This window comes from Trachurus trachurus, assembly GCF_905171665.1.
Source record: "Trachurus trachurus genome assembly, chromosome: 18".
Classification (NCBI taxonomy): domain Eukaryota; kingdom Metazoa; phylum Chordata; class Actinopteri; order Carangiformes; family Carangidae; genus Trachurus; species Trachurus trachurus.
This window is the reverse complement of record NC_139909.1, coordinates 22,310,917-22,581,453: the sequence shown is the minus strand read 5'-3', so window position 1 is coordinate 22,581,453 and position 270,537 is coordinate 22,310,917. Positions and strand designations below refer to the sequence as shown.

At 41.8% G+C, this 270,537-nt stretch overlaps 12 protein-coding genes across 16 annotated transcripts; 9 read left to right on the top strand and 3 right to left on the bottom strand.

Moving 5' to 3' along the window:
- Nucleotides 1-2,150: 2,150 nt before the first annotated feature.
- On the top strand, nt 2,151-16,477 carry LOC311001939 (interleukin-13 receptor subunit alpha-1-like). The gene is made up of 9 exons (XM_083993118.1): nt 2,151-2,438; nt 3,834-3,988; nt 5,602-5,749; nt 5,859-5,958; nt 9,380-9,549; nt 9,684-9,805; nt 10,023-10,164; nt 14,333-14,432; nt 15,303-16,477. The coding sequence occupies exons 1-9, from the start codon at nt 2,366-2,368 to the stop codon at nt 15,469-15,471; spliced, it is 1,179 nt and encodes a 392-aa protein (XP_083849244.1). The 5' UTR covers nt 2,151-2,365; the 3' UTR covers nt 15,472-16,477.
- A 2,824-nt stretch (nt 16,478-19,301) lies between these two features.
- Nucleotides 19,302-26,733, top strand: LOC311002074 (uncharacterized protein). 2 transcript variants are annotated; one of them, XM_083993293.1, is made up of 6 exons: nt 19,302-19,359; nt 20,038-20,235; nt 22,224-22,366; nt 22,598-22,721; nt 22,843-22,936; nt 25,887-26,727. In XM_083993293.1, the coding sequence occupies exons 2-6, from the start codon at nt 20,136-20,138 to the stop codon at nt 26,341-26,343; spliced, it is 918 nt and encodes a 305-aa protein (XP_083849419.1). In that variant the 5' UTR covers nt 19,302-19,359; nt 20,038-20,135; the 3' UTR covers nt 26,344-26,727. The 2 variants fall into 2 exon arrangements, 1 of the variants encoding a protein (XP_083849419.1); XR_014596217.1 differs by lacking the exon at nt 19,302-19,359 and having other exon boundaries at nt 19,950-20,235; nt 25,887-26,089; nt 26,600-26,733.
- A 14,661-nt stretch (nt 26,734-41,394) lies between these two features.
- Nucleotides 41,395-78,267, top strand: kirrel1a (kirre like nephrin family adhesion molecule 1a). The gene is made up of 15 exons (XM_083993170.1): nt 41,395-41,627; nt 56,088-56,237; nt 61,715-61,864; nt 61,958-62,115; nt 62,228-62,378; nt 63,083-63,188; nt 64,202-64,350; nt 64,651-64,778; nt 66,385-66,511; nt 67,399-67,499; nt 69,259-69,475; nt 70,567-70,674; nt 70,928-71,055; nt 71,372-71,449; nt 77,343-78,267. Exons 1-15 carry the CDS (start codon nt 41,582-41,584, stop codon nt 78,012-78,014), a joined length of 2,469 nt encoding a protein of 822 aa, XP_083849296.1. The 5' UTR covers nt 41,395-41,581; the 3' UTR covers nt 78,015-78,267.
- Nucleotides 78,268-80,573: 2,306 nt separating this feature from the next.
- Nucleotides 80,574-91,509, top strand: ndufs2 (NADH:ubiquinone oxidoreductase core subunit S2). The gene is made up of 13 exons (XM_083992749.1): nt 80,574-80,712; nt 82,543-82,646; nt 83,027-83,217; nt 83,585-83,705; nt 84,940-85,052; nt 86,542-86,616; nt 86,894-86,971; nt 87,096-87,301; nt 88,574-88,703; nt 89,788-89,883; nt 90,637-90,720; nt 91,122-91,179; nt 91,288-91,509. Exons 1-13 carry the CDS (start codon nt 80,606-80,608, stop codon nt 91,323-91,325), a joined length of 1,401 nt encoding a protein of 466 aa, XP_083848875.1. The 5' UTR covers nt 80,574-80,605; the 3' UTR covers nt 91,326-91,509.
- Nucleotides 91,510-91,734: 225 nt separating this feature from the next.
- On the top strand, nt 91,735-99,204 carry fcer1g (Fc epsilon receptor IgFc epsilon receptor Ig). The gene is made up of 6 exons (XM_083993470.1): nt 91,735-91,900; nt 95,503-95,594; nt 96,301-96,348; nt 97,707-97,730; nt 97,838-97,967; nt 98,319-99,204. Exons 1-5 carry the CDS (start codon nt 91,834-91,836, stop codon nt 97,889-97,891), a joined length of 285 nt encoding a protein of 94 aa, XP_083849596.1. The 5' UTR covers nt 91,735-91,833; the 3' UTR covers nt 97,892-97,967; nt 98,319-99,204.
- Nucleotides 99,205-100,991: 1,787 nt separating this feature from the next.
- Nucleotides 100,992-120,444, top strand: LOC311001634 (nectin-4-like). 2 transcript variants are annotated; one of them, XM_083992743.1, is made up of 12 exons: nt 100,992-101,011; nt 101,174-101,429; nt 106,032-106,214; nt 106,722-106,889; nt 108,639-108,917; nt 110,925-111,042; nt 117,206-117,360; nt 117,466-117,628; nt 117,894-117,960; nt 118,241-118,303; nt 119,521-119,715; nt 119,877-120,444. In XM_083992743.1, exons 2-12 carry the CDS (start codon nt 101,375-101,377, stop codon nt 120,264-120,266), a joined length of 1,836 nt encoding a protein of 611 aa, XP_083848869.1. In that variant the 5' UTR covers nt 100,992-101,011; nt 101,174-101,374; the 3' UTR covers nt 120,267-120,444. The 2 variants fall into 2 exon arrangements, with proteins under 2 accessions (XP_083848869.1, XP_083848868.1); XM_083992742.1 differs by having other exon boundaries at nt 119,874-120,444.
- A 2,975-nt stretch (nt 120,445-123,419) lies between these two features.
- Nucleotides 123,420-128,315, top strand: otub1b (OTU deubiquitinase, ubiquitin aldehyde binding 1b). 2 transcript variants are annotated; one of them, XM_083992784.1, is made up of 7 exons: nt 123,420-123,506; nt 125,634-125,695; nt 126,178-126,276; nt 126,432-126,550; nt 126,811-126,895; nt 127,258-127,452; nt 127,701-128,315. In XM_083992784.1, exons 1-7 carry the CDS (start codon nt 123,461-123,463, stop codon nt 127,896-127,898), a joined length of 804 nt encoding a protein of 267 aa, XP_083848910.1. In that variant the 5' UTR covers nt 123,420-123,460; the 3' UTR covers nt 127,899-128,315. The 2 variants fall into 2 exon arrangements, with proteins under 2 accessions (XP_083848910.1, XP_083848909.1); XM_083992783.1 differs by having other exon boundaries at nt 123,446-123,518.
- A 564-nt stretch (nt 128,316-128,879) lies between these two features.
- On the top strand, nt 128,880-130,817 carry cskmt (citrate synthase lysine methyltransferase; the record flags this gene model as incomplete). The annotated part of the gene is made up of 2 exons (XM_083993291.1): nt 128,880-129,059; nt 130,132-130,817. Exons 1-2 carry the CDS (start codon nt 128,978-128,980, stop codon nt 130,815-130,817), a joined length of 768 nt encoding a protein of 255 aa, XP_083849417.1. The 5' UTR covers nt 128,880-128,977.
- Nucleotides 130,818-134,668: 3,851 nt separating this feature from the next.
- LOC311001737 (ependymin-like) lies at nt 134,669-137,223 on the bottom strand. Its single transcript, XM_083992859.1, has 7 exons — nt 137,169-137,223; nt 136,714-136,905; nt 136,504-136,538; nt 136,264-136,398; nt 135,311-135,494; nt 135,140-135,227; nt 134,669-135,026 (listed from the first exon to the last, which is right to left on the bottom strand). The coding sequence occupies exons 2-7, from the start codon at nt 136,778-136,780 to the stop codon at nt 134,897-134,899; spliced, it is 639 nt and encodes a 212-aa protein (XP_083848985.1). The 5' UTR covers nt 136,781-136,905; nt 137,169-137,223; the 3' UTR covers nt 134,669-134,896.
- Nucleotides 137,224-142,621: 5,398 nt separating this feature from the next.
- On the bottom strand, nt 142,622-146,055 carry LOC311001735 (ependymin-like). The gene is made up of 7 exons (XM_083992857.1): nt 145,957-146,055; nt 145,626-145,801; nt 145,389-145,423; nt 144,081-144,215; nt 143,270-143,453; nt 143,099-143,186; nt 142,622-142,991 (listed from the first exon to the last, which is right to left on the bottom strand). The coding sequence occupies exons 2-7, from the start codon at nt 145,690-145,692 to the stop codon at nt 142,862-142,864; spliced, it is 639 nt and encodes a 212-aa protein (XP_083848983.1). The 5' UTR covers nt 145,693-145,801; nt 145,957-146,055; the 3' UTR covers nt 142,622-142,861.
- A 2,117-nt stretch (nt 146,056-148,172) lies between these two features.
- Nucleotides 148,173-158,344, bottom strand: alpk1 (alpha-kinase 1; the record flags this gene model as incomplete). Its single annotated transcript, XM_083993117.1, has 13 exons — nt 158,103-158,344; nt 155,944-156,098; nt 155,653-155,851; nt 154,216-154,275; nt 154,032-154,118; nt 153,873-153,949; nt 153,679-153,774; nt 153,096-153,200; nt 150,742-152,509; nt 149,517-149,664; nt 149,274-149,436; nt 148,505-148,691; nt 148,173-148,369 (listed from the first exon to the last, which is right to left on the bottom strand). The coding sequence occupies exons 1-13, from the start codon at nt 158,218-158,220 to the stop codon at nt 148,173-148,175; spliced, it is 3,360 nt and encodes a 1,119-aa protein (XP_083849243.1). The 5' UTR covers nt 158,221-158,344.
- A 2,076-nt stretch (nt 158,345-160,420) lies between these two features.
- On the top strand, nt 160,421-211,558 carry LOC311001683 (RAS guanyl-releasing protein 2-like). 2 transcript variants are annotated; one of them, XM_083992799.1, is made up of 17 exons: nt 160,421-160,942; nt 175,010-175,144; nt 175,359-175,461; nt 176,325-176,381; nt 176,651-176,782; nt 177,113-177,263; nt 179,440-179,613; nt 184,200-184,316; nt 185,829-186,110; nt 191,090-191,164; nt 191,730-191,852; nt 193,297-193,412; nt 193,540-193,681; nt 200,390-200,426; nt 203,962-204,120; nt 206,711-206,773; nt 209,885-211,558. In XM_083992799.1, the coding sequence occupies exons 2-16, from the start codon at nt 175,075-175,077 to the stop codon at nt 206,767-206,769; spliced, it is 1,797 nt and encodes a 598-aa protein (XP_083848925.1). In that variant the 5' UTR covers nt 160,421-160,942; nt 175,010-175,074; the 3' UTR covers nt 206,770-206,773; nt 209,885-211,558. The 2 variants fall into 2 exon arrangements, with proteins under 2 accessions (XP_083848925.1, XP_083848924.1); XM_083992798.1 differs by having other exon boundaries at nt 191,727-191,852.
- The last annotated feature ends 58,979 nt before the right edge of the window (nt 211,559-270,537 follow it).

The following is a 270,537-nucleotide window of genomic DNA, read 5'->3' as shown; positions in this document are numbered from 1 at the left end:
AACATGGAAAAGCTATTGAGTGTGAGGACAGTAAATGACACCAGTCCAGTCACACCATGGGTTCTGTTTTCAATTCTTATCATAAGATCTCCTCCCTGCAGAGGCCGAGTCATCGTGGACTGAAAGCTCCAGAAGTATTCACTGTGAGGAGAGTCAGGGCTCACACACAACTGTCTTGTTGGATTTAAATCTGTGTTTCCCCCACTGTGAGAGTGCGTAGGTGCAGTTTATTACAACTGGAGAAAAAATGCATTCACCTCACACAAACCTCCTCAGACGTAGGCATTCATCCGTAACACACACACACACAATGTTCAATGAATCAGGCCGGTGTGAGATTACACTGAATGGGCTGAATGTTTCAGCTCCACGCCAGCCTGAAAGTGTATGTATGTGTGTGCGGGGGGGGGGGGATCCAGTTGATGACATGTCTTTGGGTTTGCTCAAGTTCTTGGAAAACAGAGGAGGTGATGTCATATGGAGCCAGGACTGGTGAAAAGAGGAACAGGGAAGCAACCACAGCTGTAGCCACACTGCTGCACTGAAGGACTTCCACACACCACAATGACTTGAGGACGATGAGCAATGACCCATGTGCAAGTGTACTAAACATGCAAATATTCAATGTCATATGAGTCAGATAAAGATCACACATTTTCTTCTTTCCATAAAACAGTAGGCTATTTAAAAAAATATATAATTTGAATATAAGTGATTCAGTTTCATCCAAATCTTGTTTCTTGTTACAGTTTCAAATCTTGAACACATGTGGCCTTGATTTGTCTCCATGTTCTTTTAGAGGGTCAGAGGTGTTGCAACAGGGCAGTTGCCTAGGGCCCTATGCTGGAACGGGGCCCCCAGGGACGGCTGGCATTGGTCCATATCAGTGACAACCTGATGTTGCCACTGGCTGTGTATTTTGAATGTTGTGCCTAATCAACCCAGTATCATATATAAAAATGTAACCACCCTAGCGACATAGCAACAACAAGCAAGCGAGTGATTATGTACATTCACTGAGCGAATATTTTGAAAATAAAATATAGATTTCTTGCTAGAAATATAATCAAAGGACATTTTTATGCAGAAACTACCTCAAAATATTGATTTTTCCACTAAAAATGGTAGAAATATTTGCTATGTTTTTTGTTCTCACAGCCGGAAACTTGAAAGTCAAAAAAATAGGAAAAAAATAGTCAGAAAAAATGTAACAGTCATACAATTTAAGAGCCGTTATTGTAAACCCTCTATTTTTTTGTACTTTGGACCAACATAGCCAAGGTAAGTATTATATGAGACTGGGTTGGCATAGTATGCAGAATTGAATCATCAATGGTTTGGGATTTTTGGATTCATTATGTTTGTGGTCCCCCTCTTGCCCGGGGCCTACAGAGTGTCTAGAAACGCCCCTGTAGAGGGTAGAGGCTGTAGCTTAATGAACCTTCAAACTGTCATAGCCATCATAACTGAGTCTGTCCACATCAGGGCAGAGTCCAGCCGTCCATCAGACAGCTGGAAGGTCTTGGAGTGAGAACTGGTCCAGATTGTGTCAGTAGCCTTTTCTAGTGTCTGGGCCAGGTTTGAGCCATGGAGCTGCGCCTTAACTAGCTACATAAACCAAAAGGAAAACAAGCACTTCATTTCTTTATCTGGATCAAACACGTAGGCCATCCTTAATCTTGAACAAACCCTCATTTGTACAGCTGTTGTAAAGCTGCACAGCCTCAGCGCATTGTTCTGGGTTGTGTTTGTTGCTGCTCAGATCCATTATCATGAGGATAATCAGTTTAATGATTCACAGACTCATTTAGATCCTGATGACTTCCTGGAGGAATGGATTGTTGTTTTTTGGTTTTTGTTTTGTCTTTTTTTCTTTTCTTTTTTTTAGATCTCACTCCAGATCGCGCGTGCGTGGTGGAGCTGATGGGCACAGACAACTGTTTCCTGTGGACGCTTCCTCTGTTCAGTCAGCTGTCTGCTCGCAGAGACCGTGGATGAGACGAGCGAAAGTCGATGTCCATTCTTCCCACTGAGTCACCCTCATTCCCGCGCTGTCATCACGTCACTCCGCCCACTCCTGTCAGAGCCCCGCCCCTCTCTTCCCGGTAGAGAGCTTGCACAGCACAGACAGGAACTCAGTGGAGGTGCGCTCCTTGTCCCTGTTTACTTTACTTGTTCCGCTTGTCCTCTTTCCATTTTACTATTTTTATCTTTAAGCCTCAGTCCTGGGTTTTTAACAGCTGGATGTCTCCCTACAATCACAGTGAGTGATTTTTTTTGTTTTTTTGTTTTCCCGGGGATCCAGAGGACCCAGGGAGTTTACTCGCTTCCAGCCGGAATAATCACTGGGACGCTGCGGGACAACATGAGTCTCATTCGGGCGTTTTTCCCCTTCTTGTCATGGACGGTCATGGTGATGCTGCTCCACTGTGCTGCAGGTAAAAACTCACCTGAGTTACTGATGCCACTGCCTAATTAAAACCAAATCATAGTAGGTCTAATTATGTGTATTTTCGGAACAGAACACTTCCAGCCCCTGATGGGTTTATTGTTACCTGTTTTTCTCAAACACTGTTCGTTTAGTCGTTTAGTTTTATCCTATAGATCCTGAGATTTTGATTTTGACCGTGATAAACATCTCAGAAATGTATTTTTCTCGAAGAAAAACATTATATCACATTCAGAGAAATATTCCATGAACATTTCCAGATTCCTCGAAACATTTCCCGTATAACCTATATTAATTTGTGTGGGGTTTCCTGCTCATTGACGACATTTAACACTTTTTCGGGCGAACTGCGCCTCTGTGATTTTCCCGTTGCGCGTCTACACCGTCATTACGGTGCGCGCTGCGAGCGCAACTTTCCATCCTCGTCTCTGTATATGGAGATGTGAGCGGCCCGGTGAGGGCTTGTTCTGGAAGGTGCTGCGCTCTCCGCTGACGTGAAACGAGTCGTGGACCTTTTGGATTTAAAATCCTTTTTTATTTTATTATTTTATTTATTTATTTCATTTCTCTTCTTTTCTTTTTTTTTTATGGTAGACATAGCCTACAACTTCTCTGAAACATCAAGACAGTGAAGGCAACACACACATATCATTATTAATTTAGACATTTAAACAGACAACATTATAATGACAGTGTTCACTATTTGTTGGACTCAATCATATTATATTGAATATCAAGATATATTGACCTTTAATGTTGAAAAAAACAACCAAAACACTCAATCAAACAGATGTTTGGTCAAATTTGACATCTTATTTCTCCTCCATGTTATATGACCCTATTGGACTTTTTTTTATACCCAACTGAACCTTGCACCTTAAGTGGCAGACTGAGGGTCAGAAGTTCAGAAGTTCAAGGAGCTCACAGGTGATTTCACCTGTTACATGTTTCCTTTAAGCAGTGAGGTGACTTCATTTTTCAATGTGGACACAAGAGATTAGGGCTCTAAAAGGAATTATTAGGGATACAAAGGGAATTACAGCTGCCAAGTAAAAGGTATTTATGAGCCTTTCATTCCTCTGTGGTTACTAATCAACTACCTTGATCGTAGAGTAGAGGAGCAACGAGATCCTTAACTGCATCAATTGCCACCTTGTGCTGTTGCGACATACTGTAGTTCCCTGCCTGCAGGCAGCAGCAGGGAGTACAATGAACATGAGCATCAGGGAAGAAGCTCCAAACCGTGTCCTGTAGATTTTATCGAGACTTAGAAAAACAACATGCAGCCAATGTAGGCTGCCTCAAATATGATTCAATAATTCTCTGTGAGCAGAATTAACAGGCCTAGTTTTTGAGTGTAACATCTCCTTTCCTCCCCCTGCAGATCCCCTCCCTCCGCCCACAGCCCTCTCATTCAAGTGGCTCGACCCGTTTACAGTCAACGTGTCCTGGTCCTGGCACAGGCCCAGTCATCTGCCACAGGGTTGTGAAATCAAGTACAACTATACCATAAAAAAGGATGGTCGATCAACCAACAAGGTGAGACTGAGTTTCTTGGATGTCATGTCATGTTGGTGTAGAATTGTCTTGTGTCATTATGGGATGTGTGCGATAGCTTACAGATCACATGCATTGTGCTAATTGTCATTACTGTCGACCAGTACAGTAAGTTCCGACTGATTCCTGGCAACTCGTTGATTTCACTTAATTTGAGTTCAACTTCCTGGTTACGACCACTACTCGACAACGTGCACGGTCATTACATAATCTGGTCTAACGATGTCATCAGGGCTATGATTGTTTTGGTATAGGTTTAGAGGATATTCATCTTTCACACAAAGCTTGTGTTACAAAACAATGACGTTTACCAAACAGATTGGGGGCATTTGACATGTGCCATCAAATTGCATTATGGGAAATGCAGGATGTGGGGTTTTTCGGACTAATTAGACCTAAATGAGTCTGTTCTGATTGTTCCGGCCTCATGAGTCCTTCGTTCTTGCACATTGAGCCAGCTCATTTACTCTACAGGAGCTATTTATTGTAGTCAAAATGTGGTCGTGCGTCCAAGATTTGAGAATTGGCTCTGGAAAGAGTGATTATCATTTTCTTTTTAAAAACAATATTGTAGTAGAGACAAGCCAGAACTCCTTCCTTCCTGCTGCTGGCACTTCACAGTCAACACTGCCCCCAATAGACCGTTCATGTGCACCATCAGCACTCTGCCAAACAACGCAGCGTCAATATGCACCATTTCAATGTTATTTTGTCCATACAGCTTACTTCTTATGTTATTGTTACTTCTGTTTATTTTACTGTATGTACTTCTGTTATTCTGTTATTGTATTCTTATTTACTTCTGTTTTTATTTAATTTTACTGATACTCTTCCCACTGCATTTATTATGGCTCCAGACTGCTCCTAATTGGAGGCATTTTGTTTTTTTAACATTAATGAAATGCGGAAGGGGCGACTCAAAGAATCCAGAATCTGTTGAGGTGACAGGCCGATGTGTTTGAGAATCATGAATGAAAAGGAAATGTGAATATTTGCTTTGCAAGTCGATTTACGCTGTGCGTCCCTAAAGTTTCTGCTTGTTCTCCTAAAATTTCAAGTAAGAAGCCACTATGCTCCTATTAAAACAAATTAGTCTGGAGCCCTTATCAAATTACTACCTTTTTTACGTAATGTCTGAATATGCAAATAATAATAATAATGCAGAATAATGATATGTAGTGATACTACAAAAGTAACTCATGTAAATGTTTGAAAATAATTCTGCCAATGCTGCAGCATTAAATGTCACAGAGCTTTTAATTGCCCATTGTTTATTGGAATTTGAAAGATAGCAGCTGTATCATTAGGAACGGATTACGATGCTCATTTGGGGATTTTGAATTTATTCAGCCTGAGCAGTGAGAGTGAAAAAAAGAAAAAGAAACGAGTAATAAAATAAAATAAAAATATTCTAGTGCAAAAATATATACTTATACAATAGAATAGAATAGAATAGAATAAAGATAGATATACAGAATACATATAAGTTGTTGTGTAAATACCAGATACAACCTGATCTGACTTCTTATTGGTGGACCTCTGGCCCACGGTGATGATGATGGTGATTTAAACTCTGTCTTGTTTTTTTTTTAAAGCGCACCGAGTCCAGATATCTGATCGACGACTGCCTGACCAGAGAGGCGGGATCACAAAGGTGCACGTACACCGTCAACGCTATTGGTATCAACTGTAACAACAGCAGCAGCCCGTGGAAAAGCATCACTGTTGGTGGAGAGTCACAAGGTAAGAACCAGAGAGCTGGAAAAACAAGAATAGGCCTACGAATGAACCACTCTACATCCACACAGGTGTATGTGTGTAGGTGACAGCTTCTGGTGTTTGTCCCTTCCAGGTGCGGTGGTGAAGAACTTCAGTTGTTTGCTTGACGAAGGAGGCCTGAACTGCTCCTGGATCCCACTGGAACCATCTCGGAATGTGACGCTCTCCCACAGGTGAGAACGACGTACATATTATCTCCTAACGCGGAGTGATATGCTGTGATAAGGCTTTAGAATAGTAGCTGTGGTATACGCTCATTATATCACAGTTAACAGCCAATCAGATTGCTGGATTTCACCTTTCTGTTTTATAAACGGATGTAAAGCAGACGGCAGCGCTGGTATGTGAAGGCTGAATGTCTCCGTCTGATGCTCGGCGGATTGGATTGTTGTTGATGGGCGTAAGAGGGCCGTCATGTCTTTTTTTTTTTTTTTTTTTAACTTTATTTTTCACGTTTTTTTGCACAAAACATAGGTAGCATCAGTATAATAGACAAAAATAGATATGGGTACAATATGATGTGGCTAAATAGTACAAATGCTTGCCAAGTTGTGCCCTTATAAACACAAAAGAAACATCAAAAAGAAAAAGAAAAAACTAAAGCATATGCACATATACAGTAGGCTATGTCTAAGCACGTGATATCTTGAGTACACAAGTTCGCTTACACCCATATGACTAAATAATCATCTACATATTCATATACAAATGCACACATACATATGAACACTCGTGAACACAACATGGGGGAACCGTGGGGTTGCGAGTAGGTCATATGTCACATACATTACAGCAATATGGTCATAGTCGTTCTTGAAACCAGGATATACAAAGCATTAAGGCTGGTTATCACCTCTTCTTGTAATATAAGTGCTCCATTTTTCCCAGAGGGCATCACCTTTGTCCCTTTGTAATCTGAGACTAAACGTCAGTAGTTCCATTGTTTGGATGTCTTTAATTATGGCTTCCCACTGATTAACTGTGGGAGGTTCTGTATTGAGCCATCTTCTTGTTATGGCTTTTTTGCTGGCAGCCATGAAGATTTTTAGGAGGTATCTGTCTTTTTTTTGGTAATTCTGTGTCCATATTACCCAGGTAGAATGATAAACAAGTGAAATTAAAATTATACTGCAAGACCTCACTGATAGTACTTTGAACTCCTTGCCAGAAGGATTTAAGCATGGTACAACTCCAGAATATATGTGTATGATCTGCCATATTGTGTCCACACCCTCTCCAGCAAGTAGGTTGTTGTCCTGTCTGTTTAGACTTTTGCTTTGGTGTTATGAAGAATCGGATGCAGTTTTTCCAGGAAGAATCCCTCCATAGTTGAGGGCTGTCATGTCTTGACGTGATTTGTGGATCGGCTTATCTTAAAACTTGACTGTGGTCTCGTCGGAACTGGACTGCCGCTGTTTGCAGGCCGATTTCCAAGATTTTCCCGCTGGTGGAAGCCCATGATCTTTTTCACCTCCTTGCCCCCTCTTTCTTTCACAATGATAAATGGAAGACAAAAGAAAGAAGATTCATGTTTTAGGAATTTGAATGGACTGTTTCACTTTTGAAATCTTGGCTTCTCATATATTGGGATTGGTAATTGTTTTGTTTTCCTACAAGAACAATCAAGGGCCGGCATGAAGGAGCAATATTTCTCATGTTTTATTTTTGGTGAAGCATCCTTTTTTTGTTCCTTAATCTAAATGCTGCTTTTTTGTACTCTTGATTGTTTGTTGTTTGTCATGGTTTATGTAGCCTACACCATGGAAGCGTTCCCCACTTCCTTTTATTTCCCTCCCATTACAGCAGTCAACCTGAGTAGGTGTGTGTGTGTGTGTGTAGGCCCAGGCATTGAAGCACCAAACTGTTTTTGACTGCGTTGGGTGGATATAAAACGCTTGTTTTTGTGTTTTTCCTTTTACTAAGGCATCATGAGGAGTTATTTTGTTAATAAATGATTATTGTTACTCCACAATGCTGTTCCTATAATTACTGGTCGGGACATCCGCCGGAATGAGTCGGACTGGGTTTTTCCTGGGATAAAGGCAGAGTGGACTAGTTGTCCTCTCATAGGGGTTTCACACCGGCACAGCCATGTGCTGGTCCCGCTTCACAAACCCAATTTGGACCGAAAAGAAATGTCTGTATACATGTATACAGACAAGAAAACAGTTTACAACATAGAAATGGAGAGGAGAGGAGAGCAGAGGAGAGCAGAGGAGAGCAGAGGAGAGCAGAGGAGAGCAGAGGAGAGCAGAGGAGAGGAGGAGAGGAGGAGAGGAGGAGAGGAGAGGGGAAAAGAGGAGACTAGAGGAGAGAAGAGGAGGGGAGGGGAGAGGAGATGAGGGTAGAGGAGAGGCAGTGAGGGGAGAGGAGAGGAGAGGAGAGGAGAGGAGAGGAGAGGAGAGGAGAGGAGAGGAGAGGAGAGGAGAGGAGAGGAGAGGAGAGGAGAGGAGAAAGCTCCATGTAACCTCTATATAAGGAGGAGTAGGCAGTGACTACAACCTGGAGTAATATTGGTCTACTGAAGAAACTAAATGTTTGGTGGCAGAACCAGAACCAGAACCAGAACTGTGTCTGTCTGACGGATCCTCAGTGATTCAAATGATTGTGAATTTCCCTGATGTTGTTGCTGGGTCTTCGTCACCGAGCTCCAACACCGCGGTCACGAGGGACCTCGCGTTTCCGATGACAACAGAGGGATGAAAGGCTTTAATATGCTTTCCTCCGCTGCACATCTGCATCAAAGTGCTCATCTGGCTCTCAGCGGTGCAGGCTGTGATGGCTGAGGACACGCTTCGTTCAGGGTCGACAGCGTTACAAATTCCATTCATTTAGCAGCACCTCATCCATCCACAGGGATATTACACTGGTTCTCCATCAGCAAAACACAGACGGCTCAGCAGCCTCAACACATTTACTGAATGAATAGCGTGGGAGGAGGAGGTGGAGGAGTGTGGGTAAAATGAGGAGGAGATGTTGGGAAAGTGACCATGACAGTGAGGGAAACAGCTCAAAGCCTGCTGGACTGGACCCAGAGAGAGCAGAGGGGTTTTCTCACGAGGAGAAGCCCTGTGGTGTGGGCGAAGTCCCCAGACCTAGTCCAGGATTTATTCTGGGATTCTGAGGCTGAATGAATCACTTCCAGAGTTTTGTTTGGCAGTTGTGTTTACAGTGTAATCTGCTTTTAATTTGGCATTTTTGCCTTTTTTTCCCTCCTCTGTTTACAGACGGATGATATTTGATTTGCTGCTCTGCTTGCAGCTTTTTGCGACTCCTCTCACATTATCTTAACCAAGTTTCATGTTTTCACAACCTTCAAATTCAAAAATACTAAAGTTGCACACCCAGAATCTAAAGCGCTATAGGCTATATCAAACACTGCACTGATTATGTCATAAACACATGTCAAAATGAAGTTTATCCATTAAATGAAACAACTTTTCATTAGAGTAAATTTGGCAATTGTGAAAAACTCAATGCAGCGAGGACCTCCAGTGGCCAAAGAAGGAATGGCAGCATCAGCACAGTCATTTCCAAACGCAGCCTTCTCCATGTTTCTAACGTCTCCATCACCTCCACATTTTGTCGTTGCAGGAAGTGTGGACATACGGAGGAATCTAGAAATGCCTGGAGGAACTGCAGTCAGTATTACAGCAGTAGAGGAAGGAGAGGATGTTACCTGCATGTCCCTGGGTACGGACTGGACGTCTGTGTTCATGTGAAGACTGAAACTGCGTGGAGCACCTTTATGGCCAAGCCACTTGGTTGGTGTTTTCTCTTGTAAATCATCACTGATTTATTTATACAAAGCCACATATCTATTCATAGCAGGTTTGTTTTTACTCTTTTGTTGTAAAAATGTCTTCTTTTCTCTGTCCTTTCACAATCTCCCCATTAGTCCATTCTCCAAAGCTGAACATCACAGAGGACAAGGGTAAATTAAAGCTGACCTGGGAAACTCCAGGCGTTGGGGCTGGGTGTTTGAAATACCAGTTCAATGTCACACAATGCAACAAGCAGGTAAGTTGTCAAGTTTAACTGTTTATGCTGCAGCTTGAATAGTTCCTTCTCGATAATATTTCAATGAATTGTTCTGTCCTTCCACAAAAGCATTACATAATTGCAGTGCATGCTTTGAAAATGTCTGTTTTGATCATTTACAACTAATGTATTAATATGGATTATGCAGATGACATACCTGACAAAGTGCAACACTGTGTCATGTGTATTTTTTTAGGATGTCATCTCCACTTCGGACAACCCTTATAGTATGCCCTATAATGAAAACTGCCTGTACGAGATCAAGTCCAGAGTCGTGTCGTCTATCCAGAATGCTTGTCCAGACATAAGCAGCCACTGGAGTGACGTGGTAACATATGGTACGTGTCCCACCAATTTTACTTACTTACCTTTTCATTTTTTAATACACAATAACAAGATTTGTACAGTAAATGGCTAAGTTTTTCCTTATATGTTCATTTCTTACTTTTTTTTTTAAAGCCCCAGTATGTAACTTATTTGGCTTTTTATTAGCAAATATCAAATATAGCTTGCATAAATACGTATTTCACTGAAGTCGAATCACACCCGCATACAAATGAAAGCTTCCTCGTACCTTAGAATGAGTTGTTACAAGTCTTTACAAATATACAGGGGGGGGGCGCACCGAACCGAGGCTGCCATGTTGCATCGCCATTTTTTACGTTCAGTGGCAGCGTGACCGTAGGTAACCACGGAAACTCACCGGCGCTGTCGGCTCAGGGAGAAAGTTTTCCAGGTAGCGCCTGTTAAAACTGTCACCACTGTGTAGTGTGAGGAAGGACGGAGGCACTGGTGTTGCATTCAGGTGCAGTCAGGCAGACGGCCGTCGGCAAACCAACCGGAGAGAAAGACGGTAAAACGTGGGTCAGGTAAACAATACGACATCACCATGACAACATATTGTCACGCCTGTATTGTTTTGGCGGACCACTTATCCTGTTACATGCAGCGTCTGTTGTCTGTCTGACGTCTGCCCGATTTCACGTGAATGCAACATCAAGAATACGCTCCGATATGTAACCGCACCGCTAGATGGGGGGAATTCCTACACATTATACCTTTAACTATACAATATACTAGGCCAGGATTTCTCTAACTTTTCCATAACAAGACCCCCTGAACAGCATTTATTCATTCAGCTTCTGGCCAGGGACCCATTTTGCACCACCCTGTTGATACTGTACTACAGCAAATATTAAAAAAAAACTTTATTTTTTTCTATCAATGCAATAATATTTATGTTTGCAATAGTCATAAGGTCATTCGTTTATTATTCATTATTTTTTTCTCAACACTCTCTGATAACTAGACACCGAGCCTTCATGCTGTTTAGAGGACATGTTCTAACCTCTTGTATTAAATACACAACAGTGACTGAGGCTCTAACAGCTGTAAATACTCATGTTGGGTACACAGCACTAGAAAAAACCTACAAATAGTGCCTTTGTAATATGGTCAGAGGAAACACAGTCTATTCAAATATTTTTCTTGTGATTATTAAACACAAGGTTTACGGTGTAATTTGGAAAACACCCAGTATGGAAACCGCTTGGCCACGGTATCAACAAAAGCTGATTGGAGTCAGGAGTTGCAACACAAACAAAACATCTGTTAATCTGAACTACGATTACATCTCAGAAGACTTTGCTTTCATGTTCATTTGCACAGAGTTGAATAGAGTTCAGATATCCATCAGTCCACAATCAAACAAACTGTCTATAAATGGAAAAAGGAGTTCGCTAAACATTTTTCGATGCAACAGAACAATGACCTTAAACACTTATCTACTGAATCTCCTCCACGATGATTGCAAACAAAGAATCTGCCTTAAGGAGTGATCCCTCCCCTGACACAATGGCTGATGCAGTTTTGTGGGAAAGAATTTCAAATTGTTCCTGAACGCTGTGTAGATCCCATCTGCAGAAAGCTGCGTTCAGGTGACTGCTGCCAAAAGGAGCAGTTGTTAAAGGCGGAGGGGTCGGTTCTCTTTTTCCACCATCGCTGTGAATGTTTAAAGATCACAACTGCTGATCAGTATTAGGCACGTTACTTTAAAAAAGTAATTAGTTGTAGTTACTACTTACTTTCTCCAAGAAGTAACTGAGTTAGTAACTGAATTACTACATTATGAAAGTAACTAATTCCCAGGAAAAGTAACTATTGCGTTTTTTTAATAAAAAAAATTGCTTAAATATGTCAAATTACTTGGACTTGCCACCCTAACCACCTGTTCAAGTGCTGGGTTTATATAACGTACACTTTAACTGGTGTATTAGTTTGTGACAGGACTTCTTGAGTCAAGTAATGGCGCATTTTATTGTCAGTTACAGTAATGCCATTATAACGGAGAAACGGTAACTTTTTTGTTTACTCATTACTGAAAAAACTAGCACCATTATTTTATAATGCTGTTATTCCAATGACTGTTAATTTGACCCCAAGAGGAAAAAACTAAACAGAACGTACAAATGTACTTTTAAAAATGCAACAAGCAAAAGAGAGCATGTTAACTTTGATATACAGTAAAGGACTACTGTTTGCATTACAGCAATTTATAGAAAGTAATTGGCAGGCAAATCCAATTAATTCTCTCATTGTGAAATAATTAAAACCAATACTCATAGAAGGATGTTATTAATACAATAACTATATTCCAAATAGATGAGGGCAATAATAACTATTACTGTATACTTTTATTGCAATTGTTAAGCTTTAATAGTAGAGTTGGCTAGTTCCAGATAAACGTCTTTTTTCCGACTAGTTGATGGACTGAAATGTGTGTAGGTGTAGGCCTATATCAGGTACACTTGAACGGGTGTATTATTTTGTGACGGGACTTCTTGAGTCAAGTAACGGTGCATTCTATTGTCAGTCTCATTCATGAAACGTGAGCAGCACGGATTTGTGTGTAAACCCTGAGCAGCTCAAATATACGTGGATTTCCGCATTCATCAATCTTTTAGTAGTGCTGATTTTTTCGTAGCTACTCACAAAATCTACACCTGCTCCGGACTGTGTGTAGCGCTTGTGTAAATGTAGGAATACAAATAAATACTGCTTGTTACTGTTGAAAATTACAATTTTAATCCGTATTACTCTCTCTCATGTTCAAAATACGCCGGCGCCTTTGAAACACGTAATTTAAAAATGACAAACAATTAGAAATATTTGGAGAGAGAGACGTTTTAGGGATCGGACACGCACAAACACGTCAAGGCTCCATCTTATGATGATAATAATCTGATATAAAACCGGAAAAAACTTTTTTGTGTTGCTACACGCTCGGTGGATGCACACTTCACCCTGCGCAGCAGCGCAGTCGGCACCGGTTTGGATGGAGCTGTGACAGACGGCTAGTGCTTCTGTAACAATATAACCTGCCTACTGTATATAACTTCATGTGTTGATACAACCATGCTCCTCTACAGCTGAGGCTGTGAAGAGCCTCCTCCTCCAGTCGCTGCTGTAGCTCTGTAGTTGTGTGTATTTTTTATTATTATTTTTTTTTTTTCATGTTTCATATTGAACTATTCTGGCTTTACTTCTTAAAGGTTCTTTAATAAACCAATGATAGCCTACTTAATTCACTACATCTGTTACTCCCCTCCAGCCTTTGATTACCTGTTCCAGTCACACTACTAACAGAAGAGAATTAAATATTTTTTCTGGACTCCACTTCACCCAAAATGACTTCGATCCGCAATCTTTCTCTTTTTTTCTCTCTCCCTCTTTCCTCGTTTGCGTCATGGCTGCAGGTGAACAGGTTGCACCTACCTCCTAATATGGTGGTCAGGATCTCCTTATATGGCTATTCATGTATGGAGATCTATGCTAATTGCTGATCACCGGGGGCGTGTTGTTAGTTTACAATGGGTTGGCATTCATCATCTTACACACGTGCTTACGATCAAATCTGAGTTTCCCGCACCGTTCATGAATCCGGAGTAGAGTTTTAGTAGAGTGAGCTTTTATGTGCAAATCTACACACAGATTTACTCACGTTTCATGAATGAGACCCACAGTAACAGCGTTAAAACAGGGGAAACAGAAACTCTTTTGATTACCGTTAGTGACGCTGTTATTTTATAAGCCCGGCATTATTCCCAGCAATGCTGCGGATGGAGCTCAGTCACAGATTTAAGGGCAGTTTAGCAGACTCCACATGTAGAGCAGAATGTGTCTACACTACTCACAAGTGTTTGTAATGAGTTTCAGTCATTGCCGCTGACATGATGTCAATAAACACAAAGTCAAACTGGGAAAAGAGAAAACAGTTAAAGCGTCTCATTGACTTCAACTGTTGCAGTGAGACTGAGACGTTTCTTCACTTCCTTGCGTGTTGCAACAGTTTCCTATCCAAGTAGCCTACAGTATCACGTCAGAATAAATTGAGCTAAAACAGTGATGCTGAAGGATCTAATGAGTGGGCCGGTTTCGGTATTCAGTTTATGACTTGGGGGGGAATGTGGTTGAGCTGACTAACACCTGGTCCCATGTTCTTCACAGGTTCTAACCGGCCTCCTGATGGGACGCTCACCGTGGTTGCCATCGTCATCCCCATCATTCTGTTCGTCTGCGTCATCCTGTCCTGCTACTGCTTCAGGAAGTACGTTTTTTTTCTTTTCTTTTGCGAAACAAAACCGCCGGCCCACATTTACATCATTTAGGATGTTTAAGCAAAAAAAAAAAGTGGATCTCACTTTGTCCAAATTGCATAATGCTGAATTTCGTGAAACGGCATTTGAGATGTGTGACGAAACCGAGATTAGTGCAACATCTGAAGCTTGTAGACAAGATTAGTTGGGTGCCTTTTGATCGTACCGCAAAAGAAGAAGAGGTTCATCATTGTAAAATGGCTGTAAACACGAAGACTAGACAAACACTTACTGTAAACTTAGAGTTCATATGATGTTTTTGTAATTTTTAACATGACTCAACTTGAGTCGAGCACCTTTCAACAGAATTCTACCGGGAACTAAATGCATCTTGGTGCAACCAGAGTTCTCTAGTATTTGATTGTACCTGTAGGTACAGGTAAGGATGTCTTTAAAAGGAAATACAATGAATAGATGAGTTAAAGGAAAGGAATGCACATCCTGCATGGTTGAGACCTTTAAATCAACTGAACTTTTAAATCAAGATTGCAGTTTGCACATTGCAATGCTATGTAGCCACGTCCTTTATGGTTAAGTGATTGCACATCCGTTACAGTTGCATAGTGAACTGCAATTTCTACTTCCAAATAAACTGTGACGTCACAAAATCATGTTCACACTTGCCCGAAAATAGTGTCCCCTTTCTGCAGGAGTTTCCCTGCAGGCAGCGTACTTGCACACCATGATTTTGCACAACATACAACAGCGATCTGTTTTCTAACAAACTGAAAAACATCATCTGCCTGCCGACGTATCGTATTTCTGTGTTTTCTGCGTCTGGTCCTGTCTGTTGATGTCATGTTTGTTTTGTTTTTTTGCAGGCACATCAACATCCTTTGTCCCATCATACCAGACCCTTCAGCAATATTCAAGGAAATGATGATGAACGGAAACAAAGATCAGAGACCGGGGAACCTGTACACGCCGGTGCCGGAGCCCGTGGAGCCCTGCAAAATAACGCTGGTGACAGAAAACGGCATCCTCCAGTGATGCTATACCGACATCTGCGTGTGCACAGGACGACTTTCTCTGGGCAAATTCATCAGGAACAATTTTACAGAGTGACTCGACACCAGGCTGAAAACCCACGTTTCACTGACCTCCTCTGGTTGGAAGCGGGAATGTGCTCTGTGCGTCGACTGTGTGAGACTTTAACTACCAGAGGGCAGTAAAAACAAGGTTTTCAGCTTCTGTTCACTTGCTCTTTAAGGGTTGTCCAGGGATTTACTGTGAGGCGGGATAGGGCGATGCACTGAATCCTGGGAGCCAAGGACCCAGAGACACAAACGGGAACAAAAAGAGTTTGTTGACATCCCCCCTGCTGGGCACACGGGAAGAAGAACAGCATGGATAACAGTGGAGGCTAAAGTGGGCAGCGTTTCCAGTAAGAGGAGCTGGTGTAGGCCTGGATATCCGCTGTACGGAGTCACCTGATCACACAGGAATGACAAGAAATGCCCGTGCGACTGCCATCAAGGCAGCCACACAATAGGCAGGAAGCAGTAAGTGGTAAAAGCACTGCCTCGTTTCTGTCGAGGGTGATCCCCAGACTTGACTGCACTGCCTCAGCCTCCCTTATGAGGAAGAAAAGCTTTCTTGGCGTGGATACAAATGCTGTCTGAAAGGAACTGACTGGGTGAGTGGATGGCAAATAGCACAGGACAAAGCAAGTGCCAGTGCATGGAAGAAAAAAACAAGAGGCTTAATCTGCTCGATCGGACTTACAGGAGAGGTGCAGCTCCAATGGAATTCTGGATATCAAAGTGCGAGACAAACCGCACTCTGTTCCCGTCTGGTGACCTGTGATTAGTGAAGACCACGGGGAATCACACTTCTCTGTTGTCGGTCAGGAAACAAACTGACAAACTGACACTGACTTTGACGTCCAGATAGCAAATGTCCTTCCATATTTGGGATGCTTATTACAAGTTTTTCTTTAAATACAGTAAAAGAAAAAAAAAAAAAAAAAAGCAGACCATTGTTGTTAGAAAAAACATTTGTAGCCTACACAGCTTTTTTTTTTTGGACAGAACAACAATGATATGACAGATTGTGAAGGCATCTCAGTGTACAATAAACTGATTTCAACATTGTCAGGTCTGTTTTATTTTTGAGTAATCCTCTATCCGCTTCCTCTTTCACCACACACCCAAAGTCCAAAATGCAACATCATCATTAGAAATGCACACTTCCTTAAAAAATACTACATGGAGAGAATGTAAAACAGCCATTTCTTAAAATGTCAATAGGCTACTGTATGTGGAAACTGATTGGATCGTAACTGAAACAATACTTTCTCTAACCTTTAACACTTATCACCCTGTGGACTGATTTGTCAGGCTCATTTGGGGAAATCCAACGCCTTATTACAATGTTTCTTCCACGGACAGTGTGAAAAGGTGGGAAGATATGACTACAGATGTTTTATTGTTTTACAGTTTTACCGTTATCATCAGTGAAGGATTTCCTCAGTCTCTTTTTCCCTTGGTTTCCTTGAGGACTGAACAAACAGTTATGTTGTTATGTTGGCAAACTAGGCAGCTCTGATAAATAAAAAACACAAAACAAAAAAACTTTTGGAAAGGTCAGAGTTGGCTCCGTTTCATTGTTTAAGCCTGTTCAGACTGGACACAGCCTGGGTGGTGGCTCAGTGTTTGGCCCATGGGCCATGATGAATCATCAGTTTCACTTTGAGAAACAGTTTCACTTGGACATTGGTCAATGTTGTGAGCAAGGTTACTTTCCTAGCGCTGGCTAATGTTAGCCTACAACTGTGTTCTTGGGTCTGTTACTTTGTAGACCACTTTATCTTATCAAGTATTAAACATTCCTCTATTATATTTACAGTAGCTATGGAGCATTGTGTATACTTCCGGTCAGTCACTGAAAGCTAACAGAGGACTGTGTGGCTGTTTGAGTTCATGAGTGGACTTTGTCCTGCAGACTAAACCATTAAAATATTTGGATATCAACAGTTACAAGGCTAACAGCTGCTGTCAGTAAAATGCAAATAAGACGGAAGCGCTTAACTGCTCTGCAGCTGGCTTCCATTCAAATTCTACTGTATTTTAAAATACTGCTGCCAACATTTGGAGCCATGTATGGTCAAATAACCCCCAGTATATTGCTACTGTAACCTCCTCCTCCCTTTTACAGCCAATTGGGCTCTTATGGTCTGCTGAGCAAAAACTAATGGCTGCCCCTTTAACCTGCTATGAAAGCTGAGATGTATAACCTTATCCTTATCACTGCAGCTCCCACACTTCTGAAAACATTCATGGAGTACCTGGATGAAATTGTTTCTGATTGGTCTGCTGCTCCATTTTATTTTATAGCCTCCTACTAACCCATTTCCTCATCCGTGTTGGCAACTTCATTTAGAACATTGTTTTGTAACAGTGAAATGTGCCATCCAAATAAACCTTACTTCCCTTCTTACTTACTGTAACAGTAGCAAAAGAAGAAATAATGTCAACTTCTCTCTCACCTATTCATTTGATTTGTCAGTTGATCCACATTTTAGTTCCGGGGGGGTCGATAACTTTGTCATCTTTTCACCCCTGATGTTTGAGTCTCTGCCGGACTCGAGGAGCGTTTTTTTCCAGTCTCTTGCCTTTTTGTGATCACATTTTAATTAGAAATGTAATAAACCTGTCACATCTGTTTATGGACTGACTCATCAGTGTGGCCACAGCTGTAACATCCCGTTAGTCAGTCTCTTGTGAAGATTTCCACCAAAGTCCTCTCAGATGATTGGCACGGAGCACCCTTAATAAAGAAACATTTTTATTTAGTTAAAGCAGAAGTAAGCGATCCGGTCGTTTTGGCTAATGCTGTGTTCCAGGCAGGCTTTTGAAACCGTAAATTACAGCTTCAAGTCACGACTTAAGACTTTGTAGCGTTCCAGGCAACCCACTTGTGTTTTTCCGACCTGTTTTACCTGTGAAAGTCACTATAACGGCCACTCGTAACTTCCAACCCGTGAACTCGTACCAGATCGAACTGGTACGACTTCACAGGTCGGAAAAACACGAGTTACGAGTTGCCTTGAACGCACCATCACGTCTTGTTAGCCGATGGAGTTAGCAGCCCCCGCCCTCGTCCCTACAGTACGTCACCACATTCAGGCGCATCCCTTGGCTGCACACACAGTCCTTCATGCCGTTCTCTCTCCTCATTGGATAAAACTTGTAGGATACGAGAAAAGTTTTCTCCTCGGCTCAGAGCAGAGCAGAGGGACTGACAGACCCGTGTTTCGGTCCAAACACTCTATGTAAGTGATTGCCATCGGAAGATATAACTATTTAAGACTTATATTAACACAAAAATATCGCTTACTTCTGCTTTAATGAATGTTACCCCAATAATAATGAAGCAGGAATGACCTTTGGATGGTTAGAATGTGAATCCAATTTAGCTAGAATCTTGTCCAATTGGACAACAGCCAATGGTCACAAGATGATGCTTTAATCCTTATATTATACAACTAGTCACAGCTCAGGTGCCTTATTTGAGGATAGTACCAAAAAGAGTATGTAGGCTTGTACAGTCGAGCCTTCTAACAGTTAACCTCAGACAGCTTGTGGGAATATTCACAACCTGCTTTTGTTCTCAGTAGTGTTGTAGTACTCAAGACCGGTCTTGACCTTGACCCGGTCCCAGTATGCTCTGACCTTGGTCTTGGATCGGTTTCGGGTTAGATGGTCTTGACCACAACACTAGATCTGCAAATGTGTAGTTCACAACTTGTCCATCAGAGCGTTTTGGACTTGTTGGACCGTGTATTTTATGAGTTTGATGAAGGACACCTGTCCAGTCACCTTTTGTTCACTGAGCAGCCCACTCTGATCTCAAAAGAACATGCACCAATAATTAAAGGTAATGAGCCTACTCCTATGACTATAAGGATTATGCCAATAGGCAAATTTGCCAAAACATTTAACTATCCTTTTAACTAGCCTATGCTAATACAACTAGTTTCTTTTAAAAAACAACAACATACTGCTGTGTTTTTTGTATTATTTATATTCTATTCTTCCCCCAAAACCTACTATAGAAACATACAATAACACTGTAAAGTTAATTATGCTGAATTTATGGTAAAATTGTTATCACAATATGGTGTTTGTAACTAGTCATCTTACAGTTAGACTATATCTATGGTGTTAGAAAAACATAGTAGGCTACAACTACAGTTAATATAGTGCCCCAAAACCATAAGGAACTAATAGCCATAGCTACTTTATAAACACTAACATTCTATTGAATCACAGTAGTCAATTCTAAAGTATTATTATACTGTAGTTTTCCTACAGTACCAGCAGCTTGTAGAAGTAACCACAGCCTACTCTTGTTCTCAGTAAGTGTAATGTGGTCGCTGGTGCGTGCCTTCTCCAGAAGAAAAAAAACGGAAGCACTCCGCCCCGCTCCAGCCTTTTCTAATCTGTATAGACGCAGGAGCCGGGGCGAGAATCAGTGTGTGAGCAACTGACACGCGGACATTTACTTTCCTCTTTTTTTTTTCAATTTATATTTTACTTTTCTCGGAACATCCAGCGGCGGCGGGCTACACTCCTGCCTCAAGGCGCGAGACGAGAGCGCGCGGAGGAAGACCGTCTCGTCCTGACACCAACAGCTGAGGAGGGACAAACTTCATGACCAGACAAGCCTCAGGGACTACGAGCAGGATGTTTCCAAGTTATTTAAAGTTGTTGGTGTTAGACGTTATCTTTCTATCGATTGAATCCCACTCCGGTAAGGCTTCGTGTATTTCGTGTTACGTTTTTATTTACTTCCTTACGGGATTTTTCCAGTTGTGCCTCAGCGTAGGTTACGTGCGTTTCCCAGTAGTGACGTCACGTCTTAGGCTATTCGGTAAATCAACAGGATCTATGACCAAAATGCTGAATATAAACCCAGACACGTTATGACCAGACAGATAGCTATGAAAACATTAGTGCCCAGATGGTTACAGTCAGTTTAATGTTGGTATATTAGAAGAGAAGATTTCATAATATAGCCTACAAGGGAAATGTTTAATATCAAGATCCTACAAATGTAATAGAGGATTTGATCAGACCTAGAGAGTGATCTATAAATGCCCATGTCTACAGTGCTGTGAAAAAGTATCCCTCCACCCCCCACCCCTCCTGAATTCTTTCTTCTTCTTCTTTTTTTTGTTGCATAGGCTTATTTCACACTGAAATGTTCAGATGATCATACAATTTCTGATATTAGACAAACATAACCTGAGTAGCTAAATAGAAAATGCAGTTTCTAAACGATGATTTCATTTATGAAGGGGAAAAATCTATCCAAACCTACCTGGCCCTATGTGAAGAAGTATTTGCCCTCCTAAATATAATTACTGGTTATGGCACCAGTGTCAACAACTGCAAGACTGGTAATGAGTCTTCCACATCCCTAAGGAGGAATCCTGTCCCACTCTTCTTTGCACAGTTGTTTTAATTCAGTCACACCGGAGGCTTTTTTTTTTAGCATGAACGACCTGTTTAAGGTCATGCCACAGCATGTCAGACAGATTTGAACGATGATTTTATTTATTTAGGGGAAAAAGCTATCCAAACCTACCTGGCCCTATGTGAAAAAGTAATTGCCCTCTAAACATAATAATAACTGGTTGTGCCACCTCCTGTGGCAACAACTGCAATTAAGAGATAACTGGCAGTGAGTTTTTCACATCGCTGAGCCACTGCTGACCAAAAAGATCACAAAGCACTAGTCTCACAAAAAAACTTCTTGATGATCCCCAAGACTTTTGGGGAAAACTTCTATGGATTGACAGGACAAAAGTTGAACTTTTTGGAAGGTGTACGTGACACGTCCTGTTACATCTGGTGTAAAAGTACGTAGTACAGCATTTCATAAAAAGAGCATCATACCAACAGGCAAACATGGTGGTGGTAGTGTGATGGTCTGGGGCTGCGTTGCTGCTTCAGGACCTGGACGACTTGCAGTAATTGATGGAACCATGAATTCTGCTCTACCAGGAATTCCTGAAGAAGAACGTCCAGCCATCGGTTCGTGACCTCTAGCTCAAGCACACTCGGGGTTCTGTGGCAGGACAATGACACACCAGCAAGTCCACCTCTGAATCGCTTAAAAAAAATTTAAAAAATAAAGATTTTGGGGGGCGGCCTAGCCAAAGTCTCGACCTAAATCCCACTGACTCATCTTAAACAGTCTGTTGATGCTCAAAAACTGATTTAAACAACTCTTTTATATTTCCTCTGCCTTTCTGCTAATTCATCCTCAGCGATGTGAAAAGACTCATTAGCAGTTATCGCAAATGCTTGATTGCAATTGTTGACACTGAGGGTGGCACAACCAGTTATTAGGTTTAGGGGGGCAATTACATTTTCACCTTGGGACGGGTAGGATTGGAAGGCTTTTTTCCCCTTCAAATCATCATTTAAAAGCTGCATTTTGTATTAACTTTATTATCTTTGACTGATAAAATTAGTTTGATGACGTTTAAACGTGACAAATATGCCAAGCAAAAACAAAAAAAAAGAAGAAATCAGGAAGGGGGCAGTTACCTTTTGGTACACTGTATGGCTGTTATCTCAGGATAACAGTGAGTCAGATCACGTCTTTGTGTTTCTTTTCCCTCAGCAGCGGGTAATTCCTTTGTTCCAATGTTTGTGTGATTTTACAAGTAGGCTAAATGAAAGGAAGTCTTATGTTGCCAAATTTGTGCTCTTTCTGCTTTCTTATCAAAGGCCATATCTTACCACCACAAAATTTATCCCTGGCGTGGAAAGATGATTTTCATCCAAAGTTGACCTGGGAACCATCCCAGCAGGCAGGTTGCGAGTATCGAGTCGAGTCAGAGACCAATGAAAAAAACAGCAATAAGAGAGAAGTAAGTGTTAACATTTCTCCACTTGGTAAATATAGCACCTGCACCAAAGTATCCCACATAATAGAGTTATGAGTAAAACCGTTTGAATATTTCCTAGATATGCACATATCAATGCACTGCTGTGAATAACCCTTCATAATCTTTAGTTTTTGCATAAACAATCACTACTGTATCTGAAATAATGGTTTGATTGTTCACTCTTTCTGTGTGTGTGTCTGCTGGTGGATAAAGACGGTGGATTCACCTCCTTGGTCTGCTAACATAGTGATGGAAGGGGGATATTTGCACCTGACTGTTGTAACTCTCTGTGGTGGCAAGGAAAGTAAGGCAGCTGACCTCCGTAAAACTTACCCAGGTAGCTCCCTTTGCACTTTATTACCTTTAATAGCTTTTGTTCTTAAAGTTTGAATGTTTTTAAGAACCTATTTGAGTCACATATCCATGTTTGTGTATTTGTTTATTCTCCCTCCCCTCAGATATTGTGAAGAAATTGGAGTGTTACGTCATTTCCTCCAAACGCTCTCGGTGCTCATGGGTCAGCTCTGTTCCTGATCTCCGTTTTTTCTATATGTATGTATTACTTTTTGTGTGCCTAGCTGTGCATGTTCACAGCTCAGTGTTGTTTCAGTAGAAACCCATTATTACTACGTAAACATGAGTAAGCCGTATTGCAATATTTCTTGCAAAACAGTGGTTAACTTTAGTTTCATCACACACAAGCCACAGTCTACCCAAGTGTAAGCGGAGTTGGGTTCAATTCAGGCTAAATTCCGTATATTTAATGGCTCAGCTTTTCATCACTCCCCAGCAGAAATGTCAACCGGGGTCCAAGCTATACTTGGTAATGTAGCATTCAGTGGAGGGGGCAGAGTGTTATCTCCGGCCAGCTTAAACCAAATAACAGAGGCTAATTTTAAAAAGTTCATGACCCAATAACCAAATGTGAAATTGCATGATTTCAACATATTCAGTTTGCCTATCTTTATTTCACAAATACATTCAAGTCACAAACAAGACAGTCCCAAGTCACTGTGGATTGGGGTTAGCACAATACATTTATGCGGAACCTCTATTCTTTTAAGTTCTGCTTCCGCCTGCAAACCAAACCTTTGTATTTATGCTAAGCAAGCTCCTGCAGTCGATAGTCTGGGGACACTAGAATGCAAATGTTGAAGAAAAAAGCCCAAGTCAAGTTTTGTCTCCTATCAGTGTTAGTCAAGCAAGTCCTCCTAAAGTCTGACGTCATGTCACAACCAAACAACACTTTTCCTAATCTCAACAAATCCTGTGGAAAAAAACAAAACCAACTTCAAAAGTCTGCACATCCACTCATCCTTGTATCTTATTCTGTTGTATCAAGGAGCTACACAGTTATCCAAAACTACCAGAGAATGAAGGAACATACCCTATCCTTGTGCTGTAAACACTCACTTGTACTAAAATGATAATTATTCTGCATCTGAAAATAGTTCCTAAACTTCCAGTTTTCTGTAAAATATACATATTATTACATGTCTTGCTTTATAATACCTATGGCCCCTGGTGACTGTACATCTCACATGTTTCATGTTAGAAATATGAACTGAGGCGGACACCAACTGCATTACTTTTCAGATTTCAGATTGATTTATTAAAAAAAAAAATGGGAACAGTACATATTGATGGACACATTGACATGTAAATATGTGGGATTGTAGCCAAGTGGCTAATTTCCACTTTGTTAATGTCATTGCGTAAGTAGCTTTCCTACTTTGACCCATTATGTACAGTATCTTTTGCCGAACCAAACAGTAGACTACACCTTTATTGTCACAGGCAATCTGTGGATCAGTTAGTGCAACAACGTAGCACTGACTTTGTCTGACCACTTTGTCAACACAACAATGATACATAATCACCATTACCGTTAGTGTGTAGTAGCTATGGAGCGATAGCATATAGCATATAGCATTGATTTGAATTTTGTCCAGTGTTCACTCTCTTTTTATAGCTCTGTTTTTGGCCTCTCCCTGAAGCTGCTAATTGTTCCAAGCTAGCTTATTGATGCTGAGCACTAGCTTTACACAATGACATTAACAAAACAAAACAGTATGTGTACAGATAAACAATGAGCTGGAACTTGTAAAAGGTCCAGAGCAACAGATTCTACTGACTATTCTCCATTAGGGGATTACATGTTGTTTTAATGTGTAAAATATCTGTTGAGAACTGATTTAAAGCAGAAGTAAGCGATATTTTTGTGTTAATATAAGTCTTAAATCGTTCTATCTTCCGACAGCAATCACTTACATAGAGTGTTTGGACCGAAACACGGGTCTGTCAGTCACTCTGCTCTGCTCTGAGCCGAGGAGAAAACTTTTCTTGTATCCTACAATTTTTATCCAATGAGGAGAGAGAACGGCATGGAGAGCTGTGTGTGCAGCCAAGGGATGCGCGTGAATGTGGTGACGTAGGGACGAGGACCAATAGATCCATAACGAGGGCGGGGGCTGCTAACTCCATCGGCTGACAAGAAGTTATGGTGCGTTCAGGGCAGCCCGTAACTCGTGTTTTTCCGACCTGTGAAGTCGTACCAGTTCGATCTGGTGCGAGTTCACGGGTCGGAAGTTACGAGTGGCCGTTATAGTGACTTTCACAGGCAACAGGTCGGAGAAACGCGAGTTGTGGGTTGCCTGGAATGCTACAAAGTCGTAAGTTGTGACTTGAAGCTGTAACTTACGGTTTCAAAAGCCTGCCTGGAACGCAGCATTAGCCAAAACGACCGGATCGCTTACTTCTGCTTTAAATGTGTTGAGTAGGGATAGATCGATTACCGGCATGGCCGATAATATTGGTCGATATTTGGCATTTTCACTGTAATCTGTATTGTCCATTTTCACTACTTACCTTCATTACTTTTAATGGGTATCAGTATTGGCCTTGACAACACCATATTGGTTGATCCCTTCATTTTCAAAATCTCTGTTAGACAAACTACTTCAGTTCTTGGCTGGCTGTACTGATTTCCTGGACCATTGTTTTCAACATGAGGCTGCCAGACAACTGTCAAGCAACTATTAAATAACTGTCAAGACAATAGTTTGGCCACACCTGGAGGGTTTTTAGTTAGTAAGCTAAGTGGCTAGGGTTTCTTTGGGTAGCTGTTAGCACCTCCAGCTAGCAGCAGTTTTATGTCAGTAGCCTGGCTTAATTGGTAGAATCTATGCTTAACTGAATATGCATGATCTCTTTATTACAGTTTCTCTGAATTACAAAAAAGTTACATCAAATCCTCAGTGGCCTGAACCCATTCATAACAGAATTCTTATGCAAGTTAATTCCAAGACAGGGGACACAACTGTTCACACTTATTGATAATGATGGGATGAAACCAACTTAAACCAGGTCAGAGGTCAAAGGTTTTTATTTTATTTTAAGGTTAACGTTTGAATAAGGCATTGTTTTATTGATGTGTTTATTTTAAATTCTCCAGAATAATGGGCTTGGAAGTTAACCATCCTTTTTTTTCTGTCTTTCCAAGATTGGCGAAAGAGGATCTTAGCGTTTCTATATCAGACAAATCCTCCTCACCTTTACAAGAGTGCCCGTCATACATTCGCGATGGGGGCATCAGGACTGGTTGTAATCTGGAGGCGAACAACAGACACAGCGTGACCATCTTGTTTAACGGAACAGTGAACGGCGACCTCTCCAGGAACACCTTCAAAAAATTCCTGAATCTTGGTTTGTGTCTCGTCCTGTTTAGTTCCTGTTTTTCCTGTGCTCTCCCTCTTGTGATTACCTGTGTTCATTCCCCCACCTGTGTCCTGTTTCTCCTTGCGTATTTAACCTCTGTGTCTTCCCATTGTTCTTTGTTGCTTCGTCTGTTTAATGCTCTGCGTTCCTCGCCTGTGTTGGTCCTCGCTGTACCTCCTATGTGTTTTCTTGCATGTTCCTGCTTCTTGTGTAACTTCCTGTTTTTTTTTACTTTTCAATGAAATCTTTTTTTTTCATTGCACTGCACCAATTTTTATGTCTGTAGGCTACCAGAGCCTGGGTCCAGTTCCCCTGCTAACCCTGACGCAGCTGGCACCGTGCTAATTTGAAATGTTGCGCTTCCACAGTCGCTTCCTGTCATTTCTTAGTTTTTGTTAGGTGAGAATGGGTGTGCACATGCGTCTCAGTGTGACACAATCCAGAAATGATAATACGACTACATTGTTGTTAATATTTGTCATATCTCTCTCTGCACAGTGAAACCACCTACTCTTAAATGGAACGTCACTAGGCACAAGGATGGGGGTAATTTCAATATCAGCTGGACTCCTCCTGACATTGACATTCCGTGGGAGTATGTGATTAATTACACCGAGTGTGGTCACAGCAAGGCAAGAAACACAACACTACACTTTCTGTCTTTACTGTCGTTGCTGTTGTTGTTTGCCATATCTATTGTAGAGCTGATTAATCACTATTTCAATTGTTCCTTCAATTTCCAACAGGAAAAAAACGCCGGACGGGGAACATCATATCAGCTGGTCAAGGTCCCTCAGTGTCAGTACCGTATAAAGATTAAAGCAAAGTCTGAAGATGGCAGCACACCATGGAGTGACGTCCAGTCTTTTGGTAGTCTTTGGTCTCTTTTATATTTTTAAATGAGTCATTGAGTAGGCCTGTCACAATTATTACATAATTGATAAAATGGGTTAAAGGGACAACGAGGAGTTTCTATTTGGTTATAAAAAAGTCTCACATTAATGTGGATGAATCTACGCTACCCACACTTGTTAATGGCTCCATTTTCGATCAATATATTGTTTTGTCTCTATCGTTATTTTGTTATTTTAATTAATCAATCAATCAATACTCACCGACCGCATTTCGATGAGCATGTATTGACATTAGCATCATGGATGTAGTTTCAAAGTCTAAAATTAAACAGAAATGTCATTTTTATGTATGTTCCCATGTTTAATACCAATACATGGCTCTTCTTCTTCTTCATAAGGTGTACTATAAAACTATGTTTAGGCTTATACTATGATATAAAATGCATAAAATGATCGGAAAATTAATATATTAATCTCAATTATTTGTATGGCAATTAATTGCCAACTTAAGTTTCATCATTATGACAGTCCTACTATTGAGAGCAGTTTACAGTAAAGGATTTGAAGATGTTTCTGCCACCTAGAGGCTGTTTTATGATGATGATGTGCCAGAAAGAAATCTACTCTGTTACATTTGGAAGCTCTCTGTAAAAAACCTGTGTAATGTTGGTGTGGCTGGTGTTTTTTACATGCAGATGCAGATGCAGATACATACTCTAATGCGGTGGTGTGCGCTGCCATCATCATCCCACTGGTTTTTGCCGGCCTGGCGGTCCTGACTTTTGTGTGTTGCAGGAAGTATGTAAAGTCTTCACCTTTTTTTTTTTTTTTTGCTTGACTCTGCTGCAGCCTCCTTCCCGTTCGACTCTAACATTTGACTGTCTCTCTCTACAGAAATAAGGACCACATCTTCCCCAAAGTACCTCAGCCTCGGGACTTCCTCAGTGATATTTATGACAATAACAACAAGGTAACTGTTTTACTTCCCGATTGTCTCATCTGCTAAAATGTATCAGAGCTGCTATTAAATATTTTGGGAGGTCTGCACAACTATGCAGAAACTTTCTCTTTAATACAGTACTGTTTTGTAGCTGTTTTGCCTAGTTTTTCACACCAACGGCTGCATTTAAACTCAGTTTTAAGAGGCGTTCTCTCACTCACTAACATCTGCTTCTTTTCATCACACCAGAGCACTATTCGCGATCTGTACATCCCAGCAGAGGAGGAGGAGAACTGTAAAATCACCCTGGTGATGGATCCTCAGAACGAATACAATCCAGACTACTGACATTCGTGTGCAGCGGTGAAAGTGTGAATCTGTTTCTACAGTACAAAGAGAATGGGAGTCTCTACTGTTTGACTAATGAGTCCTGGAGATTCTGAGCAATGAGCGTTTGCGAAACGGTCCTTCTGCTCGTCAATACTTTTGGACCAGCCCTTTCCTGGCACGTCGAGTGTTTCGAGGGAGATGTTAACTCAAACCTCTATGGCAGCTATGTCATTCCTAAATGTTGTTTGCAAAACAGATGCAGGTGAAATCCAGCTTCCCTCGCGGTTATCTTGACTCAACATGTTCCATGGAACTGCCTTGCACTAAACGCCAGAATTATCTTCATTCCTTATCGATATGTCATACTTACAAACCACAGGGAAATTTGCACAATTCATATCCCAGGAACTACTGTTTTGGATAGCAAGAGGAATAAGCCCCTCCCACCTCCCAGTTGTGCTCCTCTGCTTCGGGTCCTTCTCTTGGAGGACTCGTTGGACACATACTACAGTTGCTGCAAGCCAAAGCTTCAGTGGAAATGGGCCACACTTGAGGTTTGCAGTAACACTGACTGGAGGAAAAACCGTGCGATCTCTTCGAAACAAGCACTTGTCACTAGAAGTTCTGTGGCGGCACATCCTCGGACAGTAATTTTATTTTTTTATTTTTTGTAAATCAGATGATTATTTTTGTATCCAACAAGCACTGAGAGAACAGTTTCCCACTTTTCCTTCTTTGATATCATTTTTAAATGCAATATCTTTGAGATAAGCAACTTGGACAACTTTTTTATTTTAGGAGAATTATTGGAGTAATAAACCTGTCTCCAACTAGAATGAATAGAGCTGATATAATATAGTAATATAGTGATAATATGTACAGTAGATAACCTATATCCCAATTATGTCACTGTTGCTGCTGAGATGAGTGTGTGCATGTTCATTATGTTTGTTTTAAAACGTATAATTTGTTTGATTAATACCTGACCAGGGACAACACATCAGCATTTTAGTCTTTTTTTTTCTTACTGCTTACTGCTTTTCTACTGCTCAGTGACGATAAACCGCATACAAGGCCCATTACATTAGAGCCAGTCAGTCAGAGCATTTATTTATTTCCATCTCATCAGATCTACCCTCATTAATATCACAATTATAGCATAAAAAAAAAGATTTGCACTTAGAGATTTACAGTTGTTCTTAATTGACGGTCATTGGTGTTTTCATTTCTGCTGAGATTTTGTGTATTTCTCTGCTCTGGGGCATGAAAACAGATTTCAGCCGCTCTGTCGAGAGGACCCCGAAGAAGTCCACATGCTGCAGCTCATACCTCATTCTTTCCTACCATGAATGTGAAACGACAGATGCAGGCTACTTCTGAAAATACTAATGTATGAATGTTGGTTTACAGACTGTAAAGTTGCCAGTTTGAATGTGTCGATGGGCGCCACACTCCTCTGTCTCTGGTTCCTCTGCAGTGTCTGTGGTGATTCTGCAGCTGGAGTCAGCTTCAGGTTAGCTTACTGTAGCTTGTTACTGTTTCATCCACTTCTTTTTTTGTTTTTTTTAGATTATTAAAGCATTTGAAGAAAAGTTCAGTGTGGGTTTTTCATCATTTATTCAGTGTTAATATTTTTTGGAACACTGTAATATTTGCAGTGACATTTATTTAATTTCCTGAGCTGGTCATTTGACATCATTTGAAAGTTAAGCAAATAAATCTGATGAGTTCTCTGCAACGATGTGGTAACTCTTTAGCAAACGGCCTTTGATATGAGTGTTCATATTTTGTTAAAGCTACATTATACATTAAAATGTACTGTCTAGTTCCCTTCCGGTCCATTTCTGTTGTACTATGCTGACGTGTATGTGGTCAAATGGCACAGTTCCTTTTTTGTATTGTGTTGCGTTGCTGGGACATAGAAGTGAGCGGTCTGTGGGTGGTAACTGATATCCAACTTTTTACTTAGCAACCGAGGAGCATCTGAAACAAAGTAGTCAAAACATAAGAGAGCCAGCTGGGTGGGCTGGTTTAAGGTCAGGCAGAAGGGCCTCCAGAACTGAGCCAACAGCAGGAAGGCGTGTGAGATAATGATTATAAAAATGTTTGCACAGTTGAGACAGTTTAAAGGGGTAGTTCAACATTTTTGACAAATTGGCCCATTGCCATGATCCCTATAGTTTTAGGAGTAGGTTTGTTACCTTCAATTGTCGGTGCAAGCTATTTTTAGAGCAGTGGGGCAGAGCTGTGAGCTGCTCAGGGCTACACTACGGAGGCTCATGGAATTTCTTGGTTTCCCTCATCAAATAGCTACACAATCCAACAACTCCAAAACACTCTTGTGGACAAGTTGTGACCTGCACATTCACCACGCTATGAGATAATAAGGGAACGTTACGAGACAGAGTTGTTTTCTAGGTAAATTCATTCAAAACAGCTGTTCGAGTCGAGGGCAGTTTTTCGGCAAGCAGTCTCTGCATTTGCTTCGAAAACAACTCTGTCTTGTAACGTCCCGTTATTATTTCATAGCATGGTGAATGTGCAGGTCACAACTTGTCCATGGGAGCGTTTTGGAGTTGTTGGATTGTGTATTTGAAGAGTTTGACGAGGGAAACCAAGAAATCCCATTAGCCTGCAGCTCACGACTCTGCTCTGCTATTCTAAAAACAGCTTGCACCGACAATTAAAGGTAACAAACCTACTCCTAAAACTATAGGGATTATGGCAATGGGCCAATTTGCCATAATGTTGAACTATCCCTTTAATTAACATCCAGTCCCAGGACGAGTTCTGTTGCTATGTTTTGATTTATTGCAGTACGGCCTGCATCACGTTGACCTCAGAAGACTGACGGTGCTTCAGCTGTGGCTCTTGTGGTGACATCATCCAACTCACAGGGCGGGAAAGAATTTGAGCTCATATACTTGGCTAAACATGACAAAAATTTCCACAAAAAGTTAAAGTTAAAGCCAACCAGTTGAACAGGCTTGCTTGCTGCTACAATCCGTAAATTGCATAAATTCCACAACATCCACTTCACAGCATGACGGTAATGAGTCTGATCTCTTGTGTCATTTCTTTGGATCAACCTAATTTCTTAGGAAGTAAGTAAGTCTGCTGGTGAAGTGCTCTGAGGACTGCTAATGAATGGAGATTTCAGTTCCTGAAGCAGACCCAGGGGTCACCCAGCACTGTGTGTGCAGGGCAAGTAGGCCAGACGACGCCATTTTTAAAGGGATAGTTCACCAAAAGTTCAAATTTTACTCATTATCTACTCACCCTCATGTCGACTAAGAGCTGTGAGAATTTTCAGAGTCCTGCGTGCCTTCTCTGAGTTACAGGGGGGGTCCGTGCAGCAGTATTTGTCAATATAATGGTTGTGAATGGATACCGCTTTTCTTCGTCCAAAAAGACACACCAAAAAACATCCAAATACCTCCATACTGCTCGTCTGTAATGTCCCTCTTGTATTGAAGCCCCGACATGAGAAATTGTTCCGAAAAAAATTAAATAAGTCGATATTTTAAGCTTGTTTGTAGCTCCCAGTGTCTCAGTTCACTGCTCTTCCTGTGTGACCGGCAGAACAATTTCTCATGTCGGGGCTTCAATACAAGAGGGACATTCTAGACGAGCAGTATGGAGGTATTTGGATGTTTTTTTTGGTGTGTCTTTTTGGAAGAAGAAAAGTGGTATCCATTCACAACCATTATATGGACAAATACGGCTGCGCGGACCCCCCCGTAACTCAGAAATTTGAATTTTGGGTGAACTATCCCTTTAATAGAACCAGTTCAAGGCAGATCAGCGGTTTCAAATTGAGACTTCAACAAGCGAAGGCAGATTTTCAGATGCTCGAAAGAGAGGAGTCTTTACCCTGAAGAGGAACGTTTCACAGTCTTTCACACAATCTATATCTGGAGAGGGAAGTTTTGAAACTGCTTTTGTGGGCGCAGTGTTAGTCTACTTCCAAGAACAGTTCCACAGTTGATTTTCAGAAAAAGCCTGAGATAAAGAAACTTTATTTCCTGCTGTGTGGACATACAGTGTGAACGAACAAGAGATGTGTTACATTAATTTAAAAAACTCACATTGGTGTCATTTTCTGTTTTGCAACAGTGACTCAGCATTAGCAGAACTCCCTGATGATTCCTGTAATCATCAGCAGCAGGTCTTATTACTCATATTTGAAGCATCCCAATGCATGTATTTATCATACATAGTGGACATTGGTATGGAACAATTAACAGCTTGTTTTAGGCTGGAGTTCCAGGACTGGCAGAGTGGGACATCAGAGAGATCAGAGGATGGCATAATTACATTGTAATTCTCCCTGACGCTGTAGTGTACATCCTGTTTTAGTTCATTTCCCTTATCTTATTGAGTCCTGTTGTTCCTTAAAAACGACAACTGGCCCCTTCCTCTTTTTAAAATAGCTGTCATCTCAACATGCACATTTTATGGGAAATGTAAAAATGAGCATGATATTGTCCATTTTAAGCATTTTGAAGTTTGATTGTCTATGATAAGTGAACATTTAAATGAATTTTCAAAGCTGAATTGACTATTCATCATATGAAAAAAGGTAGCCTAATTTTACGAATGCACTCTGTGGTGGATGTCAGGACTCTGTACTTGTGTTTGCTTTACATTTTCTTTTTTAGGAACAGCTCTTTGACAGAGGCTGAGTGAATGTTTACAAAATCAACAAGGGAGATTCAGAAATAGATTTATCAGAGGATGAGAGTCCAGAGCTTAATTCATTCCCGCCAACGTTTTATGAGGCCAATGTTTGTCTTTTACTTAAGAAAGGGAGAAAGGGCTCGGACCCATTGTCCTACAGACCTCCCAGTCTGTTAAATTCTGATCAGAAAGTGGTTGCTAAGATGTTGGCATCTAGGTTAAGTGAGCATATTCCGTCTATAGTCCACCCTGATCAAAATGGTTTTGTGTGTGGAAGATATTCTTTTTTTAACACACGCACATTATTTAACATTATGTATACTAAACATGAGGTAAATGACAAACCAGTGATTATTTCCCTTGACGCAGAATGCGCTTTTAATCAGATTGAGTGGAGGTATATGCATGCCACCTTGAGACGGTACGGATTTGGCGAATTTTTCTTATCTCTCATCAATATCCTTTATGCTAGTCCTACCTCTGCTATTCTCACTAATGGCAATAGATCATCATCTTTCAAACTTGGACGTGGGACTAGACAGGGTTGTTGTGTTAGTCCGCTACTGTTTAACCTTGCACTTGAACCCCTGGCTATTAGTATAAGACAGCTTAACACCATTAAAGGTATCACATTGGTAACACTGAATGTAAAATATCTCTGTACGCGGATGATTGCTTGATTTTTTTGTCCGACCCCTGTTCACTTCTCTCATTAATTCATTATTTTGGTAGTATGTCCGGATACTCCATCAATTGGAGGAAAAGTTCATTTACGCCTCTCACTTCCAATCTAGATCCTCGTTTTCTTAAATCCCTTCCCTTTGAAATTGCCAAAGACCAGTTCTCTTACGTGGGCCTGTCTATTCCTGTAAACTCTAAGCATTTAATCAAAAATAATTTTGATGTCCAGGTTGAGAAGCTTAAGAGAAATATTGATTATTGGAGGTCTTTGCCACTTTCTCTCATAGGGCGGGTTAACGCTATTACAATGGTGACGCTCCCTAGGTTTATGTAGGCTATTTGTTTCAAAATATTCCCATTTTTCTTTCATCGTCATTCTTTTAAAAAATTGACTCTATAATTTTGCCTTTTATATGGGGATATAAAACTCATCGTATTTCCAAGGCTCATTTACAAAAGCCTAAGAAACAAGGTGGTTTTGCCCTTCCTAATTTTCAACATTATTATTGGGCAACCAACGCCAGAGCTTTAATTTTCTGGCAGGATCAACTCCCTCAATATAGGGAGCATTGCGATACACCTAAGTGGTTACAGCTTGAATCACACACTGCAAGAAATAGCTCCCTTTCAGCTCTTTTGTTTTGCACGAAAGATTATCCTTTGTCTTCGGTTGAGGATAGTTTTGTGCTGTATAATTCAATAAAAATTTTAAAACAAATTAGGAAGGTACTTTAACTACCTGATTTTTCTAAATATTCTCCTATTTGTTTTTAACCATAGTTTTGTTCCAGCTCGGTCTGATCAAGCCTTTGTATTCTGGAGACAAAGGGGTCTGGTTACCTTTTCAGACTTGTACACGCATAATCATTTAGCTTCATTCAATGAATCCCACTTTTTTCGCTATTTACAAATAAGGCATTTTGTCAAAGAAAATGTAAATATCTAGCCTACATAAATCCTATGGAGCACTCATTTTTTTGCTATAATGAAACAAAAGCCAGGATCTAAACACCTTGTTTCAAAATGTGTATCATTGTTTTCCAAAGTTTCAGTTTTGTCAACAAACCGTATCAAGTCTGCATGGGAGGCAGATCTTGGTACGGAGCTGTCTGATGAGGTGTGGAGGGAAGGGTTGGAAAAGATTAATTTAGGTTCAACTAATGCCAGGTTGCAGCTGATCCAATATAAAATCATGCACAGATTACATTATTCCAAGGTAAAACTCAGTAAAATGTATCCTGATGTTTCCAATATTTGTGACAGATGCAACCAAGGATTGGGGACCCTGGGGCAGAGCCGTTGTATAGGGGAGAAAGGTGATGATAATTCTAGGGGTCCAGCCCCAGTGGGGCCCACAAAAAACCCCAGTAGTCCAATCTTTGTATGACTGAATTATTCTGCATAAGACCCTGACTAATACTCATAGTAATGCTGCATTAGCAACAAAACAAAGTAGGCTAAATAAAAAATGATAATACATACATAGTGTGTAATGTGGAAAAGTCAGGGGCCCACTTTAGTATTCTTTCAGGGGCCCCAGAATTCTTAGCAACGGCCCTGCCCTGGGGCACATGTTTTGGCTCTGTCCAAAGATTGTTTCTTTTTGGCAACAGATCTTCTCATGGTATAGTAATGTCTATGATGTGCAGCTGGATCCAGATGTAGTTTTTGTATTGTTTGGTTGCTCCAAAGCTTTTTTTTTTTTTTCACTCCCTCGCCCTATGCAGGTGACCATCAGATTTGGCACATTGGTGGCAAAAAGGCTGATACTTAACGACTGGAAGGCTAATGACCCTCCTACTGTAGCTTTTCCAGGTGGCTATGGTCTCAGGGATACACCTAGAAAGGCTTTGCAGCAATCCGGGTACTGTTACACCACCCCTGGAGTCTGACTGTGTCTGGGGCCCCATTGCAAAACATATTAACACATTTTTGTAAATGTCTGGGTAGTGTTTGTAGCTGCACCATCAGCCTCTATGGGCTGAAACCAAAACCTAGGGTTTTGAGGTTTTTATTCAGTGCTGCAAATGAGTGCCTATAGAAATATGTTCCAGAAAATATATCCCATGATTTTATTCTTGACTCTAAGTAATGATTAATAAAAAATAATTCATGGATGGACAATAGAGGCTGACATTTTTCTGGGATTCCCACGGGTCCCGGTGGTGTTTTAACTGCTGTCAGATGTAAAAATGGGTCACATTGGACCATCAATGTTATCTTAGGCTTAAATAACCTGCTACTTAAACATTTTTCATTGTGCTCCTAAAGTAGGAGACAAATGTTAGTGTAGAGCCATGTAGCAATGTTCAGCTTTTTATACTGAGGGAAATTTATAGGTTCACTGCTTACCAATTCACCCCAATTTAGGATTGGCTGGGAATAAAAAGGGATGGGATGGGATTCTGTAAAATGTTTGGCTCGGGATTGGGACAGGATGGGATCAGTCTTCTGTGGGAGTGGGAGGGAGTGGGACTGCGTTGGACAACAATGGTATCAAGTATTCAAGGTTCAAGGTTCAAGAGTCTTTATTATCCCCAAGGGGCAATTCGTTTCACAGTAGCAACATACAACAAACACATCCAAAAACACATCCAACATAGATCATTTCAAAACCTGGTCACTGCAGGGACAAATAATCTCTCCATCTATTCGTCTTACACCCAGGAAGCAGGTATCTGTGTCTGGACGGAAGCAACCTGAACTCTCTGTGCAAGGGGTGATCTGGGTCTGCCGGGATCAGTCTGGCTTTGGTCACTGACCTCTCCTTGTGCAGGTCATTTAGGGCTGTGCCTTCAACTTTCCTGCACACCCTAACGATGCCCACAATTTTATTCTTGTTTTTACATATTAAAAGACCAAACCAACAGATGAAGTTGAAAGTTAATAAAGACTCAATAAAACAAGTATAAAACATTCTCATAAAAGTAGTATCCACATTAAAACCACGGAGCTTTCGATAAAAGTACATCCGCTGATGAGCCTTCTTACAAAGTGTGTCAACGTGGGCTTTGAAGGTCAACCTATCGTCAAGTATAGTTCTTAAATATTTGTACTGGCTCACAACCTCCACTTTTTCCCCAAAGATCACTGCAGGTGTGTTTACCGTACTGTTTTTTCTAAAATCAAATTTCTTGCGTTTTAGAGACATTTATACCCAAAATTCAAATTGCACTCATTATCTACTCACCCTCATGGCGACTAAGGGCTGGGAGAAGTTTCAGAGTTATCCGTGGCTTCTCTGAGTTACAGGGGGTCTCGGCATAGCAGTGCATGTCCATATAACGGTTGCAAATGGATACCAACTGTCTTCGTAACAAAAAGACACACCAAAAAACATCCAAATACCTCCATGCTGCTCGTATGTAATGTCTGTCTTGTATTGAAGCCCCGAAATGCGAAATTGTTCCGAAAAAAAGGAAATAAGTCTATATTTCAAGCTTGTTTGCAGCGGAAGCTCCTCTTCCTGGTCTGTCCAAATCCCGCGAGATTTGCGCCGGCATCAGTGCGATTACTGAAGAAGAAAAGTGGTATCCATTTGCAACCGTTATATGGACATATACGCCGAGACCCCCTGTAACTCAGAGAAGCCACGGATAACTCTGAAACTTCTCCCAGTCCTCAGTCGACATGAGGGTGAGTAGATAATGAGTGAAATTTCAATTTTGAGTGGACTATCCCTTTAAAAAGGAGGACTCACACCAGTCAGTGAAGTCCCTGACCACTGGCCCGTGATCAGAAGGGACAGGATGACTGAGTCGTCAGCAAACTTTAAAATATGACGCTGTGGATACTGGCTGCGACAATCATTGGTGTATAAAATAAATAAAAGGGGGGAAAGAACACAGCCTTGAGGAGAAGAGGACATCAGAAAAAACCTCATTGACCCTTACCCACTGAGACCGTTCAGTTAAAAAGTCCATCAGCCATCCTATGAGGCCAGAGTCAATGCCATAAAAGCGATGTCATCTCTCAGCTAAAATGTGGGGTTGAATACAGTTAAAAGCTGATGAGAAGTCAATGAGAAGTTATATGAGCATAAGATGCAACCTGTTTCTCTGTGTGTCTACAAAGTCTGAATGCTCTATGAAATACCATCTCAGGACAAATGTCTATACGGAATCACAAAAGTAAATTGACATCAGTTTTTTTTATGTGTAACTATACGTTACTGGATAATTCTTGTCTTTCCATCCTACATAATAAGCATAAAATATTGCACATTTGAGAACAATATAGTCCTGTTGTCCAATAGTGGCATGTTGTATGTTGTTGTAATTTGAATGAAATTAAGTCTTCATATTTTCTTCTTTGCAATTTATTCTTCACCACCCCAACACATAATTTATGTTAAAAAAAAAAAAAAAAAAAAAAAAAATCTAAATCAGTAAACTTTTCCCCCCTGGGTCTCAGTGGCTATTGTGGCCTACTGTATGAACTGTAGTGGCACCTACTGTAGTAGCTAATAAAAATCTCCACAAACTGAGCTGAACAGAACAAACACCTGGCTTGCTCCACTTAGGTGTCCTTGACATGAAGAGAAGACAGACGGCTGAGTTAAAGAAGGTGTGTGTGTAGGGGTGAGGGAAGGGAGGTGTGTGTGTAATCAGTTATCTGATGCAATCTTGGTGTAACTCCTATACTTGTCACTATGGTATCACTCCGCACAGCGAGTCCTGCACTATTTCCACACAGGACCTCGACCGGCCCACATGTGATGATTCAATGATGAATGAATAAATAAATATGATCATATATAACACCTGACACGACTTAACCAAGCTATTTCTAACGGGGAAATAAAGCATCACCCTCTGTTAATCCTCTTAAATGGGCGTTTTTTTGTTTTTTTTTGCTTATTCTTTAGTGAATTGGCTAAACATGTCTAAATGATCGAGTGTCATCATTCTTATTTCGCTTAAATCCGTCGACTCACCTTTAAATTCAACAATTCACTGAGAAAACCTGATGGGATAAGCTACAAAGCTCCGATAGACACAATTAAGCGACTAGCATTAATACAGCTTCCTGGTGGCGCACTTTCAAAATAGTGCGCCTCCGTTTACCACATGTATGCTGAACTTTTATTTTGGTAAATGTCCTATTCCCCACTTCCTGTTGCATCCCAGCTAACTTGACGCACCTCCCAGGCGCCTCCCACTCTGGTGTGAGGCAACAGCGCCCTCTGGCGGTCAGAGCGGGGAACCGCAAAGATGTCGGCTCAGACTGGTCCTGATGCTGCGGGGATGCAGAGAGCAGCGATATGAGAGGATGTGAAGGATGTAAACGGGGCCAGACCTACGAAACGCTGGCGCAGTCTCTGTGGCGCAATGGAATAGCGCGCTGGACTTCTAATCCAGAGGCTCCGGGTTCGAGTCCCGGCAGAGATGAGTCACTCTGTGTGCCGCACGGCAGACCTGCGATTCTTTTTATCAGCTGAACACATCGCTCATGTGTCTTTTTGTAGCAGACTAAAACACTGGGATAACGGATGTTTTGTGAATGTGGCAGTAATGTCAGCTGCAGTGGAGAAAATGAAACACATGCAGCTCCATCACCCCTCTGTGCATGTTGTGAATAGTTTTCCAATTCCTGCTAAATTCAACCTAGTGGTAAAAAAAAAGAGATAATCTTTGAATCTCGGTTTTAGATGGAGACAGATTTGTATACTACTATTCCTGTTCTAGCCTTTAGTGATACACGTGTCTTACTGATGGGACACAAATAGCCTATAGATGACATGATGTTTATATATAGGCTATTTCACCTATTTCTATACATTTTATATGCCTTTTTTTCTGACATAATATTCTCCTATTTTATGCACTATAGCCTAAATCTTTAAATCCATCTGTAACTTTGCACATCTTACAGAAAGATCCAAAAATTGACAGTGTGGTAGACAAAAAATGAATACAATACATACACATTTATGATGAATTTATTTCACTCAAAATAGGAAAATATTTTAATTGTTTAAAAAAAGATATAAATATAGCATATGATATTGCTTGTATTCTCAGTATTCCCAGCCCCTCCCGGAGCTCTCTGTCAGACGGACATGGGCTTTATATATATGCTTGTAAATAAGAAAAGTGAGTGTGTCACATTGTAATGGTTTACTCCTCGGGCTTACATCCGAATCCCGCCAATAACAGAGCCAGAGAAAGTGTGCGTGCGAGCGTGCGCGTGCAGATATTTTGGGATCATTGCTCCAGTTGCGCTGGGAGCGCATGCGGGGGTCGCTCTGGGTCGACGTCACAGGGGGGCGCTGCAGCATCGGTGTAGGCTTCACGGCTTCACCCGGTGTGAGACGGGAGGAACCGGCTCACTGTGGAGACCTGCCGGGGCCGTGACAGCCTCAGCATCTCGGGGAACCGTCTACAATATCGGTAGCCTACATTATGTGACAGGAATGAGGACATGCTGTGTTTGTTTCATCATGGTGACATCACTGCTTTATCCCAGTAAATACTCTATAGTATTATAGGGAATGATGGGAAATGTTCCTGTGGTGTTTATTTTTTCCCTATAGGCTCAACTCTTTACTACACTACATACTATTTCATCTAATTGTGATGTATGATGTGATTTATGTTTGGGTGACCCTTTATCTTTTGGTTCAGGGTGACACAATAACACCTTAGATTATGTTTAATATCAGTCTAATGGTTCATGTGTTCAAACATTTCTTAAGCAATCCTTATGGATAGGTCTATCTATAGCTATGTCATATGTCCCTGTATATAAATCATGCGATGAAGAGGATATAATATGTGTAGAGGTGAGTTAAGGTAGCCTAGGCCTGTCTAAAATGACTTTTTTACCCAGTGGCCTAAGGCAGAAACAGAGCTTTCTCCACAACAGCAAATGTGTCAAAGTGATTATGCCTCTCTAAGCTGGTTTATTATTATTTTTTTCTTTCATAATATTTTTTTTGTGTGTGTGTGTGTGTGTGCCGGTGGTGGACTGAGCAAGATCCAGAGGGAGAGAAAAAAGGGGGCAGTGCTGTGGTGATGCTGACGTGAGAGAGAGAGAGAGAGAGAGAGAGAGAGAGAGAGAGAGAGAGAGAGAGAGAGAGAGAGAGAGAGGAATCCGCCGCTAATGAGAATATGACGTCAAGTCAGAGAGATTACAGCGAGCACCGGAAGTAGAACGTGATCACTTTGGATGAAATTTTATTTTATTTGTAAGAGAGGTGTCAAAAAGAGCGTTACAATTGTTTATGGAAGAGGTGGCAAAGCAATAAGTGTCTACTAATAGTTATTAAAATTGTATGTAGCCTAATTCATCTAATTTGATTATTTACTAGGCTATTTAGGATTTGTGCTCATTTCTAAAAGACTTCCTATCCTAGGACACGCCATGAATCCATTAACACCTCCAAAAATATCTTTCCTACTTGCAAAAAAATGTAAATTCATTAGGTCATGAAAATTAGCTGTGGCCCTTTAAGTAAGTTACTATGGTTACTTTGTAAAATGGCTTGAGCCGTCACTTTTTGACGGCCATAATTGTGCAGTTAATTAGTCAATTACCAGACACATAAAACAAAATATTGTATTAAGGAATGAATGTGAAATTAATATCCTACTACACACGTTTATTCTATATCACTGACACATTTTATTGACACTAATGCAGTTCATCTCCCATCAGCGTAGCCTAAAAACCACATTCTTTAATGGGGATTTTATTTTGAATATCAGGACCGGAAGTGAGCTGTGTCACCGCTGCCAGCTTACCGCCGGAGTGTGGAGTAGAAAACGGACTGACGCTGGAGAGAGCAAAGAAGAGGAGAGAGGTGAAAAAAGCAGTGAAATGGTGTAAAAGCCCAGCGGGTCCAGGCCGAACCAAGCGAGAGCGGCGAAGAGCGGCGACGCGGAGGATTATTTTTCTTTGTGTTAATTATTGTTAAAGTCAGTAAACTCCCGCTTTTTGATGCTGTCCTCACGGAGGTTTGAGCCAATAACGGACTTATTGGTCGGCTGAACCATGCAGAGGCTGCTGCTCCTGAGTTTGCTGTTGAGTTTTCAAACTGGTAAGACTGCAGTTTCTCTCACCTCTATACCGCATCTCTACCGGGGGGGGGGGGGAGGAGGAATATTTCAAATGTAAAACTGTATGAAGCCACACAGGCGTTAGAAACAAATAGAGCCCTGCTCCGTCGGTGATCTTTGAGCAGTGTGTGTGTGCGTATGTGTGTGTGTACGCGTGTGTGTAGCTATGTGTGTTGTGGGGAGACGGAGAAAAAAAAGAGAAAGACATCATATAGGACAGGCTAACGGGATTTCATAGCATTCCGGTGTGAACCGCAGCGGTATAGCTCACCTTAGGCGTATGTGCGTGCGTGCGGCTGCGTGAGAGCGCGCGCGCGTGTGACTGCGTGTCCGCACCGCAGCAATGTATCACACTTTTTTTTTTTTTTTTTTTTTTTTTAATATCACCATCATTGACTACAGGCGGTCGATAGTGCACGTGCGTGCGTGCGTGCGTTTAAGTTGAACGCCAGCGGGTGCACGCGCCCACCACCGGTCTAAATGACCTTTTTTTTTTTTTTTTTTTTGCTACTGTAGCCTATATGACAAAAACCCGCCCGGTGCCGTTGTTCTAACGGGTCTGCGGCTCGGTCGGTTGGTCGGTCGGTTGGTTGGTGAGGCGCTGAGGACGTGACGGGAATGACAGTGATTGACCAGCGCTGCTCTACATGCCAGCAGCACCTCCACGCCGCTATCGCATCTCAATGGCTTGTCAGTCAATGAGACCACTGCTACCACCAGCCCCTGTGGTGGTCATCCTGGAGTGAAAGGCAGCTTATATACCCTCCTCCTCCTCCCCCCCCTACTCCCTCTCCATCTTTCTCACTCTCATACACACAAACACACACAGACACACTCACACACACCCCTCTTGTGCTCCTGTCCTGGTGTCCTATAGCTACCTGAGTGCTTGGCCACTGTAACCCTCCCCGTGCATTTCAGCAGCACAATGAGGCGTGTGCAGCAGCAGCAGCAGCAGCAGCAGCAGCAGCCCATGCATTTGTTCCCCCTCCGTACCTGTGGGGTGCCAGGTAGACTGTTGGCTTATGATAATCACAGCTGTAGTCGAGTTGCTAGGAGACAGGAGGCTGGAGGAGGAGGAGGAGGAGAGGATGGTTGTAATTTCTCTCTAAGCTACCTGTTTGATCAAGGCATGTAGTGTGTTGTGTCGTCGTTGGCGGCACAGCCACAGCTCTATCCTCCTTTCTTCTTCTTTTTTTTCCCCACCTCCTTCCATCACCATCATTGTCTACCTTGGGTGACCGGGAGCGTGCGCGGCTGGCCATCACTTCATCATAGGTAGGGGTGGGTGGGGGGGGGGGGCGTGTTCGCAAGGGGAAGGGAAGGTATAGGATGATGTCACCGTGTCTGCCAGGCTTTGTATCGCTCAGCCTCAGCCTCGCCGATGCTCAGCATCCACCCAAAGTGTGTTCTGCTGAGGGGTCTCACTCTACACACACACACGCAGGCGGGAGAACGTTGCCTTTCATCCGCATATCAGGCGCTTCCATTAATCCACATGTGACACAATCTGGCAACCTTTTGCAAACAAACAAACAGGAGCCTCTCCATCGGGACCCCTTGTTTCTGTCACATGCTGTCGCCCTTGTTCGTCCACTCCACACGGCACCTACAGATGTATAAGCGCACACACACACACATGAACCAATTACATGTGTGAAGCCATGTGTCCCATTGTCTGTCGTTGCGCTGTAACAACGATGTAATCCATTATCACTCCGTGTTGGGCTCTCGACTCGAACGCAAACATATTTTGCTTCCAGAGGCTTTCCCCAAGACAAGATTAGGGAGCTGGAAATGTGGATGTGAGATTTAAAATGTTAAAGTCTCAAATCTTCCACTGTGGCTGTAAAAACACAAGAGGAGCAAAGGTAGGTAGAGAGAGCCGAGGTGGACGTCACCTCAGAAGATGGAGCGCTTCACCAGGAGGTTCAGGAGCATTTTTCCCTAAGAGCAACGCAGACCCTTATCTCTTCATTAGACTAGTAAAACAGTATTCCATGGCCTGCAATTTGCACATGTAATTGCCTACTAGTGCTAATGATTGCACGGTTATTACTGGAGCAGCTAATTAAAGCTGTGGTGAATGAGAATGTTTTGAAGTTATCTAGATTAAATGATACAGCTGCAACCAGGACAGAGTATATACCAAGTCTCTACCAGCAACACCACTGTGATTGATTCACATCCCTGGCCTTGTATCTACATACCAACCTGCCCTGGTAATAAGGCCCGAGCATTAACGCAGCTGTTAAATCTTCCTGCATAATCAATCACTGCAAACGCACTCCTTAAACTTCCTAATGAGCAGCAGGGCCTTGAGGTCGGACTGCACCTCCGGCCCCTGGCAGGACGGCGGTCTGAAGTGCTGACTGGGACAAAAGGCTCCGGCGCAGGTGGACCATTTGTCAGCCCCTGTGTCCTTTTTGTGTGTGTGTGTGTGTGTGTGTGTGTGCGGGGCCGAGGCCACGAGCTGCTGCTGCTGCCGGCCGCCGCCACCGTTGCCCTTACTGTACGCTCTGAATCACTGCGAGCGAGCCGTGAATCACAGACCTCAGACGGATTCCTGTGTTGGGAAATATTCAGACAGTGGAAGGAGTCAGACATATTTAGGGGGCTCCTACACCCAGAGAAAGAAGGGTTCCTCAGGGGTTGTTTGATCAGGGAAGCAGCGTCTCCACTGCTGTATACCATACATGTGATGTTAATGACTCAAAGTCGACTGTAATGGTTCATATAAAACCGAAGAATTAGGAAAGCCTCATAAAGAATCCATTTGGGTGGTAAAACACTTTGTTAAAACTGATGATTTACAACGTTTCACGCATTCTTGCCAGTAATCATCTGTGACATTTTCATCGAAATAAATTCCAATTTTTTTTCCAAATCTATGACTGAGTCATATATTGTGACTCCAGATTCTGCTAGTACGTGAAATTGTTTCCATTTGCCGGCGGGAAAAACAATCCTTTTTCAATCCCTCTTCTGTCTCTCACAATACATAAAAGAACAGAGCAGTTAGCTTGAGCTAATCCCACATAGCCTGTCCTCTGTCTCATTAAACTCATGTGTAATCTCAGAGAGGATGTGTGCTTGTTTCTGCTCAGATTACGGCTCAGGGAGACGATATGAGCTGATTAGGGGGGAGGAAAAAAGCGCCACAGATAGAAAGTCAAACTTGTAAGGATACTTACAAGTTTACTATAGAACTATTTATAGTGGCGAGGAAGCGTTGTGCCGTGGTTCAAAGGCTAACGAACCATCTTGCGGTGCTATAGTGAACCCTCTCTGGCTCAGAGTGTAGATCTGGAGTGACATATGTAGCGAGGCAGAAGTCTGTTTTTAATTTTGATCCCAGGGAGCGAGATATGACTCCATCCTACCGTTAATATGCGAATTCGGGTCATGTTTTTTTTTTTTTTTTTCATACAAGATCTGAATGAAGCCTATTTACCGAAAAGCATCTCTAATTGACATCAGCCACTGAAAGCAATCACTGAACCAGCTGTAAAGCTCAATCTGGGAATGGAGCCCATAATGTTATAATGTACATCCACGCCTGTTGTTCTTCCATCGGGTTCCATTCAATCAACAAATTCTTGGCATTTCTGTCCCGGCGGGTGTTTGTCAATGTGTGACATGTTGATTGCTTCTCTCTGTTGATATGTTTGTTTAAGGGCATTCCTCTGGACACGAGTGTCCTATAATGCTTTTTGAAGTGCTACTTGGGAGAACAAAGAGGCTTGCATGCATGCTCTCAGATGATCGGTTAATAAAAAAAATAAAAAAAACCCCACAACTGATAGGCTACAGAAGTATGTAGCGGGATAATTTCATGAGCAAACTTGTGGTCGGAGATAAATTAAATCAAAAAGTATACAAGTATTTCCTTTGAGCATCTTCGGCTTCAGCTGTGTTGTGAATGTTTCGCAAGTGAAGCCCCAGGATTTAAAGGCCCCATAATCTGATTGTGTTTGACAGGCCGGGGGCATCCAAGTTATAAAAAGAAATATGAAAAAAAAAAAACATCCCCTTAAAAATGTTTCTTTATGCAGAGTCCCCTGAGCAAGAGAGGAACACTTTATCACATCTGACTGAATCTATTGGCCTTGTTTTTCCCAAATTGCACGGCCACATTCTGCAGCGAGGAAGGACCAATTGGGGGTGATGAAGGGAGTAAAGGAGGGGGGGGGGGGGGTTACACAAAAAGTTGTGGAAGAGAAAGGAGGGGGGTGAGGGGGGTGGGGGGTGGTCTCGTGGGCAGGTGGGTGAAGCCCCGATCGAGAGTGATTAGACTTTTTCGTCTTGTTTTGTTTTGTTTGTTTTAGAGGTGGCGAGGTGGAGGGGTGTGTGTGTATGTGTGGGGAGGGGGGGGCAGTATTGTCGTACAGGGAAGGAGGGTGTGCTGGATGAAAAGAAAAGCGAGCCGGGAGAGGGGAAGAGAGGACGAGGGGACGAAGGAGGAGGGAGGCGGAGGAGGAGGGAGGAGTGGTCGGGAGGCCAGCGGCGGAGAGAAAGGGACCATTACTCAGGCCTGACTGCTCCCTCAGTGGGGACAGTGAAGCTGCTCATTCAGACAGAATATGGTCGAGGCTGGTTCAAAGGCTACATTTGCGCTGGAATCGGGAGTGATTGAACCCACATCTGAGGTGCCAGCTGAGCTCTCCCCCCGCCCCGTCCCCGCTGAGGTTAATTGGCATTAATCGGAGTTGCTGTTAACTTTCTTTTTCCCTCTCTCTCGCAACATGAGCCTCTTTCTGCTTACCAAAGTTCATTCCTTCTCTCTCTCTCTCTTTCTCTGTCCCCTCCTGGACTTCTTCCTTTTCTCTTTTTTTTTTTCAATTTGACTTTTTTTTTTCCTCCTTCTTCTCCTCCTCCCCCCACCATTACTTCTCCGTCTCTTTCCATCTACCCCTCTCTTTCTCTCTCTGCTCTCTAATAAGTTCCAGATGTGCTTCTTGCATTCCTCTGGTCGGTGGAGAGGGAAAGAGGGGTTGAGGAGGGGAGGAGGGGGGGGAGGCGGTATGAGTCGGGGGGGGAGGGGACAGGAGGAGAAGCACATGAATTAAAACAGGGAGCGCATGATGAGGAGCCCATGTACTGTAACACACACACACACAGTAACGTGCACTGGAAAACATGCACACATGAGCTGAGGGAGGAAGAAAGGATGCATTGGTGTATGTGTGTCTGTGTGTGTCTGTGTGTGTGTTCGGGGGGAGGGGGGGAAAATGTCGGTCCTGTAACCTCAAAAGTTTTGGGACATTCTCCCCCCTCCTCTACCCCTCACCCCTCTCCTCTCTCCTCCTCCTCCTCCTCCTCCTCCTCCTCTTCACCCCCTCCCTCCGCAGGAATGTGGCTGACGCTGATGATGTCACTTCATTTCTCCGCTCTCGCAGTTTCTGCTCCTCAACAGGGACAGGGGCCGGCAGAGAGAGAGAGAGAGGGAGACGGAGAGAGAGTCGACTTTCTCCATCCATCTTCCTTTTACAATAACAACATTAGGGTCAGCCGTCGAACTAAATCGGTTACCACAGCACCGCAATGCTCGCTGTCTCCTCGTCATGTAATATAACAGCCTGCGGGCTGGAAGCGTAATGAGTGAGCAATCTCTTGGTAGTAATAATCATCAATGGCTTTGAAGTCCAGTCATTAAAACAATGTTGTGCAAGATGCATTATTTTGTCAGAGACCGCCACTGCCAGCTTAACGCTACACCCCCCCAGGCTAAGTTTACCTTAACCCAGTTTGCCCATGTTCTTAGATACTAATTAGATTTATTTCATTTACATTAAGGGCAGTCATCTCGAGTCGATGGAAGATATGCTTTATGACCAAAAAGTTGAAGCGGGCATTACTCTGCTGCCCTCGAGCACTGTCCGTTCTTCAGGGAGTGGTTTCCACACGGACATAGCTTCCTGTTCTGTCTATGTTGGGTGATAGAACCTAGCTCACAGTCCAGTCCGGTTCAGTTCATCCAAAGGTGTTGGATGGATCATGGAGTGGAGGCCAAGGCTCTGCGGGAAGCCATTTTTAATAACCAAAGGTGTGTGAACATGTGGCACGATCCAACACCCTCCAACCTGTTGATAGAATACCATTCTATAATATAGCATTGAGAATTTAATAGGAGATTTCCACATCACTTTTTATTATAAGGTTCTATATTAACACAACGATTAATACAAAGAAAGTATCAAAGCCTAAGTCCGCAGAGAAACGCACACAGCCCTGAAACAAGCCGTCAGGATTTCTGTGATTTTGTGATGTCACAACAAAGCAGTCACACCAAGCCCCACCCACTTGGACCGACCATCCAGCCGTACAGGATTTGGTTTCTGAGTGTTTCCCTGAAATCCGCTTTATTTGCTATTCCATCATTCAGAAGTCAGTCCGCCTCCTCTTTTCTGATTGGCTGACTGACCTGTTGGCCCTGAATCTTGGAGGGAAGAAGCTACACTGAGATGGTTTTAAAAAATGTATATTCTTCACTTCTACACTTTAAATAAAACACTGGAAAAGCTAAAATAAGGAACCTATAATTAGCGCAAGGGTGCCTGGCAAACTGTCAGCAACAATCATGTATGTTTACATGCTGTTGACCATATAAGGCATGTCATGTTTGGGCGTTTTAAGCGGAAATCATTGTCTTATGAGAGACTCATTCATTCTCATTCATTAAACAAGCTGTTTCTTAATGCTGTCCAAAAGATTAACATATACAATACTCAGTCTGATTATTGTTGCGCTCTCGTCTTTTAGTGTTTTCTATCAACAGAGACGCCTCCTCTTCAAAGTGACAGTATGCACTTGTGGTGATATTAGCGAGTGGCTCCGTATGAATATTACTCCGCTCTCCGAGGTCAAGGCCCCGGGCTTTTTATTGGACGGTTTGTGACAGATGACATTGCAAGAAGCTACAGTACATACCAATAAAATTAGATTGCAGTGGATTGAATTAAAGCAGACCTTGGAGGAGGTGATTTATTGACGGGACGCCGCTTGTAAAATCGTCCTGCTGGATCCCATCACTGCGCCATGTTGTAACGTGAGGTGAATTTCGTGGACCATCTGAAAGCTGTCAGAAGCTGAAGCTCGCCGGATCACGTGTCTTTTTTTTTTTTTTTTTGAGGCAGAGCGACTCAAGGAACGGGTCGCTGCCCAAAATCAATGGGGAACCACTGCTGTGAATTATCGATTCATTATGATATCGATTGGGGCCCAGTCGAATTCAGTGGCGACCCTCGCGCTCGAGCACGCTACAGCTTGATATGTATGTTGTTGAGGCTTATCCAGAGGACAGCTATTGTTAGTTCCGGTCACCCTTGGTTACAGCAGAGTATTCTTTGTCAGCCGCCCCGGCGACGGCGTGTTGGCTGCACAAAGACCGGTGGATTACCAGCGACGGACCGGCGGCTTGAGCATATTCATGTGGCCCCGTCAAATGTGTCACATACCTCGTCCATGAATTATCATATTACTCCACCGCTGATCCCGGGGGTTGCCATGGCCACTGTGTCTATCATTGTGTCAGTGGTCCCTCACTGGCTGTAGCCATGGTAACAATGTCGGTAACAGGTTTGGTACAAATAAAGCTCTTCAGATGTGAAATGCATGTACGAGAGGAACCCCGGAGAATGAAAGGGTGGCACACATTCACAGAAAATGAGTGCGCACACCTTCGCAGGAGCATGTGTGCACTCATGGCGGCATCAAAATGGACAGACAAAGCGCAGCACTAATTCTCCCTCCTGCCATTTCCAAATAAACCTGTTTCCACAGCAACCATTTTGGTAGTAGCGAAAGAGAGGGAACGAGAGAGGGAGGACCGATGGAGGGAGAGAAAGCTAAACGCTCGAAGGTGGAAAGGTAGCTCGAGGACAGAGCGAGGTGCTCTAGGTGGTGGGGAGAGGAAGGAGTGATCAAGTCTAAGTAGATGGCTGCCAGACAAAAAGAGAGGAGTGAATAGGGAATGAGGAGGGGGCAAGGCCACAAAGGAGAGGAAGAAAGAGAGAGGTCGCCGACTGCTAGTAAGGGGGAGGACAGCAAGGTAAGATGACAGAGGAAGGGAGCTAGCGAGCAGACAATGCGGCAAACAAAGGAAGGAGTCTGTGAGTCTTTCTCTTTGGGGCTCCTTCTCCCCTCGGCCCTAATCTTCCCCGGGCTCCGTCCCCACCTCCAGGAGTCACCTTTGTGTTTGACTGACACAGTGTCAGCGGGCTCAGCGGGTCGCCTCCTTTCACCCCCCTTCCCTTGCTTTTCCTACCCATCTACGTCTCTCGCTTGTTCCTATAGCGCCGTCGCCATAGTGACAAGTTATTATGGCCATCCTGCCCGGGCGGCCATGTTGTCGAGATGAGACGGGACGCAGGTGCTAGAGTTCCCACGACAGGAAAACTTCATGCATTGTTCACGGGTGCAGTTTAGGAGTGAATGATTGGTCCTGTTATTGATTAGTCAGCTGACAGGTTGATCACTAATCCTTTGTCAAGAAAAAACCTGCTGCATCCAAAGATATTTCCCTGTTACATATACTATTGCAAAGTTGAATTCCTTTAAAATAATCAATTTATTGATTGGGATGGGATGTTTTTTCACTATTTGTTGACTTGATTGGGATTCATTAATAGGATTAATTGAATTGATTGGGATTGATAGATCACTAATTTGTCAAGCAAAAACCTGCTGCATCCAGCTTCTAAACATGATATTTCCCAGTTATATATTATTGCAAAGTTGAATTCCTTTAAAATAATCAATTTATTGATTGTGATGGGATTTCTTTTCACTATTTGTTGACTTGATTGGGATTAATTAGGATTAATTTAATTGATTGGGATTAATTGATAGATCACTAATCCTTTGTCAAGCAAAAACCTGCTGCATCCAAAGATATTTCCCAGTTGTATATTATTACAAAGTTGAATTCCTTTAAAATAATCAATTTATTGATTGTGATGGGATTTTTTTTCACTATTTGTTGACTTGATCAGGATTAATTTATAGGATTAATTGAATTGATTGGGATTAATTGATAGATCACTAATCCTTTGTCAAGCAAAAACCTGCTGCATACAAAGATATTTCCCAGTTGTATATTATTGCAAAGTTGAATTCCTTTAAAATAATCAATTTAATGATTGTGATGGAATTTATTTTTTATTTGCTGACTTGATAGGGATTAATTGATAGTAAAATAGTCATTGCTTACAGCTGTGAATATATTAGATACATTATATATAGCATATAATTAGTACAGTATGCATAGATGCAAATACAGTGCATTTATAATGTGATTCCGTAGTGTATTAAAAGCAGATATCTCCAAGTCAGCTTGTTAGAGCTGGAACAAAAGGCTTCATCTGTGTCTGGAATAAGTTTTCTGAATGAAAAGGGAAGTCGGAGACAGACTGCTGCTGCACCAGTTAAGTCCAAACCCTCCCGCATGCACTGATAAGAGATGCACAGACAGATGTGTCAGTGCCCGGACCGACTGATGGATTGACAAGTAGATGCATACATAGTGTCATGTACAGCAGATGAGGGGGGGTGGGGGGTTGAGTCAGTGCCGCATGACTCCTATGGCTGCAACTTTGTCCTGAAACAGTGATGTCATCCTCCTCCATCACACTTCTGTGGACCCTGCCGTCTCTTTGTTCTCCTCTTTTCCCCGCATCTCATTTTCAGACAGCCCCTCCGTAACACCAACACATCGGCCACACGCAGCGGGCGATATGGAATTAGACAGATAACAAAATCAATTTGGAGCGGATTGACTAACAGTGAGGAGAGTGGGACAAGGAGGGGAGGAAGGAGGGGAGGGGGGGTGAAAGAGAGAGAAATAATGAGAGACCAGCGTCGGCTGCCTGACTATTAATTGGAAAGGTGGAGGGAGGATGAGGTCATTGAAAAATGTTTTTTCATAAAAATGGGTGTACCGAGCACAAGGGAGGATTTCATCAGACACACAGATGCACATACGCTCGTACAGAAAAACTTTTTTTTTGGGCAGTAACTTTACACGTCAGCTGTTGCTATGGTGACGCAAGTCTGTGATCCAGCCGAAGCGCGGGATTGGCTGGAGAGGAGCGAGGGAGAGGAAGGCAGGAGCAGGAGACGGGGTGGGGGTAGGTGGAGGGGGACTTTGTTGGTGGGGTACAAAGGGATGTGGGGAGGGGGCCAGACACAAAGATAATGAGATCGATGCATAACAATCCATACAAATGGCATTTTATTTAATAGCATCTGATTCAGTGAGGCTGGATGCCACCAGTGAACCTTTTTTTTTTCTTTTTTTCTTTTTTCCCAGAACTCAGCATCACTCCCAACCTTGTCTCCTGTCCCACTCAGAGAGGCGAGGCACTAGTGCTGTGTCTGGAGTGCTGTAAAGCAGGCTTTGACATTCACCACCACCAAACAGCAGGGTGTGTGGCAAATTAAGGAATACAGGGCATACGAGCAGCACGCTTTTGCTAAAAATAGCCCAAACATCTTTGCATGCATATACCCCCTTTCAGTCATTTTCAGCAACAAATTGACGGTTCATTACCTTGCTATTAAAACACCATCGCATGGTGCGAGAGGTGCTCTTGGGGGCTAAATTGCAGTGGTGGTTCACACTATATGGCGGCGTGTGGCCGTGCTTTTCGGTGAGTCACCCGGCGAGGCAGTGCGTGCTTTGCCTTTGGCTTTGTGTCTGCTTTGACAAGCCGAGGTTGGTGTCACAGTGTCTGCAGGGGCTGTTGTTGTCCTCGGCCCCCAGATTAATCCTAAATCCCTTTCCCAACTTTGACTAGGGCTGTGTTTAATCCGAGACTAAACTGAGACCCGCTCCCAACGGAGATGGAGATGCTCCGCTTGGCTTGACGGTTTTAGTCCCGAGTCATGGTGTAATCCCGTGTTCGGGGGAAACCGCCTCGATGTGTCGATTACATGTCTGGGGTTTAGGCTGGTTATGTTTGTGTGCGTGTTGACAGGAAATGGTTAGCCCATGTGGTGAGGTTTAGGTCATCCGTGCTGCCTGTGCGAGTGCGCGTGGTCATGGTCACAGCTCTTTGTGGCCGTGGTCTTTGTGTGGACAGGGTGCTTGGAGTCTCCTGATGGTATCTTGGGGATCAGTGACTCAAGGAAATCAGGACACACTCTAAATTTGTCACTGCAGCATAACCCACATAATGAAAGAATACAAGCTCCCTTTGCATACACTCCTCTGCCTTTGCCTTTGCTCTGGCTGCTCTCTGCGTGTAAGATTTCCCTGTTTGAACACAGACACATACACACACCTGTGTTGACGAGTGGCAACTGGGTAAAATGGAAATCAGACGGCAATGAGCACATGTTTAAATGAGTCAGTGTTTTCAGTCCTCAGCCTTTTTTTTTTGCATGGGTGTTTTCTACACAGATTGTGTAGCCTCCACTCTGGAGTATTCAGTTTGGATTATGTTTGTGGTTTACTGAGGCAGTTGAGGGAATACCTCCAGCTAGCATATCTGAGGTGGTGGAGGAAAGGATTTGCTTGCCCTCAGGCTACTGTCGAGGTTGCGGGGTAGTTTAAACCCAGCTAAACTCTCTTTACACCCATCTATATCTGAGAAAAGGCTTTTCATGCCTTTTAAGATGCTATAAATCCATGTTGTACGTTCCAGTAATTAACATTAGACAAATGCAAGTTTTACAAAATTAGGCTGCGCACAGGAAATTCCGGAAAGAAAATCTCTTGTCTATTATAATGCCTTTTTTTTTTCAAAAATATCTCGCTAATTATGCATTCTCCAACTCAATTACCACTTCATGAAAGGGAACGCTCATAATAACAAACCCCACAGAGAGATACCACCCGACTCTGGTGCCCCCTCTGGGTTTGCTGAACGTCTAAATACGCAAGTGCTTGCTAACATGTTAAGCCTTATCGTCTTCAAATTGATAACATGCCAGCACTGTGTTTACATCTTGTATCCGCTGCTTATAACTGTTAATGCATGCTTACATCTTGTGTGGAATTAGTGTGAATCTGTCATTTAAAGCTATGTTATTGTTTTTTTCCAGCCTACAAAACAGAGAAAACAGGAAATACTGAATTTTACAGAAATAACTGATATGTTTCTGATTTTGGCAAGAAATAGTTTGCACACCTTAGAACACGCTCAGCTAAGAGTAAAATAATGAGAGGATGATGCATTGAAGAGTTTATGTGTCCATTATTTTCATCAAAGTCAAAAAGAAACCAATAACCAGATCCTGGTGTAAGAAATATATTGGCTTTGAGAGAAGTTGGTAGTTTCTTACTTCTGTGAAGCCAGGTTCTTAGAAGCAGCAACTGAGCTAATGTGGTTGCTGGCTGGTGAAAACATCCAGTAATATGTGCTTTTTACAGTGCTCTCAGTGACTCATGATTTTACCTCTCAGATTTTGTTGCTATGTTGTTTGCTTTGTTTATCTTACTTCATTAATCCTGTTAATTTGGGCGTTCCTCAGGGAACAAATTAAGGGCCTCTGTTGTTGTTTTTTTCTGTTTGGTTCATCGCTGAATTATTCTAGGTATGCATGCTGCAAAGCTCCATCTGCATCTGATTCCCCCTTTTTTTTTCCTTTTTTTTTTCTTTTTTTTTTAACCAACCCCTGTACCATCAGAATATTAATGTCAGAAGCCATTGTTGTGATTGGTATGGAAATCTTTTTGCATGACTGGGTTCTTTTGTATTATCAGGCATATTGTACCTCTGCAGATCACACCACATCTAACATGATAGAAAGAGAGTTCAGGACTGTGTGTGCAAAAGGGAGGGCTAACGTGAGAGAGATAGGGACCGAGGGTCACGATGGAGGGGGGGAGGGAGGTGGGAGGTGGGGGTGCAGAGGCATATGGCAGTTGTTAAAAAAAGTGAGAGAGATGGGAACCTTCAGAAAAGCGCTGGAGGGCTCCGAGGGAGAAGTGTAAAAGATCGAGAGAGGGCGGCTAAGGGAAAGAGAAGGGGAAAACAAGTGATAAAAAAGTGGAGAGGACAAGTGAGAAGGAGAGATGTAAATGGTAGGAGGTGAAGAAAGGGGAGTGAGGGAAAAAGTGAGAGAAGAAAGGGACGGGTGAGCAGGGGAATGAAAAAGAGAGGGAGAGAGAAAGTGCTGGAGGGCTGATATTTAATGTGATAAATGAGTTGTGACAGTCCGCCTCTAACCCCCTTCCAACCAGCGAGGAGGAGGAACACAGAAATAGAAAGCATTATGGGTAAAAAGGACATATACAGCATTATATATGTATATAGAAAGAAGGAGGCATGTACATACTGTAGAGAGGGAGAGGTAGAGGGAAAATCAGTGCCAGCAAAAGGACATTCATAGACAGCATTATGGATGTACAAAGTGAAAGAGGCGAGTGGGGATGCATACATATGGAGGGTAAAGCAGAGAGTGAAGGAAAGCAATTTGGGTAAAGGACATACAACATTACAGAGAGAGAACAGAGGGAGAGGTAATGGCTGAGGAGGAGGAGAAGGAGGAAGAGGGGGGGGGGGGGGTGTACGACGCAGCATTGGGTTAATGATCTACTGTACGGTATTCTTCGAAATAACAAGTGGGAGCGAGGAGCAAAGAATGAAAATTTAAAGGGAGATGCAAATGCTCCACAGTGATTGCCTCTCTTCTATTATACAAGTGTCATGTCTTCAAGGGACGGCTAATTACAACTTGTCATCATACAGCGTGGAACAATAGCACAGAGGGTTTTTTTTTCTCCTTCTTTTTCTCTGTATTAGACAGTTGGTCGGTGGGCCAGCACGGCGCTGCTTGGGCTATCTGCTGTGGCAGTGGACTACAGACTGGAGAGAGAGAGAAAGAGAGTCTAGTAGACAATGACAGCCACTGTGGTTTTGGTTGGGGAGTGGAAGCCTGGGAGATGACTCATAGGGAGGAATGAAGGGGGGAGAAACAAGAGAGAGGGAGAGCGGGGAGGAGGGCTGGAGGAGTTTTGAAGAAATAAAAGTCAGGAGCGAGAAGAAAAGGGGTGTGAGAGACCCCTATGGCTGAAGTTGTGTGTTTGATCTCGCAGCTCCTCTCTCCTGAGTCAGCATTAACCGCCTCGTCCTCTTCTCCTTCCTTTCCTCTCTCTTTCTTTCTTCTTCTGATTTCCTCGTCTTTGACACTTCTGTCTTTCGGTGCCCGTTCTTCTTTTTCTCCTTCTTCGCTCCTATGTACACGCTTCGGTTAACGGCCGCGAGCCACCGTGCGATCAAAGGTGTCCGCCGTTGTGGCATTCCACCGCTGCCGAGGGAGCGCAGTCACTAATCAATAAACCATAAAAACCAAAAGATACGATGACAACGCCACAACTGAAGAACTGATACTTCTCCTGCTGTATGTGCACGGGTGGAAATGAGAAAGTCCCTAACTTATCCCTCTTCTTATTTCCCAATCTCTCCTCTCTCTCCTCTCTCCTCTTGTCTGTGCAGTGTGGACAGCGAGGTTCTCTCAGGAGCCGGCAGACCAGTCGGTGGTGCGGGGCCAGAGGGTGATCCTGTCCTGTGTTGTCTTCAACTACTCGGGCATTGTTCAGTGGACCAAAGATGGCCTGGCTCTGGGCATCGGAGAAGACCTGCAGGGTGAGGGATCATGAAGCCTCCCCGGGCCTCCTTCACTGTGACTAAGACAGGCTTTTCAGAGCTGATTGTAATATCTTTGGATGGCAGCAGCTGATGGCAAAATGTTATGCAGCATGTTTGAAGCTAGACAACCGCTTTCTTTTTTTTGTTGTTGTTGCTAAATATCTTGAGCTATTTGTGATACTCACTACAAACAGGTGCATAGGGCTAAATGATGTATATATGAGGCCTATCTTATTCTAGGTGAGGTGCTAACCCAAGTGTGGGAAACTGAGGCATGTGGGCCATATCAATCAATCAATTAATCAATCAAATTGTATCTGTTTAGCACCTTTCAACCAAATAAATGCCGTTCAAAGTGCTTTACATTCTGATTGAAAAAGTATATATATATTTAAGTGAAACAAGAAGAATGACGTGGAGACTAATGCGCAAAGATTAAAAACAACAATAAAATATAGAAATAGTAAAAGATAAAACACAGTAAAATATGAGAAAATATAAAAAAAAAACTATAACATTTAATAAAATAGAATAAAATACAGGATATAAATATAGAATAAAATATAAAACACTCACCTCTCCGATCCTCCGGCAGGCTGTTCCACAGTTTTGGGCCCGTATGTGGCCCGTTGGGCTTTTTAATCCAGCCTGTCAAATATTGGTACAGAATTGTCCAAATTATAGAAAAGACCGCAAACTCTGATGCACTGGCAAAAAAGGGTGAGCTACAACTCCTGCTCCCACTGAAACTGAATGTCATTTGAATGTTAGTTTTCTTTTATTCTTAGGTAATGGCTTTTACATCTAATTCATATTAGTTCACACAGACACTCTCCATCCAGCAGATACGGGCCCGGCCCGGCAAATTTTAAAATTCATTGTGGCCCACCCCTGATCTAACCTGAGCAGCATTGTTACAGACACAACTGTCAAGAGAGTGGTCAAGTGGAGTTAGCAGAAGAGCAAACAGTGTTGAATAAATAAAGCAAAGCTTAAATCTAATTGGTTGAGGTAGAGCTTGAAGTTGGTGTTCATTATATTAAACCAACTTAGCTGTATTTCAGTTACAATGCCAGTTTTGCTTGGGAACAAATCATGTTCTTGGAGAACAGCTTCTTCAAACTGTTACTATAATCTGGTGTATTATTACAGTTTTTCACAATTGCTACAACTCATTTCTTGAAACCCTCTCATGCTTTTGTCAAAACTGTAAACACAAAACTCAGTAGTCAAACTACTTTTAACCAAACCAAAACTAAACCCACACCACAGAACAGTTTCATCTGTGCTCACAATCAAACTCTGTTCTCAGATCCACTGATTGTTCATTACACGCCCCGTGGAAAAAAATAGAAAACATGAGGCTTTGAATGAGTACGCCGGTCCGGGCTCGGTTTTTCTATCACATATGTAAAGTCAACAGTTTTGAGTTGTCGTGTCTGCATTGTAATTGGGATCACCACCATCATGCATCGATGTATCTAATGCAGCATCTATAGGACACTGACAGGTTCAAACATGACTGACAGTGGAGGAGTTCTCTGATTGGCTCCTCTGATTGAAACAACATATGGTCAATCTAATTTTCAAAATAAAAGAACATATATCGCATTGACTTAAAACCCTGCTTCAAAATAAGAGCACTTCATACAAATACAATTGAGTCAAAAGTACAAAAATTAAAAAAAAGTAGAAGTCAGAGGTTTTCTAAAAAGAAAAATACAGTGCTCACACTTAGAAGTACAGTACTCTAAACGCACTTTGTTGTTTTCTGCCCCTGATTAAAAGAAGGAAAGATGAATCAATATCTGATTATTAGATTTGAATCGGCTCCAGCTCTGATGACAGGGAGCTTCAGCTCATGTGGCAGAGCTGCGCAGGTGGGAACCACTAGTTCAGATCATCCACTCAGCCTGAACCTGAAGAGACAGCCAAGTGAAATAGTCCCAAACAAACCCCTCTAAGGCCAGTCCTTTAGTTTATATTATGACCCCTTTTCTTTGTGTTACACACTTGCTAGCTGTTGCATTTCCACCGACCAACATTTGACCTTGAATGCAACAAAATAAATCTTTTATCAGCAAATAATCTTGCAAAGAGCCGAGCCACAACCAACTGTTCTGCTCTTTGTTAGCTTTTTTTTTTTTGGTCAAATTGCTAACAAAGCAGAACTCTTGTTGAATCACACACTCCTAACACTGTGTTTGCATGACATAGCATGTTTGGAACTGTGGTGCCTAATGTATGCTGACAATATATATATATTTTTATTTTGCTGCTGATTGTTTTAGTTACAGCCAGATTGAGCCAACGGAGCATTTTTTCCCAGGAGATGTTAGAGGCTGTCATGCGACTGAAAGACAGCTTAACTACTCCAGCAGCCGTCGCACATCGCACTGTGACACGCACTTGTTTAGGTTGATGTTAAATCCGGCTGCCTCCTGCACATGTCCTCCAATGTTTGATTGGAAATTCCAAGCTCCCCTCGGGGGTGGGGGTGGGGGGGGGGGCAGCTTGTTCGAGGAGCATCACATCATCACCTTTGTCACAAAACCAGTGGGTGATGCCGATTGGCTAATATCTGATTTTTATTGAAAGGCAGATTCATTGACTATAATACGTCACCCTGAGCTTTTTTTCGGAGCCTCCTGCTTTTCCTCATGTTGTCCTAAGTGATGAAATCTCCAGTTTGATTTATTAAGCCTGCCGCTTTTCTGTCCGTCAGTGTCAGTAATCAGACTCGGCTCGTCCCCACTTTGACAAAACTTGAGGGAATGATGCATCTCTCCGATCGCCGCGTCGCAGCGTTTGCAGAATTGCACTGATTGGCCCAAAGGGGACTGTGCAATCACCGGTCAAAACAAGTGGGCATACTCTTCAGTCACTGGTCCAGAGGGAGACTGCATCATTTGTGACATGTTGTCTTGTATTTGGGTTTATTGTTTTTCCCCAGACTTTGTCCCTTCATTTTCATTTCTTCTGTTTTTTGTTTAATTTCCTCTCCCATTCCTCTGCTTCCTCTGATACTGTTCACTAGGCTATATCTCCTCTCCTCTCTTCTCTTCTCCTCTCCTCTCCTCTCCTCTCCTCTCCTCTCCTCTCCTCTCCTCTCCTCTCCTCTCCTCTCCTCTCCTCTCCTCTCCTCTCCTACTGCTTCTCCTCTCCTCCTTCTTCCTTCTCCTCTCCTCTCCTCCTTCTTCCTCTCCTCTCCTCTCCTCTCCTCTCCTCTCCTCTCCTCTCCTCTCCTCTCCTCTCCTCTCCTCTCCTCTCCTCTCCTCTCCTCTCCTCTCCTCTCCTCTCCTCCTTCTTCCTTCTCCTCTCCTCTCCTCCTTCTTCTTCCTTCTCCTCTCCTCTCCTCTCCTTCTCCTCTCCTCTCCTCTCCTCTCTTCTCCTCTCCTCTCCTCTCCTCTCCTCTCCTCTCCTCTCCTCTCCTCTCCTCTCCTTCTGCTTCTCCTCTCCTCCTTCTTCCTTCTCCTCTCCTCCCCTTCTTCTCCCTTCTCCTCTCCTCTCCTCACCTCCTTCTTCCTTCTCCTCTCCTCTGTTCTCCATTTAACTTCTCTACCTTGTCTCTCCCTCTCTCCCTCACCCTCATCTTGTTTGACACACTCTCCTCTCTCCGTCAGCCCCCCCCCCCTCTCTCCCTTCTTTCCCTCCTTCTCTCTGTCCTCGTCTGTCCCTTCTCCATTCTTTCTGTCTCCCTCTTCTCCTCTTTTAATCATATTGTTACTGTAATGGTCCAGTGCTTCAAGCCAAAGCTTTTAAATAAAAACATGTGAATGAGCACTGCCCGCTTCATGCACACATACACTCCAGTGTGTGTGTGTGTGTGTGTGTATGTTTGTGTATGAGCCTCTGTCCCTCTGCTTCCAACCCCTCCCCTCCCCTCCTCTCCCCTCCTTCTCTGGGCTTTTCATACGCTTTCTCGCTCTCCACATTTCACATGCAAATGCACGCATATACAGGGGCGCATACGCACACACACACACACACAGACACATGCACACATGCATGCAGAAACAAGGACACACAAGGTTAGGCAAGCGGCACGGCTCTGTTCAGGGGGGCTACACATGGAAACGGCGGCGGAGGATTTCACATGCGATCTACGTCCGGGCAGCGAACATGAATTCTGCACCACGGACTGGACTCGGTTTGAGTCCTCTAAAACGTTGTTGTCATAATGCATTCATCTTTCTTTTTTTCTTTTTTTTCCCCCCTGCTGGTGAAAAGAGAGCGTGGCTGCCACCTAATGGTGAGAATGTACGGCCCTGACACAGCTGGGGCCGTGTGGCTGATGGGGGAAGGGAAAGAGAGGACCGGAGAGACCATGTGTGTGTGTATGTGTGTGTGAGTGAATGTGTATGTTTGGTCATGCGTTTATGTTTGCGCACATCCATCCCATCATGTGGCCTGGCGTCTCTCTGGTGTCACTTTACCCTGATGAGGAAAAAGTCATGTTTTCGCTTCATGCGTGACACAGATCTGGTGTTTTCTTAGCAGCGTGAGCTGCAACAAGCTGAGCGTGGACCCTGAGACGTGCTGTTGTGTTTGAAGAGAGATTCACATTAGCACTAAGCAGGACTAACAGTATGAAGTATAGTACCTTAATAACAATGTAGGTTTTAATTGCTATTTAAAAACACTCCACTCGGATACACTGTATAATTCATCATCAAGCCCTGAGGTGTAAACTTATGTTTGTGTTGTGTTATGCAGGGTTCCTACACAAGTATGGAAAGTATGGATTTTTTCATCTCTTTTTATTGAGAGTTTTTAGAGATGGAGATATACATTTAGTTTTGAAGAGAAAAAAAAGTGAACAAGTTGAAGCCAGGGAATTTCTTATTCAGCTCCAAATTCGTTAAGAAAAAAAAAAAAAAAAAAAACCCTTCCCCGACCCCAAACATTCTCAATCACATATCCACCCACCCATTTCCAGGTCTGGAAAAGTATGGAAAATGGAAACTATTGTATGGATATATATTTATCTTAAAACTTATCTGGGTTTGGTCTTATCTGAAGTTACTTGGGTTATTATTTTCTATACAAATATACCTAGCGACAATCTCCAGGAAATCATTTGGTGACATAATGGCATACAAATTCACAATAATGAAAATAAACGATTAATTGCATTGCATCAGTTACAATTTATTTACATGGTACACATCTAATCACTCAAATGTCACAAATTATTTGATTTATTTTTACAGAGAAGTCTTGAAATTAGGGTCTGGAAAAAGTATGTCATTTTTTTTCCTTTTTTAAAGTATATTTTTTGGGCTTTTTGTGGAGAGAGAGACAGGAAATGGGGAGGCAGAGAGGGGGAATGGGGGCTGCCCGATGTGGGATTCGAACCAGGGTTGCCTGCAGTGAGGATTGTAGCCTCTACAAAAGTATGGAATTTTGAAATGTCAAATGTATAGGAACCCTGGTTATAATTAAACTCTACCGTGTGTGTGTTTGTGTGTCAGCCTGGCCCAGGTACCGTGTGCTGCGAGTGCAGGAGTTGGGCCAGTACAACCTGGAGATCCTGTCAGCTGACCTGTCTGATGACTCCCTGTACGAGTGCCAGGCCCCCGATGCGGCGCTGAGGTCCAGGAGGGCCAAACTCACCGTCCTCAGTACGTCCATGTGTCCATGTGTCCCCGTGTGTGTGTGAGGACTGAGGAGGTGTGTGCATCTTTTTAACACTGGCCTTTTTCTCCCCGCTCCAGTCCCCCCAGATGACCCGGTGATCGATGGGGGTCCGGAGGTGCTGCTGAATGCAGGGGAGTCCTACAACCTCAGCTGTGTGTCCCGGGGGGCCAAACCACCGTCTATGATCGAGTGGCTTAAAGACGGTCTGCCTGTGGATGGGGCTGCCAGCACCACGGTGAGCCTGAGCACCACACACCCACAGACACCCAGACTTACTAAAGACACACGCTCCTGAACTGTTTTAACATTCCATCTGTCTTTTAACCCCCTCCTCCTCCGTCCTGTAGGAGGTGCTTCCAGACAGGAAGAGGGTGACCACGCGCAGCTACCTGCCCATCCAGCCGGTGGACACCGACACCGGGAGGAACTACAGCTGTGTGGCCACTAACCTGGCCATCCCCACCGGGAAAGGCACAACCGTCACTCTCAACGTCCACCGTAAGCAACGCACTGTTGTTTCTTTGACACACAGTAGTAGAATGTTTGTACCTAGCTACAATCTCCTGGAAATGATTTGGTGACATAATGGCATACAAATTCAGAATAATGAAAACAAATGATTAATTGCATCATTTATTTACATGATACACGCCTAATTTCTACTGAGAAGTCTGGAAATTAGGGTCTGGAAAAAGTATGGAATTTTGAAATGTCAAAATGTGTAGGAAGCCTGAAGACCATGTAAAGGATCAGGAAACCTTTGCAAGTGTTTGGAGAGAAAGAAAGAGTGTGACATCATTAGGTTACAATAGTGAACTTTTTCACTATATTCAAAATTTTTCATTAAATACAAGCCATAATCATGGCAATTTAGAAATAAAGACATGGAATATGTCAGTCTGTGTGGAATGAATCTATAATATATGAGTTTCACTATTTGAATTGAACTCCTGAAATGAAATAACTTTTCCATGACATTCTAATGTATTGAGATGAGCCTGTGTATTACAATATTCAGTGCAGGTGCCACCTTTCCTACAACTCCATACAGTAAATTGCTGCGTTCACATCTGGCTAATTAAAGCTAAATGTTTTTATAGCTCTTACCAAGTGATGCATGGCGGCCATTTTCCTCCAGATTGCAGCATACATCAGATGAAGTGATGCTGTTTAATGTGACTCTCTCTCTCTCTCTCTTCCAGATCCGCCAACAGTTACCTTGTCCATTGAGCCTCGCTCCGTCCTGGAGGGGGAAAGAGTCACCTTCACCTGCCAGGCTCACGCCAACCCTCCTATTATGGGCTACAGGTCTGCTGCCTCCACCTCCCAACAAGCACACATTCTCATTTTCACTGGGCCTCTTAAAGTGACAGTTGCCTTATTCCAGATTTTGAAAACCATTCCTTCTTTTTTCAAATAGCTCTTCTTGATTTTGCTTCAAAAAGATTGGTTATTCCTTTCTTTCAATGGTCTTTTTTATTATTGACAAAGTATGTATAAGACAATCACTGCACAGGAAGATCAGTTTTGATTTTTTTGTCCAACATCCACCCACGACACAACATAACCCGAACATGGACATACTCATACAGCCATTGAGGGAAAAAAGAAAAGAAAAAAAGAAATAGAACTGAAATCCGAAACTATTGTTGAAGGTTTCTCATAGAATACCAAAAAGGGGTGCCATATATTGTAGAATTCTTTCTCTGATCCCCGAATAGTCTGTCTAATCTTCTCTAGATTCATACAGGATATCATGTCAGAGTGAGTAGGAAGGAGGTGCTGAGTTCCTCCACTTAAGTGAAATAGTTCGTCGAGCTAGTAATGAGACAAAAGCCAGAAAGTTGAGCATAGCTTTAGGTAAGTCCAAATCTGGAGCAATGCCAAAAATACCAGTCAAGGGATTCGGTTCAATTTGGTGATGAAGGGTTTCTGATAATGCATAGAAGGCCGATGACCAAAAGTTACTTAAAGAGGGGCAAGTCCAATATATGTGGTGGAGTGAAGCAGGTGCGCCTTTGGTCCACATCAGGATACATTCGCGCTAGTTTGGTTTTGGAAATGTGGATACGATGCATTACTTTAAATTGCAAAAGTGCGTGACGAGAGCAAGAGGAGTGTCTCCGGTCCAGCACCGAGTCCCATACGTCCTCTGTAAAGGAATAGTTTAGGTATTTTTCCCATGCAGTTCGTATAGCTGCCATTGAAGGGCAGTGCAGTTTGGAAATAAGGTTAGAAAAGATCGGTATTGCTACAGTAAATCTGTTTTAAAATCACCACGACGCGTGCATCTTGTAACGTTGTGCGTTTATAAATCCCAGGTGGGCCAAGGGTGGCGTGGTGCTGCAGGGCGCGAGGGAGAGCGTGTTCACCACCAAGGCGGACCACTCTTTCTTCACCGAGCCCGTCTCCTGTCTGGTTTTCAACGCCGTGGGGAAGACCAACGTCAGCATCCTGGTGGACGTGCACTGTGAGTGACTAAAAAAATCCTGACTCATATCGTAAAAAAAAATAAAAATAAAAAATAAAAACGTCCATCATAATAATTGTATCGTTTTAGACCGTGAGTCACGCAAACACTCACTCACCTTGTTCCATCACTTGTGGCCCACTTTCACTCAGAGTCAGAGGGATGAAACACACTTTTGTTGTGTGTTGTGTCTTTTTTCCTCTCAGCAGCATCTCCTCTTTTAGTCCTACTGCATTATTGCTCAAACACAAGAAAGAACAACCCCTCACATTCTCTCTCTCTCTGTGTTTTGGTCTCCAGTTGGTCCCATCCTGTTGGTGGAGCCGCAGCCAAAAACAGTGGATGTCGACACTGATGTCACCCTCAACTGCAAATGGGCTGGAAACCCTCCGCTCACGCTCACCTGGTTCAAAAAGGGGACAAACATGGTGAGGAGCCGAGAGCCCACCGGCCGCACGCGTCTCCCCTTGTTTTCACAGTTCACACTTTCATCATCCTGTGTTTGTTTTCCTGTCTGCACGCTGACATGTATCTTTTTCTCATTTTACCTGCCGTGATCTTTTTTTTTTTTTTTTTCATTTTCAGCTTTACTTTACTTGATAAATATCTCTGATATTTTATGAATCATTAAAGGTTGGATAGGATTTGAATGACTGACTGTATCATATGTGATGTAGTCCTACTCAATGGAGCAGCAGAAACAGAGAGCAGCCATACTCTTCATATTCATATAGCTACTATATCTGTCAGTGGTGAAATTTTGTATTTATCCTGCAAATAAGGAGTTACAATAAATAAGTATATTTCATAAAATGTCAAAATCTAGACACATTCTATTTTTGAGCTCAATTGTCTTTGAGTTAAGTTGAATCATACTTAACAAGTTCACCATCACTGGGTTGGGGCAGGGCCGTTGCTAGGAATTCTGGGCCCCCTTAAAGAATACTAAAGTGGGCCCCTACCCCTAACTTTTCCATGTTTTTTTTTCTTAGACTACGTACAGTATGTATTATCATTTTTTATTTTGCCTACTTTGTTTTGATGCTAATGCAGCATACTATGAGTATTAGTCAGGGTCTTATGCAGAATAATTCAGTCATACAAAGATTAGACTACTGGGGTTTCTTATGGGCCCCACTGGGCGCTGGGCCCCTAGAATTATCATCACCTATCTCCCCTATACAACGGCCCTGGTTGGGGTTAGGCTTTAACACCAGTGATGCTTGAGGGCAAGTAAGTAAATGTGTACGTAAATGTTAGCATTTCGTTGCTAATGACTCATTAGCTTGTTTGCAAACACAGTCTCCTGTGGTGGATGGGATGAGCAAAGTCGAGGTTTAAATGAATGAATAAATGAAATCTTTATTTCAAACATGTGAACAGAGTAAGGAAACAAAAGGGAAAGAAAACAATGAAGTGAATGAGGTTTATGCAACAACTTGAGCTACTTCCAAGGTGCATGGAGGAAACATTTTGTCACATTCAGGGGACATGTCTCTTCTGTACAAACTGCAGGATCATCGTTTACTTGACCTTTCCAGACTACAAACTAAATACAATGTCACCCATGTTGAAAAACCTGTCAGTGTAGCAATAAAGCAAATGATTTATTTTTACCATACTGTAGCTGTTGACTTTTACATCTAGACTTCCTGTATACTTCCACCACATTCAGAGCACATAGCAGGACAAAAGAAAAGACAGGTCCAGTGTAACCACGGAGCCATCTGGCCTTCACCTCTCTCTCCCTCTCTCACTAGGCGGTTACATATTTAGCCATAGTTTTCACACAGCTAATTTTCTGATGGATGTGGTTGCTAGGCAACTGCGAAACCTCTGTGGCTTGGTTAAAAGCAGATGTGCAGGTTTGCATTGTTAGCCAGTTAGGGTCAGAGTAGTAGATACAACACATCCAGATACGTGTTATTAGCCTCCTGTGCATATATGGGGCTTTTCTTTTGTTTATCCCCCCTCCTGTTGTTTACCACATTTTCCTTGTTTTTATTTGTGTCATTTTGTTTCACCCTCCCACAGGTTCTGAGTAACAGCAACCAGCTGTTTCTGAAGTCAGTGAGCCAGGCCGACGCCGGCCAGTACGTGTGCAAGGCCATCGTCCCACGGATCGGAGTGGGAGAGACTGAGGTCACGCTCACAGTCAACGGTCAGAAAACATCCACATAATTTAAAGGAATAGTAGCATTTTTTTTTAAAGTGGGGTTGTATGATCTACAAATAGCCCCTAAGTACTTTAATTGCAGTAGAAGACTCTCTGCACTCCTCCCGTTAGCAACGCCAGCCCAGAGCCCTGCCCAGAGATTTACAACATACATTGTTGTGAATGGACCCAAAGAAATGGCCTATTTTCACGGCCTAAAAGAGGTTTTACCTGAAAAAAAATACACAGCTCCGCATTGTTTGCAAGAATTTTTTTCCAGCCCTTCAAAGTGCAGGAAAAACGCAGTTTTTATTTGGACCTAACCAACTCATGTATCCCTCCGCCCAGGGTTAGCGCCCGCCGATCAGCAGTTGGTTAGCTCCAAATAAAAACTGTGTTTTTCCTGCACTTTGAAGGGCTGGAAAAAATTATATTATAGCGAACAATGGAACTGTGCATTTTTTTTCAGGTAAAACTTCTTTTAGGCCACGAAAATAGGCCGTTTCTTTGGGTCCATTCACAACAATGTATGTTGTAAATCTCTGGGCAGGGCTATGGGCTGGCGTTGCTAACGGGAGGAGTGTAGAGAGTCTTCTACTGCAATTAAAGTACTTAGGGGCTATTTGTAGATCATACAACCCCACTTAAAAAAAAAATGCTACTATCCCTTTAATGTATCACCACCGCCTGTAGATGAAAATCTTGTGCGTTTTTTGCAAAGGTCAGCTTGTCAGTAATTGAAAAATGAAAAAGTTATACGTCAAAGTAGAGGCCATTTATTTTTAAATGTCCCCTTTTTTGAGCTTGGTTAAGATTTATTTATTTATTTTTGGCAGTTTGTTGTGTTTTACTGCGACATGCTCTCACGTGTCTTGTCGTTGTGACCGATGCAGGTCCTCCCATCATCTCCAGTGATCCGGTCCAGTACGCAGTAAGAGGGGAGAGAGGAGAGGTGAAGTGCTACATAGCCAGTACTCCTCCGCCGGATAAGATCGTAAGTGAAAAAAAAAGAGAAACGGGACACCAATCCCACAATTTGAATTTCAAAATATAGCCCCCCGCATTATTTATTAACACCAAAAAAAAAAAAAAGTCAAACAAGGAAAAGCTTTGGTCTCAAAAAGCACTAGGTTGTAATTTTCAGTCTTACATCGATTTGTATTTTACTGTTACTGTACCTTTGCTGTTCCTAAATGGCTCCACTCCTGCACGGTAAATGCTTTTAGGCACTGTCCCCCCTTTTTTTTTTCTTTCTGAGTGGTGACTCACCCTTAAACTCTCCCAGAATGTTCCTCCATCCCATCACATAAACAAACCAACACTAACGCTAAGCCGGTCCGCTTTTAGCTCCTGCGTCAGAAATCAGCACTGGATGCTCTCTGTATCACACAGACGCAGTAGTAGTAGTTCCTTGGCTCCCCGGGCCTGTGTGACTGATCCATCCTGACTCACAGTGTGCGCTCCTAATGCAAGTGGCAGAGGTGGGGGGGGGGACAGAAAAAGATTTATAAAATATAAAGGAGTGGAGAGGAACAGTTGTCCCAGTAAACGCCTCAGCCAGGAGATTCTCCTTCTCTTGGAATAAGTGGGCAGATTATGGGAACATGTGGGCTCATGCATAATTAACTTGCCTTCGTACAGTTACTTCAATGCTGAATAATAGAGCTGCTTTTAGTGGCTTTAAAGTTGGAGAATGTGCAAGATTGACGATTCTCAGTCACCGCACGGCCACTCCTCGCGTCTGTTTGCAGAGACATACACACTGTTGCTGCTCCGAGTCATGCAATGTGTGTGTTTAACATGCAAGCGTGTGAGGTTGTGTAGCTTGTTTGCCGTGCCATTCTAGTAGGCTATGTGTTTGATTTATACAGTTATGTATGGTCTGTAGTTTATTTGTCTAATATACAGTTATAGTTTTCTTTTTTTTATCCTTTATTGTAAATTATTTTGAAAAATAGATACAATATGTTTTAAATGGGACACAAGCTTCAATTGAAGAGCCCATTGAAATGCGTTTACGCAGAATTGAATAGTGAAGACATTCTGGGGAATACACATCTTCACTTTCTTGCCAAGAGTTTGATAAGAAGATTGATGACACCCGGCTCTGTCCAACACCTGTAGAAGTGCTGCAAGGCTGATTTTCTTTGTTTCACACACAGCCAGGCAGGCAGGCTAGCTGCGTCCATCTGTTTCAAGAGTCTGTAGCTAAGTTAAGCTAACCAACAGCTGACTGTGGCTTTATGCAGAAGTCAGACGGCAAATACACATGTCTTACAAAATGCTGAAATATTCCTTTAAAACTGTTTTAGGATATTTAGTAAGGGCTTTTAGTTTGAAGGTCTCCTTCATGTGTGTTTGAATTGTTGTTGCCAAGATTTCAGTAACATTTTATAAACAGGAAATGAAATAAGTGCATCACCACACACTTCCAACCTGCTGCCGCCTGAAGAATTCATTTGTGGCCTCAGATACACTCTGCACTCACATTCATAACTATTGTATCTTTATCTTTATTCATTTATTTATCCTTGTTTGAAATGGATTTGTTTTTATTGGACTAAAAAGAGAACATAAATAAGATAAAAATGGAATTAATGAAGTAAAATTAAGAATGATCATTTTATATTCTCAAAATGAATATATTTTCATTATATACTGTAACCTCTATGAGAATAACAAATGTATTCCTATAGAGGTCTTAAAACGCTCTAATATGGCCTCCTGTGTGTGTGTGTGTGTGTGTGGTGCAGGTGTGGGCGTGGAAGGAGAACGTGTGGGAGAAGGAGAAGGGGACTCTCCTGGAGAGGTACACGGTGGAGCAGAGCAAGTCTTCAGCTGAGGGCGGCGGCGTCCTCTCCACGCTCACCATCAACAACGTGATGGAGTCTGACTTCCTGTCCACCTACAACTGCACGGCCTGGAACGCGTTCGGCCCGGGCACCATGATCATCACGCTGGAGGAGAAGGGTGAGTTTTATACAATATTTATATATATATATATATATATATATATATATATATATATAAAAGAAAAAAATAAATTATTAAGTTTCTTAGATTAAAAAAAACACATAATTTTCAGTGTCTGCTAAAAACAAAATAAAGGTTTTATCTGTATGATGATATACAATATGCCCTGATATGTATTGTACCATTAATCCCTGGCTAGGATTGGCTTATGGCAATATTTGATTTTTGCATCAATCAGGTTCTTCATTCACAAGATTAGCCAAAAACAGACCTGTCACTATCACTTTGCTATTCCTGATGTGAAAAGACACAAAGGATTCTGCAGACTGTTGATGACGTACATTCACTTAAATAATTTAATACCCAGACCTCTGTGAACATCTCTAGTAACAGCAAATGCATTTTAAGTTGACAATCTGACGCTCTGGTCTATTTGCATATCACAATGCTGATGTCACAATTGAGGAAAGTTAAAATGCAGAAAAAAATAATGAACCATTGCAAATTATGAATGTAAGTTGAAGGACAGTTTGCCTCATTCTTTCATCTTAGAATTAAATCTAAATAGATTTGACCCAGTTGCAGGAGACATCCAGTGTCTCCCTCTATCAAATTGCCTGATGCTTTTGAGTTAAATTTAAATTTTAAAATACTGCCTGTGAGATTTGAAGTAATGTGTATGGCTTGGGCAGGGCCGTTGCATAGGGGAGAAAGGTGATGACAATTCTAGGGGCCCACAGCCCAGTAGGGCCCACAAAACCCCTCAGGAGACAGATTTTTTTTGTGACTAAATTCCTCTTATACACAGTCAATCAAAAAAGTGGTGATGAAAAGTCAATGGGTGGGGGCCCACTTTAGTATTTTTTCAGTGGGCCCAGAATTCCTAGCAACGGCCCTGGGCTTGGGTAAAATCAGATGCAGGATGCAGCTTTTTAGGATTAATTAAATTATTTGACTGTGAAAACCACATGTACCTGTTTTCTTATGCGATGTTATGTGATGTAGGTTTATAAGAAGAAGCTGTTTCTCCCATTTAAATCTTCTGTCTCTCTTTCTCTTTCCTCCGTCCCTCTCTCACCCCGTATCAGAGGACGTCCCGGTGGGATTAATCGCCGGCGGTACAGTGGGCTCCACCATCTTCCTGTTCATCTTCCTGCTGGTCCTCGTTCTTATCTTCTACCGGCAGCGCAAAGGCAGTGAGTCATTCTCTCCATGTGCCTCACGCATACAATACAATACAATACAATACAGTACAAAGACAATCAGCAATCTGCAAGCGCAGCACAAAGTTTTTTTGTTTTAATGTTTACAGTTGGGAAGACTTTTCAGCAAAACCAAAGAAAAGCAGCATATGGATCTAGGTCCTCCTCCCTCCCTCTGGCTTGTGAAAACACACTGAGATCGCATGCGTCCAGCTGTATTCAACCTTGCCGTGTGTTTTGCTTCCAGGTCGGCGCGGGGTGACGCTGGGTAAGCCCGACATCAAGGTGGAGACGATAAACAAGGAGACCCACAGCTTAGAGGAGGACTCCGGCAGCGTGTCCACAGCTTCGCGCATGGTCAAGGCCATGTACTCGGTGAGCAGCAGCGGGACTCTGTTTACACAGCCTGTAGTTGTAGAAAAAACCTCCGATTAACTCAGTAACCTCTCCCCGCTCTACACCTCCTGACTAAAAATAAACTCAATGCTTTCCCCCTGCAATCGCCCCCTTTTTAACACTTTTAATCCCATTCTCTCTTCTCCTGTCACACTCTGTTACCTCCTTCCCTTCTCTCTTTTGTTACGGCACCTTCTCTCCTCCTTTCTCTCTATCTTTTTTTTTGGTTTTGTTTTTCCTTTCTTGTTTGACGGTTTAGTTTCTCCCCTCTGTGTCCTTCTCTCCCTCCAATCAGCCCTTTAAGGATGACATAGAGCTCAAGTCTGACCTCCGCAGTGACACCCTGGACACCCGCCAGGAGTACGACCTTAAGGTGAGAGCACGCAGATGCCAGAAGCACTCGTTTCTATCAATTCCTTCAGGAGGGAAAATATCCGCAAAGTAAAAAAAGAAAAGACTCACAAATACACATACAAACGGCCTGGTGAGTGAGGTCTTGTTGAGTTCATTTTGGAGCAAGGTTTCAATCTAATTATACCTCAAAGGGCTGCAAGTATCCTAATCATTACTGACATGGTGACTCTTGAGTGACGACCTTCATCCGGTGATGTACAGTGTTGTTGTCGCCTACGATGACACTCAGAGTATCTTCCAGGCTGGAAGAAACCGACATTCCTCGACTGAAACAAAGCTCACTTATAAATATTTGACCTCCAAAATGAGTCCACCGATTGATCGCCGGCGTCTCATATCATCGCTACTATAATGAAGCTGATCGATCACCCACCCAGCGGTTAGTAGGAGGAACTTGATAAATGAAAAGTTCACGGCAGCTTCGCTAGCTGAGGGTTTGGTGTTTAAAGCTAATGTTTTCTGAAAGCTGCTCCCGACAATCAAAAATTCCATTTTCTTAAAAAAAAATCCATTTGAAAGCCTCCAGAGAGAGCACATGTGCATATTGAAGAGACAGGAGTAAACAAAGGAGAGGGATGTGAATAGACAGCTACAATCTGGCAGATGGAATCAGAGGGCGGGGTTGAACCAGCACTGACTCCCAGTACTGAAGTGGCCCAAACCGGTGCCAGGAGCCAAGTCTGTCACTATATCATTTTAGATTTTTAATCTATACAATAGGGATGGCTTTATTGATATTTCTTCTTCCACATCTTATTCTCAGTGGTTGTTAATATTTTCCAGTGTTTTTAACCACATGCAAAACTGAGTTGTTAAAATCCTAATGATGATGATGATGAGGAGGAAACTATAGGATAAATGTTTTTTTTCAGTTGCTATGGCTTTTGTTTGACTGGCGTGGGCATGTTTTATAAAATCTCAAATATGTATATGCCCCCCATTTGACCCCATAACCATATAAAAGACTAATATATCCATGCATTTAATATTACAATTTCTCACCAGTATTATATTGTTGGCAACCAGTTTGTCATTTGAGTGAGCGATGACATGAATTCCATACATTGGTACAAAAATTAAGGACATTATTATACTGTAGGCCTATATGTGTAAATTTCTTTCTTTTTTTTTCAATTCTCTTTTAATTATGATTTTCCATGGTTCACATGTTCATTAACATAGCAATACACTCTCATCCATTCATCTGTAAATTACAAGTGAACCACACAGCAATATATTTGCGATTCCATAAACAATACAGATATGAATGATTGGTCCTCCCTCAATAATATAAAAGATTAAATCTACAAAAAATAAAGAACTAAACTCCCTAGAAGAGTAATGATAGCCTACTAAAAACACCTGTACAAAAGGGGAAAAAAAGGGGAAAGGGACTTTTTTCCACCTCGTCTCTCCATAATTGAGCCCCATGATGTTTCATTCCCTCTTCTATCCCTCTGACGTCGTCTCTCAGCATGCGTGTGCATCTCCCCTGACGGGAGTAGCAGCGATTGGCTGAATTTATCACGTGATAATCTCCATTGAGGCTGTCAGATAGTAATAATTCTCAATAATTTACAGGTCATAGTCATCGTCTGGGTCCAAATGCAGACGTATCCACCTCTAACCTCTGCCGTACAGCGTCTGTACAGTCAGTCCAACTGTTGTGAGCCAACAAATGTGACTCACCATGACTACTCCTCCATGTCAGTGCAGCTGTGATAGACCTCTGTCTGTCCTTTAGTTTTCCTCTTTCGACAGTACTCGAGGTTTGTGGGGATGTTTTTACTTCTTGGCAGCAGTTGCCTTGTTTTTGTTTTTTTTGTGTTTTTTTTTCTGGACAACATGTTGTTGGCCGTGAAGCAGAGAAGAAACCCTCACTAGGAGGATAATTCTGAGTTTCAGCCAGGTCTTCCTCTGGACTCATCAACAAAAAACAGCTGATGAGGACTTTGATCTGCTGGTAGTACGTCTGAAGGAGAGCTCCGAGCCGCATCTGTGGGAATAACAGAGTAGGATATGTGAGTCGGGAACATTTTTGCAGCGCAGTCCGATTTTCTTTAATTGCTGGATCTCTCTGCCCTTCACTCTCAACTGTGAGGAAACCGGCTTCTCTGGTTACTTTCGAAATCTGGCTCGGCCCGTCTCGGAGATATTTAAAGACAGCAACGGGGAAGGAGGGAAAAAAAACCCAAAAACTCAAATTGAAAAAGAACAAAAGGAAGTTCAGGCATATTATGCCCATTCAGCTGGCATGAATCATTTATACATTTTGACACCGTGGGGTTGGGCTAAGGTGATGAATGTATTTTCACGCGTGAAGCTGCCAAAATGTTCTGTTGAAACTCCCCCCTGTGAATATTTTGCGAGGGCAAACACGCCGCCCCTCTAGCTGGAGTGCTGCCTTGGATCACTTTGAAGAAATGCAGACATGAATCCACCCCAGGAGGTGGTTAGATCACCCCGACAACAGCCTCAGCCAGACTGCGTTTTTGTTTTTTCTCCTCCTCCTCCTCTTCTTCTTCTTCTTCTTCTTCCTGCTGCCTGGAGCAGCAGAGCAACCAAACAAAGTTGGGTGGGGTGAGAAGTCTGGGTACGTGAGAGACGATGGGATGGCAGAATCATGTCAGAAATAGCAGTAAAGCAGCATCAGAGCCGTCACCCAGACAACCTGAGGTCCACCCTGTATGTTGGCAAGGACCCACTCCGCTAAAGAGACTTGGTACCACACATAAATATTTGAATATCTGGCTATGAAAATGAAAGCCGTGATCCACTTCCATATGACAAAACTATAATATTTCAAAGCAGGTTTTAACTGTGTAGTTAAATCACACTGGAAATGTAACAAGTACAACTCCAGTATAACTGGAGTGTACATGCCAAGAAATGATTTTTGAGAGTGTTGCTGTTGGAACCAATTTCCAAAGTAAATGGAGGAGCTGCTCACGGCCAGAACAAACTAAAACAGATGTAGATGTTGGTGAGAAATCTCCCTCAACACGTCCAAAAACAAAAAAAAACTCTTTTTTGTTTTTCTTATTCCACAATTTATTACACTGAGCTCGTCCAAATTTGCCATTTGATCGATGTGCAGTTCACAAATCTTGAATTACATTTCTTGTATATTGGCATACTATGAAAATGAGTATGTAGCAGACTGAATCTTTATAGAGACGGCAGTGTTTTTCCACATCCTGCTTCTGTAGCTTTTGTCTAAATCTCATTATTCTCCTCCAGGAATATTGATTTAAAGGTCAGCAGAGATAAAGATGGCACCCTGCTAATCTCCACCAACACCTGACATCGTTTCAGAGGGGTTAGCATCACTAATGCCAGGCTCTGTGGTGGATTTCTTTGCTCGTGCTTGTTAGTGCCACATGTGGTTTCTTATAGAGCCTGTTTTCTCCACAACTTCACTTGAGGACATTTCTGAAAAGGACTGAGAGACTCTGAGCTCAGGCGGTTGAGTCACACACACACACAAAAAGAAGCCATCTGCCCTCACAGCACAGTCTTAATGAAGCTGGACCTGGATGCTGACCAGCTGCAGGCAGCATGCAGCATCATGCGTACCTCTGACGTTTCTGATGAAGGGAGAGTCCTTATGACCTGAAGAGTCTATACACATGTCAAGAATATGGAGCATACCTTCATACAACGGGGTATCGTTTTACTCTTTCACATCTATCACCTGAACACCGAATGATAGCATTATAATTCTTTTTCTTTCTATTTTTTAAAACTTTTTTTTAATTCAAGTTTTCAGTTCTTTTTTCCAACAATAAAAAACAAAGAAAGAAAAAATATAAGTGAACAGACAGGTTGACAAGGTTGACATAGGCCATACATTAGTGCAGAATTGTTCACAACGGACAAAGAGTCTGTCAGAGAATATGAAGTCCACCTTTCCCAGTATTTTGTATACTGTTCAGCCCGTAGTGTTAGGGAGAAGGTCAGTTTTTCCATGCATTATATTTCCTTAACATTCCTTGATGGCAGATTTGTCTGCAGCCATTTCCATGTAATGGTCTTCTTGCTCGCAGCCAAGAGCACTTCATAAAAACAGTTGTCCTGGACTCCTGGTCCATAAGTCCAACTGGGATTTTGCAATACTTTTTTTTATTGAAAGAGGGACACTTCACTTTACAAAGAATCCACTGGTGTGTCTGTAGCTCACCCAGAAGCGTCAAACATCTGTGTCCAACAGGAGACTCCTGCCCCGTCACAGAATGGGCCAAAGTCCTATAGGAGACCTGAAGGCCTTCACACGATGTGTCAAAGAGAGTTTATTTATGTCATGATGTTGCTCTGTTGCCATGTATGATGACCATTATCGGAAAATCAGCCGTAAATGCAATAAATACTGCATAAATTACCATTTACGCATTTTACTCAAGCTAAAACCAAGACATGGGATCACATCATATAGAAGGAGAAAGTTTGTTCAAACCAGGAAACAAGACAAAAAAGTCTGTGCACCCAGTGGAAATGTCAGGCCTGTCATGTGTCTCTTCCTCATGTAGACACACACTGTTTTCATGCCAGCTAAGTGGAGCATTTTTGTAGATGATGTAAATTAGTTAGAGTCCCCTCTACGTAATCCCCAAGAGCTCAAACAGTTCTAGTAGTTCTAGTGTCTAAAAATAAGTTAAAAATCATTTTCTTAGTGAAATTTATTTTCAGTTTTTTATTTTCCTTTCTTTTTCTGATCATATAGCTTTTTATATGATCAGAAAAACAAACATTCAAACCAAGGAGACCAGATGAGAGAAATACAGAAGAAAATGCCACAGACTCTGAAGAGTTAACGCTAGAGCGGCAACAATTAATCAATAAATTGATCAATAATAGATTATTAAATTAATCGCCAACTATTTTGATAATTAAATAGTCGGTTTGGATAGTTTTTAAGAAAAAGAGTCAAAATTCTCTGATTTCAGCTTCTTCAAGGTCAAGGTCAAGGTCACGTTTATTTATAAAGCACCTTCTAAACAACCTATGGTAGGTTGACCAAGGTACTTTACATAAAACAAATAACTATAAAATACAACGGTACATTTCAAAAGACAATTTCAGCAATGACACATACATTCAGCAAACCAAAACAACTTCGTCTCGCACAGGTTGGAAAGCCTGGGAGAAAAAAATGGGTTTTCAGAGAGGATTTAGAGCTCTGATTGGTCTGTGAACAAGTAGGCCATACTGTTCAAAATTTTGAAAACAAACATCAGGATCTTAAAATCAATTCTGAACTTCTTAAATATGAATATTTTGGGTTTCTTTGTTCCTTTATGACAATAAACTGAGTATCTCTTTGGTTTGTGGACAAAACTAGACATTTGAGGACATCATCTTGTGGTTTGAGAAACACTGATTGACATTTTTCAACATTTTTTAACAGTTTATTGACAAACAACTAATCGACAGTGTTTTTCAACCTTGGGGTCGGGACCCCATGTGGGGTCGCCTGGAATCCAAATGGGGTCGCCTGAAATGTCGAGTAATTGATAAAAAAAAATAAAATATTATTTTAATGAATTAATATTCTTTTTAAAATTCTGATTAAAAACACCACACACAATCATAAACAACTGTATTCTATATTTTCACGTTCTCAAATATAAATCGAGTTCAAATACAATGCAGCATATAAAAATATCTGAGCTGACGCATGACTGATGGCTGCAATCACATGATTGTGGGGGAAATTTGTGATGTCAAAATGGGGTCACAAGCCAGAAAAGGTTGGGAACCACTGGATTAATCGTTTACATAATTGACAGATGAATGGATAATGAATATAATGGTTAGTTGCAGCCCTACTTAACTCCCACTCCATCTCTCTGCAGGACCCCACCAACGGCTACTACAATGTGCGAGCCTCCACCCACGACGAGGGCCGGCCCGCCTCCCGCTCCACCATGCACTACTCCGACTACCGCTCCCCCACGGGGACGCCGGGCGGGGCCGCGTCCATCAGCAGCAGCGCCGGCGGCTCGGGGGCCACGGCCAGCGGAGGGGCACCCGGCCCCCCCAGCGCCCTGACCTCCCCCGGTCGCCCCCAGGCCTGCTACGACCCCCGACCCCCGTCCAGACTGTCCCACATCAGCTACGCCCAGTTCAACACCTTCACCCGCGGGGGCCAGAGCCAGCAGCCGCCGCCCGCCAACCCGCCGCCCCCCGCCGCCGGCGACTTCCCGGGGGACTGCAGCCTCATGGACTCCACCTCCCAGCTGGCCTACGACAACTACGGATACCCCTCGCACTACCAGACCTACCGCATGGGTTTCGCCCCGTCCAGCCTGGCCCCGCTGGAGGCCGGCCCGTCCTACGAGATGTACGGCGTAGGATCAGGGGTGGGGGCGCCCCCCGGGGTGGCGGTGGGTCCCGGGGGCCCGCCTCCCTCGGGGTCGGAGACTGGACTGGGGAAGTACGGCAGCTCCACTCGCTTCTCCTACACCTCGCAACACTCTGACTACTCCCACAGCCGACACACACAGAGGATGCAGACTCACGTGTGAGACAGAGACGCAGAACCACCTCACAGTGTTAGCTGAGCATGAGGAAGCATCTTATAAATAGCGTCACATCTAAAAGAAGAAAAAAACACACACACACACAATCACAGATATACACGCACACATTAACACACCCTACCGAACACATACACACAACTGCAGAACAACGACAAGAAAAAAAACAAAAAACATCACACAAACACACACACACACCCATGCACAGAGTCAGAAGACCATGCCCGTGAGACAGGGAGGGTATGAGAGAAGAAGTAGAGACGAGTAGTGGAGGAGAAATGAAGTTTCAGTGAGACAGGGAAGGGAAATTCCACACAATTTTGAATTCCCTCACTCCCGACGTGTTTGTACATCCGAGCTCTGAAAGAGCGGACGGCGCAAGTCACAATCAAGACTGGGAAAGCAGAAGAGCAAGAACCAGAGAGAAGAGGACAGATCGCAGATCTGTGGAGCCCACAGCCTTTGCTTTGAACTGACTTTGTAAATGATGAGGGTTGGAACGTCTTAAGGCAAACTGACTGACTGTCAAATATGGTACACGCTGATAGGGAAAAAAAAAGAAAAAGAAAACCTCAACCAGTGGAAGTCATTTCTGGCCGCCATTTTTAATTTTAATTTTTTTTTTAAACTGGTTATCTTATTCAATGATCATAGAGCACATACTATATATAGTATCCCAGAATGCCCTTCTGTACAGTGGTACAGGGCATCATGCCTGTTAGGCAGCGTGGGGGAGGGAGGGTGGGGGGTGTCGGGTGCTGGGGGTCGGGGTTGGGAGGGGTTGTCATCATTTTGCACTGCATCTACAGTATTCGTGCTTGGACGTCCCTTATCTATATCTGTGTAATGTCTTCTTTTTATTTGCACACCAGACTAGAGCTTTGTATTCTATTTTTTAACATTACAGAATTATTTTTGTCAATGTAAAACATTTAAATGTGTACGTATGGACCAAAATCGTTTGAACGTGAGCGCACATGACTCGGGAGAATCTTTTTTTGTTGTTTTTTCCTGAGCGGAAATCCACTGAGGGGAGGGTGGGAGAGCGAGGAGTCGTGCCAACAGCGGAGCCTGAGGATCAGGACTGACTTCACATCAGAAGGGTACACCGGTGTACGAGAGAAACCTAGTGCCAAGTGTTCATGTTGTTCTTCACCTTTAGACCATGTATATGCAGTAGAAGCTCCTTCTTTTGGCAACTGTTGCTTTACAAACCAGGCTTGAGTCATTCCCAGACATTTTTCGTAAGGCTGGAGCTCCCCTTTTTTTTCTCTCTCCGAGCTCTTACAGTATAACTTACAAGCCTGGTGCAGACAGAAGAGAAAAAACACAGATGTTGGGTTTAGAACTGAGTGGCCTTACAGGGGAACATGTCATACATTTCCATTTTGAATCATTCCTCATCGTCTGTCTGCCAAAAAAAAAAAACGGCCAGAGGAGAATGTGTACGGAGAGGTTTAATGAAGGCTTGTCCACAATATTGACATGTAGTAGTGTATGACTGTGTGCGAGTGTGCGAGTATGAGTGTGAGAACTGAGAGAAAGAGAGAGAGAGAGAGATCAAGAGGGAGTGTGTGGGCGTTGGCGCGCACATCGATTTGTACAGTGTGTTTGTATAGATGTGTGAATGACTGCGTGCGTATGGAAAGGATACTGTAAACACGCAGCGCCCGACTCGAGTGTGCGCGCGAAATTGTATGCATGTCAGTGTGTATACACAGCGTGCAAGTGTGTGTGTGTGTGTGTGTGTGTGTGAGTGTGCATGTATGTGTCCAAGTGTGCGGGTGTGTGTTTCAGTATATGTCCATATCATTTCTCTCACAATCCTTACAGTACTTTTATACCTCTGGTAGGACTGTATCCTGTATTATTGTGTCTTTGAATTTAGAAAAATCCCAATGTTTATCTTGTACTGTTCTTCGTAGCAGAGAAAACTGTTCAAAAGATGTACAACGAACGTTAAACTCTCATTTTTTAATTTCATTATCTTCAATATTTTTTAAAAATGGTATGTAATTATTTTTCCACAGTATTACATAAATAAAAGCACTGTTTTTTATAAAATGCTGAGTTTGTCATTTTTAAGCAGATGGGTGTCAGCGTGTATGTAGTTGGTTGAATATCAATTTTAAATTTTATTTTTCCTCATACACAGCAGAATAGAGTTTATTGAAATATATTATTTTAAATTGTTTGTTCATTACAAATTCATATGAACTACAAATATACAGTGTTATAAATCAAGGTCAGTTCAATTATTTTGAAATAAGAGATTTATTTTGAAATTTAAATACTGGTAATGATATTTTCGTATGTTGTTTGCTATATTATTAACCCCCAGAAATTACACAGAGGCCTGTACTTTATACATCTAACATTTTTGCTTTTATAATTTACATACTTGAAACATGTATAAAACTACAACTCCCATCATGCAGTCTCACACTTTCTGTTTTGGGATACGTCATGGCGACAGATGGCCGATAGGTGGCGGACACACATCCTACACAACCCTAAAATAACTAAAGAAGAAACTCCTCTCTACTACGTCATTGGCCAGAGGTTGCCTGTCAGCCAAGATGGCCGCCATGATGTTGAGGTCGCTTACTAAACTAGGACGTCCTTCAACAAAATTAATATTAACCAACAACTTGCTGAGCCCCGGCTGCACGGTGCTGCAAAACAGGTACAGTAACAAAATGACGAAACGCGACGCTTCGTGTGACCGTTGTGTTGGTGTCCGTCTGTGCTGTTAGCTCCAATACAGGCATGCATTGCACACCGAGACGCTAATGTTAGCATATTGCTACATAAGCCGGTTTTGTATGCTATAACAACACAAGCCGTCTGCTACTATTTGTCCTTTCTGAATGAAAAACGTCTGTATGAGGTACTGGCATACATATAACATGTACGCCATCTTTAATAGTTGACAGGTTAGCTTTCCTGCTGCCTAGCTGTTAGCTGACCCTGCTAGTTGTCTCATTATCCAACGTGTGTCACTGTTTACCGTAACGTTACAGTCTGTGCATCTTCTGTGCCCAGCTCTCATTAACACAACTGACTACCTCCCGGTTAAGAGGCTGTAAATATAATTGTGTTATGGCTGACCCAAGTGGAGAAGTATACAGTGTGTTTCTGTGGCCATGCTAGCTAATATCAACACCTTTAACATAGACGGTTCAAGAGGAGATACAGAATATCAGGTTTCATAGAGGTCTATGAAAGGGGGTTTCACCTTTATGCGCAGGGCAGTCAATGAGACTTGATCATGTAACCTTGTTATTGATGCACTGTAGTATCAGTAGCCCCATTTGTTATATTAGGGTGACCTAATTGTGTTGCTTCCAGATTAGGCTGGCAGGCACAGTGTAACCCCATCATCACCTGTTCAGAATGTATTTATTTTATTTAAACTATTATAGTTTAAATAAAATATAGTCTATATTCATCTAGATAAAATGTTTGAGAACAAATCATCATTTATAAAAAATGACCTGGCTAAGAGGCTCCAGCAAAAATCAGCATTATTCAATAATTAGCCTATTCAACAACAATACAATGCAACAAACAAACTAGCCATGTCAAGGGACAATCATGCAACTTGCATGTAACAGAGAATGTGTGTATGCAGTGCAGGTGGGAGTGCATATGTGTATGTAGGATTAGCAAGAGCAACAGTCAACAATGATCTGACTGATTTTACACTTGAATGTGGTAAAAGAAACAGTGATGTAAGTCTAAGGTTGTTTTGGAGGTGTTTTTTCCCCTTTCCCTTTATCATCACTTTTCTCTCTCCTTTCTCTCTTCTTTATACATATGCATCTGAGCAAAATAGCTCTGTCTCTTTTTTCTTCTTCTCTCTCTCTCTTTCTCTTCCTCCAGCTCCAGTTGTTCCAGTTCATCCCCATTATTTCCAACACATATCGACACTCATACACACACACAGATCAACACATCTGCATGCTCACAGACACGCACATACACATGCAAATACAAATACATAGCCTACTTACATATGCACAGTCTACCTTCCACCACAACATCAATTCATATCCATATACTGTATACAGCACTGTTTGCACCAGTATAGCACGTGTCTTTGTTTATTTGTCTTGTCTAACCCCTTAAATAAGTAGTTGCATTAGTTTTTTCTTTTTTTATTTGTATGTTTTTTGTTGTTTCCACTTGTCTTGTATTGGCAACCCTTAAGGGTGTTCAGTTGACTGCAGCTAAAAAACAAAAGGAGTTGTGGCCGTGGATGGATGAAGTCTTGGAGATGAGGAGCTTGATGTAGTATGATTAGTTCTATGGGTGAGGTTAAGAAGAGATGATAGATAGGGAGCTGTCCTGCCAAGGACTGACTTGTAGACAGAAATCAACCACTGATGGAGGGAGGGTCGGCCTTGGTACCGATTATGCAGACAGTCTGATTGTTGATGTGTTTCTGCCTCTCTGCTGTGATCGGCATCAACTCGGAGCTCAGACTGATCTCGTGTGTTCTTGTGTCTCACAGGCAGAAACAATGGCAGCCAGATGTGGAGTGGACGGAGCAGTTCGCCGGGGCAGTGATGTACCCCACCGCCCTTAACGAGAAATGGACCCCACCCCCATGGAACGGTACCAGCACCCTTTAACTCTAGTTTTTTAATTTTTATTTTTTTATAAGCTGCTGTTCTTTTAATTTAAAAGTGAAAATGTAAAACTCTGCATTCACACTAATTTCCATTGATATTCCTGTTGTTGTCTGTCCTCCATCGCTTATTAGGATGGATATATATACATTCAATTTCTGACCTAATATGTGACAAAACCATTCATATCATACACTGCATTGAATCCTTTTCTATGAGTTTATGTTTAAGGGTCTGATGACAACATACGTCAGGATCTGACATGTGGTGTGTCATAGAAAAGTCAAATCCTGAAGCAGCACAGCCTTACATATAGTGAAACACTGAATTTTCCTCATCTTCATCTCTATAATTTACTTCCTCCAGACAAGGACCCCCCTGCAGAGAAGGATGTGTCCAACCTGACCATCAACTTCGGTCCCCAGCACCCAGCGGCTCACGGCGTGCTGCGTCTAGTGTTGGAGCTGAGCGGAGAGTCGGTCAAGAAGTGTGACCCGCACATCGGCCTGCTGCACCGCGGCACAGAGAAGCTCATAGAGTACAAAACCTACCTGCAGGTACTGAAGCACTGACTGTACCCTCTAATATCGATTCTCTAGCCCATATTTGTTTGACAAATTTAAATGAGCTTATTTAAAGGCAGTGAAATCAGGAACAACAGAGACATTTCCTCATTTTAACCAAGATAGGAAACAGCAGTTTTGCTGAATGCCCTCGAATACACTCGTTGTTTCTAATGCGGCAGAATCTGGTGGAGAATGAAAAATGCATGAGTTTAAAAACTAGATAGCACATAAGCAATCATCATCATGTATCATGTATAATGGCTGTAGATAGACAGTTTATCACATGACGTGTGTTATTTAACCTACCTGCAAGTCTCCAGGCCCGTATGCCTCACTTCCCCCTCTCCGTCTGCTGCAGGCTCTGCCCTACTTTGACCGTCTGGACTATGTTTCCATGATGTGTAACGAGCAGGCCTACTCTCTGGCTGTGGAGAGGCTCCTCAACATCCAAGCTCCGCCCCGCGCTGAGTGGATCAGAGGTACAGGCTAAAAATGAGCTCAGCCTGTGCTGATTCTGGAGAGGTGTACCACCTGAAATCACATTACATAAGGCCAAAAATGTCTTACAGGGTTCCTACACAAGTATGGAATTTGATTTTATACATTTCCAGGGCTGGAAAAGTATTGAAAATGGAAATTATTGTATGGAAATATATTTATTTTAATACTTATCTGGGTTTGGTCTTATCTGAAGTTATGTGGGTTAATTATTTTGTATGTGCTATTGTACCTAGCTACAATATCGCCTGTGCATATTCTCATTTGTCCAGGTCATAGTATCTCAAAGGAGGTTAAAATCGAAAGCAGACAAATAACCAAGTCCAGTTGCTTTCGATTTAACCTTTAAAAAATACATACAATACATACAATTTCCAAATTCCATAGTATGGAATTTGGAAATGTAAAATGTGTAGGAACCCTGGTATTAAATATATCATCGAAGGCTTTTACTATTACATTTAATGTCACATATATATATATATATATATATATATATATATATATATATATATATATATATATATATATATATATATATATATATATATATATATATATATACAGGTAATACTCAGAAAATTAGAATATCGTGAAAAAGTTCATTCACTTCCCCATGATTGCGAACTGTACTGAACCAGACAGAGAGCTTTTAAAGGCTCAGGAACCCTTTGCAGGTGTTTTGGATTAATTGGCTGACAATTTGAGCTACAACATTGAACTTTTTCACGATATTCAAATTTTTTGAGATTCTGATTTTGGGGTTTTCATAAGCTGTAAGCCATAATAATCAAAATTCTAACAAATAAAAGCTTGAAATATCTTGCAATGCCTGTTATGAGTCTAAATAATATATTCATTTCACCTTTTAAGTTGAATTACTTAAATGAATGAACGTTTTCACGATATTCTAATTTTCTGAGTATTACCTGTATATATATATATATATAATACTCTTATATGTATATATATTGGTCCATATTTCACAAATTGTGAGAAAGAAGATAAGAGATTTTTATATTTATTTTGTCTTGTTACGATCAGTCCATAATAAAACAGATCCAGTTTACCTCATAGAAACAGCAAATATTCATTTGTGGTGAATTCTTGTCACTTCTTATTATATAAAAGTTTCATTGTTGATCAGAAAATAATAAGTAGACTAATAGATCATGCCCTTGTTAATGAGTGGATGTGTTGTGTGTTGCTGTGCAGTGCTGTTCGGAGAGTTGACTCGCATCCTGAACCACATCATGGCCATCACCACACACGCCCTGGACATCGGCGCCATGACGCCGTTCTTCTGGTTGTTTGAGGAGAGAGAGAAGGTGTGGAGCCACGCTGCCTTAACTCTTTTTTGTCACACAGTTTACCCAGAGAGTCGCTCTGTTCTGTTCTGTTGGCTAGGTTAGAAATGTTCTGTTCAGTCTGGGATGTTGAAATCCTCTGCTTTGAGCTTAAAGCCTCTGTGCTTCCACAGCTGTGCACCACAACAGCATCCACACAACACCCAGCATCACACGGGTCAAATGCAACCTGAAAGATACTAAATATAACAACATCAGTGATGTTACTAAATGATGCAACATCATAGATGTAAACTGGAAATTTGTGACCCCAAAAAATTATATCTGAATCCGTTGACTGCTCTTTAATTTCACCTGAGCAGTTTTCACTTTCATTGTCAGGGAGAATCTCTGCTACTGATTGAAAGAGCAAACTAAACTATGCAGCACACCTCTGTGATAGAGCCGTGTTGATCAACTGGCGGCCCGCGGGCTGAATCCGGCCCACTGAACCTTCCAATCCGGCCTGGGACTGAATTCTGAAATTGTGAGGATCAAAAAGAAAATATCTTGTGGTCCTCATTATTAAAGCAACTGAAAAAAACAACAGATTGAAATAACTTTATCAGAAATGGGTGGCTTGAGATTTCACAACAAATTTGCAGAACAGGCGTTGCTGCATATTTGCATTTCCTCAGAAGAAGTTGATTATTTTCATAGTTTTGTCCATAACCCTGCCTTGAAGCCAGTGATGGGCACGGCACCCACATATATTTGACTGTGGTACAGGTGATAGGAGCCTGACTGACAAAGGCTATAAAGATCCTTTCAAATATCAAGACAATAAATATCAAAAACTAAATGATTAGGCTTAAAATGTGAAAATTTAATTTAATTTAATTTGAATGTCTAACCCCCAAATGTAGTATAGCTGGTGACCGCTGATGTAAAGTATAGTATGATCTCATACCAGTGTAGGATGCATTGCAACTGACTTTCCTTGTGTCTCAGCTAAAGCTTCTGATCACACTATCACTAAAATGCCTGAAACTGCAAATACATCAGGTTGGTTTTATTTCAATAGAATGTGAACAGCCCAAAGTGGAAGTGTCAGGTTTTACTAACTCTAACAGATTTAGCCAAAAGGCGAGTTTCCGTCAGGTGTTTCAAAGGCTGTCTAAAATGAAACAAATCAAAAAAATTTTGAGGAAAAAAAATGAATTCATCTAAGAACAATAATCAGTAGACTACAGTTAATACAAATTGGTTAGAATGAGAACAACAATTAATCATAACATTGTTAAAATTGACATACCATGGAAAAAAAGATGACAACACTATAGATGACAAAGCAAGACAACCTTACAACAGACACAATGTGAGCATGAGCAATTCAAACTGTATTACAAAGCAGCAGTTTGGGTTTCATCACTCATCTTAAAGATGCTTTTGATATATTTAGCAACACAACCTGCACCAATCACCAAGTGGATGGTTTTAACAGTGGATTGTTTGTCTTGTTTCCTCTCAGATGTTTGAGTTCTACGAGCGTGTGTCTGGAGCCAGAATGCACGCAGCATACGTCAGACCTGGTGGTGTCCATCAGGTAGGAAACATCCCTGAATAAAGTGACTCTTTTTCTGTCTGTATTCACATTCTGATGTGGTTACGTAATCACAACAACAACCAGCACAAAACGCTCTTTTGGGGAACTTGTGTTGTTGCAACAGCTGCAAAGAGTAAAAATGATACGAGACAAATGTTTTAAAAAGAAAATGTAGTTCAGCAGTTACACATCGTTAAATATGCAGTTAGAGTTCCTCATCATACTATGATCAAATGGCATCATCCATCAAGCGTTGATGGTCTTGACTGTGTTGCAGGATATGCCCCTGGGCCTGATGGACGACATCTACGAGTGGTGCAAGAACTTCTCCATCAGAATAGATGAAGTGGAAGAGGTGAGTCACTTCGCTGTGCTGCTCGTCGTTTTCTTCATCCTTCCACCAGTTCAGGACAAGATGAAGCATGAAAAGAATCGGCTGAAGATCAAACCAGTAAATGTTCACGTCTCCCTCTGTGCAGATGTTGACCTTCAACCGCATCTGGAAGAATCGTACAGTGGACATCGGGGTGGTCACCGCAGAGGAAGCCCTCAACTACGGCTTCAGTGGAGTGATGCTGCGAGGCTCTGGCATCAAATGGGACCTGAGGAAGTCCCAGCCGTATGACAAGTATGACCAGGTGGAGTTTGACGTCCCCATTGGAAGCAAAGGAGACTGCTACGACAGGTACGGGCCTGATGGTGGCTGTCGTTTATTCTTTTGTTTTTCTTCCATTTTATTTCTGAACACCTGACTTGTTTCTTAATTGCAAAGTTTGATTGGGAGTTCTAGGTTTTAGGGAGTTTTAGTTATTCCCAAAAGCACGATTAACAGGAAGAATATCATGACATTTTAAACTAAATTAAGGGATTACGGTAATTGAAAAAAGAAAAGTTAAAGTAATGTCTCATAAAGAAACCTTGATGTTTTTGTTAAAGTTTCTACAGTTACTAAAAACCACAAATATTCAGACTCATAAAATTAATGTGGAAAGAGAAACACAAGCCCAACGGTCACAGTATGATACGATTTTTTTTATAGCGCATCTTTGTCAGCAACACAAGTGGTGACTTTTTAATTGTCTGTGTGCAATAACCAGGAAACAGCTGCAGTATCATTATTCTCCTGCTCCCATACAGGAACCACTGATTTTGGATGTAACTTGACTTTAGGAAACCTTTGAGCTCGGATGCAAAACAAACAAGAACCTGTTTGAAAAGCCCCGAAATATCAGAACAGCTCCATTTGAGACAAGAATACAATACTGCAGTAACAAATTTATACAAAATACAGAACTTTTACTGTTCTACACAGGAAGCATCTTCATTTTTAATGTGTTTGTCTTTTATTTAATAAAATGCAACTACAATCTTGTTTAAAGTTAGAAATACAGAGACTCAGTAGCAGATTAGCAGAAGCCAGTTTAATGTGATAAACAGGTATTTTGGCATTGGTATACTATGGAATGGTATGGTGCCAAATGGTGCCACTATGGATAAAACACATCTATCAGACAGTTGGTTCTACATCCACATCATTGAAACACCGAGTCCAGCTCTGTGTCTATTAGAGGCGTTTTATGACGTTACTGGTCTACCGTGTGTTAATAAATCATTGTTTATATGCGAGTGTGCTGCAGCTGCTTAAAGATTCTCACTCCTGCAGCGTTTGTCGTTCCACTGTCTGAACAATGAATAGAAGTGAGCTGTCAGCGAGGAGCACCACAATGATCAGAAGTGTTTCATTCAGAAGAAATGAAAAGAAATGAGCTGGTGTGTGTGTGAATGGATCTGCTCTGTGATCACATGACCACTTCCTCCACTGTGACCTTTCTACACCGAGTTAGGGCGAATCATGAGTTGTGGCTGATTCACTGATGTGCACTCTTATCTGCATCACTCAAGTAGCTCACGGCTGTTTGTCTGTATGTGTGTGTGTGTGTGTGTGTGTGTGGTGCAGGTATCTGTGCAGAGTGGAGGAGATGAGACAGTCCCTTTACATCATGCACCAGGCGCTCAACAAGATGCCAGAGGGAGAGATTAAGGTGGATGATGCTAAAGTGGCTCCACCCAAGAGGTCTGAGATGAAGGTGAGTGGAGCTCCTGTCTGGAACATATGGTGGTTTGAATAAAAGCTACAGACCGCTTCATCTCAGTGTTACACCTTGGTCCTCTCTGCCCCCCCTCCGCACTTCACCACTTCTCCGTGTTCATTATATTTCTGAGGCGTCACTAATTTGTCTTCACGCTCCCCTCTTTACAGAATTAGGCCAGTCCTGCTGTAAAATCTACTTTGGTTTTGCAGCCTTCAGGGCAGGAGATCACTTCTAGTTCATCACATCTGTAGCCGCGTTCCCACTGCAGGAACTCAGGGGTCGTTTTAAGGGGCCGGGGGCCGTTAGCGCATGTCTCTATAGCGGGTAAATGAGTCCTTGCCTCAGGATAGGTACGGTATTCCAAGTGGCCCCGAAAAAATCCCAGGTGGGGCTTGAGGTTTCCTCTGTGCTGATTGGCTGTACTCAGAGTTGGATGTGACGCCATGAGAAAGCCCCGAAATAAGCAGCATTTTTTAAAACACAGGATTATTACAAAGCGTCTACACTGCCGGAAAAAAAACAACAAGAGCAGAATCAGAATCGGAAAAACCTTTATTGTCCCCTGCAAAAAGCAGCAGAAATTCATCTTTGACGTGCTCACAGATGTGCATAGAATAAAAGAAACACAAGTTAAAAACACATTTTAACATAAAAAAAACGACACAAATCAATACAGTAGTACATACAATACAGAATGAGGACATTGAGAAGATTTCATAGTGAGTTGTTGATGATGTTGATGGCGGATGAGAGGAATGATTTTAAAAGAAAAAGTGCCGCACAATGTTGACACGACAATTGAAACTTTTTTTTTTCTAAAAAAAAAAACACATTATGATTAAGTTTATCAATCAAAATCTTGCACATTATGTCGTCCAGTAGGACCTCTACAGGTCCAACTCTGCAGTGGAGACACAGCGGCCCAGTCAGAGAACGCTCCTGTGAAGTTCCTGCCTCCTAAATTTAACTAGAAACGCCCCCAGTAGAAACAGTCCTTCTTTCTACACGCTGACTCACAACTTCCTAAACGTAGTTTTTACATCAGCTTTATAATAGTTTTTCTCTGTCTTTGTCCTAGATGTCGATGGAGTCTCTTATCCACCACTTCAAACTGTACACAGAGGGCTACCAGGTGCCCCCAGGGGCCACATACACAGCTGTGGAGGCACCAAAGGTGAGACTTTTGTACAACACTGAAGACAAGTTATGCAGTTGTGTGTAAAATGAACTTACCGTTGTTTCCCTCTGGTTCATAAAATAACCTGTAGATGTTCTAACACAGTGGTTCTCAAACCTTTTCAAAATCAAGGACCGCTAAATTGACACAAATTAGACCACGGACCCCCATTGAACAACATTTTTGAGTGAACAGAAATACACAAATATTTGTTATGAGACTGAAGAACGATACTTTTTTAGTGAATGTACATTCAAATTAGGGCCAATGGTGTGAATATTTGGGAATATTGTAGCAAAATTTCTGGGGGAAAGTGGTAAGATTTCTCAAAAAAGAGTTGGAAATTTTCTTGAAAAAAGTGGTAAAATTTCTCAATTTTTTTTTTTTAAATTCTAGAAAAAGTGGTAAAAATTCAAGAAAGAAAGAAAATAATTTATCCAGAAAAATAAATGAAGTAAAAAAAAATCTAGAAAAAAAGTGGTAACATTTCAAGAAAAGGTTGGGGACCCCCTTTAACCCTCCCAAGGACCGCTGGGGGTCCCCGGACCCCACTTTGAGAACCACTGCTCTAACAGACTCCTCACAGTTCAGCTTCTTCTTTTAGCTCAACAAACAAAAGAGTAGTGCACGCAGGCTTTTCTCAGTCTCAGTTAATTGGGAACCTTGTGTGGGCCTCTGGGGATTTGACATGATGTAATATGCTTACTGAGTGTATTTTTGTGTGTGTGTGTGTGTGTGTGTCGCTCGCAGGGAGAGTTTGGTGTTTATCTGGTCTCAGACGGCTCCAGCAGACCCTACCGCTGCAAGATCAAAGCTCCCGGATTCGCTCACTTGGTGCGCACTTAAAACAAAGACAAACTTAACAAGACACAGTGAAATATTAAACACACCGGGTATCAATTATTCAGCGCGTGTAACATCTCGTCCTTAAGGCTACTTTTACTTCATTAAGTACATTTCTAACTACTATAGAAACATTTTTCAAAGCATACAGACCCTCTTCCTCCTCCCCTCCCTCCCCCCATGTCCCTCCTTCCTGCCCCCGTCTCTTAGCTCATGGGTACACCAACCACTGTTCAACACAGTCATTTGAATTTCTGTCTTTGAGGCTAAAAATGTCTTTAAAGTTGCATAAACAAACTATTAGAGTAGTTAGTGCATTAACTGTAGGCTATAATCTCATGAATTATGAATATTCACTTACACCGAGTCTTAATGTGTTCTCTCCTCTCCAGGCTGGTCTGGATAAAATGGCCAAAGGACACATGTTGGCCGACGTGGTGGCCATTATCGGTAAGAGTTATTATTACGCTCTCACTCTGAACGCATAGGTCGAATGTAATTATGCAGAAATATGCCGTTTTTGTGCGTGTGGTGAGCCTCTTCCTCCTCTCCCCTCAGGTACACAGGACATCGTGTTTGGAGAGGTTGACCGTTAACGTGACGCTGCTAATGGGTTTGTTCCCTGAAGAGAATTTGTTCTCCCCTTCACACATCTGCTAGTCAGGTTCTCTTCCTGTTCACTATTCGCTGTAGTGACACTCTTGTCTGATAACTCTGCTTATAATCAGTGATGTACAATGTCCAAATAAACCTAATAAATATTTTATGACTGAAGACAAAAGTAGTGAGTTGATTTTATTTAGTCTTATATGTATGTTTAGATCTGAACTGCAAGTAGTTAAAAAAAAAAGAAGTATAAACATGTGAAAAGAGACAAAAGCCTCAGTGATATGTCCTTCCTCTGGTTTGGTGTTAAAAGGGGGAGTGGTCTGATGAGATCTGAGACAAAATGGACTTAGAGCTCAGACCACAACTTCCCCTCTTGGCTGTGTGAGGTATATGCAATACTCGAGTCTTCACCAGAACGCACAGAGAGAAAAAAAACCACCCACAGCAAAAGTCGTGTTTGCCGTTTTCGTTGAAAGGAGCCCAATCTGTGTCGCCATGGCCGTGTGGGGCAGGAGCCCACTGCTGGTGGGGATCCCACTGTGGATGTGTTTCGGGAGAGCCGGTGAGTCGTCGGTTCGAGTGTATATGTCTGATAAAACAAACTGAAAGTCGACAGAAGAAGCTGCGATGTTGAGTTGTATGTTAACAGGGTGTGAGGTGGGTGGTGTGATGTAACCTAATGATCTAGATTCAACATTGCCCTTTTTTTTTTTCTGAAACATAACCCAAAACTTGCTACCTGATGCTGGCAGGAGGGTATGTACATGTCTGTCTTGTCTGTCTGTAGTTACCACGGTGAGCTGCTGTGCTGCTCGGCCTCCTCCTCTGCAGGCAGCACAGACGAAGCCGCCACATTTACAGTTCCTGTGAAAAGAGAAGCTGACCCTGCTGCTTCTTGCCACTTGTGGCCACAGACACTGACGCTGGTGTGCATGGGCACTTTTTTTTTTTCTTTAATTCTCACATACACCCTGCCACAGAGAAATTTAGGAAACGGAAACGGTCATGTTCTTCATTACTGCTGCCTCTATCACTGGGTACTGGCTCTCTTGCTGTATGTGATCTCTGATTCTACTCTAAAATATACATCTGTGATATACAGCTATAGCAGGCATGGGATCTATTGGAGGTAAGAAGATGAAACCATTCAATTTATACAACTTTGTATACATTTCTTTACACAAGTCAGGATGTATACTTGCGTATGTGTATTTACCCAGTTAATACTGGCTGTGGGCCTTGTGTGGTAAAGTATGATGATTCAAACTACTTAAAGAAAATGTGCTACTTTTCCATTCCAGTACTTTTTTCCAAAATTGATACAGGAGATAAGTAACAATTTTGGGGGTTGTGGATAGAAAAAAAAGTACTTTTCAACATTGAATCAACCAAATGAGGAAGCAGTCGATCAAGAAAACGGCCAGGGGAATGAGAAATGGTAAAAGTGCGTGTGAAGTCGTGACCATAAAATCGAATCAGACGGGTTTATTCTGGCTATAACACACGTTTCACTTTTAATTCCAAACCACCACTGACCATGGCCTAGTTACTGCGCCTGTGGTCGACAGTCTCAGCCAAGTGGTGAATGTTTGTGTGTGTATCTGGACTTGCGAGACACAATCGCACCAATTTACAAAAAAAAAATCTTTAAATTAGTTGTGAGTTTGAAACACGCTACGGATCAGGTTGATTTCTACGTACATACACTGAGATCAAGGAAGTCATATAATTATAATATCATGGTATCAAGGTTATTTTGAGCAGATGGCTCAGTGTTCTGCTTCCTCTTCACCTGCACTGTAGTATATGAGAGCTGCGGGAAACCAGAGATGGTGATGCAGATACATGTATCACACCAATGGTTGGTTCACATGAACAGCTAAAAGTGAAGTGTTGAAAACTCTATTAGCACTTTAGACGACTGTGTCTCAGCTTATCTGAGACAAACCAGTCCATCAGTGAGCAGGTTTCTGTGACAAAGCCAAATTTATGTGGAATTTTACTGATGCACAATTTGATCAGTGTTTTTTTCTGAGCACTGATTCATTCCCCTGCATTTGTGATGTGGAGAAAAAAGTGGGAAGGAAGGAACATGACGGAGCATGATGTGGCAATGGGGATTTCTTCATAACAGTTGTCATGGTTATTATTAAAATATGGGGAAAACAGTCAAGTACGTTGGAAGTCCACGTGCTGCACACAATCAGGTTATTATTACAGGATAGAATATATGGAGTCTTAAGTGGGCCGTAAGTAAGTAGTTAAATTTAACAACTAGGCCGAAAGTTAGGCTAGGCCGAACTAATTAGATCTAATATTTTTTAATTATTACTACTGGAATCAAATTAAGTTGTAAAGAGGCTTTTAAACCAAAGCTGCAGACGCCTTTCATTTTTCTCACCTACACCTGGCTGTGTTTTCTTGAATGAAGTGTGGGAGATGTTATTTAAGTGTGATGTGAAACCTGGCAGGTTAACATAAGAGCAAATCAAACCAGGATTAAAGGAGCAGAATGATTAGATACTGTAGGATGATTGCTTTTTTAAAAAATTTTATTTTTATTTTTATATATAAATCCTGTTGGCCTGAAGACCAAAACAAAAAAGGACAACGGTGCAATATCCATGAATGTCCATGTTGCCTAAATTTCTCTGAACAGTTATAGAAATATAAATTAATTAATATAAATTACTTAACAAATTGTAGTCAATTACTTAAAGTGAATATAAATCCTCTGCAGCCCAAAAATTTTTCTTAACCATTATCCATCATGCATCAGTGCAGCTGAGGTCCTGGATCTAAACACTCAGACTGCGTCTTCAGAAACACCTCTAGAACTCTGTCAGATGTTGCCGGCCGGGTGAAGACACACAACCATGTGTCCATGAGCTTCTGTGGTGGGTTTGCGTCTCATTTCTGCAGCATTGGTTCTTCTTTGTACCAAAGGTTAAAGATGAAGCCGTCTGCAGTGGGAGTCTTTCAAAGCATGACGGCTCAAAGCTTGTGGCTTTCCAGTCAGTTGTGCAGGCGACATTTCTTTGAGTGGTTGATGATGATAACAAAATGATAACACAGCGCAAATTCACAGGAGATAGTTGGTGTTATCTCGACTTATACGCACAAACATTACATGAAACACCCAAATGAGGACAAAATCCAGCTGTGTTATAAACCTTTGTGTCGTAGCATGGACCCTGAGAGTCCATCTCTTAGGGTCCCATCCATTTAACATTATATTAGATTATATTACTGTGGTAATTTAAAATAATATAATATATAATTCTGTCTCAATTTAGTAAAAAAAAAAAAAAAGAAAAAAGTGTTTGCCTACGCAGTGTAAAAAATGTTGCTGCTGAGTCACAGTGACTACAACATGGAAAATGCAACACCCCTGTTTTTGTATTGAGCATATTATTTAACATTACACCCTACATATTATTTTCTTGCTGGTAACTGTGAACCAAGAGATTGATGTCCGCTGTGTAAAGTGATCTGTCATAATAACAAAAAGCTGCCAAATGCAAAACATAGTGAAGTTCAGGTATACACTATGACAGTGCGTGGATGCTGCATCACAACCATTGTCATGTTGTCTCACCTGTTGGTAGTCCTGCTTCCTTGAATATAGAAATCATCATCAAAATGTGTCAGTCATTCCTCATCAACAGGAGACACCACGGCTATTTCTATTTTGTCTATCCTCTTCATATCTATATCATATCAAGTTATTAATAAATAATTCTGGTATTCAGTAGCAGTTGTACATCAACTCTTCTTGCATGTTTCTGACCAGTCCATAATTAGCATTTAAGACAGCACAGTTTGCTTCTCACAGTGATTTCGATGTAACAGCAGCTGTTTGTTTCACAATGTGAGATGGCGACAGCACCGCTTCTCAATGCTGGGCTTCTGTAAATGACGGAGAAGTAGCTTCACCGTCACCGACGGACGCGATCGTCACATAACATGACACAATATCACGCGTGTCTGCTGGTCCACTATTACATGATGCGCTGATGCAACTTGTTGGGCAAAGCTTGAGATGCCGGAGCCCTGATGTAAAAGTTTTTTTCAGCGCAGAGAGGATTGTTACACTTCATCCCTTTAGCGGTAGTTCTGTTATTACGCTTTCTACTCACACGTTGCTGTCCTGTGTTTCCTCAGCCGCTCTGGCAGAACCTCAGGTCTGCTACATCCTGGATGGGATCCTGTTTTTGTACGGCATCATCCTGACAGCTCTCTACTGCAGAATCAAGGTTTGCATGTTCTACATAGGCACACACAGACCAAAACTAACCTGTTATTATTATAGTTTATTATAATTATAGATATATGCAAGACAAAAGACATTTAAAAAGGTCAAACCTATGAAGTAAAGTAGGGTATCATCTGCAAAATGAAGCCTTTAGAATATATTACCTGACTGTACTGCCAGATAATGATTTTAAATGATCTTTCTTTTCTTTCTTTTTTGCTGCATTTTCTTTTGTTTGTAAATTGATATTAAATACATGTATAAAGCCAGGGTGTTGTATAATGAGAATGGAATATACAATTAATTTGTGAAGAAACAACATTTCTGATGGTTTCTAATGTTCTCCTGTATCAATGCTCTCATGGCCACTCAACTGACCTGATATTATATGGAAATCAAGAGACTCCCAAGGCCAAAATGAAGATCTGATCAATGAATACTCAGTAGTTATTGCTGCATTGCTTCATGCGTGCTCAGGTCAATAGGTCGGACCTCACCTGTTCAGTTTCACTGACCATATTTTGCACAGTTTTGTTGCCATCGTGTAGGCACGATCTGTCTGGAGACTTTAACACCTCCTCTGTATAGCTCTGTAGCAGTTCCCGCTATAGTAGGTGTCTACTGTGGCCACTTTTCCACACACACGCACACACACGTACAAACGCACACACGGCGTTGTCACTTAATTTGACCCTGTCTTTTCACAGATCTACAATGCTAAAGCGGCCGAAGCTGGGAAAGGAAAGCCGAAGCAGGTGAGAAAGGATTTATGCACACAGCTTGACATGATGTGGTCTGAAATACATAATTATAGTTATAGACGCGTGAACAAAATTCTCCCATGATGCACAGCCACAATGAACTTCAGGTGCTGGGTGGTCACAGGAACGTCTTGGGTTGAAAAAGTCAAAATAAACCAGCGCACACTGACATTATTGAAATCTGGTTTATTTTGACTTTATAGAATGAGAGGCATTAGAAAACATGCCAAATATTAGACATCTCATCACAGAGCAAACCAAAGCAAAGGGCCGGCGCTCCTCTCTGCAGACTGTTCTCACAGGTCGGGTCAAACCTCAGTGGGAAAAAAAACAAAACAAAAACCAGGCATGCAGGCAACCAGAGGAGTCCAAATAAGCACAAGCCTACAATGCACGCATTATATTGTTTGGTTTTCTATCAGAGGGTGGCGAGTCAGACTGCGCTGTGTAAAAAGAAAAAGAAGAAAAAGGTTTCATTTCCTGAAATGACCAAGAAGCAGTCAGACCCAGGTGTGACATCACAGACCAGAGAGAGAGAGAGAAAAAACTTCACCACAGGCTCTCTCTAGAAGCAGCCACACTTTCAGAATAAAGCTGACCTCATTATGGTTTATTAATATGTTGCCCATGTGTTCCCATAAAGCATACATGCATCAGCCAACCAGTAAAGTGCAGTTTGGGTCAGTCGTTTTATACTTGGGTGACATCAAATGGTCATTTCCAACAGTTTTACTTTATCACGTAATCTCAGTTTAGGCTTGAAGACTTTTTTCTTTAATTTTTTCTTTTTTGGACTGGGAAGGATAAAAGTGCATTGCACTATGGGAAATGGAGGAAGTAGTCAGAATGAGAAAGCACCAGGCTCTGCCGCCTCTTTCGTGTCTAAAAAAGAAAAAATCCTGAAATTTCAGGGAAGTGAAACACTGGAACTTTCATTTCCAAAATTGGTGGACATTTTATTGAATAAAAAATATAAGATCAGCTTTAATTTTATCGGTATTGGTCATGCTCTTTAAGCCTCACCATGTGAAGATAGGTTTTCTTTTCACTACAGGACCTTTAACCACTGAGCTTCAGTTTTAATGCTTTGGCTTTTTTCAGTCTATTATTATATACCAGCCACAAACTGCTCACAGCCCACACTGAGACACACACACACACACACTGGTCTGGGGCTTTCTGGCGTGCATCACTTCTCTTATAGCTTGTTCTTATTCTTCCTCTTTACACTTTTCATACACATCTTCATACATGCATCTTGCCACAACAGAGAAAGAAAGGCACACTCACGCCCACACATACGTACGTGCTATGTTTACTATATCTAATCTTGTTCTCTCTGCCCCCGGCAGAATGTTGAAGAGGGCATCTATACGGTGAGTTTCCATCTATGTGAGAGGAAATCAGATGATTTTTTAAATATTCCACAACAATTACTATTATTAAATGACTCTCATCTCCTGTCTCTGTGTCTGTCTATCAGGGTCTGACCCCCCACGCCCAGGACACATATGAAACCATCGGCATGAAGAAGTGATCTGAGGGCTCAGAGTCCAAGAGAGCAATTTTTTATATACAGTACATCCTCCTTATTTTGTTTCGATGTATTTAAAGGTGATAGCTACAAGTTTAATTCCTTCTGGCCAGTAGGTGTAGAACTCACGCTGCTGCTCTCGCTCCAACCTTCCGTTTTACTGTTCGCCAGTTACAGCAGTAGCTAAAGTTCTAATGCTGTTGCCACAGAGATCATTCCATGCCGACGTTGCCAACGTAACCAGATGTAAATATTTATATATTTCGGACCCGCCTAAAATTTATTAAACAATTATTTATATACTATTTTTTTTTTTTTTAATTCAGTAAAATTAATACTTTTATTCTGCACCCCTCTAGACATTCTGTGGATGTATTTTTTTTCTCCAATTAATCCTTTTGATGAAAAAGTTGTAGCTATAACCTTTAAATATTGCCTGTTATATTTTGCAAAGATAAGGAGAGAATGTGAGATTAAGTGTAGCAGTGTGCATTTCCCTTTTGCTTTGAATTTGTGGGAAGTTAAGAAAGAAAGAAACAGGGAAGTTGAGACTGTGTCAGCATTTCTCAGAAATGCTTCTCCTCGGTGTGTATATTTAAAAAAAAACAAAAAACAACAACAACAACAAAAAAACTCTTATTTTTATTCTCATCTGCTCTTTTATATTTACATTTTGAAAACGTTTTTATTTCAATGTGAATGTGTATGGACAGGGAAGACAAATCAGGAATCCACTCTGCCTTTATTTGGTACCTTTAGGTTTGATTTCTTGTAGGAGGAACTTCCTGATTTGCGATGTAAGACACAAAACAGGAAGTTCATGTTCATTTTTCCACAAAACAAGATGCATTCAGAGGCTGCTGGAAAAAAAAAAAAAAGAAAGAAAAGAAAATCCAACATGTGTAGATAAAGCCTTCCAGGAAGTCAGTTGTTTTTCCTCTACACCACAGGATGGCAGTGATGGAGCCTTTGGCATTGTCCTTACCTGTCCACACACACAAACAGAGCTAACACAAGCCGCTGTAGAAGCTATTTTGTATGTATGCTGTCAGTATGAACTTTAGAGATTTTATATTTATACGTCTATGAGGTTTTCCATGTGCTTCAAACTACTTTGAACTGCAGCACTTGACAATGTCACCTAGCAATTATGTAAGGCATCGTAAATCTTAACAGTCATAAACCACCACATTAACATTTACACAGTGATCATTTCCTGTCAGTGGTTTAATTGCTGTGAAGCTAATGAATATATTGTTATTGTATGTCAATCTGAGAAGATTTTTTACATTTAACCAATAAAGATGAAAACAACTGCCACTGTGTGATGATGTGAGAAACAATGGAAGACTTGGAGTGTGGTGTGCGACTGATTTATGACATTTAATCTAGAACAAACCATTGAATGACCCATTTTATACACCAGTTTTAACATCTATACATAGGTTTGATTGTGGTTTTAATTACCATTGCAGTATTTATTTGGTTGACTGGTTTCTGAATGATGCAGGTACATGTGACCTATTTCTGTAGACTGGTAAAACCCAGCATTTGCCGATGCTCTTAAATGGGATTTAGGAAGACTGTGCAATCTCTATATCCTTTATTTAACCAGGTAAAAAACTCATTGAGATTTAAAACCTCTTTTCCAAGAGTGACCTGGCCAAGTATCAGTGGCTTTGTTAGGGGGGATGAAGCTTCCCTAAAATATTCTTAAACCCCCCCAAATAATTTTGTGTTTTTTTTTTTTTAATTAAAAAAAAAAAGTTTTTCCTTAGTTTGACACCACAGAGCTGCTCCTAGTTATTGCAGATTTGGGTTTATGTTATGCGTGGTTATTTTGTTTATTAAATTCCCATGCATATTGTGTATTAGTAAAATATCTGCTCCAGCTGCAGTCAAACTTTATTTCTGTTGTATTGTCTTATTTGAAGAGGTCTGGGTGAAATCAAAATGAGCCAGAAATAGTTGTGTTTGGATGCATAACCATTATGACATAATGTGTGAAATATATTCCAGTCTGGTACCTGAGAAAGGTCAAAAGGTCAAATTCTGCCTGGACATACAGTATCTGTCATAATAAAACATCTGTAAAATTGCTCAGGTTCACTTTTTAGCATCTAATTTACTTTTGTTAGTTACACATTATATACAGTATAAGGCAATTTGACTAATTCTAAGATTCATTGGGCTACTGCATGGTTCAAAGGTATACTCCAAATAATGTTTTTCTTTCTCTGCTCCAGATTAGTAATCTTACAGGTTTTAGCTTTCTTTTGAAACCAAGATTATTTATACATCCCTTGTAGTTGTAAATACTACATAATTTCTCAGTCTTTGTTAGCCGTTTGTGAAATTTTGTGCTTACCTTTGCTCACATCCTGTGTGTCTCCTGGGGGCTAACCCCCCCCCCGTCCTAGTTACGCCCCTGCTCGGTATTGTATTTTTTATGTTGGAAAGTAGGTTCTATGGGCAGTGGCTGCAGTGACTCATAGTTGTGACATCACAAATTTACAGAAATCCTGACAGCTTGTTTCAAGTTTGTGTTTTCTGTTTGTGAGTATAATGGATCTTTTTGTGTAGCACATACATAATAACAGTATAACAAAAACGATAGACTAACATGGAGATGTCACTGTAAACAACACGGGACCTTTAAAAGTCTTGGTGTGTATTGGAGATCCAGGACCCCAAAAACTAGGCAGGTTGGTTTGTTCCTGCTCGTCCTCATATTTTATTGCAACACAACAACGGCGCCGCTTATGTCAGTGTCTCATATTTGTGATTATCCTTATTAAAATTAAAGGATTAATTTGTTTTTCTCTGGTATGGGAGGAGACACCTTCAGTCCTGGCACGGGTCCGCCTGACGCACCGTGAACGGCCTCTCTGTGCTGCTTCTCTCCTGCCTCTCCTCTCTGCAGAGCAAGTAAAGACGAGAAAATAACTGTCATGTTGCCTTAACCAAACCGGAAAGGTGACTTTTAGCGCGTGTAAGCGCTAAGTGTTTGTGGGTAGGTGTGAGCGTGCGTGCGTGCGTGCGTGTGAGAGAGCGAGAGAGGCAGAGCGAGAGAGGGGAGAGAGAGAGGTGGCGCGGGTAGGGCAAACAGGTGTATCCAAACAGGTAAGGCTGCGCCTTCTTTGTCTAAAGGGCAAACAGTATGGCGTGCGTTTAACAAACTGACGGGATTAATATTTTTCACAAGGACTGAGTGAAGATTCATTTCCTCTTTTTTCTTCTTCTTTTTTCTCTATACTTCTTAATGTATTTATTTAAATAACCCAGACCGGGACTGTGGACTGTGTGGAAAGGTGGTCCCAGGAAAACGCCCTCATCCAGGATGATCCAGCAGCAGGAGGCTTGAGCCCGCTTCACTGCTCCAATGCCTGCCCGTCACTGAGGATACTGTTACCTGGACTGATGAGCTTTGTCCCGCCGCTGATATTGTCCCAGCTTGTGCTCAGTTAACAGGAACTCCCGGGGAGAATGACATCTCTGCTGAACACACTCTCCCTGTGTCTCCTCGCCCTGCGGATCTTCGGTAAGAGGACTTTCACATGAAGTCTTGTCTTCTGTGGCTTCTGTCTGCACCTTTATGCTGTCTGCTGTGTGACCTCTGTGGTGTCTAGGTCTGCTCATAATATCATTACCACACATGTTATAGTGAGATAAGAAAGGAGTATTATGAAGTGAAAAGGTTCTATTGAAAGAAACCCTACAGTATTTCTTTATGAGAACTGATCAATAACTGCTTCTCTGTATCTAATGCATATTCATAACTGCTGTTAATGCAGTTTTTTTTGTTTTGCATTTTACAGTGTAGACTTAGCTGGAGCAGTGCTCCTATAGAAAACACTCATGGTGCTGCTGTGTGACATTTCAGGAAAAACAGGTTGCTGTTGATCAGTCCTCCTCTGGTCCAGACCCTCCTAGAGAGAGAGTGTGTGTAGGCTATGTGTGTGTGTGATATGGATGTCAACATCAGAAAATCTCTCAACTGTACACAGTGTACCACACTGTATTATAACCTATTACCTTGTTAATTTGGTGAAATCACAAGATTGTTAATCATCATAAATATGATCAGTAAGACACAGATAGACTTCTCTCACAGTGCCAGACAATGATGAGTTTGGATTTAAAGAAAAATCCTTTTTTAATTCCGTACATAAAGGCAGCATTGGCTGAGTGTTATTCCAGTAATGCTGCGCAGGCGGATTCCACACAGTGACAAACACTCACTACAAAAAAAAAAAACTACACACCTGTCTACAGAGTATACACTCACCAGCTCTGATGGTAAATGCATGAATCACAACCTCTCCACTGGCATATCTGAACAGATTCTCACACATCAGTTGTTGAATCAACACCTGTGTGGGCCCACACACGCACACATACACACACAGATGAGGTCATCATATAATTTGGTAGAACTCATAGTAGCTGTTAATTAAAGAGGATTTAATAATGTTCCCAGGGAAATCAGCATGGATTAACAGGACTGATGTGACCGATGATGTCAGACTCAGATCTCTGGTTTTAATGTTTTAAAGTCTGTGGGTCAGTTTGTCCTCCACCTCTCTGGTCCAGGATGCACTGCAGTCCAGTTTGTCATTCATGATCCTCAGAGGATGAATCCTTACAACTCTACTGCCTCAGAACCTGCTGAACAGCATTTGGGATAAAGTTACAGATGACACATTCCCTTTACATTCTAATCAATATAATTTTTTTTCATTTTTAACATTTTCAAAATGACAGAAAAGGAAAAGGGCCCAGAGCAAAGGTTTGGCCACCCTGCGAGTTAGTACCTATTAGCCCCCCCTTTGGAAACTATAACTCTAAAACTGTAGAAAACAAAAATAACACATTGCTTCAAATATTGCAAAATTGTTGAAGTTTGTGTTGTGTCGTGTTATGTTTAACTTTATGCCTTTTGGAGATCATTTCATCTTCCACTTGCTGAACTGTTTACATTAACAGAAATTTTGACCAGGGGTGCCCAAACCTTTGCATGCCACTGTATCCAGGATCAAATATCAAATCAAATATCTAGCTTGGTCACAAACTAAACACTATCCCTTCAAAATAAAGTATTTACTTTAGCTTTCAGCACAAATCTTGGACATCTGGACATAAATATACCTCGAGTTTTCTTTGTCCACTGAGGAAAAAACTCTTGACAGAGAAAAACAGGAGACACCTCAGGGTGAGAGACAGAGGAGGGATCCCTCACCCAAAAATGTCTTTTACATTGATACATTCAAATTGATGCAAATTCTACACCTCAACAAGTCAAAACTAGATACTGACAAGTGAAACTGAAATCGCAGACGACTGTGAGCAATCAGTGAGCGATCAGTAAAAACATGTTCAAGCTACTGTCTGCAGGACAGTGACTTTATTGTTTGTAATAGCAAACAGCAGAGTAGTGATCAGAGATAAACACTTTTACTTAGGTTATTATAGAGACTGGTGATGAAAACACCGGCCGGACTGCGTTTCATCTGACACACAGGTTGTCTGTCATTTTGTGAATTGATCTGTCATTAGTGTCTGAATTAATTTCCCTTCAGTCTCAGTGGGGTTGCCACCATCAGGAACCAGGAAGCCAGTCAATCACTATAGCAACCAATATAATGACACATCTGCTTCCAACAGCAGGATTTTACTGAAACTTCATGGAGCTTTATGTAAGCACCGTGCCAAGGCAAATATCCTCCAGAAACAAACGTTGCAGGGATCCACATGTCCTGGCTGTCACACCCGTGACAGTGTGTGTGCCTGTGTGTGTAACTAATGAGATTGCTGGTGGATAAGGCAAGTTAATTTGAATAGCCCAGTTTTTTTTTTTTTTTGCACAGCAAGCATAACAACATCCTCACAAGTGAGCAGGGCCGTTGTATAGGGGAGAAAGGTGATGATAATTCTAGGGGCCCAGCGCCCAGTGGGGCCCATAAAAACCCCCAGTAGTCTAATCTTTGTATGACTGATTTATTCTGCATAAGACCATGACACTCATAATAATGCTACATTAGCATCAAAACAAAGTAGGCTAAGTAAAAAATGATAATACATACATAGTCTAAGAAAAAAAAAACTGGAAAAGTTAAGGGGTAGGGGCCCACTTTAATATTCTTTAAGGGGGCCCAGAATTCCTAGCAATGGCCCTGCAAGTAAGACACACAATAGGCCACATATGTGCAGATACTGTGCTGTGTGTTTCCTTGTCGAAGGTGTCGCTCCCTCCAGACAGTGTGGTGACTCTGTGAGTTTGCTTTTAAGCTTATCTAGAGCGACTAGTTAAGCGACATATCTTTATTTGTACTCACTTCTGGTAGACAACCTGTTTTCTCTCTCCTCCCTCATTTCTGTCTCTCTGACTTCCATCTGCCCCCCCCTCTCCTAATTATGTGAACAGTGAACATTTCCCATTGTGTAGCCTACTGCTGACACAAAAGTTAACTCTTGCGACAATAACAGGGATAAAAGATAAAAAAAAAAGAATGGTTCAACGTGGTTTGCATGCTTATCTCCCGCTGAGAGCTGATGAGCAGACTGATAATAACCCTAATGCTTACAGGTTGTGTGGTGAATGTAACATCGATCCAGCATCTGGTGAACACAGCCTGAAATTAAGACTGGAACCTGCAGCACTTTAATCCCACATTAACACCAACTTTTTACATTCATATGCAATCCAATCAGTGAGGTTTAGAGGTGCTGACAGGAGGATGATCTATTTTCAGACACAGACAGGAAGGCTAAGATAAGCTAGGCTAACGTAGCCTCAAATCTAAAGTGAAATGTGCTGCTTTTCATAACTGCAGCTCCAAGCGTACGTTATTCAAATGTAGCACAACTCATTTGTTTCGAACTGGAAGAAGTAGTTCAGGACTAGAAACAATGTTGTTCAGGTTTGTTTGGAAATCACACGGTTTTAGATATGAAGACTTTCAGGCCGTGATTGTGAGATAATATTCATAGCAATTGGCTACTGTCACTAAAAGAGAAGCTTGGGTCAGATGTAAGTTTTTATTTTAGCTGGAAGCTAATGGTAGTTTGGTAGCCAGGGGTGGACTGGCCATCTGGCGTACCGGACACTGTCCCAGTGTGCCGATGCCTAATATGGGCTGGTCAGCAGGGGATTTTTTTTTCTTTTCCCACAGAACTGGACGGCCAGTTATGGCCGACTGGCTGACTGGCCAATTGGCACAGCCAATCAACACACCCCATTGGTTAATTGTCTTTAGTCAGGGGGCTGTCAATCACCCAGTTACTGAATGGGCTGGGTTAATGGTAGCTAATCATTCAAACCATGAACTTGAAAGGTCAGCAGACAGACATTCTTTTGTGATGGAAGCTATAGGCCACTTCTTTCTTTTAGTTTCTAAAGAGGGCAACTAAGCAAGAAGAGTTTTCATCAGCTGAGGAGATATAGGAGAGGATTTCCTGAAGCTGCTGTAATAGGAAGTAGAGATGTCATGATTACTTGTTTTCACAATTAACCACGCTATTAAACGCCACAATCAATTAATCGTAAGGATTCCTAAACACCATCACTTTCCAAAAAAGATTATGTCAGAACCATACTGGCAGATCAAAACAACTCACATGAAGGGAAACAAAGTTACACAACAACTGCGTGTTGAACTTTGTTTTCGTCCATCAAATTTACATAATTCAATTGGTAGGGATTTAAATGTTATTTGCAATAGAAAAACGATTAAAATAAACTTACTTTAGTAAAGATGACAACTAATGACTTGAATATGGATATTTCAAATATTTCCCCTGGGGGGTTAATAATTGGTAATACTGTATATTAATAGATAGCCTACTTCAAATATTTTGTGTATAATCAGTAATGTAGGCTAATTATATTTTGATTATATTTGATTTTACACATTCATAGTGTTGTGAAATTAATTCATGCATAATGATTGTGATACTGTGATTATTTCTCTGACAATAAGAATACTATAATGGTGACATGACATCCCTAACCTAACCATCCCTAACTGCAGGTCCAAAGTCACTGTTGTGCTCAGTGATACTGTACTGCAGAGTGAAACCAATTATCTGCACATGTTTTATGGGCCTATAGATTTACCTTCCTACTCCTCCTCTCCTCTTTCAGTCACAGTGATACATGGAGAGTTCGTGGAGCTCCCCCCCAATGGTTTCCTCCGCTCCTTGGCCGAGGAGGAGACGGTGCTGCCCTGCCGCTACCAGCCGAGCGAGGGCGACGTGGTGGTGCAGGTCACGTGGTACAAGGCCGGCGATCAGATCATCACCGCGCACCATATCAACGGACAGACAGGTATAGGCTGGCACTGTGGCTCCAGTGGTATTCACAAGTCATGCTTTACATTCTCTGCTGCATACTAGAATAGTCACCTACTGTAAACCCAGTGACTGAACTTTGCAGCTGATTTGTCAGTTTCAGTTTGACTGAAGCTTCTATATTGTTGATTTAAGAGGATAAAATAAGATTTAAGTGTTCACAACCATTTAAAAGCTCAGTGGACTGTGAGACAACTCTGAACTTTTGTGCTTCACTTTTGTTTTTATTATAATTGGTGGTGATTTAGTAAATGAAGCTTATCCCCGGTGTCAGTGTGAGACATGTTGTGTTGGACTGTGAGCTAAATGCCCAGAATGTAAATGTAATTTCAAGTGCAAGTTCAGACGTGTGCGTGGAACTGAAGGTGACACAAGGAGCCCTGAGGTCTGTTTTGAACTTACTGGATTTAATTATTTGTGTCACCTCCTTCCTCACACTCTCCTTTAATTCTGTGCCTCCATCCCTCTCTCTCTGTCTCTGCAGCATTTGGGACGTGGTCTCGACGCGTGCGCTTTAAGAGCAATGAACCCACCGTGGACTCCTCTCTGGTTATCATGAGCACGGACATCTCTGATGAGGGGAAGTATATGTGCCGAATCAGCACCTTTCCTTCTGGCAACTTTGACAGTGAGATGTCGCTCATCGTATGGAGTGAGTTTCTCCCTCTCTAACCCACTGTTATTACACGAGCGATAATATGTTGTACGAAAATGAAAACTGATGGTAATCCCAAAAGTGACTCCATTCATTAAAGGGAAGTGGTGTGACTCAGTGGGCTGTTTGTTACTTTATCTAAATTTCACATCTTCATTCATAATGTGTATGGGCATGATGGATTCAACAACATGACTAATTATGTAGTGACACATAATAATAACAAACTTGCCTTATTTGTCACTATAGCTTTTCATACAATTCGTCCACTCACTCCTTATAAGGTAATTAGTACTTGCACAAGATACAATTTGATTTCAGATTTTGGACAATCATTTATGGTAATAATAATATGAAACTTTGAACCTATTTTGTGTTTTAGAGACATGTTATTATTATTATTGTCATTATTATCCCACTTCAACAACTAGGAATTATTCTTGTTTTTGTTTTCTTGGTTTCATATGATAATTTTAGCTCTCCTCTTAGCTAGACAATGTAGCATAAGAAACAAATTGTTGACAGTCTTTGTTAGCACTTCAACAATGCATTTTTTTTCCTTTCTCATGTGTTTTGTTCTCTCTTATCACAAGCTACCTTAATATATCTACCCCCCCCTTTTTTCCCCTTTTCTCTCTCTTTCCTTTTCTTTCTTTTTTTTTTATTAGCGGCTGTGTTGCGACCTTTGCTCTTAATTGTCTTGTGCTGTGTCATGTCTTGTCATGTCTTTATGCTTTATGTCTGTCACTTGTATTGCACAATAAAAATAAATAAATAAAAAAAGGCAGGAAAAAAAAACAAAAAAAAAACAATGGCATGTTTAGTGCTGAAATATTGATAAGCAGTTAGATGTTAACAAATCCAACTTTCTTGATAATTTTATTATAACTATCACTCTAGTCTACTTGCCAGCCCATTGGGCCCCATTGTGAACCCGGAAATGTTGAGTACCCCAAAGTTTTATGTTAGAAATATAGAGTATGGGTCTATTCTATCTATGGGTATACTAATAATTAGCATAAATTAGCATAATTGCCTATATTGGTGGTTTTAGGGGTTATTGATGATGCTGAATCCATTTCTGACATTTTCAAAATTCAAAATGGCTGTCTAAACCGGAAGTGACCAGATTTTAACCGCCAGTGGGCCGATTTTGATGGATTTCAAAATCTGGTCACTAAATCTAACCCCTAAAACCACACTAATATTGCCCAGATCCGGCAGTTTCTGAATACTGGGGACCCATACTATCTATTTCTAACATAAAACTTTGGAGTACTCAACATTTCCGGGTACTCATTGTTGGCAAGTAGACTACTCACCTAATGACAGATTTTAAAAGGCTCTGACAAGCTTTGTGGTTTTAAATGACAAATAAGCAATCAAAATTAGAGTGTAGAAATAAAAGTTATTATTTAACAATGGACTGAGCACACACAGCTTCATCATGTATGTGTATGTGCTTTGATGATATATGATTGGCAGTGCTGTAACAATAGCAAGTGACCCCACACATGTCGACATATCCTGATTCAGGTGTTTCTAAACTGTGTTTGGTGCATGGACATTTCTACAACTTAGCCCACTTTAAATCAGTGTAAAAGGCTGTTGATGTGGGACCCATAGATAAGAAGAAACCACTAGAGAGTGTATATGTATAGGAGCTTGGATCTGTTTGTGTTTTATTCATCACTTATTGCTGAGTGTGTCGACTCATTATCTCCATTCTAACCATCCTCCCTCCAGCCATTCCCATCTCCTCCATCGACCCTGTGATTCTGGTGGAGGGACAGGCCTACAGACAGGTCGCCTCCTGTCGCTCCGTAGCCCGACCGCCTCCCCGCCTCTCCTGGGACACGGACCTGAACGGTCAGTCCACCAACCGTTCCTCTGACAACGGGGCGGTCTCCACCCAGTACTTACTGCACCCGCTGAGAGGCATGAATGGCAAGAAGCTGGACTGTTTGGTCTGGCACGAGACCTCGCCGACGCCCCGCAGGCTCAGCAACCTCCTGGTAGTGCACTGTGAGTATGACACAGAGGACAAATAAGAAAATATAACAAAAAACACACACACAAAAACATCACTTGAACATCCTTTTCACAGCTTAACTTCCTGTTTTAACACCTCAGAGTAGAGAGAGACTCAAGAAGTAACATCTATCTTTCTCTTCCCTGTCTCTTATTTCTCTTATTTAATTCCTATAGTCATAGCAGTAGGTTCATTACCTTTAATAATTGGTGCATGTTGTTTTGAGATCTGCGGGGCAGAGCTGTGAGCTGCTCAGCGAACACAATGGATGTGAATGGTACAGTTCCCCTGTCCCTCACCAAACTCATCAAATACACAATCCAACAACTCCAAAACACTCTCATGGAGAAGTTGTGACCTGCACATTCACCACGCAATGAAATAATAATGTAACATTACATGACAGAGTTGTTTTCTAGGCAAATGCATAACTACATTCCAGACACTGCTGCTGGGCGTATGATTTCAAAAGTGCAAGTAGTTCAGAGTATTTGCTTCATGTCGTAATGTTAAATATTTATACATGATTATTTCATAGCATGGCAAATGTGCAGGTCACAACTTTTCACAAAGAGTGTTTTGGACCTATGACTAAAGGGATTATGGCAACAGGTGAATTTGGAGAGGTAGACACACGCACATCCATGTAACCAGGTGTGGAGTCCAAAAAACATGATCAAAAAGAGGGGGGAAAAAAAACTGTAAATGCTCCCGATGAAAAAATATACTTTATTCCATAATAACATAAAAAGGACAACGTTTCGAACTTGATGAAGTCACTCGTGTTTAGACATCTCAGCTGGTCACATTCATGAAATTAGCGAGGAACACCCATGGGTGTGGTCAACACCTCAATAATAAATCAATTCATATAACAACCAGTATGTTACATCAATGTTAAAGCAGAAGTAAGCGATCCGGTCGTTTTGGCTAATGCTGCGTTCCAGGTAGGCTTTTGAAACCGTAAATTACACCTTCAAGTCACGACTTACGACTTTGTAGCGTTCCAGGCAACCCACTCGTGTTTTTCCGACCTGTTTTACCTGTGAAAGTGCACTATAACGGCCACTCGTAACTTCCGACCCGTGAACTCGTACCAGATCGAACTGGTACGACTTCACAGGTCGAAAAAACACGAGTTACGGGCTGCCTTGAACGCACCATAACGTCTTGTCAGCCGATGGAGTTAGCAGCCCCCGCCCTCGTCATGGATCTATTGGTCCTCGTCCCTACGTCACCACATTCACGCGCATCCCTTGGCTGCACACACAGCCCTTCATGCCGTTCTCTCTCCTCATTGGATAAAACTTGTAGGATACGAGAAAAGTTTTCTCCTCGGCTCAGAGCAGAGCATGTGACTGAGAGACCCGTGTTTCAGACCAAACACTCTATGTAAGTCATTGCTGTCGGAAGATATAACTATTTAAGACTTATATTAACACAAAATATTGCTTACTTCTGCTTTAACCATAGGGGTTTAGGGGTTTATTTCCCAGAAGTACCTGACCTGGACGAATGAGAACATTCACAAACATCTTCCTGTCAAGGAGTTATTGCTGTCTATGATTGTGATTTTGTTGTTTTTTCAAGGCTGTCAAACAACTTCTATGCGGGATCAACCCCTAAGGTTACCACTGTTGTGATATACTGGTTGTTGAATGATATGAATTGATTGATTATTGTGGTGTTGACCACACCCATGGGTGTTCCGCGCTAATTTCATGAATGGGACCAGCTGAGATGTCTCAACACGAGTGACCTGATGAAGAGTCGGCAGGTTCAAATAATATATTTTTCACTGGGAGCAGCTAGTGTTGCAAGTTTTTTTTCTCTCTTTTTGAATAGGTGAATTTGCCAAAAATGTTTAACTATCCCTTTAAAGTTACACTGGCTTTGTTACACACATCTGGTTTCTTGCTGCCCCATTATGTGCATCAGATAACAAAGTAATAAATGCCTCAACAGAACTTAACAAGTCCATTTTTTATTCTCCCCCCCAGTCCCTCCACATGCTGAGGTGTCTGGCTACAACGGAGGCTGGTCTGTTGGTATGGAGAATGCTGCCCTGAGGTGTGTGAGTGGAGGAAACCCCAAACCACAGAGTTTCACCTGGATCAGGTACAGTAAAGACCCGCCTCCTCTCTCTGACTGTCTGGTGCTCGCGTGACTAACTGTCTGATGTGTCTGGTCACTGTTAATTTTCTCATGAATTTCAGAGTGATTATGGGAGTTATCCCACCAGGGAAGGGTTGAAACTGGATGTGCATTAAGGTCACACTCAGGTCATGGACAGGTTTCAGTTAGCTTTACTCAATAATCCCACTGACTTTTGGTCATTTGTTCCTGTTTTTCTTTAAAGGGATAGTTCACCCTAGAATGATATTTCGCTCATTATCTACTCACCCTCATGTTGACTAATGGGGCGTTCAGACCAAAAGCTTCAAAAGACGCTCTTGACGCTCTTGACGCTTTTCCGCGACGCTGGTGGTCTGAACACCCTGGCGTTTTTGACGCGCGTCAAAGAAGTTGACGTCGGTTGTGGTTGGTTGAGTGGGGGACATCTACACTCTGATTGGTTGCCGCTGCTCCGCATCATCGCTCATTAGCATAAAGTTCAGGAGATTTCAACTTTCTCCTGACGCTCTCGCCGCCAAAACGCGACGCCAACGCCTTTGACGCTCTTCAACGCTCCTCGACGCTGGTTCTCATTGAAAATGAATGACTTCCGGCCACCGCGACGCTCTCGACGCTTTCGGTCTGAACGCACAGTAAGGGCTGGAAGAAGTTTCGGAGCCCACCGTCCCTTCTCTGAGTTACAGGGGGTCTTAGCGTAGCAGTGCATTTCAATGCCATGGTAGCAAAGGGACACCAGAGCTCTTCGTAAAAAAAACACACACAAAAAAACATCCAAATACCTCCATGATGCTCGTATGTAATGTCCGTCTTGTGCTGAAGCCCCAAATTGCGGAATTGTCCCGAAAAAAATTAAATAAGTCCACATTCCAAGCTTGTTTGTAGCATTAGCTCCCAGTGTTGTTGTCCGGTCTTCCGCTGCCAGCGCGCATGCGCAAGAGCACATGAGAGCACTGAGACCGACTCGAGTCTCAGTGCGAACATTGCGCATGCGCGCTGGCAGCGGAAGACCGGACAACAACACTGGGAGCTAATGCTACAAACATGCTTGGAATGTGGACTTATTTAATTTTTTTCGGGACAATTCCGCAATTTGGGGCTTCAGCACAAGACGGACATTACATACGAGCATCATGGAGGTATTTGGATGTTTTTTTGTGTGTGTTTTTTTTACGAAGAGCTCTGGTGTCCCTTTGCTACCATGGCATTGAAATGCACTGCTACGCTAAGACCCCCTGTAACTCAGAGAAGGGACGGTGGGCTCCGAAACTTCTTCCAGCCCTTAGTCAACATGAGGGTGAGTAGATAATGAGCGAAATATCATTCTAGGGTGAACTATCCCTTTAATATTACATTGTTCTTAAGAGAAGCTTGTGGCCTTAAAATAACATTGACACCCTTTATTTTTTTTTGGGGGGGGGGGGGGGGGGTTATGAGCTAATATTTTATTTTAAGCTCAATAGAAAAAGACGACTTTGACGGTTCCATATCAAGCCACGGAAGTGTTTTTAAAACTTGACATTATGTCATGTGATTTGCATGGAACAACTGTCCAGTTGACTCATCTGACCTATAAATGAAAACGTCATGGGTCATATTCTGTTTCTCTTATTGCAAAAAAATTCCATTCATTGTTGAAACCAACATGCTCAGCCTGTGTTTTCACGCACAGACTCAATCTTTCCTACTGAAGATGTAAATCTATAGTCTGCTATATAATTATTTAGTTTCTAAACAATAGCTGGGCCGTAGAGTTGGTACCTAAAATATTCCTTTAATTTTTAGTGTTGCAGCAGCAGCGAATATCAATGAAAGAAAATAAAAGGACAACAGATAAATTATACAATGAATATAATTTAATATAACAATTATTAATACAAGCAATAAAAACAATAAAAATATACTAAAGCAGCTGTGTAATCATGTGGCCTACATTTTGTACAGTCCAGTCAGTGACCTTATATAGAGAAGTAGTGAAACTATTACAAAGATGTTTAGAAATATTTTTGGACAATAGACAGTGAAGATAAAGCTTCATTCTTTAACTCACTGATCACTGTCTCCTCTTGTTGACAGTCATGCCAGTGTTAACTCTTATCTCTGTGATGTCTTTTATTAGTTAGCATGCTAAGCAGCTAGCCCTGGGCCCGCTCATCACTTTCCCATAGTGACTCACTGTGTGTCCAATCTCAACACCACAGACACACTTACAAACAGCTGCTTATCTTCTTCGTAAAAAATGCACAAGTAGTGCTGTACATTATAGTATCATCTCTCAGAGATGCAGAGATCAGAATGTATAGCCAATCATATTGAGGAATACAGTATTCTACCCTTAACACACCGGGCAGTAATGAAGAAAAAAAGCAGCACACACAAGTGGCAGTGTGGAGGAATACTGCTAACAAGTAAACGATTAAATGTACGATTCAATCTCATTTTTAAAGGGACATTGCATAACTTCTCCTGTTATCTATTCACGAAAATCGATTATTTCGTTCAAAAGTATGTTTTTCATTAATCAGTAATCACCCCCATCAACAAACTGAAGTGTTCCTTTCATATTCTGAATTTGCCGTTCATATCATTCATATCTACATGGAGTGGGTAAGCTCGGTGCTGGCTGCCATGTGGTGTCGCCATGTTTTTACGTTCAGTGGCAGCGTGACGGTAGGAAACCACGGAAACTCACCGGAGACACCGGAGCTCATTGTCACGTGTATTGTTTTGCCTCGTGCTGACGGACCACTTGTTTACATAGAGGCTTGTTTATGCCGTTACGTGCAGCGGTTGTCGTCCGTCTGCCGTCTGCCCAATTTCACGTGAATGCAACATGAAAAATACGGTTGTGTTGCTTACGATATACAACCGCAACGCTAGATGGGAGTAATTCCTACACAATGTACCTTTAAACATACTTAAAGGAAAACCCCACAGTTCACCCTCAGTGTCATTAATGTATCCAACTAATTCCAAGTTATCAAGTTCTGTTGAGTCAGAACAGTCTAATTCCAACAACGTACTGTTAAGTGTCACTTACATAAACACTGAGCTGAAACAACCTTTAACAGTGTAGTGTGGAAGGATCTCCACCCTTTCCACATGACTTTGACAAACAAGCCCTGGCATCGCCACCTCCCGATTCTGCTGCCTCAGTGGAAACTGACAGATTCAAATGTTGTATGTGTCATTTAAAAAAAGGCCCGACTTCTTCTGCTTGTGTCATCTCTGAGGCCATTTCCTCTCGGTGCATTAAGATATTTTCAGGGTGTGGCATTGAGTTTGGTCAGAAAAATGCAAGACATGAAAGGCGAGTGGAGGAGAAAAGACACAGGTTGGAGAAGTGACAGTTGGGCCTGGGGGAGTTAATCCTATAGGGTAAAAATGTAAAGAAAAATACGATTGGATGTGTTTCTTTTTGAGTTGTTTTTGCCATATGGTGATGGAGGCATGTTGTTAGTCATAGGAACACACCTTGGGAAAAGAGGCTTTGTGAGTAAGGCTTCACCAGACACACACACACACACACACACCAGGCGTACGGCTTACGCACTCATGAATGAGCATGTACGCACGCACGCACACATACGAAACCAAGTCAGCACCCAAAATCTCTAGTTACAGTCAACCTCACCTTACTTGTGTACGCGCTTCCCGTGCGCGCACACACACACACACCTTCACACACACACTCACAGTCGGCAAACCTGTTGGATTTGTCAATAAAAGGCGGCAGGTGAAGTAATCGCTGGTGTCACAGTGTCATGTTGCAGCTTGTGCCAAAAGCAGACAGATGAGACGGTTTCACACGAAGGGGGGAGGAAAAGGGGGATGAGAAGAAAAAGGGAAAGGGAAATAATAAGGAATGGGAGAGAGAGAGAGAGAGAGAAAGAAAGAGAGAGAACTATAGGACAGGAGGGTGACGGGGTGAGCCAAGTGTTGGCAAGAGGAGAAAGAGGAAGCAGAATGTGTGGATTGTGTGAGATGTTTTCGTGGTTGTGCATCTGCATGCATGTATGTGAAAATAGACAGTTGACAGTTCCTCTTTCCTGCGCCTGATAGGGGCTTACAGAAAAAAAAAAAAAACAGTATAGCTTTACACTGCACTGTGCACTAAATGCAGGTCTTGATGTCTGTGAAAAAAAAAAGTTAGTTCCAGAGTGTGTTGCTATAATGGCTGAAACACAGCAGGTATCTCTGGTTGAAAATGCAACAAGAAGACATCAAGTTCAGGTCTGTTCAAAGTGATTAGATCAAAACAACAACACTGAGGCAACACCCTGGTCGGTGTTTCTCACTGAAGCTTCTTGAGTCACACACTGCCAGGAAATACACTGCATGATTCCAAACAATGTCTGAAGAGTTACCATGAAAACTCACAGTAAAGAGACACTTTAATAAACATGGATTTACTTCTATCAGTTCAAAGCAGTTTGACAACAATACTGCCAAAGTATCAGCGTAGCTACAAATCCCAAAATACTAAATATAAAATGTATATTTTATATACAACAACAATACAACATTGTTCTATAGGTAGCTTATGTATTAATTATGTATTTACAGTATTATTGGTGTCTATGTAGGTCACTGTCTGCCGTGTTGCGGCCTGTTGATACATGTTGGGGTAAATTTAAAGTCATTTAGTTTGGGATTGGTCTCGTTGAACTGAACTGAGCAAGTGAACGTCCCTCGTTTCAGTGAATGATTCATCTTTTAATTTCTTTCTCACTGATTTAAAGGCGATGTGTGTGAAACTGAAAAGAAGGAACAGGTGGTTAGGATGAGCAGACAACACAGCGTCTGGCATATATGCATCTAAAAAGAGGAAGCATGTTACTACATCCAAGTATTTAAATGTTAAAAAACCACAGTTCCTCAACTTGAATTTCGCTCGAGATCAAGTCAATCACAATACTTAGATAAAATGTCCAACTTTACAGCAGAAATAAAACATACATACATAGTCTCTACACCGGGTGTGACCTCTTTGAGTTCGAGGTGGGTGAGCGGACGAAGTCTGAGCTCAGAAACACGCCCCACCTCTTCACCCATTTTTGGATTAGCAGGGAGTTAGGCACTGTCAAGGTGGCGACCGGCGGAGCAGCTCACTCGGAGCTTTAAAACCAGTTTTGGTTGACAGCTGTGGTTAGTTGTATACATTTAAAGGGATATTTAAACATTTTGGTTTGTTACCTTTAATTGCCGGTGCAAGCTGTTTTTTGATCGGCGGGGCAGAGACGTGCAGCTGCTCAGCTAACAATATGGTATTTCCGCCTTTCCCTCATCAAACTCATCAAATTGTGTATTTAATGAGTTTCCAACAACTCCAAAATGCTCTGGTGTGAGACTTAAAAAAAACTTGTACATTCACCACGATATGAAATAATAATGTAACATACGAGACGGAGTTGTTTTCGAGGCAAATGCAGCCAGAACTACATCCCAGACACGGCTCCTCGACAGAGTGATTTCTAAAGTGCAAGTAGTTCTGAGTATTTGCTTTGTGTAATTATGCATGATTATTTCATTACGTGGTGAATGTGCAGATCACAACTTGTCCACCAGAGCGTTTTGGAGTTGTTGGATTGTGTGTTTGATGAGTTTGATGGGGGAAACCCGGAAATACCATATGCCTCCATAGCGTTAGCTGAGCAGCTTGTATCTCTGCCCCGCTGATCGAAAAACAGCTTGCACTGACAATTAAAGGTAACAAACCTACTGCTATGACCAATTGACCATAGGGATTATGCCAATGGGCGAATTTGCCAAAATGTTGAACTATCCCTTTAATGTTGATAAAAAAAGAACATTTCTATGTATACTTTTATACCTGAAGGTGTAAACAATGAGCAACTTTGTTTTTGTACATCATTTTTAGTGGCGTTTTTTGCCTTTATTTGATAGGTCAGTGTACAGAGCAGGAAAGCAAGGAGAGAGACTGGGGGGGATGATCCTGTTGGTCGGGAATCGAACTGGGGATCAGCGCTTCAGACATATGCCGACACAGAATGTGCTCTCTAACCACTCGACCACCCCAATAATGAGCAGTTTTTAGCTTTAACCCAGATTATAAACCAACAGGTTAACAGTGTTGATCTGATTGCTCTGTAATGTCATTTTGTCTTGTATTTCATTGTGTTTGCAGAAAAGGTGGCGAGCTGCCGGAGGGGGTGATCAGCCACTCTAATGGGACACTAGCTTTTGAGCGACCCTTAAACTCATCAGACGGGGGTGTCTACGAGTGTGCAGCAAAGAACGAAGTGGGAGTAGGGAAGGGGGAGGTGGAGATTAAAGTGACAGGTAGATGACGACACCGTTGACTGGACCAGATGTGATAATAATACATGATATATATACAGTACATCCGTTTAACCCGGCCTGACTCCATATTCACTCTCTGTCCAGTACCTGCAGAGCGAGAAGAACCACCCTCTGAAAACATGCTGATGCTCATTGTGCTGGTCGTGTCTGTCGCGCTGCTGATCTTGATGATCGTCATCGTCGTCACGGTCACGTGCCACCATAAGCGCAAGAACCGGAAGCTGGAGAAGGAGCTGGATGAGAGGAAGTATGTGGATGTAACACCATGTTGTGAGAGGTCAAATCATCTCCATAGGGCAGAGCATCCCCCCCCCAAAAGGGTGGAGCTATTACACTTATTACAGCTGAAAGATACAACAACATGTGTGTTAAGTAGAATAAGAGAAGTGGTAAATGTTCGATTCAGCTGAAAAATAACTATGTAGGCGAGAAGGGAAATGGAAACAATTGAAAGAAAACATGCACGATGTGTCATTTATTTCAACATTTTTCTTGTTTCTTGTTTCTCACAGAGAGGAGATAACCACTCTCTCCAGGCAGGCGTCTATCAGGAGAGTGAACTCAGACGCCAGAGGACTGGTACTATCTCTGAATTATTCTTTTCACATCTTTTTTCAAAACCAGAAGAGTGTTTCGCACCATTAACTTTGCAAAGATTCCCCAGAAATCCTTCATATTTTACTGTGATGAATTGTTAATTGTGCGCTCCATGAACGCGGCTGTCAGTCAGTTGTGGAAATCAAGGAGTGGGTTTAGACCTTTTGAACAGGGAGGATGTTTTATGCACAGACTTTTTGTTTGAGTTATCTTGAGTCCTCACAGCTAAATCCTCCACCCCTGCGTTTTTTTTTACTTGCAGACGGAAGAACACATCCCTCTGAGGGTGGAGGGCACCCTGAGGACCAGCCTGTCTTCTCTCGGGGTCAGTCTACATATCAGTCTAACTCTGCATGTGGGTCCGGGGCCGGGGACTGAGGCTTTACTGTCCAGATGCCGGGCGGCGAAGTTCTGAATCTGAATGTAGTGCATCTCAGATATTGATAATAATAATAATAATATGCTTAATACTTGATTTTACAGGTTCATTATCCCCTAATCATTTTCTCCTCCTTATAATGATAATATAATTTAATTTTAAATCGAAGAAATTTAAATTAATTCATTTATTTAAACCCAAGTATAGGCTATTTGCACATTGTTTTTTTTATTATTTTAAAGTTGATATACAACAGTTATATATTTTTTATAAGAGTTTAAGATTAAGAGTTTATCAATCAATCAATCAATCAATCAATCAATCAATCAATCAATCAATCAATCAATCAATCAATCAATCAATCAATCAATCAATCAATCAATCAATCAATCAATCATAAATTACATGGAAAATCAAAACTGAGTAGGAAGCAAGATAAGATTTGTAGCCTATATTCCTATATCAGTCCCACAATTGGGAAATTTCCTAAACTATAACAACAGTATACAGTAATAATCACAGACAAATTGTAAACAAAAGATAATTATAACATACTTAAAAAAGTAAAGTAAATAAAAATTGTCCGTTTTATGAGCTAGAAGTGCCATTAAATGTCTAATATAGCCTAATTAGGGCACCACCCCTAAGTGAATTATTTTTTGCTGAGCATCAGATGTTTGACACTAGAAAGTCATTACGTGCAGCCAAGAAAAGAGTCCATCACTTAAAAACTATTACAGGCTGTTCTTGCATCTTATTTGACTAAATACACAAACAGGTAGAACATGTTCAGTTTGAGATGGCTGGGGGGCAGATTCTGTCACCTATGGATAGGATAATTTGGGCTAAATGTTTCCCCTGGATGTTTCCCTTTGATTTCCAGTTTTTTATGCTAAACTAACAGCCTGCTGTTTGCTATTCACATTTTATCTTACTCATTTAGCAAATAAAGCATAACAAGCATAAAAGAAAATGACACACTTAAATCTGAAGGTCCCATATTGTTTAAAGTGAGAGCTTCCTCTCTTCTGATTGGCTGACACTGACCTGTTGTTACTAGAGCTCCAGAGAGAACCTGAGAGAGTACAACTTCACAATAATAATAATAATATAGCCCCTAATGTATCTTAGTATACTGATCAGAGTGTTTTCGGTGCTGACAGGAGCAGACTCACTGTCGTGACAGCCGATCCACTATCTCAGGTGGGCGTGGAGGAGGAGGAGGAGGAGGAGGAGCCTTCGACTACCTGGGCCGACCGGTCCTGCACAACAACTCAAGGAGGGGGAGGCTTTTGGATCGAGATGAGGAGAACCGACTCCGAGTGGAATCATATGTGAGAAACAGCGCCATGTCTTTGGTGAGTGTGCGGTTGTTGCGTGCGCATTTTTGGGCATGTCAATGCCTGATTTCACCCACTTGTGGAACAGATCTCACCCAGCTCATTAACCTCTGCATACTTACCTGATGATGATGTCATTACTCAGTGGTTATGTGTCTGCTCTTTTGTCTTGGCAGCAGGAAACCCGTTTCCACCCCCCCCTCATGCCGTCCAGCTTCCCCGTGCAGCAGTCCACTGAGATCGTGCGCCAGCTGAACGGCAGCGCCTCCCCGCCAATAGACGGGGGCTCTCGGCCGGGAAGCGTCGTGAAAAACCACCAGCTACCCCCCATCAGCTGCAACTACCCGCCGGTGACGGACGACGAGGACGAAGTGGACGAAGGCCTGGGGGGTCCGGCCAGCCAGGAGCATCCTGACGACCAGTACAGCGAGACCAACAGCTCCCAGCGGTCCGAGTCCCACAGCCCGCGCTACCAGCAGACTAACGGCACGTTAAGACCCAAACCCCGACCGAGCCACACCATGATCAGCCCCCACGCCTCCCTGATCCACAAGGCTCAGATAGTTTAGCAGGAAAAAAAAAAAAACAACAACCCGTGAAGCCACAGAACTGATGAACTCTATAGGCTCAGAGAAACCAAACCAGTTTGTGGTCCCGGAGGCTTCTTTATTATAAGATAACAACATCCTTAAAGGAAAAAAAATCTACATCTGCTGCACATTTTCTCTGTGGGACACAAGGTCGCAATATTTCCAGTGCAGCTACAGCTACAGCTTTAAGCGTTAACACAACAGCATTCCTTGCTCGGCTCAACTCTTCACAAATAAAGCATGTGTGTGGCTCTAACCAGCTGTAACAAACAGGTCAATGCAACTGACATACCTTCTGTGCGGGATGTTGCAAACACTCAAGGGCACAGTAGTACAGTATGTGACCAGGAATCCAGGTGAAGGCTGTGGGAAAGTTGGTACATCAGTCAGGTAGATTGCAACACCTCTGTGCGGAGGGTGATTTTTTTTTTCTTTTTTTCCCCCGTACCTGTGCCTGTGTTAACTTCCCTTACACAACAACATGCTGGGATCTGACATACGTGGGGTTGTTTCTCTCTCGCCACACCTGCAACATGCATACCTCCAATACTGTCTACCTGTTCTCTTGCCTTTGCCTTAAGCATTGATCAGATAAAGACTTCACACAACCAAAGCAACACACATACACAGCAGCTTACAGTATATTAGCATTTTGACACATTAAAGGTCCAGTGTGTAATAATTGGCAAGGTTTATTGGCAAAATCTGAATATAGGCTACTACCCATGAATATATTTGTATAGGCCTAAGTGTATAATCGCTATAAAAATAAAGTTTGTTTGGTTTTTGTAGCCTTATAAGTCTTCTTATAGCAATGGTCTCGCCATCTTCCGCTGCCATGGTTGTACGGCAGCCTGAACGGAAAATCCAGCCAGCCAGAGAGCTCGTTTTCCGAGTTTCGCGTTCATAAATAGGCTAAACCAAAGAAGAAGAAGGCAGAAGGAAATGAGGAGGAGGAGGAGGAAACAGCAGACATATTGTTAAAATGGTTTAGATGGCTCCCAGTCGTGGGTTAACAAGCTTTTTTGTCCTCGGAGGCCACCGTCACTTTGCCGACGGGAGGGGTGAGTGCGAGCGAGTGAGCGCTGCAATCTAGAATCCGAACCATTTTTTTACACACTGGACCTTTAAATACACCAATCAGGCATAACATTATGACGAATAATTACTGTACGTAACAAGAAAACTGAATAACACTTCATCATGGTACCTGTTAGTGGATATTAGGCAGCAAGTGAACATGTTGTCCTCAAAGTTGATGTGGAAAAATGGGCAGTGTGAGGATCTGATCCAGTTTGACCAGGACAACTGGGTCTCTCATGTGAAAAGCTGTAACTCTTCTGGGGTGGAAGGAAGGAACAGTGGTGAAGCGGCCACAGGAAGAAGTTCATGCTGTTTCTGATAGAAAGCTGTCAGAATAGCCTACACAGTGCAGTGTAATTTGTTGTGTATTTGGCAAAAAAAGGGACCAACACAATATTAGGCAGGTGTCATGATGTTAGGCCTGATCGGTGCACATACCTACCCTCCACTCCTCACCAGCCATCTGCACCTGCATTCACACACTAACACAAAAAGCAGACAAACTATTAATGAACCCTGCTGCTGTGTTGCTAGAATAGAAACTGAAACATTGTTTTGACGTGTTAAATATGTACATACGCGTAAAGTTTATCATGAAAGCTGGGGAACGCTAAGTAATTGTAAAATACATTTTTAACTGTTTAACTTTTTTATGTCACTGTTTTACTCAAATGGCTAGTTCTATAATCTGGCCTCACTGGAGACCATGGAGGAAACGACAACTGTGGACAGACTTTATTTGTGTTTTTCAAAGTTTCCTCTGCCTGTTCTCAACATCTATGAAAAAGAGGAGAGGAATCTGACCTGAATCGTTACAGATTTCTATCTATGGACTACTTTTTTTTTTTTTTTTTGTGTAAATGTGTCTGAATATCTGTTACAGCCCATATGGGACAATGTGCCAAAGGGATAATATAAAACATTTGCCTTTTTTGCAGGGCAAATATGAAGTATTATTGTATGACACATTAGTATTGTGTTTCTGTAAATACAGAATTATCTTTGATGAATGTCAAAACCTGAGTTGGGTTATACTGAGACAGGATGTGGCAAAAGCAATGTGCCATTTTATCTGGTAGTACAAGCCAACAGGTACGAGCGGCAGACAAATGGTATTACTGTAAGTTCAATACAGACTGTATTTGTTGCAGACAGCGCCCCCTGATGTGTACTGCTGGAAAGTGCAGGGACTTGATTGAGCACGCAAACTACAAAAACTACTGAACTATGAAAGACTCCACTGTGACTTTGGAAAGTGATGTTCCTGGTTGACGTGCCTGGATATTCATTCATTTTATGGGTTACATAGGGGGATCCGCTTGTATTGATTGGTTTGAAATAAATGTGCATGTTTCCTTTTTCTAAAGGTTCCCTTATATGCTTTGGATAAATCCTGTTTGCTTGATCATCCAGATATAGGCTAGAGGTGCACTGAAACATTTGCTCAGAAATAGAATTTTATAGATATTTTTATGTAGGCTAGTTTAACATAAAAAGTCTGATGTAATTTTTGCCCCAATTCCTAAAAGCAGCAGCATGGAAGGTCCTTTTTCCAATCAGGTGCACTGTCTTTGCAATGTATCCTGTTAGGCCTACTTCATCAGGTAAGCTTGAATAGGCTACACTTGAAATGAGTGTCAATAATATTGTGGTGGAAAAAACCCCGCTAAGCATCTATAAAACATAGGCTATTAAAGATAATGTGTATTGGGTAAGAGGAGGGATGGCCTTCATACCTTTGATTTACATTGTGCTTTATAGACTATTTCTATGTTTTCCCAAACCAAACCCAACAGACATTAGACACCGAATGGGTTGACTGCCCAAGTGGCCCTCAGGGACCCCCTATGAAAATGAGGGGCCTGAATGCAACAACTAGGCTATTTCACCCACAGAAGGCCAATATAGGCATTTTTGGCCTATATGTGGTGTTTATAAGCCCCTTGGTTGTTGTTGTTTTAAAAGTCAAATAAACCAATCAACCCATCAATCAATCCATCAATAAAACTTTTACTCTTTGTTTGCCAACGGCCGGAAGTGTGTAATGAATGAGGTCATGCAGGAGGAGGAAACAGATCTCGACAGCTAAGATGGCGGAGGAGCAGCAGGACTCATCACAGGGAGGAGAGATGGAGGGTGAGAGAAACAGTAAGGGCCAAAATATCCAACAAACGGACGCGGGTCGTTCCTGTCGCCGGGGCAGCTCGTATCCTAGCGGGGTGTGTGCTCGCCCCTCGAGCCGCTGCCCTGCCCGGGGTAAAGTCCACCGACGTGCAGCGGTGCTGGGGGGACACACTGAGGCCACAGCTTGTTGGCTAACGTTAGCCATAGCTACCATTGCTACACAAAGGAAAAAAACGGCTTGTTTAGTTAACGACACGGCGACAGTAAATGACAGTCCCGGAGTTTTCCACCTAAGGGACCGTTGAAAGTGCATGCCCAGTGTTGAGGATAAGGCCGGACATTTTTGTTGGACAAAACGACGTTATTCGTCGTGACTCGAATTTGTTTTGTTTTCGCTCAGGTCGAGCTGCTGCTAGCCGAGTTTAGCTGAGTGACGGTGGCCGGTGTTGTGGATTAACTTGTTTTCATGTTCGCTGCTGACTGGGCTCAGGGCGACGGCGGTGGCTGCTGCTCGTTGCAGGTGTTGAGCACGTGAAGAGAAAACATAGCTACTTTATTATTAGGCTATTTTTTTTTATTAAGTAATAAAACCGCCTTGTTATTTGTTGTTTACATGACTGTTGTGGTTTAACCAGCCATGATGAAACTCCACCTGTCCCTGTTTAAAACCTGGAAGAGAAATAATTACAACGGATCGAGGTGTATAAACATATGCAATTTGATAGTCTTAGTTAATTAAAGTGTAACTGAGTGAGTAAAATGTCCTTCAAACTGGGAAACAACTTGTGTGGAAACTGCATCATTTCTCCACCTAGTGTGAATAACAAGCAGTACCAGCAGTAATGTCAGAGAAGATTTATTATAAATGAACCAAATTAGTTCTAGCCTTGATGAATATGTTGCTTGTTTTTTTTAAGGATTGTTTGTGTTATTACAGGTGCATTATGGCTGAATTGTAGGCAATATCAATCGAGTTGTATTGACAGAATTACACAGGTAAACATAACTTCTGCAAACAAGAAATACAAAACATAAGAAATAGTGGATGTTTAAAGGGATAGTAGCATTTTTTTTTAAAGTGGGGTTGTATGATCTACAAATAGCCCCTAAGTACTTTGATTGCAGTAGAAGACTCCCTGCACTCCTCCCGTTAGCAACGCCAGCCCATAGCCCTGCCCAGAGATTTACAACATACATTGTTGTGAATGGACCCAAAGAAACGGCCTATTTTCGCGGCCTAAAAGAGGTTTTATGTGAAAAAAAATACACAGGTCCATTGTTCGCTATAATATATTTTTTTCCAGCCCTTCAAAGTGCAGGAAAAACGCAGTTTTTATTTGGACCTAACCAACTTACGTATCCCTCCGGCCCAGGGTTCAAATAAAAAATAAAAATAAAAAATGTGTTTTTCCTGCACTTTGAGGAGTTGGAAAAAATTATATTATAGCGAACAATGGAACTGTGTATTTTTTTTTTCAGGTAAAACCTCTTTTAGGCCGTGAAAATAGGCCGTTTCTTTGGGTCCATTCACAACAATGCATGTTGTAAATCTCTGGGCAGGGCTATGGGCTGGCGTTGCTAACGGGAGGAGTGTAGAGAGTCTGCTACTGCAATTAAAGTACTTAGGGGCTATTTGTAGATCATACAACCACACTTTTAAAAAAAATGCTACTATCCCTTTAAACTTTACAGGTAGCTCCTTCAGCACTTGTTCTATTGTAGTGAGGCAGAATAGTTTTTTTGGCATGTACACTACAATATATTTATATATTTTTTGTTTTTTTGCCTTTAATTGATAGGATAGTTAAGGGAGACAGGAAATGGGGGGGCAGAATGAGGGCGATGACATGCAGCAAAAGGCCACCAGATCCAGGATTCGAATCAGGGACGACGAGGACTATATGGGGCATCTTATACCCACTGAGCTATACATACAGTGCCCTAATATATCATTATTTAATTGTGTGAATTTGTGTTGTTTGCTCACAAATTTGCTATAATTGTAAATCTGCAGCGTTGGTTTGTGATTGGATGTAACTGCTGGGCTGGTAGCAGCTCTGCCTCATGCTGGTCAACCAGTCTCTCTGTTGGAGCATCTGTTCCTGAAGCCTGATTAAGCTGTCCCCCTTTCTCTTTCAGGAGTGAACTGCCTCGCGTACGACGAGGCCATAATTGCTCAACAGGACAGAATTCAGCAAGAGGTGAGAGATTCAGTTGAGTAAGACAAACTCTTATTTTGAAAAACTAACACACAAAAATGCTGAGCATCAGGATTAACAAGCTTCTGTATTAAAAAGAAAAAGAAAAATACAGTAAACACCCATAAATCCCAGCTAATATGTTGAGATATGAAGCTGACGGCACTAATTAAGAAACATTTCTTTATTTCCCTAATGATTTGCCTTTATTTTAATGAACAATTGTTGACATCCTGAAGCCTTTTAAAGCTTCCCAGAAATAAACACCCTTGACCTTGACCTTTATTGAACTCTGAAGTTATAACCTGATGTAAAATGATAAAAAAAAATATGGTATTTTTATATTATAAAACACAAATGTAAACAAGCAACAATTGTGAGGAAACTCGCGCAGCTATATTTTTGTCAGTCAAATTCATAATGAGTGAAGTTGTTGACAGTGCAGTGCATGTATTAATTTTCATAATTTGTTTGCGGGCGTCCAGATAGCCAACAGTAACCCATTAGTGTCGGACAGACAGGACCTGACGGTGCTGCAGAGGGAGTATGCCGATGATGACACGGTTTATCAGCTCAAGATCAAGGTCAGTCAAACCGCTTCACCTGCACCCACATCGCATGCATTTCCTCTAACAGCCGAGGGCATCGTTTCCTCTCGGGTCTCAATCACACTCTGGTTTTTTTTCACTGTGTGCTTTTACAATACGGTGCATTTGTTTGTTTGCTTTTTTTGTTGCAGGACCTATACAAAAAATACTCGTACATTCGTAAGACACGGCCAGACGGGAACTGTTTCTACAGAGCCTTTGGTTTCGCACATCTCGAATCCCTGCTAGATGACAGCAAAGAACTCCAGAAGTGAGTGTCACGGTGGGGGTTCTTGCTCAGGACTGAAACTCACACCTCTGTCATTGTGGACTGGACTTAGCTGTCTTTGTGGCTGCACAGGATGCCAAAGTAGATGCATTTGTATGATGTGTGCAGTCACTTTGAGTCTATTATGACATAAAAGAAAAAGTGTGCACTGTGCTTTTTTTTATCAGTTTGTCCTTTTTGTCCTCTTTTCTGAAATAGCATCATGAAGATTACTGAATTTATCTTTCTTTTTGTCTCTTGAGGTTCAAAGCAGTTGCATCTAAAAGTAAACTGGACCTGGTTAACGAAGGCTTCACTGAGTTCACCATTGAAGACTTCCACAACACTGTGAGTTTCCTGCACAAGATAAACCATACACTGATTGTCTTTTTGCTAATTTACAATCCTGATTGCATCAATCTGATTTTGCTATTGTGTATATTAAAATGTATAGTGTATGTGGAGACTTTTTGCAATTCTCCTGTTTCATTTCATTCATTGGTTCTTTCATTTCTGTGAAGAAGTGTTTACATCCTTTCAGATCCAGTGTTTGATTTATATTGAGAGGGTTTACTATAGTATAAGTGTTTCTCTCTCACCTCAGCGTGGCCGTCTGCCAACACTGGGCTCGGGCCAGTTGTAGCAGGCTGCACTTCCATACGTCAGTCTAAACGGTGTTTTTATAAATCATGCCTTTTCCTTTTTGGCAGTTCATGGACCTGATCGAACTGTGCGAGAAACAGCCGAGCCTGAAGGAGCTGCTGAGCTCCTTCAACGACCAGAACGTGTCGGACTACGTGGTGGTGTACCTGCGGCTGCTCACCTCGGGCTACCTGCAGCGAGAGCACGGCTTCTTCCAGCACTTCATAGAGGGAGGACGCTCCGTCAAGGAGTTCTGTCAGCAGGTGAGTCTACGCTTCTCACTTTGAAGTCACTTCTGCTTCCTGAAATAGAAAAAGAAACTCATTCTCATTTCCTCTTAAGGCTGTCTGTGGTGTTTTTGAATAGGAACCACCTACTTATTTTTTTAAAAAGTGTGTACATTCATAAAAGGCCACAGCGAACCACTCTTTGGTAAACAATGATGAGATGTTTTAACCATTTATATTTTAGAGGGAAAACTGAAATCCTTGTTTGTGTTTCCTGTCCCAAGGAGGTAGAGCCAATGTCTAAAGAAAGTGACCACATTCACATCATCGCCTTAGCACAGGCCCTGGACGTATCCATCCTGGTGGAGTACATGGATAGAGGAGAAGGAGGAACAGTCAATCACCACGTCTTCCCCGAAGGCGGCGACCCACGCATCTTCCTCCTCTATAGACCCGGCCATTATGACATCTTATACAAATAACACTCCTGGCCTCAGCCCCACCTCATCCTCCTCCTGCCGTACGCTACAGCAGTTGGTTAAAAAAAAAACATAAAAAATAACTTCAGCAGCCACGTTGATGAAGCATACATCTGTGTATGAGATTACACTCATGTATTTGAAAAAAAAAAAAAAGAATTAAAATTTAAATCACATTACATGCCTCCCTTTACCCCCTTTTTCGCCCCAAACTCCCCAGTTTCCCCTCAGTCATCACAAAATGGTTAATTAAAAAAAAAAAAAAGATCTTTGGAAAAATAGAAGTGACTCCAGGCATTTAGAGTTGTACAGGTTTTTTTTCTTTTGTGGTTGTAAATGTTATCTACTTGCTTTATGTTGGATTCTTTTCCTTTGTTACACTGCGTTTCATTGAGTTTTATTAAAGGGATTTACATCTTATGTGTGTCGTGTTTTTCTTATTCAGAACTGATTATCTACACAACTGATACTTGTGTTTATACTTTTCTCAATCATTACTGAGATCTTCAAATAGCTATTTCTGTCCTGAAATTGTCACATCTAAAGCTGAAACCAGATACCAAGATTGCATGTTTGTTATGACCTACCGTAAACTAAAATTGTTAATGCTCTATTAACTTTATTAACTAATATCTTAAAACACTACTGACAAGCAGAAGGGTTATTCTAAAATAATGTATGTTCATACAGCACACATCTATACACCTTAATGTACAGTCATTTCGAGAACAGCTGTAGTCAGTTACATGATAATTACTGCGGAAGTGAGTGACGCGCATTTCTAGTGACAAGCATAATGCAGCAGTTTTTGTACACCGCACACTCCTCTGACTTTCGAGTTCAAGCTGCACTTTGTTTACACCTGCAGTCGCACATGCGCAGTGGCGTCGTTGCCGCATAACGTCATCAAAGATCGTCGCCTGCAACGGTGGAAAGAAGCCTTCTCTGCAATATTTTTTGGAGACCGGCCGCAGTCGTCGTGCCGTTCGTGGCACTAGAAAATCCGCTCAGAGTGAGACCTCCCTCATATGACGCTAGTAGGAGTAGTAGTGAAGACGGAGCGGTGAAGTCCTTGAGGGAAAATGTTTCTACTCTCCAAACCTCTGACATTGTCAAGATGGCGAAAAGTTGCAGCCTGCGTGCGGCATCACTCTTCACTCACAAGTAGGCTACGTCTCAACCTGGAGTCAAGTGCCTGATACGATCTTTGTCGACCGAAGTGTTGTGTATGGTTTACTGCAGGTAACACACGGCACTGCGGCTAACTAAGCTAGCTACAGTGTGTTAGCTGTAATGTAAATCTGATATGACTTTATTTGACCCCTCGGCTGCTGTGGACTTAATGCTGTCTTTTTATTCATTTGTTTTTTTCTTTTCCTCTGCACGTTAAAGCGTGTCTAGAACAGTCTATGGTCTAAAGGCAATAAATGAACATTGAACCTGCAATGAAGTTAACATTTTATCTAATATTAACTGCAGCTGTGCAAGTTTAGCTAAACTCGTGTTCATTCAAGAGTTAGCACGTCGCTAATGTTTGTTTCCACAAGCACTGAGAGTCACGTGATGAACTTCAAATCACAAAAAAAGTCATATTTGAAATGATTTTCAACCTATCTACCTACAAATCTAGATTACTGATTTATTGTGTCCTAATAAAACCATCCATTTGTACAAACAAGGACACATTCACCTGCCAGACTGATGTAGACATCAAGGGATCATCCCTATGTTCCCCACTTTGTATGGGACCGGGGAACATGGAACTTTTTTTTTTTTTTTTTTTCCAAAAAAAGGGTCCTATGTTCCCCACTTTCCCCCCAAAGGGCCTGGGGAACATGCAATTTTTGTACCCATACCTGGAAGTTGAGTTATGACTTGGCATATTTTTGCCTATTTTTGAGTGAGAAGTTGAGTTGTGACTTTGAGTGAGAAGTGGAATTGTCCCATTGGTTGGGTTTAGGCAATGAAGAAAGGAGTTGGTTAGGTTTAGTAAAAAGACCAGTTAGAGGCTAGACAGGCCAGATAGACAGAGAAAGTCTAGATAAGTAGAGAGAGTCCATCGACCGGCAACAGCGGGGAACATAGGACCCTTTTGGGGAAAAACAGGGAACATAGGACCCTTTTTCAAAAAGAGGGTCCTATATTCCCCGATCGGGGAACAAGGTACGCTCCCGACATGAAAGATAGTTGTATCTGTGTTTAACTCAATCTAATCCAGTCTGTGTGTGTGTCCTAGCTGAGCTGATAGAGAACATGGATAAGAAAGCCACCTGGGACCGTTTCTACACTGAGAACAGCAGCAGGACGCCCACCTTCAAGAACTTTGAATGGTTCTTCGGCTTCGATTCGGTGCAGGACTTCATCATGCCCCTCTTGCAGAATACTAAATCTCATCCGGATGCTCTGCTCCACATCCTGGATATGGGCTGTGGCACTTCAGCTCTGGGGCCTTGTATTTACAGACACTCTCCTCTCCCAGTGCGGGTCACTTGTGCTGACATTTCCCCAATAGCCGTGCGACTGATGCAGGAACACGTCAAGGCGAAAGCCATTCAACCTCGCAATGTTTCCTCCCAGCTGGAGTTTGTGGAGCTGGACTGCACGCATCTTTACAAGCGCTACGGTTCCAGCAGCGTGGACCTGATCATCGACAAGGGCACCACGGACGCCTTGTTGAGGTCTAAGGAAGGGAGAGGGAAGGCCGCCCTGGTGCTGAAGCAGTGTTTGAAGGTGTTGCGGGGCTCAGGATCTCTGCTCCAGTTCTCCGATGAGGACCCTGATGCCCGGATGCTGTGGCTGGAGACTGAAGTTCAGGAGCCGGGGGTGATGGCAGCAGATGTTGGGGTGCAGGAGGTTGGGGAATTAAGGGGAGTTTGTTACTACTGCTACCAAGTAACTCCTCGCTCAATTATGCAGCAGTAACCTTTTTTATGTGTGTTTGGTCATAATGTGAAATTAATAAATTATTGACAATGATTGAAAAAGAAACAATCTGAGTCACTTATTTCACATTATTGTTATTATTTGTGTTTCCATTTGTTGTAATACATTTGGACTTAAAAACATGCTTCTAGAAGTCAGACACATGGGTTTGAGGTTCATTCCCTTTTATTTCCTATTATACATTGCCATCTAGTGGTGGAACAGTAGCAGACTCCCTCATCAAGCACACTACAGCATGCTTTTTCACCACCAGGGAGTCTCAGTGATTTCTACACATCACAGAAACATAAGCAAATGAACTAAAAAGGTTGCATAAAAAGACTATTATGACAATAATATAGAGTTATTTAAGTAGTAGTACCAGTAGAGGGACAGATGTAGCAAATGGTTAAAGTCATTCACTTAACAAATCAGATAATATTATTGATGCATAGTTGACATACGTCCAGGTTATATGTGTGCAATGCAGTGTGGATATGTGTTGCATTGAAATTCACATCTACACAGTAATCTTTTTACTAGTTTAAGGCATATGTCCGTAAGGTGATGTAGCATCTTGTATTGTTTGTGTATGGCACTGGGATTGCTGAGATTCCTTCTGTTCAGCCTCCATCCATCCATCCATCCATCCATCCATCCATCCATCCATCCATCCATCCATCCATCCATCCATCCATCCATCCATCCATCCATCCATCCATCCATCCATCCATCCACTGTAGTTTTTTCTTACACAAGCTGCCAATATTACAATGTGTAACTATTTTTATCTGTCCTTCTCCTGTCCTGGGAAAACTTTGGAAGGCAGGATCAACACTCGCACACTTCTTGAGTACCAAGACAAGAAACAAGAACTAGAGAATACATTTTCTGAAGAAAACACATATGAATGCTGCAGGCTGACCACCATTGCTGAAGCAATGCTCAGGGTTCCTATACGCAAGTATGGAAAAGTATGAAATTTGATATTTCCAGGTCTGGAAAAGTATGGAAAATGGAAACTATTATTATTAATATTAACTATTATCTTAATACTTATCTGGGTTTGGTCTTATATGAAGTTATTTTTTGTATATGTGCTATTGTATCTACAATCTCCTGCAAATTATTTAGTGACATAATGGCATACAAATTCAGAATAATGAAAAACAATTAATAAAATTAAATTACAGTAATTGCATAATTTAATGCTGAACAGGCTGATTAAGAGACTCATGCATTTGCTCCAGAAGTGGTTAGGTTCAGGCAGAACAACCAGACAAGCAGGTTCAGGAACCTACAATACACAGGTCACCAGCCACAGAGAGTTACTGTATGTGCTGCAGTGCATCACATGACACTTCTGTCTAATTTCCTCTTCCCGATCTATTTCTATTGTTCAGCTGCAGCTCTTCCAGCCAGGTCTAAGCCAGGAGTCTGTGTCCAGGGGAACCCAACACAATCTGTCCCAACAGGGAAGCAACCTCCTGTGCAAGTGCCAGTGGTTGGAAGTGGCTTCTTGCAGCACGAGTGGTTCTTATAGTTGACACCCTGAGGGACAGCATGGCATATATCTTCTGTGTTTTACATGACATTTACTGATGTCATGTACAAGATCCAAACTCAGGATTCCCCATGCCTCCTAGCCCAGACATCTCAGTTGGTCTGAACTTTCAATTTGTTCTTACTAAACATTCATTGGCCTATATTGTACAATACTTCCCATACATACAAGTGCATTGGCTGTGTATTACTCTAAACTAGACTACATTAAATCAGAGGAATCCAGTCAATCATCAGGGGTGAATGAAACTTTTCAAATGTATGAATCACTTTAAGACTTTTAGATTTACACAATAGCATAATTAAAGGGGCAACACTTAGCACAGGAAAGGCCTCTGGTTGGTAGTGGTGGGGATGCTGACTAAATTAAAGATACGGTTGTAATTCAAATGGAACGCTTGCAAAACACTATTAGCTAGATGGCAATTTCATCATTCCCTATAATGGAGCAAGAGAACTGCAGTGTGCCTCTGAGATCAGAGAATTCAGGGGAGAATCAAAGGCACAGAGCAACACAGACGCTGCAGTAACAATGTCTGTGTTGCTCTGTGTAGGCTCACAAGCAGAACTCTCATGTTGTTTGATGATAAATGCGCTGTCACCTGCACAGGGAGACAAATACAGCTCTCTCTGCTATGCACAAGCTGGTGATGGTCCCAGCATGCCACTGCAAGGTCCTTTAGCTGTCAAAACAGCAATCAAACAGACACCACACACTCATAAAAACTTACAGCAACCACTAAACTCCTAGATCATAGAATTTTATAGGGGATGTAAAAAGGAAAATTTGGGTTCAAAAGGTTAAAATGTTTACCCTCTATATTTCTGTTTCTGTGATAATGAGCTACTCCTTAACATGGAAGGTCATAATCACTGACATCAAAGTAAAACCACGTGAGGCTTGAATGGTCATACATTCTTAAAAACATGATGCATTCATAAAATACAACCAAATAAAATCATAACCCTGTAAAGAATAAAGTATCTTATTGTGGTAAAGGGCTTAAAATGGGCCGACAATAACACCTGGGGAATTGCACTCCAGGAGAAACTGTCTCAAGAACTTTGAGTGTAGTTGTGTTGATATAAAAGACTCAGCCAAATGTTTCATTCAGATAATCCACAATGACTGAGTGGCCTGGACTGGAGCTGCAAAGGGCTGCAACCAGAGGAGCCAAAGTAGGTTTCAATACAAGTTTAAGATAAGAAAAGAAGGCTGAACTACAGAGATTTGGAACTATACGCAGATGATTTAATATTTCCAAAAATGGCAGTCCAACACAATCTAAACAAAACTAGACACTGAGTCCACTTGTGGAGAGACAGAATAGACCAAGTGAAATCGCCCACTCACCTCAGGTGCAGCACAGGAAGAATGATGCAAACAAAATTCACGTTCCAGCGTTTTTACTGTTAAAGGGATAGTTCACCCAAAATTCAAATTTCACTCATTATCTACTCACCCTCATGTCGACTAAGAGCTGTGAGAATTTTCAGAGTCCTCCGTGCCTTCTCAGAGTTACAGGGGGGGTCCGCGCAGCAGTATTTGTCCATATAATGGTTGTGAATGGATACCACTTTTCTTCGTCCAAAAAGACACACCAAAAAACATCCAAATACCTCCATGCTGCCCGTATGTAATGTCCATCTTGTATTGAAGCCCAGACATGAGAAATTGTTCCGAAAAAAATTAAATAAGTCTATATTTTAAGCTCCCAGTGTCTCAGTTCACTGCTTTTTTGGTGTGTCTTTTTGGACGAAGAAAAGTGGTATCCATTCACAACCATTATATGGACAAATACTGCTGCGCGGACCCCCCCTGTAACTCTGAGAAGGCACGGGGGACTCTGAAAATTCTCACATCTCTTAGTCGACATGAGGGTGAGTAGATAATAAGTGAAATTTGAATTTTGGGTGAACTATCCCTTTAAGTGTAGGAACCTCACTGGGGAATAGCCTCCTACTATGGCACCCAGCACTGGAAGAAAAGGACTAATGCAAATCAAACAGTAAAAAGCAACAGGTGACACTACAGTCAATATACAGTGTTATTTTGGTTCAAACTCAGTTTGTGGCGCTGTAACACAGATACTCCAGAGGTAGGACAAAACTAAAGTGGAGGAAGTGACTGGGTTCACAAATGAGGGAGGCATCAGATCTGTAACACTAGATGGGAGCACTGGGTCCCACCATGAAGGGATGATGTATGTTGAAATTATTCAAAGAAACACATTATTTTGTATTCCATATTTTTATTGATAAAAAACACAATACATTGTTGTGTACATTCAGGAGCGTGATCATTCGGCAGTTATGTAGGCACAGTCATGACAATCAGGGTCATGTTGTTAAAGAATCAGAGTGTTACTTTCCTCCAACCTTTATCACAGAAAAAAGGCTGTATTGACTGTTTGTTTTTTTCAATTCTACAAAATCTGGTCAAGGATGCTCTGATTTGTTTGAGGCAGTGAATGTGATATAAGCAGCAGGATTTGAGACATTTGAAATGAGGACCTTTATTGCTTTGTAAAGAACAAGCTGACAAGATCCACTGGTTCCTCTGTGCTGTCTGTTTCTGAATCTGGGCAGAAATCTGGGGGGTTGAGCAGTTGAGGGTCTGAGATGCCAATGAGGTTGTTATAATAGCTAGTGAATGGAAACAAAGTGACACAATTATCACTTGGCACTGTCACACAACAACATTGAATTTTATAGTATTGAAAGTGTTTTTTTTCCTACAGTATTGATGAAAGTCTTACCTCATCATCAGCCATCCAAACTTGTCGGTCTGGTACAGACTGGTGACTGGGATGCATCCAACCTCAGTGACTGTCATCATGTACTTTCCTGGAGGGACAGAGATGAAAATAACTGAGTTAATAAAACGGCACGGTGTCGGTATAGGCAGTGATAACAGTTTGAACCATTACCTCCTTTTGGCATATCTCCGATCCAGGAGTTGACCAGCATTCCTTCGAAAGATGCGGATGAGCTGCCCAGCACAACTTGGCCCAGCAGAGATGCTCCATCTGGAACTCCTAGAGGATGGAAGCTGTCCTTAATTGGCCTTTTCTTGCATGTTCGGTTGTGTCTGGATATCTCGTACATGACACCCTAAAGGGATGAGAGTTGAGAGTTGAGAGTTACTAAATAAAATACTTAAATTCAATTCAATTTATTGTCACTTTCATGAAAAAACCTTATTTAACGTGGGAGCGAGAAGCCGCTCTCCCTGTCATGGTGTTTGCAAAATAAAAAGGAGACACATTTAAAACAAGACAATAATTCTAAAAAGAGACAGCTGCAGTTTTGTTACGTAAAATAAAAATTAAATAAGAATAATAATAAAAAAAAGAATGAATAAAACATAATTAAGTTTGATATTATCTATCTTGAGGATGCAATAGCTTTTATATTAAAACTATGTCATATCAAAGAGTCAGACCACAGACAAATGCTCACTCAGAAAACAGTCAGAACAGCGCCCCCTCTCTTCTGATTGGTTAACTGACCTGTTGTTACTAGTCCAGAAAAAAGCCCGAGGAGACATGCACCTACACTGAGATGGTTCCTGTTTTACTTCAAGTCTAAGAGGACAAATGTAAAATTATGTTACCTATGGGGAATGTTTTGATTAAATTTGAGCACTTTAACTTGCACACTCAATCTCCCATAAAAAATTCTATCAACCAAAGGAGCACTCTTTGTGTCAGTATATGCAAAGATCACGTCAAATTTTGTCATAATCAAAGACAATTCAAGAGACTCTCTCTGACTTATTGCCTATTCCTTAGTCTAAAATTAAATTCAGTTCCCATATACTTCTCAGTTGTAAACTGTTGTGACAGCCCTGTAAAATAAATCCCATTATGAGTTAGGTCACCTCTCTGTAGAGCAGGAGAACATCAAAGGTGAAGGTCTTGTTCTCATACGTGCCCAACTCCATGAACCTTGTCCGCTGTCCCAGTGCATCGTACACGTACTCAGCGTTGGCAAAAACCTTCTCATTCTGTGAAGACTGGAGAGAGATGATAACAGTCAGTTAGAGTTTACATATGGTAATTATGCATAGTCATGATGCACATTTCCTGCCTGCACATGCTTGGAAAATACAAACACTCACCACAGTGAGGGATCCGCTTAGAAGAGGAGGACTATCTGTGAAGATAAAATGTGTGAATCATTACACTGCAATATTTAACATAATCACACACATTTTAATGCAAAAATAGATTTAGATAAGCCTCTCAGTAAATCTCTTAGCACAAATACTAATGCGAATTAAAAAAAGCATAAAAGTAAAGGAAAACTAAGATATCTGTATTCTACTTACTGCATGGTTTAGGCTTGCCTGCCAGGCAGCCAGCCAGTAAACACGACAAAACGACCAAGAGTTGCATATTTGAAGTTTCCTCCCTCCTGTTCACTCTTACAAACACTCCGGTGCTCGTGTGGATTCACTTCCTTATAAACACTGAGACCGATACTCCAGGGGAAGGTCCAGCCTCCAGGTTTTATTATAACCCTGATGTGTAAAAAAAAAAGGTCAGGTGCTCAAACTGAAAGGCTTCTGCTATCAGCTAAAAGCCTATAAAAGCCATTAGCCTACGTCTTCCACCACATAACATCTGCTCTACTTTCTGTACTATGAACTGGTTAATGTTTGTCACAGAAGGACAGAGAGTGTAGGTGAAGACTATTACATCTGTACACATTTTTACAACCAAACCAATAATAATCACCTAAACCACACAGGAAACACTTCCACAAACCACGAATGTACATTACCTTGGAGTTATGTGTGTTTATTAAAGATCGCTTTTCATAAAGTGGCTGTGAGGCCTGTGTGCACTGGATCAGGGGTAAAGAATGCTGTTTGTGTTCAACAGTGTAAGGAGGCCATAAAAACCAGCACTGGATTGTTGTTTGAGTGGAGCGGATGGAGAGGATGTTGCTCAATGACATCACAGTCATATGATCTGGAGGTGCGTGACTACTGTCAGATAAGAATACCTGCATGTCACAGGTGGCCTGTATCCTTCCTCCTCATTAATTCACTCTGTTCAGATCATACACACATTTTATTTAACAACACAGTCACATTGTATATTCATATTAGCATCCCTGAAACAATGACTTGTATTTCAACACTAAAAACGGGCAGTGTTACATTACATTTGAATAAATTCACACATTGTACTATCCCCTTTAATTGTACATTGTAATGTCTTATTGAGTTGCAGTGTGTTTACTTTTTACATCCATTCTATAACCTGAAGTTTAAAAAGTCAGAGGGTCATTAAATGTTAAAAAGCTGACTATTTCACACTATAGTGTTAATAACAACAATGCAGCTTTACACTCAATATATTTATGACAGTGTCAGGTGATTCCAGCTGTCAGTCTGGTTAGTGGTCATCTACTCACTCACTCAAAAAAAAGGTAATCTAAATTTTAAAAGTAGACATCACAAGTAGGTTATTGGAGTGATGTTTAATTGATAGGAGGTTTTTTCCCCTGTACCAAATGTGTTTTATACTGTTTGTGTGATTGAATGTCTTTTTTCCATAATGTGAAGCACTCTGTGTACGCGTACTATGATGGGTGCTATATAAATAAAGTTTTACTTACTTTACTTACTATGTTTCTTCTCAATTTACAGTTTTTGAGGTAAAATCCAGAGCTGTTTGTTATTGTATGGAACAATATTGTGTTCTCTCACCACCCTCTTTCATTCACAGAATGATTTACAGCCCACACAAGAGGTATAAAGGAATATGTTCCCTTATTGAGGTGTAAAGTTTAGGGCATAATTTGGCTGTGTTGGTACATTTGGGATGTGAGATTAAAGGTTGTGCTGAATTTAAAGGGATAGTTCAACATTTTGGCAAATTGGCCCATTGCCATAATCCCTATAGTCGTAGGTTCGTTACCTTTAAATGTTGGTGCAAGCTATTTTAAGAATGGCGGAGCAGAGCCGCCAGCTGCTCAGAGCTACGCTTACGGAGGCTAATGGGATTTCCTGGTTTCCCTCATCAAACTCATCAAATACACAATCCAACAACTCCAAAACGCTCTTGTGGAAAAGTTGTGACCTGCACATTCACCACGCTATGAGATAATAACGGAACGTTACAAGACAGAGTTGTTTTCGGGGCAAATGCAGAGACTGCTTGCTGAAAAACTGCCCCCGATGGGAACATGCATCAGCAGTTTTGCATGAATTTACCTTGTAACGTTCCGTTATTATCATTTCATAGCGTGGTGAATGAACAGGTCACAACACAACGTGTCCATGAGAGCGTTTTGAAGTTGTTGGATTGTGTATTTGATGAGTTTGATTAGGGTCAAACTCTGACCCAGCTCAGATAGTGGAGGACAGAGTTCAAACTAGACACAGTGAAGCGGCATTCAGCTGTTATGCTGCACACAACTGGAACAAACCACCAACAGAACTGAAATCAGCTCCAACTGTAAATCCAAGTTAAAACATTTCTCTTTTACAGCTGAACTCTTTTTAAGAACTTTAAACTCATCTATTTTCTTTTCTTCTACTTTTTTTTTTTAAATTCTTCTTTGCTCTTGCTTTTAACTCTATGTTTAATGCTTACAATTTTTTTAATTAAAAAAATGTTTGTTTTTATGCTGTTTTATGCTGTTCTTCTTAAATGTTTTGTCTTTATGTAAAGCACATTGAGTTGTCTTGCCTTATGTGTGTGTGGTCATAATGTGAAATTAATAAATTATTGACAATGATTGAAAAAGAAACAATCCGAGTCCCTTATTTCACATTATTGTTATTATTTGTGTTTCCATTTGTTGTAATACATTTGGACTTAAAACATGCTTCTAGAAGTTCAGTCATTCACAATACTCATGGGTTTGAGGTTCATTCCCTTTTATTTCTTATTATACATTGCCATCTAGTGGTGGAACAGTAGCAGACTCCCTCATCAAGCACACTACAGCATGCTTTTTCACCACCAAGGAGTCTCAGCGATTTATACACATCACAGAAACATAAGCAAATGAACCAAAAAGGTTGCATAAAAAGACTATTATGACAATAATATAGAGTTATTTAAGTAGTAGTACCAGTAGAGGAACAGATGTAGCAAATGGTTAAAGTCATTCACTTAACAAATCAGATAATATTATTGATGCATAGTTGACATACGCCCAGGTTATATGTGTGCAATGCAGTGTGGATATGTGTTGCATTGAAATTCACATCTACACAGTAATCTTTTTACTAGTTTATGGCATAATGTCCGTATGGTGATGTAGCATCTTGTATTGTTTGTGTATGGCATTGGGGTTGCTGAGATTCCTTCTGTTCAGCCTCCATCCATCCATCCATCCATCCATCCATCCATCCATCCATCCATCCATCCATCCATCCATCCATCCATCCATCCATCCATCCATCCATCCATCCATCCATCCATCCATCCATCCATCCACTGTAGTCTTCTCTTACACTCTTACACAAGCTGCCAATATTACAATGTGTAACTATTTTTATCTGTCCTTCTCCTATCCGGGGAAAACTACCAAGTACCGAGTACCAAGACAAGAAACAAGAACTAGAGAATACATTTCCTGAGGAAAACATATATGAATGCTGAGGGCTGACCATCATTGTTGAAGCAATGCTCAGGGTTCCTATATGCAAGTATGGAAAGTATATAATTTGGTTTTATACATTTTTATGGAAAATGGAAACTATTGTGTGGAAATATATTTATCTTAATACTTATCTGGGTTTGGTCTTATGTGAGGTTATTTGGGTGAATACGTGTTCATAAAACTGACATAACACTGTCATAATCATGACATGACGTCTGTCATAAACATCAATTATGACAGTTAAGTTAAGTTACATAGGTGTCAATCGATAAGTTGTGTTACTTTTGATGCAAAGTTGACATTGTTTGAGATGTCCTTGTTATGACAACTGGACATAATTTTTTAAAGTTTGGCAATTACGTTTGCTATGACAGGTTATGTCAGTGTTTTTCAACCTTAGGGTCGGGACCCCACGTGCGGTCGCCTGGAATTCAAATGTGGTCGCCTGAAATGTAATCGATTAAAAAATAATTTGATAAAAATATTTTAACTAATTTTATTTTTTTTTAAATTCTGATTAAAAACACCACACACAAGCAAATAAAATGCAGCATATAAAAATATCTGAGCTGGCGCATCTTGATTGACGGCCAATTATGATCACGTGACTGCACGTAATCGCGGGGTCGCCAGAAATTTGTGATGTCAAAATGGGGTCACGAGTAGTCACGCCAGTGACAGTGTTATGTCAGTCTTATGAACACGTATTCAAGTAAAGTGTTACCATTATTTTGTATGCGCTATTGTACCTAGCTACAATCTCCTGGAAATTATTTGGTGACATAGTATGGAAATTTGGATCTCGAAAAAGTATGAAATTTTGAATTTCTAATATTTAGGAACCGTGAATGCTGAACAGGCTGAGACTCATGCATGGCTCATGCACTTTGCTCCAGAAGTGGTTAGGTTTAGGCAGCACAACCAGACAAGCAGGTTCATGAACCTAAAATACACAGGTCATCAGCCACAGACAGTTATGTGCTGCAATGCATCACATGACTTTTCTGTCTAATTTCCTCTTCCTGTTTTATTTCTATTGTTCAGCTGCAGCTCTTCCAGCCAGGTCTAGCCAGAGTCCAGGAGAACCCAACACAATCTGTCCCAGCAGGGAAGCAACCTCCTGTGCAAGTGCCAGTGGTTGGAAGTGGCTTCTTGCAGCACGAGTGGTTCTTATAGTTGACACCCTGAGGGACAGCATGGCATACTGTATGTCTTCTGTGTTTTACATGACATTTACTGATGTCATGTACAAGATCAAGATTTCCCATGCCTCCTAGCCCAGACATCTCAGTTGGTCTGAACTTTCAATTTTTTCTTACTAAACATTCATTGACCTATATTGTACAATACTTTCCATACATACAAGTGCATTGGCTGTGTATTGCCCTATATTAAATCAGAGTAATCCAGTCAATCATCAAGGGTGAATGAAACTTTTCAAATGTATTAATCAATTCAAGACTTAGGGGGCAACACTTAGCACAGGAATGGCCTCTGGTTGGTAGTGGTGGGAATGCTGACTAAATTAAAGATACGGTTGTAATTCAAATGGAACGCTTGCAGAACACTATTAGCAAGATGGCAATTTAGTCATTCGGGGGAGAATCAAAGGCACAGAGCAACACAGACGCTGAAGTAACAATGTCTGTGTTGCTCTGTGTAGGCTCACAAGCAGAACCAGAACCCTCATGTTGTTTGATGATAAATGCACTGTCACCTGCACAGGGAGACAAATACAGCTCTCTCTGCTATGCACAAGCTGGTGATGGTCCCAGCATGCCACTGCAAGGTCCTTTAGCTGTCAAAACAGCAATCAAACAGACACCACAAGCACATAAAAATGGGGGGGGGGGGGGGGCTTTAAGTGTAGTTATGTTGATATAAAAGACTCAGCCAAATGTTTCTTTCAGATAATCCACAATGACTGAGTGGCCTGGACTGGAGCTGCAAAGGGCTGCAACCAGAGGAGACAGTTTCAATACAAGTTTAAGATAAGAAAAGAAGGCTGGACTACTGAGATTTGGAACTATACACAGATGCTTTAATATTTCCAAAAATGGCAGTCCAACACAATCTAAACAAAACTAGACACAGAGTCCACTTGTGGAGAGACAGAATAGACCAAGTGCTCTGCGTTGAAATCGCCCACTCACCTCAGGTGCAGCACAGGAAGAATGGTGCAAACAAAATTCATGTACCAGTGCTTTTACTAAGTGTAGAAACCTCAGCAGGGATGCATATAAATGGCACCCTGGCCTGGCGCACTGAAAGAAAAGAACTAATTCCAATCAACAACAGATGAGCTCAGCACGCTACAGTCAAAATACAGTGTTCTTTTGGTCAAACTCAGCTTTGTGGCGCTTTAACACCGATACTCCATGGGTAGGACAAAACTAAATTGGAGGAAGTAGCCACCACAAAGACAGAAAGCAAAGATCATGAACTGGCACACATGCAGGTGCTTAAGTTAGATAAAGGAGGCATCAGATCTCAATAACACGACACCATGAATGTATGTTGAAATTATTCAAAGAGACACATTATTTGTATTCCATATTTTATTGATTGATATGATTTATTGATTAAAAAATGCAGGTGGTAACACAATACATTGTTGTGTACATTCAGGAGCGTGATCATTCGGCAGTTATGTAGGCACAGTCAGGACAATCAGGGTCATGTTGTTAAAGAATCAGTGTGTTACTTACGACCTTTATCACAGAAAAAAGGCTGTATTAACAGTTTTTTTTTTCAATTCTGCAAAATCTGGTCAAGGATGCTCTGATTTGTTTTTGGTAGAAGAGAATGTGATACAAGCAGCAGGAGATTTGGGACATTTTAAATGAGGACCTTTAATGTTTTGTAAAGAATAAGCTGACAACGTCCGCTGGTTCCTCTGTGCTGTCTATTTCTGAATCTGGGCAGTAATCTGGGGGGTTGAGCAGTTGAGGGTCTGAGATCCCGACGACGTTGTCAAAGAAGCTAGTGAATGGGGAAAAAAAGTGACAATCATCACTTGGCACAGTCACTGTGATACCAAATTTTATGGTAGTGTTTTTTTTTTTCAACAGTATTGATGAAAGTCTTACCTCATCATCAGCCATCCAAACTGGTCGGTTTGGTAAAGACTGCTGACTGGGATGCATCCAAACTCAGTGACTGTGGTAATAAACGTTCCTGGAGAGACAGAGATGAAAATAACTGAGTTAATAAAACCGCATGGCGTCGGTATAGGTAGCGGCGACAGTTTGAACCATTACCTCCTTGTGGTACATGTCCTATCCAGGAGTCGACCAGCATTCCTGCTAGAGGTATAGATGAGCTGCCCAGCACAATCTGGCCCAGTAGAGTTGCACCATCTGGAACTCCCATAGGCTGGAAGTCCGCCTTGAATGACTTTTTAGTGCATGTTTTGTTGTGTCTGAAAATGTGGTACATGGTACGCTGAGGGATGAGAGTAGAGGGGGGATTGTTGCATTAGACTCTTTTTTTGTTCTTCTACCCCTTTACTAAATAAAATATTTAACGTCTGGTATTATCTGTCTTGAGGATGAGATAGATTTTATATTGAAGCTGTGACATATCAAACTGAGCTGTCAGGACTTCTGTAACTCTGTAATGTCAAAATGGAGCAGTCTGCTATATTTTCATATGGTACTTCAGAAAACAGTTAACCAATCAGAACTGCGCCCCCTCTCTTCTGAAGGGAAGCCGGAGACACAGAGACTGAGATGGTTCCTGTTTTACTTTAAGTCTAATAGGACAAATAAAAAAAAAAGTTACCTTTACAAAATACATTTAGATTAAATTTGAGCACTTTAACTTGCACATTCATTGAACTGCCACTGTATCTCCCATAACAGATTATAGTTTTGTTGTTCTATCAACCAGTCACTTCAAATTGTCTTACAATCAAAGACATGAAGAGCATCTCTCTGACTCATTGCGGATTCCTCAGCCTTAATTTACATTTCATGATTCAATTCAGTTTGAAATAATTTCCTGTGTACTTTTCAGTTGTAAACTGTTGTGACAGATCTGTAAAATAAATCCCATCATGGCCTTGGTCACCTCTTCGTAGAGCAGGAGAACATCCAAGATGAAGCTCTTGTTCTCATACGTGCCCATCTCCATGAACCTTGTCCGTTTCCCCACTGCATCGTACACGTACCGAGCGTTGGCAAAGACCTTCTCATTCTGTGAAGACTGGAGAGAGATGATGACAGTGAGTTTACATAATGGTCATTATACTTAGATGTGAGGGGAGAAAAGCCAGCAGACTCAAAAATCCTTTAGGGAAGTTTTAATCAGCAGAACATCAGGACAGACAGGACACAGATGTTTTGGTAAGACTTTACAATAAGGGTCCCTTCATTAACATTAGTTAGTACATTATTAAGTTTTAATTAACTGTTAACAGATATATTAACAATCATTATTATGTATTACTTACTTAGGATTAGGAAACACATTAATTCATGTATTAGTAAGCAGTTAATTAATGTTTACTACTCAAAGTTAAAGCAGAAGTAAGCGATCCGGTCGTTTTGGCTAATGCTGCGTTCCAGGCAGGCTTTTGAAACCGTAAATTACACCTTCAAGTCACGACTTACGACTTTGTAGCGTTCCAGGCAACCCACTCGTGTTTTTCCGACCTGTTTTACCTGTGAAAGTCACTATAACGGCCACTCGTAACTTCCGACTCGTGAACTCGTACCAGATCGAACTGGTACGACTTCACAGGTCGGAAATACACGAGTTACGGGCTGCCTTGAACGCACCATAACGTCTTGTCAGCCGATGGAGTTAGCAGCCCCCGCCCTCGTCATGGATCTATTGGTCCTCGTCCCTACGTCACCACATTCAGGCACATCCCTTGGCTGCACACACAGCCCTTCATGCCATTCTCTCTCCTCATTGGATAAAACTTGTAGGATACGAGAAAAGTTTTCTGCTCGGCTCAGAGCAGAGCAAAGTGACTGAGAGACCCGTGTTTCGGTCCAAACACTCTATGTAAGTGATTGCTGTCGGAAGATATAACTATTTAAGACTTATATTAACACAAAAATATCGCTTACTTCTGCTTTAATGTATTTAGTTATCATTATGTATGCATTACTCAGCATTAATTAACGCATTAGTTTATATATTAATTATTAATAATGTACTTACTAACGTTAATTAAAGGACCCTTATTGTAAAGTGTTACCGATGTTTCGACCGGCTGTTTCAATGTGTCAACACACATGACACATTGAAACAGCCGTGCACCTCCACAAGTTGTGTCTTTTTCAGTGAGAGTTGCTTCCTTTTTTCTTTAACATTGTATTTAGATGCACATTTCCTGACTTCACATGCTTGAAAAATAGGAACACTCACCACAGTGAGGGCACCGCTCAGTAAAGCAGGACTTGCTGTGGAGATGAAATATAAAATATGTGAATCATTACACTGCAATATTTAACTTAACCACACACATTTTGTCATATGAAATAGATTTAGATAAGCCTTTTAAGTCAGCAATGGTAAACTCTGTTAGCACAAATACTCATAAATAAAAAAGCATAGAAGAGAAAGGAAAACTGAGATAGAAATATCTATCTGTATTCTACTTACTGCATGGTGTAGGCTTGTCTGCCAGGCAGCCGGCCAGTAAACACGACAAAACGACCAAGAGTTGCATGTTTGAACACTCTTACAAACACTCCGGTGCTCGTGTGGATTCACTTCCTTATAAACACTGAGACCGAGACTCCAGGGGAAGATCCAGCCTCCAGGTTTTATTTATAACCCTGTGTAAAAAAAAGGTCAGCTGGTCATCCATCAAGTTTGTCCCGGAAGACAGCGTGTGTGAGTCAAGACTATTACATCTGTACACATTTTTACAACCAAACTTAGAATATAATCACCTAAACCACACACACTTCACACTTCAAATGTACATTACCTTGGAGTTATGTGTGTTTATTAAAGATCGCTTTTCATAAAGTGGCTGTGAGGCCTGTGTGCACTGGATCAGGGGTAAAGAATGCTGTTTGTGTTCAACAGTGTAAGGACGCCATAAAAACCAGCACTGGATTGTTGTTTAAGTGGAGCGGATGGAGAGGATGTTGCTCAATGACATCACAGTCATATGATCTGGAGGTGCGTGACTGTCAGATAAGAATACCTGCATGTCACAGGTGGCCTGTATCCTTCCTCCTCATTAATTCACTCTGTTCAGATCATACACACACTTTATTTAACAACACAGTCACATTGTATTCATGTTAACATCACTGAATCAATATCAAAGATTTTTATCTCAACACTATGAAAAACTGCCAGTGTTACATTTGAATATTTGAATAAAGAATACAGCAATGTCTTATCAGTTGCAGAGTGTTTTTACATTCATTCTGTAGTTTAAAAAGTCAGAGGCTCATTAAATGTAAAAAAAAAAGAAAGAAAAAAAAAGGATGACTATTTCACACTATAGTGTTAATAACAACAATGTGCATTCAAGAGCAGCTTTACGTTCAACATTATTGGTAACAGTGTCAGGTGGTTCTTGCTGTTAGTCAGGTTTGACAGCCATCCACTCACTCAGAGACAATGAAAGAAAAAAAGAACAACAACTTCTAGACATCACAAGTAGGCTATTGGAGTCATGTTTCTTCTCAATTTACAGTTTTTGAGGTAAAATCCAGAGCAGTTTGTTATTGTATGGAACAATATATAGTGTTCTCTCACCACCCTCTTTCATTCACAGAATGGTTTACAGCCCACACAAGAGGTATAAAGGAATATGTTCCCTTATGGAGGTGTAAAGTTTATGACATAATTTGGCTGCATTGGTACATTTGGGATGTGAGATTAAAGGCTGTGCTGAGTTTAATGTTGATAAAAAGAACTGTATAAAATCTCAGGAAAATGTAGGATTTCAACTTACAACAAAAAGGCAATAGTAAAACAGAAATGACTGTTTTTACAGACATAGTTTAAAGGACTTCCAGGTGTACATACAACAGAATTATGAATATACAGTGGCTAAATTCTATTTTGGACACATTCATAATTTCACCTTTTCTTTGTGTGTGTGCATCCCCCCCTACTAAACCTCCCTTGTAGGGCTGACTCAGGTCTGAACCATTTAATAGCTACGCTGCCATAGGCTTAGACTGCTGGGGGACACATCTGGTTACATGGAGCCCTCTCCTCTCCTGCTGGCCTGCCCACCAGGAGCTGCCTCCTTCATCAGGTCTTGTTAACCATTTTTATATATTTTTTATATTATTTTAGGTTATGCAAGCTGCTGGAATTTCTCTCCAATGGGTTAATAAAGTGTTTTCTATTCTATTTCCATGTCTTGCATATTCTGGGCTATAAAACTGTTTAGGTAGAGGAAAATACATGAGATTAGACAATTGATTGTAGCTTAAGTTGCATCAATGGCATGTTTTCACATTTGTATAGATAAAAACAGTAAACCCTCATATTCATACACAGGTACTGATTACCAACAGCTTCTCAGTGTTTCTAGGCCAGTGTTTTTCAACCTTTTTTTTTAACCATGGCATATTTTGTTCATTAAAAAAACCCTGTGGCACACCTCTAACCAAAAATGTTACAAAACAACACAGTGCAGCCTTATACAGTAAATATAATACAAATTTTGTCTCTTACAGTGTAGTTAGTTTATTCTGACTCAGTAATGGACATTGCTAAGGTAAGGTCATTGTGCAGGCTTCTGCCACTACACCCATTGACATAAAAGAGTCCTATTTTATTAGCCAACTCTGCCAAACAGTCACTATTGCAGACACAGATGCTCAACAATGCCAAATTATTTTTAGGAACTAAATAATATTTGTTTGGACACAAACTGTTAACCGATAACAAGGACTTTGGCCGATTCTCCTTCCTTTTTTTTTTTTTTTTTTTTTTTTTTAGCTATGTCAGTCAACTGATGCGGGCTTGTCAGCACGTGCACACTTCCACTCGTGCCTTCAGTCATATTTCAAGAACTTATACTTATGCTGTGCACTCCCTGTGATAGAAAGTCAGAACAAACTTTGAGTGCAACGCGTGCTCCACATGTAAGGACGGTGCCCCTAAAATAAAAAAGGAGGTGCTCTCCAGCCGGCTTCCCCATCACCTGTAGCTGTGTTGAATATCACTGTTCTAGGGAACGGCATGTCTGACCACTGGAGGTAGATGGAGCAGCTGACAAATGGCATTGCAGTCTGGTCCATGTTGCTCCTCCAAGAAGTACCTGATTCCTCTGGCAGCAAAGTTTCCTTTTCCTTCAGGGGCCTTGGTGGAGTGGATCTGGGGGTCAGTGAGGTAGGTCAGGCCTTTACCATTAGCTGTCACCCATCCTGTAGAAAAAGAAAGGAGGATGATGGTACCATCATTTCCACGTGACCAGAATGCACAAGTTATGGAAGATCACCACAGACTTTCTTAGATATTGTGAAACACACACACACACACAAACAAACACATATACACACCTTGAAGGTCTACAACAATGTCCTGGAAGTCAGAGAACTGATAGGTGAAGTGTCCAAAGGCGAGGCCGTACTTTGTAGCCTGGAAACTCTTGTCCTTTTTCCAAGTGTTGTTTGTCAGTTTGACAAAGTCTCCGAGCATGTAGGGCTCCACTGTTACACAGCCCACGATCTCATTTCCATTCAAGATCTGTTGACAAGAGCAAATTTAGAGTTTGAGGTCAATAATATTATAATGGGATTGAAATGATGTGTATATGATATGCTATTATAGGGTTAGTTCAGTCAATACCCAAAATATAAACAGTGCACCACAATCTTACTAGGGTTTAAATTCAGAATTTGTATATGACATCTAGGTAACACTTTACTTGATGGGTGGGTGCATAGCACATTCATAAGATGTTTGTAATGCATTCAACTGCTTCATGAGGCATGACTCAGCATTAATACATCAGGTTACACTGCTATGGAATAATGACATGGAGATCTTTTTCAAAATAAGAGTCCCCTAATTGCACCTGGAAATATAAGAACAAAATACCCCTATTCAGCTTTCTATTGCAATGGTTCATAGCTTATAAATGTTATTTTGTATGTCACTTTACAATACAGTCAGTGAAGGTTTCATAAGGACTCAAGAGTTATTTGTAAATCTTTCATGGATGGTTTATGGTTTATACTTTTCATGTCACTATACTGTTCATGTGGTGAAGGATTCATAACTGAAAGACAAATGATGCTACCACTGGAATGGTTTTGTGCAACTCACCAACAGCGCTTCTGAGGGAATGAAGAAGATCTGAGCCATGACGTCTCTGTCGTACAGACGCTTGTTAAATTCAGTCACATAGTACTGCGCTGTCATCTGTCTCTCCACGTCTTTCAGGTGAAACTGGATCTGCTTTGGCTCCAAATAATCCTTCCCCACATAACTACGGAGGTAAAGACCGAGACAAAAATGAGACTTAAAGGCACCATATTCAGGTTGTGCCCACAATGTGTAGCTACATACCTGCTTAACCTTTCCTCCTGGTGTAAGAACTGTACCCATATGGCAGCTCTTTGCGTGCCCTCCATCCCCATTGGCTCTCCAATGTAAACACTGGTCTCCCTTGCCGTCCACAAGCCTTTTGCCTTGGAGAACTTCAAATGAAGAGCGCCTGGTGGATATTAGATTTATAGATGAGCAGGATTACACCAAATGACATGCGAACCCATTCATTAAACATGGTGGTACTAAAGGAAAAGTTGGTTACACTTTATTTGATGCCTGTCTCTATAACTCATTATAACCATACTTATAACAAGTTATAATGCAATTATAGCACTGTATAACTGTAGTTATAAATACTCATAAATCATCTCATAATGCTTTATAGGAATAATCACAACACGTTATAAAGCATTTTATCATGACTTATAACATCAGGTATTACAGTATAATACGTTATAATTGTTAGTAATCGCTGACAATGCCCACATCGAAATGCATGATAAATATAGTTATAATGTGTTATAACTGGCTTATAAATGTGTATAACTATCATTATACATGCTCAGAAATTATTATAAGGTTATTGAAACAATAAGCATAACACATTATAGAGCATTATAACTCTTTTATAATACTTGACAATTATAAGCCATTATAAAATGTGTTATGCTTATTGTTATAAAGCCTTATGGAGTGTTTATAATGATAGTTATACACGTTTATAAGACAATTATAACACATTATAACTATATTTATAATGCATTATCGATGTGGGCATTGTGAGTTACTACCAATTATTATAAAACCTGACCTTATGAGTCATGATAAAATGCTTTATAGTGTGTTATGATTATTGTTATAAAGCATTCTGACCATTTATGAGTGTTTATAACTATAGTTATACAGTGCTATAACTGCATTATAACTCATAAGTATGGTTATAAATAAAGTGTTACCGAAAAGTCTTTAAGATTCATCTTTGGAGAATTCTGGGAATTCCTCAAAATTTTGTTCCAATGCATATCTTTTTATGATCAGATCAATATAAAGCAAGTAATCAAAGTTACCGGTAAATGCCAGTCTGATGGTAATCTATCTGATAACTGTCAAGACATTAAGCTATCATGGCTAAAACCCAAAAATGTCAACTTCAAGGTCTAGAAGTTGACAAAAGGTCGGCATCTGAAGCCATGCTGTCACTATACCGACATGCTGAAAACACATTTCGACATGTCATACTCACTGTAGGCCGTTCTGTGCTCCTTGAGTTTGAATTGTACCATGTCACTGTGCAACCTTTGCAGCAGACAGTCATGACAGATTCCAGCCAGCAAGGCTTGGTAATCCGTCTGTGACAACAAATACTGCTGCTCTCTACTCCCTACAGCGCTGTGCTTTAGGCAGCTGTAGCATGAGGGGTTCTTCTTCCTCTCTTTTTCTGCAGAGGAGACTTCACTCTGTTGGTGTTCACTTTGATCCTGCTCCAGCATCTCAAATGAGCTCTCTGAGGAGGTTTCAGTGGGGGCACACTGGAAAAGGTTTTGTTGTGGGGTAGCAGGTTTCACAGATTCAGAGTCGACCTCAGTGGTATTATTTGCATTGGCATTGAGGCGCTCTGGAGGTTGTTTCTTGGACGAAGCTTTGGATTCCCATCCAGATGGGAGTTTTCTGGACGTGAGATCACAAGCTGCTCCGCTGGGGTCAGGATTTAATGCTTTTGACGGGAAGAAACTCCTGTCCGACTCTGACGATTCACTGCTTTGGCTGTTTCCTGCTTTTGGCAGGTTGGATGACTTTGGTTTTTGGGTTGTGGGGGAGTTAAGGTCAGCTGAGGTTTTCTCCCATGACGATTGGGAACTGAAACTGCTGGCGAGGGAGCTGGAGGACGTTCTGAGAGTTAGCTGGGATAAAGACTGTGGTGCTCCATCAGCAACTGGGGCTCCCAGTTCAGTCAGATCAGTCCATCCCTCCTCAGTGCCCTCTGTTTCTATCCCAGCTTGTATCACTTCAAACTTTTCTGAATCACTGCTCACATTAGAAGAGGAAGTAGCAGGTGCTGCAGATCGTGGGACTGTATGGGAGCTGGCCGCAGAGTGAAAACCACGCAAATCTTGCTTCTTGTTTTTACCAGTGAATCGAAGCATGCTGTCTGACTCTTCATCATCAAGTTCAGTGGGCATGCAGCTCTGATTCGTCGCATTTTCTCCAACTTTAGTGGCACCGCTCCCTGCGCTGGGCCAAGAAGAGCCTGAACCACTCAAGGAGAACTTCTCCCATGATGATCCGAGGGCATCTGTGCTTCCTAGAGTGCTACACAGCTCTGGATTCACAGCAGGTGTATTTGAACCTCTGTGCTGTGGTTCCTCTTCCAGCGGTGCGTCTTTTGACACTTTGCAGGCCTCGGTGTTACACGCTGTGTTGAGTGTACCGACGGTTGTCCCCAGTGCAGTTATACACAGCCTAGCTCCATCTACCTTGTCTTTGGGTGCTTTACAGTGCGAGCTGGGGATATCACACAGCGACGCATGGTACTTCTTGAATTTCTGCATCACTTTGGAGAAACTGTCTGGAGTAAAATTGACTGTCACATCTTCAATGTGTCTGTAGCTGTCAGGAATAAATGACCCCTTGTCCGAATTAAGGAAAGGCTCCACCCGCAACAGATTCTTGACTTGGGCAACCAGTTGCATGATCTCAGCACAGAGGCTGTCTTTGTCTTGGTTTTCTGCATGACAGAAATCATAGAAATGGGCTAAAGCTTTCTGGCAGGCCCGTGTCGCCTGCGCCACCACCTCCTGAGGATCACCGAGCCATTTGCGAGCGACGGTCAGCGAGTAGGCGGCTTTGAGGAAGGTGTGAAGCTCCTGCTGGCTGGTGACCTGCTCGCCCTCCGCTTTGGTGAGCAAGCCGATCGCAAACGCCTCTTTAGCCAGGAGCAGGAAAGACCGTCTCTGAGAGTCAGGGCACTCCACTGAGAAACTGTACGATAACAGGCAGGTACCTTGAGTGGCCTTGAGGGAAAAAAAAGAAGAGAGGGTCATGAGAAATTTCTATTGCATCAATTCCATCATGGCCCATTCCACCTAGCAACCATGAGTCAAGCTAGAGAGAGTGCAGTATCTGTAAAAATGCCAAACTGAGAAAAACAGCTTTTTGTGTTTTTCATTGTCAGGTTTAAGCATCAAATTATGAATAACTACCAAGTCTATAATTGATTAGATAAAGGTGGACTGAATTAAATGTATTTTGTAGTTTGTCTTTCTGACCAATTTTGACCATTTTATGGCAGATACTGCACTTTGGCTTGGTATTAGCTACAGATACTGCACTTTTCCTTGGTTTTACGCCAATGGAATTATAGAGTAAATTATAGAATGTAGGGAGTACAGTACTCTTTGCAGATACTGCACTTTGCCTTGGTTTCACAGTGCTTTTTTGGATGGACAGCAAAATAAAAAGCCCAATAACTCTGGAAATTTTAGCAGTACCAATATCAAATTCTACCAGATTGAAGAGAATATGCCACACTTTTGATTGGTCCAAAAAACTGCAAAAATGCAGATACTGCACTTTGCCTTTGTAGGGCAGATGACTCACCACATTGGTCAACACATAGAGTGAAGTATACTGGCTGTAGACCACTGCCATCTTTGCTGCCTGGGCTGCTGAGAGAAGACGGTGACTCTCGTCCCCAAGTAAGGCCTGCAGGAAAAAAAAAAAAAAAGACTTAAAGAAAAAGAAAAATCTACTAATTTAATTAACTTTTCATTTTATTTTACTCTTGTGCATGGTTGAAGGAGATTGGCTCAGATCCACGTCCACTCCCAATGTTAACAGTAACGAACCCAACTGTGGGCACACCCACCTTGTCAACTCCCCACCTGCATCTAGTACAGTAAACTGTGTCACTTTGCTTTGTTCTTGAGCCCTGATGAAGACCTCCTGGTCGAAACATTGGCCATGTCTGTTCTTTAATACATTAAACTAAAAATATTAACATCAAGGCACTGTGCGGCATCACTTCACAGGGTTTCTGGGAGTTTTTCCTCATGATTTAAGGTCTAAGGGCAGAGGATGTTGTTATGATGCTGTGTAAAGCCCTTTGAGACAAACTGTTTGTAAAAATGGGCTATAAAAACAAACCTGCCTTGCATTGCCTTATTATGTCAGCTATAATTACCAATTCAATATCTGGATTAGTCCTGAAAGTGTGGAAGTCCTCATCATTCATAGACACCAATACATTGGCCAGTATTCCAAGAGAAGTTCCAATGCCCTATAAAATTAACAGACATGCAGAAAAAAGGTTTATAACTAAATTGTGTTTTGCATGTTCATGAGCAATGGCAACTGTGACTAAATATTGTGGCTTACCTTTTTATCAGGTTGGGGAAGTGAGAAGTAGCCGACCAGAGAGGCCCAGATCAGCTCTGCAGCTTCTAACCACAGACCTGAAACAGAGCGAGAGGATGGTGAGGAAGACACTTATATAGATTTAAGAGATTTTTTAATGCAGGAAAAAAAAGTTCTTACCTAACTTTTGCAAAATCATTCCCCGTACTTGAACGCTCACAGCCTGCACAAGAGCCCTGTCGCTTTCACATTGGTACACCCAGCAACCTATGTATTAGAGATAAACATCTGCTATAAATGTATCTTATGTTACGCAGAGTAATCGATCATTCAATTCAATAAAAAAAAACATACAAAACTTTACCTGTAGCTCCACAAGTATTAATCAGATTGCTCAGGATGTACTCTGCCTTCTGCAGTTTACCTATATAGATAGATAGATAGATAGATAGATAGATAGATAGATAGATAGATAGATAGATAGATAGATAGATAGATAGCTGCGTAAGTGTAAAAAAGACATAGTAATAGCTAGGGCTGACCCGATTACCATATTTTGATAATCGAAGCTTCGCGGACATAAAATCGATTTTAATCAAAGCTTGGACAGCCGGGGGGGTGCGCGATCGTAACATCTGACGGGGGGGAGGGGGGTGCGCGATCGTAGCGGAAATAATGAAAGTAATGGCAAACAAACACTGCATATCTCCAAAATCAGGCAGGTTTCCAGGATGCCAAGAAGCCTATTCATTGTAATGTAACAATTGCCGATGAGAACCGGTGTCAAAAAGGAAAAAAGGAAGAATAAAAAAACAATCGTTCACGGACTTCATGATCGATTACCATGGCAACGAACGAAGCTTCGAAGCTTCAATTTTTTTGGGTCAGCCCTAGTAATAGCAGCAGTTACAACATTAAGAAAACAGATAGCAACCTGCATAAATACAGGAGAGGCCAGAGTGCTAGCAGCAGTTATGTATATCAGTAAAAAATGAGAAATAAGAATACAGATAACAATGCCATGCAGCGCTGCATGGCATTGTAACTTGCATATAAGAGAAAACAGAATATTTATTTATATGTCATAGAGGCCAAGAAACAACTATAAAAATTGGTTAAGAAGAGCAGTGCACAAAAAATAAAAAATAAAATATATGTATGTGTATATATATTTAAAGCAGAAGTGAGTGATCCGGTCGTTTTCGCTAATGCTGCGTTCCAGGCAGGCTTTTGAAATCGTAAATTACAGCTTCAAGTCACAACTTACGACTTTGTAGTGTTCCAGGCAACCCACTCGTGTTTTTCTGACCTGTTTTACCGGTGAAAGTCACTATAACGGCCACTCGTAACTTCCGACCGGTGAACTCGTACCAGATCGAACTGGTACCACTTCACGGTCGGAAAAATACGAGTTTCCTTGAACGCACCATAACAGTCCTCGTCGCTACGTCACCACATTCACGGCGTTCCTTGGCTGCACACACAGCCCTGCATGCCGTTCTCTCTCCTCATTGGATAAAAACTGTAGGATACGATAAATGTTTTCTCTTCGGCTCAGAGCAGAGCAGAGTGACTGACAGACCCGTGTTTCAGTCCAAACACTCTATGTAAGTGATTGCTGTCGGAAGATATAACTATTTAAGACTTATATTAACACAAATATATCACTCACTTCTGCTTTAAATATATGTATATACCGTATTTTTATCCAACTCTGCATCACCATACACAAAATAATCTAGAAGTAGTGTGATCACCAGTCCTATAACCTTAGCAACCCCACCCTTCCACCACACTGTACCAGAGTTGAGGTAGACCCTGGCCTGTCGTATGACCAGCTGGGGGGCCACGGGGGTGTCGGGATGGCGTCTGTGAAGCAGCTTGGTGATCATAAGCAGCCGGCTGGACTCGTCCGTCCAGTAGAGGAAACGGTCCACTAGGAAGACCACTGCCAGCGCTGTGGCTGCTTCCTGAGCCACAATGGAAGCCTTTAACACAGCCTGACAAGAGAGGAAACATATTAAAGTAAAACCGGCAAGACCAATAACAACCGGGGGAAATAACACTGGTCACTCAGCTCTGTCATTATTACCAGTAGCTGTGGCAAGTGCTTCTTGATGAGGTCACTGAGGTTAGTTTTGTCGTTGGCGCTGACTGAGAGCTTGTACTGCCACTTCTCTGGCACGAAGGGCCACTTCATCTCCACAGCCTCTTCCAGGAGAGAAGCCAGTTCAGCACACAGCGACTCTACGGGAAATAAGAGTAAGTAGGAGGAATATTTAAAGTCAAACAGAAGTGTGTGGCAGAGCAGAGATCAACAGACATAAAATGCCTTGAGGTAAAAGTCCCAGATAAAATGGGCAAAAACTTGTTTAGCATTATTTTAAGGAGAGAATGATTTTATGTAAATCAATGTAAGAAAGTGTTACATTAGGAAATCCATCCAAATTACTGTTGTTATCAGTGCCACAGGGCTGTGCTCCAAGACTTCTGGGAATTTACTACTGCTTTAGCACACTTTCATCCAGAGACTTGATTTAAGCTTTAAAATGTAGACAAAAGTCACATTTTTGTAGGTTTTATAGTTTTGATCAATCATTGTTCATGATCATAATCATTTCTGGAGAAATGTTGAGATGAATGTGTGTGTTTTGGACAGTATGTTCAGGCTGGAGTGGGAGAAGTTGTCTGAAACTGTCTGAAATGTCTCTCTTTCCCTGCTGCCACTGGCCACAAATTACACTCTACACACATGATTTGTTCCACAGTTGTAGACAATGTGCTCATAAGCAGAGGCTGCACTCAGATTCTAAACTGCGAGTCTCTGAGTGCAGCCAGGTCCCTTCCTGCTCCCCATTGACTCCTCATTGACTCCAATACAAAATTTGGAGCAGATTTCCCAAGAAAGGCAGAAGTGCATCGTGGATGTGGATGGATCACGAGGGTTTCCAAAATATTAACTTCTCTTGCTTATTGCTTCTTTTTTTGACAGGAGCTTCTGTTTTATCACAATCAGCCCAAATGTGAGACCAGCACTGAGGCAGAAAATCGTCTTTTTCTCTGCGTTCTGCCTCAGCCTGAGATCCGTCTATCGTCAGGCAACCCCATCAAATTGCCATAGCAACCTCTCAGTCACTCCTCTGATACCATAATGTGTATATGAAGTCTCTGTGAAACACTGACAGACAAACTGTGAAAGCAAAATGTAGCAAAATGTCGGACGTTTGGCAACATTTCAGTTTTTGTAAAACTTGTTTTGAAAAGTGCAATATGGATAAAGTTATTATTATCAATGGTTATTATGTTACACTGGAAAGTCCCACCAGCAAAACAGGTGATGTGAACAGGATGGACTGCTGCAGCATGGGGAACTAGTGTGGGAAATGTTGCTGATGAAGTCTAACACTGACACATGCCTCACGGCAGGCAGCCATCATGTCCTCCACTCAGTCAGCTGACACAGTCAGATGACATCTATACTCTACTACTGTACCTGTAGGGTATGTGACCTTTAACTACAGTAAGTGAAACTTAACAGACCTGCTCTACCTCCCTGAGCAGGTCTGTTCATGGTGTAAAATATATACCCACTGTATAATACTTTTATATCTCTTAAGAAATGTATTTGTAAAATTCTGTATTTCCACATTTCTTCCTCTGGATGTGGAAATGAATATGGGTCATGCATCTCTGACAGATTCAAATCTGAAAAGACGCAGTTAACTCACTGTACATGTGTCGTATGGACGCGTCTCATTTCAAATTTCATCCTCCAGCACAAACCACTTGACATTATTGGTTCTACTCCCAGTTCCCAGTTGGTGGTTGTATCTCCTTATTTGACAGCTTAATTTGATAAATAATGGAAGCAGAGCTTTTAATAATAGGGAACTGATAATGTGCAGAAACATTTTGCAGTAATTCGAGTTGTGGATTTGCTTCAGGGCTATTTTGGGATTCTTATTAAGTTTATATAAATGTCTTAAATGGTCAACCTTTCACATGTTACATGTGGCCACTTGGATGGTAAAGGAATATGCTATGCTTAAGTTGAGAAGATGATTTACAATGAATGAACACCAGAAAAGTTACACATAAGGAAATTCTGTCAGATTCAATCCAACTTCATGTTGGATTTACAGACAATTAGTAAACAGCGCCTTCGTCCCTAATTCTCAACACAAATCTCTGATCCTCCCAAATCCCAATCCTGAGTCAAAACTGACCGAACACTACCATCTTGTGTCTGACCTCTGCAGCTGCAGTGCCTGAGCCTCTGTTCCTCAGTGGGCTGGGTGTACTGCTGAGCCGCTGCCTTGGCTGCTCTGAGGCAATCCTCCAGTAAATCCCCCACCTCCTGACTGCCCATTCTGCTGAAACAGCTGTTGCGTTGGCTGGAATGAAATGAAGTCCTGCTTTTTTCTCGACCTCTTCACCTCAGTTCCCGTATTAGAGTTATTCAAGAGGAGGGAAAACCCGTGGAATGTCCAGGGCGCTGTTGAGAAAGGATTGCCCCGTCAGGAAGTTTCAAATCACACAACAATCAACTCAAATCTCAAATCAACCATAAGAAATGAACATAAAACATGAGACAAAAACAAACAATGATCCCTCAGCCAACTGAGCTCCAAATACATGGACATCACACCTTTATCAGAGTATGTGTCTACAATATACAACACTTTATTCTTAGGTTACTTCCAGTTAATGCAATCAGAAATAGTAGATAGATAGATAGATAGATAGATAGATAGATAGATAGATAGATAGATATAGACCTTATTTGTCATTCATTGAACATACACCTTGCTCTGAATGCATGAATGAAATTACGTTTCTGTGGCTCTGACTGATAAAAAAAGAAACACTAATAAATTAAAAAGAGGCTATATAGTAAAATAAATATATACATAAAAGAAACTACACGAGATAATTGCACACTGGAGCTGTGTCATGTTGTGATATTATGCATTATATTTTCAGATTAATAGGAAAAGTTAGTGTAGATGTTTACTTTCAATCTAATGATGACAAATGATCTATACTATGGTGTAGGACGCTATTATTTCTTCATAGACTGACATGTAGCCTTATTTGAAAACGTGAAAGGCAAAACCAAAACACAGACAGGTAATCCCACTCCAGCAGACCTGTAACAGACATGTTTATCTATGTTTTGGACTCTAACTAACTTCAACAGTTTATCACCATTGTTTAATACACGGACTTAGATTCTAACTTAATACACGGCGCTAAATCAACAACACAACCTACTTGTCTTTTGGTCTTCCTCGTCTTCCTGGTAAGGGAAGGACTACGCGGTGCTGCCTTCAGGCGCTGTCGGAAATTTTGACACTTTCAATTTGAGTGAAGTCGCCTGGATCTGACACGGGTGAGTTTTACCAATAGAAAAACCTCACGCCTATCAAAGCCACAACAAACCATATGACTTATTACTACGATTATTATTAGTGCTTAAATCAGCCATTTATAATAAACCCCGTCGTTTATTTTAGGCTACAACACGACCAGGACTTTCCTTTCACATTTACATCAATTCATAGTGAAAATTAAGTTAGACTTGTCCAAGCTGGTACTGACACTGCTTTATATAGAGATTTATGAACACATCAATAAATGTATTCCCCTTTAAAGGGATAGTAGCATTTTTTTTAAAAGTGGGGTTGTATGATCTATAGCCCCTAAGTAGCCTACTTTAATTGCAGTAGAAGACTCTCTGCACTCTTCCCGTTAGCAATGCCAGCCCATAATAGCCCTGCCCAGAGATTTACAACATAGGCTACAGTGTTGTGAACAGACCCAAAGAAACGGCCTAAAAGAGGTTTTTTCTGAAAAAAAAATACACAGTTCCATTGTTCGCTATGATACAATTTTTTCCAGCCCTTCAAAGCGCAGGAAAAACGCAGTTTTTAACTGTGTATTTTTTTTTCAGGTAAAACCTCTTTTAGGCCGTGAAAATAGGCTGTTTCTTTGGGTCTGTTCACAACACTGTATGTTGTAAATCTCTGGGCAGGGCTATGGGCTGGCGTTGCTAACGGGAGGAGTGTAGAGAGTCTTCTACTGTAATTAAAGTACTTAGGGGCTATTTGTAGATCATACAACCCCACTTTAAAAAGAATGCTACTATCCCTTTAACACTGCAGCAGCACTGTGTCTCTTGTTTCCTTACTTATATTAAAAGCACGTTAAAACAAAGTTAAAAGTTTCACATATCTCATCCATCCCACCGGGGGGAGGATGTTGATTGACAGGTCGCGCAGATATGCCACAGCCTGCAGCCCAGTGATCTGATGGACCGCTGCTGGTGCCTAATAGTGCGTATAGCCTATGTGGCCCCGCGCGTGCACAACAACAAAGCGAAGCATGTGGACCGAGATAGGGAGCGTGGTGCGGTGGTGTTGCTGTGATGCGACCAATAGGCGGGACTGTGGCTCTGCAGTGTAACTGTGTGTGTGTGTGTGTGTGTGTGTGTGTGTGTGTGTGTGTGTGTGTGTGTGTGTGAGAGAGAGAGACGCACAGCTGGAACGGCGAAACAGAAGAAGGGGGCTGGCGCGCGCGGCTCCAGCTGCGACCAGATGACTGGGATCAGCTGCAAATCCAGCGCGCACACACACATGCACACATACACACACCACACACACCGCACACCACCACATCCTCAACTTTGCGCCACGAGAGAGGACTCGAACGCGTTGTAGGGTTAATGTGCCGTTAAAAATACCCGCATAGCTCATCCAGGCAGGGGATCGAGGCAGGGGGGGCTGGTGGTGGAAGGTGGAAGCGCCTGCTTTAACTCCGAAGAAGGAACCGAGGGTTTCTCCTCTTTGATGACTTCTCGTGGGGTTCGATCATTGACGCCCCCTTCGCCACAGGAGCTGCTCCTCTTCTCCTCCACACTTGGTGACCGAACACAAACAGGCGTTATGAGTTCGGCGATGCTGGTGATGTAAACGAAGTCTCATCTCGGCGCTCACTCACTCACTCACTCACTCACTCACTGACTCCCAACAACTGTGATCACAGTGTCGCCTCCTGTCTCAGAGCATGGGGCCCTTCAAACTCTGAAGAAGGTAAGATGTCATGTGTCTCATTACTTCGCATGCTGGTGCAACACTGAGCTGCACTTACGCATGATCACATTATAATACCAGGCTTGAGTGTGTGTGGGTTTTTTTTTAAATAGAGGAAGTCTGCAACTGTGACTGTGTGTGTGTGTGTTTGTGTGTTTTATGGTTTGTGTCAAAATGACCACTTGGTCTGTTGATCTTCATCAGTGTGTTATTGCAACAGCAGCAGGTGAGATCATGAATTGACTTGCCCTGCTTGCACCATCAACCGTTGACTCATTAGGCTTTGTGCACTTTGTGTAATAAGCAACAACTAGCCTATAGCTGTTGTGCTCTGACTTGAAGAGGACGTGTTGCATCCTTAGAGTTGAGCAGCGTTGATGATGTCATCACTCAGCTCATAGAAAAAACCCAAATGAATGCAAGAGTACATTGGTTTTTATTGATAAGTCACATGCACCCTGTAGAATAATAAGCATAGCTACTATGCATCCTCAGGTGAATAGTGCTGCAGCAGCACTGAGGTAAAAACCTGCTTCATGCACAAGTGGAGTGAACAGTGTCTCTGAGGGAGGAGGAGCATCGTGGAGCAGAGGAGAGGATGGAGGAACGCCTACTCCTAAAATTAGACAGAGGGAGTGGCAGAATCTTTATCCTGCTTTGACTGATGAAGGGGTAAGGGTGGGGTGGGGGGGTGGTAAACAAAAAAGTCTGTAGTCATGCAAAGTTATGCAGAGGCTCAATTTGAACCGATGCCTCCCCCCCCGGTGTGTGATCCATCTTTCATGACTCAGGGGTGTCCGTCAGAATCAGACCTGGACCCCGTGGCGGCTCGGCTAATTACCGCTGAACACCTGTGTGTTGATGAGAGCTCATCCCCCCTCACCCCCCTAACGGCGAGACTATATAACCTTCGCTGCTTATTGTGATTCAGCCTCGGCTGCTGAATTGAACAAGGGGAGAAGTCAGGCTTCATTCAATCAGCGCCCTCATTAGCTGTTTTCCTCAACAGGCTGATGTGGTTCAAGGTTATTTCCAACCCCCCCACCCCCCCTCCCCTACCACCACCACCACTAACATCCACCACCATGAGAATGACAGGGATTAGGAGGCTTCTTTGAATGCCGGGGCTGCTGATTACTTTGCTCTGCAGCTTTTTTTCCCCTTCTCTCTCCCCCCACTGCTGACATGTTTTGGTGTCAGAGCCGTGGGATTTGACTTTGTAAGCCTTGACTGACAGCCCGTCTGGACATCTGAAAGTCTTATAGCAGCTGCAGTTGAGGGAGGAAACTGAAAAAGTCACTTCGGTGTTTTCCAGCGAGGCATGTCGCTGATTAACTGCTCCTATTTGAATGTTGGACAAGCTCGCTTTTGTGTGCTGCTGCTCATCCAGGCCGGCATCTGATTCAGGGAATGCAAATGAGGAAGTCATCATCAGCATCAGCCACCATATGCACAGTGCATGCCCACTCATACAAATCTGTCACCGAGGTGCAAATCGATAAAAACAATTAGTCTGGAGTCCATTTAATCAGACGCTGGCATATTTGATCATCGGGCGCCTCAAAGTAAACCAGAGCCCCTGTGATCTCACATACCCAACAAGTGAAGTGGTGCTTGACTTGAAAGGTATAGCACCTACAGAATAGTGGTGAAATCAAACATAAGAGATTTAAGAAAAAAAAAACCTTCTTTGTCTCTGTTCCTCCTCTCTCTCTCCTCTGCTGCCGCAGTGCAATTACTTCAGGCCTTTTGGAGTGGCCAACCCTTGATATTTAGCATTACTTCCAGCCACCTCAACCTGCAGCAGCGTTGCACTTATCAGGAAAGCCAGCCATAATTGGATCTGTTGTGAAGGGGCTGCTGCTTTATGCCAAAAGACCAACAGCAACAAATGTGAGAGGAGGGAGGGAGGGAGAGGAGGATGGGGAGGAGGAGCAGAGGAAGGAATAAACTACCAAGCGGAGCAGAAGGATAGAGCGAGGAGGAGGGGAACCAAAAAATCGATCTACACGAGAGGAAAATCAAGCAAAGAAGAAAATAATTACAGAGAGCGGGCGGCTCAGACACGTGTGCTGGATGTTCGCCATCATCGGGGTGCACGGTCCAGTGCACTTTCTGCCTCTGTCTGCCTTCACTATCTCATTTTTCATTGGCTAATCCCATCTACCCCCCCCCCCCCCCCCCCCCCCCTCCCAAGAGCCCCCATGCTATACACTCCTAATTACGTGTATCATCCTCTCACACACTCCCTGCTTCCCTGCCAGGTCGCATTCACACCGAGTGTGTTTGGAGTCATTCATTTAAACTGTGGCAGTGACAAAAATCAGAACTGTGCAATTATTTGCAGTGTGCCTATTTATAGCTGATTTAACACCAGAAAAAAGAACCTTAAAGAGGAACTATGCAGGCTTTTTTTCTTAAGAATGCCACATTTGTTTTTACCTAAATTAAACAGCTTTGGAGTAAATGTGATGGTTAAATGAATGACTTTTGTTCCAGGGAGAATGGAGGCTCTCTGCCTTCCATCCAGCGTCTCTTGGCTTAGAACCAACCTTGTAAGATCAGAGCCTCCGACCCGGTATCCAGTAATCTCTTGTTTATAACAGATAATACTACACAAATATACACATCGTAACTTTGTAGATGATAAATAACGTTTTCTACCGCTTCATGGATTGATTTCTCGCCGGCTTTGTTGAAAACAAATGCACATGGCCGAGAGGAGGGTTAGCAACAAGGAGGAGAAGCGACTTGACTTGCATAGTTTCCCATTAAGATACACAGCAACTTACAGTAACTTATATGATAGTAATACTGAGACCCTGACATGACATGACTGTGACATCTCTGTGTGGGAACTGGATTGTGTCTTATTGTACCATGAAGCTTTATACAAACTGCAAAAAGTAAACTTTCTCCAGGAATTACTGAAATGACTCTCTCTGTGTCTCATCTTATATCATCATCCCTTCAAGAAGGCAGGGAAGCCATAAGTCAATGCATTCAGCTCCTCTCAGAGCTTGAATGCAGAAGAGAGGAGGTGACACAGGGATAGAGAGCTGTAAATCAAGCTGCGGGTGGAATCAAATCAGTCAGAGAGAGAGACACAAGACTAGATGAGCCTGGTGGGAGAACGGATCGAAACTCACTGGTGCTGCATCTTAGCTCCTGATTACTAAAGGCAGTGAATTAGCAGTGATAGTGATTGCTCAACTGTGATTAGGTTTCAGTTCGGTCGACTGATCTCTCTGTGCAACAGGTGTTGGGTGTGCCTCACTTTCAGAACGGGAGGGAATTGAAAAGATGTGCATGCGGTATCCTGCACCTGCAGCGTCAAGAAAAAAAAAATTGTATTCATTCCTCCACCTTTGTTTTGATAACTCAGTCTATTTGCAGTCTATAATCTTTCACGCTCTTTATTTGCATAATGAATGGTGCATTGTGATGACAGGAAATTATTGGGTTTGTGGTCTCCTCAGGGATGCGAGCTGTTTTAGGGAGGAAATTCGACATAAACAGGAACTAGCCAGAGCTAACGCGGTTAAAACGCCCGCCGCGGTAATGAAGAGGCCAGCTGGGTGAATGCGAAACCCCCATACACATTCACACATAACATGAAGGCAGTTGAGAAAGACTGATGTATAAAACCACCACCACCCAGCTCAGTGAGAGCAACTCTGACAGGCAGGAGGAAACGAAACAGATAAAACACTGCGCAAAGAGCAAATTGTCAGCAAATGTACGACATGTGCCCTGTTCTGCGAGCCTCAGATAATTCCTAGAAAGGTTGTTTTTGTAAAAAAAAAATTAAGGAATCATATCATATGACAGCCTAACCAGAAGCTGTGGGTTTATGTTTTGTCTGTAGCCTACATCCATGCATCTGAGGGGAGGGTGGTCTCTGGTCTGGCCTCCAGGCAAATCAGATTGTCTACATTTGCACTTGGAATCGCTATCTTGAATTCTTAATTAACACAAAACGTATTAATTTGGGTCTTTGATGTGAATTACATTTCCTTCTGTTGACTTCATCCCATGTTATTTTTTAACTAACTGCAATTGAAGTTGCTTGACTGACTTGATATTGGCTTTCCTGCAAGATAAGAAGATTGGTTTCACTTCTGTGTTTAGCCTACAGTACAGTATGTACAAATGCTGAAACCAGCTGCTGGTTAGCTTAGCTTAGCATGAGAGAGGAGCCCACAAAGATATCAGTCTCAATTTCAAAAACACAACAAAAAATAGCTACATTAGATCCTAACATAACTGGTTAAATTTAGCTTTAGCTTCCCCTTTGTTTCCAGCTTTAAAGGAAAATCTGCAGCGAGAGACAGTAGAATTTAGCTAATTGCTTAGCATAAAGCCAGGAAAGAAGGGGAGATTACTAGCTTGGCTCTATCAAAAGAAAACTCACAAGAAACTGCCAACAAGCATCTTGAAAGCTAATGATAACAGATTTCTCAAAATATCAAACTTAAGATAAGATAATTTCCTTATTGTCAGTTGGACTGAAATTCTTTTTGCATCCCTGGGCTGCTCATTTAACAACAAAATAATGAACATAACACTTAGGACACAATCAAAAATAACAAAGGCCCATTCACAAGGACAAATACAACATACCACCTCCTACTGACACACCACATGATTACTGATCTGCATGACATGGGGCCTACAACATTATACAAAGGTAAACAACACATTCTCTTTCATACAACCTCATGAATCAAGTTGTGTAGATCCATGACCCTGGATTCATTGCACTTAATTGTAGTTTAGTAGTTCTAGCAGTAAGATGGACTGATATACAAAAGAATGTTTGAATTTATTTCATTTGAAAGAAGGAAGTCTGTAGCGTCTGTTCAAGGGCAAAAGTTGATATTCTCTATTCAGTATGTGAAGAGTCAGAGGAAATATTTCTGCACAACCTGATTATACTCCTACAGTATTATGGGCTCTGTCAGGCAATACAATCTGCTAGCTAAATTAAATAGGCCAAATTAAAGTTTACTGGGTGCTTTACTACTGCAGGCTACTGTGCATGCATGTTCAAAAACAAAACAGCATTATCACTACAAATCTTCCCACAAATGGGCTGTTTGTCCCCAAAACTAATGTCAGATAATACACTCTTCTGGTAAAGAGCAATATTTCAGATTACCACACAGTCATTTCAAGGAATTTGCCCGTGATAAATGAAACACTTTGTAACAACAGGAAATGAGATTCCTGACTTCAGCATAACACAGAATGGCAGAATGTGAACTCTGACCGTGGCAGGTTCAGAAAGCAATGGACGGTTGGCAGAAATTTCCTGGGTGTTCACTGAGAAAGACCCTAATGTGCTATTGCAAAAGACGATCTATCACGTCTGCTTTTTTTTTTTTTTTTTACACAATACACCATGTGTCCTCGGCCTTCACTCATCGCACAGCGAGTTGTGCGATTGTCAAGGCAATAACTGACAAAGTGAGGTAACACTCTTGTGTAGTGGCAGAAATATGTACGATAAATTTCTTTCTTATACTGCTGACTACTTATTGCACTTAAAGAATCCACCGCATTAAAGACGATTTGTAACAAGACTGCACTCACCACATTTTACACATACGCATACTACTAACACACCCTTCCGGTATTTGTTGTGCTGAAAACTTTCACATCTGGTAAAAAGACAGTAGTTTGAGCAGGAAGCCTGAAAACAAAGCAGTAAAAACAGTGTGACACAATGATACATTGTTGTGTTCTTCTGGAGGGGGTGGGCAGGAGGCCGGTATCGTAACAGCACATGGGATCTGCTGCAGCACGGCCCTTTCTGTTTCACACATTACAACTTCTCATTTGAAGTCAGAAAGTTGAGATGTGAGATATGAGAGCGTGCCAGATGTGGAACAGGATGTATGACTTTTTTCAGAGGGGGGGGGGGGGGGGGGGTGGGTGGTTCTGGACGACATAATAAAACATAACACTCTGGCAGCTGCTGTGTCCCGGCAAGACATTGTGAAATCTGCATATTTTTCTCCCTCGAGTTCCGTCTGTTGTTTCAAGCTCATGAAACAGTGCTGCTTGCCTCGTCTGTGTGCACAGTGTTAGTAGGACTTGGTTTGTTTTGAGACGGATCGGTTGCATGAAAATGACTAACCCTCCCTATGTACCCCCCCCCCCCCCCATCCTTGACTCTTCAGCCAACAATCTCTTTCCATATTTGACTGAGCCGAAGTGAGGTAGAGTACGCTCTCCTTCTGCCTCCCAGTTTTTCTCTTTATCTCCTGTTCTCCCATCACCCCCCCCCCCCCCCCCCCCAACCCCCCCACCCCGAAGGAGTAACTGTAACTGCTAATCTCAGTTTGCAGCCGGTGCCCCCCCACCGATGTGGCATTCTGCGTGTCCAGGGAAAAGGAAATGTTTCCCTTCCTGCTCTCAGTACCCTGCAGGCTGTAAATAGAGCCTGCCACCAGCCGCTCTGTAGGCCCCTCTGGAGAAGTATATCAGTCCCATCATGCAGCACCCTTGCTACAACTTCCTGAAACAAACTGGGGGGGGGTTGTTGGGTTAGAGATAAGGGTGGGGTGTGTACGCTGTGAAAAAGTGGTGTTTGTAGGTGTTTTTGCAGTTTTGTAATTCTAGCCACAACGACTGAAAGATAAGATAAACTCCAAAGTCAGGATGACTGGTCCTCACTTCTGAACCTGAGGTTAAATTTAGTATGATAATCATTTTGGACAGTTTGTAAAAGTAATCAGATTATTCACCATGCAAGACTGTGTGTCTGCACAAGACACAAAACTGCATTTTACACTGTGTGCCACCAAATTGGATTTGAATCCGAAGCTGTTTGACTTGTGAGGCTGCCGGAGATGATGAAAGGATTGAAAACAAACTTTTTGCTGGTTATTTTTCCTGTGAAATGACGGTGAAATTCACGGTAAAATGGAGGAACAGCAGGGAATGGGCAGGCAAGAAAATAAAGCCTCTTTGACAGGAAGCAACAAGGCGCGAATCTGCAGATCTGTCATTTTTAGAAACGCAAGCATCGCCATTACGATTGGTGTGAGGCCACTAATCAACCAAATGCATATCACACCTGAATATTAATACGCTCATTGTCATCCTGTTAGTGTGTGACTGTTGGCCTCCAGTCAAAAATAACCTTCATAGAAATAGGTCCCCTCTCACTTATTTGCAACAAAGCAACTAAAGGCAAGGGAAGGCATGTTTATTTGCACAACCCATTTTTACAGTTGTCTCAAAGGGCTTTACACAACATCCTCTGTCCTTAGACCCTCACATCCACTGAGGAAAAACTCCCAAGAAAACAAAAAAAAAACACAGGAGAAACCTCAGGTAGAGCAACAGAGGAGGGATCCCTCACCCAGGATGGGCAGATGTGCAATATATGTTGTGTTCAGACTGGAAAACAGTTTACAACAAGGAATATGGAAAAACGTGGAAATGGAATTGCTCAGTTAACAGGAGTTGATGAAGGCAGCTTCTGGTGGGCAGGCTGGGCTAGGAACTTGTTTTGTTTGACTCAGGTCTTGGTCCCCCTGGGAGCAAGTCTATGTTATTTGATCCCATAGACATTAAAAATGGAACCAAAACAGCCTGATACTGCTGTTCAACACAACCTGAGACCAAACCAAATACATGAAAAAAGAATCTGTCCAAGGTTGTTGCTGATTCTGGGAAAGTAAAAAAAACTGTTAAATCGCCCCAAATCTCTGGACTGTCTCTTTAACAAAGCCACACGTTGAGCTGATTTACATGACCAACTGTGTTTTGCAAAGAGTTTTCATAAGGTCTCCATCTTGCTCCAGCTAACATTGGGTTAAATAGTTCTTAACTCACGATACTGCGGAGGTTGATGAGAATGTTATTTTGGAGGCTTTCGGACTAATTGACCTGATGATGGTTCTAAATGTAAAGCCAAAGACTTGTTTTTCATACACTGCCAAACAGTGAATCAGAGTAAATGAATGCATCCGTGTCTTTTGGCCCATCACCATGATCCATGAAAACATCAATCAGACTTGTTTTACCCGAACGCCAGTAGGGACAATATAAACCTAAATCAATGGCTGTATGGAGACTGTGCATTATAGCCTGGGATATTTACTAGCACGGAAGAGAGCCCATTATGGGTTTATCAATAAGAGGATGGACATCATTATCATGTGTGTTTGTCAGTGTCTTATCATTGATCAGTGCAAATGTCGATGTCAAGTCATGAAAAGGTGACCAAGATTGATATAATTATCCAATTTCCTTCTAATTAGGCCCATGAGGGATTTATTATAAGGCTTATTTACCACAGCCTGATGACCAGCTAAACAGTTTACTTCAATAGATAGAAATGTTATACCCTCTCAAGGATGTGGAGGAAACAGGTAGGCCTATTATGTTTCAAGACAAATTCATGTGATTTGTGATTTGTTCTATTGGTGGAGGATTTGCAAGATAAAGACTGATGGATACCTATTGATCTAACTGTGAACCATCAAAATACCCATTGCAGAAGCCAAGATATCTTGATGTTTAGTTGCTTGTATAGGCCAAACACAGGTCTTACATTTCCCATAATAGCATCTTTCATTAGATTGTCTCTTTGTCTTTGTGTTTACTACTGTCATGCCTCACATCCACAGTTTATAGAAACTTTATGTTTATTATAATAGTTCAGGCCCCTGCTTTAGTTACTCTGATGTACATAAGGACGTACAAAATCCTGATTTTTGGGGTTCTGCCGAATACCGAAATCACCGTTTAAGAATCAGCTGAATCCGAAACACATACGTACATCCTCCATACATTTAACACAGAAGATGATGAAGTAACAGTGTCAATGAATCCTCTGTCTTCCACAATGCTACAGGCCTGCAAGTCAATTGCTATCATTTACCCAATTGCTGCATTAATGGCTTTGGCTGTTGGGTGGTCTGAAGCCCACTGTTTGTTTGGTGTAGGGCTAGTAAAGCTGGTAATGTTGGTCTGGGTACCAATTTTTATCTGTGGCTGCCCTTGTGCGGCTGCAGATTCCGCTGCCATACACCTTGTACTCTGTTGGATGCTTCATAGATAAATAGATAGATGCCTTTTTTGTCCCAGATGGATTTTCTCTCACAGTCTGTGACACATAACACACTATGTGCACACAATGTACACCACCAGACATTGAAAACATTCACCCACACAATACACAAATGTCTTAACTCCGGCAATTGTGTGTATTGTTTAGGGTCCTTACCACAGAGACAGATCAGCATTGCGAACTGAACATATAGCTCCACTTGAATCACTTTCTTTAGTCTTAAAGTACTGACAAACAATATTTCTGCTCACTAGAAGTTGCATTTTCACTTCCTGCTGTGTTTGTAAACATTCCCCTAAACGTTGGTGCCATCATTTCATCTATGTTTGTAGGGTTCGGTTCGGTCGATGGTCTGAGGTAACCGTATCAAAAAGCTAGCCTGGCTAACACCAGACCTCATCTCAATGTAAATTGAGATTTGGTCTGGCTTATAGCCAATTGTATCAATCATACCTGATGACGTATATAGGGCGACAGAAATCCAATGAGGAAAGAAACAATGGGTCGGATAAATTATGGCGTACACCGACCTCTTTTTTCAAAATAAACTTGCGGTCTAAACTACTTAAAACACTTTCTAACGCTGCATCGAAAGGTAAAACGTCTGCCGCCATGTTGGATCGACAAGCTATCAGCAAAGTCGCTTAGGTGTGTCGTCATCGTCCTGCTGCCCCCTCCCCCGTTCTGTGATTGGCTCTCTCGTTGAGGAAAAAATTGGGTCCATGGTTTCCAGGCTGACTTGCAAAGCGAATAAAATTGCGCGCAAGGCAGCATGGGTATAGAGAATGTGAAGCTGACGTCACGCCGCTTTGCGTTGGGGAACGACGGCGCCATCTTTGGAGGAACGCAAACATAAACAGAGAGTGGGGACTGGATTCAAGACCCAGATTTACTCCCTCCACTGACTTATCCAGACATCGTGAACTATCTCGTTTTTGGTATTAGTGCATATACTACTGTGGCATTTTTTTTACGCAGCAGTACTGTCCCACCATGATTACTTTTAAGCGACTTTGGGGAACTTTTTTTAGGGAGACGAGCAAGTGTTTACATTCGCGATCCTCCAAAGATGGCGCCCAACGTCCCACGGCGTGACGTAACTTCACATTCTCTATACCACCCAGGCTATCAAAAAGCCTGAAATTCGGCCAAATTTGAAACTGAATCTTGCATTCAGTACATCCCTACTCTGATGACATCATCACAGTCACAGATGGCATCATACCTCAGAGTTGTACTTCTGAAAAACATACTGAATGCAATTTGAAAAATTACCCGGGTGCTCCTTTAATAGTAATTGTTAGCTGCAGCCCTACATTTAACAGCCCTATTCCACAAACTGTGTTCAATCCAATGCACTTCCTTGATAACTGATATTCTAAGTCAGACAAGCAAATACACTGTAGCTCAGTTCTCCTTCAGTGTGTGTGGAGCAGGTTTCATGTCTTTTGGTGACTGTAATAGTGAAAATGGAAAAAAAAAGGCCATCAGCGAGAAGGTGTCTGTCTTTGTCTAAGCAGAGGATGTGACATTTCCATTGCCCACTAAACCAGCAGCACACTGCAGATTCTGCATGGCCGGGATTGACCAGGCACCCGTCAACTTCCCTTTATCCCCGCTGTGCCCCATCCCACCCCCTAATCTGCCCTGATCGATGGCCCCGGATCGTCGTCACCAGGCAACCAAGGATGACACCAAAGCTTTCCCAGCGTGCCATATACCTAACAATCAATCTGCCGCCTCACGGCTATAGAGACAATATCAGGAATGGGACTGAGGGTTAAAATACATGAAGGATGGCTCGAAGAAGAGTGGCAGTGGGGGAGGAATGGGGGGGGCAAAGCTCCTGTCAGCAATATGATGAATGTGTGCTCGACTGGGTGGCAAGCTGGTATCATTCTGCCGCAGTGCCAGACTACAGTGGGTTTAAAGAAAAAAACTACCCCTCGCCTTTTCATTCTGTGTTTACTGTAATGGCCGACGTGGGACGGACACAGCGGTGGGTCTTTAGATCTGCAGAGAGAGTCGGTTTTATATCCTCATTCGGCTCCTGTGAGGACAGGCCGTTCTGACCCCGACTGTAAAAATGACAAAGTGAAACAGCCGTTGATTTGTCACAGTGATGTCCATTTCGCTTCAGATCCAGAAGCCATTTCAACTTTAAACCTCGTCGTTGACAATAATGAATTTGGCAATAACGGGCTCCAGGGCCACTTTACTTTACTTTCCATCCTGTCATATTCATGAGACGTGAGCAGTGGGGGAATCTTTGCTGAGGTGTTGATATTATAAATAGTGCCGAGCGGGGTCTCACAGGTGTTGTCGCTTTTCTTTTCTTTTTTTTTTCTTTGAGGTTTCAGAGTGAGAGCACATATTTACTTCCTGTGGTGATCTCAGCAGCCCTCCCAGGAACTTTCATGTCTATCTATAGATTCAGATTGAGGCAGTGTGTTATTTATTTACACTCCATTTGCTTAGTGATTTCACCATAAAGGCACAGATTTGAATAGATTTACTATCACTTCTTTTTTTCCCCCCTACACATCCTTAACTCACCCTCGCTCTGCAGCTAAGGATGCCATGTACACTGATTGAAGCTTTTAGGCTAATACTCCTTATTCACCCTCTCTTCTTTTCCCTCCGCCTCTTTCTTGCGTGTAAGTGTGTAAGTGTGTGTGTCTTAGACAGCTTGTGAAGCCTGTAATTGAGTGTGTCCGCCCACCGAGTTGCAGCAGAGACAGCGCAGTGGAAGGCTTCATTGTGTCAAGGCACAATAGATACGTACACACACTCATCACACCCTTGTGCGCCGCTCTGCCACAGAATCACAACACAGAGGAGGCATTAGCAGATGGCGATGTGCGGGACGCGCCGTTGTAGGATTACGTGGCCTAAGTTTGCCTCTCGAGCGTCACCTCGGCGTTACCTTCACACTTATCAGCAGCGAACCAAAAATATCCAACGGTTCCTTTTATCTCCTCCTGAGCTGTAACCTATATAGAAGATAGGATCAGTGTAGTTTACCTCCGCAGACACAATAAATGTATTTCGGATTAGAGCAAAGATTGTTTCCCTTAGGCTGCTCTTGCTGTTTGAACCACACTTCTCTGGGTAAAAACATGCATTTTGTGCACACACGCCTTGTGTGTGTGTGTATATATATATTGGGAATGTGTGACTGGACATTTAGCTGCGGTTGCTATGGTTCCCTGTAGAGAGGAGACTCACTCAGGTAAAATTCCAGTATATATCTTTTCTTACCGCACTGCTTCAAAAAATAGCCTCAAAAAACCCAGAAGGCACTGTACAGTATACTGCAGGTCTGTGTGTGTTCTCTGGTATGATACACACTAACACTGGACCATGTTGAAGAACAGATAATAAGCTGTGGTTTCCTGGTGTGCTCTTGCGGCTCTCTATCAGCTTTTTCAACAAACCATATAGAAGACAAGCTCTTGACCAAATCATCACGCTGCCAAGTCCTGCCGTCGACATGACCTTATTTGTAACGCCACATTTGCATCAGAGTCTGTATCAGCTCCAAAGTTCATCGTCATAAAGCAGGGATGAATGTGTAAATGTAAATCAGACTTAAGGCATTATGGGAGTTTGAGTTTGCAATGCAGGTAACGACATCAGTTGAGTTAAAGGTGTAATTTGATGGTATTTATGTTTTCATTTGGAGTGAGCGACATAAGATGGATTTACAATTGTGTAGCAGTTGTACAATTAAAAAGTGTTTAGTTACATTATACAAGTAAAAGTCTGTTGTCAGCAAAATGTACTTTATACGTATCAAAACAATGGGTGTAAGCATCTGTCAAAGGAAAATACTTAAATATAATGTTGATTTTCAAAGGAATGTGTTACAGTATAATCATCATCATAAACTAATTACACAAAAGCACAGCTGTATATTTATAGAGGAGGAGAGAGGAAGAGGCAGTACTTTGAAGTCGAACTTGTATACAATTAAATGTACTGAATTAACATCCCACTGTTGCTTTTAATGCCAGATGGTAGGACTGGGTATTGAAACTTAACACTTTTTAAGTCTTTACAGAAATGTGTATGTTATATTAAGGGTCAAAACAGGCACTGACACACATAAACATATTCTTGGATCAGATGTTTCTATTAGTCAGACGTGCTCAGGTCAACATCTGTCCATTAGGTACAGTGTTAATCACCTGATGGTTGTACCCTCTGGACAGGTTGCCACGTCAGGTATATAGAAAGAAACAACCAATCACACCTATGGATAGTTTGGAGCTGCCAGCTAACGCTTCCTGTGTTTGGACTATAGGCTCATTGTTAATTTTTGGCAAATTGGCCCATTGCCATAATCCCTATAGTTTTAGGAGTAGGTTTGTTACCTTTAATTGTCGGTGCAAGCTATTCTTAGAACGGCGGAGCAGAGCTGCGAGCTGCTCAGAGCTACGCTACGGAGGCTAATGGGATTTCTTGGTTTAAAGGGATCTTTAACGACTGCATTACTGTGGCATCCCATGGGCCAACATAAGGGAGCTTGTAATTACTGCCCAGTTATTTTATAGACAGTATACATATGCCAATATGATAATTATCTAACATCTCAAGCAATAGCCAGCCCCACATTTCACCATGAAACACACTGAAAACTTGACCAGCGTCATCAGGCTTTTTTCAAGCTGAACACATTTCTGAGCAGTTTTTTTTCACACTGACACTCGGAATTTCTCAGGTCAAAGCAAACCATCAGCAAGGGGATGACAGCGACAGGCAGCTATCTCATGAATTCAACTCAGAAAATATCATCATACCAGCCCTGGATGTAAACAGCCGCTGATTATCTCACTCTCACAGCTCACAAAATAACCAACCACAGATCCTTTACAGAAAATGCAGCGGCGGGCACTCTCTCTCTCCCTCTCTCTCTTTGCTTCATGACTACCTCTCTAATGCTCATTCCGTCCTATTTTATCTCCTGTTGTGTTCAGTGGAAGCCACAATAATTAATCCAGCCAGAGGGAAACAAGAGGGAAAGACAGAGAGGAAAGGAACCATGGAGTCCATATTGTCGGAGCAGTCGGCCACAGTGGATGAGCTGGTGGAAGCGTGCATTAAAGCCTTTGGTAGGTCGTCTTTTTAGTAAATAATTCTTTTTTTCCATCAATGAAAACAAACTAAAATCAATTTTACATTATGTTTTATGTCATACTAATGTATTTCATCATAATCATACAATTTAGAAAAACGTCTTGGTGATCAGGCCAAGTAGATACAGACTAACTGATCACAGATGACTGTATGCATCCTAATGGAAAGCGCTGCCTTCTTATGTTTCAGATGAGAAGGGGACTTTGAAAGACACTTCCTTGGTCCGTATGGTCCTCATGATGCACCCTTGGTACATCCCCTCAACGGACATGGCTAAGAAGCTGGTGCTCAAGTATCCTCCACCTTTATTTGGCATTAGCCAAGGGCAATTGTATTATTCCCATGAATAATAACTTTGCATACATATATTTATTAGGGGTGTAAAAAAATATTAATACACTGGAATAAAGCGAAATTTTGTTTCGCAATACTTTATCATTATTTAAAAGCACTTTATCAATATTTTTTTTTATTTTGCATGATATATTCACGGTGGTGGTTCATTCTTGTATTGCATTTCCAACTCTGACCGCTCATTGGCAGCAGACCCCTTTCCTTCCACTGAACAATGAGATCTTGCAAGAGTACAGATCTGTGGCTCATTGCATTCAAGCATTAGCTAACTTAGCTCAGTCAAAAAAGGAAAACAAAAAGGCAATATATCGTCGTATCGCAATACATATCATATCGTTGCCCCTGCATCGTGATGCGTATCATATCGCCAGAATCTTGCCAATAGGCAAGGCAAGGCAATTTTATCTGTATAGCCCATTTTTACAAACAGTTTGTCTCAAAGGGCTTTACATGGCATCATAACAACATCCTCTGCCCTTAGACCCTCACATCCACTGAAAAAAACTCCCGGGAAAACCCTTTTAACAGGGAAAAATTGGAGAAACCTCAGGGTGAGCAACAGAGGAGGGATCCCTCACCCAGGACGGACACAGACGTGCAGTAGATGTTGTTACAGACAAGAAAACTGTTTATAACACAGAATATGGAAAACATAGAAATGTTAACAAGAGTTGATGAATACACACCCCTAATATTTATATACCCTAACCCCCATGTTTACTTTGTCAGAGTTGTTGTGTGAACAGAGGGAGGAAATAGATTACATTTTGAAGCAAGGTTGCACCTTGACTAGTGGATCAGATCTGAAGAGGAGAGCTCCACCGCTGAGCGCCGAACAAGAATATGCCATCTTCTCAAGTAATAATCTCTCCTGTCTGTCTGACTCTCACCCTCCCAGTGCTCTGACTCTCTGAACTTTGGTCTTTTTCCAGATGTGATTTCTTATTCCCTCTTATTTTTCCTCTTCCCTAGTCTTCTTTTTAGTGAAACCACAGGAACTTTCTTTTTCTATCTTATAAAACGCTTTGATGTTCACATTAGTCACAGTATTGTGTCGATGTAAACAACTCTGTGTATTTTCATCACCTCTTTTCCCCCTTCGTCAAAGCCTTTGTTCTGCCTTCCAGGTACTGGATCTCTGAGTTTCCAGCTGAGTTCAATCTGAACCCGGAGCTGGCCGACCAGATCAAAGACTACAAAGACCTCCTGACCACCGAGGGCAACGAGAGGCAGAGTCAGCTCATTGACCTCGAGAGTGTGTGAGTGAATCGGGGCGCCGCTGAAAGCCGTGCGTGCCGCTGACGCTTTTGAATGCGTGTTTCTGTCTGGGAGTGTTTATGTCAGCGTGCCCTTTTATTGCCTTGTTCCAAGACATAGCAGTGCTACAGTATGCAGGGTCACTGACTCCTCCTCTCCCCATCAAAGACATATGTGAGACTTCCTTTCACTGCTCTATGGGGAAATCCATTCTTCCATTCTTCTTTTTTGCAGGGCTATTGGTATTTTATTATTGTGCAAATTGTGTGATGGCATATTTTTGACTTGCACAGCTTCTCACAGATTTTCATGTGCCTTATCGTCCTTGTCAGACCATCGTATAAATGGAAGCGGCAGGTGACTCAGCGTGTCCCGTCCGTCTCCAAAAAGAGGAAGATGTCCCTCCTGTTCGACCACCTCGACTCCTGCGAACTGGCGGAACACCTGACCTACCTGGAGTACAAGTCCTTCTGCAAGATCCTGGTCAGTGTGTTGCTGCAGAACTGCGAGGAAGCTGACACTGTGCAGATATGCGTGGTGTTTACAGCTCCCGAATTCTTTGAATAGCTACTCGAGTAATTCATTGTTTACATGCCGGCAACACATCGTAGTTGCTAAGCAATGGAGGTTAAAATTGACTTTAAGTGGCAGTAATTGTATTTATTGCTCTTTGAGTCTTATTTTGGGAAGCAAAGAAAATTGCTGGGTTTGTGCTGATTTTTTATTTTTATTTTTATTTTTTACATAATATAGATAATTTATTCTGCTGTGATGGTGTTGATGGCAAGACGGGGGCAGCGGTGGTGGTCTGTTTTGGGTTTGTCTTTGTTTCTCCCTGAAAGAAATGATGACTCACTATAAAAGAGAAGACGCTGTAATAGACAGAGACATAAAGCAGAGCCCACTGGTCCGACTGTGCTGTAATGACACTTATTCTGTATTTAGACAAACTGAAAACAGCAGGGCGCTCAGATTAATGATGGGTTTTATCAGTTAGTCACTTTAATAGTCGGGTGCTTTGTCATGCACTTGCAACGGTAAATAATTTGACATTCGGGATACTACACAAATATATGAATATGAAACTGTGGCTAGCAGCTATTTGCTTAGCTGAGATGAGCACAGCAGAAAGAAACAGCAGGGAATAACAGGCCTATCCAGGATCAATAAAAGCCTCGGTCTTCCTTTTTTTTGTGTGTGCCAGGTTCCACACCAGCTGGTCAGGCTGGATTGGGTTTTAATTTGCAGGCCCGTTGAGAACTCTAAACCCAATAAAGCTGGACATTACATTGCTTGACAACATACACATGCCCGCAGCAACAGTTTTTAACACCCACTTCAAAGCATTGACGATCAGTGGTTCTGCTCAATATCAAGAGGGGTGGGGCCTGCTCCCTCAAAAAGAACTCATCTCACTGAATCGTCAGTGATGGGAATATGGCTTTATAAGTTAAAGTGAGTGTACATTATACAAATTGGCCATTTTTAGACCATCATCTAGTTGGAAAAAAGCCATTTATCTCACTCAGTATTCCTCCACACAAGGAATACTGAGTGAGTTGGTTAGTTCCAGATAAATGGCAGGTTATGATTATGGTTAGGGAGTTAGGGGGAGTGATTTGACATATTTGAGCATTTTATAAAAAAGTGACGCAGTAGTTACTTTTCCTGGTTACTTTTATAATGTAGTACTTTTGGGGCAAACAGGGAGTGGACCCGGGACCGTGTTCGATCTCCTTTGCTGTGTCCATAGACTGTAAAAAGAATGGACGTAGCACCCGTGACGTCACCCATTGGTTTGGGGGAGTCTGTTTTGTGATCCTACTACGGGCATTTGAACTGCGCCATCTTGGATTTTAGTGGGAGTTAACTTTCCATATTTGGAGAGGTGTGGCGATCAGCCGGCCGAGAACCCGCCCACTGAACTCGAAGCAACCAATTAACGGCCGGTAACTGTCTGCGAACCTGTCACTCAACGTAACCATGCCCCCATTTATGAAGCCTAAACAACACTAAAACGGTGTTCATGGAGGTGGAAACTATCGGTAGAGACCAAAAAAAAAAAAAAAGTACCAGGCTGTAAATATGTATTTTTAAGCTGTAAAGTCGGCTATTTTAACATGGCGGTCAATGGAGAGTTGCTCACTCACGCTTTTTGAACACGGAAGTGGTCTTCACTTGTAGAACCCAACTCCCTCCTTGGCTGTGTCTCATTCCCCCTCTTTCTATCCCCATTTCCTGTCTCTCAACAGCTGTCCTGTCAAAATAAAGGCATAAAAGCCTTGAAAACAACAAAAAAACAACCCTTGTCACAGTAACGAGCCCCTGTGGGCCCAGGGCCCGGGGGGTACCGACCTCCCTGTCCCCCCTGAAGCCCTGCCCCTGTTTGTAACACAGGCCACTTAAGACAAATAGTGGAGTGTCACTTTAGTAATAAATTGACGGCTTTAGTTGTGTTAATTAGTCTGTACGTAAATGGATTTTGGACACATTATTATTATTATGTGTCCAAATATTATTTCTTTTGTCCCTCACATCTGGAATGAGGCTTCTTTGGTGATGTGGTGAAAGCAAAAGGAACATTCTGATGTATTCTAAGGTTAACGCTGTGTTTTGAAGAAATGAAATAAACTGATCAATGCTCCGCTTCCCCTTTCAGTTCCAGGACTACCACAGCTTTGTGATGCACGGCTGCACGGTGGATAACCCCATCTTGGAGCGCTTCATCACGCTCTTCAACAGCGTCTCCCAGTGGATCCAGCTCATGGTGCTCAGCAAGCCCACCGCCCCGCAGAGAGCCGACGTCATCGCCCACTTCATCAGAGTGGCACAGGTCTGTCTGTTTTACCGTCAAAAAAGTTTGAAGAGGCACAGGCGGTGTTCAGGCTGCATGATGGAGCAGGCTGATAGGAGATCAGCGTCTGGGACCAGAGAGACAGGGGATAGAAAATCATTAGAGGGTGAATTAAAGATTAAACCAAGAGATATAGAGAGAAAAGGGGGGAAGGCACAATGGCTTTGATAACTTGCACACCCACACATATAAGGAGCCATCATTTCCAATTAGGTGGCACATATTGTGAGAAAAAGCGAATTAAATTTAAAAAAAGGCTTTAGAGGTATTAGCATGTTAAGAAGACTGTTGAGAGCTCTTTAAGATAATGCTGCTGTCAGCTTGCATCTCCAATAACAATAAGAACACAAAAAACAGCCCTTCTTTAGCTGGGTGATGATGCATTTTTGACATTTCCCAAAGCCTTTAATAGGCCTGAAGGCTTTGTCCCCAACAGTAGAAGAGCATGTAAAACTTCAGTTTATTTGAAACAGTAAAAATCACCCAAATTTGATATGCAAAGCTTTTGCAATTAACGATAAAATGTCATCATTCCCAAAAGAGAATGAGCTTTTTGCTGCAAAAAATATATAGTAAGTTAAGTATTTATACTTTCTGTTCGCTAGAAAGAATTCAATGATGCTCACAATGGAACAAGAGCAATAGCAGCATGTGGATTTTTTGATACTGAGAGAACTATTGCATTTGGGATGATTTTAATATCATTCAATAGAGAACCTGATATTTTTTTTACTGAAGAAGGAGAGTTGATTGAATTTAACCGTGCCTTTCAAAAATGTCACTGCAAAGGTCATTTAAAGGTCTTGAATCGTATAAAGGTAGAGTTCCATGTCTTTTTTGATTATAAGATCTATATTAATATAGTGGATGCAAGGCGAGGTAAGGTTGCTTCATTTGTGTGGCACATTTCATTTATGGGGGCAATTTTAAAGATAAAGGAAGAAAGTATCAAAAGTGTAAAAAAAAAAAAAAAAAAAAAAGCACTTAACCAATCTTCAGAAACTGAGCCTTAGGGGCTGTCACACCTACCTCGTTTGGTCTGAACCAAATATACAGGTGTGAAAGAACCCCTGGATCATGGTCCAGACCAAAGACCCAGAATTTGGTCCAACGATAAGAGGTGCAGTGGTTAGCCTACATGTTAGCGTACATGCTACACCTCAGTGGCCTCGCAGCAGAGCTCGCAGTCGTCTTCTCCTTTCCTATATCCTCCTCATGATGAGGACGTTCATCCGAATCTGAACTAGGCTCACATATTGGGCATGATGTTGAAGCTGCTGGTAGCAATGCCACAACAGTATAATTATCTTTACCACAATCTGAACTTGCTAGCTTTGCTAATGAGCTCATTTGAGGAGAGCTTTGGTGACTCGTCATACTCATGCCTGCTTACAAAGCAGTCAATGTCAAGTGTAGGGAGAAGCAGCATACTATACATAGGTAATGAGTGGTGCTCTGCATTAAAGGGGACATATTATGGAAATATACTTTTTCAAGGCTCTTTGGGTGTTTGTCTTGCCTTCCGGCCCCCAAAATGTGAGAATTGAAAAGAAAATCTGTCATTTTCAGGCTCACTAGGTTGAAATCCACGTTGATTTACGAGCTGTTCCCTCAGTTGTCTTCCAGTGATGTAACTAGGATTCGAATTTGCATAATACCACCCCTACCTGGGACCAGTAGAAGGGGCGGGGTGGGGCAAGCAGTGGTTAATTTGCATTTAAAGGGACAGGCACTGAAACCAGCCGTTCTGAACAGGGCTGTTTTGAGTGGATGAAAAGAGCTGCGATGTTTGATCCTTGGGGGATTTTGACCAAAGCATGTCACAGACATGTCTTTAAGACACCTGGGAACTATTTTAATTTGTGGAAAGGGGGCAGAATATGTCTCCTTTAATGCAGTGTCAAATGTAGACGATGTAGTAAAAACACAAACCTTGGTTTGGACTTTCAGGTGTAAAAACGCCCTTAGAAGGAGCTGTCAGGACTTTGTGATGTCACAAAAAGCAGGCACCACTCTGAGCCATAGCTCACTGCCCCAAGCCTGAGAGAGTACAGTAGGTGCACAACTACACAGAGATGGTTTTTGAACCTTAAAACTACAAATACCGTATTGACCTCAATATAAGCCGGTATTTTTTCCCAAGAAAAAAGTCAGAAAAAGATCTCTGGACTTCTCACCAAGTGAATCACAGCTTTTCGTCCTCTCACTCACACACGCACACCAGTGACCTGGAGAGAAGCAGCTGTGGCCCAGGACACATGCGGACAACCACACACACACACACGCACACTATGGAGATGTATCATTTTCTACTGCTGTACCTCTTACATGTAGATTACAGTGTAGCACTTCAATTTTGGAAAAAAAGAAAAAGTTCCTAGGGGTGCTTACATGATTACTCATATTATTTTCCAAAAGGCACAACACACTGACGAAAAGAAAGAGCCACCTGTTTATAGGTCTCTCCTATAGACTGTAGTCTACAGTGATGCCATCTCAGATAGCTGTCAACAGTCTAAACTGAAGGAGGTTCAGATATGGAACAGTCCAATTTAGGGGTGTTTGACAGTGTATCGCAAAATAAATACTATATTATATTCACAATTGCATAATTATATTATGAATATTTGAACCACTGCTGTTTTATTGCGATCTACCAGTTGATATTTCACTGATACTGAAAACATAATTTTGTTTAAAAAAGTATTTTTCCAAAAATGGGTCTTGAAAAAGAGGGGTCATCTTATATTCAGTGTATAATATTCGTATATTAAATGTTGGGGTGAATGTGGATACAATATGAGCTATAATGAATGGTAAACTATTCTCCCTGTCTCTATTTATTCATGAACTCTCTTCATTTCTACACTTGTCAACAGAACTCATCTTGCAGTCATCCACAGGTCAAAATGGCCGTAATCCTAATCTTAACTAAATCTGTTCCCTCCCTGCCAATTCCCAAACAAATCTACCAGCTCACTGCCTTCTACGCTTCTCTGACCGTATGTCTGGAGCCTTTCGTCCTGTCACTGCAACAACATCCCTTGAAAGGTCGTCCCGGGCTTTCCTGTAATTGATATCATTCCATCTTGATGTTATCATTCGCTTTGGTCGGCCAGATGGGCTGAGGGTTTTCCTTCGATGTGACAATTTACTCATCTCCTCGGTATGTGTGTGTGTGTGTGTGCGTTTGTGTGAGAGAACTTCAGTCGAGCGTAGAAAGTGCAGACGAAGAATTTTCATCTTAATAGCCCGTAGCTCTCTGTGAATGCGCCCTCATTACTGATTGCGAGGCTGCTTCGGGATTGTTTTCATCATTATGGGATGTCTCTTCTACCATCTTTTCATGCTCCTCTTCATCAGCACAACAAACTTCAGTCGCTTTTTACTCAACAGGAGCTCAGCATGTTTCTTCACCTCCTTCTGTCAGACTAATACTCCAGCGCTCCAACACCCCAGCAGAGTTTTTGTCAGCTAGAAGTATTTCACACTCCTCCGTACGGAACGCCGGATGAACAGAGTGTCCGACAGCCAGCCCATTCCGGACTGAGAGTCTGAACACCTTGGCAGATGTATGCTCCCATCTGGAAACTCCCTTGTTACATTTATTTGCCAATTTGAAATGCTTCTATTCAGAAACGTAGCCCAGTGAGAATAAGAAAATCATGTTTACGCTGATTTCAAATGTATTCCGCTGGCGCACACAGAAGGCAGCTTCGACACACTTGACATTTCCTGAAGCTTCCCCCGGGGTGCGCCGGCCCGGTTGTGTCCCATTTCAGTTTCCTATTGGGAACAAATCACAAATAACTACTCATTACTTTTCCTTTTTTTTCTTTTCTTTTTATTTGGACAGTGATGACTGGTGCTCTGATTCAAAATGTAAAAAAAACAGCCCTTTCATGCACACTGAAAAGCTCAATTCCCATTAATTTCACTGTGTGTTCTCTCTTCTCTGGCACCACATCGCCAATCAGCTGGTTGACATCTCTCACCCCCATCATGCTTACATTTATCAAAGCCCCTGGTTTCGTTTCGTTGTGACGCCAAAACCTCAGCCGGGCGTTGCCGGCGGCTGCATGAACGCGCGCCGTGGCCGAGTGAAAAACCCCCTTTTACTGGGGGAATGTGGGGCGGCCTTCCACTCACTCTGCTTTGCCAATTGATTCCAAAGGGTGTTTGAGCTGCAACCGAATGATCCCCTCTGGCAGCCCTCCCACACAGCTGCGACCCCATTGATTTTCACTGAGATGCCAAGCGGGCTGAAGGGCAGCGCGGAGCCCTGCGGAGCGCCATTCACAAAGTGTTAGCTTTAACTTTGACACAGACAGGTCGCAACATTCGGTCATATCTTGGCTTTAACTCCGTGGGCGTGCATGTGGGCAGCAGAACTTCCCTATCTGCTCCACGAGTGTTTATCTTCCTGAAAGCTTTCTCCCTTTTCACCTGCTGCTGTATCTTTCTGACTCATTTTGAATATTTCTCAACCTCTTTCCCTAAAAATCCTATTTATCACCGTCTCCGCTCCACTCAGGGCTAAATATTTCCTCCTTCTCCTTTGACAGAAACTGCTGCAGCTGCAGAACTTCAACACGTTGATGGCGGTGGTGGGCGGCCTCAGCAACAGCTCCATCTCCCGTCTCAAAGACACGCAGTCCCACATCAGCGCCGAGACCAACAAGGTAGGAGGGTTGATCAGGATCAGGATAAACTTTATTGTCCCCCGAGGGACATTTGTCTTGGACAGCAGTGCTTCACGCAATCCACATAAAGCATAAAACATACATGCACTCTCCTTAATAATAATACATTGCACCATGGACTTTAATGACTCCATGCCCGCTTAAAGTGACTTAGTAGAGTGCCAAAGTATGCCAATACAACTACAACACAATGAAAAACCTTAAGTATAAAAGTTATTCCAGTATATTTAAGGAATAATTCAACATTTTGTCATATAGGAGTAGGTCCATTACCTTCAATTATCGGTGCATGTTGTTTTAAGATCAGCGGGGCAGAGACGTGAGCTGCTCAGCGAACACAATGGAGGGGAACGGTACAGGTCCCCTGTACCTCATCAAACTCAGCAAATACACAATCCAACAACTCCAAAATGCTCTGGTGGACAAGTTGGGACCTGCACATTCACCACACTATGAAATAATCATGTAACATTACGAGACAGAGTTGTTTTCGAGGCAAATGCAGCCAGAACTACATTCCAGACATGACAGCTGGGTGGAGTGATTTCAAAAGCGCAAGTAGTTCCGAGTGTGTCGTAATGTTACAGATTATTTCAAATGTACAGGTCACAACTTGTCCACCAGAGTGTTTTGGAGTTGTTGGATTGTGTATTTAATTAGTTTTAAGAGGGACAGGGGACCTGTACCATTCACCCCCATTGTGTTCACTGAGAAGCTCACGTCTCTGCCCCGCCAATCTCAAAACAACATGCATTAAAGGTAATGAACCTACTCCTAAAACTATAGGGATTATGTCAATAGGCAAATTTACCAAAATGTTGAACTATCCCTTTAAGCAGAGCTGTTCAGTGGAAAAATTTATGTTGGGAGAAACTAGAGCTTGTTCCTATTAGTTTTATTCCTACAAATTGTATATCGTCTCCCAGATGGTAAGAGCTCTTATTCATTATGCAGAATATGTTAATGATCATTTAAAATTCTTTGTGATTGATTTCCTACAGCTGTCTCAAAAGTGGTTTGAAGGGCTTAGTGGTTTGTAGTCCTGTTCGATCACCTTCATGGCATGCTGTCCTCTCTTCCATGGCTGCTCTATTTCTGGCTTCCACCACAGACAAACAAAACCAGACAAATTCAATGCTCGCTGCATATTGATGCATTTAGCTAACAAGTGATATTGAATCTTGATTCTGTGCTGTGTGAGCTGCCAAGCTCCTTATCTGTGGCTCTTACTCCTACACCGTGGCTTTTTAAAGCTATGAATCTGGGCCATTTGACAGAGGAAAGATAAATGCAACAGTTGGGAGAGTTAGAGTGTCTTGTTGTCAGTTATGTAAGTCCATCTGGAGCAAAGTTTTACAGAATGTTTTTTGATTCTTCTGATCAAATCTCTCGAGACAGACTCTATCTGTTTACTGCCAACTCTCATCTCATCCCATTCTGCGTGTCCATCCTCTCCTCTCAAATGAATTGTCCCTCTTTGTTTTTTTACAGATCTTTAACAACCTCATTGAACTGGTGACATCGTGCGGGAACTACAGCCAGTACCGCAAACGCTTCTCGGAGTGCTCCGGCTTCCGCTTCCCCATCCTCGGCGTGCACCTCAAAGACCTGATAGCGGTCCACGTGGCGCTGCCGGACTGGGCGGACAAAGAGAAGACGCGGGTCAACCTAGCCAAGACCCAGCAGCTGTACGCCATCCTTCAAGAGCTGGCCCTCATCCAGACCACTCCGCCCAGCATCGATGCCAACACAGATCTGCTCAACCTGCTCACGGTGGGTTGCACAGACAGGACACAGTGTGTGTGTGTGCAGAGTCCAAGCTGAATGTTTGGCTCGCACAACAGTGTACAGTATATCAGGTCTTATCAGGTCTTGCAATCGCGGGCTGTGAAAAACTTTGATAGGGATGAAGACTTTGCGTCCAGGCAGCCTGTTACACTCCCTTTGCTCTGCTGCGATTTCATTGGCTCGCGGTCAGAGAGGCTGTGCTGTAGCCAGCTTGGACACAAATCTGTGCACAGACAAAAGGACTGGAGAGTGTGAAGAGCTGACCAAGGCCTTTTAAACATTCAGGATCAAAATATACTGTGCTCCAAAGTAGTCAAAAGAGCCGGTATTCATTATTGATAATAACTAATAGTAATTATTGAGTCCACATTTCCCGTAACATAACTCTCCACCAGCTTTTGCTTTTCCGGTTTGCTCTATATCGCCTTTCTGTAAACAGTTGAGGTCTCTAGCCTGTTTTAACATGACCCTGATGACATCATCAGTTATTTTTAAAGGTCCCTTCTGATCCACAACAAACATTATACAACTGGTTCCACAGGCTGTTCTGTCCTTCCCATAAGGAGGAAACTGAACTCCATGTGTGAAATACATAAAAAATACTCTTAATGAATTTGAACAATCTGTAATAATAATAAAGATCAAACAACATTTCATTCATTCGACATCAATGCTTGCTCACCATTAGCCTTTTATCCAGAACAAAGAGTCGTGTGTGTGTGTGTGTGTGTGTGTGTGTGTCAGCATCTCTACATTGAACTTCACCCAACTTCAAATTGTTAACCTGTGCTGAAAGCCCCTGTCTGTTCCTGTCTACTGATTTAAGGCTAAAGGGCTTTTTTTGGCTTTGAAATAACCTGAAAAGAGGATCACAGCAGAATCAGCGTTGCCTTTTAAATCTCAACACTTTTGCACTAAAGCCTTTTTTACTTAAGGGATCACATAACTACATAGGAACAGTCTCGTCTTACCGATTAGTCTTGTATTTTCGTTTCTCTATTGGTTGTGAGGTAGGCCCCGAATCTTCCTCCATTGACTCTTTGTCTGTCCTAACTTACAAAACATTGCTCTCTCATGCCTGTCAATCACCAAACACCAACAGGAAGAAAAGGAAGCCTGCAGCAGTATATAAACCCACCACACCATGAAAAAAACCAATATGTAGGCTTAAAGGTCTCATGTCATTTACATTTGTGGTTTAAAGAACCCAAAACCATCCAACCAGTGCAGTTTTACATCTCTTCTCTCAGCCATGCTGCACGGTTAAGGGTGGTGACTGTTTTGTTATGACATCACAAACTTTCACAAGTCCTAACGGCTTGTTTTAAGGGCTCAGTTCCTAAATGCACGCAGTGTGCATTTCTCTGTGGACTGAAGTTCTGATACTTTCATGGTATTAATATAGAACCCAGAGCTGCTTGTTAACCACATGAGACGTGCAGCTTGTTTAATGACACTGAAGTGAGAGGTGTTTGTGCAGACATACAGTATAATTCACATGTATTTAGTACGAGTGGAAACAGACTGATCTCAATGTGAAAGCTTAGGCGATGTTTTTGTACCTCGCACTCAACTCGTGTGTGTGTGTGTGTGCATCAGTATTTTTTGGCAGATGCAGATAAGAGTTTCCTGAATTTGAAATGGGGGGGAGCTTTCTGAGTTTAAACAATCCCAAGAGATCAATTACTCAATTCGACTGCAGGTGTTTGTGCGAGATTGCAGCCTCCATCCCCCCCTTCTTTTTCTGTGTAAATGAAAAGGAACAACTTGACAGGTTTTCAAGCTGACAGGCACCGGGGAAGTTTGCTGGACAGAGTCAATACCCAATTATCTTATGCCAGCGCTTATTGGAGTTGATTCAGCTTGAGTCCTGCTTGGCTCACAGCAAGGAGACCAAAATAAAGTCAATAAATCCTTCAAAAATAATGAAAAACTAAAGGCATGCCTGTGTGGAGAGCTAAAAATAAACAAACCACACAGGTTTATAAGATTATATCACTCTGAATGTGGTGAACTATTTCAACGACCTTTGCCCTGGAATACTGCAGGCTGCTCTACTATAAATCAGAGGGACAATACAAGAAAAAACAAAAACAAAAAAAAAAACTTTTCCTTCCGCACTTACATCTCCAACTCAATGAAACCCAGGAAACACAATTACAGTAAGAGAATAGCTCTGAGGAAAATAATTAGGGGCCAACAGTGGATGCAGTGGATGATTACATGTGGCAGTTGGCTGTGATGTGTTAACTGGAGCAAAAAATAGATGCTGTTTTCTTACCTGTTGCCATAGCGGCTGCGTTAATGCAAAAGACGCCTGTGCTGTCACTGTCATCGCATCGGCTAATTCTGACTTGAGCTTTGCTTTGTGTATGTGGGGCTTTGTATATATATGGGGCCATTAGTCTATTTACAACAAGAAGTATCTGGAATGCACAGCTCAATATTTTCCATTATCCAAAAGCAAAGAATATTTATGGCTGCAATATTTATTGCAACAGCTTTTGTTTTATTTCCATTGGAATGCAATGAGCATGATGCAGATTCAGACATTTAAAGAATAATTTCACCTGAATCATGTAGACATATTTTCTCTCTTTACTGTTCTATTATAATATTTTCATTTAATTGGACCGGGTTCTTGTGATTTATGGATTTCTGTGTCTGTTTCTGTAAAGTTTACTGTCGCATCTGCCTGAAAACTGTCCAGGAATGTGTTTGTTTTAAACGCTGAGGATTAAGAGAGTCTCTCTAAATCTTGCTTAAACTTTTCCAAAACAAATCTAGATTCCTCTCTTCGTGCAAACTACGTAAGACACGGTGTTATTTACCAGAACTTTGAGCGTGCTGTGCACAATCGTTTTTGAACTTTGAGAACTGCTGATTGAGGTTTCATAATGTGGCCTCAGAGTGAGCCCGGTGTCTCTGCTCAAAGATGCAACAAATAACCACAGGCGAGTCATTTCATTTGTCACAACATGCTCAAAAACTAAATATAACAATGGCTGCGACACATGAAAAGCAGTTTTACATGAAGTTATTGGAGTTAACAAGGCAATAGATGAGTAAACCAACCAGATCTCTCGTACCACAAGGGTACAGCTGCAGCAAGGTGGAGAGAGACAGACAACTGAACAGGAAGGCTGGCCTATATAGACTCAGCCCAATCAGAGCAGGTAAATGTCAAATTGTCAAACAGGAAACACCAAAATAAAACGGGATGTAACACTACCTCCCAGAATGATGGCACTTCAGAAATCAGAAAATCAAGTACAATGAAATGTAGGTAAAGACTCTGAAATGCGGCGACACTATTCGTACGCATGTGATAGAACATCAGCTACAATGTTTTCCTGGTCTTTCTTTGTAGTTTTGAACCATATTGGCCCAATGCATTAGACACAGGCTGCTGTTGCAGGAATACCCAAGGATTATGGTCTGTTTACACAGCAACAAGCTCAAGAGAAGGGCTGACACATACCTCAGGCTGCAGTAAAATAATGCTATTGTCTTTCTTTCTAAGTCGTGCTGTAGTTAGGCAAGGCAAGGCATCTTTATTTATATAGCGCATTTCATACCAAGGCAACTCAATGTGCTTTACATAAAGACAAACCTTTTTTTTTAAAGAACAGCATAAAAAAACACAGTTAAAAGCAGGAGCAAAGAATAATAAAAAAGTAAACTAGAAGAAAATAGATGAAGTTAAAAGTTCTTAAAAAGAGCTCAGCTATAAACACATGAAAAGAGAAATGTTTTTAACCTGGATTTAAAAGTGCTCACAGTTGGAGCTGACTTCAGTTCTGCTGTTACCCAGGAAAGGTATTGTAGCGCACAGTGGGGGGGTCAGCAACACAGCTCCATCACCTGTGTCACTAGCATCAACTTCAAGCCTTCACAGCTTGGAAGGCCTGTTCAGTCCCACACCAACTCCCTATAGAATGGCTAACAAGGTCAGTCAGAGGAGAAGGTGATAGGTAGTGAGATAGGTGATGTTGGTTTTGGCAGACTCACGCTTGCTCGGGTTCAGCACCACGAAGGTAGAGCTGCAGCAAGGCGGAGGGAGAGAGAGAGAGAGCTGAACAGGAAGGCCGGCTGATAAAGACTCAGCCCACAGACTCCACCCAATCAGAGCAGGCACCTGTCAGACTGTCAACAGGAAGCACCAAACCAAAGTAGGATGTAACACGTTGTAAAGCTGAAGTGGGCCGTCACTCACAGTCCAGGACCAAAGTGCTGTACAGGATAATAAATAAAAGTACCAGAAATAAAGACACAACATCTTACACAAAACATAGAATTACAAGTAAAAAAACTGGATAAAATAATCTAAAAGGCATATAACATGGATAAAATAATAGCCGTGCAATAAAAGAAACAATTAAATAAGATAGAAATCTAATCAAATCAAGTCAAATCAAGCCAACGTCTTACCAGGGAACAAAGGCCAAGGAGGAGAGGTGGGTTTTAAGAAGAGATTTAAAAACTGGCAGAGAAGAGGCCAGTCTAAAGTTTTGAGGGAGATCGTTCCATTGTTTTGGAGCTGCAACAGCAAATGCATGGTCCCCCCTGAGTTTCAGCTTGGTTTTTGGCACAGTCAGGAACAGCTGATCAGCTGACCTGAGAGAGCGGGTGGATGTAGTATATGGAAGAAGAAGCACAGCCATGAAATACAACTTGAGACAATACAGCTACATATATTTGATGAAAAAAAGAAAAAAAAACTCCATCCCAGATGTCTCAGTGTCTCATCATGTTTGATAGTGAAAAGCCCTGGTGATGTGTGGAGGGTCAGTCAGAGATCCATTAGTTGGAAACCGGTCATCCATCCTTGGATGTGGCCGAGGAGCATTACAACCACATAACCCCAGTTCTCTGGACATGTTCTCTTCTTCCCCTGAGGTGAATTACATGAACACATGAAGACATGTTTGGAGACAGATTGATGACATGGATGTTCTGTGCAGGTCTCTCTGGACCAGTACCACACCGAGGAGGAGATCTACCAGATGTCTCTCCAGAGAGAACCCCGGAAGCCAGTGGTGAGCGGCTCACAGATTTACACAACTGACACTCTTTCTTTCTTTCTTTCTTTCTTTCTTTCTTTCTTTCTTTCTTTCTAATATCCCTATATATTTTACAGTGGTGGGCTCCGCTTTCCTCCTGCTCTGTTATTATGATGGACACTTCTGCTTCTCCTCATCTTTGGAGAGGTGCCACCTGCTTTATGAAGCTGCCAACCCCCCAAAATAGAGGCAGTATTCATCCTCGGAGTATTGAACTGAAATATTTAAATGGACAAAACCAGCCCACCAGCATCCCAGAATCTATATCTGCCCTTTTCTATAATAGCTTAGATGCTATTGCAAATGTATATTGAGTGGCATGAAGAAAAGTGTCACACAGGCATATTGGAAATCTTTACTTTCATTCTCTCCTGACATTTTTGATCCACTGCAGTAACTCTTGACTGCTGCTCTCTACAACATCTACTGTCCTTTCTTTCTCCTTTGCAAGAGGACACCACCACCTCCTCCTCCTCCTCCTCCTTTGTCTTCTTCTCCCTCCCTGTGTTAATATTGATGTCCTGCTCTTCGGTTTCAGCAGCAGAACACCAGCCCCGCCCCCGCGCCCGACGTCAAGCCCACGGTGATCGACGACTGGGCCGTCTCGGTGAAGCCCAACGCCGACCCGACGATAATCAAGAAACACATCGAGAAGATGGTGGAGGTGAGTTGAGTCGTAACCTCTGAGGTCTAGCTGTGAGGGCAACCGGGAGGCTGGAGATCAATCACCTGTTGTTCAACCTCTCCACCACCGTCTTGACATGGTTGCTGTGAAGTGTTGCTCTTTGCTCAGGCTACTAACCACAGTTACCAAGGCTGGCTTATTTAGAACCTTGCAACATTTCTTTTTATTTAGCTTGTTTGTTTCTGTGGTTTAACAGCTTTTCAGCCTGAACTAATGAAGTCCTGAAATACCCCATGGGAAGATTTACATTTCAATGATACACTATGTCAAAACAAGGCTAATTTCTTATCCTTAAAAAAGTGCATTTTTGGTACATTTGAATAGATACATTACTTTACATTAGTCTCCTGCTTGTGGACACACTCCATTTCATCAAAGCTCTTTGAGAAATTCGTTATGTTATGTTATACGTTACGTTTTACATATTATATTATATTATATTATATTATGTGGACACACTCCATTTCATCAAAGCTCTTTGAGAAATTTGTTATGTTATGTTATGTTATACATTACGTTTTACATATTATATTATATTATATTACATTCTATTCTATTCTATTCTATTCTATTCTATTCTATTCTATTCTATTCTATTCTATTATATTCTATTATATTCTATTATATTATATTATATTATATTATGTGGACACACTCCATTTCATCAAAGCTCTTTGAGAAATTTGTTATGTTATGTTATGTTATGTTATGATATGTTATGTTATGTTATGTTATACGTTACGTTTTACTTATTCTATTCTATTCTATTCTATTCTATTATATATGTGGACACACTCCATTTCATCAAAGCTCTTTGAGAAATTTGAGAGTTACAGTATGTTATATTATATTATATTATATTATATTATATTATATCACCCCATCCCCTTTCCCCTGACATTGAAAAGACTGGTTCTGTGGTTATATGACAGTTATGTGAAACTGTGGCTGTTCATGAAGCTGCCACTGGTTCAAACTGGTTATACTGATAGTTTGACTCATTACATGTCTTGCATATAAAAAAGACCACATGTTAACAAGGTTAGAAATAAATGAGCTTCTCTGCCTTTTTTTTTTTTTTCCCCCCACAAGACTCTCTCGGATGAGCACTTAGCCGCACGGCCTGATGAATGAAACCTATTAATTATCAGATACGCGTCTGAAAGACTTGATTATCAGCAAGTCTGGTGCATTCAAACTGTTTCATAAAGCTTCATTCATGAGTGTGATTGAAAAGCATTCACGCTGCTGAGCTTTAAAGCTCTGCTCAGTGATTTAATTATTATTTATTCATGCAAATGTTGTGTTGGAATTCATTTTATCAGCATATTATTCATACTTGACCCAAATGATGTCTGTCCTGTGGTCAAGGTGATGGAATTGCAAGTAAATGTTGAATCCGTGTCTCTCTCTCGCTTTGCAGTCCGTCTTCAAAAACTTCGACACGGACGGCGACGGCAACATCTCCAGGGACGAGTTTGAAGCCATCAGGAACAACTTCCCGTACCTCAGCAAGTTCGGAGAGCTGGACAAGAACCAGTGAGCGCTTTTGCACGTTTGTTCTCCTCTCGCAGATGGATCCGCACGAGGAGCCGACTGTCTGCACAGCTGCTGCAACACTCACGTCTCTGTCTCTCTGTCTCTCTATCGCTCCTTCCTCTCACAGAGATGGCAAGATCAGCAGAGAGGAGATGATCGACTACTTTATGAAAGCCAGCTCGCTGCTCAACTGCAAGATGGGATTCATCCACACTTTCACCGAGGCCACCTACGTCAAGCCCACGTTCTGCGAACACTGTGCCGGCTTTGTGAGTAAACACTCACTCTCTCTCTCTCTGATCCTATTTTCAGCTACTTTCTTCCACTAATCACAGTCGATAGTAAAATTACACAACCCAGTTTACATTACACAGTTGCAATAGATACAGATTATCAGCTACTGCATCGGCCGTGTGATTTATAAACGCTTCACCCGCCTGAACCAATATTGATCTTTCTTTAGTCTGCTTTTGTGTTTTCAAACGCATCGATCCTCCATCCCCGATCGAAGGCACGTGTCGTAGTTTGGCAAGGGGTCAAAGGTCGGCTGCGCTCAGAGAGCCCCCGTGTACCCGCGCGCAGGCTATCTGCACTTCATTATTTGTCTCGGCAGCCCCCCGGCCTCTCAGGAGGTTCCTCCTGTCAGGTCAGGGCAATGCCAATTACTTTGAGCTACAGCCACACGCTGCTGAAGTTGCATTCTGGGAAATATGGGAGGGAAGTAATTGGGGGAGATGATAACGCTCCTCTGTTGCAGTGTTATTTGTGTGTATGTGTGTGTGTGTGTGGGTGTGGGTGTGGGTGTGGGTGTGGGTGTGGGTGTCCTCTGGCCCTTAAGCCCCCCCCCCCCCCCCTCCCCTCCCCAAGGAGCTGTGTGTTATTCAGACACAGTGAGTCAGCACTGAGCCGTAATGAGAGCAGGAACAGGGGCCCTCGTGTTGAAGCGGTGACTCCGAGGCGACATCCCATTCGTTTCTCCGCACTTGATACGAGCTAGAGGGGAGATTGCGATGCTCACAAGAGGGGTATGTCATATTAGCTATAGGTATAGGGGTCTGATTAACGCTGCAATGAGCCGCGGCGTACACTCCAGCAGACAAACATCCATTATCCAGGGGGGAAGCTCGGGCATTTTCAAACCGTCATGAGGGGAAACGCAGAATAGAGAGCAGGGAAAGATAAGGACTCTGACAGCATGCCTCTTCCTTTGAATATGTGTGTGTGGCAGAGGTAGATACACCAGCCACTTCCTTGTTTGCCTTGCTTTCCTCTTGGCTCCTGTGCAAAAACAATATTATCCTGCAGCAGCCCCCGTTTTTTTTCTTTTCTTTTCTTTTTTTTCCAGCACTTCACCTCCAAACGTGCTGCGCAGGCCGAGCCCGGGCAGACAAAACACTTCTCTCACCTCCCAGTGTCTCGTAGTCGGATCTTCATAACCTCTTTTATCCTAATTAATGACCCGCAAATTAGTTTTTTTGCTGAATGTTCACGGCGAGGAGAAGTGGTGAGAGAGTGTGTGTAATGTATGTGTGTTTCTTCGTTTTTTGCATCTCGGGAGGATAGGGCAAAGTGTTTAGCTGGAGGCTCAGAACATTTTAATGTGAGAGACGGCAGAGTGTGATGCACGAGTCTCCTTGGGTTTATGACAGTTTAGCCTCATGGACTCAGGAGTGAGTCGATACTAATCATATTATTTCTTTCACTGCCGGAGTGACAAAGGTGCAGCTTAACTGAGACAGTCAATTAGAGCATTTAAATGTTCCTTTCCCTGCTGCGAGCCACAGAGGACATTCCTTTAAAGGAGACATATCATGCCTCTTTTCCACAAATTAAAATAGTTCCCAGGTGTCTTAAAGACATGTCTGTGACATGCTTTGGTCAAAATACCTCAAGGATCAAACATCACAGCTCTTTTCATCCTCTCAAAACAGCCCTATTCACAACAGCTGGTTTCAGTTCCTGTCCCTTTAAATGCAAATGAGCCACTGCTTGCCCCGCCCCACCCCAGGTAGGGGTGGTTTTATGCAAAAAAACAACTGAGGAAACAGCTTGTAAAACCATGTGGATTTCAACCTAGGGAGTTGACGCCCTGAAGAAGGTTAAACAACCAAAACTTTAGCCTTTTAACAACAAATAATATTGCAAGTAAGAGGAAAGTGTGCAAGAGTCTCTTTGCCTAACCTAGGGAGTCTAAAAATTACAGATTTTTTTGTCAATTCTCACATTTTGGGGGTTGAAAGGCAGACAAAACACCCAAATATATGTTAAAGAGCCTTCAACAAGTGATATTTCCATAATATGTCCCCTTTAAAGATTGTTTTTTTTGCTTTTAGGTTGCGAGCCAGCGCACTGTAAATGAACCTGACATGGACATGTGTGGGTGACCTTATCCTGCCAGCCTGCAGACTTTGGCAGTGCAGAGGAGGGGGGGGGGCGTGTCCAAACAAATCTGTCTCCGGTCCTCGTAGCCTTTAGCTGAACACGATGGACCTGTCCGTTCTCTTAGCAACAGTTTCCCTCCTTCTCTGTCCTCGCCAGGTGGACACGTTGAAGTTATCAGGTCGATAACTGACTACAGACGATGATCGGTCGAGTCAGCATCATCATCCGTTCAGTCATGTTTGTGTCATGCGGCTCATTGCAGCGAAGGGTAACTAGGTAACTACATATGGAGTAACAGTACACCCATGCTGGTGGATGGTTCCATGGAAACTTCCCCTGTTCGTTTCCTGGCAACCAGATGGGGACCAAAGACTCGAATAAAAAATGAAATTTAATATAATTTGTTAATTAGGGAGCTGTAGATAAGACTTTTCGGTGGGAACAGAGGTGAAACAAACACAGAGCTATGCCTCCATATTTCCAGTCCTGTGGTATCAATATTCACATCAGTCTCTGATCTAACTCTAGCAGCTAGTCGGGGTGTTTTATGCCTTCTAGAGGTCACAACTGGAGGGAAATAAAAGGCTTTGTAATGGATAATATCTACTGACCTGAGGTTCACAGGATTTTCCTTTCGGCTTTTCCCTTCAGGCGTCGCCACATCGAATCATCTGCTTCCATCTAACTCTATCCTCTGCCTTCTCTGCTCTCACACCAACTCACTTCATGTCCTCTTTCACTACATCTCTACCTTTTCCTGTCATGAGCCCAAACATTCAAAGTCCTTACTCTTTAGGCCTATTCTCTTACTTTTCCTCTTCTCTCTCTTACTACAAACACACCTTCCTCTTCTCCTTATTTGACCAAGAGTAGCCCAATTTCCACCGGCATTCTGTACAGTAGATCAGTGGTCGCCAACCTGTAGATCACAATCGAAAATACCAGAAAATGAGCATTAAAGTAACCAATGAGATAAGAGAAGCCGCACAGAGTCGATCAGTGCTGCACAGAAAGTGGTTGTTAACATTGAGGATTCTTGTCGTCACCAGTTGCTCCGAAGAAAAGTGTGGCCGTCACAGCTGCAGCTGCACGGACTGAGAATTTTGTCAGCACACATTACAGTTCTTTTTGAAATACTATGCTGAAGCTGCAAGTGTGTTTTCTTTTCTTTATTGTTTACTATTATACTACTACAAAAAATGTCCTCATAAAGATGGGAAACAGGCCACAACACATGCCTTTATTTTTTGTGATGCACTGAAATGAAGTTATTAAGAATGATGCGAAATTATTAACAAGACAGCCTTACATTTACAGCAGTTCTTAGTGACATCAATTTGAAAGCCAGGGATATTGGGTTTAAAAAGGTTGGTGACCACTGCTGTAGCTCAACAGCACCGAAAGCAGTCGTTGTTAAACCTGGGCCTCAACCGATCCGGTATAGGATTCATGAGTCCTGTGATTTGTATCTTTAATTTGGCATAGGTTTTACGTCGGACGCCCTTCCTGCTGCAACTCTTTGCATTGAGACCGGCATAAAGAGGACACTTCCCTGTGCCCCCCTCATTTTCAACCTCTATCACAGTGGCCTACAAACATAACAAACTTTATCTGGTTTTCCGTATGAAGTCTATTTTTTTTTGTCTTTTTGTCTTTAATTGATATGATTTGAGACAGGCAGGAAAGCAGCAAAGGGCCACCAGCTTCGGGATACAAGCCGTGCCATATGGCACCCCCTGCTGATGTGAATTTACAGTAGCTAATTGCAAATAGAAACTCTCCTGGCTCCATTTACCTGCCTGAGCTCAGGGAGGCAGGAACAGAACGCAATGTGTGGTAGAAAAACACAGAAGTCAGTTGGTTTAGAAACACTTAGCTGCAGCAGCAGCACAGGGAACACAAGTACAGTACACAAGGTCGGCACTCAAGGAAAGAAAACCTGACTCTGAACTCAATTAAAGGTCCTATGTGTAATAATTCTCAAGGTTTATTGGCAAAATCTGAATATACAGTACTACCCATGAATATATTTGTGCATAATCGCTATAAAATTAAATTTGTTTGGTTTCCGTAGCCTTATAATTCTTATATATATAAACATATAGCAAGGGTCTTGCTTTAGAGAGTGTCGCCATTTTGCACCGCCATGTTTGTACGGCAGCCCGAATGGAAAATTCGGCCAACCATTTTACACAGTGGACCCTTAAAAGTTTTCTTTTCATTCAAAATCTCCTATTAGAAAACGAAAACATCCAGTACAGTTGTTAAACAGAGATAAAATACACTTGCTTTTAATAAGAATTGACATCTAACGTGCTGGCCTGGTGCTCAGTCACATACAGCAGCATCCCGACTCCGGAGCTTGTAAACACATAAAGAGTAAAGGGCTCCAAAAATAAAAGCACATCTCACACGGTGCAGCTAAAAGTAGCTGTTTTCTAAAAAGCCTGCAGTAACGTGTCAAAAGAAAAGTAACAAGTCAGTGTTTGCCGCTCTTGTTTGTAGTGCATTGTGTTCTCCAGTCGACTGAGTCGGTAAAGGTCAGCCGGTGTAGGCAGAGCTGTGAGGAGAGTTGTGTTCAGATGTTCTGCTCGTAAGCAACTTCTCTTTGTTGTGGAGCCTCTGACTGCGCTCGCGCTTTCCCACTGCGTCTATGTGTGTGTCATTGTTTGTGTATATATATATGCGCCTCTACGGATGTGTGTGTGTGCGTGTTTGCATCCATGCATGTAAGTTTATGTGTGTGTGTGTGTGTGTTGTGCAAAGAGGTCAGGATATTTTGTGCCTCCTCAGATGTGCCAGTGCTGTGTGTGATCTCCAGCTCGGCTCTTTCATGTCATTGTTCCCCCACTGTCCTCGCGCTCCCCGCGTCCCGCTTGATCTCGGGCCCCCTCCGCCCCCTCTGTCCCACCAACCTCCCCTCTCTCCTCTTTTCTCTTACTCTACATCTCTCTGCCCTCCTTTCTTCATTTGCCTTTTTTTCCTTCCCCCTGTACCCAGGGCCGTTGTATAGGGGAGAAAGGTGATGGGGCCCAGCGCCCAGTGGGACACCCCAGTAGTCTAATCTTTGTATGACTGATTTGTTCTGCATAAGACCCTGACTAATACTCATAGTAATGCTGCGTTAACATCAAAACAAAGTAGGCTAAAAAATGATACGTAGTCTAAGAAAAAAAACTGGAAAAGTTAGGGGGTAGGGGCCCACTTTAGTATCCTTTAAGGGGACCCAGAATTCCTAGCAACGGCCCTGCCTGTACCTCCCTCCCATCAGTGGGGTACATCAAGATGTGAACTACGTGGGTGCGTTAACATGTTTTAGCCCATTAACCGCCGATTGTGTGTGTGCTTCCTCTTTACTGCCAGCCATTTCCCAAAGCATAGGTTTTTAGAATTACCCGATATTTCATTATACATTTCATTTCACCGCAGTTTAGGGGCTCATACTGCTAGACAGTTAACAGAGTCATTTACGCACACTTGTGTTTTGTTATTTAAAAGTTGTATTCGGGGAGCCAACAGTAAAAATGATGCAGACTTCCTATACGAACGTGCATTTTCATTATGTTGTTGATTAGTTTTCGCCCACAGACAATTAATGGAAGCGGCAAGATGTTAAATGCCTCTAATGTTCACAATGTAGTGAAATGAACAGAGACTAATAGATGTCTGGGAAGTAATAAGACAATCCAACATTATATGGTGTGTTTAATTGTTGTACCATGGATATAAAGTATGACAGACTCATTTTCTAGTTTTTAACCTCATAAATAATGCATATTGACATTAACATTGGAGTTATTTAAGGAGAGTCAAGAGGAATACAATTTAATTAATGTCTTCAGAAGACATAGAGTTATAGAAATGTTCTATAATACATGTACTACCCCTTACAACTTTTCTGAAAAGTTGTAAGGGGTATAGTACATGTATTGCACCCTGTTGCCACCTTTACAAAGAAAGTAAAGCACTTAAATTTGTCATTTCAAATAAAACACAGATATATTTTTAATGTAATAATCACGTTTTTTCTTTTTATCGTTGCATACCAAGTACTTCCATTTCCATTTTGCGTAATGAGTTTTTATGAGCTATATTGATTTTTATCTGCTGTTTTTTTTTCACTTCCCTTTTTTAACATGGTGAAGCAAAACAAAGACAAAGGAAGCATTAAAGCATAACAGACAATATAACTTCACACACAAGATCATTTAAATGAGATAAGACCCATAGAATTCTACAGTGGAATATTTTGAATTTTTCTATGATGACCTGTTGTAGACCTGTGATCCAGATCCAGCAACTTCTTCCCCCCTTGCCATCTGACTTGTTGCTGTAATTATTGCATCACCTTGGTTGTTTCAACATCTTTCTTGCCAAAGGGACTACAGATGCAAATTAGCTTAAAGCTAAAATCTGGTATAGTGCATCAAATGGCAACATTTATGTTTTAACTGTACATTGTCCCTTTTTAAATAAATTAAATTAAATTGAAAAATTAAAGTGGAAACAGAAAAACTTATCTTAATTAACACAACCCCACATGTCCCTTTTCTCTCTCACTCTCTCTCTCTGTCTTTTTTTTTTTTTTTTTTTAGATCTGGGGCTTCTACAAACAAGGCTACAAGTGTAAAGGTAAGAGAGCAATTATCATGTTCTACACCTGCAACACAGATGTGCATGTTCCACCCAGATGTGTATGGAAGACTAGGGAGGTCACAGGAAAAGTAATAAAGCTTTTCCCTAATTTCATATTTTATTGAGCCATTAATCATATTATGACCTGTTAATCCATCAGGAAAAACTTGAGATCTAAACATGGATTTACAAACACAGCTCATTAGATAAACCATTTATAAATGCAATAGTTTTTCAATTTCTATTAAAACATGAAATTAAGATAATGCTTTATTACTTTCCCTGGTCCTCCATAGATGAATCCTCAAAAAAAAAGTTTTTTTGTGTGTTACAATGGATTCAAAGCCATCACACACACCCTGCAGTTAAACATCTACAGAGTTTGAAATGCTTTGTAAACGTCATTGACACAGAAACAATACATATGTCCACACACAATCTTTTCACTAGCAGCTGGGACCACTATACACAATTATTTGTCCTTTAAGGTAGAGCTGTGTTTGAGGAAGCTGGTTCATTTCACATTTGCACACACACGCACACACATACACACAAGTGAGCACCGTCCAGCCCCTCCCACCCTCTCATCCTCATGGCCATTATCTTCAAAAACACACACTTAAAGCAGCTTCCTCCTTCCTCCTCCCTGGACGTGGCCGCCGGCGGTTTGTGCTGATGCTGGAAACGAAGTAGTGATGATCCGCAAGACACTCAGCACTCAGACTCATTTGCACTACATATGTTTCCCTCCAGATGTCAAGCTACAACTTTGAAAGCCCTGCCAAAAGTGCAACTCATGCAAGTTTCCATCTGGTGGAAGTCTTACAAGAAGTGATTGATTACAGAAAGTTTGTAGTTTGTGGCGTCAGATCTGGCACCTTGACCTTTGAGTGTCTCACAGCCAGAAACAGGACTTACACGAGGAATCAGAGGATGTAATATATTCACCTTCTCCTCATTCTCTTTATGAAAAACAAGCATTTCAATTACCAGCCCATTCCTATTCTCTCTATTAACTGCTTCCTCAGGTTCATCCTAGGTTAGCTAAACGCTAATGCTTATTAAAAAGCTTGCAAGTTATCATCAAACATTGGAGTTGCATAGCAACTAGAGTAATTAATGCTCCTTTGGGCCTTTGAGGTCCTGCGGTGTGTGTTGCGTTCACAGCACCCTGCGTCTTGCGTTAGAAGTAAAAACACCTCTCTGATCACTAATTTCTTAATTAGCTTGACACATCCTGTTCAAAGTGTCGAAGAGAAGGCTAAAATGTAATTTAAGCGTCGCGCACAAAGGTAATTCTGTTAATAAAAGACAAGCGCTGCCACATGATTGTTGCCGTCAAGAGAGAAAGAGGAGGAAACAGGGAGGTGAACAAACACACTTAGGCCTTGTGTACGTACAAAACTAGACTCTTGCCCGCAAAAAAACCCCCACAGTGTCCCATCTTTTCTTCACTCTGAAGAGTGTCGGACTGGGAGTGTGTGAGTGTTCCAATGCATTAATGAGTCCAGAGGAAGTCAATGAAAGAGCCCCACAGCCATTCATCCCCATCACCATTGTTAGCCTGCTCAGGGAGCGCAGGCTACCACAGAGCGGCAGGGACATAATTGAAATGAATCACCCCTGTTGAGTGTGTGAGTGTGTGTGTGTGTGTGGCTTGACTTCAGATACAGTATTCAGACTTAAATATGAGAGGCATCTTAGAGTTTTTTTTTTTAAATGGGTGTAATGTAGTGCTGTCACACCTGGGGGGGGGACTGTGTTGTAGATGACTGGTATTGTGTAAAAGTGTTGGGCATGTTACTTTTAAGTAATTAGTTACTAGTTATTTTCCCCAAAAAGTAACTGAGTTAGTAACTTGATTACTACATTATAAAAGTAACTTACCAGGAAAAGTAACTATTGCATTACTTTTTTATGCTCAAATATGTCAAATTACTTGGACTCACCCCCCTAACCCTCTAACCATAACCCTAACCTTATCTGGACTAACCAACTCACTCAGTATTATTGTGGAGCCTGTCTGTGCGGAGGAATACTGAGTGAGTTGGTTAGTTCGCTTTTTTTTGACTTGTTGATGGACTAAAAAAAAAGTGTAGGCTATATAATGTACACTTTAACAGGTGGATTATTTTTTGATTAGACTTCTTCAGTCAAGTAATGGCACATTTTATTGTCAGTAACGGTAACTTTGTTATAACGGGGGAAACAGTAACTCGATACTGAAAAATGTAGTGCCGTTAGTAATGCCGTTATTCCCATCAGCAGGGCCGTTGCTAGGAATTCTGGGCCCACTGAAAGAATACTAAAGTGGGCCCCTGACTTTTCCACTTTTTTTCTTAGACTACGTATGTATTATCATTTTTTATTTAGCCTACTTTGTTTTGATGCTAATCAAATGCAACATTACTGTGAGTATTAGTCAGGGTCTAAGCAAAATAATTCAGTCATACAAAGATTAGACTACTGGGGTTTTTTGTGGGCCCTACTGGGTGCTGGGCCCCTAGAGTTATCATCACCTTTCTCCCCTATACAACGGCCCTGCCCACCAGTGGTGTAAACACATGCACACACAAGAAGAGAATGATCAATCTCACTTTCATAACTTCCATAATTGTCCATTAAATATGAATACCACTCTCTGGAGCGCCCATGTCTCCCTGATGCTCTGGTGCTCACTAACTAACCCACTTACTGGCCCTGAGCTTCCTGTGTAATTGAACGGTCACATCAGCCCCCCTCCCTCCCTCCCTCCCTCTTCCTCCCCCCCCAAATTCCATGGGTGTGTTCTGTGGCTAACACGGCACTAAATGCCACAGCGAGGACGGAGAGAGAGAGAGTCGTAGTGGAGCTGAACAAAGAAGGCTCTGCCTCAGCATTTCAAGGTAGACAGTTCGTCATGAATGGAGCTGAGTAAAACACTTCCTGTTTGAAGGAGGAAAAATCATTTTGTATTTGTAAATGGCTCTTTATACTTTCAGCAGGTGGTGATGAAAGTTTAATTAGCCTCCACCTCAGTTAGAAGAGTCTAACCTTTGTGAAATCTGAGCTTTCCTTTCAAGTGGTGTCAAGGAAAAGTGATGTCTTTGTTTCTGTGGCAACTTTAATAAGCTGTGTGAATGTGTGAGGTTGTTTGACTCTCATGTGTTTTCTCACTGGATGACCCGTCGCCACCTCTCCTCATTAGACCCCCCCTCGCTCACAGAGCTGATGTCGGGCACAGTCGGCCTCACCGTGTGTGTGTGCCAGTGTTCGTGTGTGTGCATGCCGTGTAGATGCACGATCCCGTCGCCGCTCGATCTTCCGTTCGCCCCGATGTTTCTGTTGGCGCCCATCCCCGTGTCTGACCCTGTCCCTCTCTCTCCCCCCTCCCCTCCCTCTCCTCGGCTCTTCCCTCCCTTCTTCCCGTCTCGCCTCCTCTCTCGGCGACTCTCCCTCCCTCCCCTCCGACGACCCCGCCGCCCCCTCCTCCTGACCCGGAACCTGTCCCTGCCGTCGTCCTTCTCCGTCCACATGGACGCCGTGGGAGCAGCCTGCGGGGTCAACTGCCACAAGGCCTGCCGGAGCCGCCTGGCCGTCGAGTGCCGGAAGAGGACCAAGAGCATCAGCCACGAGACCCCGCCCACTCTGCAGGCCAGGTCCTACAGCTTCCCCCCACCTGCAAACACTCCACCCAGTCTGCAGAACACAGGTGAGGGGCCTTTGGTTCTTAAAGGGATAGTTCAACATTTTGGCAAATTCGCTTATTGCCATAATCCCTCTAGTCATAGCAGTAGGTTAATTACTAGTAATTATCGGTGCATGTTGTTTTGAGATCGGCGGGGCAGAGACGTGAGCTGCTCAGTGAACACAATGGAGGTGAATGGTACTGGTCCTCTGTCCCTCTTCAAACTCATCAAATACACAATCCAACAACTCCAAAATGCTCTTGTGGACAAGTTGTGACCTGCACATTCACCACGCTGTTTGTTTTCTAGGCAAATGCGTAGCCAGAGCTACATTCCAGACATGGCTGCTGGACGGAGTGATTTCAAAAACACAAGTAGTTAATGAGTATTTGTCCACAAGCGTTTTGGAGTTGTTGGATTGTGTATTTGATGATTTTTAAAGGGACGGGGGACCTGCACCATTCACCTCCATTGTGTTCACTGAGCAGCTTGCGTTTCTGCCCCGCAGATCTCAAAACAACATGCACCGATAATTAAAGGTAATGAACCTACTTTTATGACTATATGGAATTATGGCACTATAGGCGAATTTGCCAAATGTTGAACTATCCCTTTAAGCTTAAACACTGCTGCTGCACTGAAGCTGTAAGAAAATACAAACAATCTCATTTGAATAATGAAAAATAGGCAACCACTGCACACTGTTAGGACTACTGTGATTAATTTGTGGCGAACAATGCAGTTCCAGGGTGTGTTTAAAAGTCTTTTGGTCACATGACCCATCATAGTCCCTTTTTAACATGCCGGCATTCAAATCATGGACATTATAAGATTTTCAATTATGAATTAATTGCACAGCATGCACACTTGCGCACAAATGTATCTCACTGTAGCAATAAACTTTAAAACAACATAATTTCTTAATCTCATACCGTACCTTAATATGAATAATATAGTACCACACAAAATAGATAGAAGTAATAACCTTACGATATAGAATAGAATAGAATAAAATAGAGTTGATGGCCCGAAACCCACCACAAACACACTACTGGTTTGTGGTGCGTTTGGAGCCATCAATTGTATTCATTATTCATATTAACGTATGAGATTCAGAAATTATGTTGTTTTAAACTTGATTACTACGGTGAGATACATTTGTGCAACTCTGCAATGGTTAATATTGATCTTATAATGTCCATGATTTGAATGCTGAGATGTAAAAATGTGACTATGATGGGTCATGTGACCAAAAGACTTTTAAACACACCCAGGAATACCTGAGGATAACCTGATGACGCTACACTTTCGTCAAAAATAAATCCCAGAGTCCTAACAGTGTGCGGTGGTTGCTCATTGTTCATTTTATTTCATATTCTCCTGCTGCCAACCAGCACCTGACGACCTGTGTTTAACCTTATTGGATATATTGGAAGTCATTCTTAGATTTTGATTGGACGACATCATACTTCACATTCCCTTCTACACAAAGGAGTGAGACCTTGACTACAAGCCTGTTCTACTACAGCGAGGGTGTGAGGTGCAAAGGCAGTTAGAAAGAGAGCTGTGAGTTAAGGTATTTAGTCAGTGTGAGAAGAAACGGTGATGCCTGCTATTTGATTATCCAGAAGTGACATTCACCAAGGTGAAATGTAAACAATATGATTAGAATAGGAAAGACAGAGTAGAAAATCTGTATAACAGTGAAAATAAGTGCATGAAAGCATCATTTATAATAACGACTCTGTGTGGAATGGATATTTGTTCTCATCAAAAACAACAGATGGTTTGGGTTTCAGTTTCTATTCACAGATGTGATCATGTTATTCTGAGCTGCAGTGATGAAGAGGAGAATTAAAGCATCATCGGGCCAATTAAAGAATCTTAGATCAATTAAAATGAAGCTATAATCATTAATGTGTTAGATATGAGGTGTTAAACTCTCCTCTGTTTGTTACAGGCTTCGCTTGTAAAACCAAACCGCAAAATAATTCCAGTGATGAGTAGAATACCGTTGTTTTCTGGGTGTTACTTCAGCAACAGTAGCACAGGAAACAGCCTCACTTTCCTCAAATAAGCAAAAAAACACACACCAACAGAAAAAACACCACTTCCTTTCCCACACCTCTGTCTAATGCAGTCATCCTCTTCTGAAGAGTGTAGCTCAGAGGAATTTGCAGCACTCGCACATCACCAGTAAAACACCTCCACTTTTTGAAGGGTGCTTCTGTCTCACCCCCCTACCCCTCCCCCAGAGCATATGGCGCGCTGACATTCGGGAAGATATTCTCAAACAATGGAGTATGATTTGCAATGGAAATGTGATTGGCTCGGCTCTCAGCGAGGCCAGTGTGACTCACAGATGCGGTGTTTTCATCAGGAATTAGTGAAGAAGTGGAGAGCCCGGCTATACCTGCGTCTGGACTCATACCGGTGCGAACCGGCTCCATCAGACAATAGCTTCCACGCAAAATGAAATGAATTGGCGCGGTAAACAGACGGAGGCCGCGCATTTCATTAGCTGCACTGTGTGTGTTTTGCATTGCCATTTGTTTGATAAAGCTGTTTCTCAACCCCCCACACCCCCCCCCCCTTCCTTTCTGTTCCCATCAGTAATTGCTGAAGAGGACATAGAGACAGTGGAGGAGGGAGTGTTTGACGTCCACCTATAACCAGGTGAGGAAGTTTGTATTTCTCTGTTTTACCCAGAATGCCTCCTCATGTCCTTCCAAGATGTGACCCATAATCATTTCCATTACACTACATGACTTATGGCTAATTAAAGGTCCAGTGTGTAATAATTGGCAAGGTTTATTGGCAAAATCTGAATATACTACCCATGAATATATTTGTATAAGTGTATAATCACTATAAAATAAAATTTGTTTGGTTTTCGTAGCCTTATAATTATTCTGTTATCTAGATATAGCAAGGGTCTTGCTTTAGAGAGTGTCGCCATCTTGCGCCGCCATGTTTGTACGGCAGCCCGAATGGAAAATCCAGCCAGTCAGAGAGCATGTTTCAAGAGTTTCACGTTCTTTGTAAGACTTCCACTTTGCCAACGGGAGGGGTGAGTGCCAGCGAGCGAGGGAGTGAGCGCTGCAAACTAGAATCTGAATGCATTTTACACACTGGACCTTTAAACAGCCGATTTTAGAAGATATACACTTGGCATCACTTAACATATACACTGATCAAGCCACAGGGTCATGGGTTAGGGCCAAGGTTCATTGATACACGTGGGGAGAGAAGGCTGGCCCATGTGCCCCCATCCAACAGACCAGCCACTGTTGCTCAGACTGCTGAACAAGGTCATGCTGGTTCTGTCAGAATACACAGTGCAGCGCAGTTTGTTGTGTATTTGGCAGCAAAAGGGACCAACACAATATTAAACAGGTGGTCATGATGTTAGGCCTGATCAGTGTAATCTGCAGTTACCTGTAATCATGTTATAATTAGGATTAGTTGTTCAGGATCAGGAATTTATATCTTATAAATAACATGAGTCTGGACTTGGAATATAATTAGAGTAACTGTTTCAGCCTCTTTCCAGAATACATTTCTTTAAAGGAGCTGTATGTATGACTGTGGCCCAAACTGTTGCTGCAGTAAAATTCAAAACACTGCAGCGAGGTTGCCAGATAACCACACACTAACCTCTGCTCTGCTCCAGTTTTGTGGCTGAGAGCAGAGCGAGGCTCACTCACACAGTCTCAAAGTAAAAATGATCATGCCTCTCTAAAACATGTTAGACAGCATTAGTTACCACCTGCAGTCAGAGGGATGAAGCAGCAGTACATCTACTGTATATTATGTTGTCATAGTAAATATATCCCCTGTGTGTTCACGTTTCTGTAGGTTGAACAGGTTGTTGATGAATATTAACTTTTTACTCTGACTGTGGGGAGAGAAGGCTCCACACATTAACTATCACTTAATTTACCATCGGCTCCATTTACCCACATTTCCTCCCCCCTTTTCAACTTTCACTTTGTAATCCTTCCCTTTAGCTTTAGCTGCTGCAGCTCCAACTAACTAGGCTATCTGCTCAGGACAGGAGGCGGCGTATCAGACGGCAGAGTGACAAGCCGCCTATTCCCGTGTGATATCAAGGAAATATGACCATGATAGCCGTTATTAGAAATAGATCAAAATTTTTGTCGCAATCTCAATTCGAGGTCGTTTTATCTCCCAGCTGTAGCTGCAGCTCAATGGTAACATAACTGGCTGAAATGCCACAGACTCTGTGATTGGGAGAGAGCGGTGGGTGGCGCAACAGGCCAAAACACCAAACCAAAACATAAACATGATTTGCAGGCTGCAAATAAAATGTTTAAATGTGAATATTCTGGCTGTACTATTGTTTTCAGTTAGATTAGTATTTCAAATGAACATGATCCCTATAAGGCCCCCCACAAAGCAGATGCCCGCACGTACTCAATGTGGACCCAAAACGGACGTCTGCGCGAAGCTCACTTTTTACGACCGTGCGGACTCCGTGTACGCGTGCTGCTCGACGGGAAGTCTTCACATCGATCTGTTTTAAATGTGACACCGTATGCCTTACTATGAAACCTCAAAGTCCGCAGATAGTGCGCACGGAGTCCGCGCCGCTCACCGTATGCACACAGTAGACTACGCCCGACTCTGTGGGAGCCTAGTCTATTGAGTGATTTTTATGATTACTTGCTGTACATTTCTTACATACAGCTCCTTTAATATTAATATAGATGAGTGATAGTGATAGAAAGTGATCGCTGCATTGGAAATTATGTGATGTCACCAACATTTTTGGCTTGTTAAGGCAAAGCAAAGTGTACATCCCCTCAGCGCAGGTTGCATAGAAGTGCGGGCTGTTCAGTCCGAGAACTATTCTCTCCTCTCAGCTTGATGTGATGGTGTTCCCTTCTACAGGTTTGCAGGTGTAACATCAATCAGTGTCAGGATGGTAAAGCAATTTCATGCATAACAATAATCTGAACCTGTCAGTGCCAAAACATACTTTTAAGTCACCGTGTTTATTAGCTGCATCATATTTACCTGTTACAGACAATAGCTTCCACGTGTGTTATCATATGTTTACCTGTTACACTGTTCTACAAGATAGATTTGTGTCCCTATTAATCATTACAAGTCAAACACTTGGGAACAATAAGGCCCATGGTCACATGACGAATGATAAAAACAGGTCCAATTACCTGTGATCCTGTGACGGCTGTAAACATTCCTGCCTGTGCTACTAAACAACTATACAACAGCAGTTATTACTACATCATGACATGGCTGCAGTGCTCAGTCCGGCTTTGAACTGGCCCTTCATCCTGTTGTCATCAACACATCTGTGAAGTTCTGTGACTGCATCCTTCAGGGTTGCAAAAGCTTGTCCACGGAAACATGAAAAACACCTCTGTGGCGGTTTCCTCAACAGCAGGTGTCTCCTTGAACACATTCTGCCGTGATGACTCACAAACACACACACACAGACACGCACACACAGACTCATAAGGTGAACAAAATACCAGCCAAACTACCCGCTAGTGGAGCCTGGAGCAAAAACAAGTTGTTAGTTTGTGGTGATTTGATTAAACGCAAATGATATTAGGTCGGGCAACATGAACCTTATTTTGCAACAGGCCGCCTCCATAAGAAACTAATTGTTACCTCAAGCCATTTGAACCTGCTTCACCCAGTTTGTGACTCAGCCTTGCAGGGAGAATTGTGTGTTCACCTTTTTTTTTTTTTTTTTAACACAAGCTGCATCACTGATTGTGTGACAATCTTTTGCAGGAGCCTTGAACTGAAGTGCGGTGCGGATGCACAGGCCAGTCTCCAGCTCGCTATTTTAGAATCCCTCCTACAGTCGGTGTGTGTGCGTGCGCGTGTGCAAGAAGCCAAAACGAGCGACTGTCAGGAGCCAGACACAGAATGTGCTACAAGTATGTCAGTTTTTACAGCACCTCCACACACCGAGGAGACATTGCACTGAGAACACATGCCAGGATGTCGACGCGCTGCCACACGGTGGACGCACACTGCAACAGCAACTCCTCTCCACACATGAATGTTGACGACCAATGTGAATGGAATGTTCTTTGTATGATTTATATGTCAAATCTCTACATTTTGATTGATTGATTGATTGATTGATGTCGGCCAAGTGTTATACTATATATTCTAAACAAAAAAAACAAAAAAGCAACAAAAAAAATCCACAAAATTGTATTTTCTTGGTGGAATGCTAAAAGTCAGTGGAGTTTATAATTTGAGCACATTTTGCTGCAGATTGGAACGATTGTCTAGGTTTTCCTTTAAAGATTAAAAAAACAAAAACATAATAGAGGTGCTGTTATTTCCAAGAATGTAAAACCTGCCATCCAGACTAAGCTACTGTCTCCTTTTATCTGAGAATCCCTGCTTTTTATTGTTTATCATCTTGCTTTGAAATACGTTTCAATAGGCCAATTTTCAAGTGTCAGATAAAGTATTGTGGATCTGCGGTGCCCGTCTCGAGCGACAAAAGGCAAAAACCGCTTCTCAAAACAAAAAAGAAAACAGCTACGATGACCGTGTGGACAGTTATAATTAGAGTGAACTCTGATCAATGTTCTATTTTCTGTCATGTTTTTTCCTGGATATCAGTAACTGTCCTCTAGCCGTGGCCGTCGTGATGTTTTCAGTATACAGTACTGTTATGTCTCGTATACCAGTGCACTGATAGACCATCTATCCTCTCGCAGTGCTGTGAATGTAGCAGAAGCGGCTGCTGTCAGATGAAGAAGCCCGTCGTCTCTTCCAATAGACGCCGTGCATTGACAGCAGAGAGCAGGGAGCTGGATAACTTCCCGATGATCCCTCTATTAGCTTTTGATGTTCTTACACTGTCACTTGAAACACAATAATCAAAAGAATAATACCAAAAAAAAAGAGTGGTGTAATGAGGCTTTTCATTTGACAGCAGCATCTTAAAAAAAAAAAAAAAAAAAAAAAAAACATTTTCCTGAGAATCTCTTTTGATGCAAGTTGTATTCTGCTGTTTCTATCCTGCATGCTTCTCTCTTCACAGCTCTATTCTCTGGCCAGAATGAGGATTTCGTCTTCTTTTTTAAAGTAGCATGCCAAGTTATCATTTATTTAGGCAACATGAAGTCTTGAAATTCCAGGCCGAGGAAATGTTTCTGTAGTCTTTGTGCCTGTGTGGAGATGAATTCAGACTTCGAGTGCCATATTGTTAACTGCTGGATTGTCATCGACTGAGACTCATCACATTGCTGGTATTTATTTTTCTGTATAAATAGCTAAATAGCTGCCGGTCCTTCTGTTTCATTCCCTCGCCTGACTAAAGATGTTTGTTGCTTTTCTGTATATGAATCGTTCAGACTGATGTCACGCTACTTGTTGTGGTTTCTGGATGATTCCTCAGTATTAAATGCATCTTTCTGATATGTGCTCTGGTTAAGGATTTCTGTGACTAATAATACTAATGTTACTGAAAAAAACAAAGTTTTGTCTTGTCTTTGTGAAATGGGAATTAGGTACTTTTTCTTTTTTACTCTAATGAATCACATGGATGTTTTTCAGCTGCTTTGATCTAAAATAAGTTAAAATTTCATATCCATTACTATTCATAGAGGTAATCTCTGGTGAAACCTCGGAAAATGTCTTGTTTTAACTTGAAGAATTAACATAAAAAGAAATGACTCTGAAAAAATTACGGCCACCACAATCAAAGCCGTGTCGCTCACTTCCTGTAAAGTTGACATTTTGGAGATAAGACTCACTTAACAACAGCGATAATGTAACTGTTGTACTGCAGCCTGAATCTGTCCTTGCATTGGAAGCAAAACTCAAGAGTCGTTCACTTGAATACACCGCAGAACAAAAGGGGCCGACACTGACAGGTGTGAAATGGTAAATGGGCTGTGCTGAGGAGCCTTTCTGGTCTTATCCACCACTCAAGGTGCTTTACATCCCTGAAAGAGATCAATCATTTTTTCCGCTATATTTTTCCATCCATAAGTAACACAACAGGAGGATATAGGTGTACTGTGGTCATGGTCATACACGTTCTGTACTACAACATCTAAAATTACAAATCTTAATGGAGAACCAAAATATTATCAGATGGTGGTCAGTGGTTTAACATTGTGGTGAAATAGTTTGAAAACCACTGAAGCTAATTAAAAGTTGTGGCATATTTTTCATTTAGACAGTATATATATTAATTTATAGACTATCTATCTATATATATATAGATATATATAATATTTTTTATGATATATTTTTTAAAGGTGTACAGAAAAGAAAAATGAATTTGATTCCACTAATGGGTCATAAAATTAGTGTAACAACTCATCTATCAGACAATGTAGCCCAAACTTTGTGCAAAATTCTATTTTCGAGTAAATCCGGGATGAAAGTGGGGTAGGTTTTTTTCGCATTGGATAATGCAGGCGCACGAATTATGCGTCACGTTGCTCACGATTCATCAGCCACTGATATTGGATCCGTCATCCATCAATCTTTTTTTTTTTTTTTATCGTGAAAAAAAATGCAACAGACAACACAGTGAACATGCATTGATGGCTTACATTGATGTGTACATAAAATGTGAAATAAGGTGTGTGTGGTTGTGTGTGCGTGCATGTGTAGGTCAGTTATATTGGTGATCATAAAAATGATGAAAAGGAAAATTGGTCACAATCAAACGTCTGAGACACACACACACACACCAAGCTCGGTCTCGCCCCAAACATTGAATATGCCGCCTGCTCGATAACGACCAATCAAATTAGTTTTCCTTACTCGGGTAAACTTGTGCGGCAACTGATGGAAACTTGTAGAAGGAGGCACGACAAACAGGACAACCAGCAATTTCTGAACACCTTTAAGATATATTTTGGGCCTTTATGATGACAGGACAGCATGACAGACAGGAAATCAGGGGAGAGGGGGAGGAGGGCGACATACTGTAAGTCGGATTCAAACCCAGGACACTGTAGTGATGACTATGCCTATACTGGAGGGCCCCTACTAGAATATGATTACAACAGTCCATATTGCACCGTAACTTAAAGCAGAAGTGAGCGATCCGGCCGTTTTCGCTAATGCTGCGTTCCAGGCAGGCTTTTGAAATCGTAAATTACAGCTTCAAGTCACAACTTACGACTTTGTAGCGTTCCAGGCAACCCACTCGTGTTTTTCCGACCTGTTTTACCGGTGAAAGTCACTATAACGGCCACTCGTAACTTCCGACCGGTGAACTCGTACCAGATCGAACTGGTATGACTTCACAGGTCGGAAAAATACGAGTTTCCTTGAACGCACCATAACAGTCCTCGTCGCTACGTCACCACATTCACGGCGTTCCTTGGCTGCACACACAGCCCTGCATGCCGTTCTCTCTCCTCATTGGATAAAAACTGTAGGATACAATAAATGTTTTCTCTTCGGCTCAGAGCAGAGCAGAGTGACTGAGAGACCCGTGTTTCAGTCCAAACACTCTATGTAAGTGATTGCTGTCGGAAGATATAACTATTTAAGACTTATATTAACACAAATATATCACTCACTTCTGCTTTAAGTTATGAAATTCATTTTCAAGTTCCTCCCTCTCCAACAAGATTATTTCACAACAGGACGTTGAAGACAAAAAAAAAAAACATCAGCCCAAGATCCACACCTAAAAACCTGCTCATCCACATGTTGGAATCGATTCTCCATCCAGCCGCCACCACCACACCTCTGCCATCCCTCATGTGACCGTGCTCTATAGAGTCCTGTGGCGTTCCACTGTAGACATTAATAACCACTCCTGAAAGCGCCTTGGAGTCGATGCCACATCTAATTACTCTCAGAGATGAAGTCAGCCTGGGCCCTCTGATTGCCTGACTCCCCTCTCTGTATGTTCTGTTCAATGGGAGGACATTGATCGGGCTATATCCAGCCTTTGAGTCGGCTCATATCTCATTCAGTGCTATGATACCGCTAAATGCTCTCATGTGGGACAGTGTCGGCTAACAGTGGGGCTGATGAACTGCGGAGGTGATGTGCTCATAACTCGGCCTATCGACCTTGGTCGCACAACCCCGGACGCGTTCGGCGTTAACCGCGCGATTATGCAACTGTGACACATTCATTTCCTGTGGCCGCGTGTTGCCACCAGCAGGGAAACACCAGGTCCACCACAAATAAATAGACAAAGAAAATTGATCTTTTTAGATCTCAACTGAGCCGATATTCATGAAGCATAGAAAAATAACCACAAAAAGAGTGGATGAGCAGGGCCGTTGCTAGGAATTCTGGGCCCCCTTAAAGAATACTAAAGTGGGCCCCTACCCCCTAACTTTCCAGTTTTTTTTTTTAGACTACGTATGTATTATCATTTTTTATTTTGCCTACTTTGTTTTGATGCTAACACAGCATTACTATGAGTATTAGTCAGGGTCTTATGCAGAATAAATCATACAAAGATTAGACTACTGGGGTTTTTTTGTGGGCCCCACTGGGCACTGGGCCCCTAGAATTATCATCACCTTACTCCCCTATACGGCCCTGTGGATGAGTGTGAAGACTCTACTCTGAGAGGGGCCATGGAGGTAGGAAATCAGACAAAGAGGTGACAGACTCTGCAATGTAGCAGGAAAAAACAAAAGAAAATCAATTTTGAAAAGTCCAGATTTGTGTCTTTGCCTCGATAGGGGTTGATACAGAGCAGAAAAAAAGGGGATGTCGTAAACCTGACACTCTAATGTAATATCCTCTTTGAAATATCACCACCTCCAGAGCCTTGTACCACTCCCGCGCCTCAAGATGTGTGTGGTCATCGCCCCCTGCAACAGCATTGAACGTCTCTTTTGGCTTTGTGATTGATACCTCCCCATTCAGCTATAGAAAAGCCCTCCTAGCGGCCGCGGCTATTTAGCCAGCAGCCTGAGTGATATTGATCTGAAAAGTCTGAAATGAGGGAAATTGAATAGCACCGCGGCTAATTACGTAGTAATGAAGGCGGGAGGGAAATAACCTCACACATTGTTAGCGCTTTGCACGCTGCGACCTTGATTGTGAGAGGAAAAGAAGGAAAAGGATTTGTGGCCTGATACTTGAAATGCATCCGGACTGAGATGTCATTTTGTCCCCGCTGCAGATGCTTAAGGTCTGCAGTCTTGTGCAATTAGAGGGAGATTGCAGTGCATATAAAGCGCCCTGATAGGCCGTTCCTGCCACAGATATTGGCAGGTAGGCATTTCAGCAGCTATTGATAGACATAAAAGGTTATAATGGACGGAGGGGGGGAAGGATTTGGCATAATGAGTCGCAGCATGCGGTGTTGATTTGTTTCAACAGCAGATCACTCTCAGATTTGCTCTTGTACGACTAATGACCAGATTATTGATTTGATGTCCCGCTCATCAAAAACTGGGACGGCGGCCAAGCTCCACGACCGCCTGACGTCTGCTCATCTTTTTTTTTTTCTGAACCCACCATGACACCTGCATCTGCAATGCCATCCCCCCTTGTGGTGCACTGACTGCAAGCATCTGGAGCTGTTAACCTCATGTTTTTAAAAAAGAGGAGGAGGCGAAGCGCCGTGGCGACCGGCGGCCACTTGGTGGCATTGTTGAGCCGCCGAGCGGAGAAGAGAGCGCGCCACGAGAGGGAGGGAGAGCTCTTGTGAGAAAGGTGGGAACGCTGCCAGTGATGTGGCAAAAAAAACAAAAACAAAAAAAAACAGAGCCACTGTCAGAGTGTATGGTGAATCACAATGCAGCATCACAATGCAGATAACAGCAGCACAATTCTCTGTCGTTTACATGTTGCTTCCCATAAAATCAAACCTATGCGTGCGCACAAGGAGATACACTTTGTAAATCAAATGAAATGTTGCTTCATGCTTGTTTTTCATAAGCTGGCAGTTCTCTTACAGTCTCTTTCGCCCACACACACACACACACTCACACACACAGACAAGCTGAGGAAGATCCTACAATGCCACTACAGCTACGACGCTTTTCACACTAATTCTCAGCTATTTCTTTTGTTGTTGTTGTTGTTTTTGGTGGGGTTTGCAGAGGGGAATAAAATACAGATGTCCTTTTTAAGAAAGAAAAAAAAAGAATTAAAGAAATGGTTGTAATTCCTTGCTTTAAATTCACTTCTGCATCAGGGTCTTTAAATTCAGCTGGATAAACAAAGTTGATGGCAACTAAAACAAGTCCAAATAGGCTCCAGTGAAAGTGCCCCCAGCACTCGAGCCCTGCTTATCTGGCTTTGTCCACATTTAAGAAGCAGCTGGGCAAACAGTCTCTCGCAAAGTCGAAGGGAGCCGCAGCCTTAATTGCATTAAGCTCATTGCTGACTCTGGTGAAGCTCTCAGCACTGCAGGGGGTTGGAATCCTCATTAGAGTAGAATCAGTTATGATGAATATTGCTTTAAGAAGATTTTACTTATGCCAAAGAAACCCAGTGGGATGTTAGCCCCGGACCTGTTAGCTCTGCTGCGCCGCATTAAAAAGAAATGAAAGAAAGCACATCTATCGTCAGGTTGAATTACTGCAGTGTCAAGACTCCAAGGCTTGGACTTTTCTGAATTAAGGAGAACAAGAGGCAACAACCAAGGTCAAACTTCTCTAAATGCCTCGGGAGCCCGGTGTATGAGGGAGGTGACACTGCAAACAGAGGCAGAGACAGACGGACAGACAGAAAACTGGACTATTCCACCTTCTCAGGGCCGTTGCTAGGAATTCTGGGCCCCCTTGTTTTCTTAGACTACGTATGTATTATCATTTTTTATTTAGCCTACTTTGTTTTGATGCTAATGCAGCATTACTATGAGTATTAGTCAGGGTCTTATGCAGAATAAATCAGTCATACAAAGATTAGACTACTGGGGTTTTTTGTGGGCCCCACTGGGCATTGGGCCCCTAGAATTAACATCACACAACGGCCCTGCACCTTCTTATTAAATATCAATTAAATAGCACTTGAAAAAATGAAGATAATCAGAGTAAGAAACTGGCCAAGCCTTCACCCTTCCTCCTCCTCCTCCTCCTCCTCCTCCTCCTGCTTAGAAAATTCTCATTTAGTCTTCACTGATACCAAATCAAGTTACTGCGGCCTCAGGATTGACACAAAATCAATGGCGCTGCATCTGCAACGGGGGACGGCACAGCACAGCGCACATATTTAATATTCCTAAAGCTGCAGGGCAGAGGGAGGTGTGTGTATGTGTGTGTGTGGAGAGGGGGTAAGTAAACCACAGCAGCAAGGCAAGTGTGTTTTGACTGATGAACCTGCGGATGGTATCTGGTGACCCGGGCGTCAGCGATAGCGCAGCAGCTCAGACTTATCTACGTGCAGCCTTGCACGGCCAGGTTGCATCGCTGTCAGGAGTTGCAAGCTCCTCTGTGTGTGCTGTAATGTCCCTGTCTGTTCTTCTTCTTCTCCTTCTTCTTCAGATAAAAGGCCCAGATCGTTCCAGCTTTGAGGTACATTCATAAAAGCACAGATAGGCTATAAAAGTGCACATGCAGAGATGATTGCAATACAGAGCTTTCTCTAAAGGCAGGCCACTCCATCATCTCTGAGGTGAGTTCTACTGTATTGCAACACTGAATGCATCAGATGGTCTGCTCTCAGTCCACAGAGCCTCATTAATCCCCTCATTGTTTAACCTTTTATCAATTCTACATCCTTCGTGCATTTAGGCGAGACACTACAGGCAAAAACACTGTTTTTCATGCACTGATCAACTTTGAGATTTTGGGCTATTTTTCTTCCTTAACATGTATTCTTTCAGAAAAGTCAATCGACATGGTAGAAAATCCACATTAAGGTGGTTATTTTACTTCATTTTGTCTCTTTCGTTGGTAGATTTCTCCTAAATTCGCCAAAAGTTAGCATGCTACTGTGACATACTGTGCTGTGCCTGTTGTCTGACCCATGTCATGTCAGGTATCATTGTAAAGCTCTCTCTCTCCTGAACAATTATGTAGGTTCCAAAAATCGCCATCTCCTCCGTATCCGCAACCAATAGTAAAAGTATGATTTACATTAATCTATGGAATTTTACAGTACAAGTCTTTAAAGGCCGTTTTCTCAAGATGAGTTTTCCTCATACTCTGGGTGCGAAATCTCCACTTCAGCAGCACTTACAGAAACCAAACCTTTCAGTTTTATTCCTGTCTATATTCCGAAGGAGGGGATTGTTGATATATCATTCACAGCCTGATTTATACAACATGTTATTCCTAAAAACATGGCAAAATTGTATTTTTTAGGGCTGGTGACAGTATTTTCTCATTTACAGAGTGATAAAAAGAGATATCCAAAATCCCCTCTGTAAAAACTTCTGACTCTAATATGTCAACAAAATAAAAGAAGAATTTTGAAAGGGGCTTTATCCATTTTTCAGATTTCGGTTCTGGAAATGTATGCAAATTAGCGCATATTTCATCAGATATTGCCTCATTTACATATTTAAAAATAAAATTTGACAAAACTTGTAATACAAAAAATATTTGTCTTAATGTAAGTGATAAACTTGGGAAGTTTCATGGTGATATCTGTTATTTTATTTTTTTTTTCCCTATTCACCTGTAGTGTCTCCCCTTAATTTGCTTATGCATGTTTATATGTGGAGGTTCCACAGCTGGAGGGCATGAATTACACTGTTTCAGTATTAACATAGTTGTATTATTTCAAAGTTACAAGGATCCACATGTATTAATGGATGAATGGTGCAGTGGTGAGCACTGTTACCTCACAGCAGGAGGTTCTTGAGTTTGCATGTTCTCCTCGTGGGCATGCTGGCTCGCCGAATAATTGGCGTCTCCAAATTGCTCATGGTTGTGAATTTGTAAAAGTTTTGGCAAATGTGTTATTCTGATGGAGTTCTTCACACGGATCCAATGACCATTCCTTTTGGTATGAAAGCACTAACAAATGTCCAAATATGTAAATTCTTCAGATCAGTTGCTGTCTAGTGGTTACTCTAAAATGAAACCGGTACAAACTAAACCTCCTGAATTATTCTAATTCCTCCCTGCATTTGCAGAAAGGTGCATAATAAATATGTTCAGACACAAGCCAGAGTTCGATGTGAGCTTCAGCCAGAGGCTCTTCATCGCAGCCGGTGGCCAGGCCCCAGAAAACCAGCTGCTGGACAAAGAAGCCGGAGCCGAACAACCGAGCCTGGAGGAGGTCTATAGTGGCAAATCTCTGGCGGAGGTCATCGCGGTAGTTAATCTTTGCAGGACAGTGATGGACGAGATCTGGAAATTGCTGGGCTGTTTTGGTTTAAAAGCCAGTTCAAGGTTGCAGTCTAGGACAGTGGCAGGCAAAAAAAAAATACAGAAGGAAACTGCGATATCACGAAATCAAGATGAGCCGACCACGAGGCTCATCTTGAGGCAGAGACATCTGGGAAGAGCTGGAAAGATGGCAGCTGAGGTGGTTCAGAATGGTTTCATTTTATTTTATATTTTTGCCTTTCTCCTAAATGTCATCCAGTGGAAGTGTGGGGCACCAAAGGGATTACATATCCTGTCTGGTTCTGGAGCCTCTTGGGATCCCCAGAGCTGGAGGATCTCTGTGCTAGCTCGCCACACAGACCCGGACCTGGATACAGACAGTGTTTATGTACTCAGTCCCCCCTCTGGTTACAATTTGTACATGTAAATAACTGTTCTCTTTGATATTGTAGTGTATTATACACCTTAACTTTCTTACTTTAATATCTTAAATTATTGTATGTTCTTCTTTGTATGTGTATCTTGTTTGGAACTGAAGGAGAGTGCAAATTGGTGCTCGGCTTGATGCCCAAGAAGTAAGCGAAGACGTGTCAGCGGTGATCCCTTCTTTTCATCAACACATCAATATGCCACAATATCACCTGTGTATATGTGGTTACCAATTCCTCTGCTACTACATTTTGTTGTTGTCTTTTTCTTTTGTTTCTGTCCTAGAGGAAAGACACCTCCTCCTTCATGCCTCTGAGGAAAACACAGCCCTTCCGCCCAGAATAGTTGCTTTGTCTCAGCCTTTTCAGTTGCATAACCCACCTTGACGACGGGGTAAAAGAATGGCAAAGCAGTGGAACTAATATACCTATCATAATGCCTCAATTTCAAGGGAGGGAGCTCTCATAAGTTATTCACAGATCCCCTTCTTTCTCCTATTTTCCCCCTCTGATCGAATCAAGCTCACGACAAATATAATCATAAGATGTGGAGTGACAAGAGAGGAGTGGAACGGAATGCAGGGTGGGGGTGGGGGTAGCTGAGGATACTGGGACAGAGCATCATCTCAGGGCAATTATGCAAGTGTTATGAAGCTCCTGGAGGCACAAAGAACCTCAGCGTTGAGGCGTTGACAGTGTCACTGCGGTTAGAGGAGGACGCTGAGGTTTTACAGGCCCGTAAGTGAGAACGACTCGCCAAAACCTTTCAGGTTTTTATGAGAAAACGCCTGAGAGGCATGTAAAACCCGCCTTTATTAAAGACCACTTAAGCTTTTTTTTATGATGCCTAACAGCACTTTCTGATGGATATAGGCATAACCTTGCTTCATGCTGGTTTACGGGGTTTATGGTTTATGAGAAGGATGGCGTTGGATACAGTGTGGAGCAGGAAGTCGAGGATACAGCGAGAAGAATTAGAGCTGTTTCGCAGCAGTGGTCGGAGCCGGGCAATTTTAGACAAATTTAGGCAATTCTGAGTAATAAGAGATAAAATAGGAAGAAAAACAGCATTACAATGTCAATAGTGTGTTAGCTGAGACTTGAACCTTACAACCTCAGAGACCAAGAACCATCTCCAAACTCATTGAGCTATTTGGCCAGATTGGAGCCCTCTGGTGTGTGGCTTCACAAATGGACTAAGCTGATGTTTTAAAAAAATTCAGTTTTAGAGATAAAATTCTGATATTTGCTAAACTTCATCAACCATGAATCCAAAATATTGTCATTTTTTCAGAAACATTGAAAATATATTTAGCAATAATTGGCTAGTCAAACGTTTTCATGCACTGTAGGCTCAATTTTTCCAATATCAAAAATCCTTTGTGGAGGACAGTCTGAAGGTTGGTGTCAATTGAACAAAAATTGTTGGAGGAGAAAGGTTTAATAGGTTTTACAGTTTTTGAATAGATAAAACAGAGTAATGGACTTCATAATGTAGGCATACTGAGTTTAAATGTCCAAAAGTTTCAAAAGTATTGGGGCTATATTATGTTGAAAGCTGCAAAACAGTTTATTTATTAGGAATGTTCAAAGTTTTTAAATTTAGACGCTGTTGGGTACCCCCATGTGGAACATTAACATGTGCTTGCATCTGAGCAAATCTGGCATTGGACTGGACTGAACAATAGGGTCAGGCTGCGCTAATTTGGTCAAGGTGTTGCTGGGATACTCATCTGTTTCTTTTGATAGGTATACACCACAACATTCCCAGCATGCAGCAGCGGCCAGGTAAACACCCTGCAGGGGTTAACAGTCCATCACAGGGCAAACACGAGACAGATAATCCTTTAACCTCACATCCACACCCGAGGGCATGCTGTATCCCCAAACCACCCGCTTTAAACATTTTCCCAGAGTGTGAAAGGTTTTTTGACAGAAAAATTGCCAGCGCTGAGAATTAAAGAAGACTTTGCTTCTCTCTCTCTTTTCTCGGGCCCTTTCCTCTGTAACTTCTTCACATGACTCAGAGGAATAAGAAAAAGGCAGAGGATCACTATGTGTTCACTCCATTCTGGTTGTATCATCCTCCAGAGAAGTCGGAGCTCGTCCCGGAGCTCGTCCCCATGGCTTGAAACCCAGACACGGGGCTCCCTGGCCCCTTGTCCTGCAAGGCAAGAAGCTATGTGACTGTTCAGCCAGTCAAACCCAGTGGACTTGTGGCCGGTCAGCCCTCCCCTCCCTTTCTCTCTCTCTCTTCCCTCCTCCCTATCCATTTTTTCCTCTGCTCTCATCCCTTTCTTATAGCCTCGGTTTTAATTGCTTTGAAGCTGTGTGCTTACCTCGGGGAGCTCAACAGGATGTTTTACAGAGCTTTGGGGAGACTGACTATTAATAAATAATACCTCCCTCTGTCCTCTTTCTTCACCTCCCTCTCTACACAGCGGTGGGATGGAGAGGCAGCGCGGCAGAGAGGGGGGAACAACACCTCTTGCTAACCTGCAGTATACTCTCACTCTGAAGGTCATAGGGGGCAGAGCCAGACAGGGTTAGACCAATAATATCATCCCAAAACATCAAAGGAGGCGAAAAAAAAGAAAAAAAAGCTACCAGCTGCCACCTTTGTAGTCCAATCAGCATCACTGAGCACTGGCCATGAAGTATACATAGTAATTAAATCCAGCCTTATCAGGTGTAGCATTTCAAAGAACTGTGCCCTGTGTGTTTCATATCATGGAGTCGAGTGTTGTTTTTTAACCTTGTGCTGCCGGTTAATAGATACTGCACTGTAAGAGAGAAAGTTGAAGCACGTCAGTTTCATTATAGCCTACCATCATCAAAACAGTATGAATAATTAGTATTCTGAATGAAACTGGCATCACCTCCTGAAAAACAAAAACATTTTCATTCTTCACTCACTGGCTTTGTTCTTACTCACAATGGCTTTCTTACAATCTGAGTTCCCGCTGTGGTTGTAGCTCCACAAGACTTTACACCCAGGTTTTTATATGTGTGTTATGTGTCCCTGAAGCCCTCACAGAGGTATTGACCCCATAACTGAGCTAAATGCAGGGGAAACAATTGTTCTCAGATGGCCTCACTAAAAACCAAAACCTGCCCATCCATACCTATCTATCTCTCAAAGGGAACTCACTCCTTCACACTGTCATAAAATGTCAACACGACAGATTTTGGGCCCCAGGTTGATTTTTTTTTCTCTCCCATCCACACAAAGTGACATGATTGGTTCTTCTTCTTAGGTTGGTGACATATGAAACCTGCAGTTCAAGGTGGAAATGCTTGACCACTGATTTCATGGTGATGACCAGGATCATATACAGTAGAAGGCCCATCAATGTCTTTACTGCAAGTCCTTTCTACATCCATCCATGCATACAGCGCTTTCTAGTCACTTGGTGGACCACTCAAAGATGGTAACTAGTATTGTTCTTGTGGAATAGCACTAACAAATCATAACAAAATATTGGTGAAATCAGCAGGTTTCGCTGTTTTATTTTGAGGCTGCATTCTCGGTGCCCCGATCACTCCCACCATATGGATATACACAGCTCTCGAATGGATCTAAATATCGTCGGAAGGAAGTGGGTGAGTAAACAACCGTATTTTATGGCAGAAATAAGATCCACGTTGTAAAAAACGACACCCCTCTTTAGGTTTGTGATATACAGTATGAAACTGCCAATTCAAGGTGGAAATACTCATAGTCTTGACCACTGATTTCATGGTGATGACCAGCATCATGTACTGTAGAAGGCCCTTCAATGTCTTTACTGCAAGTCCTACTGCAAGTCCTTTCTACATCCATCCATACAGTGCTTTTCTAGCCACTTGTTGGACCACTCAAAGATGGTAACTGGTATTGTTCTTGTGGAATAGCACTAACAAATCATAATAAAATATTGGTGAAATCAATGGGTTTTGCGGAAGATAATGCGTTATTTCGAGGCTGCATTCTCTTTGCCCAGATCACTCCCACTATATGGATATACGTTGCTCTCGAATGGATCTACAAATCGTCGTAAGGACTCCTAATGACACCAAAGTTATATGGGTGAGTACATGTCCATATTTTATGCCAGAAATAACGGCACTTCTCCTTTAGGTTTGTGATGTATGAAACCTGCAGTTCAAAGTGGAAATACTCAGTCATGACCACTGATTTTATGGTGATGACCAGCATCATAGAAGGCCCATCAATGTCTTTACATCCATCCATTACTTGTTGGACCACTAAAAGCACTTTACACTGTTTCGTCACATTCACCCTTCCACACATTCATACAGCACTGTTCACAGACAGGCTATTTTGTGAGCTAATCATTCACACGCATTCACACATCGGAGGAAAAGTGTGGGTTCAGTGTCATGCGGACTGAAGGAGCCAGGAATCGAACCGAATAGTGAACGACCCACTCAAGAGCACGGGCACTGCAGAGCGTGATTTGCCCCAAAACACCATGACCAGCAGCCTCCATCTACGTCAGCAGGTGTGGGAGCAGAGCTTCCTGTATCATGAAGGACACCACCACTCCACCCACTGTCTGTCCCCCTCCCCTCAGGCGGGACACTGAGGAGCATCAAAGCCAGGACATCACAGCTGAAGTCCAGCTTCTTTCCAGAGACTGACAAACTGAACCCTCCGCCCATCTACTGCTGCTGCTGCTGCTGTGGACTTTAAGCTTGTCTTCTTATTCACTTGTTTTTTACTGTCATTTTATTGAGCTGCTGGGAGCTGAGTATGAGTTTCTTTCTCTTAATGTGAAAGCATTTTTTTTTTTACAATGACGATAAATAAACCTTGACCCTTGTTTTGTTAATGAGATGTCATGTATCAACTTGAGAGAGAGTCTTTAAACAAGACCCATAGTTGCAGCTGAGAATCTAATTCCAGCTCATTTGCATTGGAAGGTGAAACAATCTCATTATTTGCAGAGTATAAAACTCAATAACCCCTAAAAATGACGCTCACTGTGGAGTTTTTTTTCCCAGTGTAGAATCAGCAGCACATTTATGTGTAGCCTAGTGATGGTGTTCTCTGAGTGGGTCAGCCTGGCTCCACCTCACTCCCCTGCTAATCAAAAAGAGGGCAAAGAAGGACGGGCATGTCATGTGTGTAGCCAAGACAACTGTCACTCTACTGCATCTACGCCCTCAATACTGAACTTTAAGCTCTGATAGTATTCAACAAGTGAGGCCTTGACCACATCCATCCAGGTACTTGGGTCCAGCCCCCTGTGTAACAAAAAACTCTGTTTTCCTTCTCCACACATGAACATGAAAACATCGTTTTTAAAAGTCTACTGCCCAGAAGGGGTTTTTGAAAATATCTGCTTTTAAAGCAAACACTATGTTGTTTTTCAACCTTAAAATAATGTTTTTAAACTCACTGAAGTGGTTGAAAAAATGGTTAAAATGATGAACTGTGCTGCCGCTGCAGCCTGAGCGGGGTCGTGCTTGGCTGCCACAGCATTCTGTTAGCGGTACCGGCAACGGTAAGAGCTCTGTCAACAAATTCACATAGGCAACTGCTTCTCCGAGGATACAGCATATAGTCCTGTTTACGACACCGGTAGCAGACAGTTGCCTTGTTGGTCAGAGCAGCTGCTAAATCTAACATTGTGATGCTTTAAGGCCCAAAACGCTGTTTAGGAGTGGATTATACACTGCAAAAACTCTTACCAAGAATATTTGTCTTATTTCCAGTCAAAATGTCATTTCTAGTCAAAGCAAATCTCATTATACTTAAAAAAGAAGAAAAATCACATGAAAAAGTAGCTTGTTTTTATACAGTTTTTACTTCTTTGAAGCATATTTTCACTTGAAACAAGTAGAAAAATCTGATCGTGGAGCAAATTTTTCTTCCTTATTACAAGCACAGAAAACTTGCTTTCACTGTCAGATTTGTCTACTTATTTCAAGTGAATATTTGTTTGAAACAAGTGAAAATGATCTAAAAACAAGTAACTTTTTAAAGGTGGGTCTTATTTTAAGTGGAAAGAGATTAGTTTTGACTAGAAATGAGACATTTTGACAAGAAAAAGGACAAATATTCTTGGAAAGATTTTGAGTTTTTGCAGTGTAGGCCCAAACACATATCAGCTGTTTTCGTTTACGTGTGGACAGGGTCTTAGATTGATTCACTTGACTGAAAAACCTGCACTAAAATGCAGTTTTTGTTACTTCCATATTGGTTTCAGTCTTCAGTTTTCAGCCCCAGAAGCTGCTGGTTGGTTTTTCAGGGGTTTATCGTGTAAGATAAACGTACCTGAAGCACTAATTGAGAAATGAGATGACAACACATAGCTCCAACTGTTTTATTTTGACTTTTACAATATACTTGTCCTTTACACTTACTTTATATTTTAATGAAGACTTATCCATACTACAGAAGCCCACCTTGAATGTAAGAATCTGTTCCCCTGCTCCACTTCTGCTCCCTGGGCTATGTGACTAATTAGATGCTGTAATGCATCACGATGGAAGGGGGTGATATTGAAGTTTAAAAAGGAAGAGGGGCTGTGAGATTGATCTGGTGGTAAATGATAGAGGAATTGATCACGCCTGCACGTGGCGGAGGGAGAGAGGAGCGATAGCATTCCCTAATGAGGAAGAATAGCCATTAGTGACAGAGTTAACAGATATGTGGGCAATCTCTCACGCTGATTAAAAAGGCTTATGAGCGCTGTGACGCGTTTGTCCTCCGCAATCAGCGGGAACATGGGGAGGGAGGAAGTGGGGGGAGATGGATAGGAGAGTGATGAAGCCAGGAGTCAGCTGCACATTCAGATTTCAACTTGTAGGATTTTAAAAATGGTGTGTTTGGGGATACAGGCGCTATGATTTGTTAGCATTGCTGAGGAAATAAGTGAGGATTTCTGAGATGGACGGACAAGGCGGAATCTATCTGCCAAGAAATTTCAAAAAGTAAAGAGTCACACATGCAGAAAAATAAAGCTTAAAATGTATCCTATCCAGCGTGTTCATTTATTCACCTAATTGCCTCTGCTTCCACTGATAACTTATGACTTTGTTGGGAAACCCATCTCAGAGATGCATGAGCCGAAGCCCTCACACCCCAGAGAGTCATGGTGGAATCTGCGCTCAGTGCAACCAAGTGAAATGATGCAAACATATAGGCCTACTAGTGAGCCGGAGTAATGCAACAGTACTGGTGAAAATTTGTTCACGTCAAACAAGCTTTCCAAAATCCACCTTCTTCTCCTCCGGCTGCAGCTGTATGTTCTGCTTCTTTTTTTTTGAGGTTTTTGGTTGCACTGGACTCTACAACACGCTTTGTTTATCATTGTGATACTTTTTCAAACCAACACAGCAACACATGGATGATGCAAACTGATGACATGTCTGCTTAAATTATTATTTTTCTTCCATTACATTTCAGTGTCACAGTGCATCTGGTATTCATGCACTGTCTGACACGCCTCCAAATTATTATCAGAAGTTTTTGACTAACAATTATTTCCCCTACTTGATTTTGATATGTCCAGCTCTGTTATTTTATCTGTATAAGTGTTTTGTTTGAATTGTATTGTTAAAATATTATTTATCTGATTCATTGTTCGCTGCAGATACAGAAAATCAGCTGTATCTGACTGTGTAGGAGGAAAACACTGTCCCTTCAATCAGAGACACTTTCTGTGTTTTGTCATTAAGTTCTGGTCATATTTGTGACCTTTCATTATGGCTGTGCATGTGCAACACTATTTATTATTTACCTTTAGAAAATCATTTCATACATTACATTAAGACATTTATTACAATGCATTTGCAAAATTGCAATACCCTGACAGCTAACTAGCATCCCACAGGCTGGAAACCACTAGGGGTGGGAATCACCAGAGGCCCTGCCGATATTGTCACAATGCTCGTGTCTATATAAGATATTATTGCGAAGTTAAAAACATTGCAATATGCTGTGACATATTGCGTTTTATTTTTCAACTGCAAATGAAAACTTTGGTAACATCTGTTTTTTCTCATGAGATAAACTTCTTAGTCTGTTCAGATTGATACTTGGCATCTGTATATGAATACAATATTGCCATGCAAAATATTGCGTTACTTTGCTGTATCAGTTCCCCCCCCCTCCCCCCACACCCCTAGAAACCATTGTTTTAGGAAATGTAGAGATCCACAGTGTTTTCTTAAGTGTTTTGAGCTCTCTGGGCCACCGTAACATCCACCATGTTTGCGTTATCCACCTTCATATAAACCTTCTCTGCTGAATCAGATGCTGTTACTTTAAAAAAGTAATTAGTTATAGTTTCTAGTTTCTAGTTACTTTCCACAAAACATAATTGCCCCTCCCCAAAACTGAATTACTACATTATAAAAGTAACAAACCCCCTAACCATAACCCTAATCTGACGGTTGTCTGGAACTAACCAACTCCTCAACTCCTATTCCTCCTGTGAGCCTGCCTGTGCGGAGGAGTTGGTTAGTTCCAGATTAACGTATTTTTTCCGACTAGTTGATGGACTAAAAGAAATGTGTAGCCTTTATAATGTACACTTGTGTATTATTTTGTGACAGGACTCTGTCACTCACTGGGGAAACAGTAACTCTTTTGATTACTCGTTACTGAAAAAAGTAGCAGCGGTATTAACGCCATTATTCTGTAACGGTGTTATTCCCATCACTGGAGTCAACAGCCGGATTCCCTCTTTGCATCCATTTTTGCTGAGAAACCAAACTACAACCACGACATGATGCTTGGTCCTGATGCTGTTTAGACTCCTCAATCAGATGCGTTTGAAGTTACAAACCCTTAAACTAAAAACCGCCCACCAACTCATGTGCAGCTGGCTCGCGGCTTATACACGCGTTATTAACTGTTTCGCTGCAAACTCCCCAAGTTCACATCCCCTGGTCTAACCTCCCTGTGTTGTGAGCTGTATCATGGCTGACAGCCCGCTGCGGCTGCATACTTCTCTGGGCTCAATAATGTGCGAAAGGGTTGTTGTCAGGACAATGTTTTCACATTCACATCTTGCGCGTGCACACGAGCGGAACGCGCACGCACGCTGATCCCTGTGATCCCTTTGCCCTTTATTTCTAATGTCACTGTGCCATGACGACAACTTGCAGCATCCTGCAAACACACCCGTACACACAAACACAAACACACGCACACACACACACACTTCTCAGCTCCTCACATTGTTAAGCTTGATGTCTGGAGATAAATTGACTCTCCTCTCCCCGCCTCCGCTCTCCTCTGTTTACTACTGTTTAGGTTTACTGCTTTAATGGGGTCAAATAATTGCACAGTGTGGACACCGTTGTTCACTACGCCGCGCTGTTTTGTGTGCGAGACAGTTCAAATTTACGTCTTTCATTGAGGCCTCCACCCTGAGCTCCCCATTTAATGAGATTGATGTATCAGATACAACCACACACACACACACACACACAAGGAAAATCAATGCCCTGGTCTTTGCTTTTATATGGGGTTGGGTTGAATATTGCTTGCTGGGAGGGAGGCCGCAAGCAACGGGAACAAAATTAAAATAAGAGATTGTTAGCCGTAGCAGGTGATAGCCATGAAACAGACTCGCAGCGATGTTGTCCACTTAACAAAGCCCATTAAACACCACTCCGGACTAAATGGCTGGTGTTTTAACACAGATTCACGGCATTCATAAATGTTTAGTGTCACTTTCAACCAATCGGCGCAACCAGGATTTATGCATTATTTATTTACAAGCAAATACACACTGCGACAAATATAGACGCTGATTGAGCCTCGCTCACGAGACGGGAGTCGAGGGGCTGATTTATCGTGTTAAATATTTCATTTTGCCACGTGAATCCCCGCTAATAAGCTGAGAAAAGTGCTTATGGATTGTCAGTGTTACAGGCCAAATTTAGATCACAGGTAGATTTCAGAGCCGGTATCAAATTCTCGTTCTCTCTATGTCCGTATCCATTTCCCTTTCTTCTCCGCCGCCTCTCTGTAAAACAGTAAGATTGTAATATCCTGACTGAAATCTGGATGAAGAGAGAGAGAGAGAGAGAGAGAGAGAGGAAAAGGAAGAGTATAAAAAGAGATGGGGAGCGTGGAGACTGAGCATAAAAGTGAAACATAATCCATAACTATTGGTGCTAATCTTTTGATTGGGCAAATTTCCCTCTGCAGCGGAATCAAAAGGTCTATTTGCATTTTTTTAACAGATGAGGTTTTAATTTTCACAGTTCTGTGGATTACCTCAATTCAAAGCTCCCTGTCAGAAATGGAAAGATCTCTATCTTCACCCCCCTCCTCCTCCTCCTCCTCCTCCTCTCTCCTCATCTCATCTCACCTCCTCTCCTCTCCTCTCTTGTTGTTGTTGTGTGCACTTGTGGACGAAAGAGAATATACATATAATAATAATAATAATAGCTCTCTTTCTATATATGTGTGTATATATATAGAAAGAGAAAGAGGCTGGTTTCTTTTGTCTTATGCAAGCTTCTTACAAAACATCCATTATCTTTGGATGGATTAGCTCTCTGTTCAACTGGATATGCAAATATTACCTTCTGTGTTTTCTTCATACACTGGAGGAAGGAGCAGGCGGAGAAGGAATGACATCACACCGTCCTCTCCAACAGGTACAAGCCAACGGCGAAGAGGTCAGGCCTCTGATAATTGAAGTTTCTCGTTTATATATATTTTATCCGTCTACAGGCGTCAGTTCTTGGCGTGATCGCTCCGTCACAACAAAACCTCATCCCTCGGAGGGGTTCTCGCCCCCTTTTTTTTTTTTTTTTTTTTTTAAACAACAGCCTCGGCTTTAAAGGACGGAAGGTAGTCCCCTGCTGCACAGGACTGAGGGACAGGTGGAGACTGGGAAGGTGGCAGCAGCAGAAAAGCAATTAACATTCACAAATAGCGTCAGGGAAGCTATCCGCCGAGGTTGCACAGGTGCTGAATGTCACCTACTGCCTGTGCCCAATTCCTTCATTAAACCCTCCCATAAGGGCAGACACACTTAAATACATATTTGCATACAAATGCAGTGATTAACCCTCTAAGTGCATTAGCCGCGGCTGCTTCTGGGAGCGCCGGCGCTAATATCTCACTCACCGTTTGTCTATGAGAGCTTGAAATGAGGTGGAATAATGATGCTTTATTGACTTTGTTGAATTGACTTGACATTCGTTTCCTCTGGCTGTTCTGTTTATGGATTTCTGAGATACATTATTCCTTTCGCTATGCCAATACATCACAGTGAGTTTTCAGTTTGCGTTTGACATTATGACACTGTTCTCTGTTGGATTTAAGAAACACATTTCCATATTGTGTCTGATAAAGCAATAAGGCAGTGAAGCAAAGAAAAACGATATTGAATGATCCCAGTTGGTGAAACTTTGTCATTAAAGTGAAAAACTAATAGATTCAGGATGTTAAGGGTAAATAAAGAGCAGAATAGAGACATGGGGCTCATAGAATATATTGTAATACTATAGCCTGGGACACTAGGGACACTAGGAAAAAAAAATAGTTACTTCCTCCTGGTTGTCTGGGTCAGATGTGTCACATCTCAGTTTACCCTGAGTCATATAAAATACACACTGTTGCCCATAAAGTTGGAAATATTTTTTTTATTCCCATTATACTGTTAGGTTTATTGTGGTTTAATTTGTAAATTGTGATATGTTTGGAAGAGATTGATCAATACAGTTTTGAAAAGATCTACTAAGAATCACATTGTCACAATCAGTTCATGAGAAGAGGTAAAAAATAAAAAAAACATTTCCAACTTTATGTACAACTGTGTTAACCATTATTGCTGAGTAATGGTTTGGGTTGTTTTGTGAAACCTTTCACCACTAAAATCTAATTAATCCTTGAGTACAAGTGAATGTTTGATCTTTGACTCACAGATCATGCTTTTTGAGGTCACCGTGACCTTAATCTTTGACCTTCAGCCTCCAAAATTCATCCAGCTCATCCTTGAGTCCAACATTTTTTTTTTTTTTTTACCAGATTTGAATAATTCCCTCATAGCACCACAGATATATTCTGCCCTCAAGGCCAAAACTGTGTTTTGCAAGTTCACCATGAGCTTGACATTTGACCTTTGAGGCCTGAAATACGTGAGCCCACTGAAATAAACTGTCCATGAGAGTTGGACAGACAGATGGACAGAAACGTTTCTAGGCAACCAGAGGAGGATTTGGAGACAGTGTTTCCAAAGTAACAGATATATTCTGAGCATCATGTAAATGAAATGTTTTGACTGTAGGTGCTTTGGCTGGTACTAATTTGGCTAGCATATAGCTTGCTGCTAGTTTCTGAGCAGCTGTGCTTGTATCTGTTTCACTTTGTGAGATATTAACAGCTAGATATATATAAAACATTTTTACATGTGTTGCTACTGTTCTTGTTTCACAGCCTCAGTACTGAGTCAGCCAAGTGATGCTGATGAGACCTAAGGGGACCCTAAGGGGAAGTAGCGGGGGGGAAGCACAGCTACAGGTAGTACACACCGACACTGCTCAATGTTACAAGCGCAAAGGATGGGGATGTGGTGTCTAGGGGCACGTCGTAACGCTGCAGAGTTATATTGTGGGGAATGATAGGACAAATATCACGAGTGCAACATGTAGAGATCTCGTGTGTCACTGCTTCTGTGCGTTTACAGCAGATGAACAGTGACATACAGAGGGGAAGCCGGAGAAGACGCCGAGGGGCCGGCGTGTTCCCATACAGCTGCTGAGGTTAGAGGCCTGGGTGTAGAGAGGCAAAGAGCAAACACAGACGAGCAGGACAGAAAACAAAGCATTTGGTGCTGAGAGCAGGGCCGTTGCTAGGAATTCTGGGCCCCCTGAAAGAATACTAAAGTGGGCCCCTGCCCCCTGACTTTTCCCCTTCTTTCTTAGACTACGTATGTATTATCATTTTTTATTTACTTTGTTTTGATGCTAATGCAGCATTACTATGAGTATTAGTCAGGGTCTTATGCGGAATAATTCAGTCATACAAAGATTAGACTACTGGGGTTTTTTGTGGGCCCCAAGAATTATCATCACCTTTCTCCCCTATACAACGGCCCTGGCTGAGAGTCTTGATCCCTTTTTTCTCGTTTTTTTTTTTTTTGAATCACACGTTAAAATGTGCACTTCATGACCTCAGAGCCCGACCTCCAGGCTACGACAGACAACTCCCCGTGGAGTCAACGATAACAACAACAAGAACAAAAAAAAAAGAAGATATGTCAGAACCCAGCCAGGCTATGTCATTACTTTCATTTTCCACCCTACTCCTCCTGCACCTTCCATACTGCCGTATAGATAGCGAACAAGTGCCATATGAGCGAATGTTTTTCCCTCCCTCCTCGACAGTCTCTCTCCTCCTCCGTCTCGTCCTCGTCCTCTGTCCATTGGCGGCGCACACAGCCGTGAGCAGAGCTAATTAAATGCTTCTAAGTGAGTCGCCTCGCCTCGCCTGCCATTCCAGCCTCGGCAAAAGGTCATCCCACTCACAGGCATGAGGCAGACATTTCTCATGACTGTTTTCCTTTTGAGAAATTTAGCAGATTGTTAATTATCAGATTACAAGTTTGCCTTTTTTAAAGGCCAGCTATAGCCGCCCCGAGTCGGATGGCTGGAGAGAGAGAGAGAGAGAGAGGAGGATGGAGGAGAGAGGAGGACGGAGGAGAGGCGGTATAAGCGGCGAAGATGGCTGAAGGGGTTCGGCTTTTCTCCTCTCTGCTCGAGTTGAGTCAGGGCTATAATTCGTGATCAGACAGAGAGAGAATTTGAGATAAGCAGAGGAGAGAGGCTCTCTGTCTGACAGTAACCCCTGCACTCTCTGTCTGCTCCCATCAGCCCCTAGCAGGCGCTCCCTCCACCTCTCTTTCACTCCTTCTCTAAATTCAAATAGAGGCTTTTAAAAGAAGCAAAGCTGAGGGAGAAAACACAGACCTGGCCTCTGGAGATGACTGTACTCTGAGTGCCAGTGAAATCACTGCTCACTGATAGAAAAAAAAGAAAAAACAACACCCAAGAACACTTGTTCACTTCTTCTTCACCTTTCATCACTCGGCCCCGGTCCCTCCCGCTGCGTTGAAAGAGACACAAGGCCGGAGTGAACTCAGCCAGGTGACATTTGGCAGTCTGTTAGAGGAGGCAGGGTCCTGTGGCGGAGAGAGAGAAAACCACGTTTCTGTTGCAACACGACTATACTGTAATGATCAAAGAGGTCGGGGTGAAGCATGTCATCGTGGTAACCATGAATTACAGCTAGAGGCGTCTCAAATGCATTAGCATACGGCGTGGTGGTCTTTGATACAATGAGTTTTAAACATGCACTCGCTGACTTTCCTCACCCCCTTTTGCACATAAACCACAAAGAAAACATCCATCTTTGTAGTAGAGACATCATCGCCGTAGATACACATGAGCCAGGAGGCGCCTTTAAAGAGATGCTCCCAACTGTTCATGTTTAACAATGTTTCCTTAGCCTGATCTCTCAGCACCTCTGGGTCCACTGCTTTTCATGGCCATCAATCTATAAATTGATATTGTGTGTTAATGAGCCAATAATTGAGTCATGAATCAGCTGTGGAAATGGGCAACAGCAAGTCATTGATGAAAGACCAGTGCTTAGCACCCTCTGGCTAAAAGCAAAATAAAAAAAATACACATTATGCTGTTTGTAGGGTTTGATTTAGTTGTTTAGAATTAGAAATGACAAAGTTTGGTTTTTGTACTCGTAATTAAGATGTGATCATCAAATCTAGATTTAATACTGTTTAAACCCCTGTTGTGTTCAATGGCAGCTCAGATTTCACAGCAAGTCCTAATTGAAGATATAAGAACATCAGTGAATCCTCAGCAGGCAGTAGGCCTTATGTTGGTTGACATCAGAGCGTCGTCAGCTGATGGAGTTCACCTGACTGGTCCACGCTGTAAAAGCCGACCCGTGTGAACTCTCCTTCCAACTGCCGACATCCATTTATTTTGGCATCACCTTTTACTTGTGCACAATATAACACCCCCACAGCACAGACGCCACTCACTCGTCCATATGCTGCTTTCATGGATGAACTTTCCACAGACCATCGCTTATTGGTCTGACCTTTTGGTTAGATGAAGTTTTTCCTTCAATATAACCTTAATGTCGCATTCACTGAGCCGGTGTGTTACAGAAACTTTTAACAGATTCACTTTTTAGCCATTGTTTGTCTTATTGGTCACAAAAGTATATGGTAATTTACTCCAGTATAGTTTAGTGGCATTTTGAACCACTTGTACCAACTGGTTGGTTCTATATTAAAGGAGAACTATTGAAGTCGGGCTCTTATTCGCTGTTTTGGTCACTTTTTTCCTCCTCAGAGCTCCCCCTACAGTTTTGGAGTGCATATTTTCACTGTTGTAAAATCTCACAGCTAACCCTCCTCCCCTCCTCCTGGCCATGTGCTTTTATTTTCAACAAAGCCAGTGAGAAGGCAATCTATGGAGCATTGTCTATACTGAAATGGGTATCATTAACAGGAGATTACAGATTACCAGGCTTCTTTGTGTCGTAGTGCTGTAAAGTAGTCCATGTTTCTTGCGGGACGAGATCTAGGACACCGGGTCGGAGGCTCTTATCTTGCAAGGTTGGTTTTCAGCCAAGAGATGCTATACAGTAGGTGGAAGTCAGAGCCTTCATTCTCCCTGTAACCGAAGCTATTTAATTAAGGTGCAAATCTTTCATAGTTCCTGTGTAATGTTTACCGCACAGCTTCAAATGATAATATATCCAATCTAAAACAGCATTAAAGTGCTCAGCAGATACACTGCACAAACAGTGGCTATTGAAAAACTGAGGCTTACAATGAGCCGTCAAGACTTGACTTTATGATGTCACAACTACACAAACAGCTACATCAGGACTGGCTCATGACGTGTTAGATGCAGAAGTACACTCAGATGGTTTTTGATTCTTAAAAGCAGAAATATATCTTTGTATTCATAATAATGCAAATAAAACACCAGAAAAGTGTCAAATATGGACCTGCAGGACCTTTAATGGACCATATTTTCATGGGGTACTGCTTTTACTGTACTGTGCTGGTGTAAAAATTCCTTTTTCCACCACTGGAGCTGTTTTCAGCTCATGAATGCAAAGCTTTATTCCTGCCGACTCTCAAATAACAGGCGACCAGCCGTCCTTGAAGGCAACACCATGAAGAGTATTGAAAGCAGCCTCTGATCCCAACCGAACTCTGACAAAACCGACTCTAATTTCACAGTGACAGATGAACAGAAACAAGTGGCTGAGTGGGGGAAAAAGGCAACAGTCTAAAAATGTATTAAACAATACAGTTGCACAGTGCAGTCTTAGCTCCTGCACATCTTCCCATTCTTCTTTTAGCCTCACCTATTTCCCTCTCTCTGACCTTCAGCCCCGCATTGGTGATTTCTAACTAATGTGCATAAGATGTTATTTGTGTCCCTGCCTGGGGCGACCAATGCTCTCTGTCCAAACAGCCCACTGCCCAGCCAACTAGGTAAATAAATGGGACAAGGAGAACAAATGAATAAGGAGATGAATGTTCCCTTCTTGGAGACACAGAGGCCTAATTTGAGCTAATAAAGGACCACATCAAGCGTGACCCCTCTCCGAGTACAGGGGGCGGGGGGGGGGGGGGGGGGGGGGGGGGGGGGGTCGATTGAGTGTCCGAGAAGCCCATGCAATCTCAAGTCAATTGCTCACAGGCCTCAAGATCTCATCAGCTTCTTTTCTCTTCACAGAAAGCGCGCGATGGGAGCAGGGAATGAGAAAAAAGAGAGGCGGAGGATTGAGGAGAAAGGTAAGTGACGGCTGACGCTTTAAAAGCAGTGTGGGTCTTTATCATTGTTTGCCCTTTTCAGGGATCCGTCCCATCAGCTCGGTGCTAATCTGAGGAGGAGCCACTTAAGAATGAGGTGTTGGTTGCGATCGATGGATGATCACTGTGGTGAGACAGCAGGGGGGGAGGGGCTGATGAGGAGGCAAACAGTAGATGAACAAAATTAGTCTCCATCCTTTCTCTTTCTCTCTTCCTCTCCCTTCGGGGTTAGCCCCTCATCCAAGGGTCGGGGTAGGGTTGTGGGGGGGTTATGGGTAATCGGCAGAGCACTCCCAGCGCCAGCTGTGATCTGATTCGTGGCAGAGGGCAGCCAATTACAACCATCGCGTCACTTTGTGCAAGGCGGCTACTGCCTGCAGGGGTGGAGAGGGAAGGAACGAGGAAGCAGGAAAGGAGAGAGAGGGGGATACAAATTGAAGAAGGGAGGGAAGGATGGATAGAGAGGGAGAGGAGGCAGAGAAGATAAAGAGTTTAGAGACAGAGGGGAAGAGAAGCAGAGGGAGATGAGATGCAAACGAGAAATAAAATATGTGCTTATGTAAAAGACGAAATCTCGGGGCTTGTTTTCATAGTTTTGGCAATAATTTCTATTAGTTATGATAAACGACGTGTGATCATCAGGGGAAACATTCATCTCTGAAGTCTTTGCAGGTCCTCAGTGAGAATAATCTGCTGAACCAAAGACTGAATAATACCCACACACACATATTCCTCAGGTAGGTAGGAGGTTGAGACGTTGTCATGCCCAGAGCATTGTACAGGCGTTTTTTTTTTCATCTTTTTGTTTTATGTTTCTGCTGAGATGTGGGAACACAGTGACACACGACTAAAACAAAGTCTGACAGGGTATAAAAGTTGTAGAGACACAGGTTTTGATGTTACTTGATCTTTCTTGTATCAGTATCCCCAAAAGTCTTAGACGATATCTGATTGAGTGTTAGTAGTTAAAGGGATAGTTCACCCAAAATTCAAATTTCACTCATTATCTACTCACCCTCATGTCAACTAAGAGCTGTGAGAATTTTCAGAGTCCTCCGTTCCTTCTCTGAGTTACGGGGGGGTCTGCGCAGCAGTATTTGTCCATATAATGGTTGTGAATGGACACCAGAGCTCTTCGTCCAAAAAGACACACCAAAAAACATCCAAATACCTCCATACTGCTCGTCTGTAATGTCCCTCTTGTATTGAAGCCGCGACATGAGAAATTGTTCCGAAAAAAATTAAATAAGTCTATATTTTAAGCTTGTTTGTAGCGGAAGCTCCCAGTGTCTCAGTTCACTGCTCTGCCTGTGTAAGTGCAAATCTCACGTGATTTGCACTGACCGGCGGAACAATTTCTCATGTCGGGGCTTCAATACAAGAGGGACATTACAGACGAGCAGTATGGAGGTATTTGGATGTTTTTTGGTGTGTCTTTTTGGACGAAGAGCTCTGGTGTCCATTCACAACCATTATATGGACAAATACTGCTGCGCAGACCCCCCCGTAACTCAGAGAAGGAACGGAGGACTCTGAAAATTCTCACAGCTCTTAGTTGACATGAGGGTGAGTAGATAATGAGTGAAATTTGAATTTTGGGTGAACTATCCCTTTAACATCATGGAGCATAATCAGTATCACTGTCAGGGTAGCAATATTATATGGACTGTTATTAATTTGTCCAATAACTAAAGTACATTAGGACTATCACACTAAGATCAATAAGAAACAATGCAAATGAGAGCATCACCAGTACAGCCATGAGACTGGAGCAACATCTCAGCTTTTAACACACAACATGGAACTTCTGCTGCAAGCGTTCTCTCAATCAAAACATTAACAAAAGGCATCAGCTTCCCGGTTTCCCTCAGTGAAAAGTCGTTCAGGAGGTTGTTACTTCCACAGAGGTGCGTGCCCTCCTCTCCAAAACAAACATTAAAAGTCAGTGTGTAACTGACACTGTACAGACTGTCTTCCACATTGATAAAAATAAATTACCAGATCTACTTAAAAAAATTCAAGGCAACTTTTTGCATAATTCATTTATGTAGATCAAGGTGGATTAATCTTTGTTTAAACTACTCATTTGTTTTTGTGAATCTGAGTAATATGAAATTTATTTGTCAGTTAGATTCAACAAAGTTATTCTTTGTATTATTTACTTGATTTTTTTCTAAGTTATAAATGAATAAGAAATGAGACAAACAACACACACTCACACAGAGAACCCACACAGAACCTTCAAACTCCAAAGGCCTCTGGCCTGGTAACCAAACCCTGAACCTTTACTGCTGGAAGATGAGAGTGCAAACCACTATCACTACCCATCAGCCATTACTTTTTATAAATGGCTGATGGCTTAAGTGTTTGGTGCTGAATGGAAAAGATTTAAGATAGATGATTAAAGCAGATATCAGTGGAATGTTTTTGTTAATATAAGTCCTAAATAGTCCTATTTTCCGTCAGCAATCACTTACATGAAGTATTTCAGCCTAAACACGAGTCTCTCCGTCACTCTGCTCTGCTGTAACCCGAGGAGAAAATTTTCCTTGTGGGATACAAGTGTTATCCAATGAGGAGAGAGAACGGCATGAAGGGCTGTGTGTGCAGCCAAGGCATGCGCGTGAATGTGGTGACGTAGCACGAGGACCAATTGATGCCTGACAAGGGCGGGGGCTGCTAACTCATGGTGCGTTCAAAGAAACTCGTACTTTGTGTTTTTCCTTCCTGTGAAGTCATACCAGTTCGATCTGGTACGAGTTCACGGGTCGGAAGTTACGAGTGGCCGTTATAGGGAACTTTCACAGACAACAGGATGGTAAAAACACGAGCTACGGGTTACCTGGAACGCTACCAAGTCGTAGTTGTGACTTGAAGCTGTAACTTACGGTTTCAAAAGCCTGCCTTGAACGCAGCATTAGCCGAAACGGCCGTGAAGCTGATATCTGCTTTAAGTTTTTATTTGGTTGAGATTATGTTTTTTTTGACTTGCATGACTTTATTATTTTTGTTGAGAAACAAAATACATATTTCATTTGTTTCTAACAAACTCAAATGTATTCAAAACTGTACTTATTTGTGTAAACACACAAACTTATTTTCAATATCACCAATTCAAACTACGTTAAATTTACTTTACCCATATACACTTTTGTTCAGTGCAGGTTGGACTGGGACTGCTCACTGTTCTTTAGACCATTTCTCTGATAACTTACGATCCAGACATTCAGGTGGTCCTCAGGAGTTGTTCCTCTGTCCATAACAAATGGATCAGGGGATTTAAACCAGCAGAAACACTGAATAAAGCAGTCTGACATTAAATATCAGTGATTCACTGACACTGTTTGGCAGACATAGGACGTGGCTGAGGGGCCGGGAGCTGAGCTGTCTAACATTTGCTCATGTTGTGTCTGATAAATATAAGATCCAGACATCTGATGACTAAAACCATTCATCTGGTTCAAATATATAGTCAAAAACAACCAAGGTGTGAAAAGTGCATCATAAAATGTAACATGAAACTGAATGAAAAGTAAATTCTGGCAGGCAACCACAACACTGACTCATGTACATAGACTCATTTCCATATGCATTATGATGTTAGTGACAGACTAAATGAAAGAAGATCAAATAAGAAAGGGACAGAGTGGAAGAGAGGAGAACGTTATGATAGGTTGGGATATCAGAAAACCACAGGTGGTAGACAAATAAAATGAAAACAAAGAGGTTGTCTTCACTGTCCTCAACATGCTGGGATGGCAGAACGCTGCATTCGCCCACACTGGCGTCCAATAAGCCTCCAGATCCACTGGTTCAGCCTGGATCACGTCGGCAAGCATTTCAAAAGATATCAACAACCCATTACTTTTGACCACATCGATAATAAGGGGGGAGCGCTGCAAAATACTCTGCCCCAGATTCCTATTTCCTACCATTAAGTCCAATTCCTTTCCATACTTCCTTCATTAGTGCTCATGTTAAGCTCTGCAGAATTGCTAATAAGTTAATTGAGGGCTTCTTAAGACTTTGTAGGTGACATTGAGAGGGAGATTGGCTTCGCTATGTGTGGGAATGAGCTTTGCATAATATTTAATGGCCACTCATGCTCCACATAGTGTAGCTGCAGCAGCTTCTGGGCTCATACTATCTCACACACACACACACACACACACACACACACACACACACACACACACACACACACACACACACACACACACACACACACACACACACACACACACACTTACTCACCCATAGTTCCCTGCTATGAATATGGTATTAATTAAACATGTTGTCTCACCCTAGGGGAGAAACAGTGTGTGTGTGTGTATGACAGGTAGCTTTTGGCGACAAGTTGCAGCCTAAAGATGATTGATTTTTAGGTCAGAGGTCAAGGTTAGGGTTTGGGTATATAGAGGGAAAAAAATGCAAGTTTAATGCAGTGTCCCCAGAGGTAACCTCCCAGCAGACAGCAGTGTTATTAGACGTTGGATCCAGGCTGCAACGTTGGGTGACTATAATTACAAATTACAAATCAGGACAATGTTTAATACTGACGTCATTAGCCATGTTTCCATCAGCGTGTTTAGATGCGCATCTAGCTGTATCACATCAGAAAACTATGATGGAAACGCCATAATTCGAACTAAAATCCCCTGATTCGCACAAACTCAAATATGCTCATTAAAGCCGGGTTTTGGTTGATTTGAAAGGGATGGAAACAGTTATGGTCGAATTAAATGTGACGTAGCACACTTTCACCCCATCTGCTCCCGTGTTTCTAGTTCACTCACAAGACAACATCAGGGTTTCCGCTACATATAGCCTAATTGATTGTGGCGCACCGCCACGGCAAAATAAAAGCCCCCACACCTTCAGAATGATGTTTTTTATTTCCTTTTTCTTTTAGCCTACTGTATATGTTAAAAACAATGTAGGCCTATCAAAGTCCGTAGCCTACTTTTAATGGAAACACACAGGATTCAAATTTTTTTTTAATGCGCATTTCCCAGTAATTCGAATCACTTTGGATGGAAACATGGCTATTGACAACAGTTGACATTGATATTTTGTTTGATTGTGTTTTTACGTTTTGTTGATAACCAATCGAAACCCAGCGCCGTGTTAATGTAGAATTCTGACAAATCTGTCAAACATCATAGAGAAATAAACCCTGACAGGATGGCTAGAACCCCGATGTACGCAGCTCCTTATAAGTGAAATAGGGTGGTTAAAATGCGAACTTATTGACCTAACCTCTGAAAAAAACTGCCCACGGCATCTGAACAAGCCTAAATTTTTGCGGCGAGTCGATGAAATTTTTTATTCATAATCCAGATTAAACTAGACGTTGAAGTTGATAAAAGTAATGGCTGTGTTTTTCTCACAATGTGGCCCTGGATGTGACAAAACTGAACCAAATTTTTTAGAATTAGAAGTCGTCATAATCACCATACACTGCTCTACGAGAGCGATCCACTGCCTGAATTTGAGGGCAGGAAATTCTCTGGTCAATTTTCAGCCAGTAGTCATGAATGAAGGGTTTCAATCTCTCCTCTCTTAATTGTTTTTTTCTGAATCAGTGACCTAATGGAAAGGTTGTCAGGAAACAGTTGTCAGGGCCGACCAGAGTGGCATCCCTACAGTATATAGGCTACAGCAGTCATACAGAAATAACAGATTGACCAATCAGAATACAGCATTTAACTGAGCCGTGTAATATAAATTATAACGCTGCTCTGACTTTAGATGTTGACGTCAAACCAAACGTTTGGTTTTGACGTCAACCCGATTTTCATTTGTGCAACAACAGAGTCCAATGTCTTCCTGACGTGACATGGACATTGTGAGCCAGCTTTGTGCATCGGTGTGTGTGTATATAAGTGTGTGTGGCTGACCAGTCACCTTCTGTGTCATGTGCAGCAGAGTAGATATGAAATCGACTTTTTCTGATTTGCAACGGCCTGCTTTCTTCCCGTTATCACACACTCACACTCGCCATATTGTATAGATTGTAATGTATGTAGTGTGTGTATGTGTGTGTGAATGTGTGTGTGGGTATGTGTGTGCTGGCAGACAGGTTGACAGTGCATGCACAGAGTCAGAGACAAGGAGTCAGGCAGGCAGAGAGCAGCTGTACTGGGACTTCCCATCGGGGGCCAAAGGTTTCCTGCCTTCCTCTCTCTCTCTCTCCATCTCTTTTCCTCTCTTTCTTCTTCCCAGCCCCTGGAGGCTTTGTGTAGACAGAGACCTCCAACCACACGCTCACACACAGACACACACACTCCTCCTCCTCCATGGCAGACCGGTACTATACGCTCACCAAACGGGGCCACAGATGCTTTTCTGGGTGTCAGAAGAAATTCAGTGTAAAGTGAAATATTGAAAGGGAAGTCTAGTATGGTAATTCTCTGTTGAGTTTGCTCTGGTTACATGCATGTGCTTGTGTGTGTTTGTGTGCATGCATGTATTTTGGGTAACTGCAGAACAGCTTGATTAGCTGGCTGTCCAGTAGAAATCCACCTTGAACAACCTTTCCGTCCACTTGATAAGGTCTTCTTACCTGCAGAAGCTCTTATCTCATTCGCTCATTCACTGCGGTCAGGAAACTGAGCACAGAGACGCTTGAAAGTCTGCTATATTAAAAGCAGTATATTACAGAGGTGCAGAAAACATCAAACATTTATTCAAGCAATAATTTAAACCTAAGCCCAGTTCAGTGTCCTTGCAATTTACTCGGCTGTTTTTATTTTATACTGCCCAGTTCGTCTGCACCTGGTTTTAAAGGGAACATTCACAGGTATTGGAGTTTATTTCGCAGTAGCAGCAGACTCCCATATCACATGAGTAATTGACAGTTTCTTCTAGCAGTGGTTTTGCAGAGTGGATATCCAGTTGCCAAACAATTTTTACGTTTGATGTTTGGTTTATGTGTGGAGGTCACCTCATTGAAAAATAACTTGTATTTAAATAATAGGTTATCCAGTTTTTGCTCATTTTGAGATAAGTGTATTTTGCAGCTTTGGTGAAAGTTACCTATTTCTTTTTTATGTAATTAGTTTCAAAAAAGAATTTAATACCTACTTAAAGTTTTTAATTATACAGAAGTTTGTATAGCTTTATAGAATTATTAAAAGTTATCCTAGTTAACAATTTATTACTGTGTAATCAAAAATTATAAATGATGAGGGTAAATTATATTTCTTCTAAGTGCTTATTTAACTTAGAAAATGAGAGTTACTATCACTTATAACTTTTAATGTTTGAATGAGTTTTAAATTGTTGAAAATAAGTTAAATTAACCTATTGGGTTTTATAGAGTAGCTAATCAAATATAATGCATTGTTATAGATTCAAGAAGGTGTTAGTGTGAAGGAGCAGCTAAAAAGAGCTGAACCTTCTTCCATCTAAACATTGAGTCCAAGTCCAATCATCATCACTTCAGCTGGAGCTTTAGCCCCGTGTTAAAGGTCCAGCGTGTAAAATGGAGGAAAACTGTGATATCCGACGTTCAGATAGTAGATTGCAGCGCTCACTCACTCGCACTCAACCCTACTGTCGGCAAAGTGACGGTAAATTAAAACAAAGTGACAAAAAAATAGTTTACCACGACTGGGACGATTGGGAGTATTTCAGGAGCATGGAGCGATGAGGTGAAGATCAAAACCATTTTACGATATGTCTGCTGTTTCCTACTCCTTCTTTCCTTCCGCTTTCTGATTCGTTGCTTTATTTATGCACGCGAAACTCGTGAAACGTGCGCTCTGGTTGGCTGGATTTTCATTGTACAAACATGGCAGTGCAAGCAAGACCCTTGCTACGTATATGTATATAGGCTATAAAAGAATAATTATAAGTCTACGAAAACCAAACAAATTTCATTTTATAGCGATCATACACTTATATAAATATATTAATGGGTACTATATTCAGATTTTGCCAATAAACCTTACCAATTATTAGGTACACACTGGACCTTTAAGAGTTATGTTATAGCTGAACTGTTGTTGATGTGTTCCACACCAGCTCTAGTGACTCATGTTTTCCTCTACAAGCTTCCTGGTGGAACGTGTTGATGGGTGAAGGTGGTGAAATCCGCTCCATCTCAGTGGAGGTGCAGCTCCCTCTCTGAAGACTAACAAACTTTTTGCGTTCACATCTCATTAGGACATCTCCTTAAAAGAGCTTAATATGTTAATGAAATGTGGATTTTTATTACCATGGGCTATTTATTTATTGTTTTTTATTTATTCTATTCTCAATGCACTAATTTTTACTATTTTATGTCTTGCTGTTGAATGATGTTGTTTATTGTGCAGCTGAGAAACTGAATTTCCTTCGGGATAAATAAAGTATCTATCTATCTATCTATCTATCTATCTATCTATCTATCTACTATCTATATCTATACAGATGGAAATTAGCCCTGAGCTAAATCTGGTGTATTTACATTTTTTATAATGTTCATTAATATGCAAAGTCCCGTCACAAATAAACAATAAATGAAATGAAATGAAATGAATCTATCTATCTATCTATCTATCTATCTATCTATCTATCTATCTATCTATCTATCTATCTATCTATCTATCTATCTATCTATCTATCTATTAGTTACAATCGATTAATTCTACTGTTCTTTATCAATATATCTATACATAGATATCTATATTTTGATAATTGTATTTTACATCCTTTACATTTTGACAATAACATGAACATTTGTAATAAAACAATAATGTTTCGATCTAATGTCAGATTATTTATTACACATTGATGATGCACCCTGATTAGATGGCCCCCCTCTGCTGACTGTTTTTGTCTCTTTTGCCTGCGGCCCCAGCAGACTCTAGATGTGCCACTGCATTTCAGAAGCACACAGCCAGCAGAGTCATTTACTGTAAACCACTTGCTCAACATGACTGCTGCTGTCTGTGGCAGTGAAAGAACATGATGATGCATGACAGTGGTCTCCAGCTCAGCGACGGGACAAGGTGAAGCAGATATAACCTCCCATTATTGTACATGAGTATAACGCTTCGTTATTCTATATTACAAAGTAAATAAAAGCTGTAAACATTACCGCTGTGAATATAATTAAAGCATTGATCGCGTAATAAAGCCATGTGGTGAGGTGGCGGTGCTATTAGCAGGTGAAGCTGCCAGCTCCCATTCATCCTCAGTGTCCCCAACTAGAACCTAAGTGGGATAACGTGGGAGTGACAGACAGGGAGATATGGAGGGGGAAAAAAGTTGAAATAAATGAAGTGTCACCTGGAAGCTGTGTGAAATTGTACCATCAGCTGCTATCAGTTAAGAAATGGAAATGGCAGCTTTTTAATCTCTGACAAAGAAAAAAAAACTGCTAGAGCCACATGCAAATCCTGCACAAAGCTGCATCATTAGCTCAAGTGTATATGCAGTATACAGCAACAACGGTGGAAATGAGCAGGAAGCTGAATTTCAATGGACAGAATGACTGATGTACTCCAGGTGGCCGAGTGTAGGTGGTTCCTGACGGACTCGACAGACTCACAGAGTCTACTTATCCTCAAGACATCATCAAAGACTCTGGATGCAGCAGCTATATTTGCAGCATTAACTGTGCCCATATACTGCTGATAGAGTCCTTCACACACAATACTTACAGTATAATACATAGAAGTCTCAGAAATTCAAAAACGCTGTTTCACTTAGAAAGTCACTGCAGTGCTGTGTCGAGGACGGGCTGGAAGCTGAGACAGCTTAACTTTGTTCTGTTTGTTTCTCTGATATCTTGTGATCCAGACAAACAGGGCGTTTCTACCGGCAGCTGAATTATTTACCGAGTTGCCCCTCCGTCCAAAAGCAACGGATCAGGGGTTTAAAAATTGTAGAATCACTGAAAAAAGTAGTTTTACTTTTAAAATCTATGATTCGCTGAAGCTATTTGGCCCACACAGGGTGTGTTGGAGGCACTGCAAGCTGAGCTTTTGCTTGACTTTTTCTGTTTAAAGGGGAACTATGCAAGATTTTGACCTTATCAAACAGCTTTGTTCAGTTAGCTGTGAGTTTTTATAACAGTGAAAATATGGACTGCAGAGGAGAAAAAGGGGACCAAAACATGATTTCCGTTTAATCTAAGATCAAGACATAAAACTCTTCAAATGTGCCTCAAAATTAAAATAAATCATTATGTAGCAACACATATTCTGCTGTAGTAAATCAACAATTAGTATCAGTACAATAATATGGGGACTGTACATGTTTAAAGATATTTATTTCTAGCACATAGCTACAATACTGACACATGGGCAGTTTCAATTGATTAGGATTACTCAATTTAAAAAGAAAAAGTGCTGGAAGAAACATTTTCACATGCAAAAGTTACTTCTCATCCCTTTGGTAAGTAAAGGGGCTGACTACTTGCTGGTGTGGTAAAAACAATGTGCCTACTGCTATCAGCCATCTCTGGCACAGAAATCAGAGCAGTAATTTGAAGCAATAAGACCCAATTTGTATGAATTTGTTCAAGTTGGAAATAAAGCTCATTACGCTTGAGGTCTTGTTAAACCCAGAGTGAGAGAAGGAACATGAATTTGAAATGCTTTTGAAATGCAGATGGTTTGCTCTATTTTTTCCCCCCGCTAAATGAAAATGTGAGCGCCTCGCAAATCAAATCACCACTCGTGTGGTGAAATCACTCCACTGCTGCGTGATACATTCTTCTCTCCAGGAAACGCCAGCCCCGGGTTTGACAGTTTATTTCATCCTAAAGCGCTCGTACATCCCCAACATGGTTACTGTATACGTGTACGGGAGCTCAGGCGGCGAGCTTTATAATGAAGAAAAGAGCACACAATGTGGGATTAGCAATTCCACGCACAGCTGGAACGCCCTTTGTGAGTGATACCTGCTGCACATACAGTGATTTTGTTAAGTGAATCGCTGCTTTCTCCTGCAAGACCAATCTCTGTTGGTCCGTCATGCTGGACAAGTAGTTATTGAGCAAAAGATTGAAAGTAAGGAAGGAGGGATTGCGTGGAGAAGCTGGGGAAAGAGAAGGAAGGGGGCGAGGGAGGGAGTCAGGCAGCAAGGGCAGAGGATGAAGGAGGGGAGAACGAGGGGATGGCAGATGAGTGAGAGAAAGAAGCTGTAGGACTAATAAGGAGCGCAGAGAGAGATGGATTTGACTGAATAAATGAGAAATGTGGGTCTGACAGAGACAGCAGGGCTGAAGTGGGAGAATGCCCCGGGAGCCACAAGACGTGGTGGAAGGAGAGGAAAGGACAGCTCAGCTCTGCTGCTTGCTATTCCAGGTGTCATCTTTTCCAGTCGCTGCTGATTAGTGCCTGAACATATCTCCTGGGGAGAAAATTAAATATTGATCTATTTTTCTCTCTTCGTTCTAACACCCATCCTCTTTTTTTTTTTTGATAGAAAAGACCACTACTGATGAAATTTGAAATTCTGTTCAGGTGGACTGGTCAGGTGAAAGCTGTGTTGGGGAGCTTTCACATGTGACCAGAAAAAAAAAAAACACTCCGCCATCCCAGTTCCCTCAGGTCCACTGGTTTGAGGTTTTTACTGCTCTGTTCAAGAGGGTGAACGCTGCTACACCTTCCCCCTCTCTCTCTCTCTATTTCTCTGTCTGATAGAAAGGAGGATCATATCACCTTTCAGAGAGATGATATTGGAGTGAGACGAAGAACCCAAATATCATTCACATTCACAATTAAAAGTAAAGAGAGCAATCTGAAATGTTCTCATTGCCTTTCAGTTTTGTTAAATCCGCTTTACTGGCTCTTGCTCCTGGCTGATGGCATTGGAAAAAACAAAACAAAACCAAAAGCACAAAAAAACAAAACAAACACACTGTATCCTTCATTTTGCCAACTTGAAAATTTTGCTGACTGATTCTGCGACCACCATAAATTTTGTATTTTTGCAGTCCTAATGTGCACTGGCCTTGTGTTCAAATATGACACTGGGATTGGCAGTAACCTGAAATATGAAATTAAAGGAAATTAAAAAAAAAAAAAAAAAAGGATTAAATGCTAAAGGCTATATACATGACAGGCTGTGGGTGTATGAAAAGCACAACATTTGATAACTTGTGCGGTAAAAAGAAGTACAAAGTTGTATAATCCAAAATAATGATTGCAGTCTGGAGGATACAGGTTTCAAACTTGCCCTTAAAGCTGCCTTTCTTCAATCTCAGCCACTAGAGGGCAGTGCAATTCAGATTCAGAACTACTTTATTGATCTGCGGAGGAATAATTTTCTTTGTTATGAGCTGTAATATACACTGACATTATTACCTTTATGTGTAATATGTTAGCAAACAAAGATACAAATTAGCATCCACTGGAATGTAACATGACTCACTCTCACTCTTCTGTTGTTTTCTCACCGACACTTGAGAAAAATATCTGTGATGAAGAAACTAAACCCTCTTCAGTTTCTCCACCAGTTATTTTCTAACTGTGTCCATCTGTTTGTTGCTGTGCAGGTAATGTAAGTTGGGTCAATCAGAGGTCTTTTGCTGTAAACAGGAAGGAACTAGACTGCAGTAAGTGGTGAAAGTGAGCTGCAGTTCTTCAGTGAATCAGAATCAGAATCAGATTTCTTGGCCAAGTAAAGTAGGCTACACACGGAATTTGACTCTATGACTTGCACATAAAAGATGTACAGCAATAACTGAACAATAAGGTATAGAATACTAAGAATAACACACAAAAAATATGAGGTAGTGCCATGGAAATGAATAATAAATGCTGGATAAATATATGTAGGCTATGTGTTATTAGGTTGTCTACAAAACCAAAACAATAAGCTGAAAGACATTAAAACACAGCAGAGTGAGCCTGGAGATAATTCTCCATCACCACTGTAATAGGACCCATTGCTAATAAAAAAACACTATGTGTAGCTCAAAGTGTGTAAGATGTGATACTCTCATGGGCTGTTCAATCATGTAACAAGTAAAACAGCTTTAGCTGACTAATCCCTCAGTGGGAACCCCACATCTCTGCTGTGGGTTCAACTGATGCCTGCATCCACTGTGCATAAGCGCATTTGTTTAGTCTGTGTTTAACAAGTGTAGCGAAAGGAAACTGGTGGTGAGACTGACTCAAATGACATACAGTACACAGCACTGTTTGCTATATTAAAGGGATAGTTCAACATTTTGGCAAATTGCATATCACCATAATCCCTATGGTCAGAGCAGTACAGTAGGTTCATTACCTTTAATTGTCAATGCAAGCAGTTTTTAGATCAGCGAGGCAGAGATATGAGCTGCACAGTGAACACAACGGAGACGCATGGTATTTCAGCGTTTTCCTCATCAAACTAAATACACAATTGAACAACTCCAAAACACTCTGCTGGACCAGTTGTGACCTGCACATTCACCACGCTATGAAATAACCATGTAACATTACAACACCTGAAGCAAATACTCTGAACTTCTTGCACTTTTGAAATCACTCCGTCCAGCAGCCGTGTCTGGAATGTAGCGTGGTGAATGTGCAGGTCACAACTTGTCCGCAAGAGCGTTTTGGAGTTGTTGGATTGTGTATTTGATGAGTTTGATGAGGGACAGGAGACCTACCATTCACCTCCAATGTTGAAATATCCCTTTAAGGCCGTGCCACTGCTACTGATTACCACTGATGTACACAGAGAAGGACACACGAAGACCACATGACCATAAAAGAACACATAATAAAAACTATTAATACCCTTCACGCCCGTGCAGCCTCATCCCCTCTCAGGTTCTACTATAAATCCTCCTGCTCCACCTGAGTCCTCTGGGTGGCATAAAATGAACAGCCGCACATGTAAATCCTTCCCTTTATACCCCCCCGTGTCCCTCCTCCTCTCCCCCGTGTCCTGCTCTTCTGTGCGGAGCCCTGGCTTTCAGTGTGACGGCCTCAGCTGTGAGGGCCCAGAGTGGTTGTGACAGGCCGGGATAGCAGCCGTTCCCCGCTGTCTGGGAGGATTAGCTCTCCTTCTTCAGGATGACTGGGGATGCCTCCTGGCTCCCTTACCTGGCCTCTATAAGGTCTTTTCCACATTACAGGGCAGACACTATGGACTATGGCTATAAAAGAAAATATGCACCAATGATGATGAATGGTTTAAAGTTGTTTTTTTTGTTGTTGTTTTTTTACCTCCAAAACACATGTGATTAATCACATTTAAAACAAACAGCATACTTTTATGTTTCTCTGCCAGCCCTGTGAGGCTGGTTCTACTGTGTACCTAGACGTACTTCATCTCCCTGTATTAACTGAAATAAACTACCAGAATAATGCCAGATAATGAGATATTAGTGTAATTACTGTATACAAATAAGGCTATTACTGAGAGAGGACCAGCAGCCTGGTGCACCCCTTCTCCACACTGCATTGTACTGTACTTCGTATTTAATGGCACAAAACAGCAAACACAGTAAGAACAGTCATTATACAGACGAGTGATCTCACTTTTGTCTGCTTGTGTTTTCGCTGCAAATACTTTCAGGCCCAAATAGATTGCTTTTTTTTCTGACAGGGCCTCGATGAGTGCCTCACATTCAGCTGTGTTTTTGCCGTAAGAGGCTTATTTTATTTACTGAAAACAACACAACATTTGAGACGGAGCAATCTCGCCTATTTGCTGATCCCATTTTGGATAAGCATGCTATGCTAATATTAGGGGTTATTTTTTTGGGGGGGGACGGCATGTGCGTGAGATGACGCCTTTATACCCAAACCAGATGATACACACGTCATTTTCTAATCTTATATCAACATGCAGAATGATTAATGTGCAGGCAGGAAGACAACTGAGAGCCACCAGAGCTGTCAGTGACATCAGTAGCTATGTTATGTCTTTTCTTCTACATAGAAAAGTTAGCATGCTAACCAGCTAGCCACAGCTTGACTTATTTTGTCAGTAGCTTACCATAAAGCCTGCCGTCTGCCCTGGAGACGTAGCTCTGCTCTGAGGGCCTATTATAGCCACTTGCTTTATAAATGCAAAGATAGTTGAAGCAACAAACAGCACCACCTGCTCCCAGCAGGAGACCATGTTCAACAGCAGAGAAAACACTTAAGCCAATTTAATATCTTCTATATTAAATACCAAAGCAATGCATTGCTGTGTGTGTGTGTGTGTGTACCTTCGCCATATTAATCAAGCCCACAACCTCTCATCTTATTATGTGCACAATAAACATGTACTCAATAAACAACATCAGACAGAGAACAGGGTCTAATTAATTGCATGTTAAAGCTTTCTGTTCCAGCAGTCTCTGAACTCAAGTAGTATCAAATGACCCATATTTTATTTTTTTTTGTTTGTTTTATTTGAATTTCTAAGCCATAAGAAGATATAGTCTGGTTTTTAAAACCAACAATAGTATAGTTTTACATCTCATTCACAGGATTCTCTCTGGGGCTCCAGCAAGAACAGGTTGGAACAGGCCAATCAGAAAAGAGGCTCTGAGCCACTTGTTTCAGACTGGCCAGGGCAAAACCAAGGTAGTGGATCGTGGCCCACTATTGCAGCTTGGTAAATCTCACCAGAAACATGAAAATGGCGATGGTCAGTCGGTGGTGAAATGACCCAAACAGATGGTCAAATTTGGATTAAAGAGCTTCGACTATGCTGCTGGACAAAAAAACCCAAAAAACAACTAATATAAGTCCTTCACAAAGATCTGCAGAAAATACAGCAGAGTTCAGGTAAACACTGAATTTTGAATCCCATGTGATATAGATCATGCATGGGCAAGACTGGATTTTGAGTAAAGGAAGGCCATGCTGAGAACACTGCTCAGGGCAGTGGCTGTACATTTGTGATGTCACAAAGTTACAGCAGTCTGACAGCTGGTTTTAAAGCTCACTTTCAGAGTACCAGTTGTGTGCATTTCTCTGTGGACTGAACACTCTCACAGTATTAAAATAGAACAATCCCAAAATGCATGGAAATCTGCCTTTATGCATTATAATGGCCAACTAACTTCCTGTGGAGCACAGAGTGAGTTAAATTTGCTAAAACTGCTAAAAATCAAAATACGCATTATTATAATTAATATAGCTTTCTCTGAGATCAAACCTGAATTTCTGAATACTGCATTGCAATGCATGATATCTTTTTCTCTGCGGTAATTTTAGACACATTAGTATGAAACAATGAGACTTAATCATCACTGCCACATTACAGGTGTCACTGGTTCAAGTTAACACCTGCGAGGGAAGCAAAGTATTATTTGTTGCAAAGCTAATGAAGCGAAGGGAGCAGACAGAAATGTTCTGCTGTTGATGTTTGCAGCACCGTGGAGCTTCAGGTCTGACTTGGAGCTGCGCGTGGTGTTAGTCTGTTAGCTCTCCGATTCATCTACACCGCATAAGCAAATATGCACTGTGTACAATCATGAAGACATTTTATGGGGTATTACAAAGTTAATCTTAATCTAGCACAAAATTGGACAGCTGTTTCAGTAGGAAGAAGGTGTGAGAGTGCCGCAAGCTTTTCTCTCCTGTTTGCCCCTTGCAGCCATTAAGACTTATTGTCCCTGACATGGTAACTGTAAAGCAGGCACTTGCAAACCAATTCCCACTTTTCCCCCAATCCAACTCTCTTTTCCACATTGGTGAGCAGTCGCTATGAAAAAAAAAAAAGTCTGACCTTTGGTTTTATGGACCATTTGCGATATGGAAAAAAATGGCATTTTGCGATTCCTCTAACTACCGGGTACTAAAGAAAAAACCCGACAGCCCTCACAAGCGCCGGCCGAGTAAAAAAAAAAAAAGATCTATGTAGTGTGTGTTTGTGCAGTCGGTATGCGCACCTTTATCCACAAGTTCAGTGTGAACTTTCACGCACCATAAATAGCCATCAAGCGGACATTGTAAACTTGTGAGATTGAGGAAAAGACATTTCTGGCATTAAAAAGACAAGCCCAGAACAGATGGGATGCTTTGCTCTACTGACAAAGCCCAAGGCCTAAGACCAGACTCCATCATGATGACTAGTCCACCGTGGATTCCACAAGAGAAATAGCAAGTAAATCTTGACTGGCTGAGATCCAACCATCCAATTATTCAGCGACAGGGAAAGGCTCTCCTCTTCCCCAGCCTGACTTTATTTGAAAAATTTCAACAGGCCAAACAGGAAATGTTCTTTCATTTCCAGAGGCAGCCAAGAGCCAAGATTGAACGCCATTTTAATGAGCTTTCCCAATGAGGTGCCACCTGTTTTATTCAGATAATTGGATGATTGGCCACCCTTAAATGACCCTGCTTAGCAAGAAATCTCTCTTTCTTTCTTTCTTTCTTTCTTTCTTTCTTTCTTTCTTTCTTTCTTTCTTTCTTTCTTTCTTTCTTTCTTTCTTTCTCCAGATACAACCACCCCCCCTGTACTATCTCTATTGTTCACTGCAGAAATTAGTCCTGCCTGCTGCTGTAAACCTGTCCAGCACCATGCAATCAACTCAATTAAAGAAGAAAGGATTTTTTCTTTTCTTTTTGTATCATCAAACATAAATTCATTCAAATAACAATACAAAGAAATGGAGTCTCACTGATTGCTTTACATGTGGTGTTTGGCTTGCCTGCAGGTTCCTGTGCGCCAGTGTATATATGTGCTGTTTAGCTACCTAACCTACTTCATTTCATAATGGCACCATGCAGTAGTTGGTCTCAATTAGACCGCATTTAGAAATGTCACAGCTCACTGATGGCTTTAACAATAACCTTACAGTTTTCTGTGTCATTATGAATCCATTTGCTGCAGAGCAGACACTGGACTCCCTGCAGAGACAATTCGCATGATTATATCCATTTCACAGTGCACTATTGAACACCGCAGACTATGATGAACTTGATAGTTTCATCATTCCGCACAGCTGTCTTATATACAGCAGACAGAGCCCGCTGATGCTCAGCAAATGGGCACAATTGCAACTTCCTGGTACAGTATCTCTCTGGGACAATTATTACAAATGACAGACGATGTCACCGGCGTGTCACTGTAGGAAGAGCTGACAGGAGGAGATATATACATTTTCACACAGAACAGACTTGGATAAATCCAGTACATAAACAAACACAAAATCGATTTACTATCATATTGTAAATTTGGTAATAACTCACTGGGTATATAGTATTTTGTTGATGTTGTTGCTTGAGATGTTTTCAGTGATATTTCTTGGTTTGTTTAAACACATACTTGACCAATCTGCGCCAAATTGGTGGAGGGTTGAAGCATGGGCCAGAGGACAACCCAGCACACATCTGGATAATTTGATATTATTTTATCCTAAGTGCTGTTAGGTATTTGGGTAACACTTTACAATAAGGGTCCCTTAATACTGTAAACGTTATATATATATTAACAATCATTATTATGTATTACTTAGGATTAGGAAACACATTACTTAATGTAGCATATTAGTAAGCAGTTAATTAATGTTTACTACTCAAAGTTAGTTAATAAATTATTAAGCAACAATAAAAGTTGAATAATGTAATTAGTTATCATTATGTATGCATTACTCAGCATTAATTAACACATTAGTTTATATGCTTAATAATGTACTCACTAACGTTAATTAAGGGACCCTTTTTCTGCGATTAGCTTTTTTGTGTTGTAATGCACCATTTTATGTCTTTAGGGCTTAAACAGTTATTTAAATGAAGCAATGTAAGCATTTAGAACAACTAGATGCTTTCTTTTAAGAGGTCCCATGCAAAAAAGGACTGGAATCACCAGTTCAATCTTCAATTTTATATTCATTTTACTTTATTGTGTAAAATCTCAGTCTAAAAGGTAATCAGATAATACAGCTGAGTGAAAACTGTACCTTTCCTTGTTAAATACATAAAGCAACCATAAAAAAAAGAGTCGGTGCCATATGGAGGTATATACTGTGCTTAGTTTCCACGTCTGACAGTAACTCACAGACAGCTGGCTCTACTCTCCACAATCCTAAAGTTCATTTCTCTTAAACCATAACATAACTGCAGAGAACAATTGTTCCCTGGACAAAGTTCATAATGGAGCCTGACTGGGACATTTCATATTGAACTTAAATATGCAGAGACCAGAGCTGTCTAGTCTGGGAATAAATGGAGTAACTCTAATCATTAAAAATCCATTAGTTGGAGCAAATGACACCCTGGGGATGTATAAAACAAAAGAATGAAATTTAAAAAAAAAAAAAAAAAAATGTTTTCTTGAAATTTAACTGTGGCTCAAACTGACATATTTTCTTTCTTTTATTGTAATTAATATAAAAATCTAACTCCGTGGGGGAACTGTTTATGTTAGCATCACAGCCAACCTTAACATCTAAACTAACAACACAGTGGGAGCTTGTGTTCAGGGCTGAAACCTACCGCAATCGTCTCTCTTCACCAGAATTAACAGATTAATAATGAATCCCTAATATATCCAATTCTTTCAAACTGCTGGTAGCTTGATGAGTTAGGTCAGCCCACATTAGCACATTCAGATTATTGCTTTAAAATCCCTCTTACTGATCCAGCTACAACCATTACCGCATGAGAGACAGTAATAACTTTCAGACTTACTACTGTACTTGGAAACTCCAAAGAATATAATAAACCCGAAACCAGGGCTCCTTCCTGACGAGGGACCTGACCTTTCCACAGAAGCTGCCTCTCAATTTGCCAGCCCACAGGCCCATACAGGCAGATAATAGGCATCCCCAGGAGTCACTATTACATCTATGTGTCCGTATAGTCTGGCATGGACATAGGCATAGACACACATGGAGTACTGTACTTGTGCATTCAAATGTCAGGCGCATTTGTTGGTAAAAGGGCACTGACAGGCAGGAGTGTCTGTCTGGGTGCGGAGGAACAGCTGTGAAAAGTAAAGACGTGATGGACGGAGGAGCGGAAGTTCTGCGGAATCAAAACACCCCACAGCTAAATGAAGGGTTGCATACTTGGTAACACTTTACTTGACGGGTGGGTGCATAGCATATTCATTAGACCTTTCATAATGTGTTCATAATGCATTCCCAACAGCTTCATAAGGCATGACTTAGCATTCATACATCGAGTTACATTGCTATGGAATAACGAAAATAAAAGTCCCCTTTGCACCTGGAAATACAAGAACAAAATAATCCTACTGAGCATTCTAGGTTATGCATGTTTTTCATTTTGTATGTTACTTTACAATACAGTCTGTGAATGATTCACACAGTAAGGGCTAGGAGTTATTTGTAAATCATTCATAGGTTTATGGTTTATACTTTGCATGTCACTATTCTGTTCAGGTGGTGAAGGATTCATAACTGAATGACAAATGATGCTACCACTGGGGTGGTTTGGTGTCTGGGTGTCTCTGGGTGACATAACAGGAACAAAGCAAACAATGCATACATTCTGCATACATGACTTTTTTGTACGAGTTGGTATTTTATCCCATAAGCCTATACTTCCAGGTGGGATAAAGGGACTTTGATGAAACATCTGGGTAACACATTATGCATTCCTGACTGTTTTCATGAGGCCTTCATGAACTATTGCAACAGCTGAATAGGGGACTTTTACTGTATTTTGAAAAAAAATCCCTGTTTGTCATTCCATAGCAATGTAACCAGATGTATTAATGCTGAGTCATGCCTTATAAAGCCATTGTGAATGCATTACAGTACAAACACCTTATAAAAAGGTCTCATAAATGTGCTATGCACCCACCCGTCAAGTTAAGTGTTACCAGGTTTTCTCCTCTTGTAGCAGCAGCTGTTTGTGTGTCCTCATTGTTTTTTATATGAACTGCTTCTTATTAGCCATCTCTGCTTACTCCCAGGTTTACTGGAATGCATCTGAACAATTCCCATCATGGAGTTTAGCACTGGTTTTAATTTTTCTCTATATTTATTGTGGCTACGATCAAAATGTTAATATTGCCGGTGGATTGCATGTGTGAAAGAGTCACACATTGAAACGACTCTGCAGCTCTCCTTAAGCTCTGCAGGGGCACCATAGATACTCTTAGCTGATGGATTTTGTTTAACCAGGCCACAATTTTAATTCACTCTTACGACTCACCAGGCAGCTGTAAACTGTACACTACCTGCCCCACACCGCAAAAACAAAAAAATAGTTTTCACAGCCCCCCAATGGCTAAAAATCTGGCACCTGCATGTGCACCAAGTCCTAAGCCAATCCGAAGAGAGGCTCACAGCCTCCTCTCCTCTGATTGGCTTGCTGGCATGTTGTTAACACAGCTCCAGAGAGAAGCAAAGTACATTCAAATGTTTTTTTTTTTTTAGTTCTTAAGCCCACAATTACATCTTCTTATTGATTCAAATAAGTCTGTGAAAACCGTCTAATGTGGGTCCTTTAAACTGGTAAATATATCTTCCATTCAGCAGAGCAGAGCCACTCATCAAAAACTGCAGTGTTAGGAATCCCATGCACCCACACCCTGGCCTATTCATATCTGAGTCTGCAACACCTCTTAAGATTTTAAGTGTGGAAGCTTAGAATGGCTTCGTGGTTAAAATCCTATCATCATAAAAAACATGTCTTATGTATCCAGGATGGATCAAATGGACTCACTAATGGATGGAGTGATGGTCTGGATAGAAAAAAAAGAGCTAACGATATGTTTGATATAGGTTGCAAATGGATTAGGTGTTTAAAATGAAAGCAGGATACCTGTGTGTACGTGTGCGCTCACAAAAAGGTGTTTGTTCATGATTGCGTATATGCAAAGTGTGCGTGTGTGTGTGAAGTGTTTGAACCTGAAAGTTGAGGGGGTGGGTGAGGGGCAAATTTAGCTGGGTAATTGAGTGCTTAATCCCATCAAAGACTGCTTCATGCCGTCCGCTTCTCCCATAATCTGCCCATAATTACACACTCCCGGTATCAGACACACAAACGCACCACACTAGCACGCGCGCACGTACAAAGTTGCGCTTGTACACACAGACTGAAATACACACACGCCGCCTTGTGCAGCTTTAAAAATAGCTCCTCTTAAGGTTATTGATGATGCTTTGTCCCCATGGTAATTGAAATCATCAGCAGCATCCTACTATAACTACGGTAATGTATTGCATATTGGCTGTTAAACACATGCACTGCAGCAAATAAACACACTAATTACAGTAGTGCTTCAACATGAGAAATGCCATGGAGCAAAGTTGGTGTTATAACCATGACCTCTGGATTTTATATCTTTAGGAAGTCACAGTTGATCAGAGAGGAATATTTTTCACACATTATGCAAATGTATGCATCAGTGCACTCCAACGTATTTTCACATAATCTCCATGTGCGCAAGTATGGAGGTAAAATCCTGTTTAAAACCCATTGTCTGAGCTCTGTCAATGCATGTTTGCAATACACACAAAAACCAGCCGTTCTTTATAACATCATTCCAGTCGCTAACTTCTTATGACTTTGTCACACTCGCACCGCAGAGAGAAATCCATTATGTTCAGGTTGTCTACAGTGATACAAAACCATTCATCTGTCACAGTATGATGTACTGTATTTGCTACACCGAGTGAGAAACACACTCTTAACCTCTGGGTCAGTGCAGTGAATCCCCGAGCTGACACATCTTTGATCAAGCTACTAAATGGCTCCAACAGGATAGTTGTCCCACATAAATCCTAAATGGCCCAGGTATGGAAGGAATGGAGGGAGGGAGGAGGAGGAGCAGGAGGAGCAGGAGGAGGATGAAGGGGAGAAAGAGAGGGGGGTGTTTTTTCTTGGGCTGGCATGGCCAAGGGGGCTAACACTGCTGCTAGTAAATAATATGGTAAATACTGACGCTTTTATTCCTGAGCACTCCCATCTGTCTGGCCCAGGGAGGGAAAATAAATACTGGTGGAGTGGAAGAGGGAGAGGCAGAGGGAGAGGGAGGGTGATGAACCAGCAGGGCCTGCAGCAGATTAGAAATGCAGACTTGTGACTAAAGGCAACCTGGTTTGAATCCTAAACCAGCCAGAGAAAATGTGCTAGTGAGTGAATAAAACCTTCTCTACATCGTCATTGTGCCCATGAGCAAAGTATTTCACTCCCACAAACAGCTCCAGGAGAGCTGCTGCTGCTGGCTGAAAGTAGGTGACTGGAGGCCTAGTTGTTACCATGTCGACATGTGTTAGTAGTATATGTCACTGTCTCAAGTGATAGGGCTACTGAAACTATTTAAAGACTGCTACCTTTTAAGTGTTTAAGTGTGCAAATTATGTCTCATCAAACTACATCAGGTACCACTTTAGGGACAAAGCTGAACAACCTTAACAATCAGTTGATGTGAAGGAATTTGCTGTCTGGAGTTTGGATCCTAATGACTTTGGAGATCTCATGACTTTTTTCATTCTTCACTTATATGACAACCAGTGTTGGTACATTACTTTTAAAAAGTAATTAGTTATAGTTAAAAGTTTTTTTCCCCAAATAAATTAACGGAGTTAGTAATTTCATTACTACATTATAAAAGTAACGGTTTAGAGAACACATATTCACCATTAACTAGGTGCTTATTAATATGCATGTCCTTATTAGTAATTACTAAGCATGTATTAACACCTTATTCTACATAGCCTGATTCTACCTCTATTACACCATGAATTAAGATTTTTCCTGATATTAACTCCTAATTATCGCTTATTCATTGTAAATGAATGCATTGTTGTTTCTGAATAATGATGAATAACCAGTGGGTTATTGGGGCCTTGTACAGGGTCAGTAGCACAAGAACAGTAATTCTTCCTTTATCACTCTGAATTAGTATAGCATTAATGCATTCATTTACAATGAATAAGCAATAATAAGGAGTTAATATCAGGAGAAAACTTAATTCATGGTGTAATAGAGGTAGAATAAGGCTATGTAGAATAAGGTGTTAATACGTGCTTAATAATTACTAATAAGGAGCTAGTAAGCTACTTATATGCATATTAATAAGCACCTAGTTAATGGTGAATATGTGTCTCCTAATCTAAAGTGTTACCAAAGTAACTAATTACCAAGAAAAGTAACTATTGCATTACTTTTTAAATAAAATGCTCAAATATGTCTAATTATTTGGACTCGTCCTCCAAACCCCTTAACCATAACCATAACCTCCTGTTTATCTGGAACTAACCAACTCACTCAGTATTCCCCCTAGTTCCAGAGCTTTTTTCCGAGAAGTTAATGGACTGAAAAAAATTGCGCATATACTGTAGGACTTTAACGGGTTTATTATTTTTTGCCGGGTCTTCTTGAGTCAAATAATGGCGCATTTAATTGTCAGTGATAGCGTAAAAACGGGGGAAACAGTGACTTGTTTGATTACTCGTTACTGAAAAAGGTAGTGCCGTTAGTAAAGCCGTTATTCCCATCACTAATGATAACTAATGTATTGGTGTGGTATAGTACAACTATTCATGGTCCAGTCATTGCAATAAGTTTAAAGGTAGACAAGTAATCTGTCTTCTTGATCAAATATTTGCAAAGGAACTGCCAACCGCCAACAAAGTAGCTCCACCCTCACAGGTCGTGAATTTAGACTGAGACTTAGAATGTGTTAATTTGTCTCTTCTGGTCCATGTTTACACAGTGTTTGTGTTTTTAATTAACCGTATTGATTGAGAGAGGGTTTTCTACAACAGGTGACCTTGTCTTGACTTGAGACAGGGATGTAATTGCATCGACACAGGTAATGGATGCACCAAAAATGTGTTTCTCCTTTTTATCACATTTTGGATATGTTACCTGCCAAGCTGTTGCTTTGTGTTTTAATATTTTAGCATTTGTGGAACAAAACAGACCCAGTTTAGATGAATGGGGCAGGAGCTGGAGAGAGAGCCAAAACTACAAGATAAAAAGAGGACAGAAAGACAAAAGGTCTGCCAAATATAAACACCCATCGATTGCAGCAAAAAAAGAAAAGAAAAAAAAGCTCACGTACACACACGCTCCATCAAACGGTGGAGGTGGGCCAACGCACACGGTGGCCAGGTTGACCCCTTGTCTTGCTCAGGTGTCTATCAGCGGAGACAGAGAGGGAGCTCGGGGAGGAGGCGGTGATGGGGAAGGAAGTGGAGGAAGAGGAGGAGGAGGAGGAGGAAGAGGCAACAACAGACTGCCAGATCGCTGTGTGGCAGAGCAGCGTGGCCTCTGGCACTGTCACCGCCGCCGCCACCGCCGCCACCGCTGCTTCTGCTGTTGTCGCTGTCAGATGATGACAGGACAGAGCAAAACAGAAGAAAACAAGGGAGGGTCGGGTTAGGGAGGACAGCGCTACTGATCGGAAAGACTGTGAAAATATCTTATTCAAGTAAGAATACTGTCACCTTGCACAAGTTTCTCTTAATTAGAAGGAGAAATACTTAAGGATACACTCCCTGACTTTGCTGCAGCAGTCCCCTCCTGCTGAGGGTTTAAAAATTAAGGCCAGACACTACAGGCAAAAACACTCTTTTTTCATGCACTGACCAATTTTGAGATTTTGGGCTATTTTTCTTCCTTAACATGTATTCTCTCAGAAAAGTCAAAAGAAATGGTAGAACATCCACATTAAGGTGGTTATTTTACTTCATTTTGTCTCTTTTCTTGGTAGATTCCTCCTAAATTCACCAAAAGTTAACATGCTACTGTGACATACTGTGCTATCCTGTGCCTGTTATCTGACCCATGTCATGACAGGTATCATTGTAAAGCTCTCTCTCTCCTGAACAATGATGTAGGCTCCAAAAATTGTCATTTCCTTTGTATCTGCAACCAATCGTAAAAGTATGTTTTACATTAACAATCTATGGAATTTTACAGTACAAGTCTTTAAAGGTGTACAGAAAAGAAAATTGAATTTGAGTCCACTCTGGATCATAGAATTAATGTGATAACTCGTCTTTCAGACGATGTAGGCCAAACTTTGTGCAAAATTCTATTTTTGAGTAAATCCGGGATGAAAGTGTGTTGTTTTTTTTTTCGCATTGGATAATGCAGGCGCACGGATTATACGTCAGCCTGTACACGATTCACCAGCCACTGATATTGGATCAGTCATCCGTCATTCAAACGTCTGAGACGCGCACACACACACGGAGCTCGGGCTCGCCCCAAGCTTTGAATATCCTGCCCACTCGATAACGACCAATCAAATTCGTTTTCCTTACTCGGGTAAACTCGTGTTGCAGCTCGTGACAACTTGGCGCGACAAACAGGACAAACGGCCATTTCTGTACACCTTGGCTGTTTTCTCAAAATTCGTTTTTCCTCATACTCTGGGCCCGGAATCTCCACTTCAGCAGCACTTACAGACACCAAATCTTGACCTGAAGGTTTTTACAGAGGGGATTGTTGATATATCATTCAAAGCCTGATTCATACAAAATTTTATTCCTAAAAACATGGCAAAATTGGATTTTTTAGGGCTGGTGACAGTATTTTCTCATTTACAGAGTGATAAAAAGAGATATCCAAAATCCCCTCTGACTCTAATATGTCAACAAAATGAAACAAGAATTTTGAAAGGGGCTTCATCAATTTTTCAGATTTCGGTTCTGGAAATGTATGCAAATTAGCACATATTTCGTCAGATATTGCCTCATTTACATATTCAAACATAAGATTTGACAAAACTTGTAATACAAAAAATATTTGTCTTAATGTACGTGATAAATTTGGTTTCATGGTGATATCTGTTATTTAAAATTTTTACCCTATTCACCTGTAGCGTCTCCCCTTAAAAACAGACAAATGTCCATTGGATGTCTTACTGGAGTTTTATATCCACTAAACTGTCCCTTTTTATTTACAGTACTGTATATACTGTACACTTCTATGACTGTCTACTTTGCTGCTGGGTTGACTTGATCAAATTCTATAAGCGCACTATTACATTTTGGCTTAAATGTATTTAGGTTTTTTTCCTCTAAATGTGGACATTTAATTCCTGGGCATTGAACAAAAAAAAACAGTTGCAGTGAGTATTCTGGCGACAGCTCAAGTGCCATATTCAACAGCAGTTCCCCAGCCTTTGTGAAAATGCCAAATTAGATTTAGTTTGGCGTGCACTGTACTGTCGGGCTAACTGCTGAGTGAGAGGCAGTGGGTCTCTCCTCCCTCACCCCTCACCGCTCCACTCCACTTCTCAGGCTGGTCTCCCTCTCTCTCTCTCTCTCTCTCTCTCTGTTACTGCCGCAAGCCAAGGAAACCAAATGTCAGTTTCAGTCTTCTTCCACTGGCTCTGGTTTATTTTATGTTTCTTCTTCGTTTTGGAGTTGACTGATAAAATGGTTTGAGGCGTAGCGCACCCTCAAGAGCCTGGGAGTCACACTTGGACACAGCGATGTAACAAAACAAGACCAGGTCGAAAACAAGCGTATGTTATGGCCGGACTGTGTGTGGTCCATGTGTGAAATCCACTCACTGCACACTACCGCTACTTTAAATGGGAAATAATTAAATCTGCAATACACTGGATTGTGTCATATTTGTGTCATATTTGCCTCCTGCCTGGTGTCAGCTGGTTTTCAGCCCTTGTGCTCCCCTCTCTGTGCTCAAATGTGCAGGATTTTTTAAACAGCTGAATTCCCAGTGAAGCTTTTCTCATTCCCATGTTTTTTTTCAGCTGCCAGACAATGGAACAAGTGTGAAAGAGACTAAAACACAGCCCATTAAGTGTTCATGTTAACCAGCAGTCACCACTTCCAAACTGCTGCTCTGCTGCTAAAACCCGGATTTTATTGACAAAATCCCAAACACTAAGGTTAAAAAAGCAATGGCTGTATATGTGTATGTATTGGAATTGGGAGTTCATACAGTATGTGTCGTGTATCCCAGCTGCAGTGTGGTAACCTGAATCACACACAGAGATGTGCCTGTGGGGGTAAAACCTGACCTTTTAAATCCCCTCTAAAGTTTGGTAGTAGCAGCAAGTAGATGGTAAGTGTTTTTTTTCTCCCCAAAACAGTCACAAACTTTGCTGCTAAGTGGGTTTTTCAGAAAAAGTTGCTAAAGCCCTCTGAAAAAAGAGGAACTGTAACAACAAAGGTGCCAAGTTGGCAACCCTTCCTCTAAACACCTCCCTGCTGACGGAATGGAAACTTTGTGCATCAATTCATTTTGAATGGGCAATAGAAACTCTGGTGTAACTTCATCATTCAGTCAGGTATCTCAGTCTTGCTACAAACTGTAGGACTGTGTGAAATATGTAAAGGGATATTTCAACAATTTGGAAAATTCACCTATTGCCATAATCCTTATAGTTTTAGGAGTAGGTTCATTACCTTTAATTGTCTGTGCAAGCTGTTTTTAGATTGGCAGGGCAGAGACGCGAGCTGCTCAGCTAACGCAATGGAGGCACAGGGTATTTCCACGTTTGCCTCATCAAACGCTATGAAATAATGTATAATTATGTAACATTACAACACATGAAGCAAATACTCAGTTGTGCTTTTGAAATCACTCCGCCCAGCAGCCGTGTCTGAAATGTAGTTCCTGTTACGCATTTGCCTTGAAAACTCCATTTCATAATGATTATCTCATAGCGTGGTGAATGTGCATGTCACAACTTGTCCACCAGAGCGTTTTGGAGTTGTTGGATTGTGTGTTTGAAAATCCATATGCCTCTGTAGCGTTAGCTGAGCAGCTCACGTCTCTGCCCTGCCAATCGAAAAACAGCTTGCACCGACAATTAAAGGTAACAAACCTACCTTTTAAGACTATAAGGATTATGGCAATGGGCAAATTTGCCAAAATGTTGAAATATCCCTTTAAGGGCTCCATGTTTGATTGGGACAGGACAGCACTTGAAAGACACATTAGCCAGGTTCAGGAGATGACAAGTCAGTAAACAGATATGAAGCTCTATAGAGAAAACTCAACGCAAACATGACACAGCTAAATAGGGAAAATATGCCACCGATGTGAGCAGAGACAGGAGCTTGGATGGATTCTGACAGTTCAGCTGATGGCCCTCTTTACACACTTTTAACTCTAATATGGCTCATCATAGATTCTTAACTTCAGTGTCAATGGACTCCAAAGTTGTTGCTAATGTGAACACGGTGAGTGGATCAGTCTTCTCATTAAAAGATGCAGTTAGGCAGAAAATCTTGTGATCAAACAAACGTTGGCGAGAGGACAGTTAAGACCCGGTGCATGGGAAATACATCTGAAAACTTTGCAGGAAAAATTAGTATCTGGTCTGGAGAAAAATGCACGAATGTTAATGTTATTTATCTTCCTTTGCCAGATTGATGTCCACACTGCGTTTGCACTGAGGCGGTGCGGCAGGAGAGTCTTTAAATATGGAGGAAAATACTTAATGGGTTACATTAATTAGTTCATAAAAATTTGTAATTAAAATTATGAATTAGTTATCCATCTCTGGTTAACTGACTAAATGTAGTAAATGAAGGAAAATATGACAAGGCAACATTTTATACCCAATGCTTCCTGCTGAATGAAGCTCATTAGCTTCAGTTTGGTTTGTTTTTGTATGTTTGTTTGTTTTTGTGGAGATATATTGTTTAAAACCGACAGCAGGTATTATAAAAGTAAAGTAATATGCAATATTACACAATATACCGTGCATAAGGGATATTGTACTTAATTACAGCATTAATTTTGCATAATAATGAATATTGTTTTTATCAGGCTTTTGACTCGATTAAGAACAAATCAGTTCATTATTCAAAAAAGTGAGCAAAAGTAAACGAATAGCAATTTAAATCTAGTTTATTATTACACATATAGATTCTACATGTACAGTTATATAGGCTCACACTTAATTTGAAGATTAATTAAGATACTTTTAAGGCCATGGACTTAATTTCAATAACAAACTGTATCAGTAAGACTCATACAAGTATGAACAATGTTGATTATATTTCCTTTTGTATTCACATATAAGATTAAATGTACAATTACTTTTTATACTGACAATTAATGTTGTAGACCAACACAAAGGATCGTACATTACATGCTGTAAGTCAATTCTTATGAAATAATATAATATAATATAATGCATTATATATAAGCCTGTACAATATATATAATGTAATCCTATGTAAAAGTAGTTTTTACACTGCAAAATGTGAAATGGACTAAAAATAATGCACTTAACATTTGTAAATATATATCATCTTTTAATGTACCTCTAAATCCTGATGTAGACTTTTAATCTCAAATCAATCAATCTCAAACCCATAAAAAGAGACATAAATGCAGCAATTGGTAAAAATAGGTTTTCTACAGCCTGTGTTACTTACTTTCACTTTTTGAACTTTTGTTAACTTAACTTAACGTATATATAGTATGTGATGTCTCTGCAAAACCAAGACCAGCAGAGTGAGTGAAGGATATGTAGGGAACCGGAGGCGACATGCCAGGTTGTGCCTAAAATACCCTCACACATTTGGCGACAAACAAAATAAGAAATCCTCCATTAATTTCTCCCCTCGTGCGTATTGAACCCACAAACGCACAAGTCCGCCACACATATGCGACGGGTACATTTACATCGCTGTTACTCCAATTAGCTGGATTCACACTCGGCTAGTTAGCGGTGTATGCCTGTAAAAAGTTCCATCTGTTTGTATATCACAGCTTCGTGCTTCTCTTACCAGCTTTCACAGGTCATTTAGTTTGCCAGCAGAGAGAGAAGCTTTCAAAAAAAAAAAAAAAAATTCCCACAAACAACTCTATTGTCGCCGTGTTATTGTTGGCACTTCTTTGACAGGGGTCATGTGGTGATGCAGGTGGGTGTTGCAGCCATCCTGAGCGATGACAATGACATTTTAACGTGGTGTCTTCTGTCTGAGTTGCAGCTGCGGAGGAGGATGGGAATGTTTTTGTGGTTTGACATGAGGTGACCATTTTTAGCAGGAGGCCATTTGATGATTTTATGAGGATTTCAATGTCAACAGGGCTTTGATTCTTTCTTTTTTTCTTTCTTTCTTAGAAAATATGACATGGAGGCTAATCCTGCAGCGAGACAGACAGGCAGGGAGAGTTTCATCCCCCGTCTTTGAGGAATGGCACAGTCCAAACTTCTGACATGCACATACACACACACATCTGATGATTACCACAGAAGTGGAAATCATCCGGCTTAATTAAATGCCATAATCACAATTAGATTGACTGATACAGACATTCCAGCACACTCTTGTGCACAGATGTGCACAGGGACACTTCATAAATACAACTACATACATAACACCACTTCACCCCATCCATCTGTGTGCAACAGATTGACAATTTGTTCAGTAATGGGCATTAAAATATTTGTGGAACCTGATTGGACCATCTGATGTGGCTTTAGTGAAATTACTGTAGAAAACGTTAAGATGTAAGATGTCAAGTTCTTGTTTTATTAGAACTTGTCAACACAATGTGAGGTGTTAATCTGTGACAAAGACGGTAGGCCTATAGAGAGATGGTAGACATTAAGGCTCCCTATTATAAAGCCAAAACATCTCAATCACACCCAGGTGGCTGATGGGTACGGGCCCATTTTACACTGAGTTCTACAGAAATGTATAGTGCTGCATTACGTAATGCTCATGTGGGGGTGCTACTGTTTATTGGTAAAAAATAAGCCTGTAAATACAGAAAATTGTATTAAAAATGTATTTGTGATATTTATTTTAAAGTTCACATATGTTAATTACATATGTTGTGTGAAATGTAAAAACTTGTGACATATGGTGGTGTTATGAAAGCCTAAGGCAGCTGTTAACAGTGAAAAAGCTGCGAGAATCCACTGTGTACTACCTGCACTGTGCCTAACAGGCTAACACCAGACTGTGCAGGTTCTGTGCAAGAAAGGTCTGAAAACCTTACACTAAATATTTATTTAGCTTTGCCTGATTTATGCCCATACTGCATTTGTTAGTTAGTGCTGAAGAAGTATTTAAATCTGGAAACACTTAATGGATTCCATTAATTAGTACATTGAAATTAATAATAAGAATTATATTAGTTCTTCATCACTGGTGGAATATAAGTGAAAATGAACAGTTTATACAAGTTCCTGCATACGGTTTCAGGCTCATTAGCTTATGTTTGGTTTATTGTTGTAGAGATAGATAGATAGATAGATAGATAGATAGATAGATAGATAGATAGATAGATAGATAGATAGATAGATAGATAGATAGATAGATAGATAGATAGATAGATAGATAGAGCAGGACAGCAGCAACAGTCTTCCAGTGTTTCAGAGCAGCAAAGTAAACTACCCTCTCTGTGTATCATTTTTCACTGCAGCAGCCAGCTCATATGTCTAGTTGGTTAAAGAGTTCACGTTCCCCATAGTTATCAATGGAACAGAGGGCTTGTACTTCCACTGCTTAGCTGTTAGCCTGGCTTTTACCTTCGCTCCAGCTCTGCAGCCTCGGTACCCCCGCTTTGGCTTCTCTGGTATGGGGTGAACAAGCTTGTCTCCATGTTTGGAGTGAGAGCAGCTTCTCCCTCAAGTAAACATTGTGTTTCTGATAAAAGAAGACACATCATCCATAGAATATATGGCAAAGCAGCACAATACAGATGGAGCTACTGGACAGGCGGACACTAAAGTGGTGCCATGGCAACATGGGCATCCAAACCGTTAAGTACTATACAGTATTATACAATATGCACAAGGGACGTTCTTAACTACAGCACAATTTTGTATAATTATAATGGTATAAGGCAGCTGCTTAAAGTAAAAACTGGAGTTAATATCACTTAGCTTCTTGATTCTACAGCATTTAACAGCTGAGCAGAGTCAGATACATCCTTAAAGGGGACATATTATTGAAATATCACTTTTTGAAAGCTCTTTAACATATATTTGGGTGTTTGTCTTGCTTTCCAGCCCCCAAAATGTGAGAATTGACAAAACAAAATCTGTAATTTTCAGGCTCCCTAGGTTGAAATTCACGTGGTTTTACGAGCTGTTCCCTCAGTTATCTTCCAGTGATGTAACCAGGATTCAAATTCGCATCATACCACCCCTCCCTTGGACTGGTAGAAGGGGAGGGGCTAGCAGTGGTTCATTTGCATTTAAAGGGACAGGCACTGAAACCAGCCGTTCTGAACAGGGCAGTTTTGAGAGGATGAAAAGAGCTGTGATGTTTGATCCTCGGGGTGTTTTGACAAAAGCATGTCATAGACATGTCTTTAAGACACTTGGGGACTATTTTAATTTGTGGAAAGGGGGCATGATATGTCTCCTTTAAAGTTTATGTATCACTGTGTACATATGAGCCAACTGTATGACCACTCAGTCAAAACATTAGACAGATCTTATGAATAGTTTCATCATGTTGAGAACTCACAGTGTTGCAGCCTTCCACTACAAGCTGTCACACGCTGTGTTATTTGTACAAGGTGTTTGGAACCACAGTGTGTAATGTCCATCCCTGCCTGCTCTTCCAACACAAGTCCACAGTGAGTTAGCGTGCGTGTGTGTGTATGTGTGTCTCCGTGTGTGTGTGTGTGTACCTGTGCGTGCCGTGTGATATCTTCACTGCCATGGCTCAGTTCCTGCTCTCGTTTTGGGACTTTTACAGTGTGTAATTATCGTCCCCACTCTCTCACAGCAGCAGGTGTGTTATGTGAGTGGAGTGTAATGCTTTCCCCCTGACCACCCACCCCAGGCCTGGAGCTGGAGAGAGCCACAGCACAGTTTGTTATTTTATCCGTAAATCAGTAAATAGCAAAGCTGCCCATTTCATTCCTTCATATTCATGCAATAAATACAGCGGAACCAAAATGTGTGTAAATCTTGTCCTCTCATTTGAGACGGAAGCTGGTCTCGGCCTTCTGGACCCCACGCAAATGTCAGTTAATGATCATTAGCATGAGAAATAAAGAAAAGCTAAAAATATATCTTTTGCATATTACTCAATGCAGGAAATGACTTCACCTTAATCACCTTAAATGTCAATATGACAAAGTGGAACATTCAGTTTG

What these genes read in the sequence shown, in the direction of transcription:
- LOC311001939 (XM_083993118.1), top strand. Translation starts at nt 2,366, where the DNA reads ATGAGTCTCATTCGGGCGTTTTTCCCCTTCTTGTCATGGACGGTCATG. An exon ending in GCTGCTCCACTGTGCTGCAG is followed by an intron (nt 2,439 to 3,833) that starts GTAAAAACTCAC and finishes CTCCCCCTGCAG; the next exon opens with ATCCCCTCCCTCCGCCCACA. An exon ending in AATGTGACGCTCTCCCACAG is followed by an intron (nt 5,959 to 9,379) that starts GTGAGAACGACG and finishes TTGTCGTTGCAG; the next exon opens with GAAGTGTGGACATACGGAGG.
- LOC311002074 (XM_083993293.1), top strand. Translation starts at nt 20,136, where the DNA reads ATGACCAGACAAGCCTCAGGGACTACGAGCAGGATGTTTCCAAGTTAT. An exon ending in CCTCCGTAAAACTTACCCAG is followed by an intron (nt 22,722 to 22,842) that starts GTAGCTCCCTTT and finishes CCCTCCCCTCAG; the next exon opens with ATATTGTGAAGAAATTGGAG. An exon ending in GATCTCCGTTTTTTCTATAT is followed by an intron (nt 22,937 to 25,886) that starts GTATGTATTACT and finishes TGTCTTTCCAAG; the next exon opens with ATTGGCGAAAGAGGATCTTA.
- kirrel1a (XM_083993170.1), top strand. Translation starts at nt 41,582, where the DNA reads ATGCAGAGGCTGCTGCTCCTGAGTTTGCTGTTGAGTTTTCAAACTG. An exon ending in GGCCAAACTCACCGTCCTCA is followed by an intron (nt 61,865 to 61,957) that starts GTACGTCCATGT and finishes TCCCCGCTCCAG; the next exon opens with TCCCCCCAGATGACCCGGTG. An exon ending in ATGGGGCTGCCAGCACCACG is followed by an intron (nt 62,116 to 62,227) that starts GTGAGCCTGAGC and finishes TCCGTCCTGTAG; the next exon opens with GAGGTGCTTCCAGACAGGAA.
- ndufs2 (XM_083992749.1), top strand. Translation starts at nt 80,606, where the DNA reads ATGGCCGCCATGATGTTGAGGTCGCTTACTAAACTAGGACGTCCTTCA. An exon ending in TGTTTGAGGAGAGAGAGAAG is followed by an intron (nt 85,053 to 86,541) that starts GTGTGGAGCCAC and finishes GTTTCCTCTCAG; the next exon opens with ATGTTTGAGTTCTACGAGCG. An exon ending in GACCTGGTGGTGTCCATCAG is followed by an intron (nt 86,617 to 86,893) that starts GTAGGAAACATC and finishes ACTGTGTTGCAG; the next exon opens with GATATGCCCCTGGGCCTGAT.
- fcer1g (XM_083993470.1), top strand. Translation starts at nt 91,834, where the DNA reads ATGGCCGTGTGGGGCAGGAGCCCACTGCTGGTGGGGATCCCACTGTGG. An exon ending in GATGTGTTTCGGGAGAGCCG is followed by an intron (nt 91,901 to 95,502) that starts GTGAGTCGTCGG and finishes GTGTTTCCTCAG; the next exon opens with CCGCTCTGGCAGAACCTCAG. An exon ending in CTCTCTACTGCAGAATCAAG is followed by an intron (nt 95,595 to 96,300) that starts GTTTGCATGTTC and finishes GTCTTTTCACAG; the next exon opens with ATCTACAATGCTAAAGCGGC.
- LOC311001634 (XM_083992742.1), top strand. Translation starts at nt 101,375, where the DNA reads ATGACATCTCTGCTGAACACACTCTCCCTGTGTCTCCTCGCCCTGCGG. An exon ending in AAGGAGCTGGATGAGAGGAA is followed by an intron (nt 117,629 to 117,893) that starts GTATGTGGATGT and finishes TGTTTCTCACAG; the next exon opens with AGAGGAGATAACCACTCTCT. An exon ending in ACTCAGACGCCAGAGGACTG is followed by an intron (nt 117,961 to 118,240) that starts GTACTATCTCTG and finishes TTTTACTTGCAG; the next exon opens with ACGGAAGAACACATCCCTCT.
- otub1b (XM_083992783.1), top strand. Translation starts at nt 123,461, where the DNA reads ATGGCGGAGGAGCAGCAGGACTCATCACAGGGAGGAGAGATGGAGGGT. An exon ending in TTGAAGACTTCCACAACACT is followed by an intron (nt 126,896 to 127,257) that starts GTGAGTTTCCTG and finishes CCTTTTTGGCAG; the next exon opens with TTCATGGACCTGATCGAACT. An exon ending in TCAAGGAGTTCTGTCAGCAG is followed by an intron (nt 127,453 to 127,700) that starts GTGAGTCTACGC and finishes TCCTGTCCCAAG; the next exon opens with GAGGTAGAGCCAATGTCTAA.
- LOC311001737 (XM_083992859.1), bottom strand. Translation starts at nt 136,780, where the DNA reads ATGCAACTCTTGGTCGTTTTGTCGTGTTTACTGGCTGGCTGCCTGGCA. An exon ending in CGGAGATATGCCAAAAGGAG is followed by an intron (nt 135,228 to 135,310) that starts GTAATGGTTCAA and finishes CTGTCCCTCCAG; the next exon opens with GAAAGTACATGATGACAGTC. An exon ending in TTTGGATGGCTGATGATGAG is followed by an intron (nt 135,027 to 135,139) that starts GTAAGACTTTCA and finishes TCCATTCACTAG; the next exon opens with CTATTATAACAACCTCATTG.
- LOC311001735 (XM_083992857.1), bottom strand. Translation starts at nt 145,692, where the DNA reads ATGCAACTCTTGGTCGTTTTGTCGTGTTTACTGGCCGGCTGCCTGGCA. An exon ending in AGACAAGCCTACACCATGCA is followed by an intron (nt 145,424 to 145,625) that starts GTAAGTAGAATA and finishes TCATCTCCACAG; the next exon opens with CAAGTCCTGCTTTACTGAGC. An exon ending in TGAGCGGTGCCCTCACTGTG is followed by an intron (nt 144,216 to 145,388) that starts GTGAGTGTTCCT and finishes ATCTCTCTCCAG; the next exon opens with TCTTCACAGAATGAGAAGGT.
- LOC311001683 (XM_083992798.1), top strand. Translation starts at nt 175,075, where the DNA reads ATGGAGTCCATATTGTCGGAGCAGTCGGCCACAGTGGATGAGCTGGTG. An exon ending in AGCGTGCATTAAAGCCTTTG is followed by an intron (nt 175,145 to 175,358) that starts GTAGGTCGTCTT and finishes CTTATGTTTCAG; the next exon opens with ATGAGAAGGGGACTTTGAAA. An exon ending in GCTAAGAAGCTGGTGCTCAA is followed by an intron (nt 175,462 to 176,324) that starts GTATCCTCCACC and finishes CTAGTGGATCAG; the next exon opens with ATCTGAAGAGGAGAGCTCCA.